General features: G+C 29.4%; 3 protein-coding genes across 6 annotated transcripts; 2 read left to right on the top strand and 1 right to left on the bottom strand.

Annotated features, from left to right (window-relative positions):
* Positions 1-48,340: 48,340 nt before the first annotated feature.
* On the top strand, positions 48,341-161,818 carry kirre (kin of irre). The gene is made up of 7 exons (XM_065508915.1): positions 48,341-49,020; positions 157,758-158,501; positions 159,095-159,575; positions 159,651-160,205; positions 160,277-160,607; positions 160,675-160,970; positions 161,195-161,818. The coding sequence occupies exons 2-7, from the start codon at positions 157,812-157,814 to the stop codon at positions 161,644-161,646; spliced, it is 2,805 nt and encodes a 934-aa protein (XP_065364987.1). The 5' UTR covers positions 48,341-49,020; positions 157,758-157,811; the 3' UTR covers positions 161,647-161,818.
* Positions 161,819-165,549: 3,731 nt separating this feature from the next.
* Cdk7 (Cyclin-dependent kinase 7) lies at positions 165,550-167,238 on the top strand. Its single transcript, XM_065507766.1, has 2 exons — positions 165,550-165,689; positions 165,753-167,238. Exons 1-2 carry the CDS (start codon positions 165,636-165,638, stop codon positions 166,713-166,715), a joined length of 1,017 nt encoding a protein of 338 aa, XP_065363838.1. The 5' UTR covers positions 165,550-165,635; the 3' UTR covers positions 166,716-167,238.
* A 1,669-nt stretch (positions 167,239-168,907) lies between these two features.
* Positions 168,908-262,535, bottom strand: ATP8B (ATPase phospholipid transporting 8B). 4 transcript variants are annotated; one of them, XM_065507180.1, is made up of 22 exons: positions 262,158-262,535; positions 195,240-195,298; positions 191,347-191,559; positions 189,937-190,029; positions 187,403-187,846; positions 187,253-187,336; positions 186,958-187,092; positions 186,628-186,876; positions 181,823-182,380; positions 175,723-176,013; positions 175,479-175,652; positions 174,796-175,072; positions 174,574-174,726; positions 174,338-174,503; positions 172,007-172,165; positions 171,789-171,940; positions 170,785-171,008; positions 170,491-170,716; positions 170,326-170,429; positions 170,012-170,260; positions 169,826-169,945; positions 168,908-169,745 (listed from the first exon to the last, which is right to left on the bottom strand). In XM_065507180.1, the coding sequence occupies exons 1-22, from the start codon at positions 262,189-262,191 to the stop codon at positions 169,470-169,472; spliced, it is 4,440 nt and encodes a 1,479-aa protein (XP_065363252.1). In that variant the 5' UTR covers positions 262,192-262,535; the 3' UTR covers positions 168,908-169,469. The 4 variants fall into 4 exon arrangements, with proteins under 4 accessions (XP_065363252.1, XP_065363248.1, XP_065363249.1 ...); XM_065507176.1 differs by lacking the exon at positions 262,158-262,535 and adding an exon at positions 197,951-199,118; XM_065507177.1 differs by lacking the exon at positions 262,158-262,535 and adding an exon at positions 197,951-199,118 and having other exon boundaries at positions 174,386-174,503.
* Between the last annotated feature and the right edge of the window lie 25,823 nt (positions 262,536-288,358).

Raw genomic sequence — 288,358 nt, 5'->3', positions numbered from 1 at the left:
ATTTTGAGATATTAATCGCAACCACTAGAATAACATCCTTGCAACTATAACCCCTACAAAAATCATAAAATTTACACATCTCAAATCCCAAATTCTACATTTTCAAAATTTGTTAAAATAATTTTCAAAAAATTAAAAAAATTGTATACGAATCAGAATAATAAATACATATAAATTTTAACTGTTGTAGCTATTTAGGGTTAGCTTATGATCGACTAGCGGTTTCCAACGAAAGTGCAAAAAAAGAAAACGAATGTATCGTCTAACAAATGTGAGATACAGGATGTCAAAGTTGACCACCTTTACTTTGCAAAGCTTTGTAGAGCTCTTAACTTGTACAAATAGTAGTCTAATTAAACCGAAACGCACAAAAGTTGGTAAAAAGATTTAGGTTTCATCGCGATATTAATTACACTGTCCCACAAATTGAGACGTTTTGATTGGAAAAGAATAGCCATCCTGAAAGGGCGTGTTGAGTAGATAATTTTTGTAGAATAAATTTATAATCAGCTTGTTTGAATATTGTTTTTACAGTGGTTCAAAGTTTTATATGTCCTTTTTGAAAGTATGTTTTTTTTTCTCGAAACAAGGGTCAAATTCACCCCTAAAGATAGGAACTAGAGGGTTAAGATCTTCCACAAAAATTTTCCCCATAATATTCCACAATCTAACTCTGACAATAGAATTCTCTCAGACATTAACTTACATCATTTTTTCAGTTGATTAAAAAATTACAACTTCGACCCACTGTAAAAAAATTATTCAGATCAGTTGGACTATAAGTTCATTCTACAAAAATGATCTACTCACCATGCCCTTTCAGAATTATAGGGTCTCTATTCTGTTCCAGAATTGCTGCTGGACAGTGTTATTTATAAGACAATTATGAATATTTAAGTCATTTTCTGAGGAGTACCAATAAAGCGTTATATGCTGCCAGTTTTGCTTTACTTCTTTAATTTGAATAAAGTGCTGCTGAAGCACACCGAGTGCTCACCAAAGCATACAGTGAATGTGTTTCATCGGTTTCAACGTGCGATAGATGTTTTCGCCCAGGACAGCCAAAACACGTTGAAGACCCAGAATTGGAGGCATTACTACATGAAGATTGTTGTCAAACTTAATAGAGCTTACAAAATCATTGGGAGCAACTCATGCAGTAATTTCAAAACACTTCCAAAAGCAGGGAAAATATATTTTTGTTTAAATTGTGACGTGTATTAGGGAAACAAAAATGCTTAATAAACTACCATCTAGCCTGCCTCAAAAATATATGTTTCATGCAACGAACACAAAAAGATATATTCTTTGTAAATTTGTATAATTTTTGATTTTCGGCCAAAAGTTATGTTGGTTTAAAGTTAAAGTTAATTAAAATAACATCTGAATTCTTCAATTTCAAGACTTCGATTCAACTTTTTGAAATCCGTTTTAGAATAATTGTTTTGTATTACATTGAATTAGTTTTGTTTACTAAATCCTATTTAATAACCTATAACCAAATCCCTGTGACAACTAATTATATTTCGACGGTGTTTAAAGTTAAATAGCATTTAAAGGAAGTCTTCTTTCTAATCTTCAAGTAGATTACGTTAAAGAATCAAAATTATTTCAAATCCTAAAATCTCGTTTTCTAGATTTAGGCCAGCAATTTTTTAATTCATTTTAGGAACTTAAGCAATGCCTACTTAAAGATTCTTTGCATGTATACATTTTTAAATTTTGAATAATTTCTACTTCCTTACATGACATACAAATACACAGACACCAACCTTGCTACATTACAAAACTGTGGGATAGCAAAAAAAAAAGAAGACAAATGAAAGAAAACTTTTAAAATACAAACACAATTACACATTTTGTTAAATGTCCTTTATGTGTTGGTAAGGATATCTTTTGTCAATGAATGGCAATGTGTATTGTGTTATTAGAAGGGACCTAGAAAAAAGTCTTCATTAATCCCAACTTTAGTAAATGTGTAGATTTTTGCAAAAACAAAATATGAGCAAATATTACTTTTGTAACATTAGCTATCAGTGATCTTGATCTATGCTGATCTTTCTCATATTTGTTCCAAAGGGAAGATTTTTAATATTATATCAGAATATCAAAAACAAATTACACTATTCTTCTGAATACTAGGAAACTTTGTCCATTGTTTAAGGTTCTTTAGAAAATAGTTGGTGCCATCCTAATGACCATATTTATGTGAACGTGTGCATGCATGAATTTTTTTGTATATGTATGTATAATTGTATGCTTATGTGTATGATGTCATCTTTATGGCACAATTATGATAGACAAAGCTTATAACCATTTCGAAAGAATTTTCACAAAAAGCCAAATGTCCGCCTTTATATGCCACATAAATGTGCAAAATTATATATGTATGTAGAACATATATAGAGTTACTTTAGTATACTTTGTATACAAATATACATATATGAATGCTGTCGTATCCCTACAGCCCTTTAGAACTATAGTTCCGTATAGTTGAAGGTGTAAATTTCTAAAAAATAAAACATTACTGGTTACACACCAACCTACTTGCAAAGCTATTACTGGCTCAATTGAAATCTTCTTAACTAGTGAAACTAATAGAGCATAGTGAATGTACAAATATTATTGTATTATTAATTTCTAAAGTTGATGAATTATTCCATTTTGGATCAGATCAAAAAATAGTTAAGGTTTCGATCTAAATTTTAGTACATTAAATTAATTCAGTATATATTAAGGATTAGATATCAGCATTTCCACAGTCATGAAAGCGACATTTGTACGTCTTTGGAGAGAAAAAATAAAAAATCTTAACAATTTTGTTTTAATAACATTTTCTTACCACTATGTTTAATGCAAAAGGTAGGTTCTTTACGAACAAGAACGCGACAAACAATAGATAAAACCTCGAATTGGAACGTATTTTTAAAGTAATTTTGTTAAACTAAAGTAGAATAATTTGATTTGATAGTTGACCTGTTGAAATATTTACATTTATAATGCGAATTATTCTACCGTAGCGTTTGTAATGAAGACTAGTTCAAGTAAATTCAACAAAAGCTTCGTACTTATTAGTTTGCCTACTTTGTCCCATCTGAATATGCATATTAAACTATTGAGTGTATGACTTAAAAATGCGGGATTTTTTTTTAAAAATTTTTAGGTATTATTTTGAAACATTTGTACAATAAAACTTATTCAAAGTATTTGTCATTGTTAGCTATAACCTTTTCCTAGCGTTCAGGTAAAATATGGATTCCGAGCCAAAAAAACTGCCCATCTTTTGAGGTCAAGAATGAATCAAGCCAATATTGGATACTCTGTTCTGAAGTGAAGCGTATCCCAGAGAGAGCGTCCTGCATCAATCGAAACAAATAATAATCGGATGGATCACGGTCTGGACTTTAAAGACGATGAGACAAAACTTTCCAACCACTTCTTTCTAAATAGTTTTTAACAGGTATTGCAACATGTGGCCGAGCATTGTCATGATAGAATATTACATATTCATGTCATGTTCAATGCTGCTTCAAACGAATCATTTGTGTTCAGTATAGGTTCCTTGTGATGATCTGGTCAGATTTCAGCAGCTCACAATAGATAGGACCCTTTTGGTACCACCAAATACAGAGCATTACTTTAGCGCCATAGATATTTGGCTTTGGTGTAGATTTAGCAGGTTGGCGGGGCTTCATATACAATCTCTTACGCTTCGGGTTATCGTAATGGGTCTATTTTTCATCACAATTAATAATTCGGGGCAAGCAGCATTTCAGACTTTCAAGGTCACTGAGCTTCAATTCGCATAGTACCCAATTTCCCTGCTTTTGGATGGATCCTCCTACTTGCAAAAGTTTTTAAATTGCTGTTATAGTAGCACCCAATGATTTTGCGAGCTCTTGTTGAAATTGAAAACAATCTTCATGGAGTAATGCTTCCTTCGGTGAGCAATCGATGTGCTTCAGCGTCACTTTTCTTCAAATTAAAGAAGTAAAACAAAACTTCCAGCATATGACGCTTTGTTGGCACAAAATACGACATATTCGAAGCTAAAATAACTTTGTTGTTTACACTTATATGTTCAATAACTAAGTGAGAATAAATGACAGATATGTAACCATTAAAATGACATATAAGTAATTAAAAACAAAAACTGCGTTCAAAAGATATGCCATCTATTGTAAATCTCTCATTTTTAAGTCATACACCCAATAATAAAAACACGAACTGGACACTTTTTGAAAATCAAAATAAAATTGCCAGTGTGATTATTATATGCTGTAGCCTTTCTAGTGAAAGCCACTAAATTCGGATTTGAATTAAAATTGTCAATCACTTGTTAGGTAGAAGAACGCGACATGAAAATTAAAGAAAGAATTAATGAATTTTTAGTAACTGAAATTTTTCTGAGCATGATTTACTGAAGCTTTTAACTTAATATTATCAAACTCAGAACTTGACAAAATTTGCTAGAACATTTGAAAGAACTAAGGTCAGCTAAAAGGTAACTGTAACGCTATTTTGAGTTATTTCGGTAACGATACAAACGTTTTTAAAAATAATATCCCATCAAGGGAGGGTATTCTGTTTAGCCATCATTGCCCCTTCTAATTATAATAAAAACACACTTAGCACTTTAGCACGAGCATATACATACATATGCAAGTATGTATGTATGTATTTACATCTCTTCCTGTCCTTGCTTATTTATATTTGCCCAGTAATAACCAAGTACATTTATGAAGCACCAGAAAAACCAGGAAACACTTTCTATCCGACATCAACAACAGCAGCAACAATAAAGATAGTTTAATTTTTTTTTATTTAGCTTTCTAATGGATTTTTTTGTTTTAATGTTTAAATTATATCAAGCACTCTCTTATTCATTCTCTATCTCTCTCTAACGTTCCTTCCCCTTTTGCCATTTTGCTACTACTTAATGTAAAATTCGTACTTAAAATAAAAATAGTAGCTGTAATAGTAATATTTAGCAGGCATCATTAAAATGAAAATCAAAATCTTCATAAAAGTTTTAATAAAAATTTGTGAATTTATTTCTGGCATCGTATCATCTAAATGTTGCTGTTAGTTTAGTCGTAATAATTTCGTAAATAAAATGCTGCCTGGTTTTAATCGCATTTTAGAGTTTTAATGGATGTTTAAAAAAAACCAATTTTAATCAAATTACTTATGGTTTTTTTAATATTACATTTTTATTTTTTTGTTAGTGATTTTAAAAATGCGAAAATTATGTGTAGAAAGTATTGAAGGAGTTGAACTGTTTAAATTGCATAGAAAACCTGCAGTTTTTTTTTTGGTTGTAATTGGCTTCATTGGGAAATTTTGCTTAAAATATGTTTTAAATATTATAAATTTTAATATCTATTAGCCAGGGTAATTTATGTTATTAAAATACATACGTTTGTAGTAGATAGTTTATCAAATTTAAATTAATTAATTAAATAATAAAATATTTATTAGTCGTAATGTGTTGTTCAGTATAAGGAGTGAGATCGAAAAATTCTTAACACACGTTTTTCATTACATTTTTTAACCCAAGTATTATTTGAATTTTTTTTTGATCAAGTTACCTTTGAAAAACATGTCAGTTATTATGTGTAATGTCAATTATATTAATTTTTTTGTTAATCTGATTAAAATGAGTGACCAGAAAAAAGTGCGTACTGAAATTATTAAATATTTTCAACAAAACCCAACTTGGTCTTACAAAAAGTTGGCCAAGCATACAAAGGTCTGCCGTCAAACTGTTTCCAATGTTATTAAACAGTACCGGGAGAACTTGTCAGTTGATAGAAAACCTGGTTCAGGTAGAAGGAATGGTCCACATGATGTTTCTAAAGCCAAAAAAATAGAACGCATTTTCAAAAGAGCTCCCAACACATCCGGTAGGAAAGCAGCCCGGTTAGCTCAGTGCTCGGACTATTTGGTACGAAAAGTTAAAGCTAATGCAGGTTTAAAAACATACAAGGCTCAAAAAGTTCCTGACAGGAACGCTACTAAAAATTTAGAGGCCAAAAACAGAGCACGGAAATTGAAGTCAAGTTTTATAAAAAAATATTCTTGCTGCATAATGGATGACGAAACGTATGTTCTGGCAGATTTTTCGCAACTTCCAGGTCAAAAATTTTATGTTGCTGATGCTCGAGGGAATGTTGAAGAAAAGTTTAGAACCTAAAAGCAGACAAAATTTCCCAGAAAGTTCTTGGTATGGCAAGCAATATGCAGTTGCGGCAAAAGAAGCCACTCATTTGTTACAACGGGCTCTATAAATACCGAAATTTACATCAAGGAATGTTTACAAAAAAGGCTGCTTCCATTCATAAGACTTCATAATGTGTCCACTTATTTTTGGCCTGACTTGGCATCCTGTCACTATGGCAAACAAGCCCTTGAGTGGTACAAGAACAATAATGTGGTATTTGTACCAAGAGAGGCAAATCCTCCAAACTGCCCGGAGCTAAGGCCAGTGGAGAGATATTGGGCTCTTGTTAAAAGAGAATTGAAGAGTACAAAAAAGGTGTCCAAAAGTGTGGTAGATTTTAAACGGAGATGGACTACATGTTCGAGCAAAGTGACAGAAAGCACTATAAAAACGTTAATGGAAGGGTTTCCGAAAAAGGTTCAAAATTTCATCACTAGTGATTAAAACTATAAAAATATTTTTTTTTGTAAATTGTAATAATAATTTCAATCAAATAAAAAAAAAATTAAAGCTGTAAGTTTAGTGGTTTCTTTTTTATAAACATATATGTATGTTAAGAATTTTTCGATCTCACTCCTTAGTTTTAGCTTATTTTGAAATAAATATTTTATTACTACAATTATAAAATAAAAGTTTAATATTTATAAAAAATGTTGAATCTGTCTATGTCTAGTTTCATAGCGATATTAATTATTATAGGACAATTACGACTAGGGACAAATGTTGCTCGATTTCATACTTTACAGTATAATTTCAGAGTAGTTACAACCAATTTGAGCAAAATTTTTTCAACATATTATTATCAAACAATATTTCGGGGGATATTTGTATGAGGGCTAGGTGAAATAAACAAAGAGTATTTGTGAAAATTTTCAGCCAACTAACTCCTTTAGCTTGGGCCCTACATATTTTCAACAAACGGACGGACATAACTAGATCGTCTTAAAATCTTACGAGGACCATAATATATATACTTTTTGGTTCTACGACCAATATTTCTATACGATACAAACGGAATGCAAAATCAATTTACCCTTGTTTGATGGTGGGTATACAAATTTCAGATTCCAATTTTTTCGAGAATAGTGCAAGAATTCTTTTTGTGTTGTTTATTCAATTTCCGGTAAATTTTTAATTATGATGTTGTGCATAAGCACAAATCGTTGCATATTTTAAGGCAGTTTTAGAAATATTAATTGCTACTAGACTAGTAAAAATATTTCGTTAAAGGAATATCTTATAGTTTTTATTTGTTATATATCTTTTGAAGCATTTAACCCTTTAATGCATATTGTTGCCAATTGTCTACATTCCAGTTCCACTTAAAATCAAAAGGACTACGAAAAGTTTCAGCTAAAGAAATTCTAAATCAAACTAAAGCTAAAGGAAATATAATAAATAAAAATCAACCAAATATTTGATACTTAATAGAAAAATAAAAGTAAAAATCATGCATTTAAGGGTTAATTATACCCTTCACCTTGGTGAGAAGCGTCCACAATATAATTGTCCGACCCTATAAAGTATATATATTCTGGATCCTTCGAGTCGATTAAGCCATGTCCGTCTGTCTGTTGAAATCAACTTTCCGAAACCCCAAATAACTTACATACATTAACATTCTTCCGACTCGGTTGCTATTATTTTTTAACCCAAATTTTTTTTCGCTAAATATTAAAAAGACAAAAAAAAATCGAAAAATTTTTTTTTCAAAAAAATTAAAAAAAGAATTTTGTAAAAAAATTTTTGTTTACCTAAAAATATTTTTTTTTTAAGTATAATTTGGTGAAGGTTATATAAGATTTGGCACAGCCGAATATAGATAGCTCTCTTACTTGTTTTTTTTGTAAAATTGCCGAAAGTTTTCTAAAAAGTAGTTAATTTGTCATAATAGATTTTAGTTTTGCAAATGGTTACCAAAACGTTAGTTCATTAACCCTCCGTTAGACGCAATCATTTTCAATCAAGACTAGTCACAATCTATCAAATTGATGTCAATAAAAGAAATGCGATTTGAAAATAATCTCTTCACTTTTTATTTCGAAACAATATTAAATTCTATAAAATTTTAATAAATGTAAAATTTTAACTGTTTAAGATATCATAACATAATTTGTAGCCCAAATGTCCTTAAATCAATAAATTTGCCATTTTTTTATTTCCAAATACCGCAATTCCCAAAACGGGGAAAATGTATTTCAAGAAAAAAGTTTTTTTAAAGTGCGCACTGTGACGTTATATACCGTGCGATAGTAAAAAAACTTGGCATGGATTTTAGTCATAAGATCTTTTTCGAGGATCGGTGCTTTATGTTTTTAGAATTTTTATTCAAACATACATTTTTTTTTTTAAATTTTCCATGTTTGAATAGGGCTGATAGGATCTATGTCCGCTTAAATGAGTCAAACTTTATTTTAGACGCTTATGCATTAAGTTCTCCTTCCGTTCCATATTAAAATTATGTATAGTCCCGAAGAAAATTTCTTTCTATTACTTTTTATACGGACGAGATAACTGTTAGCAAGATTTTTTATTCAGAATTTTGTCGCAAATTTAACAGATATAAAAAAACAACCTAAAGAAGGAAAACTCTGACAACTATTTAATTCGAATCTTGCATAAATTACAATACACCATTTATCTACCCTTAACACAGGTGAAGTGTATTAAAATGCAAACTTTTCAGATTCAAATTCAGATTTTTCGAGAATAGTGCAAGAATTTCATTCTTATTATATTACATGTCCGTTACATTTTAAAGTATATTGATCATATAAGTACAAAAACGTTGCATATTTTAGGGCGCTTATGAAAATGGTGATTGTATATATAATGATTTTGTATGATTAAATAGTACATGTTTACTTATAAATTAATAGATACAAATCAGGAGATCTTCATTTCATAGGACTTATTTATGGCCTACTTAGAACTGCTTATAGTCCCAATACCAAAAGCTTATGAGAACCCCTGGCTATACAAAGCATTTTTATTGGAATCAGTTGATAAACGAGTCACATTTAAATAAATCGGGTGAGTACTTAGATTATTCAAAATATAGCACAACTGCAGATGTGAATTTTTCCTACATTGTACATCCCTGCAGTCACCACTCAAACTAGATTACTGGTTTTCTTTAAAATAAATGTTTAGAAATATGTATATCTCTCAATATTTATTGCAAAACTTTCAGTAATTTTAATTGCATTATTTTGGCCAAAAAAAAAAAAAACTTTTATTACAGAAGTATAACTTAAATATAGTATACATTATCTTTGATTTAAAGCAACTTTTAAAAATTCTAAACACATACAATATTGTACCATAAGATTTATTTGATTCCCTTTTATTTTACTGCAATTACATACATATTTACATATGTATATGATGAGTAAATCTAAACCTCAAATCCAGAAGTTATATCACAATTTTTTACATTTTATTATTCAATTTATATAAATATATTTAATCACCTAATGGATGGCTTTAGGAAATAAATAAAAGAAATGTTACCAAAAAAAATAAAAAAAGAAACACAAACTAGCATACATATGGTTTATAATGAAAATAATATAATTTGACTAAAATGTTGTCAGTTTCGTATGACAATTGTAGTCACATTTCTATGTTTATAGATGGGATACGATAGATGCTTTCTCAAAAATGATTTTTATAAATTATACATATTCATACAATTACTATTATTACACTTATGCACACATTCATAGCACATCATACAGGCAGTCACACACTCACGTACTTACTTCCATACATACCTACAATTACAGCCAGTCAGTCATTCATTCATTTATTTTCCCATAATGTACATACTTCTATTCTATTTTACCCTAAATTTTATACATTCTTAAATTAGGAGGGCCCTTATTTTGCAATTTTTAAACTTTATATGCTGAAAATTTTAGATAGATCGGTACCGATCCTCACAGGTAGAATGATTTATGTTCATACTAGCTAAAACCCGGTGTGCTTCGCTACCCGTACCGTAAAGATTTACAATGTATTTAGTCTATCTAAAATTAGTTTCTGTTCATGTGAAAAACATGGATTTTCTAGATTTAGTCCGCAAATTTGTTGTTCATTAATTGCCTTACTGTAAGTCGAGTGCCATTACAAATACGCAAACAATCATTTCTGTACTAAATATTAATATTGATAGCTGCTATAGCTGTCCCTATATATAATTTTTCATCACATCTATGGGAGGTGCCACGCCCACTATTGCTAATTTGCCCATTTTTGGCCTAAATATGTAGTTCATACAAAATTTGAACGCTTTACATACTACAATTATACAGATAGATATGAATTTTAGTATTTATATTGTTTGGGAAGTGCCACGCCCACTATTTCAGTCCGCCCATTCTTGTCCTAAATATTAAAATTGATGGTAGAATATCCGTACAAAATGTATGGATTCTATCTCTTATTGTATCCCATATATAAGATTTTTTAAATAATCATCATATGGGAGGTGCCACGCCCTCTGTGGCTACTACTCCCATTTTGCCGCAAATATTTAAACAAACAGTGGAATTGCTCATGCAAAATTTGAGGACTATAGCTATTATAGTTTCCTAAATATTTGATTTTAAAAATTAACTTTGTATGGGAGGTACCACGCCCACTTAAAATTTCAAAACAAAAAGTAGCCTATAGCTCCTTCCAGACATACATAAATATACTGTAAAAATTTCAAGCAAATCGGTTCAGCCGTTTAGCCGTCTATAGATCCCAAACTAATAATAATAAACATACATACATACAGACACACATTCACTTTTATATATATAGATAAAACTTGTTTATGTCAATTTTCATCACGATATTGGAACAAATATTCCCCGATTTTCGCCATACTTTAAAGTATAATTTCAGAGTACTTAGAACTAATTTGTACAAAATATCATCAAGAATGCCGGATAATCAGTATATTTGCAACTGCTAAAACAGTATTTGTATATCAGCCGTGCAAATTCAGGACCACCCTAATGTACATACATACCCAGCTCGTAGTGTGAGTTTCAGGTATAAATTTGAAAACAATTACAAATATCAAACGATAAAGTTTATGTCGAATGTTACGTACATTTGTATATGCATGTCTACAGGTGTGAGTATTTATTTGTTAGTGTATGAGTGTGTGTACGTTCTGAGGTGAAGTGTTGTGGGTTGTATATATGTGTTGGTAGTTTACACACGTGTATGTAATTTTTGAAGGCCAGGGTAGTGCATGAATCTATTGTTTTATTAAAAAGTTTATTTTTTATGTCGCCAAAAATAGATTTTTTGAGAAACTACACTTGCAATTTCTGCTGATAGTGGGTTTGGAGCTTTATTAAAAACAATTGTAATAAATATTGTACATTTTAAAGTATTCTTCTCTGTATTATAACAGCTGCAATAATACAGTAGAAGACTAAAGGTTATAGGGTAAACAAGTTTACTATATATAAGTTAAACTAAAGGGAGTTGTCCAAATATACGCAAGATTTTGAAAACACTTTTATCTCTTGATTGTAATTTGTTTTGAAATTTGTGGAAATTTTCCATGTCCATTTTGCATAAATGTAGCTGCCATATTCCTGTAATTGGTGTGGAAGAAACATCACTGTTCGACCATCCTTATATGGTGTAATGATGCCTTCAGCCCAAAATCCGTTACAGTGACTTGTTGAGGATGCATGATATCTGAACACCAAGTGCTGCAATTTTGACGATTACCAAGCCATTAAGATGAAAATATGCTTTATCACTTAAAATGATTTTACTCGAAAATTAAGAACTGTGGCCGACAAATTTTAAAATACTGTTCTCTTATGTAATAATCTATTTTTACTATTCCAAAACAAAAAATGTATCACTAAAAAATGTTTGGTGTATGACTTAAAAATGCGGGATTTACAATAGATGGATTATCTTTTGAACTCGGTTTTTATGAAATTTTGAATCTGTAATTTATTCTCACTTAGCTATTGCATATTATAGGGAAAACAGAAAATTTTTGCATTGAAAATGTGGAATTTTGTACCAACGAATCTTGCGGGAAGTTTTGCTTTACTTATTTAATTTTCAAACAAGGTCCGCTAAAGTACACCGATTGCTTACAGAAGCTCATGGTGAATGTGTGCCATAGGTTTCAACGGTTCAGACGTGGTGATTTTGACACTGAAGACAAAGATCGCCCAGGTCTGCCAAAAAAGTATGAAGACCAAGAATTGGAAGCATGAAGATTGTTGTAAAACTCAACAAAAGCTTTAAATTTTTAAACGTTTGCGAGCAGCAGGATTCATCCAAAAGCAGGGAAATTTGGTACCATACGAATTGAAGCTGGGGTCATTAGTTGCGATGAAAAATGGATCCATTACGATAACCCGAAACGTAAAAATGGAATCTGAAGCCCGGCCAACCAGCCTAATTGACATCAAAGCCAAATATCCATGGCGCTAAGGTAATTCTCTATATTATCAACTGCTGAAATCTGGGAACCTTTACCGATCGCAACTGATTCATTTGAAGAGAACATTGGTTGAAAAACGGCCAGAATATCTGGCAAATCTGAAACCGTAATATTTCATCATGACAACACTCTGCCACATTTTGCAATACCTGTTGAAAAGTATTCTGCCATTTGAGTTTTTTCGTTGCAAAAATCATAACTTTTGAACAAAATGCGATAATCACAAAATTTAAAAGGCATATGATAGTTAATTGATGAACTTATGAAATGAGTTGTTGAAAAGGGTTCTCCGCCTTTTAAATGCCTACTTATGGGTTAGAAAATTTTAAATTTGTGGAAAAATCAATTTTATGAGATGTAAAATAAAACATATATTTTTAATATTTCTTTGTAAAGGTTTTTATGATTTAAAATTATTCCAGAAAAGATTTAATTTTTTTTTTATTTACAGTTAAAATTTTTTGTAAAATATTCCAGAAATGATTTAAAAAAATTGTTTTTTTTTAAATTAGTTTTTCAATTTGTTTGTAAAATATTGCTCATAATCTGTAACCCCCTGTCTATACCTGATAAATTTTTATCATCATAAACGTCAAAATCGTTGTCATGATAAAAAATTATCCAGTATAGTCTCCATTTATTAGTATTATTGCTTCGTTATGACAAAATTGTTAGTGCTTTTGCACAGACAACTTTGTCTTGACAACAAACGTCATTAATTGTTTTAATACGTTTTGCAACCTCACTTTTCCTACAGGCGTCACTGTACGACGCAGAGCGCTCTCTCTGGGATACGCATCACTTTGAATTAGGGTAACTTGTATTGGCTTGATTCGTTCTTGGCCTCAAAAGATGAACAGTTCTTTTGGCTCGGAATGGTGGTAAAAGGTCATAACTAAGAATGGCCGATACTTTCAATAAATTTATATTCTACAAATGTTAAAAATATTATAAAATCCCGCAATTCAAAGTCAATATGTTAATAAAGTTTATTTTTTTAAGTTTATTTTATTTCTTTTAATATATTAATAATGTTTACATTTGTCTTATATATGTATGTATATTAAAGAGTTTAGAAACTTTGTTTCTTTTTTAAATTTGAATTTTGTGAACTTTTAGTAATTATTTAATATACAAAAGAAAGGAAAAAATTAAAAAAACCTTTATGAAATATGTTAATAAAAAATCAGTTGATAATTTGTTGAGTTATTAACAAGTAAGAGTGTTATATGCGGCTATGCCGAATCTTTTTTACCCACCACCAATATAATACGGCAAATTTGTATGTAGGATACTGAGCATTACACAGTACAACACATCAAAATCGCAAAAAACTTTAAAAAAAAAGAGATTTCTTTTACCTTTTGTACCCTGATCAGGTCCATAGGTAGCAAACCGATCAAAATTTAAGGAAACAATCAACTACAAAAATGTACCTAAGATCTCAATAAACAACTTTCTAGAGCATATGAACTTCCTAGGAATGATTCTTAACACCGTTTAGGTGGGTCAATATAAGTTAGTAAGAAAAAACTCACAAACAGGAAAACAATTTTAAAATTTTTTTACACTCAAAAATTATTTAAAAACAGTGATTTTCATACAGAAATTTTGAAATTGTTTTCCTTTCGTGTTTCTGAATCAGGCCCTAATTGTTTTGGGTCATAAACCATTAAATTATTATAAACTAAAGCATACTTTTAGGCAGCTTTAAACAAATTTATTTAGATTTTTTTAAAGTTGTTTGCGATTTTGATCTTGAAGATACAGTTTTTTGATTTTATATGTTCACAATTTTTGTTCTTAATGACAAGGGCTACAACTTTGTCTCAGAGAGTAAATCAAAATTACGAACTTTTTGCAAAATATGAGCCTGAGAATATTATCACATTTTTGAAAAAATTACACCGAGGCCCCAAATCTTTGGGGGCCCATAAAAAAGTGCATGACTTTGGCCAAGACTGGGGGAGACGTGTCTTATTTTTGTTCTTTTATCACGTAGTGGTGTCCGTATATGGTTATATTTCCATGACTCAAATAAATTACACTTAGTGTTATTAACACAGTCTCCCGGCTTCAATTTGTTACTTATTATCTGCAATATATTTAAAGAAAATAGCAAATAATTTTTGAAAAAGGCAGAGGTTATCTCACATTATTGTCTATAACTCTGCATATAACAGCATTATGAAGCTGCCAAATAACTAACGGATACATTCATATATTTTGGGCTATTTTACTTTATTCACTAAACTAGAACTTGTTACTTTTGTATTGCCATAAACCAAAAAATCATTTAACTCCTTAAAGTTCTGATTCTAAGCTTGTGTAAAACTAAACATAAACATCAGGCATCATGTGTGTCTCAGATGTTACTTAATGTTACATTAATGTAATTGTCACACATTCAAAATCACAAGGTAAGTAGTATCTACTCGTACTCGTCTTTGTCTATCTAACAGCTACAAAAACAAAAAGAAAATACACAAAATATTTATGACACACATATCCATACATTCAATTATATAATATAGTACATATCTTCTTGTTGCGTGTTTTTCTTTAAATTTTTCATTAAGACAACGAACGAAATAAAACGCTTCGTTAGAATTAACAAAAGTATCATCAGTGAAACCGAAACAAATTTTCAAAACTAATATTTACTCTATTGATGATTTTTCACATCTACCAATCTCGATCTTCATCACCCATCCGTCCGTCTACCATGAAAGGTGTCATTTGTGTAAAAAATGTCATTGATATTCACTCATACTCATATCCACACACATACGCACACATACATACTTGTGTGCCAGCCAGCCAGCACTAAAACAAAAACACTGCAGAGTTTTTTGTTCTGATTTTTATGTATATATTTCACTTCCGCTTTTAAGGCTTGATTTTTTTGTGTGTTTATTTTAAAAAGTTTTTTTTTTATGGATTTTTTTAACTAGAAAAAATTTTACAAACAATTTAAATTTAAAGCGTTAATATGATGGAGTATTTATTGTGAGTATGTGTGTGTATGAAAACAAATTGTAAATGTGTAGGTGAAACAGAGAGAGTGCATGTATGAATGTATTGGTTTAAACGGTGGCTGGCTGGCTGGTTGGATGTATGGCGCTTTTGTTTTTGTTAAATTTATTTATTTATTTTAAGGCTGTAGTGTGTGAGTGTGAATTTTAGTTTTTGTATGTAACGCGACGAGTACTTTATTTTAATACTCATTTTGTGGCATGATGAGTACTTCCGGAAAAATGTATATGAAAGCGTAAAAAAAACACATAAATTCTTGTGGTGATAGTTCCGTTCAACAATATTTGTATGTTTATAAGAATGTAAAAATATAAAAAAATAAAAATTCAGCAGTGAAATCTCTAATAATTTAAATTTTCATTAAATGGAAAGTATTGCAACATATGTATGTAGTGTATTTGTAAGCAAAAGTAACAGTAAATAATAGAATGCAGGCAAAAAAACTTGAGAGCTACGTAAATAATTTTATACAAAAAAAATCATTAATCATATATAAAAATAAAATTTTCGAAACCAAGCAAATTTACTTGGGTTTTAACTTTAAATAATTGTATTTTATGAAGCTGATGTCGGATTTGTTGGATTTAAGATGCATTTGAAAGGCAATTATGGGCTCTAAGATGATTTAATTAAAAAATAGTCTGATTTCATGATACAAAATCAATTTTTACATGTGCTATATATAAGTAACATTGCGAATAATCTTAAAAAATTTTAATTTGATAAAATATAATTAAATATGTAGTATAAAGAAAACACGTAAACAACAAAAGATATGTTATACATATATCAGTGGATAGGGGTTTTTGTCCATTTTTAAAAAATATATATAACTTTTGACAATTAAAAAATTCATAGAATTCTTTTTTTTTAATGTTACAAAAAATACTTTTTATTGCGTTTTTGCAAAGATACACATTTTTCAAATTGAAATTAAATTTTTATTTATGAATATTTATACCCTACACCAGATGTGCAGATGTTTGTAACGCCCAAAAATATTAGTCTAACACCCACCTTAAAGTATACGGATCGACTTATAATCACTTTCTGAGTCGATTAAACGATGTCCGTCCGTCCGTCTGGCTGGCTGGTTGTCTGTCCATGTGGCAATTTTGAAGATACATATTTCGATAAAATTTGGTACGTATAGTTTTTTCGGCCCAATGACCAAGCCTATTGAAACTGGCTGAAATCGGTCCATTATTTCACCTAGCCCCCGTACAAATGTCCTCCCGAAATTGGACTTTATCGGTCATAAATGTTTAATTTATATAAGTATCTACACAAATTCCGCTCCAAATATGTTTTATATATACGAAATTCATGTCAGTAAATTTTGCTATGATCGGTCCATAATTAGTCATAGCTCCCCTATAGATCCGTTTACGAAAATCACTTTAACGTGCATAAATCTCTTAGAAATGTTGGTATACACACAAAATTCAACATAAACTTCCATATAGACATAAATCATACGACCTAATTTCATGGTGATTGGTCCAGAATTGGTCATAGCTCCCATATAAGGCCCACTTCCGAAAATCACTCACGAATATAAATTATTGAAATTTTAAAAGAAAAATGTTTTTTCTCTTTTACTTAGTGTAGGGTATTATATGGCCGGTCTTGACCGACCATACTTTCTTACTTTTTTTAATAAAATTTTACTGTTAAATAGATTTTTCTATTGAAAATGCAAAAATAAAAACAAATTTTGAAATTTTTAATCAGGAATCCCGCATGGTCAGGGTTATTGCAACCCTTTACAGAATAATTAAGAACGTATTTGGCCATCTAAAATGGTTCACTGTATTTTGATACCAACTATGCGATTTGAGAATTTTTTTCAAATTTGTTTTTATTTAAAATATTTAATGTAAAGTTAGCTTTTCAAAAAGTATAAATTCCCAATACATCTTCTTGGAAATTGCTTAGATATCTTAAAAAGAAAACAAGTACTTTTTTTCAAAAACTAGCGAAAAATCGCCATTTTTGAATTCATTGAAAACATCGGGAAATATTTATTAAAAAAAACCGGAGTAGGGTAGGTAAACATTTTGAAAATATGATATTCAAATTTGAATATCTTTAAAGTTATAATCGATAGCTACGACGAGGTTTTTTGTATTTTTTTTTTAAATCGGCTCACAGACAAAGAAATATAATCGTTTTAAAAATTTAACATACCCGAAGTGTCCTACTTTGGGGTCTCTTGGCTGAACCCCTGGTGGGTCCATGCGATCCAAATTCAAAACTTAAACTCGAAGACACTTCCAGGTTATATATTTATTTCCCCCTTCTGTTTTATATACCACAGTGCGTCAGCTTCATAATAAACGAATATTTAAAAATACACAATACCTCAGCATTTATAATTTTTCCAATAATTTCAATTGAGTATAAAATCGAAATTAAAAAAAATAAAAATGGAAACGTGCAAATAACTCTAAAGAGTATGTGTATAGCTAATATGATTAGAGTCGGAAGACCAAATGTCAATTTGTTTGTGATGTCTTATAAAATTCATGATATACATATGTATGTGATCATTGATATTTCTAACCATAAATAGATCTTTTGTACAAAAACCAAAACCAAACATAATTTATTTAACCAAACTCCATAAAGATTTTAATTTTTTAATAACATTAAATGCGTTTAGTTAAGAAACAAATCACAATCTGTGATCACCCATAGTTATTTGGCTCATGTAAAAAAAGAATTAAAGGTATCCCTGGACATGTCCAATTTTAAGCGTAAGTGGACCACCTCGTCCAAAAAGGTAACGGATGAAACTATAAACTTTTAATGGGAGGATTTCCGGAAAAGTGGATAAATTTATAAATGCCTTGTATTATGCTAATATGTATTTTAATGTTTAATGAATTTTATGTGAATTCTATATTGAACGGAATAAGTTTTATTAAACTTAATACAAGTATACGTTTTTTTGGATCACTTTTTGAAAAATAAAAATTTTGGCATCGACAGCCTATATAATTTGATTCCAAATTGTCGGATTTCGAAGAATTTCAGTTTTTGATCAGAAATTTTTTCTTAAAAATACATTGCGTAGCCCATATTACTTGAAAATATTTAATTTCAGATATAGGTTGGGAACATCGAATATTCAAACCCACGCACAGTGGGTTCGATGGTACCCAAAGTGGCGATTAATTCATAGAAACCGTAGTTTTAAAATATTATATTTTTTTTATTGATGAGTTATTATAAGCACATAAAAACACAGCATTTTAGAAAAAATAGATAAAAAATTTTTTTTTTAACCCTTTAAGCGCTTTATTGTTTTTTTGAAAAAAAAGACCTTAGTTCACAATATATGCTGTAACTTGTGAATCGAAAGCGATAAATTAATGAATAAAATTGGAAATTAAAGCATACTTAATTTGCTATTAAAAAATTCAAATAATAAATTCAAAAAATAAATATATATTAGTATAAATTTAATTTAAAATCCAATTTTTGTTTTCACAAAATTTTATAAAAATACAATTTTTTTCAAAAAAGTCACAAAAGAGAATTTTATAATTTTTTAGTAATGAATAATCATAAATCCATAAAAATACAGCACTTTAGAAAAAAAAAGTTAAAAAAATAAATTGTTTTAACCCGTTAAGTGCATTATTGTTTTTTGGAAAAAAAGACCTTAGCTCACAATTTATGATATAACTTTGGAATGGAAAGCGATAAATTAATGAAAAAAATTGGAAATTAAAGCATACTTAATGAGCTATTAAAAAATTCAAATAATAAATTTATTAGAGGTATTTATATTAGTATAAAATTAATTTAAATTTTAATTTTTGTTTTTCACAAAATTTTATAAATGTAAAATTTTTTTTACTGAAAATATTATAAATTTTTGTAATGAATAATCATAAATACATAAAAACACAACTTTAAAAAAAAATCGAAAACAAATGTTTAACCTTTTAGGCGTTTCTTTGGTTTCGTTTTACTTTCTTAATAAAAAATATATTAAAATATTTGTATTATTCTGCATTCTCAAATTCACCACAAATATCCCAATTATCATAAGCTTCATTATAATCATTATCTTCATCATCATTATTATAATATTCTTCATCATTACTATCTTCATCGTTGTTATCATTTACTGGTCTTGTTATATAAATGACAACCAGTGTTTTTACACAAAAATGAAAATAAAAAAAAATGGCCGGGCATTGTCTGGATTTTTTTTTCTTAAATATAAAATCTATAAAACTAATTTCAGCTAGTACTAACTTATTACTTGTGGCCCATTAAATGTGGAAATTATCCCAATTTTGAACCTTTTTTAAAAAAAATATTAAAAATATATAAAAATAATTTAAAAAAAAAAATTTACTACATACTTTAATAGCTGATGTTGAAGGTTCCATTACAAAGGATTTACTTTTAATAGATTTAATACTAACAATAATCGCTTGAATTGTAAAAATTTCCAATTTTTTCACTTTTTTTAAAAACAGCAATAATTTGCTAAGTTTGACCGCTCACTGAAAAGAAAGTAAACAACTTAGTTGATTTATTTTTACAGCAAATGATCTAAAATTTTATCTACTTTTACCCTATACCAAAATTTATTATAAAAACTTTATTTCTAAATTTCAATTAATCGCCACTTTTATACCATTTGAACTCAACGTGCATCGACCAGCCTAGTGTTCATATTTGTTAAACATTATATAATTTAGATTAGCAAACTGCTAAAATCACAGTCTCCAGATAAATAATTTTGTTAACATGTTTTGGTCACTTAAACCTTTAATAACTAAATTTAATTACAGACATTTAACTGCAACTTTATAGACTCAAACCTGCTTAAAAGCCTCCTATAAACACTTTCGCAAGATATGCCAATGCAAACAACAACAACAGCAGCAGCAACATCAAATAAAAACATTTTACTTAAAAAATATTGTTTCTTTTTTTCTTGTTGTTTTTATTTTGGTTTTAACAACCATTCATCATTCATTTAACCACTTGAAGCTGTAGGTCATACATGTGTATGTGATTCAGTGGGTGTATTCGTTTGTGTTTATGTTGCCACTCGAATGTCGAATTCTTTATTTAAAAATAACATTAATATTCCTGAATAACCAAAAATACAACATGAAAGTAGCAGCAGTAGTCCACAACAACCGCTTGAGTAGTAGTAGCAACAACAGGAGCAGCCGTAGTTACAACAATATCATCAATATCATTAGCAAAAGTTGCAACAAAATACGCGACACAAATACAAGGCACACGCATGAATAAACCAATCACATTTACTCACACATGTCCTCACATGCAACGAGGTTAGGACGAAAAGGTTTTTATTAAAGAAACAATCTCATCAACAATATATTACACGTACCAAATAAAAATACTTATTTGCTTTAAATCGTTCAAAATTCTCGAAATACCCAGCAATCCTTCCAGACAGATCAATTTTTTTTCCACAGAGTCATTTCTTCTGGTATGGTAAGGTGAAACTGTTAGATAAATACGTTTAGAGATTGAAAGTATTTCTTAGCTTGTTCTCATTAGCAAAAGTTGCAACAAAATACGCGACACAAATACAAGGCACACGCATGAATAAACCAATCACATTTACTCACACATGTCCTCACATGCAACGAGGTTAGGACGAAAAGGTTTTTATTAAAGAAACAATCTCATCAACAATATATTACACGTACCAAATAAAAATACTTATTTGCTTTAAATCGTTCAAAATTCTCGAAATACCCAGCAATCCTTCCAGACAGATCAATTTTTTTTCCACAGAGTCATTTCTTCTGGTATGGTAAGGTGAAACTGTTAGATAAATACGTTTAGAGATTGAAAGTATTTCTTAGCTCATTCGTACCGACAAAATAACACCCACTCAAACACAAATATCCTCAAAGTTTTTTATGTTGTTTTTGTCTTTAAATTCACGTGCATATTTTTGTATTACAACAACGAAAACGACAACAACAACATCCTCATCAGGGCTGAGATTCTCATGCACATAAAACATTTACCCAACTAATTGAAAAATATGCACTAAAAACAGAAATAAATGCATTATAAGATGTAAAATATTTACAAAAACAGGCATTATTTTCTTAACCCTCCGTTAGTCACAATCATTTTCAATCGAGACTAGTATGAAATTGATATCAATAAAAGAAAGGCGCGATTGAAAATAATCTCTTCACTTTTTATTTCGAAAACATAAAAACAATATTAAATTTAAAGTATTTAAAAGAATAATACAAATAAAATTGCAGTATAAATATATTTTTATCAAAAAGTAGCTTCAAACTTAGGGTGTTTAAAAAAATTTACATTTAAAAAAAATTTTGCCTGTATCAACTAGATCAGCTGCGAGTAACGGAGGGTTAATTACCCAAAAAGATGGTGGTATATTGAATTTGTCATTCCGTTTGTAACATATCAAAACATGCTACATAAAATCGATGTCATTGTGTTGCAAATCATCAGATTCAGAAAAGTAATTGGTCAAAATTGATTTTGGATCATGCTTTTGCATCAAAATCTCAGACCTGATAATCATATACCAACTTGGATGAATGAATGGCTGAGAATATATTTTCAAACAAACGAATGCACAAACGAAAACAAACAAGAAAAAAATTGCGAAAACAAACGAAGTAAACAATAATAAAACAGCAGCAGCAGCAACAACAACAACAAAATGGAAATAATATTTATACACATGGCTTTATTTCCACAGATCGTAGAAACGTGTTCGTGATTATGTATGTGTTTATTAACATTTCAGAATACTTCGGATTTAATGCAACACAATAGACTGAATATAACCACTATTTTAATAAATGTACAGTGAATTGATGCTTTCAAATTTCCCCAAACTTTTTCTAGGGAATTACTACAAGATAACAATAAAATTTTTAAACTTTTCGTTGTGACATAATTTTTCGTTTGTAAAATTTTAGTTGGGATAACGAAAAATAGTTTGTTCAAATGATGGAGGATTTCATGCCAAGTGAACCAACCAACTTTTGAAATCAATGTCTTCCGATCGGTATGAAATTTGCACCAAAATCCTATTGATAGTAATTTATGCACAATTTTTAACAAGATCGGTCGAGAACCCTTGTAGTTAGAGGGGGGGTCAAAATTTGACATTTTGGCCAAACAGGCGTTTTTTCTCATCCATGTAACTTATTACCTATTGTTCTTAGCAAAATGTTAAGATAGTTACTTCAATCTTTCTAAAAAAAAAAAATTAAAAAATTTTGAATTTTTTTTTTCAAAATCAAAAACTGTTTTTACTTTTTTTCAAAATGGTTCCTTTTTTCTCAAAAGAAAGCTTAGATGTTTTCCTTGGAGATCTTTTTGGTCGCTTAGTGGGATGCGAGTTGGATATCTATCTATTAATGTTTTGTAAATCAAAATAATTTTTTTACTTTTTTTTTTCCAAAATTAACCCTTTTTTATTTTTTTCCTCAAAAGAAAACTTAGGTATTTTTCTTTAATAGATTTTTTTGTCACTGAGTGGGATGCGAGTTTTTATTGGTTTTTTGCGATATCAACAACTTTTTTGGCTTTTTTTCGCTCAATAATTATATTCCTTAGGTCTATTCCCTTAAGAACTTTTTGGTCGCTAAGTGGAATGCGATTGGGATATATATCGATATATATAGGTGTTTTATAACTCAAAATATAAAAGTTTAGTTTTTTTTTTTTTTTGAAAAATCAATACATTTTTTGAAAATTTTTTTCAAATGGGCCGGTTTTTTAAAATTTTTTTTTCCTTTAAGAGCTTTTTGGTCGTTTTGTAAATCGAGACATAAAATTTTTGAGTTAAAACATTTATTTTGATATATGTATTTTGAAATTGGTGTCACGTTAATTGAAATCGTTGATGTTGCGAAAGAAATATTTAGGTGTTTTGGTTTCTAGAGATAGTTGATCATACTTTCACCCCTTCCACATTCCTACATTCGACCAAAAATAAAATACAAATCCCATATATGGATCGGAGCTTTATTACTATGAGCCAGGAACGACGGTGGATCTTACAGGTGTTTCTAATCTGGTCTATTTGTACTCAGAAACATAGCCGGAAAGTGTTCTGTTTATCTTTATTTTACATAAGATATGATCATTCGATTTATTCCAGTCGTGACGTTTATTAGTGGATCGCGTCCATTTTCCATCGATTTCCTTACCAATTCAAGTCAAATATCCCTCTTTCATTCCATATCACACTTTAATATCAATACAAATGCTCAATCTATGACATGTCGCAGAATGTAAAAAGGTGTCAGTTATCCCCTCATTGACTAAAGACTTGTTAAAGTGATTGATCTCTTTCGTATAAAATGTTTGAACTAGAACTCGCTGAACCAATCACATGCCTTTACAAAATACATGAATCTTGTACATGGAGTTCTAACTAAGAAGCAGGATTATCTATCGTTTAAAAATGCGGAAAAGTTTTTAAATTTTTAGCTTCTAAGTATTTTGAAACATTTGTATAATATAAATTTATTCAATGACCTTTTCCCATCTTTCTGGCAACATATGGATTCCGAGCCAAAAGTACTGTTCATCTTTTGAGGCCAATAACGAATCAAGCCAATTTCGAATACTCTGTCTATTCGGCAGGTTGCCAGGCTTCATATACGACCTCTTATGCTTCGGGTTATTGCAATGGATCCATTTTTCATAGCAAGTAATGATTCGTTTCAAAATGATTTTCTTTTATAGCGTTCAAACATCGTATTTCGTATTTCATTCGTATTTCTTGGCATCAATTCCTATGATACCGAATTTTCCTGCTCTTGGATGAATTCTGCAGCTCCCAATGATTTCGCAAGCTCTTGTTGAGTTTTACAACAATCTTCTATTCTTGGACTTCAAACTTGTTTGGCTGGCCTCAAAATCAACCGATGGAATCAAAGCTTCGGTGAGCAATCGGTGGGTTTTAGCGGCACTTTTTTTCAAATTAAAAATTTCCCGCAGATGCCGCTTTGTACAAAAAAAAGTTAAATGAATGACTATGTACCCTTCAAAATGACATATACATAAGTTATTAAAAACAAAAATCGTGTTCAAAACATACGCCATCTATATCTATATATATATATATAAATGAAATGGTCCATGTATGTAATGGCATCACGTGAGAACGGCTGGAGCGATTTGGCTGATTTTTTTTATTCGATTTGAAATTTTCAGGAGATGGTTTGTAAAGAAACAAGTAAGAGTGCTATATTCGGCTGTGCCGAATCTTATATACCCTTCACCAAATTATACTTGAAAATTTTAAATATTTTTAGGTAAACAAAATTAAATTTTTTTTCCAGTTGTTTTTTGAATTTTTTGGAAAAAAAATTTTTTCGATTGTTATTTTAAATTTTTTTTTTTTAAATTTAAAAATTTTTTTTTTTTAAATTTTAAAAATTTTTTTTTTTAAATTTTAAAAAAAATTTTTTTTTAAATTTTAAAATTTTTTTTTTTAAAAATTTTAAAATTTTTTTTTTTAAAAATTTTTAAATTTTTTTTTTGTTTTTAAAATTTTTTTTTTTTTAAAAAAAATTCGGGTTCAAAATTTTTTTCCCGATTTTGACCCATTGTAGGTCCAACTTACTATGGTCTTATATACGTCGTTGCAAATGTCTTTGAAATATCTATCATTAGATATCCATATTGTCTATTAATGTCTTAGTAATCCAGATATAGGTAAAAAATAGGTCAAAAATAGAGGTTGTCTTGGTTTTTTCCTCATATCTGAGCCATTTGTGGACCGATTTTGCTGATTTTAAATAGCAAAATTCTCGAAAGCATGTCTGACAGAATTATTGAAGATTTGGATCCCGAAGATATCTGGGGTCTTCAGAAAACTGATTTCAACAGACAGACAGACAGACAGACGGACAGACAGACAGACAGACAGACAGACAGACAGACAGACAGACAGACAGACAGACAGACAGACAGACAGACAGACAGACAGACAGACAGACAGACAGACAGACAGACAGACAGACAGACAGACAGACAGACGGACATGGCTTAATCGACTCCGCTATCTATAAGGATCCAGAATATATATACTTTATAGGGTCGGAAATGAAAAATGTAGAAATTACAAACGGAATGACAAACTTATATATACCCTTCTCACGAAGGTGAAGGGTATAAAAAATTAAAAAAATACGGCTAAAACCGACTTTTTTGAGTCCAGTCAACTGTAATAAAAAAGCCCCTAAAGTATGCTGTACAAATTTAAATATTTTATTTGCAAATAAATAAGAACAGGCAGGGTTGGAGAAACTTGACGAACTAACATTAGTAAATGCTACAGGGCGAAGCCGGGCGGTCAACTAGTACTTAAATAAAAACGAAATAAATAATTATCAATTCCTCAAAATGTTGTCTTTCACCCCACTGTAATTCCTTTGTTTTTGCAGCATTTTATTTGTTCAGCTCTCTTTTTGTAGTTTTTGAATTGTTCTTTATTCACCGGTACAAGAGTCCTTGATGAATTCCGAGAAAGTGTGAATATATATGGCGGTAGTATTCATGAGTGCGTTTGTTTGTTTATTTGTTTTGTTTACAAAAGTTAAGTAGTATAATGGACATTTGTTTAATCAGAATCAGAACGAAAAGTTCGCAGAAAGTGGTGGGCGCCTAAGAAACCAAAAAAAACTCACTAAAATATATGTTGTATATAAAAAAAATAGAAATATTGCAGATGTCAAAGTAACCCACAGCACAAAGGCAAAAAAAAAACGAAATCAAAATTTACCATAAAAAAAGAAACAAATATTTCCAACAATACACTCTCATATATTCAGGGAAAAAAGAAACTGGACCATGTGTTGTCATGTTAACTATTACAACAAGTACTACTACTGCTGCTGCTACTACCAGCACTACTACAACTCTTACAACTACTGTTACAATACATTTTAAATATTGTTAACATTTTATTCATACAATACGAGTACTAGTAGAGTACATGGCAAAACAAATTGTGGAGAAGGGGCAACTTTTTTTTGTAGTAATTTTATTTCTGTTGCATACATTTTAACATACAAACTCATTGTTCACTACCGCAAGTTGTAAAACATCAACAGCAACAAATTTTTATTCATACAAAAAAAAACATACATACAGTATATGTATGAAAAGCAAAGGAAAAAAAAATATTGTACTACAACAAAATTTCCAAACAAAATCCACAAAAATACAATGATTGTTGTCGTCGTCGTCATCATCATCATCACCAGCAACAGCAGCAGTAGCAAGCAACACACAATCAGTAACACGAGTCAACAGAGGAAAATGTTAAATCCGGCAAAAAGCCGACTAGGAAATGTTTAATGTTAAACGGCATTGGTGGGTGCGTAAATCCTTCCTTCATCATGTTTATACTTCTATATAGTTTGCATTACAATTCTCTTTTCCCTGCTCTTCATATGACAGAGTCACCAAGTTTTTTTGTGTGTGTAATTTTTTCCTAGTATTTTTTTTTTTTAGAAAATTTTGAAATTTTTTTACCCAATACGCATTTAGGGGTTTTAATTAGGTTTGGCTGTTAAGCTGATCAACAAGTGTACAGTGTTAGGGTATAATTTTATAATACACAGTGAGACTCTTAAGCAAAAAAATGGTTATACATTTAAAGATGATAAATAACTGGTGCCCATGATCGTTACCTAATATTAAAAGATACAGATTTTAATAACTTTAACAAGTAAGAGAGCTATATTCGGCTGTGCCGAATCTTATATACCCTTCACCAAATTATACTTCGAAATACAAATATCAAATATTTTTAGGTAAACAAATTGTTTTTTTCATTTTTTGGGAAAAAATTTTTCGAATTATTAATATAAATTTTTTAAATTAAAATTTTTTTTTTTAAATTTTAAAAAAAAAATTTTTGTTTTTTAAATTTTTTTTTGTAAAAAAAAATTCGGGTTAAAAAATATTTTTTTCCGATTTTGACCCATTGTAGGTCCAACTTACTATGGTGTTATAACCGTCGTTGCAAAGGTCTTCGAAATATCTATCATTAGATATCCATTGTCTATATAATTGACTTAGTGATCCAGATATAGGTCAAAAATAGGTAAAAAATCGAGGTTGGTCTGGTTTTTTCCTCATATCTCAGCCATTTGTTTACCGATTTTGCTTATTTTCAATAGGAAACTTCTTTGATTTGGATCCCGAAGATATTTGGGGTCTTCAGAAAATTGATTTCAACAGACAGACATTCGGACATGGCTTAATCGACTACGTTATCTATAAGGATCCAGAATATATATACTTTATAGGGTCGGAAAATTATATTGTGGAAATTACAAACGGAATGACAAACTTATATATACGCTTCTCACGAAGGTGAAAGGTATAAAAGCGCTGCATAAAACCCGTAGCCTAGTTAGGTTAGTGTGTTTCATCACAACATCACATTTCTCCTCCGATCAGTACTCACTCAGTCTGCTTGTTCTGAGCAGTAACGGTTTGATTAGTGAGGCAATTAGGGTAATACTATAACATCGAACATTTAAAATTAGATGTTAGCCTAAGCACAGGCCAATGGTGACGCAAATTTGACTTTGATCAATTGTGACGCCGGTCTCGCGCACTAATAGTTCACTTTTTTTTAATTTATCTCTTTGACAATAAAAAAAGATATATAATCAATTTAAACTCTTTTACTAAACTATATTAAAATTCAAATTATTCGATAAATTTATCGGGTTAATCGACTCTGATGTTTCAAACCAAAGTATACCAAGTAGTCCGACTCATTTTTTTACAATTCCTCTCTCACATATACGGGTACCGTGTGAATTCAACACCATTGTGAGAGATGTAAACACGTCAAAAGTCTCGAAATTTTAACTGAAATTTGTTGATTAAATATAGCTTAATTCACGTTAATTCATTAACACACATAATTTTATAATTTTTTTCAACACATTTTCAATTTCAAAACATTTGTTATTAAATATAAATTTTCACCGTTAATCATAATCGTAATTTATAAAGACATTACAGGTCACATATATATATTGTTTTGGAAAATTTTATAATGAGAATCTACTTTCACCCTCTTTATATCGATAAAAGCTCTTTTATGATCACAAAACATAAATTTCAAACTTTTCAAAATGTTGATAAACAAATTCTAAAAATGTAGGATTTATTTTGCCTCAATATCTGGAACTATTCGAATTTTTGGAAAAAAGCTATTATTGGGAATACTTTCTTTAAGACACAATATTATTACAAAACCTAAGAGAAATTTATACTGAAGTTTTTACTGAAATATCTTTATATTAACCCTTTCTTTTATTAGGGTCAAAGTTAAACAAATATATATTTTCACAAATATTAAGAGAATTTGTTTGTATTTATTTGCAAATTTTTAAGAAACTTCAGTAATATGACAATAAATTTTAATCAAAATTAACCCTTTGATAACATTGGAGTGAAAATAAGTCCAATTGTTAAAACCACTTTTTAGAATTGTTTTCTTTTTTAGCTTGGGAGCCATTAGAGATATCGTAATAAAATTGAATTTTTAACAGAATTGAAAAAAAAAAATCAAAAAATTATTTATCATATATTATGATGATAACGCAGTATTTTTCCAATTTTACCATCTTTCCTACAACATATGGATTCCGAGCCAAAAGAACTTTTGAGGCCAAGATGGAATCAAACCAATTTCGGATACTCTGTTTCAAAGCGAAGAGAGAGCGTTCTGCATCCATCAGAACAAATAGTATTCAGACGAAGCAAGGTCTGGACTATAAGGAACAACTTCCCAACCTCTTCTTTCTAAATATGTATGTAGTTTTAAAAAGGTATTGCAACATGAAGCCCAGCGTTGTCATGATGGAATATTACTGTTTCATGTCTGGTCGCATATTCTGGGCGTTTTTCGGCAAATGCCCGATTTAAACGTTGCATTCGATACAGGTTCCCTGTTTTGGTCTGACCAGATTTAAGCATCTGATAATAGATTGGACTCTTTTGCTCTCACCAAATACAGAGTATTACCTTAGCGCCATGGATATTTTGTGTTGGTGTCGATTTGGCTTTTTGGGTGGGCTTCACTTATTCTTCGGATTACCGTGATGGATCCGGTACCGTGAAATAACTCCCAAGTGAAATAACTCCCCACGAAAAAATTAAATAACACCCAACAAATTTTTCATACAACTTTGGACTTATTTCATTATGAAACAACAACTCCTACCGCATAGGGAATTATTTCATAATTTGTTGTTGGGAATTATTTCATAATGCAATAACTCCCAATGAAATTTTTGTTGGGTTTTATTTCATTTTATTTTGGGAATTAGGAGTTATTTCACTATATTGGGAGTTATTTCATTTTTGTTGGGTTCTAGTTTGCAAAAGCAGAAGCCATAAATATCAAAAACTAGCTTCGCTCAGAAAATTTGTTTTGCATTGCCGACCTTCGGCAATAAATTGCTTCGGATTGGGAATTATTTAATTTCTTTTGGGAGTTATTTCGCTTTTTTTCGGACTAATATTTTTAAAATTATGAAACCGCCGATTATTGGTAGTAATTTAATTTTACCCTTTGGTAATTATTTCAATTTTCAAGTTTGGGAATTATTTCATTTTTGATGGGAGTTATTTCATTGGGATTTATTTCATGTGGGAGTTATTTTACGGTACCGATGGATCCATTTTTCATCGCAAGTAATGATTCTTTTATAGCGTTCAAGCAACATTTCAGACATGAAAAATCTTCTTTCAAGATCTCTGAGCTCCAATTTGTATGGTACACAATTTCGCTGCATTTGGATTAAATTGCTGTTTGAGTAGCTCCCATTGCTTTTGCAAGCTCTTGTTGAATTTGACAACAATCTTCTTGGACTAATGCCTCCAATTCTTGGTCTTCAAACTTTTTTGGCTGCCTGGACGATTTTTGTCTTCCGTGTCAAATTCTCCAATTCATTCACCATGAGCAATCGGTGTGCTTCAGCGGCACTTTATACAAATTAAAGAAGTAAAGCAAAACTTCCTGCATATGACGCTTTGTTGACAAAAAATTCGACATTTTCGAAGCGAAAAAGACATTGTTGTTGTTGTTTACACAAAAGTAACTAAGAGAGAATGAGTGACAGATATGTACCCTTCATAATGACATATAAGTTGTTAAAAACCAAAAACCACGTTCAAAAGATAGATACACAATCTATTGTAAATCCAACATTTTTAAATAAATCAGTTACTGGAATATATTTCCCCTGTTTTTGGAATTTCGGAATCTAAATAAAAAAATTTCTAAAGTTATTAACCCATTGTCTTCAGGAGAAATCAATACATCATACAATTTGAAGTTTTTTTTCATTCAGAAAATTGATCGGAAGCATTATCTCTTTAAAATGTAAATCTTCGTGTGAAAATATTTTCAATAATACCAAATACTTGTACAAAATGCTTTATCTACCATACGGAAGACTCAAAAGCCTTGTAAATTTGTCGTTCATATATGTATCTAGGTAATTCTATATGGATTACGATTTCATTATAAATATAACATTTTCTATATAGTAATATCAAATTTTTAGTCAGAGTATTTTCAATCTTCAGAGCCGATGCTGCACTGGTTAACATTACCAGAAGTGAATTAAATTTTCAGACGTGGAATATTCTATCAAGTCCTACAATAATAAGATTTTTACAAAGTTCTCGTTGTCTTTGATCTACGAAGGCCACAAGTTTCATCCTGCTTTGTTGTAAACGTAATTTCATACATTGAAATGTTATAATTTAGAAATTTTGCCTCAGACAACATTTACTGGGTAAAATCTCAATAAAAGGGAATACATTCTGACATATTCACATAGATACATATATTTGCATATGTTTAGAATCTCTGTAATATCTGTAATCAGGGGTGTTTAGCTATATTTGTATCTAGATGTATGCAGCTCTGCCCCAATGTTAGTACGTACAAGTATGAATAAATAAATGTTGATTGCTTTTTCTGCCTGTTTATTTTATAATTTTTTTTCTTTATTTCGTTAGTTCGTTCATTCGTTCAGTCTATTTTATTTTTTGTTTTGCCGTAATAATGAAAGCTAATTAGTGTAGGAGGATGGCCGATACTAAAAATTCTATTGTTAAAGAGTTGAAGTTGATGTTATTTACCATGTCTACAAGGGAACAACAACAACAACATCAGCGACAAAAACAACATTAGCAGCAGCAACAACTAGCAGACGACCAAATCCATTGAAGGCTACAAATACCAGAAATGTCGTTGTTCGTCTGTTTGTATTTTAGATATAAAATTTGTTAAAAACCATGTAAAATTTTATATTCATGTAGTGTTTTGTGTCATTTCTTTTTTTCCTCCCTTTTTTCTTCATTTGTTTATTTTGTAAATATGAAAGTTGTCAACACCGTTTTTTTTTTACATTTATTTTTGGAATGGATGGATGGACAGTAGAAAAATATTGTTATTTGCAATATTTTTTGCAAATGAACTTTGTTTTAGTTATAAAATTAGCTTATTTACATTAAACTGTTTAAAGCTGAATTTGGGGAAACGAAATGTGTTGTTACTATCGGGGAAAATTAGCAATTTACTATAAACAAGTAAGAGTGCTATATTCGGCTGTGCCGAATCTTATATACCCTTCACCAAATTATACTTCAAAATTTTAAATATTTTTATGTAAACAAAATTTAATTTTTTTTCAGTTGTTTTTTTAATTTTTTGGAAAAAAAAATTTTTCGATTGTTATTTTAATTTTTTTTTTTTAAAATTTAAAATTTTTTTTTTAAATTTTAAAATTTTTTTTTTTTAAATTTAAAAATTTTTTTTTTTTAAATTTAAAAATTTTTTTTTTTGTTTTTTCAATTTTTTTTTTTTGAAAAAAAAATTCGGGTTAAAATTTTTTTTCCCGATTTTGACCCATTGTAGGTCCAACTTACTATGGTCTTATATACGTCGTTGCAAATATCTTTGAAATATCTATCATTAGATATCCATATTGTCTATATTAATGTCTTAGTAATCCAGATATAGGTAAAAAATAGGTCAAAAATCGAGGTTGTCTTGGTTTTTTCCTCATATCTCAGCCATTTGTGGACCGATTTTGCTGATTTTAAATAGCAAAATTCTCGAAAGCATGTCTGACAGAATTATTGAAGATTTGGATCCCGAAGATATCTGGGGTCTTCAGAAAACTGATTTCAACAGACAGACAGACAGACAGACAGACGGACAGACAGACAGACAGACAGACAGACAGACAGACAGACAGACAGACAGACAGACAGACAGACAGACAGACAGACAGACAGACAGACAGACAGACAGACAGACAGACAGACAGACAGACAGACAGACAGACAGACAGACAGACAGACAGACAGACAGACAGACAGACAGACAGACAGACAGACAGACAGACAGACAGACGGACATGGCTTAATCGACTCCGCTATCTATAAGGATCCAGAATATATATACTTTATAGGGTCGGAAATGAAAAATGTAGAAATTACAAACGGAATGACAAACTTATATATACCCTTCTCACGAAGGTGAAGGGTATAAAAACAAAATACGCAAGGCAATGAAACCAACACACATCCAAACATACGTTTAATTGTATAAAAAACAACAACAACGCCAAAAGAAACAAAATACGCAAAGCATGCACATTCAAACATACGATTTGTTGATTTTTTGTCAAAAAAACCAACACATAACCAAACAAACGTTTAGTTGTATAAAAAACAACAACAACGCCAAAAGAAACAAAACACAAAAAACAAAATACGCAAAGCATGCACATCCAAAAACATACGTTTTGTTGCTTTTTTGTCAAAAAAACCAACACACAACCAAACAAACGGTTAGTTGTATAAAAAACAACAACAACGCCAAAAGAAACAAAACACAAAAAAAAACCAAATACACAAAGCTTGCACACCCAAGCATACGTTTTGTTGTTTTTTTGTCAAAGCATGCAATACATTGTGTTTTTTGATGAAATTTTCAGAGGTTGTCTCGGATTTTTGCTCATATCTCCGTTATTTATGGACGGATTTTGCTGATTTTAAATAGCAAAATTCTCGAAAGTATGTCTGACAGAATTGTTGAAGATTTGGATCCCGGAGATATCTGGGGCCTTCAGAAAATTGATTTCAACAGACAGACAGACAGACAGACAGACGGACAGACAGACAGACAGACAGACAGACAGACAGACAGACAGACAGACGGACATGGCTTAATCGACTCCGCTATCTATAAGGATCCAGAATATATATACTTTATAGGGTCGGAAATGAAAAATGTAGAAATTACAAACGGAATGACAAACTTATATATACCCTTCTCACGAAGCTGAAGGGTATAAAAACCAGTATTTTTAATGAAAATGGGGCCTTGTTATTGAACATTATAATTGGAGTTTTTCACGGGAATTCTCGGAAAGTAAAATGCTGGAAAAAGATTTAACCCAAACAGACCAATAACAAGTTCATTATTCAAATTATTCCAAAAACTCGTGAATGTTCGGGGCTGTCACAGAATTCTATTCCGATCGAAAGAATAAAACGAAAATTTTAGGAATAAAACCACCTTATTTTATTGGGGTTTCTTTAAGTTTTAATCAACATCGTTACTTAATTTTCGACTTAATAAACAAAACATAGCCAATTCAAAATTTAAAAAAAAAATATTTTTTGCGAAATAACAAAATTGATTGGGATATAACGAAGGTAGATTGAAGCCATTTTGATACAAATGAAAACCTAAGTTAGAAATCGAGTCAGTTTATCTCTTTATATTACATTTATGTTGGATTTTTTTATTTGTATCCAATTAAATTTTAAAACCAAAGACATTTTATAGGTTTTTAACGAAGTTTTTTACATTCACAAAATTGAATAATTTGTAATCGGCGGAAATTCACTGTATGGTTTTGCCACTAAAAACAAAGATCGCCCAGGCCAGACAAAAAACTTGTATACCAAGAATTGGAGGCACTACTCCATAAATATTGTTGTAAAACTCAGTAAGAGCTTGTAAATTCATTGGGGAGATACGAATTGAAGCCGAGAGACCTTGAAAGACGATTTTGCATTCCCGAAATGATGATTGAACGCTACAAAAGAAAATCATTTTTTTTGGCGTAGAATCCACACGCAGAGAAAAAATATAGTTGGGCATGGTTACTGTAACCATTTCAACATTGTTACAAGTTTTTTAACTATATTATAGTCACAGTAACCATTTACATGATTGTGGTAACCATAATATGGTTAACTTACGATTCACATGATTGTATCAACCATATATATGGTTACAGAAAACAAATATATGTTTGTGACAACCATTCATATGATGAAATAATTATCATATTATGTTGCTCTCGGCTTAAGGCTTATCATAATCTGAGAACAACAGTTAACCATATTATGGTTACCACAATCATGTGAATAGTTACTGTGACTATAATATAGTTAAAAATCTTGTAACACTATTCAAATGGTTACAGTAACCATGCCCAATTATATTTTTTCTCTGCGTGCATATGTTGCCAGAAAGATGGGAAAAGGTCTTAGCTAACAATAGCCAATACTTAAAATAAATTTATATTGTACAAATGTTTCAAAATAAAAGCTAAAAATTTAAAAATAAAATACACATTTTTAAGTCATTCACCCAATATGTTAATTTTTTGCTTACATTTCTTATTCAATTGGCCTGAGACATGTTAATGGTCTGGGAAGTAATAATAAAAGTAATAATTTACTGGTAAAATTTTTACAAAAACTAAAAAAACTAATTTCCTAACTGCAGATCCTAATATTTTACAGAACGCGTTTCTACAATCCAGTGAACAATTCTAGTAGGGGGAATACAATCTGGGGGCGGATTGTATTCCCCCTACTTTCGGTGGACTTTTCCACCGAAAAGTCCACTGAGACCAACAAATTAAAATTTCTTGAAAACACATTGTTTTATCATATTATTGGGCGAAAATCGGGCAGCAAGTGCCCCCTCAAATTACTTACATTCATAATTGTCTTATAATAATTAATATCATGATGCAAATGGACATTAGCAAAGTTTTATATGAACCTAAATCTTTTTACCAACTTTTGTGAGGATCGGTTCATAATTTACCCTACCCCTATATAACCCCTATATTAGATGAATTTTTGGTTTTCCCTCGAGTATTCGCATAATTTTTATTCAAATGACTTATCTAATAGATACCTTTTATTATAAAAATCCAATTTTCTCTCATCGCTATTAATTAATTAATATTCTTTTATTTAATTATTACATTCGCCTAATTAAGATGTATAAGCCAGAACAGAAAATGTAAAGAAACCAAAATTTATTTATTATCACTTTAATAAATCCTAATAACTTAATAAATATTCGAGAAAAAAAAGCTTCTTAACGAAAAGCTTTATTGCCACACAAAACTCTTCTAATATTCGCTAAAAATCCCCAAAAAAAAGAAAAAATAATGTATAGAAACCGTAACAAAAATAAAAAAAAATAAAGAAATGTCTGTAATTTATAATCTAAAAGAGAAATCTTAATTTATTAACACATCCATTACAGTGTGTTTAAGAACATTCATACGTTTCTTTTTTCTTTTTTTGTTTTCCATAAGAGTATTAATAGTTTAGTCATTTTTCTTTTCATTTCATATTTATGTTTTTGTACGACTTTGTTGTATATTTTGGGAAGTTTTTCCGTTTTTCTTTTTATGTGAAATAAATATTTTACGCTCTCACTCAAAATTCATAATTCACATTAATCACAGCAATAATAGCAGCAGTAGCAGCAACAGCAGCAGTGATATTGATCTGTTAAGTAAAACATGTATCTTACGTGCAACAAAAACACACATCTCACATGTTTCCTATTCATTTGCTACGAATATCTGTTTCTACTTAAAAAAAAAGCTATTGCAACAAATAAATGTTGAAAAAAAAAGAAAACTGTATTGAAACACGGAGACACACTCTCTAAACAACACGGCAACATAAGGCGACATTTATCCATCCATCCACCCATTCAGCCATAAAAGCAATTACTCGTGCCCCCCTCAACACTATGTAGTGTAGCATAGAAAATTTTAAACAACAACTTGAAATAGTTAGAATATACAAACAACAACATACTTGGAAAGTAATCCAATTTATTCATCTTGTATTTCTTTAACTACGTGCAGCAGACAGTCATCCAAACATGCAGTTAGTCAGCTGGTGGAATAGTCAGAACATCTTCTTCTGCTAGGTAGATACATATAAAGGTTGCAAGCAGAGTGTATTTATTAAAGTACAACAACGAATACCAAGTACTTCTGCATGTCACTTAAACTTAAAATGTTGGAAAATTATTATATTTCTGTTCTAAACACACACTCTCACACCTTCTATCAGGGCACACACTTAATTCTTTCTTCAAATGTTACATCCATCCACAACAGACAAAGAAGCAAACATCTATTCAAAACATACGTGCAACGGACGATGGATTTATCAACAACATACAATCAATATGCATCAACTTAATAATACACCATTTCTGTGGAGATTTTAAATTTGGATAGAGATATTCATTTTGGATTTACACTAAATATTAGTTGCATCCAACACAATTTGATATAAGAATATCTTCGAAAATAAAAACAAATGCACGAGGGTTACTACTTATGTTAAGAGATCGCCCCGGCTTCGCCCGGTAGCTATTTACTAATGTTAGTTCTTCAAGTTTCTCCAACCCACATACACCTGCAAGTTCTAATTTATTCGCAAATAAAATATCTAAATTTGTACTACATACTTTAGAGGGCTTTTTTAATTACAGTTGGCTGGACTAAAAAGAGGTTGTATTCTAATGGTAGAGAATGATTCATGCCTTTGATTTTTCCTTTTATTCGATTGAGTTTAATGTTTAATACAATTACATTTAATCAGTATCAAATTCGATTATCATAAATATATTTTTATCAAAATTGGCCTACCTCTCGCAATAACTACATTTACCGTTGCCAAAATAAGATAAAATGCCAAATTGGCGTTACTATTCAACTTATCTTATTAGATTTATTTCAAATGTATATAATTAAATTTCCGATTAAGATTATTCAATATACATAATCGAATATCGAATACAGTTTTGTATAACCGATTATTCTATTAAATAATTATTCGATTAAGTTTGCTTGATTATTCGAATAACTTTGATAACAATTATTCGATTATTTAATTACATTTATAACATCTTTTAAGTTTTATTCAAAATTCGAAAAAAATTAATCGATTATTCAATTTAGTAAAACAGAATATTCTATTAAGGATTATACGAATAATTAACTCGATTATTCGATTAAATTTGATTATTCAATTACGTTTATAGCCTGGCGCACGATGTCAAAAGATAAATGAGTCGAACAAATTTGTATGAAAAACACTTAGTTCTTAAAATTCTTTCAAGCATTTTTCGAATCATTTTTCTTTTGACATCGTGGGCCAGGCTGTTAAATTATTATTCTTTTAAATATTATTCATATAAGTTAACTCGATTATGCTGATTAATTAATGATGATTAATTAATTTTTAAATTACGTTTAAAACATCTTTTATGTTTTATTCAGAATTTGAAAAAATTAATCGATTATTCAATTTAGTATAACCGATTATTCTATTAAATATTATTGATAACGATTAATTGATTATTCAATTACGTTTAGAACATCTTTTTTCATAATTTTTAATAGAATCGATTTTTATTCATAATTTAAAAAATCGATTCTATTAAATATTATTCGTATTAGTTTACTCGATTAACTTTAATAACGATTAATTGATTATTCAATAACGTTTAATACATTTTTATTCATAATTCGAACAAAATTAATCGATTATTCAATTTAGTATAACCGATTATTTCATGAAATATTATTCGAATAAGTTTACTCGTCTAACTATGATAACAATTAATTGATTCAATTACGTTTAAAATATATTTTACGTATTATTCATGATTCAGAAAAAAAATCGATTATTCAATTTAGTATAACTGATTTATCTATTAAATGTTATTCGTTATATTAAATATGATAATGATTAATCGATTACTCAATTACCTTTAAAATATCTTTTACGTTTTATTCATAATTCGAAAAAATTTATCGATTTGTTAACCGATTATTCTATTAAATATTATTCGAATAAATTTACTTGATTATTCGAATAAATTGGTAACATTTAATGGATTATTCAATTACAATCGATTATTCTATTTAATAATATTCAAATAAGTTTACTCGATTATTTTTGATAACGATTAATCGATTATCCAACTGTGTTTAAACATCTTTTACGTTTTATCTAGAATTCGAATAAAATTAATCGATTATTCAATCAATTAAGTTTACAGCATACATTTTTATTTACATATATAAATTTAATCGATATATCTTTGTAAATTTAATCGACGATTTAATAAATGATAATTCGAATATTGAATTACATATTTAATCAATTCGATCAATTAAATTTCATCGAGTATTTGTATATATTTAATCGGTTATTCGAATAGATTTAATCAATCATTCGAATAATTCTAATTAATTATTTAATTACAATTAAATCGATTTTATCTTTAATTTATTATTTGTTCGAATAAGTCTAATCGACTAGTATCGACTAACGATAAATCGTTTATTGAAATATAGTAAAGAAGCTATATTCGGCTATGCCGAATCTTATATACCCTTCACCAAATTATACTTAAAATAAAAATTATAAATATTTCAGGTAATTCAAATTTAAAAAAAAAAAAATATTTATTGAAATTTTTTTTAATTTATTAGTGAAAAGAATAATATGAAAAAAAAATATTTTGGTGAAAAAAAATCGGGTTAAATTTTTTTTTTATTGATTTTGACCCATTGTATCCAACTTACTATAGTCGCGATGTAGCAAAGGTCTCATTTGAAATATATATCATTATATATCCATATTGTCCATATTAATGGCTTAGAAATCCAGATATGCATCAAAAATAGGTAAAAAACCAAGACTTTCCTTATATCTCAGCCATTTGTGTTCCAATTTTCTCGAATAAAACCCGAACGGGTCTATAGCGGATATATTGTTATTAAATAAGTTTAATATTTGTTTACATTTAATTGAATTATTTGGTAACTAAGTCATGACGCATCGTTTAGTCAGTTATTCAATAAAGTTTGGTTGATTATGGTTATCTGATTATTCAATAATATTTAACCGATTATTCCATATTGTTTAATCAATTATTCAATAATGTACATTTCTGATTTCTCAATTATGTATTTATTAATGTTGAATCGAATATTCTATCAATTTTATATATGATTATTGGATGAAAATGAATCGATTATTGGATTAATTTTTATCGACTATTTATATTGATTACGTTTAGTCAATTAATCGATTATGTTTTGTTCACTGGATTTGTTTAATTGAATTTGAATTCAGATTTTTCGATAAATGAATTAATATTAATCGATTTAGTTTAGTCGATTTAAATTAATCGAGTACTTATTCGATTCAAATTAATCGGTTTTTTCGACTAAATTTAAATGGCTATTCGGCTCAATTTGGTTTGGATAACACTTAATCGATTAATTATTGGGTTCAATAATTTTATTATTCACGTTTAATATACAAATCATTTAGGCTTTTTCAATTATTAAGAACATTTAAATAATTATTTTATGATTAGCTCAACTAATTTTAACCGGTTAACTACTTTTAATTCGAAACTATACAGTTTTGTAATCGGTAAAGCATTTTTTTTATTTAGATAAAAACATTCTTCAATAGTTAATAATAAAATATAAATATTTAAGGTCATATTCAAAAAATATTTTTAAATTTATCAAATGTTTATTAAACAAATTTAGTATGAGAATTTTCTTTTATAAACCTTAGATAAGTTTAATATGAAAAAGTCCTCTAAAATATATTTTATTTAGTGGTTACGTTTTAGTCAAATATTTGCAACCTAAACAAACATGACCTAAATATTTAGGAAACACATAAATTAATACCTTCCTTGGCCTACTTTTAAACTGTATGGCTGTTTTTACTACGAAATTCCTTTTGAAAATGGTGTAATCAACAGTGTTTGAAGTTCAGATGATGCCACAAATAAGAATTGAGATGAAATGTGAATGTTGTTGATTTGTGTTTTTTGTTTTTGTTCATTCTCCACATCTTTTTCTAATTTTATTTACCTTTATGGTTGTTGTTTTTGTTGTTGCTGGCTGTGATATGTTGTTGTTTTATCCGTAAAATATGTTGATGCATCTGCTGCCACCAATCACACTTACTAATGGTTCCCTTAAGTCTAATGAGTAACGAGTGTCGTCTTCGTGTTATGAAGCGATAGATAGATAGCTAGATAGTTTGGCAGTGTGTGATGTGATGGATAAATATGATGGGGGGTGGCTGTGAAAGGAAACTTTTAATTTATGTTACACGTATGTAGGGGAATATCGAGAGGGATCTTGAAATTGAAAACACACAAAATCTTACAACATAATGTCACAGCAAAAGAAACATTATTTTTGTTCCATTTCTGGGTATATATTTAAACATTCAGAGAGAGGGTGGTGGTTATATTTAAAGAAAATAGTTTGCATCAATTGACTTTAAAAACAATGACTAAAGAAATTCAATTAAAATCCATGGTTACTTTAAGGTAGACTTAATATTATTTTTTAGGAATTACACACGAATTATAATGGTTTCCTTCTGGTTTATAGGGATTTGAAGACATAAAAGTGTCACACTTAAGTTAATCATTCACACAGATGTCTACGCATATGTCTTGTATTACCTATGCTCTCATCAATTAAATTTTAAAATCTAGTTTTATAATTAATTCTGTCTTATGGACCAAAAAAAAAAAAACGTCAAAAACTTTACATTAAAAATAGATTTTCCAAGTGTCACTTAAATTAGGTTTATCTTTGCTAATGTTATTTAAGAAAATGTAGTGTGAAATGAAATTGAAGTGATCGTTAAAGTAATCTTAAGAGACACTTTAATATTTTCCTGTAGCTTTATTAGACTGGTTTGCTTAGCATGCTTTTAGCAGATTAAAATATATATTTCCAAATGGCTGAGATTTAAAAATTTAATTGCTTTAGTTGTGTTTTATTACCAAGATTGTTGTGATTGCTTGAGATGGCAAACAGAAGTTGATGTTTGAGGAAAATTTTCAAACAACTTCCGTTATGGCCACCGAATTGATATGTGATCTAGCTTGATATAATATGCTGTTAGAGTTATTTATATTTATGTAGTTGAATAAATAATTAATGCAAAGATATGCATTTAAAGTGTTTATTTAAAAAAAAAATTGACTACTTATGTTTTTAGATATGTTAATAAAATGACATTCGTATAACAAAGTTTTACATGTTTAATGACGTAGAAGCTCGAAACGTTTTTGTCATACCGCTAGTTTTACAAAGAAAATGTAAAAAATATCTTGATTAAATATAGGAAACGAATTGTGAATATTTGTATGCTACAGTACCATTCCAGACATCGTGATCGTACTGCATCATAAAATCATATCAGTAGACTGTATAGATCTTTCGACAAAAGTTTGCTTTTAATTCTAAGAAAAGGGATAAGATTATCATCATTCACATTTAAACGATTATTCCATAATATTTAATCGATTAATTTTAACACGTTGTTCGATCACGTTTAATCAATTATTCGACTACGTTTAATCTATTATTTAACCCTTAAATGCATGATTTTTATTTTTATTTTTCTGTAAAGTATCAAGTATTTAGTTGATTTTTATTTATTATATTTCCATTAGCTTTTGTTTGATTTAGAATTTCGTTTGCTGAAACTTTTTCTGAATTAGTATCAAGCTTATATTCGTCTAAAATTAAGTGGAACTGGAATGTAGACAATTGGTAACAATATGCATTAAAGGGTTAATAACGATTTATTGATTTTGGTTTAACCCTAGATTAGCTTATATTTAGTTAAATTATACATGAACAAGTTAAATCGTCTACAAAAATGTTTAATAAAATGACTTGGTGTAACAAAAGTTTGGTTACTTCAACCGAAATTCTTCCATAATCAATAATTTTCTGTTGCCAGAACCAAAAAATGTGTGCAACCGAATTAATGTATTGGCAACAAATTCAGTTGCTACTACGAATCTGTTTTCTCTATGTAGAATTTGTTGTAAAGATTCTTTTCTCTCTTCATCCAAACTTGTGCAGTAATTATTATGGGTAACACATAAGTTGCGTTCATTTTAGATTCGTCACCATTTGCATTGCCACGGATTCCTTTATGTTCCCGGCATAGTAATATCCAAGCAGGTTAATTTGGAAATAATTCGGTAACTCGTGAATGATTGGAGATATCTTAATGAAATTTAACGTAGTCAGTGCTGATATCCTTAGGAGTTGAAGAAAATGATTGTTAAATTATAGAGATCTTAGAGAAAATTTCCGAACCAGTGATTGTTTGGAACCATCAGTGAAGATTGAGATCGCATAATACCAAAGGACAGACTTAATGGCCCAGTCTTATTTGGTCGTTGTTCTCGCCTTAAAAGTTTCGTCAAAGTTCGTTTTGGGAATCACATAATCCAATTTCCACCACTGCCTGTCTTGCTCATGCTAGATAGCTGTTATCGTCTGCAGTTTTTTTTTTAACTTTCACCGCTATCCATGAATTAATTTCTTCCTAATTAAGTAGCACTCCATCTCGTGCTTTATTTGTTATGTTGCAATTTATTTGTTATGATTAGCTACCGGCTAATCTCATGGCCAAACAATTGGCCCTAAATTCGGCGGTTATGGAAAAACTTGTTGTACCGGAAATGCGTCTATTCAATGATGTATGCCTAATATCCCTGCAAACATTGACTTAACGAGATGGCGAGATGTTCTAACCTGGAGTTATTCTGGGTGCCATGTCACTCTGGTGTACTCGGCAATATATAAGTCAATGTCTCCACAGGCACTGCTGCTTAATTGGTGCGCATGCTAGGAGACAGAATACCCCTTACAATGATTTCTGTAGAAGTTGTCATGATGAAGAAGGAGAAGAAAAAACGGTTGAACATCTCCTCTGTTTTTATCCTGCTCTATCGGTGTCACGGAGTACGACAATGGGCAGTCCTTTCATGCACTGCCTAACGGATCTATCGAGAGTGGATGTTATGAAGATGATTTGTTTATTCGTGTGTCTGGTTGGTTCGGCATCGAACCCCTTTCCGACATGTGAAGGACCTCTTGAGGACCAGAAAATTATCCTTTAGGATGTCACAAAGGGACCAATACCTGGACCCAAGTGAGCCGGTAATACTGGCTGCCTTTATAACCTAACCTAAGTAAGTTTAAATCGTTATACAATATAACATCTAAGAAAGGCACATAAGGCTCCAATCAAGTAGAACTGAAAATTAAAGTTTAGAATTTCCTTCGCTTTAATAAAATAGTCGCCTCTGTTTAGTCGAATATTCGATAATATTCAATCGATTAAATATTAACATTTATTGGATTAGATTTGGTACCTTTAATCCTTTAATTCATTATTTGTTTACATTTAAACGATTATTTTTTCAAATGTATCCAATGGTATTTATTCAAATACATTTAATTGATTATATATTCAAGTGTAAACGAATACTGGATTTGGCTGCTGCCAAAAATAAATATCCCAGCAAAAACTATGATTACCAAGTTAAATTCTTGTACTTTACTGCAAACACAATAGCATTTTAACTCATTATTTTAAAATGATGATGCCATTGGAGTTAAGTAATTCCCACAAACGCTTATAAATATGCCATCACTAAAACTAGTTATGGCTTAAATAACTCATTGATAGTTAGGTCTCACAGAAACCGTTATCTCTAAAAACAAAAAAATAAACAGTTATATAAAAGATAATATATGAGTTATTATAAAACTACTTCTAGGTATGTAGTAATCACACGCATAGAAAAAATATAGTTGTGAATGTTTACTGTAACCATTTCTATATTGTTAAAAGTTTTTTAACAATACTATAGTCACAGTATCAATTTACATGATTGTGGCAACCATAATATGGTTAATTTACGATTCACATGATTGTATCAACCATATATATGGTTACAGTAAGGAAGTATATGTTTGTGACAACCATATTTATGATGAATAATTTTATCATAATATGGTAAGTCCTTCATCATATAAATGGTTGTCACAAACATATACTTGTTTTCTGTAACCATATATATGGTTGATACAATCATGTGAATCGTAAATTAACCATATTATTGTTATCACAATCATGTAAATAGTTACTGTGACTATAATATTGTTAAACAACTTGTAACAATAAAGAAATGGTTACAGTAAACATGCACAACTATATTTTTTATCTGCGTGCAGTGAGAAGTAAGTTATTGTATCATTAAAGTAAGTTATTGAGGATACATACTTCCGAATGTTATAAAATTAAAATCCGTCTTACTTTTTAAAACTATTTGGAAATATTACTATAAATATTACTATATTAGATATACTATGTAGTTCATTAAAGTATGTTGAAATCAAAGTGACACCAGCTTTTTGTTATAATTTTAGTCATCAAAGGGCTAAGTCGGTTTAAGTCGTTAAAATAGATTTGTTTTATTAATAATAAATTTAATATACTACATATTAATTAACTTAAAATAAATACAAAACAAAAACAATAACCAGATACTCATCAAGAAACCCAACCAGTTAGTGGCTAAAAGTTTTATTTAAATGTTTCGAGTAAATTTTTCAAAAAACTTTACCTTTATCCCCTTACCTTTTTATTTACTTGTGAATGAATTCCAAGTACTACATCACATATTTTTGGTATAATTTTAAGCCCACTCAAAAACAAAGTTTATTATACATTGAAAAATATTTTTCCTAATTATAAAATCAAAAAAGTAAAACAAAACAAGAAGTAAAGCAAAGCAAAACGTCCAACAGCTGGTGGCATAAATTAAAAATAATGCTGCCGAGCAGATAAATAATAAAAAAAAAACTTTCGTATAATTTGCTAAAATAAACTTAAATTTTTGACATTTACTTTAGACATTTGTAGCTACTTACAGAAATATGTACAAATGTACGTGCACACAAATATAAACTCATTTCGTTTGAAGCAAATGTACAATACGTAAAAATAAGGTCAAATTGCCATTGTTTCATATGATCTAATATTTAATTTAGGAGCGCATACAAAAAGGAAACCTTTACAACACAAACATACCTATTCCATGCAGCAGATACTTTGTTTATATAAATTCTGAAAAAGAGCCACAGCAAAATACATACCTTTAAAACAGACTAATAAGAGGTGAATAAAAAAACATAGCTATAGAAAGGTGAAATAGGTTTTAAACAGAAAAAACATCCTGTTGAAAGAGTGTTTTGAGATAACATCAGACTCAGCTAAGAACACAAATTCATTCATGCTCAGGCACGCGCCTTTAGGGTAAACAAAGTTAGCAAACAGGATACTCTCTTCCAAGAGGTGAGTACGAATGATGAATTATGTTTTGGGGAGAATTTCTTAGAGAGTTGGAGAAGAGCAGTGTGAAATCTTGGTTTTTTTTTTGTTGTTTTTCAGGTTTTTGTTGTTATTGTTGTGGTTGGTAGTTTGTACTAAAGATAATTTAGCTTGTTGACAAAATGCAGATGTGATGTGTTTGGAGCCCAAAACAAATGTAGGAAGAGCATTAATACAAGGTCTTTTTTTGTTGTGTGTGGAGAGTTGAATATAGGAAATAATAATAACAAAAACAACAACCACATATAGAATAAATGTTGTAAACACAAAAGATAACAGAGAGTGTGTTGTGCGGTGCCTGGTACAGGGAGATATAGATACATAGATATAAAATTTTTATAGGTGGTGTATTTGTTTGGAGTCGTCGTCGTTGTAGTCGTAGTCGTTTTGTTGTGATTATTTGTTTATATTGCAGCATTTGGTTGGTTTTGTCATTTGTGGAGCTGCTGAGCACAGAACAAACTAATGATGCAGACTTTTCTGTTTGTGTTGTTTACAATAATTTTTTGTTTTTGTGTGAGCGCAACGACCGAAATTCCGACGTCGTCGCCGTGACTAGTCAGCCACATTTACACACATACGTTTAACAACCTAGCAGCCATAGCAGTGGCAGCAAAAAAGCAAAGTACAACACTAGCAGCGCCATCCAGCCACTCTAGACAAAGCAAGTTTTAGTACGTGTTCCTCCGTGTCTGAAAACAGTTCGAATTCCTTAACAAAGCGCGTGAATTTCCGTTTTTTCTGTTTTCAATTTGTATCTTCAAAACATATCACAAACGTCAGACAGACAGACCGAACGACACAAATACACATACACAAAAATTAAAAAAGAAAAATAAAGAAAAACACACACTCTCACACTCAATGCAACAACAACATACCAATACATTTACCTTTGTTCACAAACACACATACACAAATACCTACACATACACATAAATAAATAACTACAACAACTACATATCCAATCCAATATAAATATAATAAATGTAATAAAAATATAAACACGCACATCTATCTAATAAGAATTTAAATAAAATAATAAAGTTTTACTGGAAAATTTAAAAAAAAAAAATAAAATAAAAGTGGCAAATTTATAAATTTTTTTAATTTAATTAAAGTGAATTTATCTTTAGTGTACTTTAAAAAAAATACATATCAACAGTCTCAACCTTAATGTTGTGAAAATCCGAATATCCCCCAACAAATAAAAGGAAAATCTTTTTAAAAAGGGCAACAATTTTTTAAAAATTTCACCCTTCAAAATCTTAAGTTAGTCAATTATAACACAAAATAGAAAAACTAAAGTTTAAAAAAATATTTGCATTTAACACGTTTTTGCCAGTTGAATACTTTGCATTAAACAACAAAAACCTCTATATTAGTGTTTAGTCTCTAGACTTTAAATAAAAATAAATAAAAAAATAAATATTTGTTAAGCAAATATTAGACCTAAAAGAAAAACACCACAACACAAGCTGAATCTGTTAAAAATCAACCAACAAAAAAAGAGTGGTGAATAAAATTGTGCCCCGTTATAAGGTGGAATTCTTAACAAAAACAAAACACAACAAAGAGCAAATGTCAAGTGAAATTATAATAAGTATAAATGTGAAGAAAATAATAAGTTTAAAGAAAATTTCCAGAAAATCTCATTAAAAATACATGAAACAAAACAAAACCAATTAAAAAATCCATGTAGAAAAGTCAATTAAAAAAACCAACTAAATAATTAATTAACAAACAACAAACACAAATAATCTATCATACTAAAAAAAGCCCCTCACAACAACACAACGAAATCTTGATTAAAAAAACAAACACAACAACAAAAAATATTCCCACAAATAATTCTCCCCATCAATAAAATATCAAGAAAAAAAAGTACCAACCAATTAAAATAAAAAAAACAACAAACAACCTTAAGAAATTCTAACAAAACAAGTTACAATAACAAAAAAATAAACAAGTGTATATTTGATAATTCTTTCAACAAAAAAACAAAAAAACGTTTGTTGCATGCAACAATACTTAAAAACACACTCATTCATTCATACACTCACTCTCACACACACACACATTCAAATCTGCAGCTTCCTCTGGAACCGGTTACCCACCATATTTAAACTAAATAAATCAGTGAAGAAATCAAGTTTTATACAATTGCACCTGTTTGTGGCAGCTTAAATTGCACATGATTGCTTTGCCACGCTAATATACACAACCCAGCCTCATATGCAAAGTTTAATGGCCTAAAGGAAACGCAACCATCTACCAACATAATAACATGTTTGCAACATAAATGCAAAAAAATATAATAAAAACTTTTTGCTAAAAAATAAAGCAAAAAGACCAGGATTAAATAAACAAAAAAAATAATAACCTGAACATCAACTACCAACTATAGTTAAACGTTAATGGCTAGTAGTGGTTTTTATGCAGCATCTTTAATACTTTGTTAAATTCAAACTCGATTTATTTTTGTAAGTGTACGTACGTACATACTACTGTGCTGGCATTATTTATTTGCTGTAGCTGTGGAACACAGAAATACTTTGTTGTTTTTGTCGTTAATCAGGAAATTTTTTTCTACAATTTTATGGTAAGTTTTTGACCAAATAGAATACGTTAGTATTTATTTAACAACCACCATTAATAGAGTATTGTTTCTATAAATAAATATATAAAAATGTACAGTTGTTGACCACAATTTGTAATAAAATTGAAACAATGTTTTAATTTAGATAATTAAATTGCTAAATTGAATTATTATACTATAAATAACCGCTTTTGTAGTATTGTTTTAAGGTATTTTTAATAACTAAGTATGTATTTGATTAGTGTACTTTTTTGTGCAATCCCAGCAGTTCTGGGTGACTGTCCCGAACTAGTGATTATGCTTATCATTTATAGCTACGTGACTAGTTGTTTTAACATGTGCGTGTCCTAAGCAGGCGGCAATTGTCCCTACATATATTACAAATAGACTGTTTAATAACTGGTCCGAAGTAGTCAACGTATTGCATTCGCATACCGTATACATAGAGTCAGTTACCTTATTAGCTACACAACTAGTTATTTTAAAATGTACGGGTGCTAAGCGGAAGCTAATTGATCTCAAATAGTCAGTTAAAAAGACATCTCCTACACAGTCCAATAACCGATTGCTTGTAAACAAACCTTCCTCCGACTACTCACTAATAGATTACGCCTGGTGGATAAAGTAACTACCATAGAGTAAAATATGTAAGCATAGTAGCATTACTGAGAGACAAAAACTTAAGTCTGTTGTCAAAAACCTAAGTTCTTGCATCAACAAAATACATGAAAATCAATGTATGTATTTTGAATATAGTAATTATTTTTACACTCAGTTGCGCCTCAAGTTCTACACTTTGGTAACTACATTCGACTACTCTCTAGTTTACTTAGAGACACTATAGTGACAATTGACTTCTGGCTTGATTACTTGGGATGTAAGTTAACTTAAGCTAAGAAAAATAAACTGTATGAGAATTATACCAATACAATTTGTAAAAAATCAATTTGTTGGTATAACTCACAAATAAAGTGCAGTACTAAATAAATGTTTAAAGTGATTACACTCTAGCAAAGCTGTAAATGAATGATTCATATTTGATTTTTAATTCAACATGAATTAAAAAATTTCAAATGCATTCTATTCCAAACCAAAGAGTTGAATTTAAATATGCAGAAGTTCATTATAAATAAAATTTGCCTTCATCAGTATGTTCAAAATATGAATGAATTTAGAATTGTATAAAAATTTCAATGAATTCATCCATTCACTATTAAAAGGGCATGGAATTTGAATTAATTTTTCATTGATTTTTTTAGATGACAAAAAACACTTTATCTTTTTTATCGAAAGACCTTTGGAAGATTTAAGAAATTGTCAAATCAGTTGAATAGATTGATTACGATTACGAATCACTTAAGGACCATTTTATTAAAGAATTTGAGCTTATTTTTTATCATTTTTATCTCTACTGTAAATTGAATTAGAATGAAAATCAATAAGAAAATGAATTCATTAAAATTTTAATTCAATTCTTTTTTTAGATGAAACAAATGCATTCAATAATTTGAATTCAAGATGAATTCATTCATATTTTAATTCAACTCATTGTTACGGGCAAAATTAATGCATTCAAAAAATTACAATTCATTGCATGAATAATTCAAAGATTCATTCCAAAAATTAATCATTCTTCTACAGCTCTGCACTGTAGATTACTTAGATACAGTTAAGTGGCAATTAATTTCACGTTAGATTACCTGGGACGTATAAAGTAACTAATTGACTTATCTTTACACTACAAAGAGCACATACACGTCAAGTGACCCAACATATACATTGAAGTCATCCAGTGATCAGACATAAGTAAAATTGACTACTTGTAAAACTGCTGGGTTATGTTTTGCCAATTGAAAAAATATTATTATATCCAATACAGCAAAAATAGATTTTCTAAGGGCCATTATTACAACTTGCATTTATAGTTAAAGGTAACTTTAAGCAATAGAAAAAGTAACCCTTAAAGTTAACTTTAACTATAAAGGCAAGTTGTAATAATGGCCCTAACTGGAATAGTTATTTGTTTGAAATTATTTGTTTATCATAACTGTTTAGTAAATTTCTTTACAAGAATGCTAAGAAACTTGATGTTTGTTTTAATATACGACTTATACTAAAGACTATGTCTTATACTACGTCTTATACTAAAGACTACGTCTTATACTAAAGACTACGTCTTATACTAAAGACTACGTCTTATACTAAAGACTACGTCTTATACTAAAGACTACGTCTTATACTAAAGACTACGTCTTATACTAAAGACTACGTCTTATACTAAAGACTACGTCTTATACTAAAGACTACGTCTTATACTAAAGACTACGTCTTATACTAAAGACTACGTCTTATACAAAAGACTACGTCTTATACTAAAGACTACGTCTTATACTAAAGACTACGTCTTATACTAAAGACTACGTCTTATACTAAAGACTACGTCTTATACTAAAGACTACGTCTTATACTAAAGACTACGTCTTATACTAAAGACTACGTCTTATACTAAAGACTACGTCTTATACTAAAGACTACGTCTTATACCAACTAATAAATTCTTCGTTTATACCAAAACGAAGAAGATATACGGTTATATTAAAAACTTATTTTATACTAAATACTAATTTTATAATAAAAACTACTTTTACACTAAAGACTATTTTTATACTAAAACAACGTCTTATACAACATTTCGATGAAGTAAAAAGTGGATACTTTTGATTTTTACTGATCTTTTGTCAATTTCATTGCTTACATTGTTGTAACAAGGACATGTTTCACCCTTTATAAAATATCTATATAAATATTTATCTAAAATTTTATTATTATAGAATTATTATAGAATTTCTCTTCTTTGTTAGTTTCATTGTCATTTACCTAATGAAAAGTTCATTTAAATCCCATATCTCCAAAACTGTGATGACATTCACTCAAATCACCTTCAGTTTTTTTTTTAAACGAAAAACTTGTTTTCAAACTTTTCCTCTTTAACTTACAATAATACAAATATTCATTATTTGAGTTTATAACATTAATGAAAGCCATTATATAAGTTTACAATTCAAAATGAACATCCTTCATGTCTCTCCTTTAATTGTGTCTGCCTTCTGTTTGTATTTAATTGTCTAGAATCACTTTAAACTTTAAAACACAAGTACAATTCACAACTTTGTTTTTTGGTTTTAAATAGAACATTTTAAGTGCAAATGTTCTCTCTAAGTATGTACTTGGATTTTATTTTTGTTATTTCAAATATTAGTTTTATCACAAAATGCTTTAAATAAATAAAACATCTAACAAAACTTAAACACTTCATAAATTTCTCTCATACTGGTTAACTGGGCAATTTTTATTTGCTTAAATACATAAATCTGTATTTATTTTAAATAAGAGTTATTTTTTTTCTTGGAAACAGATTTTTACCAATATTTGGTTAACATTTTTGGCAAAAGTGTTGAGATTTTAGTTTATAATATTTAAAATACAGTTGGCTCCATCTAAACTTAAATATTTTTGCTATGAATTGTAAAACCAAAAAAAAACTAAATCAAAAATCAATTATTTTTGAAAGCAGACCAACATTATCTACTTATAGTTATGAAATAGTTTAATTTAAAATGTAACGAATATTAAAAATATTTAATCCACTACAATAATGTAAATACAAAATAACGACTCTCCCATATATTATTTAATAATAAAACACTAAAAGCACCAACGCATACAATACTTGTGCTTCAACTGCAACTGACAGCTACATGCATTCAGAGTAGTCGTGTTGTTAACGCACTGATTGGGTTAATTTTGTTTCGCCATTGCGTAGATGTCAGTTGCAGTTGCACCACAGCACGCGAAAAACAATATACGTCATATTTTTGTTGTAACGATATTGAAACTATGTTGCTATACTTTGGCTAACATCTGAATGACGTCGTACTGAAAGTCTTTTTCTGCCTGGGTAGTTTGATGAAACGTTTAAATTATTTTAAAATTCCTTCAGAATTTTATGACTTAAAATATGCATTATAACTGCGTCTTATACTAAAGACTACGTCTTATACTAAAGACTACGTCTTATACTAAAGACTACGTCTTATACTAAAGACTACGTCTTATACTAAAGACTACGTCTTATACTAAAGACTACGTCTTATACTAAAGACTACGTCTTATACTAAAGACTACGTCTTATGCTACAGACTACGTCTTATACTACAGACTACGTCTTATACAACAGACTACGTCTTATACTACAGACTACGTCTTATACTACAGACTACGTCTTATACTAAAGACTACATCTTATCCTAAAGACTACGTCTTATACTAAAGACTACGTCTTATACTAAAGACTACGTCTTATACTAAAGACTACATCTTATCCTAAAGACTACGTCTTATACTAAAGTCTACGTCTTACACTAAAGACTAAGTCTTATACTAAAGACTACGTCTTATAATAAACACGTATTCTGAAGACTTCGTCTTATACTGAAGACGTATTCTACAGACTACATTTTATACCAAAGACTTATATTAAGTATTATAATAAACACTGGGTCTTATTCTAAAGACTAGCACTGGAATATATCCTTGAGGAGCCAATCACTGGACCAATTCTGCGTCGTTTCCCCTCTCCTCATGTTTTGAAGTTTTGCTTTTACAAAGATAATTTGAGATTCAAATAAACTTTTGTTAAGAATATTTAATACATATATTTCTTCAAAAATTAGAAAATATATATAAATGAACCTTATAGGCAAATCGGTTAACATTTGAATTCTCAGTTTGACATCTAAACCTTGAACTTTCTGTCCAACTATGTAGCAGTTTGTGTAATTCAGATTTCGGCACAAATAGAAGATTGGAAACTAGTATTTTAATTCCCCCTTAAAGTCTTAATCAATTTGCATTCCAAATTCTCTTAGTGTATACACATTTGAACATGTACATTTAACATATTTTAAGAATTACTTCACATTCGACAAACAGAACCAAACATTTCTTACAATTAATTTCATTTTGCTTAATTTTTTCAATTTTTCTTTAACAATTTACGATAATTTCCAGTTTATTTTTATTTTTTTCTCTATTTTCAATTATTTCAATTTCTCTTTTTGCAAGTTTTGTAATAGTTTTTGCTAGTTTTTTACTTTGTTTGCTTGTAATATTTATCATACTTGCACAAAATACATACATACTTTTACTATTAGTAAGTACTTAGTAACAAGTAAAGAGTTTAATATAGAAAAAAAGTAAACCCGGTCAAATTGTGTGAATTCGTATTTGGAAATAAATAGACTGGAGTTAGAAAATTTAGTTTGTGCAAATAATAAAAAAGAATTTATACAAATGCCAGTAAATATAAATTTGTATGTTTGAATGTAGAGAACAATACTATTCAAGTAATTGACTTTGATATAATTTGCACTCATTGTTGCCAAATACTTGGTACTCGAACTTAGTTGTTGTGCAAACAGCAGCAGTGGCAGTAGTAGTGGAAACTACAACAAGTAGCACCAAGAAATCTATGCACACAGTTCTTTTTTTGCAGGTTATTTTTTTCTACAACAAACTCTTAAGTATTCAACAAAAATAAAAAATAAAAACCAGCTACTTCTACTACTAACTAAATACTAATGCTGCTGCTGCTGCAAGAACTACTGCTATTGCTACTTCTTCTTCAGACTGCTGCCGTTTCTCTGTACTGCCTCTTCTAGTTTTGGGTATTTTACCACAAAAGTAGTACTTGGCAAGTGGTATGTATGTTGTAAGTACGGTACTCGATTGCCTTTGGGATATTGCGCTCGTACATAAACGTAAAGTACATAGAGAGGAAGAGTTTACTGAGAATTGTACGTGGATTTGCTGTTAATTTGATTAGAAAACTTTTTTACTATTGTACAGCTAAAATATTGTATATACTTAAGCACATACAAATCTATATACATATATACATACAACTATGTATGTATGTATGTATTGCTAGGTACGTTTGTGTATGTAAGGAATCGTAGTAAGAGTTTGTGGTATTGCTAATATTGAGATGCCTTAAGCTTGTGGCAAGCAAATGTTTGTGGTGGGTGAGTTTGTTGGATTGTAATAGCACTAATATTGGCCCAAGTTGGCTGCATTATAGAGGTGGTAATGCGTTTAGTAGTTGTGTATTTTTTTTTCCTTCACATACAGATTCATACTTACAATGGAAATAGCAGCTGTGATGGTGTGAGTTTGTTTATTTTATATCTGTGTGTGAGTGTGTGTGGCAAATTGGGAATTAACGTTGACAACATGAACATGAACAACAATAATGCCTCAACACTTGAAATGTAATTGAGATTAAGTGAGTAGAACATATTTTCATTAAAACTTTTTCTTTCGCATGTGAACAAAAAAGTGACAAAAAACTGCATAAAACAATTTATTTAAATATAAAATGTTATAGTTATATTGTAGTATAATAGAAGGAAACAAATATTTTTACAGTACATTTTCTCGGTAACATTAATTAGTAAAAATTATAAGACTATTGTCTGTTTTATGTCGCATAAGAAGATCGTTGAGTGTCTTTAATACAAATTTTCAAAGCTTGCATTTCGTATGCACTTTTTGCAACAACAACAACAACTACACAAGTTGCATATAACAGGGAGGAAAACAAATTGTATCGTAATTTACCACTTCCAAATTTGTTGAGATTTGGAACTGTGGTATTACGAAATTTGAAGTTCCCTAAGATTTATTATGGTTTGGATTCTATCGAGGTTCAAAGTTAACATTTTATATAAGAATGGTATCAAATCGCTCAATTTGAATTGTTCATAACTAATTAACCGATAAATATATTGAAACAAGGCCATTATATTTATATTATATTCGTAAAAATTATTTTCTTATGAAAACAAGAATTATCCCTGAACACAGGATATTTCAAAAAATATATCTTTCATTTTTAAAATATGTACATACTTTCCTTAATTATAAGCTATTGTGTAGTTAACAACACACAAAACAGTCAGAGTCAGACCATGAGGGGTTCTCGAGGTAAGAAACATTTCGAAGAATAAATAATACATTTGATTTCAAATGTATATATATTCTATTTTAAAACATTTGTACAATATGAATTTATTCAAAGTATTGGCCATTGTTAGCTACAAACTTTTCTAATATTTCTGGCAACATATGAATTCCGAACCAAAAGAACTGCTCATCTTTTGAGGCCAAGAACGAATCAAGCCAATTTCGAATACTTCGTTCTGAAGTGAAAAGTATCCCAAATAAAGTGTTCTGCATCGACCGAAACAAATAATATTCGGACGGGGAACGATCTGGACTATAAAGAGGGTGAGACAAAACCTCCCAATCACTTCCCATTAAATATCTTCTTTTATTATACCCTTCACCATGAGTGGCAAGGGTAAATATAAGTTTGTCATTCGGTTTGTAATGTCTATATTTTTCATTTGCGACCCCACAAAGTACATATACATATTCTGAATCGTTATAGATAGCGAAGTCGATATAGCCATGTCCGTCTGTATGTTGAAATCAACTTTCCGTAGCCCCCAAATAACATACATGTTTCAATTCAGGAATTCTTTCGACTCGGTTGCAAAAACGGCCCATAAATGGCTGAGATATAAGGGAAAAACCGGGACAACCTCGATTTTTTACCTATATATGGATTACTAAGTCATTAATATAGACAATATGGATATCTAATGATAGATATTTGAAAGTCCATTGCAACGATGTATATAAGACTATAGAAAGTTGGACCTACAATGGGTCAAAATCGGGAAAAATAATTTTTAACCCGAATTTTTTTTTTCATCAAACAAATTTTTTTGTCATAAATTCTTTTCGGCATATAAGATTGTTTTCCGGTTTTTACATAAGGACGGTTTTCGAGTTAATCGACAAACCCGTTTTATTGTCTGGAATTATTCGACAAAATCGAATATTTTTTTAAAAATTTAATCCCTTCACCAAATTATACTTCAAAATATTTTTATTTAAACAAAATTAATTTTTTTTAAATTTTTTTAACAAAAAATTGTTAAAAAAGTTTTTTTCCAAATTTTTTTTTAATTTTTATTTTTAAAAAATCTTTTTTGGGGAAAAATAATTTATGAAAAAAAAACTTTTTTTGATGAAAAAAAAATCAAAAAAATATTTTGCCCTATTTTAACCCAATGTAGCTTCATCTGACTATAGCCTTATATACATCGTTGCAATGGAATTTGAAATATCTATCATTAGATATCCATATTGTCTATATTAATGACTTAGTAATCCAGATATATATATCTAAAATAGGACAAAAGTCGAGGTTGTCCCGTTTTATTCCTTATATCTCAGCCATTTGTGGGCCGATTTTGCAACCGAGCCGGAAGAATTCCCGATATATATATGTATGAATCATATATGTAAGTTATTTGGGGGCTACGGAATGTTGATTTCAACATACAGAAGGACATGGCTATATCGACTTCGCTATCTATAACAATCCAGAATATATATACTTTACCACTATTCTTAAATTGACAAAAAATGCTAAAAACCGGTTAGTCAAACCGGATTTTGATAGAAAAAACCAAAAACCGGTTTTTAAAAATTATGCTTTTTCGAATTATTCGAAAACCGGTTTTTAGAATATAATTTTAGGATTTTCATTATCTTAAAAAAAAAATGAAATAATTTGTGGTGTTTACTCACTTTTGAGGCTATCTGTAGGTATTTTAACATGTACGGGTGCTAAGCGGAAGCTAGTTAACCTCAAATGGTCAGTTAAAAATACAGTCCAATAACCGATTGCTTGTAAACAAACCTTCTTCCGGTAATTTCTGATGAATAAAATAACTACTTACTTTCTAAAGTGCATTACAAAATAAACGTTTAAAGTGACTACACTCTAGATTACTTAGAGACACTTAAATGACAATTGTCTTCACGCTAGTTTACATAAGATGCCAGTATACGTAAACAAAAATAAAATAAACTGTATGAGAATTATATTAACACAAATTGTTTAAAACCAGTTTGTACAAATACTTAGAGACACTTAGGTGTATAAAATAACCAATTGAATTCTCTCAGCACTACAAAGAGCACATACGTAAGTACTGTTAGGGTAATGTTTGTGTACTGCTACAATATAGTATAGTTACTCATTTTTGAAAAGTATCGAAAACTCAGTACATATTTGTATTCTTAACAAATTTCAAACATTTCACTACTTTCAATCTCTGCCCCAAATGCGTTTTAATTTGTAAAAGTAAGATGTACATAAATACATACTTACGTACTTTGCTGGTACGAATGACTCCTTTGTAAAAATGTAGCTGACACAAGTTTATTACGTTTTCTTGTAAATAATAAACCAAACTAAATAAAGTTTGTTAAGTTTGTTTCTCGCTCTCTTTGTCTGTCTGTCAGTTGTTGGATGTTATTGTTTTGAAAAAAATAAAAAAAAACACAAGAATATGTAACGAGTAACAAATACTTAAGAACAATGTTTTTGTAGTGTCTACTTAAAATTTACAAAATAAACAAACTCCATTCTTAAATTCATTTTTAGTGAAGTTAGTACACTATAATTTCGTACAATTTTATGTTTATGCCAGTAAACAACACAACAAATTTAGCAGGTCACTTTTCTTTTAATAAGAATCCAGATCCATTCTTAAAACTTTGTGCTATTTTTAGCACCATTGTAGTTTTTAGTAGCCAAAATATGCTAGATTTTTAAGGATTTTTTTTTTATATTTTAATGCAACTTTAGTTGTACATACTCGTACATATATATACTTTTTCTATTTCCTTTATTTTAATTTTTTTTATGATTTTTTTCAGCCAACAAAACTTTTGTCTGTTGGTTTGTTTGGATGTATGTGTTTGAGTTCATTTTTTCGCGGCTTGTAATTGGCATGAATATTTTATGATTTTCTGGATATAAAATTTTTACCACCCTTGTTCTTTATCATCATCATCTTTTTTTAACCTTTTTACGGGTACTTTATATATGGCTTTGTTATTTTAGCAAAATTTCGCTCCACCAAAAAAGAACGAAAACTAAAATAACAATGCTGGTTGAAAACTAGAGAGTTTATAGAGTAAATGCATCAGGTTTGGTTAGCTAGCTGCCATTGTTTGAACTTTCGTTTGCGCGTTGCAGGCAACATTTTATAGATGTGTTATTAAATGGTGAAAAGAACTGGCAAGAAAATTGGAACAGCTCTATGCGAAAAATACTATCAAATAAACTTTTACGAGTGTGTGCCTTTTTTGTTTTTATTTTTTCATTCTGTTTTACTTTAGTTCAGAGCACGTTAGTTAAAATCTTTTATTTTAAAAGTCATCTTATATATTTTATATTTAGTTTGTGATAATTTTATTTCTACTTACTTTCTAGTTTATTTATATCTAGATTTCATTTTATTTTATTATAATATAATTTTAGTTTTTGTCAGGAACTTAAAAAAACGCGTTTTTTGTCAAAGCAAAAGTTTGCAAAAAAAAAATAAAGACTAAAACTTTCTTCTAGTTACATTTATGTGCTAAGGACATTAAATATAAGAGATAGCTTAAATAAATTTTCAATTTCTAATATTAAAATTGTTTGTGTCTCTGTAAAACATAATTTAGTTAAGAGATAGATAGTGAGATTATAGTTTTTCTGGGGATTTTTTTGGTTTGTTTTGCAGGTAAAAAGCTTTTGATAAAAGTTGTAAGCTTAACTAAAGATTAAAGTTTTAATTTTAATCAGCATATAAATATACATATTTTTCTTGTGTTATTTATGAACTGAATTCATAATTAACATTTTCTTAAATGTGATAAAGTAGTAAATGTTTAATAGTTAAATGAGCAATGTTCTAATTGACTAAAAATTGTTTAAAACATTTGGTCATAAAAAGGAAAACAGTTACTTGTTTTCCTTTTTATGACCAAATGGATTGGAGAATGTTGATTGAGTTTAAAATTAGCATTAAAATCGCAAAAAACTTAAAAAAATTCGAAATAAATTTTGTATAGCTGCCTAAAAGTATGCTTTAGTTTATAAAAATTTAGTAGTTTATGGCCCAAAATACTTAATTCCTTTAGTTTTGTTTTATTACTAACTTATATTGGCCTACCTAAACGGTATTAAGAATCATTTCTAGAAAGTTCATATGTTCCAGAAAGTGGTTTACTGAGATCTTAGGTACATTTTTGTAGTTGATTGTTTCCTTGAATTTTGAACGGTTTGCTACCTATGGACTTGAACAGAGGATAAAAGGTAAAAAAAATCGAATTTTTTAAATTTTTTTTGCGATTTTGATCTTGAAGATTTTATATGTTCACAATTTTTGTTCTTTATGACAAGGACTAAAACTTTGCCTCAGAGAGTAAATCAAAATTCCCAACTGTTTGCTAGATATGAGCCTGAGAACATGATCACTTTTTTGCAAAAATGACACCGAGGCCCCAAATCTTTGGGGGCCCATAAACAAATTACATGACTTTGGGCAAAACTGGGAGACACGGGTCTTTTTTTGGTCTTTAATTACGTTGTGGTGTCCGTATATGGTTACTTTTTTCGTGTTGTACTGTGTTATTGAATAATTGCATACACAGACAATTCAGAAAGTATTTTTGACAGTTTTAAACATTATGTAAGTTCTGCTCTTGCAGATGGTCCTTTCTATTCCTGGTTACTATGCTCACTTTTAGAAAAACATCTCTGTTTTTCTCTGTCTTGAGTCAAGAATCCTTTAATTTTAAATAAATTTCAAGAACTGATTGTTATAAAATTTGTTATTTCTCTTTCTCACAATTTCTAATGTTTTATACAATAACATTTCACTAGTGTAACATGAAATCCATATAAGTTTTTAACTGAGTGTCAAAATTTTGCCATCCAATCCAAAAAAGCTCCTTTAAATCTCTGCAAACTGTGTTTGGCTTACAACTTTTGACATTTAATATGGCTTGGACATACTTAAAGTTTTTTTGTTTGTTTACTTTTTTGTTGTTGTTGTGTTTGTGTGTGGTTTCCAACTCCTCTAAGAGCACAGGACTAAGTAATCCCAAAGCCATAAGGCGGCTCTCATACAACACCCGAGCCTTAATAACAAACTAAAAACGCTAAAAGTATGTACTTGTAGTTACTTAAGATTTCCTTTTTCACTTTTTTTTATTTTTTTATTATAGTGTTGTTGCTGTTGCTCTGTAAATTCTCTAGAGACTATTTTTTCTTTATATTTTTTTCGGTTTTTTTTTCGGCTGACTTTTGTGTGACTGATGAGAAAGTTTTTTGCTTCGTTTTTTTTTTTGTTATTTTTTTGCAAAACAAAAGGAAAATTGTTGTTAATGTACACATACATTTGTATTTGTTTTGTAAGTATAAGTGAGGACGCCTAAAAGCAGCATTACAAAAAACAAACAGTTTTACAAAGTTTTTGTTTTCTGTTTTAACTAGACTGGCTCTACACATGCATTATTCAATATTAGAATGAGGAAAGCAAAAAAAAAACAAAATATATGAATGAAACACAAAATTCACATGCTACATAAGATGGTATTTCGTGTTACTTTAAAAGGGATAATACTTTTTTTGCACTTCTACTACTTTAAAATAAACTCTCTTACTAGACTTGCTGGTAGTAGTGGTAGTATCTTGTAGTAAGAAGAAATAGTAGTAGTAGAAGTATATAAAAACTAAGTAATAGCTGATGTTATTGTTGTAGTTGTAGCAGTTACAAGATACTAAAGTTTTGTTAAGCAAAGATAGAAACAAACAAGCAAGAAAACAAAAAAAAACATTAAATAAAAAGGGAACAATTTTGTTTTGTTTGATGGTTTGTCACTAAAACTATAAAATTTAGTTATAATAAAAATACCTACAAAAACTAAACAAAATACTGAAATAACATCAACTACAGAAAAACATCATTTACATAATATTAACATACATGCAATAATACAAACATTAAACCTCTATATATCCTTGCATAAGGACTATTCGGTTGTTGTTTCTGTCGATGATGATGATGACTATGATGATAATATGCTAAAATTTAAATATATATTTTAGGCTTGTTTGTATGAGTTGTGCTCTTTTTTCCCCCATTACAAATATATGTATGTGTGATTATTATTGTTTTTATTTATGAATGTGTCTGTGTGTTGTTGTTTTTTTCAGCCATCCAATGATTTTTATTGTTTTCCGTTTTGTATCATCATCAAAATTGAATTATTTCCTCTTGATTTTTATGGCAAACGTCCCTAAAGTTGATTGCTGATACACATACAAAACCATACATACATAAACTTACATTCACATATACACATATGTAAGTGGAGGGGACTAACGACTGTTGAACTAATGGGTCACCAAATCAGAAATAAAATAGTATTTGAACAATTACTGCTCTATGTAGATTCATATGATTGCGGTAACCATAAAATTTTGAAATTACCATTCAAATGATAGTAGAAATCATATATATGATTGTAGTAAATAAATATAAGTTTATGGCAATCATGTTTATGGTGAATTATTATATCATAATATGATGTTTGCAGATTATGTTAACCATAAGCCGAGAAAAACAAAATGTGTTTGTCACAAACATATACTTATTTACTACAATCATATATATATTTTCTACAATCATGTGAATCGTAATTTTAACATATTATGGTTATCGCAATTTATATAAATAATTACAGTGACCATAATATTGTAAAAATACTTGTAAACATTTTGAAATGGTTACAGTAAACATGTACGACCATATTTCTGCTTTACATAGACAATTTCTGTTGGATGCAGATAGAAAATCCTAATCTTACCAATTTAAAATTTATTTCCATTTTTAAAATTTTTGTTCCAAATAAAAGTACAAAAAGTAATTTTCAGTATGTTATAGTTTTTCTCTAATTTGCTCTAAAGAAATTGAAAGGGTATCCCAAAATATAGGTAAGCTTTATATTAAATAAAACCCACAGCCTTTTTCTTTAGATTGTTATTTATTATTTCCGGCAAATGGCCTCCAAGGATTTGCTGGTACAACCATTTTATTTTGTCGACATTTGTCGACATGAGCATTTTGCATAAATCTGGAAAAATTTAGGTGATGCAACACTGAATCTCCTTTTTTAATGCATGGGTGGTTAGGTTTTGTTGGCATAGAACTTTGGCTTCGAATAACCCCATAAAAATAAATTCAATGATGTTAAATCACACGATCTAGGGGGCCACACGAACAGAAAATATCTCATACAGTAATTGAAAGCACATATCATACAATTTAGTTAGATAGTAATTTGATGTTCAATAATCCGTTCAACGAACTTCACCTTACAGTGATGGGATATTAGACTTCTGTTTTTGTGGCAATTTAAAATTGTAAGATCTTCAGAGGGAAGCTTTTTGATATTTACAATTGTTTCACTAACACTATCTCTTCAATATAGCCATTACAGTCCAATTTAAGCTTGAATCATAGGTCTTTATACAGTCCAATTTAAACTTCAATCGTAGGTCTTTATACAGTCCAATTTAAGCTCCAATCGTAGGACTTTCTACAGTCCAATTTAAGCTTCAGTCGTAGGTCTTTATACAGCCCAATTCAAACTTCAATCGTAGGTCTTTACACAGTCCAATTTAAGCTTCAATCGTAGGACTTTATACAGTCCAATTTAAGCTTCAATCGTAGGTCCTTTATAGCTTCAATCATAGGTATTTATATAGTCCAATTTAAGATTCAAACGTAGGTCTTTATGCAGTCAAATCTAAACTACAATCATAGGTATTTATACAGTCCAATTTAAGCTTCAATCATTGGTCTTCAATCGGTCTTTATACAGATTTTTCTATTTTTATTCGCTTAAAAGATATATGCCCGTCCTTCCGTTCCAGGATTGGTTTTGAGATCCATTTGGCTCACGTTTCTAAATTTTCATCGTTTGGGTAGATTAGTATTCAGCTAAATATTCCTATCAATTTGAATACTTTGTTTAGCTTGAAGGTCGGTTGTGCTAACTTTTGTTAGTGTCCCCGTATTTACACATAAATGTATTCGGCTGTGTAATATTTATTTATACATATTTATGTGTATATAGAGTTATAAATGTGTTTGTGTTAAACACACTTACATCCATATAAAAGTACAAAATATATACACAAACGTATTTACGAGTGTATAAGTAGATAACGTTGATTTTAATCAGTTTTCCATTTTTGCCCATTTACCTATCAATGCGGAAAGAATTCCAGGTTCACACAAAAATACAGCAAAAACCAATGAACAGGGTTAACAAAACATTGTGAAAAGTTGTGTAACTGAACATATATGTAAATATACTCTATATACAGAGATCTGTATATAGAATATGTAAAAATTTGAGTGTATCTCTTGTTGAGTGGGTAACCCATCATATACTTGAATGTATTTATTTATTTAAGAGTGATGTTGTTGTTATTTCTTTGTTATTGTATGGGTAATAACTGTTAAATAAGCTTGAGTGTATGTATACGTTTTTTTGCTACTTTAGCTGCTGTTGTTTTTGCTTTTTTTAACCAAATATATACTTACATACATATAAGCATTTTAACATACATACATATATGGATATGTATGTGTGTGCGTATGGATTTTTGTGAGTAAAATTTTGTTTATTTCCTCTATCAATTTAAGCTTAAATTTAATTTTGTTCCTTTTGGCTATGAGCAAAAAAGGATTTATCTGATATCTAGCTTAACAACAACTACTACTACAGCAGCAGCCACAATAACAGTAAATTTTTTTATAATATGTGTGTGTGTCGTAAACTTTACTACACCAAATATCCAAAAAAACACACAAACATTTTATAATTTATACTTATTATCGCTTCATGGATTTTAAGCTGTTAAAAACTTTTATTTATTTTTTCCTTTTTTGAAATTTAATTTAAATTTTCAAACACGTACTAAGGTATATTAAAAAATAAATAACAACATTTAAATATTTCATAAAATTTTATGATAAAAAATATAGAGTCTAGACTGTAGTATAAATCATTAATTGCTTAACATTTCCAGTTATAGAATTGAATCCGAACAAACATTTTCAAAATCTAAAACATTACACAAATTCGGATACATTTGAAAAATGTCTTTCATGGCATTAAATACGCATTTTAAAAACATTTAACTTGATATGAATATTGTTATTTCCTTTAAATGAGCGGTATTCTTTTAGTTGCAGTTTAGTTGTTTGCAAATTGTAACATCCCTTTACTCAAATTTAAACAACAACAGTTTAAATATTCGGTCTGTGATTTTCTACAGATAGACGTTTATAATTCATAGGAATACACTCACTTAAATTACACACTTTATAATGTACAAGAATGCAGTTGGTGTTAATTCTAACAGCCACATCGCCATCTTCCAGTAGTTTCATAATTATGTTAACGGACAAAGCTAGAATGTTATATTTCTAGAGCTTTAAGCAGCTTCAATGTTAATGTTAGCTGCTTTAACATTTAATGTTGCCATGCTTACAAACAATGTTAATAACTGCGTTTTATTAACAAATAACTTAAATAAAATATATTGCACTAGATAATCGGCCTAGCTAGATTTTTTCACCAAATTTTTTTATAAAAATTTTTATTCACCTACTTTATTTCACTAATTTTTTTTGAACAAATTTTATTTTATTCACCACAGATATTTCTTTGAACAAAAATTTTTTTCGCAAAAATTATTTTCAAAGTATAACAAAGTCAAAGGCACCGAATATGGTACAAATACAACACGAAAAAAAATAACCATATACGGACACCACTACACGATAAAAGACCCGTGTCTCTCAGTTGTGCAAAAAGTCATATACTTTTTTTTTATGGGCCCTCAAATATTTGGGGCCTCGGTACAATATTTTGCAAAAGAGTAATAATTTTCTCAGGCTCATATCTTGCGAACGGTTCGGAATTTTGATTTACTCTCTGAGGCAAAGTTGTAGGTAGCCCTTGTCATAAAGAACAAAAATAAAGTTTTTTGCGATTTTGATCTTGATGATGAAAATCAAAATTCCGAACCGTTTGCAAGATATGAGACTGAGAAAATGATCACTTTTTTGCAAAAATTACACCGAGGCCCCAAATACTTGGGGCCCAATAAAAAAAACTGCATGACTTTGGGCAAAACTGTTTTTTTGTTGGTCTTTCATCTCGTACTGTTGTCCGTATATGGTTATATTTCCATGACTTAAAAAATTACACACAGTGTCATATGTACGTTTTTAAAGATTTGATTGCTTATATCTCGAAAGAATGGATTGAACTGCATAAACTTTTCAAGTTCTTAGTCAAATTTGAAATTTGTCTGCATGTGTTGTTGATGTTATAAAATTATAACAAATTTTGTTGGTATCTATAATTATTTCTTTAAAACTTTTTTGAAACCTAAACTTTTTTTTACAAAAAAATATCTATAATTTGTAAAAAGTTTTAATTTTGTAACAACTGCACAACTGTATACACATGTGTTAATTGCCACTAAATGTAAAATACACTCCCCACGCCCTAACCAATATTTTAATTACTTTATCCTTGTAGTTGTTGGTGTGTTTATTTCTAACGAAAAAGGTATTAATAACAGATTATAAAAGAACCCTTTCAGTTGGCAACTTTTTCGGCAAACAAAAACAAATTCATACAAGAAAAACAATAATAATATTAAAAAAAAGAAGAGAAAAAATAGAAAACTTTATCATAAGTTTAACATTTATTTTAATGCATTCCACAAATGAAAATTTCATTTCAACTCTGCTTAATGCTGCTACCAGTATCTTTGGCAAACACAACTTTGAAAAGTGAAAAATTTAAAAAAAAATCCCTTTTTTGCTGTTCTCTTGAATTCTTTTGTTTGTAGCCTCGTTTAAGTTTAGTTTTTTGTGAAAATAAGGGTCATTTATCCTTCAAGATTATTGCTTAAGTAATTATTAATGATAAAATTTACCCTGTAAAAAGCATACTCTACAAAAAATTCCAAAAATCCAATAGAGATAAGACCAACAACCAAAAAAAAAGTGGCAAATGAAAAGAACATACGCTAAAATTATCTTTCAAGTTGTACAAATGTTTAGAAAACTTAAGCTAAATACATTTTAATTGACCTCCCATAATATTTTTACACACTAACACAAATAAATTCAGCCAAATTACTCACACAAATGCTCACTAACACATATTTAGATAGATTGTTACTTGTATTTATAAATTTATAACTTTGTTTTCAACTACTACTTTCTACTTTCATTTAATAATAATTAGCTTAATTATAAAATTGTGTTAATTTTCAACATAAATAAAACAAGTGCAAACAGAACAACACAGAAAAAACAGCTGAAAATTATAAATTTATCACTGCGAATTAAATTTGAAACAACAGCACACCAATACAATTGTAAAATTTATCTTTATTTCGAGTGTTGCCAACACAAACAACGCCCCCTTTATTTCCAAAATTTAATATTCAAACAAGGTTTTACACAATTATTTGACAAGATTAATTTTATTTTTTTTGCAATATTTATTTGTTTTATTGTTTAAGGGGAAGAAATTTGGAATCTAGCTAAATTAAAACAATTATTTTAAGCAAAATTATTGCTTAAAGTCGAAGGTAGAATATAAATAAGTAACATAACTGAATTTATTACTTACTTACTGTAGGATTAATTTTTAATGAGTTTAATTTATGTTATTAGGTGGGTGTTAGCAAACTGCATTTGTGTATACAATAAAATAATAACAGCAAAATCAATATAGTACTTTTAGATAAGTTTTTAATCAGCCCAATCTTGAATAAAAAATCCGCGGGAGTTTTTTCCATTTTCCCATTTTTAACACTGAATTTGAATACGAAAAATGATAAATGGGAAAAAACTCCAGCTGATTTTTTCTTCATGATTGGGCTGAATAATTTTTCAAACACTTTCTTATTCCGAACTTCTTCTTCTTAAGGATATACATCAAAATTTATTTTTAATTGTGTATGAATAAGGGTCATTATTACAACTTGCCATTATAGTTAAAGGTAACTTTAAGTAATAAAAAAGGTACCCTTAAAGGTAACATTAATTATAACGGCAAGTTGTAATAATGGCTCTAAATGTAATGTATGTTTATCGCTAACATTTGCATATTTTTCCAAAGTTTTCAACTATCCCGATATACCCATATATGTTAATCAGTGGCGACATTTGCGGCTTTTGCAAAGTGGCTAATCCAGAAAACTAGTTAAATATTGAGGTGGTGGTTTTTTAACACTAAATCTTTTTTTGTAATTTTGGTACTTTTTGGAGTACAAGTTTCTTAAAAGTACCACAAAAAAATCATCAAATTAGCTTGATTTTATATATTTTACTACCTCAAAAATGTACTTTTAGATAAAACATTAAATTTTTATTACAAAAAAGTTTGATTAAATATTATAAAACTTTTATATAAACTTTTTATATAAATTTCTATAAATAATGTTTAAAATTGTGTATAACAATATTAAGGGTACTCATTTAAACGCTTAAGTTTCCCATTTGTGCAAATGGGCAAATTTGCGCGACATGTTTCATGAACCCACCTTTTCAATTTTGAGCAAGTTTATACAGAAAATTTATATTTGTCAAATAAAAATACATAAATTCAACAAAAGCTTTAATAATTTTTTTTCAAATTGTATAAATTTTAATTTTAAAATGTTGAATGAAAGTTAAATCTTTGGAACAAACGGTGGTATACATAGTTTGGAGGATTTTGTTTATGTTCTAGGTGTTGGTTAATGTTTTCATACACAATGTCATTTAATACAATCATTCTGTTCCAAAGTTACACAATTTTAACATGCACAAAATTTTTATATTTTATTTGATTTTTATTTCTTATAAATAAAAGTAAACAAAAGCAGCTGATTCATCAAATGCACAATAAATTCAAGTTTGCGAGTCTAAATTGTCGCGCAAACTTATCGGAGTTGTGCAAACGAATTTCCATACATTTTTTGACATTTCATTTGCGAGAGTGTAAAAATGCACAGATTGCACAGTTTGCGAGGCTTTTAAGCGTTTACATGAGTACATACTTATAAGAAATAGTTTTTAAAAAAAAATCTTTAAAAAGTAGATGCTTTTTACAAAATAAAAAAAAAATATTGCTAAAAGTACTTTTCTGCAATAAAAAATGCATAAAGAAAAAGTACTTTATATGAAAAAATAGTTGTTTGCAAAAAAGTACTTTAAACAAAGGATTTTTTCAAAGTACTTTATAAAAAAAATACATAAAAGTGCTTTTTATATGATTATTTAATTTCACAAATTAAATATTTTTTTTATATAAAAGTAAAAGTAAATTTACTAAAAAAAACAAAATTTTATATAAAAGTGGTACTTTTCACCAAAAAGTTACTTTGTAATAAAAATACTCTTGAAATAAAAACTTTCTACAAAAAAGTACTTTTTATGATTTTTTTAGTTTGCAAAAAGTACTTACAAACATGTTTAATTTAAAAAGTATTTTATGTATTTTAAAATTTTAAAAAGTTACTTTTCAAAACTTTTTACCAAAAAGTATTTCGTAAGAAGACCACATTTGAGGAGCCGCAGAACAAAAGGTACTTTTTCGCACATTTCAAATTTTTGGGAAAATGAGTTTTATTTATTTCGCACCCTTAAAAAACTGCATGAACCTGGAAATGGCAACAATTTTCTGTTAAGGATGTTGGATATAAAACCATTTTAATATCGGAAAAAGAACCTTTTGTTAAAAAATAAAGAAAAAAAGTACGTTTTGTTAAATCAAAATTAAAAAGTATGTTTTATGAGTTTTTTTTAAAGATAATATTTTAGATGAATGTTTTTAATCCTGATATAATATATAAACAAATTACAAGTTGAGATTAAATAATTTTTTTTTTCGTTTTTTACTAGTGTTGTACGTTGTATTAAGTACAAATTTTTTAGAACCCATTTACTTAGTAAAAACATTAAAAAAATGTTGCTGACTTGATTGTTTCTAGAAGATTTCAACCCAAATATTATAAAAATACCAAAAAAAAGCCGCAAAGAAAAAGTACCTTTTGTTTTGCGGCTCCTCATTTCTACTTGTGTTTTGTTTATAGTTCTGCTGAAGGTCTGTTAAATAAAAAAAAAATATATGTTGTACTTTTGACAGAAAAATACATTTTGAAATAAGTACTCTTCGGTTAAATGAAAAATCGTTAAAAAGTACTTTTGTAAAAATTACGTTTTTACAATGTATTTAAGCAAAATACATGATAGTACTTTTTATATAACCCCTTTTTAAATTTTATATAATAGAACTTTTAACAAAAGATGGTTTTAACTAAAAAGTACATATTAAATAAAAGCACTTTTTATAGAAAAAATATATTTCTACAAAAAAGTACTTTTCCCAAAAAAAGTACTTTTCGCTAAAAGTATTTTTTATAGAAAAAAATAATCTTGCAAAAAGTACTTTATACAAAAAAGGTACATATGAGAAAAACGTAATTCTATAAAAAGTGCGATTATAAGCAAAATAGATGAAAGTTCTTTTTATATAAAATCTTTTTAAGAAAAACTACTGACAAAAAATTGCTTTTACTAAAAAGTACATAGAAGGACTTTTTATAGAAAACATACTCTTGCAATAAAAACTTTTCACAAAAAAGTACTTTTTCCAAAAAAAAAAAATTTAAATTCTTATATTGTTTGAAGATTAGAAGTTATGTACATTATTTCCACTTCGAACAACATTGTTGCAAATAAATTTTGGCAAATTTGACATATCTGCAACGATATAACATAAAAGTAATTTTAGAGAAAAATACAATATATTTATTTATTCCTTAAAAAGTAATGCAAGCTAAGGAAATATAAATTCAACCAAAAAAAATCAACAACCATTACTGAAAACGTCTAATAAATTTAAATTTTTCTGTAAAACTGTACGCTTAAGATTGATGGCCACAACAAAATGGGTTAATGAATAACATTTTTTTTCCAGCGTTTTTCTGCTTTTTCATACTATACACTTGTTTAGCACTAAATTCCAAACAACAATTGTAATGGACTAATGCCACTAGTTTTTGTAGTAAAAAACTTTAGAAAAAATAACTGAGTTTTTGTAGTTTTCAAAGGCTCTTAACACAATTGTGTTTAATCAGTAATACTCATATAACAACAATAAGAAGAGAGAAAAAGGGTTTAAACAAACAATAAGGTTGTATTTGGCAACTACTAGCAGTAGTAATATGTACAATATATAGTGGATATATAAATAAATATTTGTTATGTTCATTTGTATAAAAGTACATAGTTCTTATTTTTATTTGAATTCACAAGCCAATAACTTTTAACAGCAACTACAATACAAAACTGGGAGAAAAAAAAAACACAACAAACTTTCAACTTAATTTATTTCAAATACAACTTTTATTAATTACTTACCGCACTGCGAAAAAGGCAGAGTTGTTGACATACATCCATACATGCATACATCTATACAAAACTTGTGCACTCTCACACATTTATATTTATAAATTTATAAAAAAATATCTATATGTATATGTATGCATGGTTAATGTTAATGCTGTCGTTGGATTTTGGTCGTTGGTGTTTTGTTGTACCTTTCATTACAATCACCACATATATTTCATACACACATTATGTATGTGGTGCCTGAATATTGAAAAATGCTTATGGAAAATCGAACACAAAATGGCAACTGCCACAACTACACACATACATATGTAGTATGTATTACTGCTGCAACAACAAACTATAACATTTAAGGCAACAACAATAATGACGTTGCAACAATTTTAAAATTAAACAATAGCAACACATTATGGTCAACATGGTAAAGGCAACCAATTCAACCATAAATATGTTCGACTATAATATATAATTTAGCAAAACTGAATGAACATTATTATTAACAAAAAAAAAAAAAGTGCAAAAACTCAAATTCACATTCAGTGCTACGAGGTATGTTAGAAGAATTGGTTTGCTGGAACTTATTTTTGAAAAACCTATTCCACTCGATAGGCGTACAAATATCACGTACGATGACATGAAATTGTCCATATATGGACCCAATTAAACAGAATTGCTATAGCAGAACTGCTGCATACTTTTAGGGTAGCACAGTGTTATCAAAAAAAAGAACGATGATCATAATCAGTAGCTGATCATATTATAACAAGCAAAGAAAGTAAATAACATGTTATTTTAATTCATATTCATCATGTTCTCTTTATGACAACCACTGATTTAGATTGAAAAACAAACAACAACCAAATATAGAATATAATTTAGCATTTAAAGTATTTTATTAATTAATTCAGGTAGATAGGCCTCGTATATAGAAAATAAACCAGAGCAACAACAAAAAAATGCTTAGAAAACTGAGTGAAAAGAACTAAATTGAGTAAACGGGGAAATATAAAAAAAATCACATACTCGCGCAAAAAGCAGTGCACATTTGAGTTTGTCGATTTGGAAAAATTTAAATATAAAATAAAAATATACGATTTTAGTTTAGAATTTAAAAAATACACACACACTTTTATATACTACATATACACAGAAACATTAGTATGGTCCCAAAAAGAGTGAAAGTATATTTCTAAGATAAAGTAACATTTTGGTTAATATGAAAGAGAAGAAAGAGAACATGGACAGACAATTTAACAACCTACTTGAGGCTTTCACTAATCGCTCGTCTACTGTGTAATATTTTTAAGTTTTCATATGATGCTAGTATAGTTTCTTATTGTTAATCTCTCCAACCCACATAACTACCATTCAATAGCCATCTCAATAGCATGCTCTTGCAAGTAAAGTATGAGGAAGAAAATATTAAGTCACTGTTTATTATTGGTGTTTTATTTAAGCTTTTATTTTTACAAATAAAACTTCATTATATAGTTTAATTTGTAGTTATAATATCTTTAGTTTTTCTAAGTCTTGTGGGAAAAGGTTTCCTGAAGATATGGCCTAAGCAACAATGCGCAATGTGAAATGCGCATAGAAACCAGCTTACACCCCAAACAATTAATTTTAGTGAACTTATCAATAACTAAATTGGGAATTTAGCACAAAAACTATATGTTACTATAAAACGATAGTATACAGTGATAATACTTACTTAGTCGTTTGGAAGCAACATGTTTTCTCTTACTTTCAAAGAAACTACAGGATTTAACCATTGCCTGAGTACTTCTGATGTCAAACACTTGAAATTGGACGACAAATATAATTTAAAAACTTTCCCATTTCCATTTTTTTCTATTCAAATTCAGTGTTAAAAAATGGGGAAAAGGGAAAAAACTCCCGCGGATTTATTATTCATGATTGGGCTGATTGTATTTTTTTTTTGGATCCTACTAATAAACATATAACAACCATTTAAAAATCTATGAATATAAGTATGTACTTGATTGTTCATATTTGCATTTAAAACCCTGTAAGTGCGGTGTGAGTTTGAGTGTGTGTGTATGTACGTATACGTTTAATTTACATGCGCAATAATTGTTATACAACATGCCTAAAAGTATGCTACTTCGTTCATAAATTGAAATAAATTATTTTTGCTGCAATAGATCATTAATTATTGACCACAAAACATACGGGATACCACAAATATGCAATGCACACACATTCACACACACTCACTCACATACATACATATATGTATACGCATACACACACACACTAGACATACGCACACACACACATTCTGACAGCCAACGAACCACTACGTACGCATACACAGTCACATTTACACTTCACATACACAAATTCAACTGCATAAACGTATGTATTGTAAGGATTCATTTGTATGATGACAGGACGACACAGTGGTCAAAGAAATTATAATTTTTTTTTCAATTTGTTTTATTTAATAAATTTGGAAAAACTTATTGGAATATTGTGTTTCCCAATTATTCTTGATATTGAAAAATTTTATTCTCTTGAAAAATTTAATTAAAACTAATGCTATAAAAAAATATTACTCATACCACCCGTAGTTCTTTCAATAATTTGTATACCCTTCATCAGCACTCGTTGTAAATGAAGAAAATTAACAATTTTGGATAATCATTGAAACGGAATTCAGATGGCTAGTATTTCTTTTCGGTTTTGTAAATCAGTGACACATATCTGTAGACCATAGAACAAAACCTGTGAATCCGAAATCCTAATATTTCACCTCTTAAAATTATGGTAATTTAAATGTTGAAAAATTAAAAATATGCTTTGAAACTACTACAAGAGTTATTTCATAAATTTGATAGTATACCTAAGTGTCTGTTTCTGCATGCAACTTCAATACCTCACTATATCAACCCATTTTAGCCCACTGCTTGGTAGATGGATTTGAAAATGTAACTGTAAAATTCCACAGTGGTGTTGAGAGTCCAGCATAAAAGAAACCTCTTTAAGCCACAAATTTTAAATGACAACCAATTATTTTCAGCAATGATAGGGAATATTCATAGACGCACATACACATGCACTTACAAATGCTATGTAAACATACTTACACACAGACACACACACCGACACACGCACACATACTTATACCATAGAGAATTTTCGAAATGATTGCAATTTTGTGGCTATTAGCTGGTTGTCATTAATGGATGTTGATAGAGAAAAAGAAACACAACAACAACAACAACAAAAAAAGAAAAACTCTATCCAGCATATTTGAATGACTATATGTATATGAAATGCTTAAAATATAAGCAATGATCAAGACCAAAACATTTTAGCAGATCACAAACAAAAACTATCTAAACTCTAAAAGGCTGGCATGCAGTTTTAAACCATAAATATATTCATAAAGATTTTACACAAAAATTAAGGCTAAAATAGCAGCAGCATGGTGAGAGCAAAATATTTAGAAATTCATAATAATAAATCGTAACATCAATAAAAACAAAAATAAATTGAAACAGGAGGGGGAATAGTTAGAAATATGTGTATGTATTTATATAGGTAGGTAGTAGATGTGTTTATTTGGATGGCTAAGGAAATACATAAATAAAAATATAAACGCCAAAATTGCCTCATAGCAAACAATTTCAAATCCATATCAATAAATATTTCTAATAAAAATGTACATTGAAATTGATGTTGTTGTTTTTTATTTTTTATTTTTTTTTTGTTGATGGTTGGCAATAGAGGAGACCAAATAACACAAAACCATCAACATCTAAACCAGCAAGCATCACATTCTTCTAAACACACACACACACAGACAAACATACACATACAACATGCATCATTTATATACACATAACATTAATGCCACAATTTCAAATGCTGCCACAACAGCTAAAGTAGAAAATAAAAAATATATACGCCCATCGGCATTTTATATTTTTATGTTTCTTATAATTTTTTATTTTTTTTTATTTTTCAAAATATATTTCACACGTACCCCTTGTGATCCATAAATGCGACATAAAAATCATCACGGAGTAAAAAAACAGCAAAAAAACCAACATCATCCCAAAAAAAAAATACTCATGCATGGATGTATTTTACATGTATGCATGATTATACACCCACATTTTATAAAACTTACACAGAAACAAACATTAATACGAGGTATAGTTGATAAGAACTTTCAAATATTTCTCAAATGTAATCGCTTTTTGCGAAATTTCAAATCTTTGCTTAGTTTTACGCCTACTGCATGATAAAAATGCGTTTAATCAAATTTTAGTAGTACAAACTTTAAAGATTCTCAGCAGATCTAAGATGTCTTTTTTTAAAAAATTTTAGCTTTTATTTTGAAAAATTTGTACAATAGAACTGTTCATCTTTTGAGGCCAAGAACGAATCAAGCCTATTTCGAATACTCTGTTCCAAAGTAAAGCGTATCACAAAGAGAGCGTTCTTCATCGATCGATACAAATGGCAGTCGTACTGGACAAGGTCTGGATTAAAAGGCGGATGAGGCAAAACTTCTCATTCTAAATAGTTTTTAACAGTTATTGCAGCATGTGGCCGAGCGTTTTCATGATGGAATACCACGATTTATTGTCTGGCCGCATATTTCTGAATCAGTAGCGTTCGGCACAGGTAACCTGTAATGGTCTGGCCAAACTACAACAGCTATAATAGAGAGGACCCTTTTGCTCCCACCAAATACAGAGCATTATCTTAGCGCCATGAATATTTGGCTTTGGTGTCGATTCGGCTGGTTAACCGGGCTTAACATTTGGTATTATCGTTATAATGGATCCATCGCAAGTAATGATTTGGTGCAAAAATTATGTTCAAGCAGCATTTCAGAGAAGCAAAATCGTTTTTCAAGGTCTCTCGGTTTCATTCGTATGGTACCTAATTTACCTGCTTTGGGATGAATCCTACTGCTCGCAAACGTTTATAAGTAATTGTCCAGTTTTTAGAAAATGTTGTCTCCTCATATTTCAGCAGCTCATAATAGATAGGACCTTTTGGTCCACCAAATACAAACCATTTCCTTAGCGTCATAGATATTTGCCTTTGGTGTCTATTTTTCTGGTTTGCCGAGTTTCACATACGATCTCAAATAATGATTTTCTTTTATAGCGTTCAAGCAGTATTTCTGACATACAAAATCATTTTTCACGGTCTCTCAACTTCAATTCGTATGGTACCAATTTTCCCTGCATTTGGACGAATCCTGCTGTTCGCAAACGTTTTGAATTCGCTGCTTAATTAGCTCCCAATAATTTTGCAAGCTGTTGTTGAGTTTGACGACAATCTGCACTAAGTAATGCCTCTTCAAACTATTTTTTCTGGCCTGTGCGATCTTTGTCTTCCATGTCAAAATCACCACTTCTGAACATCACAAACCATCTCTTGTATATATACCTAAAAGTATGCTTTAGTTTATAATAATTTAATAGTTTATGGAACAAAACAATTAATTCCTTTAGTTTTTTCTTACTAACTTATGTTGAACTGCCTAGACTGTGTTAAGAAGCATTTCTAGAAAGTTCATATGTTATAGAAAGTTGGTTATTGAGATCTTAGGTAGATTTTTGTAGTTGATTGTTTCCTTGAATTTGGAACGGTTTGCTACCTATGGACATAAACAGGGCAAAAGGCAAACAAATCAATATTTTTAAAATTTTGGGGATTTTGATCTTGAAGATGAAGTTTATTTGATTTTATATGTTGACAATTTTTGTTCTTTACATCTTTGCCTCAGAGAGCAACTCAAAATTCCGAACTGTTTGCAATATATGAGCCTGAGAAAATTATCACTTTTTTGCAAAAATGACACCCAAATATTTGGGGGCCCTTAAAAAAAATTGCATGATTTGGGCAAAACTGGGAGACACGGGTGTCTTTTGTTTTGGTCTTTTATCAAGTAGTGGTGTCCGTATATGGTTATTTTTCCATGACTCAAAAAAAATAATAAAAGCACATATTTGATGAGTACAACCATATACATAATTGATTGTAAGAGTCGTATTAATGGAAATAGTAACATAACATGGTTGTGATAGTCATATGATGAATAAGTTGAAATTATGTTAAAAAATGCATAAGATCATATTATAATCATGCTTTTTCTCTCTTCTAACAAGAGTAACACTTATCAGCCTGCTCTCATTTTCCAAATATTTATATATTGTGGCTTAAAGATTATTTAAATTTCTTTTTTTTTTCCTTAACTCTTTCTTTTACTTACGTCATTATTCACCAACATTTTGTTTAATATTTACCCTCCTATAAATTTCTTTCCCTGTCTTTTCTTTTTTGCGAAAATTTTCTTGCTAACGCAATAGACAAACAAAAACCCATGTTCAATAATTTATATTCCTAACGCGATTCTATGCAGTTTTTTTGCCATGCCATTCTTTTATTCTTTTTATCCTTATAAAACGACAAGCATTTGTCAAAACCAACAACGAGCATTTTACACAATCATGCCTCTTATATCCTGTGAGTTCCAAGGATGTTTCATGTCTTGCAATTTCTGTTTTTTTTTTCTTTTTTTTATACAGCATCATGGGTTTTAGCTAGCTGTAGTAACATGAATTAAAGTGAATTAAAGGGAAAGTAAAGAAAAATTGCTGAATATTAAAATTTACAATACTTGCGTTTAATAAAATTGCTTAAGGTCATTGCAGTTTCAGAAGTGTTTGGTTAAGTGCTTTTTTTTTATTAACAAATTTTAATTTAAATGTGTTTTTGTATTTCTATTTCATTTTATGTTTTTATGTTTAAGCTAATTTATCAATTTTATTGCCATTTTATTATCAATTTATTAATGCTATTATTGTGGTGTTATTGCTCTTTATCGCCTTTGGTCTTGAAGAAATGGTCACAAGTCAACAATTCATAATAATGCCTTTAGGCATACTAACAATGCAATAAAACTTAGCCACTTAAGCTGTTAGAAATTATATTTTTTTCATACTGCCGAGGAAATATTAAAATCTTGCTGTTTTTCATTTCTTTAATTTTCAAAATTCTGTCAAACTGTTACAGGTTTCTAACTATATATCGCACTGGTTCTTGTAAAGAGAGTCAACTCAAAATTTTTCAATTTTCACTTTTTGTGAGAAATCGATGTACAGTGGTCATATCTAACCAGTGTAAAAATCTTGCATTATTTTCTCTACTTTCATTGTAATGTATTAACAAAAAAAACTGTTTTTTCCCTCTACTGAAAATTTTTAAATTTTGAGTTGGCTCTCTTTAGAGGAACCAGTGCGATATCTATATTAATTTTTAAAATAAAAAACAGAAAACATTAGCGGTATTCACAATCTTGTGAAAATGGTCTTGCATCATTGCAAATGCAAAATTTTATATGTTTTTGTATGTATTGGATTACTTTAAAATGCCATTTCCACAAGATTGTTAATACCGCTATTATCTTTTCATTAATGAACATTTGTAATTATGTTTACACTGGCTTCATTAATGTTTCTATTTAATTATAATGCTGTTTAACTAAGCTGGATTTTATGTCACAGAAAAGTTAAGCCCTAAAAGTATGTTAATTTTAAACAACAAACAACAACAATAATAAGCCCCTATAGTTATGCTAATAATTATTAAAATATTGTGGCTAAATATTAAGCCATTTAATTTAAAATCAATATGTGAAATTGCTAAATCATATTATTATTAAATAAATAAAAAAAAGGAAAAAATATACAATAAATAAAATGGAAAAACTAAAAAGTTCATATTAATTTTAAACCTTATGACAGCTATTTAAATCTCACAATGAAAATATGTCAAAGGATTAGTTTTGTGACTTAATCAGCAAAAAAAGATTTAGGTTTGTTTTTAGTTTTGTTGTCTTTTTGAGAGATATGACTTTTGTGCGAGCTTTTCTTAGGGTATTTATGCTTGTCGTCAAGGCATGTCTTGATTTTGTTTTGCCAACAACACATCAACGTTAGTCAATTGCTGGTTTTACCTACTTTTTGACAAAAGATTTGAAGGCAGCGCACTAACAAGGAAAAAATGATGGGAAAACAGCAAAAAACTAAGGCAAAGACAAATTTTCTAAACTTCACTTGTCGTGAATATTGCTGGCTTATCTCTTGATTATTTTTTATTTTTTGTATTTTTTCTTTCTGCAGTTGATTTTCGACATATTTTGTGTAGTTTTACACTTTTTTTCTTGCCTCTCAAAATGAAAATTGTCCTTTTTGGTTTAAGAAACTCAAACAAACAAAAAAAAAAGAAAGAAAATTCTCGTGGATATCAGCTTAAAGGATAGATTTGCTCAATGTTGTTGGTGGTACATTGTATGTTATACATTTATTCATATAACAATGCCATGGCAATTGTACAATATTAATAATTTGTTGTACATATTTAGAAGGGAACCCAAGTACAACTGTATGAATTGAAAAGCAGGGAACAAACACGTTTAATGCGAACGTGTACTTGTGTAAGCGTGCCTTGCGTGCGCAATAAAATACTCCTAAAACATTCAAAAGCGACAGTAAATTTACGTTATTTGTTATTCTCGTTTTGTATTCCTACATAGTATATTTAAATGTATGTATGTACGTTTGATTGTGTAGAATATACAAGGTTGTATATTTTGAAAAATTGTAAAGTTAGACCACCATTTGTAGTAGTAGTGAGTTGTAGGTAGTAATACCCCTGGTATCCTACTCCCTAAATTCAGTTAGCCAGTAACCCAACCATCTATTGTAGTACTAGTATTTTACTCATATAAAAATGACATTAACTGTGCCGACCAACCAACCTTATCCGTCGATTTCTGTCTGTTTTTTTTTTAAATATTTTTTTTGTCGTGTTGGTTCGTGCTGTACTCCCTGGGGAGCTAATAAAACTCGTATCTGGGCCACCAAGGACTGAAAAAAAAGTTTCATACAATTTATATTTTTATTTTGTTGTTATATACATACATACATATATCATTGATGTTTACGGTAGATGTATTCATACATATACACATACATACATACATTTGAAATTATATGTGTATGTGTGTGTGAATTTACTGCATATGTGAATTAATAAAGACTTTACTTGCTCCTCTCTCTCCATCTCTCTGTTAAACTTTCCTTGCACATTCATACACTTATGCTTTTACTCTTATATACATACACACATATACTCCGTATAAATTGTTAAACAACAATAAACAACAAAAAAATAAAACATTTACTTTTTTTCTGTATTTAAATACAGGGGGTGTTGAAATCATTCATTCAAATAAAATAAAATGAATAAAGAAATAAAATGCTTTTTAAACCCAATGACCTGTAACTTATTTCTGTTTTTTCTTTCTCCAAATTATGCAAATTTTGCCCCCCCCCCAACTTTATTTATATATTTATATACCACAATAAGGGTTTAAGTTTTTAACAAGAAAATTATTATTAAATATAGAAATTTAGGTGGAAACTATGATTTTATTGCATTTTAACATTTAAAACAACTGACTGACACTTTGACCAACTTTAAGTCTCTTTAGTTTTTAATTCTCATCTGAGTTGAATGGTTAACGCAGAGAAAAAATGTAACTGGGCATGGTACTGTAACCATTTAAATGGTGTTACAAGATTTTTAACAATATTATAGTCACAGTAACTATTTACATGATTGTGGTAACCATAATATGGTTAATTTATGATTCACATGATTGTATCAACCATATATCATATATATTACAGTAAACAAAAATATGATTGTGGCAACCATATTTATGATGAATAATTTTATCATAATATGTTGTTCTCAGATTATGATAAGCTTTATGCCGAGAGCAACATAATATGATAAGTCCTTCATCATATGAATGGCTGTCACAAACATATATTTGTTTACTGTAACCATATATATGGTTGCTACAATCATGTGAATCGTAAATTAACCATATTATGGTTACCACAATCATGTAAATGGTTACTGTTACTATAATATAGTTAAAAAACTTGTAACAATATTGAAATGGTTACAGTAACCATGCACAACTATATTTTTTTTCTGCGTGTATAAACATCTTAAAGTCATTGTTTACTAAGGCTCGCTTTTTCTTTACAACTTAGAATTATCTCTGAATCTGCTAATGAACAGATGCATATATTGCCCGAACTCATTAAAATGATTTGGATCGTCGCGACGCGTCGGTGTCATTTTTGCAAATAAAGTGATAATTTTCTCAGGCTCATATCTTGCAAACAGTTCGGTATTTTGATTTACTTTCTGAGGCAAAATTGTAGCCCTTGTCGTAAAGAACAAAAATTGTGAACAATCAAATCAAAAAACTTCATCTTCAAGATCAAAAGCGCAAAAAACTTTAAAAAATTTGAAATAAATTTTTTTAAAGCTGCCTAAAAGTATGCTTTAGTGTATAATAATTTAATAGTTTATGACCCAGCTTTTTTGTTCTTTATGACAAGGGCTACCACTTTGCCTCAGATCTTTGGGGACCCATAAAAAGTGCATGACTTTGGACAAAACTGGGAGACACGGGTCTTTTTTTGGTCTTTTATCACGTACTGATAACTGTATATGGTTATTTTTTTTCGTGTTGCATTTAAACAAAAATTAAAAATATAAAAAAAAGCTTTTTTCCTAATTATACTCATTTACAGTCACAATTCCTATTAAAGAAATTCAAAATGAAATATTATTATAATTATTTTGTGGAAATTTACCAAAGCTTTCTGACTTTTGCATTTGAAGTTTTTTTAATCCTTGAATCTGTAAAACTATTGTTTTTCCCAAAAATTAACAATTTTAATTGTTCTGTTATTAATTTTAATTTATAACCCCATGTTTGCTTACATGCCTGCATTTTTCCTAAATGAAATCTCTAATTTTTTTCTTCTCTATTAATTGAATTATAGTTCAATGCATAACTTTAGGCTTAATTTTGTACAAAATACTTAATAAACTGCTTCTTTGCTGTGAATATTTATTTTATTACTGTTATTATTGCACTAAATTAGTTTAAATCTTTTATTAGACAAATCAATTTTGGGCCAATGGCAGGCTTGAGATTTTCTCTGGCCAAGAAGTTTCTTTTTAAAGTATGCATATTTTCAATATGATTGTTGCTGATTTTCTAGGGCATTGTATATACGTATTATGTAGGTCGTTAGGTGGGCTAATACTTTAAGAGCATACTTATGGGGGGATTATTATTGAATAGCCTACCTTGAGGCTTAACTTGAAAGTTTTATTATGCGGCCGGCATAATAATTTCATAGCAATTTTCTAGTAAGGCATATACTCTAAGTATATTTAGGCTTAACTGGTAAGTAATTTGTAATATTTTCAGGCGTATTCTTTGATGAAAATATAAATATTTTGTGGTGATTTGTTTTGTATAAGAGAGTCAAGATGTATGGAAATAGTTTAAAGAATACATTTAAGGATTACAATTAGGCATATGTTTTAGCTTGAATTGATATTTTTTTTTAATTTTTGAAGTATGTTCAATATGTTCTTTTTTCGTGATGACAATAATGTTAAATGATTTTATGTAAACTAGAGTGTATATCAAGATATTTATTTCAAGTATTAGGCGTCATTAAAAGTGTAGCATATATTTTGGCATTAGAATTTTTTTTTTTTATTATAAGCTCTAATTTATTAAATTAAATAATTTATTTATTATATATTTTTTTCTCTTTCTTTACAGGTGAGTTTTATGAGAAAAATACCACATATTTGCAGTGATTTGTAAGTAGTTCATTTAATATTGATATAATAATATTTAATTACTGTGATTTTAGAATTTAATAGAAATTTCGATCTTTATATTCAAAGCGTCAATGTGAAGTATTGAAATCAAATTTCGTCCTTTAATTGTTCATTATTATTATAGTAACAGGCATGCTGTTGTCGGTAATTCTTACTTGGAAGAAAAACTTCCGGTTAATTCTGCTAAGTTACTGGGATATGAAAATGTCTTTAAAATAATTATTTTTCTAAGAAATTTTAAACCTTTCATCTCAACTTTCTTTACTCCTACTTTTATTTGCTTAGTCACCCTGTAATTTTTATTTATTACATTTTTTTTAAAAAAGAAAAACAAATGTTTCAGGGAACACCTGAAAGCCTCCATGGTAAACTTGTGCTGTGTGTTTTGCTTTTATTTTTCTTCTTCAACATTTTATGTTCATTTGTTTCTTGTTTTCTTTATTTTTATTCGACCAAAAAAAACCCTTAATGTCCTCTGCACTTTAAACTCAAATTGCCAACATTTCAAGGCACCTAGACACAACAACGACTACAACAGCAATACACAAATTAAAGTTTCATTTTGTACATACTTACATATATACACACATACTCTTATAATTTTTTCTTGTTGCGTGCTTTACGGCGATTTTAAAGTTGGTTTTTAATGTCGCCTTAAATTACCAACAAAAATAAAACTTAAAAACTCCGCACAACAAGAAAACAGATCTACTTTATTTTCATAAACAAAACCAACAAAAACCATTTGTGTATTATAAACTAAAACTCTATAGCAACTCTAAATAAAAGAAAACATCCACACATAAACCTAAAATCCCCAAAGTCTGTTTTAAAAATGAACAAATTTTGAAGATGAAAAAAATGTTGCAAGAAAAACAAACGCATTTACTTTTTACAAGATACATTTAACTAAACATGCATACAAACTTACATACATATGGATGTAAGAGAAGATTGCTGAAAAATGAAAACAGCCTAAAGTCAATGACTGTTTATTGGTTATGTACTCTACTCGTATCTGTGTATTTACATATGTATATGTAGAAATTTTGAGTTAGTCAGGTCACGATGTAGACATTCTTATGGCTGTGAATTACTTTAGAAATGAAAATTATACTTAAATACATGTATGTGTACATTAAGTGTATTAAAATAATCTGCATTTATACAAACACATATTTTCCAACACATATTAACACTTACACACACACTCATAATAGTACTGGATTAAGGCCAGGGATTCTAAAGAATTTCTTCATTAAAATTATGAAATGAATTTCTTCATTAAAATATGTATAAATTCAAAGAAAAAACTTTATTAAAAATCAACAGCAAAAATACTTGAATAACCACTATATAGATTTGATGTATCTGGCTACCTAAGTACAAAAATTGTCTAATTTTTCAATTCTATGGAGAGATTTTTTGGAAATTTTTAAGTAAAATTATAAATTTTGTTAGACGTTTCTCCACATACATAATAAATGATAACTTAAAAAGGGTTAGTCCCATATTATTAAAATAAACTTAGAAAAATTAAAATGTATATAATATTTAATCCGTTTATATATTGCATTTCAATCGGCTCAGTAGTTTCGGAGTTATAATAACAAATTGAATCTAAAAATTATTTTTTTACGTAAAAATAGGAAAAAATTTTTGTTTTAAAAAAATCATGAAAAATCGAAAACGGCAAAACATGTTCAGATTTATTATTTTTTCGCAAAGCCACATGTAATAAGAACAAAATGACATATCGTTCATAAAAATCTATTGATTATTTTTTAATTTATTCACAATTAACTGAATTTGCTCATTTTCGCAAAATTTTAGTTTTTTTGTTTGATATATATAAAATTGAATTGTTAATGTTCTTATTTCGATTGATTGAGTTTTGAAAACATTTTCCCATGCTATGTACAAATTTTCACATAAATATTGTGTTTCAATCGTCTCAGTAGTTTCGGAGTTATAATAACAAATTGAAGCAAAAAATCTATTTTTAACGTGAAAATATAATTTTTTTTTGTTTTAAAAAAATCATGAAAAATCGAAAATGGCAAAAATTGTTTAGATTTATTAGTTTATCGTAAAGCCATGTGTAATAAGAACAAAACGACATATCGATCATAAAAATCTATTGATCATTTTCGAATTTATTCACAATTAAGTAAATTTGCTCATTTTCACAAAATTTTAGTTTTTTTGTTTGATATATATAAAATTGAGTAGTTAATGTTCTTCTTTCGATTGATTGAATTTTAAAACCATTTTTCCCATCCTATGTATAAATTTTCACATAAATATTGCGTTTCAATCGGCTCAGTAGTTTCGGAGTTATAATAACAAATTTAAGCAAACAATATATTTTTACGTAAAAATATCAAATTTTTGTGTTTTGAAAAAATCATGAAAAATCGAAAACAGCATAAATTGTTCAGATTTATTGCTCATAGCAAAGCCTCATGTAATAAGAACAAAATGACATATCGATCATAAAAATCTCATAATTCTTGTCGAATTTATTCAGAGCTAAGTCAATTCGCTCAAGTTTACAAAATTTTAGTTTTATGTTTGATAACATAAAAATAAGTAGTTAATGTTCCTATTTCGATTGATTGAATTTTAAAAATATTTTTCCCATCCTATGTACAAATTTTCATGTATATATTGCGTTTAAATCGGCTCAGTAGTTTCGGAGTTATAATAACAAATTTAAGCAAACAATATATTTTTTACATAAAAATAGCAAATTTTTTTGTTTTAAAAAAATCATGAAAAATCGAAAACAGCATAAATTGTTCAGATTTATTGCTTATAGCAAAGCCTCGTGTAATAGGAAAAAAGGAGGTTTCGAATAAAAATCTATTGCTTATTTTCGAATTTATTCACAATTAAATGAATTCGCTCATTTTAAAAAATGTTAGTTTTTTTGTTTAATATACATACCATTGAGTAGCTAACGTTTTTCTTTCGATTGAATTTTGAAAACATTTTCTCCATGCTATGTACAAATTTTCACATCGAAATTCTTTTAATTTTTACGACTACGGTAGGAACAAATAAATGTGCAAGCTCGCTGAATTGGTCTTCTTTTCCGTTGGCTACCTGTAAAGGATGATGTTTTGTTGATACAAAATTCGACATTTGCGAAGCAAAAAAAACTTTGGGAATAAATAGTAGATATGTACCCTTTATATAAGTTATTGAAAACAATAACCGCGTTCAAAAGATACGCCATCAATTGTAAATCCCGCATTAAGTCATATATCCTATATGTTTCTTAAAAAACATACCTTTAAGAGGGCCACTTCTAACAAAAAGTAATAATTAATTTGTTTCGATGTCAAATTAAAAAATATTAACTTTTTATTAAGATTAAAGTACTTTCTAAATTTGTATACGTTTTTTGTCAAAAAGTACATGTTTGCATTAAAGTACTTTATAGTGCACAGTTTTGACGGAAAGTACTAGAACTTCCATATCTGAAGCTAAAATTTTAAAGAAAATAAATTGAATTTTATGCATAACTTTTTTGAACAAAGTAAATTCCCTTTTAACATTCTGGCAAGAACAATTTTTAATTATTTTTGGTTTTGAAATTATAATTTTGAGAAACAAATAATTGAGTTAGTATTAGGAAAATGTACTTTTTTACGTTCTGGAGCAATTTTTTTAAAAAACAAATTTTTAAATCTTGTTAAAAGCTAAAATATAAGGACAAAATATCATTTTTTTTTTTAGATAAAATAAATTTTTCTTAATTTTTGCGAAAAGTACTTTTTTTACTAAAAAGTACCAAATTGACGAATATTTCCGAAAAAATATATTATTTTTCCAAATTTCTAAGAATTTGTTCACAATAAGTTTAAATGAATGAAAAATTAACAGCAGAAATATATTTTCTTACTTTTTTGGTGTACTTTTTGTAGACAGTACTATTCTTGAAAAGTACTTTTGGTATATTTTTAATAAAAAACTATACCATTATCTTAAGAAAAAAATAGTTAAATTTTTGTTAAAAGTACTTTTTACTGTTTAATGTAATATTTTTAATATTTACATTTACAAAAAGTACTATTTTTCTACACATATTTCTTTAAATATAGAACTATAAGATATCTCAAGTTATTGTGAAAAGTAGTTATTTTATTATGGAAGTAAATGGAAATTGAGGCAATTTGATGCATTTCTTCATAAGAATTCTATTTTTGAAGAAGTATTTTTCTATATTTTCAATTACATGATAAACATAAATATTCTTCTTTATTGAAAAAGTCCGTAGATTGTAAAAAACAATTGATGAAGGGCTTGCTGCACTAACGCAACAAGATTCCCAAGTTTTCAATATTTTGTGGCTTATTGGTTTAAATAAAAAAAACATTCATGAAAAATAATACATTACTTTATTTTCTGACTCACTCTGAAAAGTTTCTTTGCATGGTATTATAATATATTTTACTACATACTCTGTTTTGAATGCTCTTCCGAGTAAATTAAAAAAAGTTACTAGTCACTATATTTTCTCACTTTTTTCAACATTTGTCGAAATGTAAAAAAACTTAATGTAAAACATAAAGTACTTTTTATAGTCCAATTTTTTTTCCATAGAATTTCCAATAATTAAAAAAAACATTTCAATTCCTTTAGCAACCTGTCTAAGCTATACACTTAATGTATTAACATGCTTCAATGTATGCATGTTACTAATGTGTTTCACAAAAAAAAGTACCTACACAAAAACAAAAAGAACTTAAAAAAAACTCTCTACTCTCACCCCTCTTTTCACTAATTTCTATAAATTTTTCTGACACACTGTTGCTTGATTTTAGAAATTTGTTTTTTTTTTGTATGGCCCAATTTTCTAAAGGGAAACAACATTTCTTTAGCATACTTTGAACAAATGTTCACCCCCTTTATCCACCCACTCACTCGACCAAAACAAATACAAATTTTGTTATAAATTTTCCCTAAAAAAAAAAAAAATCAACGAAAAGAAAAACAGAAAAAGGGAATATAAATAAATGAAAAAGCGAGAAGCAGGATGTAACAGATGACGTTACCTCACGCAGCCTTTTAAAAATAAAAAATTCATTGACTTTGGCATGACAGATCGACACACTTCATACATTTTTGAGTAGAGTCAATTCTGCTCCATTCTTTGTACTGAGTTACTGTCGATGTGAGCAGCTGATGTCTGCATATTTCTTATGGGATGAGCATGTAGTTGTTGCTGATACTGCTCCTTATAGTTAATGCTTTTTGCAAATTATTTAAGAACATTTTTGTGGACTAAATTTATTTCATTTGGCTTTTTTAGGTTGCGTGCTCAGCATCGATTTTGAAAGATTTTCTTTACATTGTTATTGTTATATTTTCTTTAGGGAATTTTTTTTCGTTAAAGTACAGTGGGTTGTTGGCTGTTTGTTTGAGGTATTTTAGTCTAGTACTTTTTTATACTTTAACTTAACATGTATTGTAATAATGTTAAAAGATGCCCGCACGTACACTTTATGTGTATTTATTATTAATGAACATTTACCTCAACATACACATTCACTTATTTTATATTTTATTGTATTTTATTTTGCTGTCATTTTACAAATTTCTAAACTCATCTGCTTTAATGTCATAGAATTTTCAATTCACTTAATTTAAGTTTTTTTTTTTTTGGATCATTATATTATTAATAATTTGTTATGGCGTAGATTTTCTTTATAAACACACCTAAACACTTAATTTTCACTTGCTAGATGAAACAATATAAATCAAATTTTACTAAAAAAAATTCTATAAAATATATTTTTTTTATTAAAACTATTAAAAAAAAACAATTTATTTTTAATTCTATTAAACACTAGGATTATGTTTTATTTATATTTAGTCTTTGCTAAATTATTTACAAATCCAGAATTTGCTTAAGCTTTATTAAGTTTTTTTTTTTAAAAAATAGCAACTATTTTAATTATTTTAGCTGTTTTTCAGAGTTTTAAAGCTTATTTCGCATTTAAAAATTTAATTTCATAGCATACTTTTAGGCATTTAAACACATACAACCGCACTCTTTAATTTTTCTGCTGCATTCAGGAGCAAAATTTACAAAATACAGACATACTGTGAAAAAGATTTTATTATTAATAGCAAAAATATACAAAAAAAGTTGCTGATGATACAGGTGTTTGGCTAATGGCTGTATTTTGTACACAATTCTGTTAATTTTTTGTTTCACCCTACATTATTATAATGGGTGATACATGATTTTGGTAAGCATATGATTTTTCAAAGTTTCAGTTAACAAAACTTAATAAAAATTGCGACTTTTTGAAATGAAAATAAAAATTTAGATAGCGTGAAGGAAATTGAGATGAAGATTAAGTACTTTTTACAAATGAAAAGAAAAATGTCCTGAAGATGCTACACAATGAAATACATAGTGATATATTGAAATAAAAATATAATCATGTGTATAAATAACTATCATTTAAAATTTTGTTTAAAAAGTACTTTTTTGCTACTAAAAACAATCCCCTTCTGTTCCAAAATTAAATATTTTACAAAAAGTATAAAAAAACATTTAATTGATTTTTTACATGTCCATTATTTAGAAAAATGGCAAACGAAATATACTTTTTTCAAAAGGTAAAGTTTTTCAAAAAGTACTATTTTCAAAATATACTTTTTTGAAAAGAACATCTTTCAAAAGGTACTTTTTTCAAAATATACTCTATTCGAAATGCACTTTTTTCAAAAGGTACTATTTTCAAAATATACTCTATTCAAAAGGTACTTTTTTCATAAGGTACTTTTTTCAAAACGTACTTTTTTCAAAGGGTACTTTTTTCAAAGGGTACTTTTTTCAAAGGGTACTTTTTTCAAAAGGTACTTTTTCAAAAGTAATTTCTATCAAAATGTTATATATTAAGACATTTTAAGTTTTCTTTCCTCCTTGCGATGGAAAATTTATTAGTAGGTACTAATTTTCGTAAATTTTTCAAAAAGTATTTTTTTAAAAAACATAAAAAAAATGTCACTTTTCATTCATGAGTGACAATCTATCTTTTTACTATTTAATAATGAATGCATTTCCTCCTTCTCCCAATTCTATGAAGAAAAAATGCTTTGAAAAAGTTTAAAAAAAATAAATTTTGTTTCCTCTCTCAGATGAAAAAGGTACTTTTGTTTGTACATTTTTAAAAAAAGAGTGTTTTATGAAAAATGTATTATTTTAATTAAAAAGTACTATTTTGGGTACATTTACTAAAAAGTACATTAAGAAGTTAAAAAATACAGTAATAAATTAAAAGGAAATAACGTTAAAAAGTACTGTTATTCCACAAGTGTTTTTTAAATAAGATTAAAGATGTGTTATTCTTCCTTCCATAGAATCGCTGCTTAATTTTTACTACTTCAAAATGAATATATTTCCCATAGTGTTCCCTCCTCGTAATTTCTGGTACTTTATGAAAAAGGTACTTTTTTATCCATTTTTATCTTCCTGAATACAAACAATACATTACTAAATTAAATAGTACTTTTTTGGTACTTTCTTAAAAAAACACAAAAATTGAAATATGTAAGGAGTACTAAAGAGTACTGAAAATATACATAGGGACTTGGGAACTGATACAAAATTAGCCATGAAAGGGACCAGTGAGATTAACATCGAGGGGGAAATTGAGATTTATTACGTTATTAAACTTAACTAAGAGAACTAGTTCAGTTTTGGGTAAAATGGTCTCTCAAATTTGTTAACTAATAACTAATTTAAAATTCAGTAATATGACAAAGGACTTGTGTTTTTAAGACAACACTATGGGGAAGGAAACCGACAGGAAACTAGTGTCTATATTGATTTCTCAGAAATATTGCCAGTTTCAGCACATTATATGAAAGAGATACGTTACATGGTGTTGTCATAGGTAATAAAATTAGCATCTTTTAGAACCTCTGCGACGGGTGCCTTTTGAATAAAAAGAATATTTAAATTTAATGAAATTTTTGTAACTAAATAAATAAAATTTATAGAAAATGTTTCATTATCTTAACACATTTGGACGATTTCCTTTTAAAATAATTAACAAAAACTTCTTGTGGAGATAGTTTTTCAAAATCTTTTAGTGCAATGTACTATATTAAAGTTGCGTATACTTGATTTTTTTTAGAAAAATATTGCTTATACGCTCAAGTGGACAGACACAAGCTTAAAGCCACTGTACTTGATATTAATATATTAAACAAATATTGCTCATACGCTCCCAATTAATACATTTCCTGGAAAACTATCGTTTAACAAACAAATCTCAGTTAACAGAACAAAATACAATAAAATAATTCTTTTAAATCAATTAATATTTTGCAACCACAACAGGGAAAGAAAAAAATTCTCATATTTTTAACACTCAATCGTAGAGTATAAATATTTTGTTTAAATCATTTTCATGGACATTTTATCTCTTTTATTTACGAAACTTGTAACAGTTGGCATTTTCTAAAAACCCAAACAGTAGAAAACTTAAAAAAGAAAATTTTTGTATATTTTTTCTTTAACATTCAAACAAAATAGCTATACAAAAATGTTCGTTTGTTGGTTTTTTATTAAAATGTGGCAGGCAATATGCTGGTGGTCATATTCCTGTTTAAATTAACAACAATATTCGAGAGCTACATGCTATATTTTAGCTGGTCTTTCTCTCTCTCCCCATTTCAGTTACAAAATAACCTCAAGCATTTTGTCTTTAATAGCAAACAAAGGAAAATAAAACGCTACATATACTACACTGGGAAAAATAAAACTTATTTCATTTGAACATGTTTGAATATTAATTTGTATTCCTATATAAGTACTTTGTTTATAATGTTGTTGTTGTTGCTATTAATGGTTTTATTGGCCAATTAAAGGTACTTTAATATAAATTTTAGCATTTCTGCTGTTGTTGGAACTTTAATAAGTTCTACTCTTGTAGATGCAATCTGGGTGGTAAAATTGTATAACTGTGTTTTTTTTATATTTTACAAGCGTCTCTTACGTTTTCCGGCAATTTTATATGTCATTTATTTTTTTGGTTATAAAACAATAATTTTTTTTATTTTTTAATTTGATTTTTTTTCCACAGAATTCATAACAATTAAGCTTTAAAATTGTTGTTGTTAAGGGGACTTGGTTGGTTTATCACTTGGTTTGTCAATTATTCGAGTTTTATTTTAATCGAATAAAAGTTTATAATTTTTTTATTATTTTTTAACATTTCCGCTATTATTCGAAGAAAAAATATTAATCGAATAAAAAATATTATTCGAATAATTTAATAAAATATATTTAAAACCAGACAATTTTTAATAATTTGTTTATTACACTACAAAATTAATAATATATAGATATAAATGGGTTACCGCTAGGTTTGTCAATTAATCGAGTTTTATTTTAATCGAATAAAAGTTCATAATTTATGTATTATTCGAGTTACGAATAAATTTTTAAAATTTCCGCGATTATTAGTATAAAAAATATTAATCGAATAAAAAGTATTATTCGAATAATTTAATAAAATATATTCAAAACCAGACAATTTTTAATAATTTGCTAGAGATATAAATTATTATAAATTAGAGCATTTTAAATATCAATATAAAATCTTGTTATATATTTTATGAAATAATTGTTGATTGAAAGTATTTCAGTAAAAGGTTAAGGCTTTTGACTAAAATAGATTTTAGACTATTCGTAATGTTCATTTTAAATTAGATAATTATTCTTGGTTTTCCTAGTTCTTTAGTAGTAACTAGATTTTCGTTTTTAAGTTTCATTATGTACGGATATTGTTGTGTTACTCGAAAGTCGAAAATGAATGTAGAAAGTCGTTTCTAATCAAATTTGTAAACGAATGTAACGATTAAAATTATAAACTATTGGTCTGGTTTCATTGAGATAGTTTGTCCAAATTTTACTTTACATAAACTATTTTTTTTTTTAATTTTATTTTGAAAATAAATTTTTTCGATAATCGACAATTATTGATCGAATAGTTTTTTATTCTATATTGAAAAATTCTATAGATTCGAAAAAAAATATATATTTTGTACTCGATTAATCGAATAGTTTTTATTTTTTTAAATTTTATCTTGAAAATAAATTTAAAATTTATTCGATTATTTGAGAATTATTAATCGAATAATTTTTTATTCGAAATTGAAAAATTTTATTCATTAAAAAAACATTTAATATTTTTTACTCGATTAATCGAATAACACTTTACCACTGAGCAGGTGTTTTTTTTTTTTTTTTGTTTGTTGATTTTTTTATTTATTGGGCTGCTAGGTTGTTAGGTGGTTGTTTATTTTAAGAATATTTAATATGTTTTTTTTATTTTTGTATGGTAAATATTCTACATTGGACATTTCAAAGCCATTTTATAGCCTCAAAGTCATAATATTCCAAAAGAACAAAAAAAAACTTAAAAAGTAATATTGAAAAATATGTACTCAAACAGAATGTTTGTATGGGATGTGTTTAAAGCAATACCTCTCAAAATACGTAGGTTGAGAGAAAAAGTGCTTACGTAAATTTTAAATGAATTCCATGAAATATTTAATACGTCAATTACAAATTCTGGAAGCTAACTTTTCTTGTTAAAAGCCGGTTGTTTCACCCAAACATTTCCTGCTATGGTTAGACTAATAGTTTGGGGAAAATAAGTAAAAGCAAATAACACAGCTATATTTTTCAATAATTAAAACACGACTTTGAATGAATTGATTTATTTTTCCAAAGAAATTTCAATTGTTCATCAGCTTAAAGCCACTGTACGTTTTATTTATGTATTGAACAAATATTGCTCATACGCCCTTTTTGAAAATCCCTTTACTTTATGGAAATATCGTCAACATTCTTATGGAAACATCCTCAAAAGTGAATAAACACAAGTGAATAAAAGAGTGTAACAGAAAAAACGTGTACAGACTATACCAGCCAAAACCTATGCTTGGTCCAACAAATTATTATTATACCCTTCATCATGAGGGGTAAGGGTATATATAAGTTTGTCATTCTACATTTTTCACAAAGTATATATATTTTGGATCGCTATAAATAGTGAAGTCGATATAGCCATGTCCGTCTATCCGTCTGTCTCAAATAACTTACAAACATGATTGATACATCAATGTATCGGGAATAAAATCGAAAAAATCGGCCCACAAATGGCTGAGTTATAAGTAAAAAACCGGGACAATCTCGATTTTTGGCCTTTTTTTGATCTATATCTGGATTGCAACGATGTTTGTAAGGTTCATAAGTAATTTGGACCTACAATGGGTCAAAATCGGGAAAAATATTTTTAATCCGACATTTTTTCACTAATAAATTAAAATTTTTTTTTTAAATTTAAAAAAAAAATGGAAAAAAATAAAAAAAAAATTGGAAAAAAATTAAAAAAAATTATTTTGAAAAAAAAAAATATTGTTTACAGAAAAATATTTAAAATTTGTATTTTAAAGAATAATTTGGTGAAGTGTATAGAAGATTCGGCACAGCCGAATATAGCTCTCTTACTTGTTTTTTAATCACGTTAGCTATTAAAAATTTGTTAGATATAATATTTTCTAAATATTATATTATTAACAATTCAGTGAAAATTGTCATAAAAAAAAATACGTGAAAAAATATTTAAAACTTTTCAAAAAAAATCCAATATGGACTTTCAAAAAAAAAATAGCAAAATATCCGAAGGTTCATCTTCACATTGTTTCAAAACAGTATAAGACTTGAACATTAAAAGAAACCCTGGACCAGGAAAAAACAATGTCTAACAGATGTACAGAATAACTCTTTCGAAGAGCACCGAACACTTCTATCAAAGAAGCAGCTCGTAAAATTAAATGCTCTAATTCTTTTGTGCGCAGAGCCAAAGCTAATGCTGGGTTGAAGTCGTGTAAAGTTCAGAAAGTTCCAGATCGCAATGTGTTAAAAAACTTAGAAACAAAAGTATGAGCGAAAAAATTTAGGTCAAAATCTGCTAGTATATAAGTACTGATGGACTTTTGATAACTTCCGATTCAAGATTTTTATGTGGCTGATGAATAAAATTCTACAAATTCTTGTGTGGCCAAGCCATTTGTAGTTGCGGCAAAAGAAGCCAATCATTTTTGACATCAGGCACGATAAACACATAGATAAGTATTACGGAGTATCTACAAAAAGGTTTTTTTCCTTTCTTAAAACAGTATTGAGTGCCTTCATATGTCTGGCCCGATTTGTCATCATGACACTATGCAAAAGAAGCCCTTGAGTGGTATTCAAACAATAATGTAAATTTTGTACCACTAAAGGCAACCCAAGAACTTTTGTAAAAAATAGAATTAAAGAACACAGGAAAGGTTTCCAGAATATGTTCGATTTTAAGCATAAATGGGCCACCTCGTCCTAGAAGGTAACGAAAGCAGCTTAAAATCTTTAAAGGGAGGCTTTCCAGAAAAAGTGGATAAATAAATGTATAAATACCGAGTAATATGCCAATATTTCAAAGTTTAGTGAATTTGTATAATATTTTAATAAATTTACGTATTTTTGGAAATTTTTATATTGAACGTTTTAAGTTTTATTTAACTTAATACAAATTTAAGTTTTGTCGGGCTCACTCTTTATATTATTTTTATTAAATAATGAAAAACATTAGAGTCCAACCAAAACTTTTTTCAGAATTGAGCTTTTGAGGCTGTGTGTATGAATATTTCTAAGTAATTACAAACGGAATGTCAAACAAATTCAATGAAAGTTCATTGTATGTATATCCTTCTTTCACTGCTTCCCGTAAATCTTAGATTCTGGTTACTTATTACCAGGGAAACCGGAAATATGCTCTAAAAAAAACGTTTTAGGCGCTTTAAATATGCAGTAAAAACTTTAAAATATGCTCTTACAATTTAAAAAATATGCTCTTAAAAAAATAAAATTTACATAATTTTTAACAAAAAAAAATTTACTTAAATTTTAAAATAAAAATCGTTGTCTATTGGATCTGAAAACATTTTTAAATATAGAAAATGTTCTTTCGACATCAACTGATGTTACAAGAGCAAATTTAAAAGACAATATTTCTTTAACACTTAGAACGGTTAAGTTTGAATTAGAACTAAAATTTTATATTTAGATGGAGCTATTATTAAAATAGTGCTTATTTTATATTAAAACAAGTAAGAGAGCTATATTCGGCTGTGCCGAATCTTATATACCCTTCACCTAATTATACTTCAAAATAAAAAAATTTAAATATTTTTAGGTGAACAAAAATTTTTTTCAGTTTTCTGTTTTTAAAATTTTTTTTTTTGGTAAAAAGCCATCTATTTTTCAATTTTGAATTTTAAACAAAGGAAGTAAAAACCTGTAACACAACAGCGAAAAATAAGTATGACAAAATTTGTTTTTGATAAACTCAAAATATGCTATTAAACTGTAAAATATGCTCTAAAAACGCAAAATATGACATAAATATGCTCTTAAAACAAATATATGCAAAAATATGTATTTAAGGGTAAAATATGCAAAAATATGCACTAACAAATCGATGCCAAAATTCTTAAATATTCTGAAACGTGTAAATATCTTATCCATGTGCTCATTAGACTCACCAGAAAAAACATGCATTTGCATATTTTGGTTTCCCTGCTTATTACAAATGTAAAAGTACAGTTTTTTTGAATTATTTAGTTTTTAAAATAGTTTTATGTATTTTTAAGCATTTTTTTCCTTTGAAACACCTAAACAAAATATTAAGAAACAATTACTTATGCCTTATAAATTCAATGTTGCTAATCACTCAAAATCTATGTATTCACTACAAGTTATTAGTTTTTCTCTTTTTACCTGAAAAAAAAATAAATGATATTGAAATTCCTCAGAATTTCTCCCCCACATTCATTGAAAGTCAAACCCTTTTATTTATAGTAGTTTTAAATGGTTGGCAATTAAAGGAAAATATTTAAAATATAAATTTGTTGTTTGGCTTTCATCACAGTTAATTAGCAGCAACAAGAGAAGCAAATGAATATAATTCTAAAGAAACATTTAAAACATTTTTTAATATGCATTACAATTTGCAGCCTTGAATGTGGGTTTTAAATCAAGGTTGACCTTTTCAAACGAACCTCGTAGAATGTACTTTTTTTTCTTTGTTTAAATGTGAAAGTGTGTGTGCAATTTAATTTCTTGCTATATAGTTATTTTTATTTAGAGTGCTGTTGCTTTAAAACCCCCTATTCTCAGCATTCTCTTCATGCAAGTCCTTTTCTGCAACCCACTCTGGTTTATGTTTTCCTCTTCCTCTGACAACTTTGGCCGCTGCCCCTAATGGCTAAGAAAAATATATAATTTTTCATTTGTTTTTTTTTCATTAGACAGTTATGCTGGTCTGGCTGGTTTACTAACTATAGTTTCGTTTGGTCTGGTCTGGTCTGGCTTGCACACGCCTGCCTTTTGGTGGGTTGATTGACTTTATTTATTCTTCCCCCCTTTCCTAGTCATGATTATTTCTAAAACGAATTGTGTTGGCATGAATGTTGGTTGTTGGTTTTGTTTTTATTTTATTTTTGTTTGCTATGGTTTGTGTATTAGATGGTTGTTGGTTCCTTTAACGTTGCCATGATTTTCATCAGAGACAAAATGAATTGATATGACGTGCCTAAGTAGAAAATACTGCCAAGCATAGAAAGCAAATGAAAATAAAGCAAAAAAAAAAAAAATTAAGAAAAATATTACAAGTACAAAAATACGGGCATTGAATAGAAATTGATTATTACTTAAGTATTTATCAGGGTTTCGAAGAACTACTAAAAGCAGTCGCATTTTACTGAATATTTAACTTTTTACAGTCTCATGCTTAAAAAAAAGTAACTAGTTTCAGTTTTTGATCACATGGTTACTGAAAACAGTTAACTATGCACACATATTACAACAGCAAGCAGCAATCGATTTTGTTTTTTTCCAGCAGCCAAACGAATCAGCAGCCGCCATGTTTCAGTTTTCAACTCTACCGAACTGATTACACGACTTCAGCAGCAAAAACATTTCTGTGTGTGCTGCTTACGCATTGTCAGTTTCGAGTTTTGTTTTTCGTACTACGCAGCGTAACAAAAACTGCTAGCTCGACTGAATAGTACGACTGGCTAGTTTGGCTGGTTGGTTAGAATTTGTTGTTGTATACACTTTGTGAAGATAGGTAGAATCGTAAGATTTTTTTGGTTTTTTGTGTTTACATATCACAGAGGAAATTTAAATGTTATTATTTTCAATAGAAATAAATGGGAAATACTTATATTTTCTCTTAATTAAAAATACTGCTTATTAAAAAATAATTTAATAAAATTATTAATTCACAAATTGTAATAAAAAAATATTGATATTTTTTTATTATATTTTATATTGAGCAATAACTTTATGTGATCTGAGGAAAACATACGTTTTAAAGGAATGGAAAATCGAAAAATAGCTCTTCATTATTGTTTCACTTACTTTGTGATTTTTGGAATATATTTCCTAAATGATACATGATAAATATGCTAACATCTTCCATTTGTAAAAGTAAGCCGACATATTTAATAAAATGTAATGCTTTATTTTCATTAAAAACTGAAATATCATTTACATATTTAGTACATAGATACCAGATATGGTGGATAAAAAATCACTTAAATTTACATTAAAATGTGCCAAAATTGTTTTAATAACTCGACAGACCAAAAAATAAAAAAATTTTCTGAATTTTTTTTTACTTTTTTAACAATATTTCCTTATTTTCGTATCTAAAATTTTTAGCGATGTTTAAAATATTTTTGTGAAATAAAATGTAAAGGTAGGGTCACACACGGCAAATATTTGCTCAAAAAAGCGTAACCACTTTTTTTAGCACAAATTTGTTTGACGTGTTTACTCTTACAAATGTTTTGTAAGATCAAACAGCATCATGAGATGTATCAAAAACTAGCTTCGCTTTCAAACGATTTTTTGCATTGCAGATAGGTTTTAAAATATTTCAAAAAGCCGATTTTCATTTCAAACCATAGTAGAAAATCGTTGCGACCTGGCAAAGGCCGACAATTCAAAAATAATCTTTTCTGAGCGAAACCGTTTTTTGATACAGCCATTGCCATAGGCCGGCAATGCAAAAAAATAGTTTGGCAAGCGAAGCCGGTTTTTGATACACCTCAAAGAGACAATGAGCCAAAGACCGACAATGGTACATATATTTTCTGAGCTACTTTAAATTTATGGGAGTTTTTAGTATGCGAAGCCGGTTTTTAATACACTTCAAAGGAGAACACCATTGCAAACAAATTTTAGTAAAGCCGGTCTTCGAAGAAATAACCCAAAGTAGAACCCAACAAAAATTAAATAACTCCTAATATGTAGATATTTTCTCTTTGATGAAATAACTCCCAATGCAGTGAAATAAATCCTAATTGCCAAAATAAAATAAAAACCAACAAAAATTTCATTGGAAGTTATTTCATTATGAAATAATATTAAAACTTTCAAAAATACCAAATACGTCTTTGTAATTTGTTAAATTAAAATGTGCCTCTTTTATGACTTATTTCTTAATGGTTTTATAACATAATTGCTTCTCTATTAAAGTTATTTGTCAATACTGAATATAACCAAATTTCAATAATTGAATATTTCAATTATTTTTTAAAAGAATTTTTAATAAACGTTATTAATCTAATATGATTTTCAATGTATTAGGGTTATTTTACATTAAAGTCAAATTAATTGTTCAAGGAAACTTTAAGAAATTTATTAACAATATAAAAATATACATATGTATGTAATTTTAATAATTTATTTTATTTTAATAAAGAAAAAATATGAAATTTATAAATTCAATGAAAGCTAATTTGTTAATACTATGTACATATACTTTAATTTTTTCTGAAAATATAAGAATTTCCCATTTATTTATATTAACAATAATAACATTTAAATTTCCTCTGTGATATGTAAACACAAAAACCAAAAAATTATACGATTCAACCTAGCTTCATAAAGTGTATACAATAACACATTCTAACCAACCAGTCAAACTATCCAGTCGGACTATCCAGTCGTACTATTCAGTCGAGCTAGCAGTTTTTGTTACGCTGCGTAGTACGAAAAACAAAACTCGAAACTGACAATGCGTAAGCAGCACACACAGAAATGTTTTTGCTGCTGAAGTCGTGTAATCAGTTCGGTAGAGTTGAAAACTGAAACATGGCGGCTGCTGATTCGTTTGGCTGCTGGAAAAAAACAAAATCGATTGCTGCTTGCTGTTGTAATGTGTGTGCACAGTCAACTGTTTTCAGTTAGAAAATTGTTGAAATTGAAGACTTAAACTTTTTTCAGTTCAGTCGTTACATGTGACTATTTATTTTGGTGCTGAATATTAAACCCTGGTATTTATATCAAAAATAGTAGCAAAAACAAAAACAACAACAAATATAGAACATTATAATCAGGGCAAGTTTTTGAAGACAAAAGCTTGAAAATTTAGCTTTTGCATATATTTTACAAGTTTTTAGAAAAAAAATTTTTTTTTTGCTGAACATAAATATGCATAAAGTATTTTTCTATAATTTCTTTAAAGAAAATTTAAATAAATACATCGAATATTGGCTGTAGATCGCTCGACATACATACATATATGTATAAATTTTGGGTCTTTACGAAACTTAAAGACGATTTAACTATGTCCTTCGGTTTGTCTTTCTTAAAAGTAAAAAAATAAATGTTTGTCTATAAATTTTTTTTAACAAAATTAAATTTTTTGTTGTTTTATGTAAAAAATACAAATTTTAGCACATCAAATTAATTCCAACTTTTTTTTAGATTTTTCCTATACATATCCAAGCTGTTTTCTGCATATTTGTGTGCATATTTTCCTGTTTTTTTGAGCAGTTTTGTTTGCTTATTTTAAATTTTCTGCTGCATATTTAAACTTACCCTGATTATAGCCATTCAATATTTTATATTCTACATTAGAATTATGGCCAATTATAATAAGCAATGTAATTTGCCAATCAAAAACTATATATACTGATGGTCATATTAGTTAAACAATATTTTATTAAACGCAACAGACAAGAATATTTAAAATAATTTAAAATGGCTTTAAATTGAAATTTGAAGACAAATATCGCCCAGGCCAGCCAAAAAAGTTTGAAGACCAAGAATTGGAGGCACTACTCCATGTATATTTTTGTAAAACTCAACAAGAACATTGGGAGCTACTCAATCAGCAATTTCAAAACAGGCTTCATCCAAAAGCAGGAAAATTGGGTATCATACGAATTGAAGCCCAGAGACCTTGAATGATTTCCGAACAAAATACGCTATAACAAAAAATCATTTTTAAACCGAATCATTACTGACGATGGAAATGAATTCATTATAATAACCAGACCATGCCCCGTCCGACTGCTGTTTGTTTCGGTAGATTCAGAAACGCTTCACTTCAGAACAGAGTATCCGATATTGGCTGGATTCGTTCTTGATCTCAAAAGATGAGACATTTTTTTTTTGGCTCGGATTTCATATGTTGCCAGAAAGATGGAAAGCGATAAACATTTTTTTGAACATAGATGAACTTTCGTCTCCCTATCCTAAGATCTTTAATTCAGAATGATTTACCAGCATTTGTTTGCTATAAATAAGCTTGAGATTCCTTATTTTTCCAAATATTTCAAGCGTATATTTCCCCGAATTCAACATTCCACGATGCTCTAACTGTGAGATTTCCATTTTTATACCCTTCACCTTCGTGAGAAGGGTATATATGTATAAGTTTGTCATTCCGTTTGTAATTTCTACATTTTCCATTTCCGACCCTATAAAGTATATATATTCTGGATCCTTATAGATAGCGGAGTCGATTAAGCCATGTCCGTCTGTCTGACTGTCCGCCTGTCTGTTGAAATCAATTTTCTGAAGACCCCAGAAATCTTCGGGATCCAAATCTTCAATAATTCTGTCAGACATGCTTTCGAGAATTTTGCTATTTAAAATCAGCAAAATCAGTCCACATATGGCTGAGATATGAGGAAAAAACCAAGACAACCTCGATTTTTGACCTATTTTTGACCTATATCTGGATTACTAAGACATTAATATAGACAATATGGATATCTAATGATAGGTATTTCAAAGACATTTGCAACGACGTATATAAGACCATGGACCTAAGATGGACTACAATGGGTCAAAATCGGAAAAAAATTTAAAATTTAAAAAAAAAAAATTTTAATTTAAAAAAAAAAATTTAAATTTAAAAAAAAAAATTTAAATTTAAAAAATAAAATTTAAAATAATCGAAAAAAAAATTTTTTCCAAAAAATGAAAAAAACAACTGGAAAAAAATTTTTATTTTGTTTACCTAAACATATATTCTTCCAAAATTATTTCCTGTCATTATCAATCTGGGATAGTTCAAATCGATTGTCCACAAACACTACTTCATCTTTCCTCCCTCATATAACCTATTTTCCCGGACTCGTTATCATTCACCCGCTGTGCGAGACAGCAGAAATCAACTCGTCAGCATATTAAACTGTTAATTCTCCTGTACCCTGCATGCTAGAGCTGTTGACTTTATCTGTACTCCCAGTACGTTTCTATTCCAGTTAGAAAAACTTCCTTGTACTTTCTACAGTAATAATATTTAAATGTTGAATAGGTAACTTAAAGTCTAGAAAACCAAAAACGATCAATTGAAATAGTAATTATTTTTAAAACCACTATTTGTTTATTAATTTGTTTGGCGTTGTTTACTCTAACAAATGTTTGTAAAAGTAAACAAATATCTACACCCAGAGAAAATATTGTTGTTTACTGTAACTATTTCAACATTTTTACAAGTTTTTGAACAATATTATAGTCAAAGTAATTATTTGTATGATTGCTGTAACAATAATATGGTAAAATTGCGATTCACGTGATTGACGCGATCATGAGTGTAGTATATAATATATGTTTATAGCAATCATGTTCATGATGAATCATTATATCATATGAGGAGCCGCAGAACAAAAGATACTTTTTTGAAAATTTAAATGTTTTGGGAAATTAATTTTTTCTACAAGATTTCAACCCAAATATTATAAAAATACGAAAAAAGCAATTTGTAAAAAATTCGAAAAAGGAGCTTTTATTCGGCTCCTCATATTATGTTGTTCTTAGATTACGAGAACTAATGTTGTTGTATGGTAAATAATTAATGGTTGTCACAAACATATACATATTTACTGCAATTATATATATGATTGCTACAATCATGTAAATCCAAACTTTACCATATTATGGTTACCTCAATCAATCAAATAATTACTGTGACTATAATACTGTTACAAAACTTGTAAAAATTTTTAAATGGTTACAGTAAACCTGTACAAATATATTTTTTCTCTGCATGTACTAAAATATATTTTATCTAATGGTTACATCTTTTTCTTCAGATATTTGATATGTCTATCTGTCAGTAACTTAAGGTATAATAAAATAACTCAAACATGAACACTAAATAAATTTAAAAAGTAAAACATATTATTTTTAATTTAAACATATTTCAAATAAAAAACAAATATTATTTAATGACACTTTGACCAAAAAAAAAAACTAATTGTCAGTTTTCCTTCAAGATAAATCTATCTTTTTGAATAATCTTTAAAAGTAAGAAAATATTTTATTTAATATTTTAAAATCATTAAAATTAAGAGAGAGAAAAATACACACATATAAAATAATAAATCATGTATAGGTAAATTTATGTCCTTTCTTAGACATTATCTAAGTAAGACATTAATATCCGATTGTGTTTATGGATATTGTATGTAAATACCCTGCAGACCTGGGAACAAGTGGCGAATTCGAGAATGTGTAAGCTGGTTACCCATCAAGCTACTTGCATAGGGTTTTAGTCTGCAAATTGATAGCTAGGAAAAGCGATCGAAGTAAGTTACCATATAGCCAGGTCCATACAGAAATACCCATAGAGCAGAAACCAGAAAAAACTCTAACAAAAAAAATTATCCATAATAATTACATATACGAGTATTGTTTTTGCATTCACATAGTGTTTTTTGGTTTTTGACAACTGAGTTAGGTCTTTGACAGGAGAGTTTTTAATCTATGGCTAGGGCAATATAACTAAAACTGCAGGGTATAATTTCATAACTTTGTATGTATGTAAATGTTTATTATATAAGCCTCTTATGTTTTTAATTTGAACTTCTTCTACTTTTTTAATAAATAAAAGTTTACTTTTTTCTCATTCTTCTTTACTCTTCGTATTTTATATATTGTATAAATATACTAAGTATGTAAAAAACAGCTTTTATTTGTTTAATTTAAAATATTAAAAAAGAAAAAGAAGAAAAATATTACCTCATATTCATTCATTTCAAACATTTTTATTTTTTCTTCTACACTTTGCTTTTCATGTCAGCAGCTACATTTTATGGTTTTCATTTTCATATACAAAAAGAAATATGTAGTAGAGGCAGAAATACAAGAAGGGAAAAACACAAGGTTTCATCTTTTTTAAACAGTTCAGAAGGTTTTTCTTATTTTCATAATGTTGACCTGCATTTTGGCCTTCAAGTTTTTGCTGCTCAAGAAGACATACTACATACACTTTATCTGGGCAAAGATATGATGAGAAGACTTTGTTTAATTTATATTGATTTTTCTTTGGTTCATCATCATCAGTCTTACTGATGTTTGTTTTTTTTTAAATAATTTTACCAAGTATGTATCAAGTTTTAGATTTTGAATAAACGTTTTTTTTGTTTGTTTACTTTTTTAATATTTTTGCTAAACTCGAGTAAAGAATAAATTCAATTTAATATTTTTGTTTGTTTTTTATACATATCCATTTATATATTTGCTTTCAAATTGAAATGTATTGAAAAATTGAAAACTTTTTGTCAATTTATTTGGTCCTATTCATTGAAGTAGTTTATTTTGCGAATATAAGTATTATACATATATAGTATATTTTATTTGTATATAGTTATAGTTATTTGTTGTTGGTCGTTTGCATTCTTAAGTAATGAAAATATTGACACATACACTACAAGAAAAAACATACAATATGAAATTTTATAAAACTTACCATACATAAATTCACATAGATCGGAAACTATCCTATCAAAGACCTAACTCAGTTGTCAAAAACCTAAGTGGTGAGAATATATTAGTAAAAAAATCTGATTTTGAGCAATTTTTTGTTTGATTTTTTTCTAGTTTCTGCTCTGTTTGTATTTCTCTGTGAATCTTACGTTAACCCTTCATTTAATATGCCTAATATATGATAGATGTGATTATTGCACAAGTTCAGTTTTATACTTAAGTAAAAATTTAACTTGTGCAAGTTACTTGCAACGTACCAGGCTCTCGAACGACTTAAACAAACTAAAATTTCTGCAAGTAAGAAGTGAGATTTAAAATAAACCACTAAACCTAAAGTTTTGTTTTTTTATTTGATTGAAACATTATTTTTATATTTCTAATCAATAGTGAGGAATTTATGAGCTTTTTCCGGAAACCCTTCCAGTAAGGCTTTTTATAGCGCTTTTGTTCGATCAGGTAGAACACCTCCATTTAAAATCTACACATTTTTGGATAACCTTTTAACAAGAGCTCAATATCTCTCCACTGGCCTTAGCACCAGGCAGTTTGGTGGATTTATCTCTCTTGATACAAATACCACATTATTGTTCTTGTACAACTCAAGACCTTGCTTACCATAATGACAGAATACCAAATCAGGCCAAAAATAAGTGGATACATTAAGAAGTCTTATGAACGGAAGCATCCTCTTTTGTAAACCTTCCTTGATGTAAATTTTGGAATTTATAGAGCCCTTTGTAACAAATGTTTGGCTTATTTTGCCGCAACTGCATATTGATTGCCATACCAAGAACATTTTGGGAAAATTTTCTGCTTTTGGATCCTAAACTTTTCTACAACATTCCCTCGGGCATCAGCAGCATAAAAATCAGAACATACGTTTCCAATTATACTTTTTTTTATAAAATTTGACTTCAATTTCCTTGCTCTGTCTTTGGCCTTTAAAATTTTATCAGAGTTCCTGTCAGGAACTTTTTGAGCCTTTTACCAAATAGTCCGAGTACTGAGCTAACCGGATTGCTTTCCTACCCGATGTGTCTTTTGAAAATGCTTTCTATTTATTGGCTTTAGAAACATCATGTAGACCATTCCTTCTACCTGAACCAGGTTACCACAATCATATAAATAATTACTGTGACTATAATATGGTTAAAAAGCTTGTTGAAATGGTTACAGTAAACATGCATAACAATATTTTTTCTCTGGGCATAGAGAGTAGTTTAGAAAAACAAGGAAAAAGTAGGCTAAAAATGTATCCCACTGTGGAAGATTCTGATACAAAGGTTCTGGTGATTTTGAGCGTTGGCCTCAAATCGGGTAACTGGCCAGAGTTATTTGGCATCAGTGACAAAATAATAAACAACAGATTTTGTAGACATTATTGTAAAACCATTTAGAAATACCAAATATGGTATTTGTCGAACTGGAACAGTTTATATAAACCGATAGATAACAATTTTGAGTCAAATTAACTTTGTCAAATAGATTTCTTTTCTGTAAATGAATTTGGAATAACATTTGGACGTTAAGCTATATTGTAGACTTGATATTGCATCTTTATACAATAATATATTTTCTCTCACTGTATTAATGCATAATTTTGTAAAACTGTATTACATTTATCTGTCCGTCCTTCAGTCTGCCACTCGGTCTCTGCTCTAGCAAACCTACTCTCTTACACACAAATATAAATACATTTAAACCATTTTGACTTTATTTCGATTGCGGATAAATGCACCATTTCTCAAATACTTAAAATTTTTTTGCGTCGCATACCATTTGCCATTGATTAATGGCTTTTTCAAGTTTTTTGCTCTTTTTTTAATTTTTTTTCATGTAATTTCTTCTTTTTTTTGTTGTTTGGTGTAGCAGTATTTGTGTGTCATCGTCGTCCAACAACTCCGACAAACAAACACTCGTTCACATCCCTTTTGGCTGTGAACAACAAAAATCTGACTTTAAGCACCCGAAAATAAAAATAAATAAAAAAATCACACAAGAAAAAATTGTTTCCGAAAATACTCTCACTTTGGCTAGATTTTTATATATATATTTTTATACCCTACACCACCATAGTGGGGAGGGTATTATGCGTTTGTGCAGATGTTTGTAACGCCCAAAAATATTAGTCTAACACCCACCTTAAAGTATACCGATCGACTTAGAATCACTTTCTGAGTCGATTAAACGATGTCCGTCCGTCCGTCCGTCCGTCCGTCCGTCTGGTTGGCTGGCTGGCTGTCCATGTAAACCTTGTGCGCAGAGTACAGGTCGCAATTTTGAAGATATTTCGATCAAATTTGGTACATATAACTTTTTCGGCCCAAGGACCAAGCCTATTGAAATAGGCTGAAATCGGTCCATTATTTCACCTAGCCCCCATACAAAGTCCCCTCGAAATTGGACTTTATCGGTCATAAATGTTTAATTTATCTATGTATCTACACAAATTTCGCTCCAAATAAGTTTTATATATACAAAATTCATGTCACCAAATTGTGTTACGATTGGTCCATAATTAGTCATAGCTCCCATATAGACCCGCTTCCGAAAATCACTTTAACGTGCATAAATCGCTTAAAAATGTTGGTATACACACAAAATTCAACATAGTTAAATTTAATATAGACATAAATCACACGACCTAATTTCAAGGTGATCGGTCCATAATTGGTCATAGCTCCCATATAAGGTCCACTTCCGAAAATCACTCATGAATAAAAAATATTTTTACTCATTTACTTGGTGTAGGGTATTATATGGTCGGACTTGACCGACCATACTTTCTGACTTGTTTTATTATAATTTTTTTCATTTGTATGTTTGTTGGAGTATTTTTTTTCCCTGTTGTAGACTTTTGTGTCGTGTATGCGACACATTATTCCAGACATTTCGTGACAGGAACCTCTGAAAATTGCATTCACTGCATTTACAAATTATATGTTTGCAGTTGTATGTATGTTTGTATGTATGTATGTATGTGTATTAACTGTAAGTGAGTTGAATTTGTGTGCTTCAAGTGTGTGTGTAAATAAGTAAGTAAGTACTTTAAGTATTGGTTTGAGATGCCAAAAAATGTTTAATAGTGTGACACTCGCGTTAAAAATTTGTTATTTTTAAATATAAATACTTTTGCCAAGTTTATTTTACATTTTTTACATAAATGTATTTTATTTGTGGATTTTATATTTATAAGTATGTATTCGTTGTTAAAATTTTGTTAACGTTTGTGTTGTATGTGTAAATTTACTTCATGTATGTACCAGCACTCATAGCTCTTGTACAATTATTTTTCTATATATATGATGCACAAGGTTGGCAGTCCCTTTTGTACTTTATGTATTTTTTTTTTCAGTTTTGTGTTCCATTCAAAAGATTTCCTAAGTGGCTTTGTGGAGTAGCTAAATTTAACATTTCACATTCAATATCCTCATCTACTTACTTATTTTGCATTTATAATAACAATATTATGGTCGCTCAGCGTTGTGAAAGATTGAATTCATTCATAAAGTGTTACTGATAAATTGCAAATGGAATTAAGTCTTCCTCATCTTTGGTGGTCATAGAATTTCATATAACGATGCCTTAGAATCGCTCTTTTTCAATGAATTTAATATTCAAAGATCGCCATGCGGCTTTTTATTAAATTATGATATATTTGAGCATTAATTCTTCTCGCATACTTTTAATATTGCATGATCATTTGACAAATAAAAGTATCTATTCGCTATACTGAATTTGTTGTATCATTGACAATATGCCAAAAAATGCTATAGTAAATATCTACAAAATGCAATCATAGTTATTGAAATGCAGGAGCATGAATCAGAAAATATTATTCATGCACGAAGTACTTCGAAACAAATGGTCGGCTATTTCTTTTAGTCTAATGAAATCACCGTTTAATTCTTAAATAAAATATATGTTCTAAATAAGGCTATAAACCCGATATATTGGGAGTCTATGATTACAAAAAATCTGTTTTTACCTTTTAAAAATGGTGGTTTATTTCTTTTAAATAAACCGTATTATTTTGATTGCAAATAAAAACAGTTTAGTAGTTTAAAATTTGTAACAACTCTTTATTTATTTAAATTTAAAGAGCAATTTAAATAGTCACTCTCTTTTAATACACATACTTATATTGATGTTAATTTAACAGATCCTACAATACACTGACTAACTGCAACTTCCTATTACTATTCAGATACACAATGCCATCTTCTACACGCAGTAGTTTCATGAATTGTCTAACGTACAAGACTAGAATGTACTATTTCTAGAACGTTTAGCAGCTTTAATGTTAATGTTAGCAGCTTTAACAGTTAATGTTGTTTAACTTAGAGTCGGTGTTAATAACCCCGTACTATCATCATTGTTGATCAATAGAAGTTTCGAGCACTGGGAATGTTTATAAACGTTATTAAATTCAAATTGATAGTGCAATTTCGTAACAATATGAAAAAAAAAAAATTAAACAAAAATATAAAAATTTGAGAAATGCAGATGAAAATGTAAAGAAATTAACGAAAATTTTAAAAAAATCACAAAAATTTATAAAAAAATAATTTTATAAAAACTTTTGAAAAAAAAAATTAAAAGTTTAATTTTGTAAAAATTTAAAATTATTTTACTAAATAAATTTCTGTAAAAATTTGAAAATTTAAAAAAAATTCGAAAATATAATTAAAATCTAAACAAAAATAAAAAAATTTGAGAAATGCAGATGAAAATGTAAAAAATATTAACGAAAATTGGAAAAACAAATCACAAAAATTTATAAAAAAAAATTTAAAAATTAATTTTGTAAAAAATTTTGAAAAAAAATTAAAAATTTAATTTTGTAAAAATTTATAAAAAAAAACTAAATAAATTTCTGTAAAAATTTTAAAATTTATAAAAAATTTCGAAAATGTACGAAAAATATTTTGAAATTTTTGGCAAAAAAAAAACATTTTGTAATTCAGCGGTATCTTAGGACAATAAAATAGTACAATGATCTACTTAAGTTTTATATTAAGATATGGTTCCAGAAACCTTTTCATTATCCTTTATACATACAATCATCGATTAAGTCTTTTTCAGAAAGCTTTTTTCTAAGCTCTGCTGCATGCATTATTAAAGCATTCCAGAAAGCTGCGCTGCTAACAACATACTCGTAACAATTTAAATTTTGTCGTACTTTCAACTAAACGGCTGTCAACAAATTTCAGTCTTATATGATTAAATTCCTTTACAATCTAATGAATAAAGTATGAATAATTTGTTTGTTACATTACATTACATATGGATGTATACATACATACAAAATTACATAATATGTATGCAAACGTGCGTATCCATGAGTATACATATATGGGCAATTCCATGTCATCGTACGTGACATTTGTACGCCTATGGAGTGGAATAGATTTTGCAAAAATAAGAGTATCTGAAAAATAATTTGGTCTTTATGTTCCATTCAGAGGTTACTATAGTTAAAAAAAAATAATAAGTACTTTCAAAATATTGTTGTTCAAAATATCGAGTGAAATAAGTGTATATCGCACGTGACATGAAAGGTAATAATTTTGAGGTACATGTAGAAATATGCGAATATTTGCGAATCGTGACAGGCGTTATGTTTTCTTTTAATTTCTTACACTAAAGCAAATATTTTTCAATAAAAACAATCTTTCGTACGTGACAGATTTTTCTCTAATATTAAAACAATATATATTCTGTAAGTATATGTACACAAAAACTAAAAAAATAAATAGAAAATATATAATTGGTTTCAACAAACAATTTGATAATAGCAAAAAAACAATCAAAGTCAAATTCATTTCATACTACATGCTAATTGGGAGCTTAAATTTCACCACAATCTTAGCCTAAAAAATACCAATTATATTTTAAAATTAAATATAGTCAGTTTAAACTATTATTTTTGCGCTTAAAATATTGTAATAAGTTCTAAATACTTTGACATAGTAACACTTTAGTGTTTTCTCCTATTCAAATCATCTTGACAAAAAGATTCAATGGTTTTTGGTTTTCCAGTCGTGGTTGTCATTCTCGTGGAATTGCCCATATGTATAAATAACTAGATGTTACATGTGTATTTGTTGCCTTCTGTATGAACGTATAATCTTTTATGTACATAAATTTATTTTTAAGAGTTTTGCAAAGGATTTATTTTTTTAATAACAGCAGCAGCAACAATAACTCTTTTACAATAAAACTGTATTTAAGTAGTTTATGTTACAAGTATTCATATTCGAAATTGAAATACATATTTATTTTCTTGTCAGTTTAAATATTTTTCAAATTAAAATGAATTATGTATGTACATATCGCACTTGATCAACAAGAGGGTATTAACTCAAAATTTTAAAATTTTCAGTAGAGGATAAAAACTGTTTGTGGTTACATTTTAAGAGAATTTGAAAATCTGAATACATCATAGTATGTAAATTCCATTTAAAAATATAATTACATTGTTTTTCTTTTAAATTTTTCCAATTATTGCAAAAAAAAATCTATTTTCTGAGTTAATACCATTTTTCTGAAAAAATGTGAACAATTTTATTATAAAAAGAGTCACATTTCGAATTAAAATCATAAAGTAAAACCAATTTTATCAACAAAACAGTATCAACTCAAAATACAACCAAATATAAATGAAACAATTTGATTATTATTAACTCGAATAAAGGCTCAACTCAAAATAATACCTTTTTTATGAAAATATACGATGCATTTCTATTTCTACTTTTGTATTAACTCAAAATAATACCTTTTTGTTGATACAAAGGTAGTCACTAATTATCACGAAAATGGTATCAAATGTTGTTTTCGAGATGAAAGAGTAATCGGAATACGTTGAAATTTTTACAGTAGATAGATATTGATGTTGTTAGTTGATTTCTTGAAAAACGAGAAATTTTCAAAATTTTGAGTTAATACCCTCTTGTTGATCAAGTGCGATATGTATGTATTTCTAACAGTTTTAAACATAAAATTATGAGAAAAAACATATCAACAAGCATTAATTAATATTATTTAACTACAGGTTGCTAAATTGATTTAAAAAATATGTTTTATACAAATTATTCATTTATAAATAATATTTGAACATTCAATTATCTAGAGTAATGAAAAAAGTTAGTCAGTGTGGCAGGAAGTGTGAGAGAGTATTGATAAAAATAAATAAAATGTCTGTCTTTATATATTTTGCTAAATCCCAATTGCATGATGATTTAATATTTTTTTGGTATTTAATCCACCACAAAGATCAATACTTGGACACAATTTGTGTAAAATTACAGGTAGCTTATTTTATGTATGAAAAAAAATTAAATAAAAAAAATATATTTACTAAAAATCGTAAAGGGATTTTCATTAATAATGTAGTAGATAAAAACAACGTATAATATATTTACTGCTTGTTGTATTTATTTAATTTTTTTTATTTTTCAATTGCATCTACCAGTTTTATAACAACTTTTTCACTCCCTTTTTCGCTATAAAAACGTAAACCAGACATAGAGTAAATATAGGATATGTATGTTTGTATACCAGTGGTCGGCACTTATAGCCATTAGGGGCCGACTTGATCGGTTATTTACAAATGTTAACGGAGTTCATAAAAATTATTAAAAAAAGTTACAAAAATCTCTATCAATAGCTGAGTAATATTACAACAGAGGAAAAATATGCATTTTATATTATCATAATACTGGTTCTCTTTATGCCGACCACTGTTTATGTTTATTTGCCCATACATACATATGTATTTATGTATTGTAGTTATGTAATAACAATATGTTTTAATGAATGCTTCAGATATTCTTTAAAAAAAAATACCCGCAGTTTTTATTTCTGCATTTTCTACTCTATACTTTTATTTTGGCAAATTGTATCAAAAAAAAAAGCTTTCGTTTACTTTAACCAACTTTGCCGTTATGGATTTAAATGGTTGTTAACTCAACTGTGAATATTGTTATTTGAAATTTTTATTTGTTAGAGAAATTGTTTTAATTGATAAATTTAATATTTATATTGTTGATTTTTTGTTAATATTCTAAATATGTATTCTATTTGTTTTTCTTTATAGGTGAGTGATTTTCTTTCAATTATCTTGGACAAATAATGTTTATTATGTAAGTTTTTTTTCACTTATTTAAGTATTATTTATCGTACAATTTAATTCAAGTTCAATTTGTTGCAATAATGTTAATGGATATATTGATGATAAAGTTATATTTAGATATCCAACAGAATGAAAGACATTTTAAATTTTCTTCAGCAGTCTTTGTTACTTTTAAATACAGTTCATAAACATTGTGTATTGAATTCAGATTTTGTTACAGTTACAATCCACATGATTGCAGCAATCATATAAGTGATTACAATGTGTGTAATTTTTTAAGTCATGGAAATATAACCATATACGGACAGCAGTATGTGATAAAAGTCCAAAAAAAGACCCGTGTCTTGCCAGTTTTGCCAAAAGTCATGCACAAAGTTGTAGCCCTTGTAATAAAAAATAAAAATTGTGAACATATAAAATCAAAAAAACTTCATCTTTAAGATCAAAATCGCAAAAAACTTTAAAAAATACGAAATAAATTTTTAAGCTGTCTAAAAGTATGCTTTAGTTTATAAGAATTTAATAGTTTGTGGTCCAAAACACTTAATTCTTTTAGTTTTTTCTTACTAACTTATATTGACTTACCTAAACGGTATTAAGAATCATTCCTAGGAAGTTCATATGTTCAAGAATGTTGTTTACTAAGATCATAGGTATATTTTTGTAGTTGATTATTTCCTTGAATTTTGAACGCTTTGCTAGCTATGGACCAGAGGAGAAAAAAATCTATTATTTTGAAGTTTTTTGTGATTTTGATTTTGGTTTTTTCGTCCGTGATGTACTGTGTAATCTTAAAATATCATTTGCTGCACAGTATTCATATTTTTCGACCAATACGCGATTTCAAATGAACCTCAGAAAATACTTGCTGCAGCAAAATTTATGCAATTCAATATATAAACTCGAGATTCAAAAAAATCATTTCATGGGTATTTTGAAAATTTTAATCCTTTGTTGTTAAGATGAATATTTCAATAAAAAATTTATTTTTATAAATATTTAAATTTCCAAATAATTTTCTCAACAACCACCAAATTCATTCATTTTTAAAATTTCTGCTCCATAAAACCCAACAATTATTTAATTTGATCCATAAAAATCAATTAGTTATTCTAATTCAAACATATTTAAATTAATTTCATTTCTTCACTAACCCACAAACAACAATATAGTTAACAACAAGAAAAGAAAAATTGAAAAATTAATTACACGTTTAATTACAGCTCGTTAGCACAACATCAAACGCATTAATAAATGAATGAATAAAAATTCATCTTCTATTTGAACTAGCGAACACAAAAAAGAAATACGCAAAAAAAGTACCAAGAAAGAACAAAAAAAAAATAAACAATATTTAACAAAGAAAAGTTTTATGTAGTTCGTTTTTTTTTTTGTTCCAAACCCTATTCTTTCTACAAGCACAGAGACACAATACACACTTGTATAAAATACGATGATTTTTTTTTGTAAATCCTTATGGATCAAAAAGTGAAAACGTTTTGCTATAAAAATTTACATATTACAGCCATAAAATACGAACAAAACAAATAAATACAACAATTGCCACTGCACAGGCAGCAACAATAATACGTAACAAAAAAAAAAATAAAGGTGAAACTTCAATAACAAGCTATTTTTTCTTCTATGGTAAATATTTAAAAGGAGGAAAAAAAGGGTCAGCAGACATACGAATTACAATTATGGCGATTAAACTCATTAAGCACCAACAATGTTCTTCAAACGTACATACAGCTTACATAAGTTCGTTTGTTCATAAACAAAGAAATGCTAAGAAAAGAATTAAATAAAAAAAAAATATTCAAGAATTATGAAAGTGAATTTTTTTCAAAATATAAATGATTAGACTAATTTGAAAAGCTAAGAAAATTAAATAAATAATAAAATAAGATTTTTTTTCCAAAATTAAAACGATTTAGTTTAATTTGAAATTCGTAGTTTTTAATATTGAATGATATGAATATGATATAACGATTAAGCTGTATGTATGTGTAAAACACCCTGACGTGCAAAATATAAACTCAAAATAAATGAAAATCATCTGGAATGCTATTCATTACGGTAAGAAGTTTGGTATTGAAAATCTTCCAAATCAGTTCATTACAAGAAAAGTTATGAACTTTACAAATTTCAAAAGAAAAACAAGGTTTGTGAGTCTCCTTGTACAAGAATTTGGTATTATTGAAAACTTGAGAACTTGAAGACTAACATTTTAAGAAAAAAAATATTTCTCATACAATTTCAGAATATTTTTAAAATTAAAGCTTGAAATTTCAGGATGTATTGAAAAATTTTAAATTCAATTTAGTGTAAAATTTGAACGTAATAAAATTTGGATTTTATATAAATCAAAAGATGATTTAGTCAATGGTTTCATAAGATTTTTCAATATTTTTATTTAAATTTAAATATTTTCAAAAATGGGGAAAATAACGCGCTGCTGTTATTTACCCTGTGATATCTTATTAAATGTTTTGTGTATTTAAATTGCATAAAGGGACATCCAAAATAAAACATATGTGCTTCCATTTGACACATATGTGCTATTTGTAGTGCAGTAAGAAGTTAATTAGTTACATTATACAATCCATGTAACCTAGCGTAAAGACAATTGACGCTTACATGTCTCTAAGTAATCTACAGTGTAGTCACTTTAAACGTTAATTGTGTACTGCATTTTAGAAAGTAATTACTAAACCCACCAGAAGTAATCTATTGGAGATTTGTCTGTCTAGTTGCGGTTATATAAATTGTATTGATATAAGTCTCATGTTGTTTATTTTCTTTTTGCTTAAGTACTTATACTGACATCCTGTGTAGCTAGCGTAAAGTGAATTGTCACTTCAGTGTCTCCAAGTAAAGTAGAATGTTTATTTTGTACTGCACTTTAGAAAGCAATTATTGAGGAATGTTGGAGAGTTGATGAAGAAAGGTTTGTTTACAAGCAATCGCTTATTGGACTGTCTGTAAGATGTCTTTTCAATTGACATTTGAGGTTAATTAGCACCCGTACATATTCAAACTAACCGGTATTTAAATCCAATGCGTTGACAACTTTTAACTAGCTATCAGACAGTCGCATGTAACTAGTTATCACCCCAAATTTTAGTTTAAATCCAGGTACCGTAACGGTTATAAGTAATATCAAAAAAGTAATTTTATACCAGTTATTTAGTGACTTTAAAAATAAAAATCCCTCCAAAACAGTTACTATTCAACGTAAAAATAAAAGTTCGCATGAAACTCTTAAAAAAAGAATTTAAATAGCCGTCAGAAAAAAACTTTTCCCGTCATAAAAAACAATTATTTTTTCCCGTCATTAGCCGTCATAAAAAAACTCATTTGAGGAGTTATTTTCAAAAAAAAAAAAATTAGTTGAGGAGTTTTATTTTTCCAGTCAGAAAATAAAACTCATTTCATGTAAATTGACAACTAATGCTTGCCGCTGTTCAGATCATTACAATTTGTAAAGAACCTTGCATTGCTTTTGAATAAATTGTCATTAAAATAAAATCAAGTGGGATTTTAATTTGTTATTATTTGATTCCTATTATCAAATTGGTTTTTTTTCCTAAACAAACAAATTAATACAAACATTATATCAGATAGACTAAATAAAGAAAGATGTTGAAAAAAAGTAGAAAATAAACGAAAAGAGTTTTATTTTCCGACGGATAAAATGAAACTCCTCAAATTAATTTTTTTATGAGGGCTATTTAAATCTCTTTTTTTAAGAGTTTCATGCTAACTTTTGTTTTTACGTTGAAAAATAACTGCTGGAGTTGAGTTTCCGAAAGAGCTCATCAATACGAATCTATTGGTATATAACAGTATAGGTCTCCATTGACTCTAACATAAAGAGTTTTTGATTTAAAATTTTCTGGATAACCGCTATTTACGGTCCCTGGTAAAATCATTAGTTCGGGACAGTCTTCTAGAACTGCTGGGTGCTTAAATGATCGATTATAATAATTTATTAACTTTATTTCTGTGGTAGCTGTTATGCTTCCTACAACCCTACAATTAAAATTGTTACAATAATCCTTTGGCCGATTTTTATTTAATATTAAATATAAAAAAAATGTCTTTGATCTTTTATATACTGATCTTCAAATATCCCTATTTTGAGAATATTATTCTTTTGTCTTCTTTCATCAAGTTTCTTTATAAATAAATTAGTCATAATACAAACGATTTTCTTTTAACAATCGAGAGCAAGAAACAAAACAAACGTCAAAAGTACCAGAAATACAAATGTATGTATTTTTATATGTAGTATATGGCAAAAATAACAGAACCATTGGAAAAAAGGACTCGCTAATGGTATCCTTTCACAAAACCCCCCCAGGCATTCAAGTATAAAAAAAAGGAAAAACTTAAAAAATTCTAAAAAAAACTTGAATAAAGGTAATAGCTATTGAACTCTCAATGTATTCCTCCAACACCCCTTACCCCTATATTCAGCTTTAACTATTTTTAGTGTTATTTTAACATTTTTTATTTTACATTTTTTTTCTGTTGTTTTTGGAATACGGTGCTGCCTCAAAAGAGTGGTGGTGGCATAACCAAAACTACAGGTTGAAAACAAAAATCAACTAAACGCAAAAAAAAATACATCAAAAGGTACGAAAAACAGTAGTGTAGCAGTATTAGTAGTAGAAATATAAACTTAGTAGCCAAAGGGGTATTTAAGGGGTTTGATGCAGGAGCAGATACAAATGTAGCGGAGGTGGTTGAGTATGATGGTTGCATTGTTGGTGGTGGTGATGTAGTGGCGATAGTGGTAGAAGACTCCCCATACAATAAACTACCAAACTAAACCAGAAACAACAATAACACACCAAAAAAAAAAAATAGAGAAATGTAGTCAAGCCAAACCAAAAACTACATGAAAAATTCAACACTTTTCATTGCTTATCGATCGCTTGGACTTGGTCTATACTAAACTGACTGTATGTATGTATGTATGTCTGTGCAGTTAAGAGAGGAGGTGCATGCAGCGGTTACAGTTTATACTCTTTTGTATATTTTTGAAAGGTACATGAGTGTGTGAGAAAGTATGTTGCATTCATTATTATACAAACCCATCTCTATAAAGTTGTTGCTGGCTTTGCTTTCTCTACGTTGTTGTTGGTGTAGATATTTTCTTGTTTTTTATTGTTGTAATATGTTAAAAGGATAAAGGAAAAATCATTTATGTATGCACTCAAATACTCACACTCACATTCACACGTGACTTATGGCCAAAAGATGAACATAGAAAAAGAAAAAAATTGTTGAAAAAAAAAACAAATTTTGTTGCATTTTAATACATATTTGAGTGCTTCTGCTGTTGCTGCTGGTACAACATACAGCAATACTAATGCTACCATAAACTTCTTTAAGATTTGATATATTAAAAATCATATTTTTGAAAATAAAATTCTAACAAGAAATAATAAAAAGAATATTAATGGCATTCACAATTTATGTGTGTTAATATTTAATTGGTGTAAAATATTTCTATGTTTATTTATCACAAATACATAATTTAAATTAAATTTTTAGATTTCTTTACTTAAGCAAGAGGTGGAGTAACAGAATCGGTACTGTATTCAGGAAATACCAATTCAAAAAAGCTTAAATCACAATGTATCAAACATAGTAATACAAAAGTGAACTTAAAATTTTTAATTTAATTTTTTTGTAATCCATAGATTACGGAAATACTTATAGTAACTTGATGATAATCAGACATTAGTGAAAATTACTATCTAAAGTGATACATTCATTGACTATTTTCTAAACTGCTGCAATTAGTATGAATATTAAGCCCTCCTAAAAGTATGCTAAATACATTTACCGTTATACTAGTTACCTTCATAATGACATATACAATTACAATTCACAAGTCCTTAACAAAATACATATTTCTATCACAACATTTCCTTCAAAAAAACCATTGACATTTAAATGTGAACTCCTTAAATGTAACATTTTCCTTGCAAATGCATAAATAAGTATTATTCGTCTTCATCTGCGTTCTTACATCAAAATGTTTTCAAATTTATAAGCAAAACTCACACACAAATGCATCTGCATGTATTATATTTACACAAGTTTTTATGTCATACCTTTATACATACATTTTTTATTTTTTTTTTTTTAATATTTTGTTGTTTTCTTTTCATTGAATATTTTGTGTATTTTCATATTTGCTTGTTTATTTTTCCAAATATGCATGTAATTGCATAATATTTATGCATCAACTATTTATGCAACACACAAAAAAACAGAATGAAAAAAGAAAAACTGAAATCATTTAAACGAAATCTACAATATTGATGTACAATATATTACTTTAGAAAACAAAAAGAAACCAAAAATTGTAGCAAAATAATATAAAACGAGAAAAAAAATTCAAGCATTTAAATCCTATATGAGGAAAATCGAAATTGTTGGAGAAATTGACTTAAAATATTTAAAATTTTTTTTTTTCTATTTTGTAGTTTTATACGCTAAAACTATGTTTGCGTTAATAATTATTCTTTTGAAAATTTAAAAAAAAATCTTTAAAACAAAACTTTTGCTTAAATTAAATTAAAACGATACCAATTGAAAGAACTTATTCGCAACTATCATATTCAATAATTATTGAAACTCATTTGAGGTGTTTTATTTTTTCCTTCATAAAATAAAACTCACTTGAGGAGTTTTATTTTTACCGTCAGAAAATAAAACTCATTTTATGTAATTTGAGACCTTAAGCTTGCCTCTGGTCAGATCATTATAATTTGTAAAGCCTCTTGCACTACAATTGAATAAATTGTCATTAGTATAAAAATAATATGGATTTTAATTTGTTATTGTTTGATTCCTATTATCAAATTGCTGTTGTTTTTTTTTTTCTTAGACAGATAAATTAATAGAAATTTTATAACAGATAGACTCAATAAAGAAAATACTGAAAAAAGTAGAAAATAAACGAAAAGAATTTTATTTTTCAAATGACTTTTTTTTTCTGACGGGAAAAATAAAACTCCTCAAATGTGTTTTTTTATGACAGCTGTTTAAAATTTTTTTTTTTAAGAGTTTCATACGAACTCTTATTTTTACGTTGAATAATAACTGTTAACGCCCCCAGGACTTTTTTATGGATGGGTCAATAAGTCCGTGACTTTTTGAATTTCCCGCCCCTTAACTTAAGAGAATTGAAAGTGCGAGAGATTGTGGAAACCATAGGCAATGGTTTAAATTTTGAATGATCACTTGGCTCACAATCAGAATCACAAGTTTATTTTCTAGGTACCCGATATGTTTCACTGATCCAAAATTTTTGATTTCCCACATATATGTACATCTATATATGTACACATTTTCCAATTTGTATTTCTCTTTAGTAGGTAAACAAGTATAACTGTGTATGTCTGTGATTTAGTTTAGTTTACTTATAAATCAATTACATTTAAAACATTTGTTACAACTGCTAACAAAACTAAAAATAACAAATCTAAAATATATACAATAAAAAAAAAAACTAAATAAAAAATAAAATATGTAATAACAAAAAGGTTGCATGCATGCAACAATACCAAAGACAAGAGAGAACAAAAAAATTGAAATAAAAGCGAAACAAAGGCAAGAGTTAAAGTAAACATAATACAATTTACACACACACACATATCCTTACATGCACATATGTATGTATGTTGAGGTACTAAACATGAAAAGCTTCTATCTATCTATAAGAGTTACGTCAATAAACAACAAAACGGGGTAAATATAACTAACGACCATTTTGTTTGAATCGCACTTTACTAAACGTAGTCAACACATACATATGTACATATACACACACACACTTACTCTATTGCTCTTACACTTATACATACACAGAATAGATACACATGAGTACAATCAACACAAACACTTTTCCACAAAAGCTTATGTGTACTTTAAGCCAGAGCTTTAAAGATGTTTATTGAATTTTTGCCTGTAAATGAATTATGTTTGTTGGTATTGAAAGGTGATGAAAGGAGTTTTGTTGTAAAACAAAAGGATTAAAGAATTCTTAGCCACAGCTGTAGTTTTAAAGAAGCAACAAATATTAGATTAAAAATAGCAAAATTTTAAGAATTTTCACAGATTATATTACAAAACGTAACAGCCAATTGCTGCACACAGTGGGGATTATTACAAAATTAGGAAATAATGTTTAATAAGGCGTTATTAAAATGTATCACACGTTTTTCTTAATTATTATTGATGAAGTCAATAAAATATCATGAACAATTTCTTGATAAAATACATTTTGAAAATGTTGCAGGATAAAACAAAATAGCGAAGAAATAAACTAAACACTTATCTCACTTTTATGTAGGAAACCACTTTTTTATACATTTTTAAATAAATAGATTTAGCTTGACACATCAATTTAACACAAAATATTTAACAAATTACGTCTTGTGTGGTTTTCCACACATATGGAATTTCAAGGTATTTTGCACTAAGAACAGAATTTTTTGTCGGTAAATGTGCATTTTCTTCCAATACCATATGTGTGAAAAACAACACGAGGGTAAATAAAGTAAGTTTTTTAAGATGACATCAGGATTAAAGCCAAAATTTTGAACATGTTTTTTTGGACTCTACTAAACGATTCATTAGAAAATTAAAAGAACTTTATTTGACTGTGCCGAATTTTATACATGCATCACTTAGTAAAAAAAAACGGTGTTTATAGAAAAAAAATTATTTTAGGGAACCGGTTTAACGAATAGTTTTTAGGTGAATAACAGGTAGTCCGGTTTTGTGTGAAAAATCTGCTATTACTTGAGAAGAAGAATTATACATGAAATTAAAGCTTAGTGTCTTGGCTATCTGTTTTTGATTTTCTTTAAAAAGTTTGAATATAAATATTTTTCTCAAAATTACGATCTTTCATGTCATATACTTATATTCTAGTTACAGACCTTAATATTCCAGATTTATTCAGAATTATTGTCAAATTGAAAGCATCGCCCACTCAAAATTAAGCATCGCTGGCTTTCTTAGAGTTGAAATTTTGTTTCCGATCTAACAAATTTAACTAGAAGCAAAAAACCTGGTTTTAATCGGTTTCGCTTATATTACTGTGTGTAAATTTTTAAGTCATGGAAATATAACCATATACGATAAAAGACCAAAAAAAAAGACCTGAGTCTTCCAGTTTTGCCCAGTTTTTTTTATGGGCCCCCAAATATTTGGGGCCTCGGTGTCATTTTTGTAAAAAAAAACCGTATTTTTTGTTCACTTTTGTATCACTGACTGAAATTACTGTTATCATTAAAATACTACGTTAATCACAAAGAATATAAGATTATCTTCTGAGAGTGATATATTTGGCTGTGGCACCAATATATGGGCTCCGATTTTTGTGCAGTTTGTTTAAAAACTTTTATCTGATTCAAACGATTTTGTATTTTCTATTACTAGAAAATGTTAGCGGTAAATTTCATGCATTTAAATATTATTAGTTGTTTTTCATATACAAATTTGTCATCTCCCTCTTGGATCCTTCTCTCTAGGCCTTACCGCATCTTCAATAGACAGATAGACGGACGGACAAATCAAGATCGTCTTAGAGAATATACATGTATTTGCATTGAGTATATGATAGGGTATTCAATTAATCGGGTTTCTAATTTAACCGATTAACGGTTAATCGATTGAATACCCTAAGTATATGAACAATATTTCCATTTGTTATAAATGTTATAACAATACCTTTTTGTGGTGGGTATAAAAAAGTATAACAAAAGCTTTCTAAGAACATATCAAAAATTATGAAATATTTGGGAGATCTGTCCATAATTCGATATACCCGAAGTATTTAAATCACAACACATCTTAAAGGGTTAAATGTGTATTATTTGACACCTACGCAATATTTACATCATAGAATATGATATTTACATCATAGATAATAGACATAGAGCAGAGACTCTCCTGTCACAGACCTAGCTCAGTTGTCAGAAACCTAAGTGGTGAGAATGTATTAGTAGAAAAAACTATGTGAAAACAAAAACAACACTCGTATGTGTGATTATTTTGAGTAATTTTTTTGTTTGAGTTTTTTTCTAGTTTCCGCTCTATGTTCTCTATGATTTACATATTTAACCAAACAAATTAAATACATAAAATTATTTAATAAATAAATTTACTCAATTTCCAAATGCTGAAATACTCATGCAGTTAAATTAATTTAGTTAAAATTTAACAAAATTTAATTCTAATTTCGAACAAAAAAGATAAATCCTCTTAGAACTATGTATTTGTGTTTTTAATGCTCTGGTGTATAAACAGGATGTCAGTCAGTGCAGGCATTTCAATGTATTTTGTCTACTTCTATATACATATGCATTTAAATATCGTTTCAATTCTAGCAAATGCATATACATATCTACACATATGTTGTTAATATACAAATGTATGTGTCTGTATCTGTGTGTGTGTGATTGAGTTTGGATTTTGAAAATCGTATTTCAATATTGTCTATCCATTTTATTGCCAGAGAGAGCATTCATTCTTCTTGTTTTGCTATTGTTGTAGATTATTCGATTTTGTTAATGCATGTGTTGTGTTGTGTTGATGTTGCCTGTTGTTATGTTGTATTGTTGGGTTTGTTGTTGTTGCTATTTTGAGCTCTCATCCTATTGTTGCTGTGTATTGTGTATGACCCTGCCATGTTGTTGTGGTGTTGTAAACAATTTCGTGTCATCCGCAATTAGGCAGGTTCTCGCGTAATATCGATTTAATTGCACGAAAAATAGACGCAGCACTTTGTACCCTTTTTCAATGGAGTTTTAAACTAAAACAACAAATAAACAAAAAAAAAAACAACTACATACATATACCCAATTTACGGCAACAACAGCTTACGTGTAGAAAATATTCATTCACAAATACGTTTGTATGTTTGTATACATCCTGGCATATGTGGTGTTTATGTGTTGGTTTATTGTTTCAGATCCATTGTATCGCATGCAACTTTTATAAAGCTTTAATAAAACAATAACAACTAACACACACTATGTATTTATTACACACGCACACATATGTACATATTAGGGTGGCCCTTACTTTTGCACTTTTTCTATTTTCAATGCTCCCAAGGTTTAAATTGTTTTCCGTCATCTAAATCTCAAATGCTGAAAATTTAAGAAAAATCGGATAACTTTTGGAGGTTGCTTATTTTGTTTGATGTTTTGAGTTTTAGATCAAAGTAGCAATATTTTCAAATACATACATACAATAAAAAAAAATTCCAAATAAAAATATTTTTTTTTATTTACCAATATAAAATATGTATAAACATTTTCGGACATCGATTGCCCATTAAAATTTGAAATCAAAATCAAAAAAATTTTTTTAAACTAAATTTAGTTTTAAATTCAGTTTGTTTCTATGATCGTTGTAAACCCTTTTATGGCTGGGGTCAAAACTGTAAAGAATTTTTAAGATAGAATCAATCTGATATTTATATGGCGTATCTTTTGAACGCAGTTGTTATCATTTTGAATGGTACATATCTTTCATTTATTCTCACTTAGTTGAACATTATAGTGCAACCAACAAACCTTTTTTTGCTACGAAAATGTAGAATTTTTACCAACAAATCGTCATATGCAGGAAGTTTTGCTTTACTTCTTTAATTTGAAAAAAAAGCATTGCTGAAGAACCGCGATTCTTATGGTGAGTGTGCGAGAGATGGTTTGTTTGGTTCAGGCCAGCCAAAAAAGTTTGAAGACCAAGAATTGGAGGCATTACTCCATGAAGAATCTTGTAAAATCATTGGGAGCTACTCAAGCAGCAATTTCAAAACCTTTTCAAGAATCGAATTTATAAGAATCGAAGACAATTTTTTAAAGTTTTTGAAATGTTGGCAAACAAATTTAGAATTTGAGATATTCAATTTTATTTCTAATTGAAATTTTTGGAAAATATTACTACTTTGATCCAAAACCTCTAAACCATACACGCAGAGAAAAAATATAATTGGGCATGGTTACTGTAACCATTTATATAGTGTTACAAGTTTTTTAACTATATTATAGTCACAGTAACCATTTACATGATTGTGGTAACCATAATATGGTTAACTTACGATTCACATGATTGTCTCAACCATATATATGGTTACAGTAAACATATATATGTTTGTGGCATATATTTTTTCTCTGCGTGTAGGGTTACATAGAGACGAGATGTAATTGTCAAAAACTTAAGTCTGTTGTTAAAAACCTAACTCTTGCAACAACAAAATAAATGCTATTCAATGTATTTTGTTGTTGTATCAGACATATAATTTGTTGTATTTTTGTTTGACAAATCGGAATATCTCGTCTTTATGTATATTTCTCTATGCCTCTAAAAGTTATCCGATTTTGCTCAAATTTTCTGGATTTGGTTTTTAGATGTTGGAGAATAATTTTAGATCTGGGAAGCATCGAAAATCCAAAAATGGTTTAAAATAAGGGCCACCCTAAAACATATGAGTATGTATGAGAATCAAAATCACCGTAAAGTTTTACTATTTTAGTTTAATAGTTCAGTTGCTTTTTAATGCACCAAATTTATTACATTTGTTTGTCTTTTGACGATATGTGTGTACGAAGGCAGACGGAAAAAAGCAACTTTCTAAAGATTTTAGTGGCATAACACTACAATGAATGCCAGTTATTTGATTCAACAAAAAATTCTTAAAAATATAGTGAAACCACAACAAAATCGCAAACATGTATAGCTATATATTCAGTGTTTTAAATACTTAATTCTAGAGTTATTTCCAAGTAAGCCATTCATATAAAGATTATTTTACCCAAACTGATCAATATTTATAAAATTTGCAAGCTTTAAAAGCTTTATTACTCTCCATGTGGATACATTTGCCAAGCAGAGTGTTTAAAAATTTAATTTCCTTTAAGGTTCCATCCTCCTCTATAGCTGTCATGCCCTTTTCTTGTTTTCTATAAAACCACAGTTTTAAAATACGCAAGCGAGCTGACATTTACCAAAATCCTGAATTATGTTTTTGATGTTTAATTTCGTTAATGATAGAAATTGTTTTGGCTTCAATCTATTATAGAAATCAATTCACTCCATCTATATGGCTGAAAATTTTACAGCAGTCAATTAACAGTTGTTAGTTGTCAGACAAGACTTTTCCGTTTGCCCGCTCTTGCATGTTATTTACATATTTATATTAACAACAACAGACTGAATGTTTATTCCATGTACATATGTATGTATGTATGTATATTTTACACAAATGCTTACACCTGTATGTATTAGGAGACATACAATGGTAAATTACATATGTATAAGTACATAGGTACTTTTAAATTATCTGTAGTTATAATAAATAATCGATTATATACAAACACATGTTTGTAAATTTGTAGAATTGTATATCTTATAACTAATAAGGTTTAATTGTTCTGGGTCATAGAGAAATTTGAAATAGTTTATTGTAAAATTATGTTTAATGTATTTATTTAGTAAAGACAGCATATAGTTAGAGACGAGTGTTGTGATGTCATCATTAACAAGAGCTTTTAAATCTGGATTTTCTGTTTATAAATTTTGTTAGTTGGGCTCAAGGAAGTAAATACATCTATCGATTATTACTTGCTAGATAATTAAATAAATACTCTTCTTTGGATTTTATACATTTGGTACTCTATTAATTAATTAAGAAATTTGAAATTATGTTTAATGTTTTTATTAAATAGAGAAGCAGATAGCAATGAGTCTGTCTAATGTCATCATTATAAATACTCAAGATTTTCGATCATTACCTGCAATACACAAAATATTGCGGTGTGATTTATTTGTGGAAAAATTTGGTTGCATATCTGTATAAATAAAGAATTTTTCACCAATAAATTCATATTTCGGGAGGAAATTTGTATGGGGGCTAGGTGAAATAATGGACCGATTTTTACCAGTTTCAGTAAGCTTTGTCCTTTGGGCCGACAGTAATACGTATGCCAAATTTCATCGAAATAGCTTCAAAATTGCCTGAACTTTGCCCTCAAGTTTACACGGACAGCTAGACGGATGGACGGACATTGTTAAAGTGAATCAGAGTTGATCGGTATACTTTAAGTTGACTGTTAAAAAAATATTTTTGGGCGTTATAAACATCAGCTTACCAACAAAAAAAATACTCTTAAATGGATTTCATAAAAAAATCGTGACTTTGGGTTTATAGAAAATCCCTAAATGACATTTTAACTCATTATTTTAATTATTAAGACAAATATTAGGGTGCTTCGATAGACTAGGCGATAGTGGGCTTGACTATCAATCTGAGAGTTGCTGGTTCGACTACCACCAAAAACTCTGGTTGTATCTGAAAACAAGCCAAAAGGCTTCACAGTTACACGTAATAACCATAATAACTGATTAATGGTATGGACGTCATCAGGCAAAACTTAAACTGCTTCCCGCCTTTGATATCTGCTTTTGTGTAAATGAGAATTACATTATTTTTTTCATGATGAAGTTTTTGCTGGGTTCTTATACATTGAAAAATTCCTTTGAAAAAATCCTTTGAGCTCTATGCAATATGTCCAACGTTTCTCCAATTTTGTTATCCCTTCCAAAAAATAAGAATCGTCGAGGTCATAAAAATATGTGTTTTTTGTGAGATGATTTCATTGTTTGACTCAAATCTCTTTCCGCCGAGACATTTCTAATTGATCGATTTTTGCCATGAAAACTGCACATCGATCGATATGATTTTGTTTCAATTGTTTCGGGTGTAGAGGCATCGGTATCTTCCGTGCTTGTACGGCCACAAGGAACTTCATTATACCACTTTTTTACCATTGAAATTGATGGTGCAGAGTTCCCATAGTATTTATCAAGCTTAGTCTATTTCAGTGATGGTTTTTTTTCGCAAAAAAATAATGATAATGATTTCAATTTTTCCAATTTCTCCGCAAGTCACGAGGTAGTCGGATATCAATTACAAACTAAATAACGCAGCTTGTTTGAATTTTGACGGAAGTCAACTGACAGATGCCTGTTGACAAGTGAAGAATAGCCGGAAAATTTAAAAAATTACACTTTGTGACCTCGTAATTTCAACTTATAATAAACACTAAAGCCCCAAAAATTCAAGCACATGAATATTTTGTTGGAATTTGACTTGAATGCAAATGTAATTATGTTTTAAACTTGAAAAATATTTGAAAAACTTAAATTATTTATAACAAAAAACATATGGTTTGAATTTAGGTTTCCTTTTTACTGGAGAATGCTATTGAAATAATGTTTAATACAACTGTAATTCAATGACTTGGCTATAATTCAATTCTTGAATTACACTTGCTTTCAACTTGAATTCCAATAATGAGAGAGCATATTCAGCTTATTTTTTAAGAGTCTTTCGCGAGAATTGAACCTGCAAACAGATAGTCCAACACACTATCATCATACAGCCAAAATAGTATGATTTGGCTTTTTCTAACTAAAGCATGTATATCTGATAAACTTCCATTATCACAATGTATATTTATGTTTTTACCTAAAGTCATACAACATTTTTTACAGTCATTTTAACCGACAATATAACTATAAGTTAACATATAACCAGACATCGTAATAATAGGGCTAAATTGTAACTGAATAGATAAAATAAATAGATTTAAGGATTTTAGAATAAAATTACAATTTTTGTATGAAAATTAATATTTATAAAAAATTGATTGATAAGTTAGAAATTAATTGTTTCTACTTTATAAATATATTAATGTATATTATTTTTTCTATTTCAGGTACGTTGCTTGTCATATTAATTTTTATATTCTATGTAAGTACGTATTACAGTATTTTATAATGATATTTTCGCATAGTTAATATTTATATATTTAGAAAAATCAATAAAATGCTTTAAATTCAAATTATTACTATATTATTAATAGAACACTTTGTCCTACTAAGAAACCAAACACAAAACTGAATAAATAAACCAATTACTAGAAAGACCTTACTTCATCGCTCAAAGGTCAATTATTTAGTATTTATTAAATCATTCAATTGAAACGATCAATTTAAATTTAAATGAAAAACAAATAAATTTAATTCTTATAAAAACATTGAACCTGATTTACATTACATAATTACACAATCAAACTACACAGAAGCTTTCTACAATTTCCTTTAATAATAAAATTTCGCGCTTCTTGTTTATTTTGTTTCCAAAACAATTTCATATTACGTTTGAAATCCTTTCATATGAAAATTTCTTTAACACCTTCAATTAAATTTTGTTGTATTGTAGTTTATTTTATATTATATTTTCTCTCTCTCTCTCCTTCGCTGTCTTCTCTCCTTCCTAATGTTTTAAAATGAAATTATATTATTTTTTTTTATGTAAGACGAAGAAAAACAACAACTACAATAACATGTTGACAGTTAGTACATTTGTGGTTTTTTGAAGAGGGAGGTAAGAGGTGGGGGTTAAGGAAATACAAATTTTATTTGTTTATTTCCTGTATTTGTTGTAAATATTCACAGACACAATTTACACACATTTGTACATACATATATACATTTGAATTGTATCAAGGAGTTGTTCAAATGAACACTCAGACACACTGACACTCGAATATATATGAATGTATGTACATTAGTCGTGTCCTTATAAAATGGATTTGCTGTGGATAGCGCCAAATTAGAGTTTAATCGGATAAGTATAACACTTGCCGAAAATCGATTGAAAGTTGTAACATTGTAAAATTGGTTAAACAATGGTACTTTTTTGATTTCTTACAAATTTTTCTATTTAAATAAAATTTTTTAAACTTTTGAAATTAATGTTATCATCTGGAGGAAAATATCTTTCCAGAAAGGTATAAAATATAAATATTGAGTGAAAAATAACCAAGTTATTATAATTTTTACATTGTTCACCGTCTTCGCAATCGGAAAAAACTTTAAAAAATTCAATTTTTTTACCTTTTTTCCCTGTTCAGGTCCATGGGTAGCAAACCGTTCAAAATTCAAGGAAAAAAATGTAGCTAAGATTTCAATAAACAACTTTCTAGAACATTTGAACTTCCTAGGAATGATTCTTAATACCGTTTAGGGAGGTCAATATAAGTTAGTAAGTAAAAACTAAAGGAATTAAGTGTTTTGGGCCATAAACTATTAAGCATACTTTCAGGCAGCTTTCGAATGTTTTTTGCGATTTTGATTTTGATCTTGAAGATGAAGTTTTTTTGATTTTATATGTTCACAATTTTTGGTCTTTATGATGAAGTCAACAACTTTGCCTCAGAGGGTTAATCAAAATTCCAAACTGTTTGCAAAATATGAGCCTGAGAAAATTATCACTTTTTTTGCAAAAAATGACACCGAGGCCCCAAATCTTTGGGGACCCATAAAAAAACTGGGAGACACGGGTAATTTTTTTACTTTTATCACTTAGTGGTATCCGTATATGGTTATTTTTTTCGTGTTGCACTGTGTTATTTTATACAAAGAAATGCATAAATTACTTAATATGGGTCAGATAAAACCCATATAACTTTGCTATTTTTCATATAAAATTATTGTTTTATACCTTGTAGACAGATAATTTTCTCTAGAGGATAAGGTTTATTTCAAATGTATTTCAAATATACAATTATTACACATTTACACTACTTTCAATTGATTTCCAACACGGGTTCGCATCCCCGATTTGTTATCAAATTTAGCAGCAGTAAGTTTTAGCTACTAAAGAGCAAAATAAGACCATCCAAATCTATTTTTTAAGGGCATGTCTAATATAAAACATACAAGAGTATTGACACATTTGTGGTAACATATGTATGTAGGTATATGCAAACATACGAGACATATGTGAGTATTTCTTTTGTATACGAATTTTTGTTAACATTTTGGAAATCAACTTAGAAATTGCAGAATATTTATAGAATTGATTCGCTTTAGACTTAGGGATTAGAAAAATCCATTTACATCAAAAGTAATATATACATTTTCTCTGGCCTGATTTTATATCTTACTGCACGAAAATCCCGATTAGAAAATTCACTTTTCGTCGCTTTTTTGGTTAATTCGGTTCGATCGGATCGTTTTAATATCGGTTTGAGTCGTTAGGCTTTCATTTTCGTAGCTGTTGATAAAACTAAAATATAAAAAAATTTGTTGCTTGTTTAACTTTACATGTAAATAAAGGATATCCAAATTAATTCAATTTTCAGTTATTTTTAGCTGCATATAGAAATAATTAAAAGTTTTTTTTTACGATGCAGATTGGTGTCAATAAGCTGGTGGATAAGAGGGAAAATGTAATCAAAATATTTCCCTGATTTGTATATCCTACACAACCATAATGGGAAGGGTATAAAGGGTAAAGTATTCCGATCGACTCACAAGGAATCACTTTCTGAGTCGTTTAAACCATGTCCGTCCATCCGTCTAGCTGTCCATGCAAACCTTGTGCAATTTTTAAGATATTTCGCATAGATTTGTTAGATACATTTGTTTTAGCCTATTGAAACTGGCTGAAATCGGTCCATTATTTTACCTAGTGATATTACATTTTACTAAACATACATATATTGCCCTACAAATTTAATAAAATAAAGTTTGTACCAAAAAGAAAAAACTGTTCATTCTTTAAAATAAATATGCCATACTGCACAATGTACTCGTTTGCTTGAAATGGTTTGCACATGAACACTGAATTGTTGATTTCTAAGTCTGTCTTTTTTTATATATGAGTGAGTGTCGTTTTTGCTTCCATGGTTGGTTTGTTAGTTGGTTAGATGGTTGGCTGGCTCTCTGGCTGACTGAATGTTAGCAACAATATATGAAAGGATGTGTGTTTTTATTTCGTAAATGTTTAGTGTATTAAATATTGTTTTATTTTAGTATTTCTTTTTTACTTTTATTTTTATTTATTATTGTTGTATTTGTTTATTTTAAGCTCCCCAGTTATATGATTTCATTTCTGGATAAAAATAAGATATTTATGGAGAAAACTATTGTACATACATATGTAATTCCCAGCAGTTCTGGGTGACTGTCCTGAACTAGTGATTTTAGCTATTATTTGATTTCAAAATTATCAACATAATTTCCAAAAAAAATCATTTTCTAAAAACCTTATGCGCATGGACCGCATGGGCCCACTAGGAGGTATTTTACTTTTTTAAAACGATCATATTTCATCGGAACACTGGATTTAAAAAAAAATACATTTATAGAATCACCTCGTCGAGCACTACAAAAAAAAAACATATACATATGTATAGAATTAACTTTTTCTTTTCTCTCTTACCTCGCATTTGAAAATTAAATTAAACTTTTTCCCACCCTACTTTATTGGACCATAACAAATGTATATGACAAACAAAAAAAGAATTTTTTAAAAATCGTTACTGACTCCAAAGTTATTGCATTTCAATTTAAAAAATTAAAAAAAAAATGTTTCACTAGATTTTGGAAAAAAAAGTCCAATACAAAAATTTTCATATTAACGCTGCAAATCGAAGTTCAAACGACGCAACTTCGAAGATATGCGGACAAACTGAAACTAAAACAACGCAAATCGAAGGACGGAAACTGGAATAAAATCGAAGCAACTTCGAAATTCACAGAAATTTTAAAAAGACACAACTTCGAAACGACGCAGAATGAAGCGACGCAAACCGATGTATTAGTTCTCAAACCATTGTGAAATATTACAACATTATGACAATATGATAGGATACCTTGTGAATAGACCATTTGTACACTTGTAATACTGCTAGAATGCTACTACGGGACATGGACAAACAGCAACAACTACTCACTCATATAACGAGTAGTTAATGCTGTTGCTGCTGATGTTGATTGTATATTTTAAAATTAAATTGTTGTATAAAACTCCTACTCACTGTCATGCTGTTTTATTTTTTATTTTAGAAATATTGTAAAAGAAAACAAAGAAATGAAAATAAAATAAAATATTGTTATGCCACATGTGTAAGTTTTCCTGTACGGTGTGTACTCGTATGTGTAACTCCAACTGCCACGCGCTCAATTTGTTTTGTATCTTAGTTTTATTTGCATTTTGTTCTTTGATGCTTATTTCCCTTTCTTTACGATTTGTTCCTTGTTTTTTGTGTTGTTGTGGGGGGATTTAATAGCAATAAACTTCTAGTAGCACTACTCAAACAAGCCAACTGCTAGAAATAGCAACACCTACATACTATGTATCTATGTAACTAAAACGGCTGTTTTTCTTTGTTGTCTTGGTTATGTACTATTTAGTTCGTTTATTTTTATTCCCGTTACATTACACATGTTAGTTTGTTGAGGTTTTGTTGTTGATGTTATTTGTTTCGATGTTTGTTTGTTTGTTTTTTTTTTGTTACCCGTTCGCTTTCTCGCGTTTATGTCGGTCGCTCTATCTGTATGTCTGTCTGTTTGTCGACACATTTAACATCAACAAATAAGTAATTGCTCTCGTTGCTGGGGGTGTCATATTTTTCTATGTCTGTTTATTTGTTGTTTATTATCCTTCTACACCGGAAGTTTATAGCAATAATAACAGCGTCAGCAGCAGCAGCAACAATAACAAAAGAAGCATTTTGCTCCATTCATCGACAATTTGAACAACATAAATTTTGTGCTAACAACAAAAATGAGCTGAGCAAAACTACAATAAAACTAGCTATTGCAACCATCAAACAACCATTTAAAATGGCAGCAGCAATAATATTTTTAATTGGTTAAGGGAATTAGTAATTTCATGTAGAAGAAAGCAAGTGTAATTGCAATTCACCAGAGTCTGGTTTTCTATATCCTTAACCAAGAAAATCATTACTTTACTTTTATTTGTTTCTCTTTCTTAAGCTTAACAATAAAACAAACTTTAATTCAGCAAAGATTTATTAAAAAAAAACAAGTAAGAGAGCTATGTATATTCGGCTGTGCCGAATCTTATATACCCTTCACCAAATTATACTTCAAAATAAACATTTTAAATATTTTTAGGTAAATTAAATTTTTTTTCCAAAGTTGTTTTTTTAATTTTTTGTTTTTTAAATTTTTTTTTAATATTTAGCGAAAAAAACTTTTGGTGAAAAAAAGAATTTGTGTTAACAATTTTTTCCGATTTTGACCCATTGTAGGGCCAAGTTATATACGTCGTTGCAAAGGTCTTTGAAATATCTATCATTAGATATCCATATTGTCCATATTAATGACTTAGTAATCCAGATATCGGTTAAAAATAAGTCAAATAGAAGTTGTCCTGTTTTTTTCTTATATCTCAGCCATTTGTGGACCGATTTTATCGATTTTAAATAGCAACCGAGCGGGAAGAATTCCGGAGATATTGATGTACGAATCGTGTATGTAAGTTATTTGGGGTCTTCGGAAAGTTGATTTCAACAGACAGAAGGACAGACTGACAGACGGACATGGCTTAATCGACTCCGCCTTCATATTTATTTTTTACCCTTCACCTTATCACCTGAATTAACCTGGTATCTTGTTTTATGATTTTGCGTTCATACTTATAAAAATCTAGCTATTTTTTCATGATTTAAATTTGTTCTTCCATTATTATGCATTTCTGCAGCTGACCAAAACAATAGCCTAAATCAATCCTTTAACTATATTAATCGACTAATAATCACTTCCGATTCCGGATTTTCAATGCTCCCAAGGACTAAAATTGTTCTCAAATGCTGAGTTAGGTTTTTGACAACAGACTTAGGTTTTTGGCTATTTAGCGAATTATACATAGAGACGAGAAATTCGTTTCGTCAACAAAATTACACAAATCATATGTCTGATACAACAACAAAATATATTACTTATGTTTTTATAAGGACTAGGAGTTAGGTTTTTGATAATTACGTCTCGTATCAATGTTACCCAAAGTTTTTGGTTTTGGCAATATTTTCAAAAATATTAAAAAAATATATAAAATTCTAGCGATTTTCAAGGACTAAAAGAATACCCTATGTAGAGCCCAGTTCATAAACCCAGTCTGTGGCTCATTATTATTAGGAGGCGTATTTTCATGCATTTATTATTGAAAAATATCCGTTAAATACACATCAAATTTTATTTTCACTATCAAACAAACTTAGTTGATGGGTGGAGGAGTAATTTGAGGTTTCAGCTTAAGAATCATTTAAAACTTAAATTTCAGAAAAGAAGATTTTTAAAAAAAAAATGCATTTAATTTACAAAATTATTTTGAACTCGACACTGTGTTCAATATAAACAAAAATTGTTAACGATTTAAATTTCACCTCAATACATAGTCTTACAGCTAAACAATATGGCCAGAAAAATCTCCCAAGTTTTACCCCCATCTAACACTCAAGTCAATTTGAAATACATACCAGGATGGTGCTTCCTTCCAACAGATCCATACTAACAAAAAACAAGTAAGAGTGCTATATTCGGCTATGCCGAATCTTATATACCCTTCACCTTTGTTGTGGATGCATTATTATTTTTTATAATTAGTATATAGGTATGTATGTACATTGCCCACTTTCAGCGTACAGCATCCTAAATTTATCAAGAACACAAAAAACAACAACAACGCCAAACGAAACAAAACACCAAAAGAAAAAACAAAATACGCAAGGCAATGAAACCAACACACATCCAAACATACGTTTAATTGTATAAAAAACAACAACACACAACCAAACAAAAGTTTAGTTGTATAAAAAACAACAACAACGCCAAAAGAAACAAAACACGCAAAGCATGCACATTCAAACATACGATTTGTTGATTTTTTGTAAAAAAAAACCAACACACAACCAAACAAAAGTTTAGTTGTATAAAAAACAACAACAACGCCAAAAGAAACAAAACACAAAAAAAAACAAAATACGCAAAGCATGCTCATTCAAACAGACGATTTGTTGATTTTTTGTCAAAAAAACCAACACACAACCAAACAAAAGTTTAGTTGTATAAAAAACAACAACAACGCCAAAAGAAACAAAACACAAAAAAACAAAATACGCAAAGCTTGCCCATCCAACCATACGTTTTGTTGTTTTTTTGTCAAAGCATGCAATACATTGTGTTTTTTGATGAAATTTTCAGAGGTTGTCTCGGATTTTTGCTCATATCTCCGTTATTTATGGACGGATTTTGCTGATTTTAAATAGCAAAATTCTCGAAAGTATGTCTGACAGAATTGTTGAAGATTTGGATCCCGGAGATATCTGGGGCCTTCAGAAAATTGATTTCAACAGACAGACAGACAGACAGACAGACAGACGGACAGACAGACAGACAGACAGACAGACAGACAGACGGACATGGCTTAATCGACTCCGCTATCTATAAGGATCCAGAATATATATACTTTATAGGGTCGGAAATGAAAAATGTAGAAATTACAAACGGAATGACAAACTTATATATACCCTTCTCACGAAGCTGAAGGGTATAAAAACAAGTAGCGAAACCAAACACCCAACCAAAACAAAACATTTTATCAAACATAAACAATGTTTCGCGACAGCAATAACAACAACATGTTTATTAGTTTTCAAGGTTTTAAATTGAATTTGTTGAAATCGTACTCACACACACACACACCCATCCAGAACCACAGACATTGTCTTCTGGTTTAATGCATCGAAATTGCTTTTATAAGGCCATTAGCTAAGACTCTTCTGACGCTGGATCAGCGGCTGGAACAAAATATAAAAAAAATAAAAAAATACCAAATAGAACAAACAAAAAACCGAATTTGAAATCCCAACATAAAAACAAACAACACAAATGGTGTGTGTAAATCCGCGATCGGCAGACATATACTACTACATTTTGCACTTGTATAAGTGTAAGAGCGAAAAAACAAGAAATGAGAAATAGTTTTACTCTCATCTTTACTACAAAACAGGCATGGAAAACTGAACATGTTAACTAACCTATTTGTCTAGCAATTATTGTATATTAAAAAATAATAATTTACAAGAAACTTCTAAAAACCCAATTAAGCGTCTAAAGGTGAGAGAAAAAACATTTAAAATTGTTTATAATTCTAAAAACTACTTAATATGTAGTGTAGATGCTAAAAAAAGTACAACAATAATATGAATTATCCACCTCTGCATTAACATTTATTCATAAACAAAAGCAAGAAACGAGCGACAACACAACCTTCTTCTGTGACAACTCATATGAGACTGAATTGTGTTTTCTATGCGTGTGAGTAGTCTGTGTAAATTTAGTAACGCCCACAATGCACAGTGCATAGGAGTTGCCGATCCCGGGTGTAAATGTAGGAAGGAGCAGTCTTTGGATGTGTGTTATTTAGCTAGTAGAATTATTGGAGGATTTGATTTTGTTGGTTTGTTAGACTTGTAGCTCTGTAGCGATACACCTCTCATACATTGTAGGAACATAACATAAAATACATAAAGAACAAGTTGTATTGTATTTCAATATACATATAAGTACAACCAACACCCATGTATTGTATAAAACAATGTTCATACAGCTGTTTGTATATAGTTTTTATTATCTGTCAGTAGTTGACGTTAGAAAACCCATAAATTAAAACATATGTTCTCGAAATTGACAATAGGAAGCTTCTTTATATCCTCTATATATCCTACTTTTCACTCACTTGCTTACACAAAAATTGTTTACAACGTTACAGATGTATGTACATATGTAGGTAGATACGTATATGGGCATTTCCACGAAACCGAACGCGACAAATAAAAAAAATCTGAAAATTTGTTTCCTATTTACATTTTTTGATAGCATTTGTGGCACTATGTTTAGTGCAAAAGATAGGTTTTGTATATGGAATCCCGAACGCGACAAAAAATATAACCCGTTTTTGGCTGACTCTAGAAAAATGCAAAAAAATTGTTTAATTGTTAGTTGTCCTGCTAGAATGCTTGCATTGGTTTTTGTTTTACAACCCTTAGTATGATTTGTCATGCGACATGATTTTCCGTCATGTTTGTTATAGCGATTATTCAAGTAAATTCAACTAAAACCAGTATACCCTTCACCAAATTATATTTGAAAATTAAAATTTTTAATATTTTTAAGTAAACTAAATTATTTTTTTTTCAAAATTGTTTTAAATTTAAAAAAAAATTCAAAATGGTTTTTTTAATTTTATTTTATTAGTGAAGAAAGATTTATGAAAGAAAAAAAATGTTTGGGTGAAAAAAAAATCGGGTTCAAAATTATTTTTCCCGATTTGACCCATTGTAGGTCCAACTTACTATGGCCTTATACAAGTAGTTGCAAAGGACTTTGAAATATCTGTCCTTAGATATCCATATTGTCTTAGTAATCCAGATATATGGTAAAGTCCTATAACTCCTAACCTAAAAGAGAAAAAACTGACATTTTTCGTTTTTATGCTTATAATTAAATAAGCTATGAACACACACAAAATTATTGAAATACGAGCTGTTTTCATGATCTTGATTTATGGCAGATCGCGAACGGGACAACTTTGAATATCAACATAAAATATTTAGAGTTTTTATTAGAAGCTGTAGCTTGTTTTTTAGTTAAAGCCACTAAATTTTTATTTGACTTTATTAGAACGATCGCGGAATACTGATAACAAACGAAGATTTAGCTACAGGAACGCGACATTGGAACATGAAAAAATAAAATGAACTATTTACCATTAAACGAGCTTTGTTCGGCGTCTTTTCATATTTATGTAATAATTTGTTGTTGATAGAAATATTTTATAAGATATGAAACGTTTTACATGATATGTCATTAAATGTAGCTAAGAGCAAAAAAAAATACAATATATTTTCAGTTTTCAGTCAAATTTTCTCATGATAACCATGGTACAATCAGTTACCAGGTACAATTATTAGAGAGAGTTTCCAATGTTCACCCTTAAACGTCAAACTATGTATTTAATCACTTAACTTTTTTTAATTTGTTACCGCGATATTTTTTAAATTTGTTACGTTTTAAATGAAATTATACACACTTATTAAAAAAATATAGTTTTTCTTCAATTGTTAGTAAATTTTTGTAATAAAAATTTAAATTCAATTATTTTTTTTGGCATTTCCTTTTTATATTTTTTAATTTTCTTTTGTTTGACGTTATAGGGAATGTATAATTGAGAACATACTTTCTAATAATTGTACCTTGCTAATTCTACAATGATGATAACAAGAAAGATGATAATATTATTATCAAAATTTAAAATTTTTTTTAATATAATGTTAGAAAAAAAATCAGTTGTTTATAAAAAATTTTATTTCCGGTAACTGTGGATCTTTCTGTGGAAATGCCCATATGTATATTGAGGTACATTTAAACAAATGTTTGTATATGTATGTTACATATTCCTTAGAATCCACTACTGTATTGCAAATAAATACAAAAATAACATAGAAAAATTGTTAAACCTTTTTGGTTTATTTTTTTTGTCTTATATTTAGGTTCTCTTTACCTCACAAGCATACGAGTAGGAGTTTAAAACAAAAAAACACAAAATTTCCATTGAAAAGGACTGCCACAATGTTGACGTCAGCGTTGGTGGCGTTGACGTTGTCGGCATCATGTGTATGAAAACAATACATATACGACTTTTTGAAGAAGATTTAGCGCGGCAAGTGTGGATTTTCACAAAATTCTATTTAAGCTGTGCAAACAAAGTGTAAACAATTGTAAATGTAACAAATAACATTCACCAAACAGACACAAGACTATAAAGACTTAAATTGTACAACCAAACTCAAAGTACAAATTTACACACAAACACATCTACTGACTTTTTACATATATATGCACATACGTTGTTAGATATTACACCATATTACATGGTAGAAAATGTATAGAAATCGTAGTTGTTACATTTAGTAAGTATGTACGTATTTATACAATATGTATGTATGTTTGCATAGCGTAATAAATTATGGTCTTCGTGGAAAAACAAACATAAGGAAAAAATGTAGCGAAAAAAAACACTCATTCTAACATACTTACACACACACATACGCTTTTACTTATACTTACATACTTAGCCCAATATCCTTATAAAACATATTTGTTTAGTTGAAACTTATTTCATTTTTATATCCATTTTATAAAGTTTATTTAGCGAATTGTTGCTTTAAATTTAACTTAGTTAAACACTAGACACATCAGTTATTTAAAGGAATCAGTTCAATATTTCGTATTCAAAAGAAAAAAGTCTGGCAACGCCGGTGTGAAAAGAAGTCAAAATTTGCTGTGTGTATTATCAAAAGTTTTAAAATTAAAGTTTTATTATTTAAACCCTGTTTTATTTAAATAAAGCTTTTTAATCATATTTATAAAAAGCTCAGTTTTCGCTACAAATTAAAGAATGCCTCCAAAATCTCGTCAAAGTTTGAATAAAAAGAAAATTATTTGTCGCCAATGTCAATTGCAAGTATTAGAAGAAGAGGACGCAATTCAATGTGATGTTTGTGAAAAAACACTCCACTCAGTTTGTACGAAACTTGATAAAAGAGAATATGAAAAGCTCATGAATAATACATCTTTAAACTATGAATGTCAGTTTTGTGATGGTAGTAGTGAGAATTCATCAGTGTCAAATGATTTGTTGGAGATAAAAACAAAACTACAACAATTGGATCAGCTGGATGAAATAACAAAAACAATTCAGTTTATGTCATCGCAATATGACACAATATTAAAAGGAGTTGCAGTAAACAAAAGAAAGATCGATTGTTTACAAAGAGAAAATTGTTTATTAAGGGAAGAAGTTAGTTCTTTAAAATCTTCAATAAAATTTTTAAATGATGGTCGAGTTAAAAACGACTGTATAATAAATGGAGTGGCAGTTAGTGATGATACAAAGAAAGCTATTGATGTTGTTGTTGAGATTGCTGAAAAAATTGGTGCGGAGGTTGTTGCTGATCAGATCGATGATGCTTATTTTTTACCTAATAAAAGGAACAATAAAAATAAAGCAAGTAATAACAATGAATCAAAAAACAAAAAATCAATCGTTGTAAAGTTTGCTAGGAAAATTTACAAAGAGAAGTTTATGGCTGGAAAATCGAATCTTAAAACCGATGAGTCGTTACAAAATGTTTTTATAAACGATTTTTTAAGCAGAGATACGATGGAACTTTTTAATCATGCAAAATCTGTAAAAGCCGTTGGCTATAAATTTGTTTTTGTAAGAGGCAGTAATGTTTTTATAAGAAAGGATGAAAATTCCAGAGTTGTTCGTATAACATCAATGGATGAAGTCGATAAGGTTCTCTTGAAGTCATCCCAAGGAGGTGTATCAACAGTAAGGAGGACTCGTACTGCTGTAATTGATCCTGACGTATCAGATGCGGAAGATGACAATACATTCATGTCACCAGTTTGAGTATTTAGTTGAGTATTATAAAATGTAAATATTTTTCTATTTTTTAATGAATAATTCAAATTACTTTTTTAATTTAAACTCATATAATAATAGTATTTCAAGAATAAATTTTAATATGTTCAATTTAATTTCTGTAAACGTAAGAAGTGTTTCTTCGATAACAAAATTTAACAAATTTAAATTGCTTTTGAGCCAATTTCATAAACTTCCGGATGTGATTGCAGTCCAGGAATCTTGGTTTAGCAGTGACTGTATTGATTTGTATTCGATTCCCGGGTATAGTGCTGTTCATTGTTGTCGTGCTGATGGGTATGGTGGAGTTTCCATGTATATATCTTCGAATTTAAGTCATAAAGTGGTCTTGTGTCGTAGTGAACAATTTTTAGAGTTGGTTGTAATTGAGCTGCCTGGGTTAGTTTTTGACAATAAACCTTTACGAGTAATTTCACTGTACAGATCCCAAAAATGTTCTTTTGAACATTTTTGCAGCCAGTTGGAAAATATTCTTCAGGAAGTAGAAAATAAACCGTGTGTTGTCATTGGTGATTTTAATGCAGATTTACTGGTCAATAACACTTTCAGTAGAGATTTAAAAAATATTTTCCGGGAATATGATTTAGACCAATCGCATAACCTAGTTACTAGGCCGTTAAGTCAAACGTCTATAGATTGCGTATTTGGAAATTTGTCTGAACACATGTCTGTTTATGCAATAGAGAATAAACTTACAGATCACAATATAATAAGTTGCAATTTTAAAATAAATATAAACCGTAATGAAAGCTTTACAAAAACCTGGTACAAGTTTGATTATGAAAAGTTCGGAACATTACTCGATAGAAATTTGTCTTCAAACAGTAATTTTGAAAATCCTTCTCAACAATGCAAAAACTTAATGGATGAAATTTCCTTAGCTGCTTCACAGTGTACTTCAACAACTACAACTACAGTAAATATACGATCAAAAATAACACCTTGGATAAATATGAATCTGTTTTCGCTATTGGAGCTCAAAGAAAGGTTGTTAAAAGCTCGAAGAAAAAATAAGGACGACAGATTTATATCAGAGCGGCTAAAGAGAATTAGTAAAATTATTAAAACTAGTAACAGAAAACTGATGAATGAATACTATAAGAATAATTTGGAAAAGTGTGCTGGGGATGTTAAAAAATCGTGGCGGTTTCTTAATAATGAACTTGGTAGGTGCCCCCAGGATACACGGGACATAATTTCTCAGGATGGTAATCTTTTAACAACTGATATTGACAAGGCTATGGGTTTTAATCAGTATTTTTTTGATTCAATTGAAAATCTGAGAAGCAATATTCCGTGTTATTTAAATGATGACATAAACAATTTAAGAACATTGAGACCGTTAATGACAACTTTTAATCTAAAAAAAGTTGATAAAAAATGCGTTGAAGATATATTGGATAGGTTACCAAAAAATAAAAGTGCCGGTTATGATAAAATTTCTCCAAAAATGATTTTATGCAGAAAAACGGAAATTGCAGAAATTATATTTAAAATATTTGGCAGCATGATAGATTACAAAGAATATCCCAATGAACTAAAAATCCACAAGATTGTCCCCATACCTAAATGTAAGGGATCTAACAAGGTTGATTTGTATCGTCCAGTATCTGTTTTATCAGTAATAGATAAAGTAATTGAAACAATTGTGTTTGATCAATTGTCTGACTATTTACTCAAAAACAAAATATTATGTGAAAGACAGTTTGGTTTTTGTAAAGGTTCTGGAACGGAGGAGGCTATTGTTAATGTCGTTGAATATATTTGTGGCGGTCTAGATGTTGGTTTTAATGGTGTTGCTGCGGTATTTTTTGATCTATCTAAGGCTTTTGATTTAGTGGATCATGATATTTTAATTAAAAAACTGGAAATAATTGGAGTTTCAAACAGTTCTAATGCCTTATTTAAAGACTTCTTGTCCGGTCGTTCAAAATTTGTACAGATTGGTGACGCTAAAAGCACATTGTTACCTGTTACATGTGGAGTACCGCAGGGCAGTGTACTCGCACCCCTTTTGTTCAAGATTTTTATTAATGACCTGAAGAACATAACATTTAATGGTCAACTTTTCATGTTTGCTGATGATATTTGCCTACTTTACCGTTACAAACATCAACGTGTGTTGCAAACTCAAGTGGAGTACGATTCATCAATGTTAGCTGAATATTTAAGATTAAATAAGCTTATTTTGAATACTGATAAAACTAAATTCATCAGATTTAGACCGTATATTTTAGAACGAGATCAATCTATGACTGTACATATTGATGGTGTTCCAATAGAAGAGTCGGAGTCGGTAACATATCTAGGAATACATTTTTGCAGAAACTTACACTGGGATAATCACATCGAAGCTATTAAAAGTAAAATATCTTCTGCTGTTGGCATTCTATACAAATTCAAGCAGAAATTTAATACTAAAATAAAAATGCTAATTTATGAAAGTTTGATACACAGTCATTTATCTTACCTTCCAATAATATATGGAAGCAGAAAAAGTTCCTCATTAAGGTGTATTCAATCCGCACAAAACAAAGCTTTAAAACTTGTTTATAACCTACCCATAAGATTTCATACACTGGATCTGTTTAGACGATATGCAAACAATATTCTACCCATAAACGGCTTGTACAAAATGCAGCTATTAAAATTCGTATTTAAATCAATAAAAGGTCTCGGAAATTCTTCCATTCAGTTTTTTCAAAATGCCCAGGTCACAAATCGAAATACAAGACAAGGACAAAATCTGTCTGTAACAAGATGTCGTCTTGAGCTGACAAAACAACGGATACGTTTTGCTGGTTCTAATGAATTTAATAATTTGCCTGTTTCTTTAAAAAATATTTTACTTTTTTCAACGTTTAAAAAAGAGCTTAAGTTGTTTTTATTAAACAATCTAGAAACACTTCTTACGCAAACTTAAAAGATTTTTATAAATATAAATTCCATTTTTTTCATATGTAAATAATTTTCAATATGTTAATATGTAGTGTAAACACAATGTAAATAAACTAGTTGCCTACTAGCCTCTTTAATGCCAATTTTGGTGCTGAGGCGCGTACTTAACATGTATTAATACTATTTTTAAATAAAAATTATTATTAAAAAAAAAAAAAAAAAAAAAAAAAGATCAAAAACGATCTAGCAGCTATGTCCGTCTCTCGAAAACACGATAGGGGAATGACATTTTCCTCAAATATTTTTTGTTGATCAGAAATGTTTGGTATTGAAAATGTCAAAATCGGTGTAAACACAGAGTTATGTTAATATTTTACGATAAGGCCTACAGAGAAGGACTTAGGAAGATGCAATTTTCATCAAATATTTTTTGTTTATCCGAAATTTTTGGTATTGAAAATGGGCAAAATCGGTCAATTGTAAACAAATGTGAGACAAATATGGATTTCGAGCCAAAAGAACTGCTTATCTTTTGAGGCCAACAACGAATCAAACCATAATCGGATATTCTGTTTCAAAGTGAAGCCATGATCCCAGAGAGAGCGTTTTGCAGCGATCGAAACAAACAGTAGTCGGTTGGGGTACGGTCTAGACTCTAAACTATAAAGTGGGTGAGGGAATGTTGGAATATTACGGTTTCATGTCTGGCCGTATATTCTGAATGTTTTTCAGCCAATGCTCGCTTCAAACGAATCAGTTGCATTCGGTACAGGTTCCTTGTGATGGTCTGGTCAGATTTCAGCAATTCATAATCGATAGAACCCTTATGCTCCCAACAAAAACAGAGAATTAATTACAGAGCCATGGATATTTGGCTTTGGGGTCAAAGCGACTGGTCCGCATATTCTGGGAGTTACTCTGTTTCAAAGTGAAGTGTATCCCTGAGAGAGCGTTCTGCATCGATCGACACAAATAGTACCCGTCCGAGTACTATTTGTGTCCAGACAGTGCCCCGTCCGAGGCACTGTCTGGACTATAAAACGGGTGAGGCAAAACTTCTAAATACAGGTACGTCATGATGGAATATTATGGTTTCATGTCTGGCCGCATATTCTGGTTATTTGCGTTCGATACAGATTCCCTGTGATGGCATGGTTATTCTTACCTCTGTTATAGTTAAAAAATCTAGTATCTTAACAAATTTCATTACATAAATATCTCATTAATAATGCAACATTTGGTTTAAAAAATCTAAAATTATTTTCCACAAATTATAGCCTCCTTTTTAAGGAACAATTAAAAATTTAATGATTTAACTTTAACGTGCGACTGTAATAAAATAAAAGCATTTGTTTGTATCGCAAGCTAGTAAATGTCCTTTTTAATCACCCAAATAATATGAATTCATACAATGTAAAACATCAGTGTAGGTATATGAGTGCATGTCTGTGTGTTAGTACGAAAACAAAGTAAAAGCTAAATATTTTATATGAAGTATTTAAATAAATGTTATATTCCCTTAGTTTATGGAGCAAGGATACTAGGGCGTGTATGTTTTTGTATGAAAAACGTACATACATACATACATATGTGTGTGTATGCAGTTTTGTAAGTAGGTATGTGTTTATGTGTATGTATGTATTTATATGTTTATAAGTATGTTTGTAGTATGCGTTTGGGGTCAACCACTAACTAGTCTTGTTACACTTGACTCTGTTTACTATCAAGGAGTGTGTATCCCTGCCTAAGAGTGTGTGTGCAGTAATTGTGTACTGTTTCTAGAAAAAAATTTAAAACGCAAAAAAAAAATACATCCGCAACAAACATAAGTCCGCTAGCAGTTACACTTAACTTGTTTTGCTTTGCTGTGCTTGCACCAAAGTTGGCTTGTCGTTTGCTGTCTGACCGAAAAACAACATACTAACCAACAAGCAAACAAACAGAAGGACGCTCCGCCGGACAGCTAGTCAGACGAACAGTTAAGGACAGTCAAGCTGCCAATACTTTGTATGTATCAGAGCTGTAAATGAATCATTCTTTTTTTATTTTAATTCATTACGAATTAGCGAAATTGTGAATTAATTCTTTTCACAACCAAAAGGAATTGTATGAAATTTGAACCAATTCAAACGAATTAGGCAGAAATGAATTTCAATTCAAATGAATTTGTAAAAAGAAGTTGCAATTCAAATAAATCAAATGAACTTGTTAAAGTGAATTGCAATTCATTTCCAATTCTTTTGAATAGAATTGGGTTTGAATTCATTAAAATTAATTAGAACAATGAATTGCAATTCAAATGAATGAAATCAAAAATGAGTTGCAATCAATCAAATTCAAGAGGGGAAATGAAAAATAAAAATTTAAGTTTTTTTAAACAAAATAAGAATTTTTTGTCTTTGGTCTATACTAGGTGATATACAAAACGAGAAGAATACTGTCTTTTACATAAAAAATTAGTTGAATAACAAAATGACAGTGATTGCTGTAGAATTACTTAAAAATTCAATTCAAATGTGTTGGAAATGAATTGCTAATTCTTTTCTCTAATTCATTTGAAATAATTCAAAATCAATTTATTTGAATTGGAAACGAATTGCAATTCACTTTGACAAATTCATTTGAATTGAAACAATTTGCAATTCGAATGACCAAATTCATTTGAATTGACTCAAATTTCATTCAATTAATTTTTTTTTTTTGTGAAAAGAATTAATTCGAAATTTGCTAATTCAGTGCATGAATAATTCGCGAATTAATTCAAAAATTAATGATTAATTTACAGCTCTGGTATGTATGAATGTTGTTTTTATACTTTTGTCCATGGTTTAAACAAAATATAGAAAAAATGCGCGCAAAATATTGTATAAAAATCGTTAAAAAAATATAAAAACAGGGATTGCCATCATTTCAGCACACTTATACTAGTACATATGAATTTATGTATGTATGTATATGTACTGTACATAAAGTTAGACTATGTATTGGTATGTAAGAGAGAGAAAGTACACGTACATAATAGTGACCACATACATGTACATTTATTGGTTTCCTCTTATTTTAACATTTTATAACGCGGTGTGGCATTCTGCCAAACAAAAAAAATAACAAAAACTAGTAAAACTTCTATATTCGGCTGTGTCGAATCTTATATACACTGTACCAAAGTTTAATTTTAGATAAATATTTAAATTTTTTGGGGTAAACAAAACAGTTGATAAAAACAATTGGGCACAAAAAATTTTTCCGAAAAATGGGTAAATAAAATCAAAGTAATAGCGTTTATTTTTTGCTTATATCACAACCATTTGTGGACCGATTTTCTTGATTTTATATAGCAACCTAAGTTAGACTATAATGGATACACTTAGGTATCAATCATGTAATTTAGTTATTTGGGGGCCAAGTAAAGTTGATTTAAACATACAGACTCTGCTATCTATTACGATCCAAATTACAAACCGAACAACAAATCTATATATACCCTTACAACTCCTGGTGAAGGCTATAAAAACCATGAAACAGTGTAATGAATTCAAAGAAAATTGCATGAAATATTTAATATTTACAATATAATCTTTTGAAAGTAGATTAATACATATTAGTCACACGGTGCTACACTACAACTTTCGTTACCTTTTATAAAACGTTTCCACTTAATAGGAGGTAAAGCTGAAAAGTTCCTCTACATTAATACAAAATATTATTAAGTTTTTACCATTTAAAAACGGTGGTTTATTTCCATTAGATAAGACGTAGCTATAGTAGTTTAAATTTATACAACAATTTGAATACACTGGTAATACAGTTGATATTAACAGCGCCTGTGATAAACTAAATTGACACAACCGCTACCACTATTTAAATACAGTGCCATCTTCCTGCAGTTTCAGGAATTATCTTAAATGAAAAAACTAGAATGTTCTATTTCTAGAGCTTTTAGCAGTTTCAATGTTAACATACTCATAAACAATGAAAATAACTGCGTGTTTCTACTGATGGAAATGTTTATAAACATGATGAATGTTGCAAGCAGATAAATTCAAATTGAAATAACTTTTCATATTAGCCTCGTTTCAACTAAGAGATATTTTTGTAGTTGTGCTTTTTTTCCGCACAATGTCAAGTAATTTAAATCATAAAGTAAAGTAGTTGAAAATCCTTTATATCTGAAATGGTACAATGATTATAAATAAATTTATGTAGGTATTTCAATTTTTGTGTTTCTCTTTTAACTACCAACGAAAAAGTTTTAAATTCAGGTGTTTGTAAAACAAGTGAAAATAATTTCATATACAAAACAATTTTATAAACATTTCAACTAATCCTTTCGCCAACACAAAAACACTTTTACACACATACATATAGGTGCCCTAGGGTGGCCCATGTAAACGATGACTTTAAAAAAAATAATTGTTTAGCAAAATGCCAATAGATGCCAAAAAACAATGTTTTAAAGACTATAGAAAATGTGGTTAGAAAAGTTACCACTCAACCGCAAAGATTTAAATGTCTTTCCACTCAAACGAATTATTAACTTAAAATTAAAAGCATTTTTCTATGTTTTTCTGTATATGGAGACAATATTTTTCATCTTTAATTTTTGAATGAAACACAGGTTTTTGTACAAAAATTATTTTGTTTTCCTTTAAAATTGATACCACTGAGCGATGTGAGATTCCTATAGCTTTCACAATATCTCACACTTTTAATCTCCGATTGGCCATATCGTGAGTTGTTTCAATTGTTTCGGGTGTAGAGATATCAACTATGCATCCAGTTCGGCATCTTCCGTGCTTGAATGGCCACAACGAAATTCAGTAAACCACTTTTTTACCATTGAAATTGATAGTGCAGAGTTCCCATGGTATTTATCAAGTTTAGCCTTTATTTGAGTGATGGTTTTTTCGCAAAAAATAATGCTTAATGAGCACACAAAATTTACTTTTTTCCAATTTCTCCTCAAGTGACGAGGTAGTCTTCTATCAATGACTGCCAAACACGAACTAAATGACGCAGCTTGTTCAAATTTTGACAGGATTCAACAGACAGATGTCTGTTGACAGGAAAAGTTTTGCCTTTCAGTTAAGAGCCGGGAAATTCAGTTAAAATTTACATATTTTAGAATGTTTGAATTTTGAAAATGTAAAATTTGAGAATTTATATGTATATGCCTTCAATTTTATGATGGTTTTGGATGAATGAGTCGAACAACTTTAATATTTTATGTTTAAAGATCTATGTATGTTTGAATTAAAATTTAAAATTTGTTTGAGCATAATGCTACTTTGAAACATAAGTCGAAATTTCAAATAAAATATGGAACCTCTAATTTTCAAATATCAAAAATTCAAAAAGTGCAAAATAAAGGCCATCCTAATGTGCAATTATACAAACAAACTGGAGTAAAATTTGTAAATGAAATATAAAGTCCTTGTACACATACTTACTTAAATACTTTTAAAGGCTGGAAATTTATATTTTGATAAATATGTATGTATATATTTTTTTAAAGGAATATTTTCTGGAAGTTTTTCAATTAATGGATTAAACATTTTAATTTTTAAGCAATTGCGTCTTTAGAAAGTTTATTTTTAAATTTATATTTAGAGCAGGATCATTTCAATATTATGAGAATATTGCAAAATTTTATAAACTAAATGTTGTGGGTTTTTTAATAAAGCGACACACAGTGCTGACACATAAAATCATTAAAATACAAAAACGAAAAAATATCTACAATTTAGTTTTTAACAACATTTTTAATGGTTATGTTGTTAAAGTGGTGAAGGTGCTGATTCTTGAAACGTCAGTCAGCCAGTCATATTAGACAGTAGTTTTCAACAGGAACAAATTGTGAAATTTTCTATAAATGAAAAGGTGTGTAAACAAAACTACACCTATTACTAGAGTGAATATTTTAGGTTGGGGGTGGGGGTGGATTTCAGCGCTATTTCAAGGTCATACAACATGCCAACATTCTTTAGTTTGTTGATATAATGTAAAAATAATTCCTTTCACACACAGATACATACCTATGTTCAAATGTGTGTGGGCCCGTATGTATTAATATATTAAATAAAAATACACAGTTTTATTGTAGTACTGGTATAAATGTAAACTGAGGTCAAGTTTGTTTAAATAAACTTAAACATACACATGTCGTATGTCCCCCATAAAATTATAAATTGAAATCATATTTTTATATGATTTAAACGAATATCACACATCCAGTCGCAATTTTATATAGATACCCAGCAAACACTTTTAAGGTTTGAACTTAAATTAAAAATGATTTAAAATCAAAGCCTTGCTCTCATACGTTTGGCAATAAATTTCCCAGAAAATTTGCTGTTTCTTCTAGATTTTATGTTTGCTGGGTTACTTGTACCTCTGAATGTGAGTATCCTGTGTGCATACCTTTAAAATCATGAATTTTATTCTATGAATTCCTTGGTGGGAAAACAAATTTCAAAAGCCAGTCAACATTTCTATTTTTTTATTATTTTCATTTATGTGAGTGCACAAGAATTTTTCAAAAATTCCATTTATTATTTGATTTAGACAAACAAAAACGAACCGAAAACATAATAAATGAATCAAATTTGCTGTAACTTGAATATTTTGTTTGGTTTATCGATGATGACAAGGGGTTTGTTAAATTATAATTAAAACTACATGTTAGATTATTTCTTTTAGCTAGCTGTGTTATTTAAAATTCTTTCCCTTTCTCCTTTTTTTAAAGACACGAAACCGTTAATTGTGTATAATTATCTGTAAAATATAATTATTCTTGGCTTTCATTATAATTTTCTACTTTGACATTTAGAAAAAGAAAATAATATTTACATATTAAAAATAAAAATATAATAACATACATATTTACCCACCTCTAGATTCAAACTTAAAGGTTAGAGTTGAATTTTTTTTAGCGGGAAATTATTTGTTAATTAATAAGGGGGAAACAAAATTTCAATGATTTTTATTAAAAGAAAATCAAAGTAAATTTTAATTGGAGAGTAAATTGAAATATCCTAGATCAGTTAAGGAGCCAGGGGGTAAAATAAGGAAATTTACCCCCAAAAACCGAATAGTATTAATATAAAGAAGTAAGAGAGCTATATTCGGCTGTGCCGAATCTTATATACCCTTCACCAAATTATACTTTAAAATAAATTTTTTAAAATATTTTTAGGTAAACAAAATTAAATTTTTTTTTTTAATTGTTTTTAAATTTTTTTTTTTTAAATTTTTTTTAAAAAAAGTTTTTTCCTAATTTTTTTAAAAATGTTTTTTTTAATTTTTTTTTTTTTTGGAAAAAAATGTATGACAAAAAAAATTTTTTGATGAAAAAAAATTCGGGTTAAAAAAATATTTTTCCCGATTTTGACCCATTGTAGGTCCAACTTACTATAGCCTTATCTACATCGTTGCAATGGACTTTGAAATATCTATCATTAGATATCCATATTGTCTATATTAATGACTTAGTAATCCAGATATAGATCAAAAATCGAGGTTATCCCGGTTTTTTGCTCATATCTCCGTTATTTATGGACCGATTTTGCTGATTTTAAATAGCAAACTTCTCCAAAGCATGTCTGACAGAATTATTGAAGATTTGGATCCCGAAGATATCTGGGGTCTTCAGAAAATTGATTTCAACAGACAGACAGACGGACATGGCTTAATCGACTCCGCTATCTATAAGGATCCAGAATATATATACTTTATAGGGTCAGAAATGAAAAGTGTAGAAATTACAAACGGAATGACAAACTTATATATACCCTTCTCACGAAGGTGAAGGGTATAAAAAGGAAAATAAGAAAAATGTATAATAAATATTCAGCCCAATTATGAAAAAAAATTCACCGGGAGTTTTTTCCCTTTTCGTTTTTTTTAACATAGAATTTGAATAGGAATAAGATAAGAAAAGAAAAGGGAAAAAATTCCCGGGGAATTTTTTTCATAATTGGGCTGTTTAATTTATTTCTCCTTCACCAAATGGTTGACCTGAATCCGCACCTTTAATGTCACGTATACGTATTTAACTAAGCTGATGTAAGATGAAATTTTACAAAAAATAATTTTCAATAAATTAAAGAGTAGAACTTAATTACTCCATTGCAATTATTTTGATGAAAAATTTAATTTTAAAAAACCAGGAACGTGAAACATTACATTCTTTTAATCAATTATTATAAGGTATTATTTAGGTAACGGTAATCGCATCCAGAATTAAAAATATGCTGACAAATGTGGTAACTATTTTATTACGGTTTCATGACTGACCCGCATATTCCGGGTCAGCCAAACACATTAAAATAAAGCAAAACTTCCCGCATATGCAGCATTCTTGGTACAACATTCGAAATTTTTGAAGCAAAAATAAAACTTTACAAATCCAGCATTTTTAAGTCATATTATTACGAATATTTATATTTTATTAATTTCCCCTTCTTTCTATTACAATTTCTAAAATTAAACAACAAATTATTTTGATATTCTGCTTTTTTTCGTGCACCACATATGAGTTTGTAGGTAAATGAAAAGAATAAATTATAAATATATGAATACACAGATATGTATTTTATGAATTTGTTTATTTTTAAAAGCCCTTGCTGAATTTTGCGTTTTATTTAAAAGGTCGTCGAATTTTTTTATGTGCACTCTTTTCAAAGAGTACAAACACACATTAGGATGGCCCCAAATGACAGTTTTTAAATGTTTGTTAAACTAATGAAGAACTAAACCAATTCAAAAATAGTTTCCACGTTATTTAATTCATTCACACGTGGTCAAAAATAGAGAACTGCGGGAAAGTTGTATCAACTGAAATTTTTTTTCCCATGTGCAGAATTTTTCTCAACCGAAAAACTGGTACCGAATTACAGCAAAATTTTTCGTAATTGTCTTATTTGAGTTTATGGCATTCGATATCGAGCAAGATATTTTTTACATTTTATTACAATTTCGATATCGAAAGTATTTTTTGATACACTCCCTATTACAGCAATAGTACCAGTACTATTTTATCCGAAATAACATAACAAGAAAAGAAAATATTCCATTCCGATTTTTTTTCAAATATTTTAGATTTACAGCCTGTTTATAAACAAGATTGAGAAATCTGAACAAAAATTGCACATGTGTTCCTTTTTTGGCTCCAAACAAATAGGTCCTTCCTAGCGTTCTTAAACATATTTGCACAGATCCTAATTAGTAGAGAGAAATAATATACATAACTTTGCACACACAAACCTATACAAAAAAAAATCATGAAAATCTAAAGTGAATTATATTTACATACATAGATACACACCCATACTCACTTACATACAATCATATTTACATTTCTGCAAAAAAAAAATAGAAAAGTAAAAAACCCCGTTAAAGTCAAAATCACAAAAGAATGTAAAGGTGTGTGTTTTTTTTTATTAAGGATATGTAAATGTTACGAATAAGTACGTATGTACGTACATATCCATATGTACATTTGTATGTAGTACTTTTACGAATTATATAAATGTTTATGATGAGTGACTAAAATGTATGTCATATTGTACGAACGGTTAACTATTTTGTGGTATGGCGCTTTTGTGGCATGTAGTATGGAGTGTGTGTGGTCGGTTTTTGGGGGGCAACAGTTGGGTAAGAATTGGCATCATTCATTTTAGGGGTTATAACTTATATTCTACTGTCTCGCTAATGTGTTAATGGCCTTTATATAAACTTTACATTATTTACATTAATACTGTAAAAACTTAGCCAACACGCACACAGACAATTACTTAACATGCTTAAAACACGCGTAATACACATTCATATTCAAATATATATATATTCCCGCGCACTCATTCTAACATACATTCTTTTGCACTCACTCACTCATGAATTGTAGATTCTGTTTGTATGTATTTCTAATTGTATAAATAAACACATTCAAATACAAATTCATATCAAAACGTACAAAGGTAAAATGTGAGCGCTACCCAGCAGTTCCGAACTAGTAATTTTACCCATCATTTAGGGTGAGAACTAGCTACATGAGTAGTTATTTTAACATGTGCAGGTCCTAAGCAAGGGGTCCTTTTGGATTACAATGATACTGTCCGATAGCTGGTTCAAAGTAGTCAACGCTTTGGATTCACATAACAATTACATAGAGTCAGTTACCTTACTAGCTACCTAACTGGTTACTTGATCATTTACTGGTACTAATTGACCTCAATTAGTCAGCTAAAAAGACATATCATGGACTCTCCAATAACCAATTGCTTGTAAACAAAACTTCCTCCAACAACTCTCCAATAGATTAATTCTGGTGGGTAATACAAAATAAACGTTTAAAGTGACAACACTCTAGATTACTTAGAGACACTAAAGTGACAATTGTATCCACGCAGTTACATGGGGTGTCAGTATACTTAAGCAAAAAATAAAATAAACTGTATGAGAATTATGTATGTATATCAACACAATTAAAACAAAACCAGTTTGTAAATTTAAAGTGGCTGACAGTCCCAAACTAGAGTCACTATTGATTACATAATTAGCAACGTTACTATTATTTTAACATGTGCGTGTCCTAAGGTGGATGCCAATTACAAAGAGACTGTCTGTTAGCTGATAGTCAATGCATTCTATTTACATACCGGTTACACATAATCAGTTACTTTACATGGGCGCTAGGTTATGAACTATTTTAACCATATTTAACTGTATGAGATATTGACAACATAATTGTGGCAAATTTGATCATGATTCTAGTGTTTATTAACGTATTCATTAGCATTCTAGCTCAATTCACAGAGAACTCATGATAAGCATGAACAGATTTCAATAGGCTCCGACCTATGCCCAAAACTGAAATTGCATAAAATTGCGACACGGGTTTCGTGGCTTAGTTAAGTTTGATGCTGTTGTGATCTGGAGATCTTAATCCGAAATCTATGAAAACTAAATATAGATTCTGGTTTCCAATCAAATTTCCAATGATGAACATTTTTCTTTAACATTATAAATAATTTTTAAACTGAAAAATTTTCTTTATTCAAATACAAAATATTCGATTGACAACACAACCAGATACTAGTTACAATGTAATATTCTGTACTTAGTAGTTGACTCATGTTTAGGGAACTCACGTAAGAGACAATCCAATCACTGTTCTTGTAAACAAACCATCCTCCGACTACTACGCAGAGAAAACAGATTCGTAGTCATAAGGGAAACATTATTAAAAAGTCGTATTTTCCTTTAAATATTTGACTCACGATGAAAACATATAAGTTTTTTAGACTGCTGGACTTTGAACTTTTATACATTGACTACTTATAAAACTGCAGGGTAGTGATTATTCTAAAGATATGTATGTGATTTTGTGGAATTTTCTTTAGAATTAGAATATTAGTATAATTTTTTTCTTTGTAAAATCAGAGGAAATCTTTGCTACAATAGCATTTTAAAATCTCACATAATCAAATATTCAGAGAATTCAACCAATTAAGTAAAAAAATAGGAATTACACAAATATGCTGTAGACTTTTTTAGCTATTTTTTAAATCCTTTATATCCTTTTAACAATTAGAAAATCATTTAATTTATATATAATACGTTTTTGTTTCATTACCGTTTAAATTTAAAAATTAAATATGTTATGGAATGGGATGGAAATTAATTTCGAAACGATTTGAAAACGAAAAAGGAAGTGAAGTATTAATTAATATCCTTTTGTATATTGTTTGAAATTTTATTTTGATATTATTGAATTAATTTGTATCACATGTCTTGCCATAATTCTGTTTAATTATTTACTACATAGAGAAACATAGAGCGGAAACTAGAAAAAAACTCAAACAAAAAAATTACTCAAAATAATCACACATACGAGTGTGGTTTAAAAATAATTCTGTGAACTTTTGACAAAACAACATAAGTGGAATTTTCAATGTTTTCAGGAGAGCGTTAAAATTGTTGAATTGATCGATAATTATTTTATAATTTGTCCTTAAAGTATTTTGAAAACTCTCAAAGGAGTATACGCTCTCCTAAAAAGATTGAAAATTCCACTTAAGTTGTTTTGTCAAAAATCCACAGAATTATTAAAATCGTTCGAAATTTGTGATATCTTTTTATTGATAAATCCACTGACATTTATTTTTGGGGATAATTTGTTATAAAATGGCCACGTTTTTTAATTATTTGTTTTTGAAACGATTGACCTCAAAAACATCTCATATCCCTCTTCTTGTATACATTTTTAAGAAATCATTTTTTAGGCTACATTCTTAAATTCATAATCAATAAAAACTTCATTTAATAAAAAAAAATAAACAGTTTTTTCCTCATCTTTAACAAGAATATCTACTTGATTGGTGGTCTGACACTTTATTATTTAAGTGTGAAGTTAAAGCCTGATGTGTCATGTTACTGCAACATAATCCACTCAAGAAAACACAACATTACATTCGTTTTTTTAAAATAATTTATGTGCCTCATAAAATCTAAAAGCTTAAAGATCGCACAAACAAGTTGCCAGACAGCAGTTAACATTGTTTTAGTAATTGGATACAAAACAATGCGCACGCGCATTAATACGACTATCACTGGATTGCTTGCTGGTAAATTGAGAGCACCTCATGCCAAAAAAGAACCCATAATAATTTTCTTCCACAGACTTGGCAATAAACTTGATCATAACGTGAGTAGATTGAGTGTAGGCGTTGTAGGTTTTTAAACATAAATTTTATAATTTCATGAGTTTTGTTGTGGCATGTCTATAAACTTTTTAACATTTTGTAATTTGTAAGTGGAGCATAACTAATCTTTATTTTTTCATTTTTTATATCTTTTTAGGCGTTTGCATCCTGACAGTAAGTTGAGACTATAAAAAAACCAAACACACATAATATGCCCTCGAAAAATACGCTCCTGTTAAGGCCCAGCCCACAACGCCAACGCTACCACCACAAGTTGCGATCTTCAACATCACCATCACCGTCTTCATTATCGCCCTCACCAGATGCTAGTTTAAATAAAAACATTCCTTTAACTAATGTTCTTGTAATATGTTTCCTTTTGGTCAGTCTGCAGGCAGTTGAGGTGATGGCAAAGGTTAAAACGAAAAAGAATTCGAATATACATTTTAACAATAATGAAGATAATCTGAAATCCACCTCCGACGGTCAGCACTTTGCCATGGAACCACAAGATCAAACGGCGGTAGTGGGTTCGCGTGTAACTCTTCCCTGTCGGGTTATGGAAAAGATCGGTGCTTTGCAGTGGACTAAGGATGATTTTGGCTTGGGTCAACATCGTAATTTAAGTGGTTTTGAGCGTTACTCTATGGTGGGCAGCGATGAAGAAGGTGATTTTTCTTTAGACGTATTTCCAGTCATGTTGGACGATGATGCTCGGTATCAGTGCCAAGTGGGACCTGGTCCTAATGGTGAAGCTGGCATAAGATCACGATTTGCCAAGCTAACAGTGTTGGTGCCACCTGAGGCTCCCAAAATTCTGCAGGGAGATCATTTGGTAACAACTGAAGATCGTGAAATTGAACTGGAATGCGATTCGGTGGGAGGAAAGCCAGCGGCAGAGGTGAGTTTTGAAAAGAAAAATATATAAAATTTTTTTCGCGTATCCCGAATTTAAATAAGAAAATATTTAACTGGAATTCAGTGAAATCTTTAGGAAAATAAATATGTTTCCTTCTTCTTAGCAAGTATTTATTTCATCATAAAAAACTTTTGTGAAATAAACAACAGAAGATTCTGAATAATATTCATATCAGAGCTTCGAAATGATTAATTCATTTAATTTGAGCTTAATTCACTAAAATCTTACTTCGGAATTAAAAAATTTCAATTCATAGCAGAATTCATTCAACCTCAAATCCAATTTTCAAAATCAAATTAATTATTAATTCCTTAGTACACCTAACGTAATGAATTCATCCCTTTAAGAATTCATTCCTTATTAATCATTTACAAAATGAATAGAGTTGGATGGAAGAAAATTTTAATCACAAGGGAATGAATTCATTACTTTTGGAGTACTAAATAATTAAGAGAGAATTATGTTGTTTGTTTTTTCCAAATGTTTTTAATGGACCTTTTAACGTGTTCCTGAAATAATTAATACCATACATAACTTAATACTAAATAACTAATATATTCGTCTTCCTATTGCAGATCACCTGGATCGATGGCTTAGGCAATGTTCTAACAAAAGGCATTGAATATGTCAAAGAACCCTTATCCGACAGTCGTCGCATAACGGCCAAGTCCATATTGAAATTGACCCCCAAGAAAGAACATCACAATACCACCTTTACATGTCAGGCACAAAATACAGCCGATCGTACCTATAGATCGGCTAAAATTCTCTTGGAAGTGAAATATGCTCCTAAGGTTACAGTGTCTGTGGTAGGAGGAGCTTTGGCTGGCGGTCGCATACCAGAAAGTGCAGAGGTTATACTATCATGTCAAGCTGATGCTAATCCTCCTGTACAAACTTATCGCTGGTTTATCAATGATGAACTGGTGACCGGAGATTATACCACCAAAATGGTGATACATAATGTTTCCCGGCAATATCATGATGCCATAGTTAAATGTGAAGTGGTAAATGCTGTGGGTAAAAGTGAAGAAAGTGAAACTTTGGACATAAGTTGTAAGTTTATACATATTTAAAAATTCTACTTAATATAAAATTTAATGCTTTACATTTGTTTAATTCTTTTTGAAGATGGTCCAGTTTTTCGCCAACGACCTGTTTCCGTAGAGGCTGATTTAGGCACTAGTGTCACAATGCGCTGTGATGTTGATGGCAATCCCACACCTGATATAGAATGGATTAATGAAAATTCCGATCGCGTAGTGGCCACCACAGCCAATATAACTTTAAAAGTTACTGCAGATACGGCTGGACGTTATTATTGCAAGGCTGTTGTAGATGGCTTTCCTGAAATAGGTGCTGAAGCCACGATTTATGTCAAGCGGGCTCCCATAATCACTTCGCACAAGGTGCAATTTGGTGCCGTGGGTAATCGTGCCAAAATCGATTGTTTAGCCTTTAGCATACCAAAAGCTGAAAGGATTTTGTGGTCTTATGAAGGAAAAATTATAAATATGTCTACGGCCGATCCAGATTTGTATATATTCGAAGAACATCATTTGCCCGAGGGCGTCAGAGCGGCACTGATAATCAAAGAAAGTCGTTCGAATCATTTTGGCAAATATAATTGTACAGTTGTAAATTCATATGGAAGTGATTCGTTGTTAATTACTTTAATACCAGAACGTAAGTTTAAATTATATACATAGATATTTTCTTATATAGAAAATTGTATTAATATTTAATAAATTTTACAGCTGGTTCGGTACCCGTCCTTTTGGTGGTCATGGGCTCTATGTCCTCGGTGGCCATTATCCTTATGGTTGTGATGCTCGTGATTGTGTATATGAAACGTAGCAAGAAAAAGCCCATGCCTGCAGATGTTATACCCGAAGCATCTCGTGGCGGTGATAAGTTAAGCGATCTCAAACATGAAATGCGTGCCAAAGCCTACGAGGCGGCTGAATATTCTGAATCCACCTCAGATGGTTTAGCCATCAATCTAACGCATTCTCCCATGCCAGATGTACAAATGAAGGGTGCCACCCTGGGTGTACCCCTGGCCGGTCCCGTCAAATTGGATGAAAGGTATGTTGAAATATTTTTAAGCTCTTTTCATTAATATTTATTTTTAATAAATTTTTTTTATTATCAGATTTTCAGGTGACTTTGGTGATCGCTATAATAGATCGTGTAATATAAAAAATATTAAAAATCAAGACTACAAGGAGTCCGTTAATGGTTATGCTCCTTATTTCGAATATGCTTTAGATTACAGTCCTCCCAATGATAATAAAAATTCGATGGGTTCTGTGTCGAAAAGTAATTCAACTACGATAAGTTCGGCTACTTTGCCTCACTATTCGAATCCTGCTAGCACAACGGGTAATATGAGTTTACCCAGGAATCGTGGTGATATGCAACAGCAGTCTATGAATAATGGATTTTTAGGTAAGTTATTAAATTGGATCTATTTATATTCACAAATATAAAAATAAACTTTTTAAAACTTTTATATGATTTGTTCTCATAATAGTCAGGAGGCTAATTCTCGAATTCGTGTACGAATGCGAGAATTATCCCCCAGATTTCGAGTATTCTTGTTAATTCTTAGCAAAACCTTTAAATATTCTACAAAAATGATTATTAATTATTTTCTATATTTTTTTCTTTAGGACAACCACTATTACAAAATGGCATTGACAGTCGTTTTAGTGCCATTTATGGCAATCCTTATCTGCGCACCAATTCCTCCATACTCCCACCTCTGCCGCCTCCAAGTACTGCCAATCCAGCGGCAACACCAGCACCACCGCCTTATCATGCACCCCGTAATCATGGCAATCTCATGGGCAACGGAGTAATGGGAAGTCTAAAAAATTTCGGCACCGCCAACAGTATAATCAGTGGCTCCAATGGTCCGGCTAGTGTAAGTGGCAGCAGTTCAAATCTCACCGCCAGCAGTAATACTTTGGCGGCTACACCGCTACAACAGCCCACAGTGGGTACACCCTCCGGTCACGTGTCATCCTCAAGCGCAACAACAGCACAAAGTCCATCGGGTCAATTCATACTACCGTCAAATGGCAATGCGGCGAAAAAAGGCGCATTGGCAACGCATGTCTAAAGCGGGTAAAATGAAATTAAAAGTTAAAAAAAAATAAACGAAACAAACGAACGAATGATATAAACGAATTAACCCGGTAACGGAAGTTTTATTCAAATTTTTATAGAAAAAAACATATTGTGATTTTTAGCGTTAATTATTTACCTATGGCAAACTATGTACATTTTTAACCAAGTTGCTAAATTTACTTAAATTAGTTAAAGTAACAAAATTCTTAAAAAAAAAAATTAAAAAAATAAAATATATAACTTTAGCAACTATGGTTATGATTTGCATTTTTATTAGTAACATTATTGTTAGTAAAATTAAGAACCTAATATACATAATTCTAGTACTACATACATATAAAGACATTAAAATTATATGTATTCCATAAGATGTACATAAATTTACCCAATCCTCCTTTCCTGGTCTGAAATATTTATACACCTACCTAAATAATGACTTAAATCCTTCAAATCCACAGTGAGTGACTGAATAAAGACGATTTTTAAACTTCATATTTTAAACTACAAATTCTTTATAGTTCTCATACAATAAATAATTTGTTTAGTTTTTTATTTATTTTTGATGAATAATAATGAATAAATAAAATTTTGTAAAAAAAAAAAATATTTTTAAAATTCCTAATACAATCGTCTTTTACCGTTTTTATATTTTGTCACTCACTGTAATTAGTCCAAAAAAGACTTTTTTTCTTTATAATTTTTAACTTTGTTTCATTTTTAATGTTATTCTTTAAAAACAATTTCGTATGCATGTTTGAGCATGCATTCATTATAAATGTCGAGTATGCATAACATTATTATTATGATAATTATATTATACTTAAGCCTAAGTCGCCTGTAGTTAGATTTCTCATGTAAATTATATACATACAACATACTTACATACATAAACATTTATATATACTTAAAAATATATATATATAAAAGTCGTAACTTGAAAAAAGAACTTTGTAAGCCAAAATTTCCAATTGGATTTAAAAAAAAAACTCTTATTTATTAGTATTTGTAAGATTAAAAAAAACAGCAAAACAAACAAACCTTTAAGATAAAATTATAAAAAAAATACTAAAAAAAACTTTTACTTATTTATAAACGCTTAAAATGAAAAACAGAAATACTTTGTAAAAAGAATTAGACTTTAATATACGCTTTTAAAACCAACCATATTAGTAAATAATTATAAACAAATTAAAAAAATATATATAAAATAAAAACAACACTGACAAAAAAAAACTACTTAAAAATTAAAGCTAATTTTAAACGAACAAAGAGAAAAAACAAGTCGACAATGTGCAAATAATTATAATCAAATTCTACTTTAATTAGCTGAAAGTTTTAGTATAAAATGAAATAAACAAATTGATTATGTATTGAATGTATTGAAATGAAACATCAACAACCACATTTAAAACAAAAAAAACATGATAGTAATACATTAAATAAGTATATTGCTGCCTTATTCCTTGTAAAAAACATTTAAAACCCACAAAAAAACACAAATATTTTTAATGTATCTTTTTAAATAATTTGTTTTAATTGATGACTATTTATTATATTTATCGAAAGAAAATCGTGAATTTTGTTTCGAAATCTATAAATTGTTTTTATTATTATGTTTCTAACAAAAAAAACGAAATGCTAATTACACAAAATTTTCTTTAGATAATGTTTATTATTTTTCCTTTTATGTCTGAATTAAAAGTGTTAAAAACTGAAGAAAACAAACAAAAAAAAGAATATTAAATAAAAACCATACTTAAAAATAAACTGAAAAATATAAAAAAAATAGACTTGTTTTATTTTTATAATATATCGGTCTATCAATGAAATGTCAATGGAATTGAAAGTCCTTTCCTTCATTTTTTTTTTATTTCACCTTTTGATTTTTGCTTATTTGTAAATCGGCACTACAAACCCTTCTATTTGCTTGTCTTCGTTTGAGTATTCATACCAGCACGTTTAGAAGGCGTTTTTGTTCGAGTTTGAAATTATATTTGGGGGATTCAAACGGTCTCCTATTAGGTCGTATTGTCAAATATAATAACATTTTTTTTTAGTTTAAATAAATTTTTGTTGGGTTTCAAACAAAAAAGTTATAAACTAATAAGACTTTTAGAACTATGTTTATTGGTTTGTCATAAAATAACATATACTGTGAGAGGCCATACAATGGAAATTTTTTTGAAAACTAATTTCCGTAATTTCAGTTTTTAAAAACATGACCTCTTACTAAATATATATACATATATTTCTAAGATAAACTCAAACTTACTAGGTTTTCTTATAAAAAAAATATGGTTATGCCTCTTAGCAGTGAAAAAACAATGGAAAATTTTAAATTTCTGCAAGAAAAAAGACTATAACAAAACGATTTTAGTGCTGGATTGAATCAAAAACTAGCAGTGATAAATATTCAATTAATAAAGAGCAAGCAGTTTCAAAGATTTACTCAATACCCACCTAAAAATATAACAATCGACTCAGTATCACTTTCAAAGAAAATTAGAAAAATTATTGCACTAAGGACGAAAACCTACTAATTTACATTTGGTTTATTTTAACAAGCAGTTGCAATATTCTCATGATTTATTAAAAATGTCTCCACAGTTAATTTTATAAATCAACAAGTAAAATAGCTATATTAGGCTGTTCCGAATCTTATATACCCTTCACCAAATTATGCTTTAAAATATTTTTTTTTTTTAAATATTTTTGGATAAAAAATATATTTTCTCAATTGTTCTTCTTTTTAAAATTTTATGGCAAAAATTTTTTTTCATAAATTTTGTTTCGTTATTTTTTTCTTTAATTTATTTGTGAAAAAAAAAATGTTATAAAAAAAATTAGGGTAAAAATATATTTTCCCGATTTTGACCATCTTAGGTCCGACATACTAAGGCGTTATATACTTCGTTTACAATATCTATCATTAGATATCCATATTGTGTATATTAATGATATAGAAATCCTGATATATAGATATAAAAATACGTCAACATTTGACGTTGTCCTGGTTTTTTCGATATATCTCAGTATTTGTGGGCCGATTTTCTTGATTTTAAATAGTTGCCGAACCGGATATATCAAGTATATAAATGATTGAAGGACTACTGTAAGTTGATTTCAACATACAAATGGTCAGACGGGTATGGCTATATCGACTCCGCTATCTATAACGATCCAGAATATATATACTTCGTGGAGTCGCAAATGAAAAATGTAGAAATTACAAAAGGAATGACAAACTTATATAATTAAAATTATTATTTTATTGGAAGATTTACCCCCGTATTCATAAAAAAATTAATAAATAAATTTAAACATACAAAATTTTATTTTAAAACATTGGCTCTAATTTTGTAAATCACGTCACCAAAGTGATATTTATATGGAAAGCAAAAACAAAATTTCAAAAATTTTAAAAATTTGTTTTTATTTTATATACAAAATTTTCAAATTATGAAAGGCAAATCAACGCTTGAATTTTGGTGATTTTTCGAACGCTAAACTTTTAATTTGCTGCAGTGATGCAATCATACATTTACGAACACACCCCTAGTTCCTATCTATGCGTATTTCATTAGGCCAGATCATCATGAAACCTATCATTATTATAATTCTTCAAAAAAAATTGAAATACTAATCAAATTACTTCGAAACAACATTTTTCTTTTTTAAGTTACTGCTAAAAAACACTGAAGAGGATTATTTGCCCTCGAACTAATTCATAACGCCATCAGTAAATTTTAAAATAACGGGTTTTTACAATTTTCTTTCTGTTTAGCGTTTATTAGATATGGTAACACCGAATTTGTCATACTGATTTCAAAATTATAAGTACGGCATCTCTTAATGTAAACAATGCTAGAAAACATCTGTTCGTTCACATTTTGCAAAAACACACGCAGAAAAGCCGCAAAATTTTTTATTTTTGTTTATAATTTTGTGATAAACGTGATTTAGATAATAAAATATTGGAAAATGGATAGTAAATTGACACGTTATGAGAAAATTGCGTTTTTGGGAGAAGGTCAGGTAAATAACTCCATCAAAATAGTCAGTATCCCACAGATTAACAAAATATTTGTATAAATTTAGTTCGCCACGGTCTACAAGGCTCGAGATGTTTTAACTGAACAAATAGTAGCTGTGAAAAAAATCAAAATTGGCAGCCGTGAAGAGGCCCAAGATGGTATAAATCGCACAGCTTTGAGAGAAATCAAACTCTTGCATGAATTGCAGCATGAAAACATAATCGGTCTAGTTGATGTATTTGGCCACAAATCGAATGTGTCATTGGTGTTTGATTTCATGGATACCGACTTGGAAATTATCATTAAAGATCCTAAAATCATCTTAACACAGGCCGATATTAAGGCATACATGATAATGACCTTAAGAGGTCTGGAATATTTGCACTTGCATTGGATTTTACATCGAGATTTAAAGCCCAACAATTTACTAGTAAATGGTGATGGCATATTGAAAATTGGTGATTTTGGTTTAGCGAAATTCTTTGGTTCTCCCTCACGTATTTACACACATCAGGTGGTTACACGCTGGTATCGAGCTCCGGAGTTGTTATTTGGTGCCCGTCAGTATGGCACTGGCATAGATATATGGGCTGTTGGTTGCATTTTAGCTGAGCTATTGCTGCGCGTTCCATTTCTAGCCGGCGATTCTGATTTAAATCAGCTTACGAAAATTTTCCAAGCTTTGGGCACTCCCTCCGATGATAACTGGCCAAATTTAAGTAAACTTCCTGATTATATGCAGTTTGTTCAGTTTCCCGGTGCACCACTTGCCAGCTATTTCACTGCTGCTCCTGATGATTTGATAGCATTGGCAGAGAGATTATTGGCCTTAAATCCATCTAAGCGTTGTACATGTACCGAGGCTTTAGATATGAAGTATTTCTCAAATAAACCAGCACCTTCATTGGGTCACAAATTGCCGTTGCCTTCATCGAAACAACAAAATGTAGACGAGAAACCGAATTTAAAGCGTAAAATTTTAGAAGCTATGGAGGGTGTTGGTAATCCTAAGAAACTGATATTTTAATGTAAGTAATTGTTTTTATACAAGTAGTTGTAATTTTTTCAAATGTTTACTTTTTGCACAGTAGTCTGGTTAAATATAAGTTAAAGAACTTTAAATAGTCTGCAGTAATAGAGAATTAGAAAACAATAAACTGTATATTTTATAACGAAAGAAATAACTAAATAGTACATTGCCTACGATGAAAATTTTGCAAAACCTTAGTTCGCATTGATATAAAATAAAAACTGTAGGCATAAATAGGTATTTCACTATTTATTTCCTATTATTTTTATTATATTTGTAATTGTTTAATTGTAATTTGTATTATTTGTAATTTTTTTACAAACATTTTCCAAAATGTTATATTTAATTTAAAATTTTACTTAAATAAGCAACTATAATTAATACTTTTATTTCCCAAAAATGTTGAACCAGGCTAATGTACACTACATATACACTTTTATTAAAATTTATTAAACGAAAAAATACCTAAAGTATAGAATACTTAATATAACTCAAAAATAACATCAAATCGGTTTAAATAATCCTATAACTTAAGATGTATCGAAATACTAGTTACTTACTTTACAATATTTTTCAGTTGGACTGATTTAATTATATTTTTTTCTATTGGACTGATGTAATCTTATTAATTCCCGTTTAATAAAAGTTCAAATCCCGACTACTTTTGTTTTGAAATATATTAATATTAAATATGAATTACCTTTTCGCTAGCAAACGTTATAATTTTCTCTTCACAAATTTTACAGAGGACATATAAAATAATTTGTTTTTAATATTTTTGAAATTTATTAATTCAGTTTTACTACTTATTTGGTATTTTTATTATGACTTATAAGTCCCTATTGCCAATATTAATAGGCAATGAATCAACGTATTTGATACCAGTAGTCGATATGATAGTAAATTTTAAAATTATCCAATATGGACTTAGCATGTTTGCACACTAATCTAACAGTTTGTTTCCAATTTATATTAATATCATTTAATTTTATGAAAAAAATATTAAATTTTATTAATCACTTTTTCCATACAAAATTTCTCTTGTAAACCTTTGATAATTTTAATAATAATCAGCCTATTTTTAACACTGAATTTGAATAAGAAAAATGGGAATAGCGAAAAAACTTCCGCGGATTGTTTATTCATGATTTGGCTGAATAAAAAATAAATTAATAATTTGTACAAATGCCAATGATTCGGAATAAAATGTTTCCCATTTTTAATAAACTGTTTTGTTTTATATTCTTTAATTTTTATTGTAGTTATAATAAACATTGTTAAAAAAAAATCATTCATTAATAAAAAATAAATTTGTACTTTAAATAAAAAATATTCGTTTCAATTCAATGTGCTGCGCTGTACTCTACGCCATATATTTCGTATATTTTTAAAAAGTCTGGCAACTCCATGAACAACATGAAAATAGCGCCATCTATTGTTGCAGGTAACCATTTTATATTTTTCAAAAAATTGTAATTCTCAGTCTGGCAACATTCGTAAGAAAAATGGATGCCACTAAAGAAAACCCATCTGGTAGCATTATATTTCCAGAGTTGCCATATTTTTTGTTAGCAGTGTACGATTTTTGCTCAAAAGGTGCCAGACTGAGAAAACCAATTTTTCGGAAAACATAAAATCGCTAACTGAAACAATAGATGGCGCTATTTTAACATTGTTGCCAGACCTGAACAAATACGCAAACAGGAAATAGCGAAGACACATTTAATGAGGCATTTTGAAACAGTTTTATAACAAAAATAAGCTTTTTTTGTTTTAAATTTGTATATACAATTATTTTTTTTATTAGATTTTATTCATTTCGGTTTGTTTAATTCAACTTAAAACTTAAATCACATATTTTCACGTATAATAATAAATAAACACCAAAATATATGTAAAACTACCTTAAACAATATTTGAGAAATTTAATTCTACATGAAAAAAAAACTAAACACAACTAATAAACAATACAAAAAGAAATTAATAATAATTAAAATATTACAATTAACCTGCAGTTAGTGCGTTAAAACTACTACACATTAATAAAAAAAAATATGAGCCATTTTATTTTATATAAAAAAAACAATAAAGTACTAAAATAAATATTGACTTAGATGAGATAATTTAAAAAAAAATTATAGTATATATGTATATACTGGTTTACTTTTGAATTACCCAAGAGTTTTTTATGAATTTCTGTTTAATTATTTTCTTAAAAATTCTAACAATAATAATAATTACTACTATAATAAATATTTGGTAATGTTTGTTGTAACAATACGCATATGTTTACCATATGCATATTTCTAAATATAAATAAATAATTTACTTTTGTTTCTTTCACATTTTTCTCTTGGTTTTTGAATATTCTAGAAAAAAATTATTAAATTAACATTATTTTGTTTGTTTTAAAGCTAATTTGTTTTTGATTTTCCGATCATTTTGTTTTGTAGTTAGTTTCCTTAATACAATAATTCATATATTAAATTTCTCAATTTTATATCAAAAAAGTTGATATTTTACATGTTTTTTGTTTGTTTTTTTTAGGTCTCATTTAATTGAAATATGAAATGAATATACTACATGCCTAAGTTAATGTTACTTTAAAACTATGTACTATGTATGTAATTAGCTTCTTTGTATTCAAATTTTGTTTTTTTAATTTTCACTTAAAAAAATTGGTTTCATATTGTTTTAGTTTGTAGTAGTAGCATTTTAGTTTAATATTTTACTATATATGTATGTATTGTTTTAGAGATTTATCGTATCTAAATCTTGGCAAGGAGCACGCGGACTTAGTCCCTCAATATTTGTTTCAGTATTATTAGTTAAGGCATCATTATTTAGAGAGTTATCATCCATGGAGGAATTTTTATTATCACGCGTGCTATTGTTGTTATTGGTCTTGGCATCTTGTGTAGCGCCGGAACTTTGTACCTTTTTACTACCCAAACCCAAAGGAAAAGCAAATTCTTGCGGCAATTTACGCATAATTTTACCCGAAGTGATAAGACGACCAAAGCCTTCCTGAAAATAGCGAATTTGAAAGGAAAACACAATTAATTGAAGAGTAATTAAAAACAATAGAAAGTAATTTTAACACTTACTTGATGGGCAAACGCATAGCCAGATCTTAAAGATCTTCTTGATCTTCTGGATGATGGTGCCCTCATAACACTGCTAGTCTGTCTAAGTTTCAAACTAGCTTGGCGTCTCTTCATGCGTATCTGTATAAAATAAAATAGAATAGTTATATGATTTCTTGTTCTGAAAGAAAGTTGCTTTATCTTTACCTTATCTGCCAGACTTGGTTGACAATCTATCAAATAGAATTTATAGGCTAATACTGGTATCATTATTAGCACCACGGTTATGAACATTGTTGTCCAAAATGTGAGATCTTTCATGGCCATTGTTAAGGAGCCCACATAGGGTCCGCCAATAACATAATTGTAAAAGTAGTCTAAAACAAAATACCATACCAGACTACCCCAAATTGTTATGTGATTAACAATTGTCCAATACGATGTATATAAGGCAATCTGAAAAGGAAATTTTAAATATAAACCCATAGAACTCCATATTAAGGTTTATTAAAACTCAGTACCTGTGCAGTATTATCAATAATTAAAATAGTTGCAACAACAGCTCCCAGAGTCATGTGATCACTTAAAATTAAACCATTTGGCGAGACGCCTTTGTGATAAGTACCTAAATACAAAAATACATTATGAAAATGAGGAGAACTTAAAAGTTTTCTCCTTTAACTTACCATAAGGAATTAAAAATAATATTAACGAACTAAAGGCACCATGTAATACACTATACACAAATTCTTTGGTATTAAACAATTGACTTTTCAAGCCTGGCGTATATAGTTTGGGAAAATCTACACTATGTCGATCCGAAACATCTTGCTCGAATACGCCCAGCGCCAAGACAGGCAATGATGTATAGAAAAGATTATAAACCGATATAAACATGGGATCAAAAACAGTCTGTAAAATGCAAAATTCATATACATATGTTAAATGTATTCAATTTAATTGATTGTAATTATACTAACCTGTGCGCTAAAACCACAAAAAAATGAATACCAACAATGACACAGGGTAAATGCAAAATTTTTATAGAAAAAATAACGCAGGAATTTGCACATGCGATAGTAGGACCAACGACCGTGCACCAATAAAAGTCTTTCTAAATAGCGAAATTGTGCAATCGAATAATCGCTCGCCAACACAGCTTGCAAGCCCTCTTGACCAGATATACCAACACCAATATGGGCGGCTGTAAAGAAAACGAAAAGTTATTGTAATACAAACAATTGATCTAATAGATTATAACCAAAGTATACCAAGTAGTCCGACTCTCAATTTTTTAAAATTACTCTCTCACATATATGGGTACCGTGTGAGTTCAGAGAAATATTAACCAATGAAATGTCTTGAAATTTTAACTTTTAAATTTTGATAAAAATAACGTTTTTTACACATTATTACACTAACACATATTATTCTTTATTTTTTTAAAACACTTTTTGCACACTTTCATTGTTAAAACGTTTCTATTTTGCACAAATCAAGAAAAAATATTTTTGGAATTTCTGACATGTAATTTTTTGTTATTGTACAATTTAAATTATAGGACAGAGTTCCAATTTTTGGTATTGAAAATTCATACAAATTAAAATATAAACCTTTTTATAGAACTCTGTTGCCTGGAGAAAATTTAAATTTAATTGATTATTACAGATACGCAACAAATGAAAGCTGTCAAAAAGTTTTCAATGGTCGTGGTTAGCAGAGCGAGAGAAAAAATAAAATTTTCAATAGGCAACGAGTGTGAAACAATGAATCTTTTTTCAAACCACAACCATTTTGACATTTTCTTAGTTTTCTATTGCCATATTTCTGAAATCAGCTAATTCATATCTGTATAATTTGTGTTGATCTATTTCTGTTCTATTGACAACTATACTCATTCCCATTCAATTTTGTATACTTTGTTAGAGAATTTTCAAAATTAATTTAAATTTTCGTGATTTATGATATCTTAATTAACATTTACCTTTGATCATAGATACATCGTTGGCACCATCTCCTATCGCTAAAGTAACTGCATTCTTGGCACGTTTGATTAATTCCACAACTAAGGCTTTTTGTAAAGGTGTAACCCGACAGCAAATCACGGCCTTACATTGTGAAGCAATATCAAGGAATCTAAAAATTATCAAAAAATAAGTCAATACAAATTTTAAAAACTTGTTAACACCAAAAATAATTTACTTTGTTTCCAGTTCTGGTGATAAACAATGGACCAGTGAATGACCATTAATAACTATAGCAAAACCGGTATTTTCTTCAACTATTTCATCATCTCTCAAAACATTACGAGCCGCACTGCCGCCCTTTTCCAATGTATCATACAATTCATTTGTTTCAGCACTTTAAAAAGGAATTAAATATTGAAATTAAAATTAAAACAATTTTAAAAAATAAAAAATTTTATAACAAAAACACAAAAACACACATTAACATATTTCGTGAAAGCTATTGAAATTTTACAAAAAACGTTAGTAAAATGTGTTACAAAAGCATTAATTTTTGTTTTTTTGAAAAAGTGTTAGCATTACAGCGATCCAAAGAAATTAAGAATTGTTTTTTTTTTGTAATTAATTACTAAATAAATATTATTTACTATTTATATACAATATAACACATTAAAATCAAAATAAATATTAAAATTTATTTAAATTATAACAAGCGCTCACAATGAATTTATGTTGGTATTAATCAATGAATTGAAACTAATTATTTACATATTTTTTTTATTAAAAAAAACAATAACAACAAATAATTTAATATAACACGAACTTATATTTAATTTATTTATATAAATTTACATTACGGGCGAAACAAGGTACCAATAGAGGGGGAAAATCATCCATTGTATCAACTGAATAGAAAATTATAGCTAAAAAAATGTTTGGAGAGTTTTTTCTTGGTAAAATGTTGTTGGTAAATGGTTTTCAAAATCAAATATTGAAATTAAACAAATAATAAATAAACTAAACTCTTAGAGGAAAGATAATAACAAATATAAAGTAAAGTATTATAAATTGTATAAACTATATATGGCTATAGTATAAATAATAATAAAACAAATTTAAATTAGCTGATTATTTAAAAACAAATCTTACATTTTGGATTTAAATTTAATATTGCTCTAACTGAACAAAACATACGCATCTGTAAATATTTAGCTTAGTGTGCAAATGAGCTAAGTCCTTTGTATCGATTTTACAGGATAGTTAAACAATCGAACTTATGTTCGAAAGTTATTTAAAGCTGTTAAAATAATCTTTAAATCATAAAACAATAATCTCAGTTTTATTGGAGTCAAATTTCTTATAATTTTGAATTTCGACTTAAAAATTTTGGAAAAAAATGTTCAAGAATTTTTAAGTATTTTCATTGTAGTTTTAGAATATAAGCTTTTTAAGATATGTTCGAAAAACTGTACACTAAATGATGCGGCGGTTGCATAAATTTGCGGGATCACTGCCAACAATTTGCATTAAATCACGACGCAAATATTTTTTTTCGAACGCTAAACTATTATTATGCTGCAGTGATTCAATGTTAATGTATTTACGAATGCATCCAAATTGTGCATTTTTATTTATTTTATAGTTTTGCATAAAAATCACAATTTTCATAAAATAAGAATTTAGCAGATTTGCACACTAAGGAAACGATAAGCAACAAACTAGAAGATAGAACTCTTCTCTGTCTAAACATTATTCCTGATTATACAAAAGTGTTTTAGTAAGTACAAAATCAATACAAATTTCTCAAATAGTTAAATACGGTTCGTGTGTGAGTGGAATCGTTTTAGATGCTTTAGTAATTAGTTAAGCCTTCAATTCTTAAGAAAATCCTTTAACTAAAGCGCTAATAAGAATCTGAAATCGAATTTTAGTTCTAGCGGTATAAAAAAATATTTCAAATAGTTTTTTATATAAAAACTAAACAGCTAATAAGATTAAATTATTCGAAACCTACAAATAATTTAGATAACAAACATGTAAATTATAGTTATTACATAAAGTCTGTTTAACTGTTAGTTTTACTATTTTCCAATATTTTGATTTTTTTTTTAAATATCCAAAATAGTTAAAACTAGCTAGTAAACGAACAAAGCTATAATTTCAAATATGTATGTATATCTCCAAAACAAACAAAAAAAGACAAAAATATAAAACAAATTTTCCAACATAAAATTTTGGTTAGATACCGAAACATAAAACTTGTAGTAGAAAAAAGTACTAGCTAGTAAAGTGATAAATTATTATGTAAACCAAATTGAACTGTGTTTCTGTATTAATTACCCTTAACTACATCAAAAAATATAAAAATACCAATAGAACAAACAAAATTAAAAAATATTAAAACGTAACAAAAATCAGAATAAATTTAAAAAAAAAACTTTAAGAAAAACTTTCGTATAAAAGAAAGATTTTTCTTTGAAAAAAAAGTGTAAAACTGTTTTGTTTTTTGTATATTTTGGAAGGGTAAGAAGAGATAAACAAGATGATGATATGATATTCCCTCTACCTGTCCGGTTCGCCCTTTTTACGCATATTATTGACATCATCATCCCACCTAAAGGTAACAACTGATATAGCAGGCGGTGGTGGTGGTGACACCTGTGTAATTTTCAACGATGATGCACTACGATCATTCAAATGCGAGCCATTTAAATTCACTGATGGTTCAAGGGCTAAACAAAAGAAGACAAACTCTTTAGAATAATTCTAGTTTTCATATAAACTATATTGAACAAAACTTACGTGTTGGCCTAAATCTATTAACTATTCTAATTGATTCTTTAAATTGCCTTAGCTGTTTATCAACCTCTTCGATTGTACTGCCATCTACAATAAAAACATCGGCCAGGTCATCGGTTAATAATTGACATGAATATCCTATATTTATAGCAGTTTCTAAAATATTTTTTAAAAATAAAATTAATTGAAAAGCATTATTTTTAAACATTGGAATTAGTTATATACCTTGTTTATCTCCTGTTAATACCCATACTTTTATGCCAGCCATTTGTAAATTGGCTATTGTTTGCGGTACACCATCTTGCAATTTATCTTCTATGGCCGTTACTCCCACTAGCACCAACTCACTTTCAACTTCTTCCATAATTGAATTCATTTTATCTTCACGATGATCTAGCGATACTGAAGCTTCATAGTGACGTTTACTCCAATCTTCATAAAACTCTGCTGTTAAATGTCGTTCAGCTAAGACAAGCGTACGCAGACCTTCGCCAGCGAATTTCTATAATAAAAAAAGTATAAATCTTTGTTTTTAAATGTTTCTCAAATCTTAAAATATCTACACCATTTACAATTGTATTACAGAAGTTTCTAAGCATAACGAAATTATACATAGAGCGGAAACTAGAAAAAACTCACTTAGTTTTTTTTACCAATTAGGTTTTTGACAACTGAGTTAGGTTTTTGACAGAGTTTCCGATCTATGTGTATTTATCTAAGTGTATTTAGAAATGTCTAATTATATTTCAGAAATTGAATTTCAGAAATTTATATCAGATTTGATTAAGTTATTGAAACATATAAAACTCAGTTTAAAATTTTCAATAATTTTAATGTCTGGTTGAAAAACTTTTATTTTGGTTTGAACTAATATGTACAAATATTATGATAAATATCAATATACTTACATTCAAATGATCTTGTGTACGCGCTTTAATATCATGTTGACTAGAACTTAACCTATCATAAATAACATTATCAGCTCCCTTACAATATAGGAATATTTTATCACCACGTCTTAATACAACCGACATACGTTTTCGTACATTATTGAAATCCAAAATATGCAACAGTTCATATTCCTTTAAATAAAACAAACAAACAAAATTATATTAATTTTAATTAAATATGATTAAAATTTGTTGAACTTACCTCTGTTCTACCCATAACTTCTATGGTAATACTGTTTGGCGTCCGAGAACGAAATACAAAACCAAAATTTCTAGCTGCCGACACTAAAGCCGATTCATCCGGACTCTGAGCCTGATACTCTAAACGACCCTCCACATACTCGGGCATAACGGTATGACACAAGGCCAGCAAACGAAAGAAGTTATGGGCATGTTCTTCATCGGAACGCACAGCATCCAACAGAGTTTTATCGTACCATCGAAATTCTGGTTCATATTCCGGATTTGCAGAGAAATCCACTGGTTCTACAGTCTTTAGAAAAGGGTTGGAAAAAATTACAAAAAAAATAATGAAAATTATAACTTTAAAAGTAATTTAGCTGATGAATTTTGAAATTATATGTATTTAGCGGTTTTATGTATTGGAGAAAATTATGTCTAATAGGTATAAATAGTATGCAAAAGTATGATATTTAGGCGGCAAATATAGCTGGTATATAGTATAAAATGGATATTTAGTAATAATATTTAATTATAGGTAAAATGTACATGCACTAGATAGTATTAATTATAAAATTTCTCTAATATTTTGAAATAAATAGAAAGCCAAATTAAATTTTATAAGCAGCACACACTATAGATAGAGTTTTACGTAGTTAAATTTTGAATTAATGTATATAATATGTAGTTTTCATTAATTTATTTTTTAGTATTTAGACGTCATTTAATTATATACTTACCGCCCTATTCAAGAACGATTATTAAAGTTAATAATGGTTTATTAATCAACTTTTTCACACAAAATTCCAGTTCGTAATAATCGTTGTTGAATATGGGGGTTAAATATGATTATATTTATATAGAATGGCATTTTATTAAATCTTTTGTGAATTAACAAAATCAAACGGAATCTAAAGAATCTAAAACAAAATCAATCGTAATAAAAACTACGGAATTTTAATCATTCCAAACGAAATGTGCGACAGGACTGTAATTTTAATTTTAATTTTAACTGGATATGGCTATAGATCGGCATAAACAGAATATTCCACATTAGCAAATGTATTTTAATGTTACGTAAACCTAATTTTCAGATTGTGTTTTTGATGTAAAATCTAGAAATTATTTTCCTTTGGCTAATTTTAACCAAATTTGCACACAATACATCTCGCGTTGGGCTTTAAGTGCTGACCACTGACTGTAACACAATTTAAATTTCACTTGTTTTTAATATAAATTCCAACAAAAATGCTCAATGGAAAGGATTCCAGAATATGTACGCACTCCTTAATTAACAATATTTCTGTAGGAATTAAAAAAAGTGAAATTTGAATTGTAATTTCTAAACGGAGAAGCTATAGTAGAGTTTAAGTTTTGAATTTGGACCTTATAAAAAATCAAGACCCAGAGTAAAAAGGCCTCAATGTGCCCCATTATGCAAAATTTAAAACGATAACATTTTTCTAAATTTAAATTTAATTTTCTTGTCCTAACCTAGTCTTTTTTTAATAATAGAGGATATAAATCTTTACAGATTTTGTTCGTGAATTAACAAAATTTATAAGTTTTATAGAAAAATAATTGTTTAAAAATCAGGGGCCAAACTACCGCATTCGATATCGAGTAAAACTGAGCCTAATTTATTTAACCTAAGGTCAGATGGTCAGATTTAAAAAAAATAAGTTGTTTTTATTTCCAAATTTCGCTCAATAAAGCCAATAAATAATAATTATTAATTTATAGAAAATATTAAAATTAAAAATAATTTGAAAAATTTTTGTTATTGTGAGGACCAGAGCCCTCTATATTACACCTATTTTTGAAATAAATTTAAAATTTCTGACGCCGAATTACCGCACTATCGAGTAAAACTGATTGTAATTTTCTTATTCGAGATTATGGCATACGATATCAAGCAATACGATAGGATGCGGTAATTCGGCCCCTGAATTATTTTGCAAAGGAAATTTTTCACCACTCGTTTTTGGTTATTTTTTTCCAGGAAATACTTTTTGCAATAGCAACATTTTTTAATAATTTTTAAAAATCAGATAAAATTTCCTACACTTTGATATTTAATATGTCTATCTTTTCTGTGCCATTAGTTAAATTGATGGATACAAAGTCAACAAGATACAGAAAATTATTTCAAAAATTCACCCACTTTGATCACTTGGCAAAATCATGTCTAATACGAGAAAGTTAAGCAGCAGAAATCCAATCTATGATATAATGAAAACTTAATTAAGTTCTCAACCTACGAGGTTGAATTTCCCGGCTCTTAACATCACTGTTCCTGTTGACTCCTGCCAAAGTGCGTCATTAAGTTTGTGTTTGACAGCCATTGATAGCAGACTACCAGACTTGAGTCGAAATTAGAAAAAAGTGAATTTCGTGTGCTCATAAGCATTATTTTTTGCATAAAAAACCCTGACTCAAATAAAGGCTAAGCTTTATAAATACTATGGGTGCTATGCACCATCAATTTCAATTGGTAAAAAAGTGGTTTAATGCATTTCGTTGAGGCCGTACTAGCACGGAAGATGCCAAACGTTCTGGACGCCCAGTTGAGGTCTCTACACGCAAGATAATTAAAAACCATCACGTGTTGACTGGTAGGAGATTGAAAGTGCGAGAGATTGTGGAAGCCATAGCCATATGACTTGGGTATGAGATAGCTTTTCGCGAAATGGCTGCCTTGTTTGCAGATACTAAAGGGTACAAACATGTTCAAAAATCCATAAATTAGGCTACGAAATGCCCCCTCTTCTGCCCTATTTTCTAGATTTAGCCCCGAGTGACGATTTCTTGTTTCCAAACCTCAAGAAATGTCTCGGCGATTTGACTCCAACGAAAAATACTTATTTTATGACCTTGATAAATCTTATTTTTTGGAAGGGATACAACAATTGGAAAAACACGTTGGACAAAATACATAGAGCTCAAACGAGACTATGCTGAAAAATTAAATAATTTTTTATCTCATTCATATTTATAATTTTAAATAAACTTAAAATCGCCCCCTCAATAAAACAATATTGTATAAACATATACATCATTATTTTTTCTACATATCAGATTTTATATGCGGTAAAAATTTGGTGAAATTCTACTTCCACAAAGTGGGTCAAAAGATCAATTGAAATATTACTTTTGTTCTAGATGTCTACTAACACAAAAATTTTAAAATCAATTATTTCGAAATGGCAAAAAAATTATACACTATTATTTTATTAAGGGGACGAAATGTTATGAAATATTTAAATCTACATTTTTAGAAAAATTCTAAATCATACTACATTAGTAAACTACCAAAAGTTTAGATAAATAATTAGTTAGAAATAAAACTACACAATTTTTCATTGAAATTGAGATTTTAAAATGAAATTGAGAGAATTATTAATGAAATTATGACCACAGAGAATAGACATAGAGCAGAAACTCTCCTGCTGTCAAAAACCTAATTGGTGAAATGTATTAGCAAAACAAACTATGTGAAAACAAAAACAACACATTCTAGTTTCCGCTCTATTTCAATGTTGCTAATTTAGCCATTTCCGGCTAGATCTAGCGATTTTATTTTCATTTAGCCAAAAAAAATGGCTAGATTTAATCTAGCCGGAAGATTTAGCCAATTTATTTTGTCCTAGCCTTTTTTATTTTAAACTTTTCTTGACATTTTTTAAAAAAAATATACCAATATTTTTAATCAAATGATTTTTTAAAAAAAAATCTTAAGTAGTGGATTTGATGAGAAGAGGCTGCGTAATTATTTCCAAAGCAAACACATCAGCATATTCAAAAATCAATTTTGCATTTATTTAATGGATCCGATTTTGTTTATAAATGCCCAGAAATTTGTTTAATTTATCAAAAAGGAACCAATTTATATTGATATTACAATTTTTTAATCTGCTAAGAAATGTAATATTTTATATACTAGTAAAGTCGATCTCACTAAATAAAATTCAATATTTATGAATTTGTATTCAGTCATTTTGGGTTTTAGCCATTTCTAGCTATTTTTAATTCTAAAACTAGCCATTTTCTGAGCTGAAGAGTTGGCTATCTTGCTCTATTTCTCTATGTTGAGAACATTTTTATATGAATGTGAGAATTTAAAATTCAAATTGAGAGATTTGTTGATGAAATTATGAATTAAATTTTAAATCTAGAAACTTCTAAATGAAATTGAGAATTAGAAATTGGGAAGATTCCGAATGAAACTGGGAGGATTCCAATTGAAAATTTCAAATTAAAATTGGGAAAATTTAAAAAAAAAAAAAAAATTTTGTAATTGAAAAATAGATGGGAGGACAATGTCTCATGCCACTGTCATCTTATATATAAATAGGCCACACGTTTGTGGTACACTTTTAAGTATGTTATTGTCCACCAATATTGATGAAACTTATATGGTTTAAAAGGTTATTTTCTCTAGATGTGTACAATATAAATTTTTTTAAAAAATTCTTTCCATAAAAGAAAAACAACAACATGTTTATGCACATCTAAATACATACACGTGCATTTGTACACACACGTGAAAAATATTTTTACATATGTATATGTACTCAAAAGAAACTGTATAACATCGTTATTAGTGGTCGAATTTTGACCACCAGGCGGTCCTAGTCTACATAAATATTCACCAATGCTTAAACATATTGAAATAATTTGGTCCAAAAAAAGTTCTCAATTTCATTTGGATTTTTTTCAATTTTACATTGAAACTCAATATCATATATAATTTTCTCAATTTCAATTAAAAATGGTGTAGAACATAGAGAGACATAGAGCGGAAACTAAAAAAAAACTCAAATAAAAAATTACTCAAAATAATTACATACACATGTGAGTGTTGTTTTTGTTTTAACATAGTTTTTTACTAATACATTCTCACCACATAGGTTTTTGACAACTGAGTTAGGTCACTGACAGGAGAGCTTCCGATCTATGTGTATTTATCTATGGTGTTCAATGTTATTTTTAAGAAACAACAAATTTAAAATAAATTATTTACAACTTTCAAATTAGGTGATTTTTAACTAAATGGAAACTGATAAAATGTATTCGATAACTAAAAACACAAATAAAAGGAATTTATTATGAAAGCAGAATTGGTTGCCAATCAAAGAGCCGTGAAAAAGCAGACAATCAATAAAATTAAATAAAACTGAAATCATAATCTCGAGTTCATCAATTGGTGAGAAATCGAATTAAATGAAATATGCAAATTAAAAATCAATAAAGTTGCAAACAGAAAATCAATTGAAATTAAAACAAAATAGCACATACACACACTTAGAGAGACAGAGAGAGAGAGAGAAAGAGAGTGTGATATTTAGAATAAAAAAAAAACAAAATCACATGCATACGTGCACTTGTTGTTGATGGTGAATATTGTTCCAAATGTGAGCTGTGCTTGTTGTTGTTGCGGTTTTATTGAAATTGTATTGATCGTGATAGTGGTGTAAATCAGGTGGTGGTGGCCTTAAGAAATTATTATCACAAGTGTTGGATTTATTAGAAGAATTTGTGTGGATCGTGCTAGTAGTGTTGTTGGTGGTATTATAGGTGCTATTTTTATATAAATATGGTGCAGAAGATTCTGTACAATCATCATACATTGTTACAAAATCTTGTCTATAGAGTTGATCTTCATAAGAAGAACAACTGCAAAAAGGTGTACAAAACTGTGGACGACAACGAGGTGGTGGTGTGGGTGGTGATGGTGAAGTAGTTGTTGTCATTGGCACTGTTTCAATTAAAGGCGGTGAAAGTGTTTTCTTGCAAAATGGTGAGAAACGAAATTTTTTATTTTGATTTTTCATATTCGGATTAGGAGTTTGCAAATGAGTGACAACTGTGCTTGAATTGGTGGGTGAAAGCGTGGTTATGGCTGTTGCTGTATTATTAGGTGTTGAGCCATTCATTTTTCGTTTAAGTGAAACAGATGCTGTGGTGGTGGTGGTGAATGTAGCTAAATCACTGTTGTTTTCAGTTTGATTTTGGCTTTTGTTACTGTGGTGCGGTTTGTTGTTATTTGTTTGGTGGGTAGTGGTGGTGGTAGTGGCTATAATCTTTGGTTCTTTTATGGCTACATCACCCAGTATTATTACTTTGTCACTGCATGTCGATAAAGTGGAAGCTTGCCTTCGAACTCTCGCCTTTTCCGACGATGGCTCTAGTTTAGCGGCACGCCCATGAGCTTTATTAGTTTCTTTGGCATACTTGACACGTTTACCTTTGGGACTAGGTGTACTACACGGACTAGACGGTGGGCTATTTACATTAGCAGCATCATGGTGAAATATGGGATTTTCTATTTCTACTTTAGCTGTTGTGATTAGTGTATGAGGTGCTATTGGCACACCTCCAACTCCCGTTTCAACGGGAGGTTTTAGATAAAAATTATCCAGTGATGGTGACGTTATGGGTGTGGTTGTAGTGCTTCCACTATTCAGTTGTTTACTGATGGTGTTCGTTGTAGTGGGTTGCTGTTGTTGTTGTTGGTGTAGTTGTTTTATTTTGGAAGACACGTTATTTGTGGGCGTTGTCGGGGTTTTACCACTACTACTATGTACATCGACTTTGTGTAGTCGCAACGTGGCCGTCGTTCCAATATCTAATTTATTTTTCATTATTGTGCTGTTGCTATTTTGAGTTTGTAATTCATTCTATAATGATCATAAACGAGTATTTTGTTTTTGAAAAATTGAAAAATCAAAAAAGTAAACTTAAATTAAAAGGACATTTTTGCTGTGGTTTTGTTTCAACAAAACTCTCAAATAAAAGTCAATAGTTAGATTCGATCAAATTTTACAAAAAATAATTAAAATTGTTTTTCTAAAATGAAGGCGTTAAAAAAAATTTAAATCAATTATTACTCTCTTTCTCTCCGAGCTTTTGATTTAACAGTAACAGTAAAATAAAGTTATTTAAATGAAATTAATTTTTAAAATTAAATAAACTAAATTATCATGTAGTTTTTTTGAAGAAAAATTTTAAGTTTCTTTACTAAATAAGGAATTATTTAAATAAACACTTCTTTAAGTTGTCTCTAGAGTTTTCTTCGACAAATTTAAATTTGTATTTAAAATGAAAAGAGTGACTTAATAGATGTTTTAATATTTAAATAAAATTAATATAATTTTTGACCACAATTTGTCAAACTGAGTTAAAGCTTAATCAAACCTAAAATATATATTTTTAATTATTGCCTGTTTCACTAAAGAAAATAAAGAAAAAACATTTTCTTTCTTATTTTATATTGAAAACAACAAATAATAAGAAATAAACTGTTCGTTGGCATTAACTGAATTAGGCAATTAAACTTTGATTTTAAACGGCCTTAAGAAATTAAAAAAAAATCTTTAAAAATTTAATATTTATTAAGCAAATTGATTAATTTCTATAAAATTTAAGGAAACTAACTTTTGACTTTATTTTAAAAATAAACTTAAATAATCAAAATTAAAATATTTTTAGAAAAATTTAGTGCATCAATGTTTGGAAAGGTGCAACTATTTTGTGTTAAACTTGTTCATTATTTATACACAAGATGCTAAACGAAAATTAGTTTTTTTGTAAAACAAAACAATTTTACATAATTTGTAGACAAAACTACATATTTTTGAAACGAAAAAATTAATTGTGAATACGAAACAATTTGTTGAACAAAAAAAATAGTTTAGATTAAACGAAATAAAGAGTAGTTTAGGGTAAAGTAAAAAAGGTTTAAAATTTTATAGATTTTGAATGATAAATTTGTTTGTTGCTTTCACTTAAAAACAATTAAGAAAATATAGTCGGTCAAAGTATAGCCCGAACATATAATTTTCCTTTTAAAATTTTAATAATCTTTTCGTGAATGATTTTCGGAAGTGTGTTTTATATGGGAGCTGTAGACCCAATTATGGACCGATGAAATAATGTAGCGTGACTACCTTCTACATTAAATTTATTTGTGTTGAATTTTTTGTGAATAGTAAAATTTTTAAGAGTTTTACGCTCGTTAAAGTGATTTTTGGAAGAGGGCCCTGTATGGGAGCTATGACTAATTATGGATCGATCAGCACAATATTTATAGATAATAAGGGAGGGAATTTGTATGGGGTCTAGGTTAAATAATGAACCGATTATTAACAGTTTCAGTAAGCTTTGTCATTGGGCCGAAAGTAATATACATATGTGTCGAATTTGTACTGCGTCCTCTCCCAACAATGGTGGTGTAGACTATAATTATTTTGTTTTAATATATTTAATGGGCCGGATTTTAATTTAAAATCTAGTTTTTGAGTAATTAATTAACATATTATTAACAATATAAAAATTTAATTTTAAAATATTGGGTGTGTGACTTAAAAATCCGGGATTTATAATAGATGGCGTATATTTTGAATGCGGGTTTTTAACATATTGTATATGTCATTTATTGTCACTTAGTTATTGAACATTATAGTGTAAACACCAAAGTTTTTTTGCTTCGAGAATGTCGAATTTTGTGCCAACAAAGCGTTATATGCAGAAAGTTTTGCTTTACTTCTTTAATTTGAAAAAAAAGTGCCGCTAAAGCACACCGAAGCTCAACAAAGATTATGGTGAATGTATTCCGTCGTTTTCAACGTGCGAGAGATAGTTTGTTCTATTTTCACACAGAAGACAAATATCGCCAATGAAGATTGTTGTCAAACTCAACAGGAGCTTGCAAAATCATTGGGAGCTATTCAAGCAGCAATTTCAAAACGTTTGCGTGCATCAGTATTCATCCAAAAGCAAGGAATGAAGCCGAGAGACCTTGAAAGACGATTTAGCATGTCCTAAATGATGCTTGAACGCTATAAAAGAAAATTATGTTGGCACTAAATCATTACTTGCGATGAAAAATGGATCGATTACGATAACCCGAAACGTAAGAAACCAAAACCAAATATCCATGGCGCTAAGGTAATTATCTGTATTGGCAAAGCAAAGTGGTCCTATTATGAACTGCTGATATCTTACTAGACCATCACAGAGAAGCTGTACCGAACGCAACTGATTCGTTTGAAGCGGGCATTGGTCAGACATTAATCTGTAATATTTCATCATGACAACGGTCGGACTCATATTGCAATACCTGTATTTAGAATGAAGTGGTTGGGAAGTGGTTTTAAAAAAATCCTGCATTTGTAAGTCACCATGAGTGACATAGGTCTGTCATTCCGATTGTTATTTCTACATTTTTCATTTCCGACCTCACAAAGTATATATGTATGTATGTTGAAATCAACTTTCCGTATCCTCCGAATAACCTACATACATGATTCATACATCAATATATCCGCTACAGACCCGGTTCGGTTGCTATATAAAATGCAGAATAATCCAGAATAACCTCGATTTTTGGTCTATATCTGGATCACTAGGTCATTAATATAGACAATATGGATATAAAGTCATTTGCATCGACATATATAATGTCAATAGTAAGTTGGACATACAATGGGCCAAAATAGGGAAAAACATCTTTGAACCCGATTTTTTTCACCAAAAAATTTTTTTGTCATAATTTTTTTTTAAAAATATAAAAAAATTTGAAAAAAAAAATTAACATTTTTTTTAAATTTTGTTTGCCTAAAATTATTTAAAATTTTTTTTTTAAAGTATAATTTGGTAAAGGGAATATACGATTCGTCACAGCCGAATATAGCTCTCTTACTTGTTTAAATCTAGATTTGTTTGCAGTTTTGTTATTCCTATGTTATTCAACCCTAAACATTAGAGATTACACTTTTTATTTGGATTTTCGTGTTTCAAAACAATTCTAAAGATATTTCTAAAGGTATTTATAGACGGCAATACTGAGTATTAACACTTTTCGAATTTAAAATATTATTAAAATCAGTTGGTATTTCAAAAAATCGTTTCGAAAAAACATTTATTGTTTACATGATAGTATTACAAATATTTTATTTCACTGTTGATTGATATTTTTCTGAAAATTTTATTATTATTTTATATTTTCTTGACATTTTTATTTGCCTTATTTGTTTTTATAAATACATACCCGATACATATTAAAATAAAAAGTTTTTGAATTGTTTTAAACAAATTTTCAATACCGACCGTAAATCAAACAAATCATTTGTATTTTTTGAAAATCTAATACAAATTTTGTTTAGACGATGAAATTGTATTATGATACTTGAGTTTTTGACAAATATTAATACTCAGTATTACAACAGAATATCACAAAATTTTCAGTCTAGCCTGTTATATCCCTAAGAAATCGATTCAGTTAGCGGATACGCTGTTTCTATCCAAATAGATAATACCTACTGCTTGTAATGAAGATCTAAAATTAAGTGATATAATTACAAACATAGAGAGGAAATATGAATAAGATAAATTTAAAACAAAAGAAATATGTATTTCCTAATTGTAACATGTGTAACTTAAAATATTAAGGACCTCAAACCTTTCATAATGATTAAAATTAAACCAATTTCCGGAGATCAGTATCCAATTTCTTAAATTAAAAATAACCCAAACAAACAAATCGTATAATATATATGAATGTAGGTATTTACATTATAGAAGAAATTTAACAAAATGAATAAAGGGCAAAATGCTTTAAATATTAGGTAATGTAATGTAATAAATTTAAGTTATGTTACGTTATGTTGTTTAATTAATCAATAAATTTATGTTTAATTTGTATTTTGGTATATTTAGTGCAATAATCATTCAAGGGCTTGGTTAAAATGTATTTAAAAGAGAAAAAAGGAAGGAAAATTTTGTGTTTCAGTTGCTAAAACTTTTAGTAAACAAAAATGTTTTAATAAGTTCTATTTAAACAGTATTATTTAACAAGGAATTTTTAGTTTGTTTCATTTTTGGTGTGTTAATGTTTGTCTTTCTATATATAAAACTAAAAACTTACATCGTTTATTTCCACAACTTCGCCGGTACGTAAATCGAAAACATCACCATAGGTTCGGCCATTAATACTGCATTTATTAAAGGTCATAATATTCTGTGTTAGGGTTCCAGTTTTATCCGAAAATATATATTGAATTTGACCCAGCTCTTCATTTAGGGTGGTGGTACGGGCTTTGGCATGTGTTTTATTTGGTTCATAATACATTTCTTCATCCCAATTAATTAAAAATGATTGAACAAAACGTATAACCTAAAAGAAAAAATAATAAATTAATAAAATAAATAACAATAACAAAGAAAACAAATAAATATTTGGGTGTTGAGTTACTACCTCTACTGAAACGTAGAGTGATATTGGCACTACGGTATTTAATACAATGGCATAAGAGAAGAATACTAATAATCCTATAACAGTTGATCCTTGTAGTACATTTTTGGGTATTATATTTTCCCAGGGTAAATAAGACTGAAAATATAAAGAAATTTAATTAAAAATAATGAAATTAAATTAAATGGGCTCATTTTATAAATCGAAACGTTTTGAAACGTATGAAATTTGTAAGAAAAACTTAGATTTTCGCTTCGTTTCATAAAATGAGGCGAATAAAATTAAAAAGTAAGAATACCTGAAAATGTTGACCAATAAAACCCTCCCATAAAGCACAAGCCACTGTGAAGAATGCACAAATGGATAACAGAAATAGAACAATCTGTAAAGAAACACACATTACAAATAAGTAGTTTTTTTTAATAACTAATTACCATTACTAACTTACCCCAATTATTATAAAATTTAACAAACGATCCACACCCGTACTCTTAAACTGTGTCTTGCCAGAATTTTGCATTAGTTTTGTATCTTTGCCGGCAAAGATAACAACACCATAACACCACTGCGTATTACGCAGGACACATCCTCTCAACAGCACCTTCTCATTGTCCAAGGCAAAACGTTGATTGCGCCACATTAAAGTGCCCTCAAATTTATTCAATAGATTATTGGGTTTTTCGCAAATGATTTCGCCATTGAAATTCCACAGCAATTCGTCCTGTTGCCCCAATTCAATTGTTTCTGTTAGACATTGTTTACATTTGAGATTCGTTTCACCATCCAGTTCGGCTGTTTCAATGAAACACAAACCATTTGGCTCTGAAGTACTTAACAATAGAATATCGGCAGCAACAAATTGATTGTTTTCCATGCGTATCACATCACCCACCTTGAAAGGTAAACAACAGAATAAGAAAAAAATTTAAATTATACAGTTGTTGCAAATTGTTGTTTGTTTGTTAATTTGATAAAATCGATTAGGAGTGTTCAATGTTTTCATCACATCAAAAGTTAAAACAAAAAAATATTTTCTTCCTGTTTTCTATATGGAATTCGAGTAACGAATTTACATATTTTGGTGTTCTGTATGTAAATCGAATCCACATGGTTCACTCGCTTTACTTTCGCGTAAAAAAGACTCATTTCAATGTACAAAATCTCATTAATGTAAAATAGAGAATAAATTTGTATGGATATTGGGAGAAATCATGGACCGATTCTTGTCATTTTCTACAGAGCTTTTCCTTCTATCATAGGAATAACTTGTGCAAAATTTCAATCTAGTATCTGCATGTCATAATATATTTAAAGAAAATTGCGAAAAAATGTTGAAAAATATAAAATTTTTTGGAGTTGTCTCACATTTTGTTCAAGAACTCTTTTTCCACTTGACCGAATTTGCTCATTTTGAACAAAATATATTTGAGGAAAATTTCACGAGATCTTCGCAATTTTCTTGCGTTTTTGCTAATAGCGGATCCAAATCTTCCCGAAAAACTAATTTTAGCTGATATTTTGGATAATTCCATAAAATTTTTGAATCTTTTCTTAACGAAATTGTATAAAAAACAATTCGAAAATCCCAAAAATGGAATGTTTTGATGTTTGGCTCGGTACCAAGGTAGGGACTATAAATTTTCTTTGCATAATATTTAAGAACATATTGAGACTAAACATTTTTCGAAAGCAGCTATGCAATTAGGACAAATTTGTCCTATATTTGAATTTGAAATAACAAATAGGTCTACTTCAGAAGGCTCTGAATCTCGCATTTATTGCTAGGTATCAAATATCAGATACATTTTCAGTTAGAATAATGACAGATATTAAAGGTCTGACATATGTAAGACTGATATTCATGCCAAAGGCAAAGCAGCTATCATAAGTTCGGTGATGATGAACTATGTTTTATCACCGATAACCAGGAGTCTCTTTAATAGCAGATTATATCAGTTACGAGGTAGTCAGTCGCTGCCAAAATGTTCTAATTACTGGGAAGCAAAGTTATTAAGGGAAACGAGAATGATAATAAATTCGGCAAAGAAGGCACCAGACTACAATTTGAATATGTTTCCACCTTTTTTAATATTTGGTAAAATAGAAATCATCACGATGAATTCGCCGTTAAACCGATAGACCACCTCAGTTGCCTTTTTAGCGTACTAAATTATTATGAAATCAATAAACAAAATCTAACAGATCTAAAACAATATTTGATATTAGTTATATTGCGAAAGATTGAAATTACAGATATTTGCTGTTTAGATAAAGGCATATTTCGGTCTGAAATTCGTTAATAAAAGCTAAAAGATATTAATAAATTCAATGACAAAATTAAGGCGTCAAACATCCTAAGATTTAAGAGTTTCCATATTTTTATGTTTTGGTAGAATAAAAATCATTAGTTGAATTTGTTACCACAACAATTGGATCTTCGCACCGAAACTAGCCGAGTCTCACTGGGCGATAGCTTTATTAACGGGAAGTTGTTTGCCTTGGTAAGAACAGATCTGTTACAACAACATTATGGATTGATAAATTAATCAAACGTAGGAAATTCTTATGCCACACTCATATATATGATTACTACAATCATGTGAATGGTAACTTAAACATATTATTGTTACTGCAATCATGTGTATAATTACAGTAACCATAATATTGTTACAAAATTTTAAATGGTTATGGTAAACATGTACAGCTATATTTTTTCTCTGCGTTTATATATTCAAAAACATTGCCAAGGAAAAGGTATGATCAATTAGTTTTCACAGCAAGTTATATGTGGAAAGCATGGGAATGGTATCATAATGCGTCATTTTAACTTTGACAACTAAAAAAACTGTCTTAAATTTGGGTCAGCTATTAAAACACATTATGAATTTACTTTTCTGTATCAACGAGAGTTTTGTTTAAGTTTTAATCAATATGTATTTGAATTTTAAAAATAACTTTTATCAACACATTTCTGTTACATACCTGCACTCCGGACCACCGTTCATCAACCAATTTACCACTTCTTAGAGTTTTGGATTTACGATTATTCACCTGAGAATCGGACAAATGCCGTTGCTATAAAAATAAATAAATTATTAATTAATAAATTAACGACTTTGAACTTTAAAATTAAATTTTAATACATTGTTTATTTTAGAATGAAATTTACACTCGCATAAAATAAATAGTAAAACATGTAAGAGAATTATAAAAACATAATTTCAAATAAAATCACAAAATATTCCATCAACTATTTGTAACTATTCTGATCAAATTAAAAAACATGTTTTTAATCAACTCCTTTTGAATGAATTTTGTGAGGTTATTTTGTAACTCGTTTCGAAAAGAAAATCGTTGGAATTTGTATGCTCTTTCGAATGGAATTTCACAATAGCCCCATTAGTTAATTAGTAAAAGGACTTATTAATTTTTTTACTGGGTGTATGACTTAAAAATATGAGATTTACAATAAAAAATTTTTTATGAATTGTGTTCATTTCAAACACAAAATATTCTCATTATATCAAAATATTGGAAAATATTTAAAAATTTTGAAAATCTATTTATTATTTCGTCCCCTTAATAAAACAATAGTGTATAATTTTTTGCCATTTCGAAATAATTGAGTTTAAAATTTTTGTGCTAGTAGGCATCTAGAACAAAAGTAATATTCCAATTTGTGGAAGTCGAATTTCACCAAATTTTGACCACATATAGAATCAGTTATGTAGATTCTTATTATGCAATAAAAAAATAATGGTATATGTATATTGTTTTATTGAGAGGACGATTTACAATTATTCTTAGTTATGGAAAATTTATAAAGTTGTGTTTCATAAATTTTATTTTTATTATTTTTTCGAAGAAATTGTTTATTTTGTGTTTGTTTCTAAAACAAATTCAACATTTTACGAGTGTAAATTCTACACATTCATACAAAAAAGAGCACACACATCATAAACTTGACAGCCAGTAGTCATTGGTTAAGTGGCATAAAATTTACCACAAATGTCAATGTCAACAACCCATGAAAATGAAATAAAAAAAAGAAAACAAAACAAAAACTTTTTCCCAATGATCTACCCCACCGCCAACAACACAACCCACAACCATCTTCTTGTGTTTATAAAAAAAAAATTAAAAAAAAACATGAAAAATTACACATGGTTGTAAAAAACCAAAAAAAAGCACATGTAAGTATACATGCAGGTGTTATATATTAGAAAACATGCATAGATAAATAGTTATAAAAAGTTTATATTTTATTTCATTTCATTTTCATTTCATGTCGATTTTTTATGCCGTTTTCATTCAAGCTACGAGTATATTGCTGTTGTATCTACTTGTTTTGTTGTCAAGTCATTCCTTACTATATATGTATTTAGTACTTACAATGTCATCGTAGGCATCTTTAACGGCGGTTAAAGTCAGCACACCGATTAATGGAATGGCTGTGGTAACTGGCGTTAGCGATGATATGGCCGGTATGAGTTGTAATACCAACAAACATAGGAAATAAAAGTTGGCAAGACGTTGAAATTGTTCTAGAAGATTAAATGGCAAAAATGTCATCATCGAATATTTGGACGTTTTAATATAGTTATCCTGAAAGAAGAATAAAAAACAAAAACATAAAGTTAATATTAAAATAGTTTATAAAATAAAATAAAAATAAATTTCTGATGATATTCATTAAATATTTAAATATATAAGAAATTTAGTGTGTAACGTGTATAAAGTATATTTCGTTACATTAATTCATAACTTCTGCTTTTAAAATAAATTCAAAAATAAAAAATATTTTGTCTTGTAACAACTACATATGAGACCATCAGCGAAAAAGTGGTGTAACACACAATTTTTTTGGTTGCTGTTCTGGTGCCACATAGTACGGTCCACGTTCAATTTATATTGACCGCGATCCAGTATCGCGATATTTATTGAACGTGTAGCATGCAGTATTGATGTATAGCTAAATAGCCTAATATTGTGAAATCGAGATCGCGATCCAAATATCACAATATATATTGAACATGTAGCAGTGCCCTTACATTCAAAATCAGATGGAGTTGAACAAATCGTTTTTACAAAGATCTAATATAACAAAGTAATGTAGCAAAAGTGGTGTAAGTTGAATATACCACTAAGTAAATAGTTTGGGGTTACACTACTTTTGCACTGATAGCCTCATATATACGAGGTCGTATCAATAACTGAAAGGGAAACACTGCTCCTGTCAACAGGCATCTGTCAGTTGACTCCTGTCAAAAATTGAACAAACTGCCACATTTAGTTTGAGTTTGACTGCAATTGATAGCAGACTTGAGAAGAAAATGGAAAAAGGTGAATTTCGTGTGGTCATTAATTTTTGAAAAAAAAAATCATCACTCAAACCAAGCACAAGCTTGATAAATACTATGAGAACTCTGCACTAAAAATTTCAATGGAAAAACGAGGTTTACTGAATTTCGTTGTGGACGTACAAGCACGAAGATGCCAAACGTTCTGGATGCCCAGTTGAGGTCTCTACACCCGAAACAATTGAAAAAATTTAAAGTGCGAGCGATGCTGGAAGCCATATGCATCTCACATGGATCAGTGGTTTCAATTTGGTACGAGAAAGCTTTCCGCAATATAGATTCCGCGTTTGCTAACAATCGTAAGGGTGCACACATGTGCAGTTGCCATGGCAAAACTCCATGAAATAGGCTACGAAATGCTCCCTCATCCTTCCTATTCCCCGGATTTAGACCCGAGTGACTATTTCTTGTTTCCAAACCTGAAGAAATGTCTCGGCGGAAAGAGATTTGACTCCAACGATGAAATCATCTCACAAAAAATACCAGATAAAAAAATTGGAGGAACGTTGGACATAATGATTAGAGTTAAATGTCAAATTATACTTAAAAATATTTTTTTTTGAAATATTTTTATTTAAACAAAATTATTTTTTTTTCCAAATTGTTTTTTTTTTTAATTTTTTTCCAATTTTTTATTTAATAAATTTTTTTTTGGAAAAAGAAGGTTCATCGTTATACTGTTTTCAAAGCCATTAAATAGTATAAGAAATACTTGCACATTGAAAGGAAACCTATATCAGGTAAGGCAAAAGAAGTCGAACAACTCTTTCAAAGAGCATTGAACACTTCTATCAGAAAAGCAGCTCGTAAAGTTAATGTTGGGTTGAAGTCTTATAAAGTCCAGAAAGATCGCAATGCGGTAAAGAACTTAGAAGCAAAAGAACGAACGAAAATATTGAGGTAAAATTTTATAATAAAATATACCTGTTGTGTGATGGAAAATGAAACTTATGTACTGGCAGACTTTTCGCCACTTTCTGGTCATTAGATTATGTCTACCATAACCCTGTTTTTTCTCTGCGTGTACTTTCTACGTGTAGAAAAAAAATCCCTTGCAACACATTTAGCTTTTATTCCAAATGGATTTAAATCGTTTTCAAAATCCCCCTTTTTACTATGCACTTTGCTAATTTTCCTCAATAGATTGAAACAAAATCATGATAAGAAAATATAATTCATAAAAAAAATAGGAACAACTAAAATCCTTTTGCTTTTAAGTTATATTTAATGGCACTCTATTGAAATCTCATTTTGTTTTATTGTTATTGCCGGATAGAAATTTATACGATTTAATTTGTGTGTTTCGCCCTGTTTTCTTTTTATTATTCGTATTCGTAGTCATTGCTTAAATATAGCAACGCCAATCAACTTCCCTACTACATGCAGTCAGACATTCAGCCAGCCAAACTAACCTGGCTGCCTGCCTGGCCCTCTTTCCTTCCAACGTTTCAAACTTTCTGTAACCTATTGACCTAATTATAGTATGTTTTTGATATAGTGCCGGCAATGCTTACGATTATATGTTTTATATAAACGCAAATAAAGCATTCGTTCAGGCACACCATCCATCCATCCATCCATCCGTTCGTTCATTCACTCACTCATTCAGTCAACCATTCAATTGTGTAAAATTCGTGTAGGGAATTTAGGCGAATACACACAATTTAATGATGTAATAATGTAATATTACATACATACATCCATACATCACAAATATTGTACTTATGTATGAATGCAAAGGAGGAAAAAGTGTAATAAAGTAGCTTTTTAGAAGTGATATCAACTTTTTTTTATTGAGCATAAAACGCAAAAATATATGTATGTATGTTTTTTTAGGTATAATAATAACCTTAAAGCCTTTCTATAAATATACTTTTAGTACTTGCTTAGTACTTTTCAAATATTTATATAAGTATTTTCCTACTTTTTATTATATTTTATACGTCCTCCATTATAACAATTGGTATATGCATACTCTTGTAGTCATTGTATTTGACAAATTTCAACAGTAATGTGTTTTTGAAAAGCTCAGGGTTAAAGGTTTAAACTGTAAGCTATAGCTCTAACTGCTTAAGTAAGTCTAATTGGAAGATATCAAACTTTTTAAAGACCAAATTCCAAATTCTTTATGCCGCCCGATACCAACGCAAAATATCAACTCATTAATTAACTCACATGTGTGACAAATAACAATCCTTTAAATTTAGTTTCTAATCCATTCGCATTAAAAACAACTTGATTTGATTCAATCATAAATGTCGTCAGTAGTTTAATATTGTTCCATTTTCAGTTACGTTTATGTTGTCTTAAAACGAAATTTTCTTACTAATTTGAAATGCATACACGCAGAGAAAAAATATAGTTGGTCATGGTTACTGTAACCATTTCAATATTGTTACAAGTTTTTTAACTATATTATAGTCACAGTAACCATTTACATGATTGTGGTAACCATAATATTATTAACTTACGATTCACGTGTTTGTCTCAACCATATATATGGTTACAGTAAACAAGTATATGTTTGTGACAACCATTTATATGATGAAGGACTTATCATATTATGGTGCTCTCGGCTTAAGGCTTATCATAATCTGAGAACAACATATTATGATAAAATTATTCATCATAAATATGGTTGCCACAAACATATATGTATGTATATGTTTACTGTAACCATATATATGGTTGAGATAATCATGTGAATCGTAAGTTAACCATATTATGGTTACCACAATCATGTAAATGGTTACTGTGACTATAATATAGTTAAAAAACTTGTAACACTATATAAATGGTTACAGTAACCATGCCCAATTATATTTTTTCTCTGCGTGTAGGGTATATAAAATTCACATCATGTCAAATAAATATTTTCCTGTTAGTTTCGTACAAATATTTGTTATAGTTCTTATTGATACTTACAGCGTATTTGAACTGGGCATTGAACTCTCTATCATTAGCACGTATTCTGCGTTCATTTTCTGGAAAAATACAAACATAAATATAAACTTTAAAATATATAATTTTCATACATTTAAGGATGTAAGCATATTCAAATATACATAGATGAAATTAACTATAAATTTAACAATAAAATTAAATTAACTTTTTAATGAAAACATGTATTGTGAAAGTTTTTAATATTTAATCACTCAAATTCCTACTTTTTAAATATAAATGCAATCGTAATGAATACAATAAACAAGGGTGATTAACTCTGTTTTTGAATTTGTTAAAAACTCGGGTTTTCGCTTTAATCAAACATCGTCATACCATCATATAATATGAAGATGTTTGCTTCCGTAATTACTAAAATATCATAACGTGATCCTACTTAACAATAACACTGTGTGTTATTGTTACTTCAAAAATTAAGTCATGGATATATAACCCAAATCGTAAAAAAACTTTAAAAATTCGAAATAATTTTTTTTAATCTGCCTAAAAGTATGCTTTAGTTTATAATAACAAGCAATACATGCCGTCTGACCACCCTTTAATAGGGGGTTACAGCAGTACAAATATGGTCCAAATTTTTAAAAATATATTTCTTATGTGAAAATAGAAATTTTGTTTATTTTAAAAAACTCATGAAAGATTGAAAACTTAAGAAATTGTTCGATGGACTTTTTTATTTTAGTTTTTTGTTTGATATACATAAAATTGTGTAGTTAATGTTCTTCTTTCGATTGATTGAATTTTGAAAACATTTGCTTTTAAATTGGCTCAGTAGTTTCGGAGTTATAATAACAAATTTAAGCAAAAAATTTATTTTTTACGTGAATTCGAAAATCGATGGATTCTTTTCGAATTTATTCACAATTATGCATTAAACACATTCAAGACAGCAGGCTACCAACTTCAATCTGTCAAAAATAAAATGCACACGTTTATATGGAGACGATTATTTTAACGACTTCACAGCTACACGGCCACACGACTACTCATGCCGATGTAGCCGAATTAGGCTAATTTCTATTTTTGTCAACTACAAAACAGAAATAGTGTTGCTAATATAATAAAAAAAATGTAAATCAAATTAGTGCTTAAAAAAATATATTTTTTTTTACTTAATTAAGAGAAGTTTCTGATAACCATATTGAAATAAATTAATAACAGGTACATAATTAATTATAACCATATATATATTTTTACTCAAAATAATTGTTTCAGTCTTAATTACTTTGGAATTTTGTACGGTTATTTTTTATTAAAGTGGCACCACTGAATTATTAATCAGCTGTTTACTTTGTAGCTGTCGTCTTTAAAATAATTCAGTAGCTACCACACGACTACAACTGTAACCAGCAGAATTTGTGTTCGTGTAGTCGTGTAGCCTGTTGTCTTGAATGTGTTTAATGCATTAAGTGAATTCGCTCATTTTCACAAAATTATGTTTGCTTACAAGCGTGTACTTTGAGTGAAAATTTTACATGTGTTTTGTTATTGTAACAAAAACAAAACACATGTCAAATTTAAACTCAAAGCACATACAATTTTCTGAACATGATCGAATTCACTTATGTGCTGTTTTTCTATAGCGAACGATTACTTTGAGTGGAAATTTAACATGTGTTTTGTTATTGTAACAAAAACAAAATACATGTAAAACGTCCACTCAAAACGCTCATTCGCTATAGAAAAACAGCACATTAAAAATACGTAAAAAATATATTTTTTGCTTAAATTTGTTATTATAACTCCGAAATTTGTTTACTTTAATAATATCGGACTAACCGTTTTTGAGTAATCATTAATAATGTGGAGAAAAGTAAAAAAAAATAACAATTTTACTAAAAAAATTTTTATTAAAAACACCTGTCCATAGAATTTAAAATTTGGACCATATTTGTACTACTGGAACCACGACGATACATCAAAATGTGTAGTGGTTTAAAAAGCCTCTAAAATTTGTTCGATTTTGTGTAATCAATTAAGTTTTTATTTTTTAAACTAAATATTGTAACCATTTTAGAATTTTTATGATGTTATTACATATTTTTGTTGCTTTAAATTTGCCTGTAATGTTGATGATTAAAATAAATTTAAAGGAAATTATATTAAAACTATTATTTTTGAAATAAAAATCAGCAAAAAATTGTTTATGATTCATAATAAGAAAATCCACTGAAATGCAATAAAATATTTTTCTAACAAATAATTTAAAAAATATAGGTAAATTGCTGTGGAAATACACAATTTTACAATATTTAGTTGGGTTTAAAATTCCACATACTAAATAACTACGCTCTAAGATAAAGATAAATATATATTTTTGTATATTTAAACTTTATAAGGCTTGTAAATTTTATCTAAAAGTAAGTATAGACATGGCAAATAATTACTTAAAATTACAAATGTTTTAAGATACACACAATTCTCCAATTCACAATCGGTGTCGTAGAGTTGTATAGTTGTATGTCGTAATTTTTTTTTCGAAAAATTTGTTTGAAAAATATTTATAACATACAACGAACGCTACGACACCCATTGTGAATTGTATAAATGTATAAATGTAATTATTTATATAAACAAATAAATTAAAATACATTTATTGGCTACTTGCTTTTCCTCAAATATATGCCATGTCCTAAACATGGTATAACAATCACAATATGATACAAAAATTATACCTGAAAAATAATAGGAACTTCTTCGCCGTCGTATTTGTGATAACCGTCGTAAGCCCATTTCTTTGGCATTGGCAAGTCGATCACTCAGTTTGTCGTCGGTGTTTTCAGCGGCAGGAAATTGTTCAAAGTCGGTACTTATATTAACGGATTTGCGGGGACCCAAACTACTGCTGGGACCTGTGCTATAGCCACCACTAGGTGTTGGAAATTGTTTGGAACGTGTCGATCTCTTACTCTGACGCCTACAGTTACTATTCTTCCATACAGCTAATTTACTTAAATACGACATGAGACTGGCCCGTAGGCCAGATTTAGCAGAGCTATTAAGACCATCTGCCGTCACTTCATCGAGTTCGATTTGAGTTTGGGCTGCTTCTTCTGCGGCAACCGATGTCAGCAGTATTTTCTCTTTGGATTCTACTTTTCGTTTAATTAATGACGAGGCCAAAGCATCCGATTCTGGGTCTATTTCTTTAAATTTTTTCACTGAATTGTTACGAGAATGTAGTTGTATTTCGCCCGTTTGAGCTAGAGTTGCTAGACTATAAAGACTACCGGATTGTGATTTGTTGCGTGATCGTCTTTTGGAATTTTTACGCGGCAATACAGCAGCCACATCAGGCAGATTTTCCTGGTTTTCCTGATTTTCATTGTTTTGTGGTGATAAAGTAAGAATTGTGGTTGTTGAATTGTCTATGGTCGAGGGTTCGGGACGAGCTAAAGTAGCCGTCGTACCCACATCGGCAGTGGTAGTAGCAAATGTTGTAGTATTAACGTCTCTAGACCTTCTGGGAAATAGGCTGCTAAAATGATACCAACGTTCTCGGGGTGTGGTTGGTCTGCGTTCGATTCGTATGCTTAGGGATCTCTCGGCATGAGAGTGGGTTTGCAGAGGTGTTAGGGAGGTTTCTGGACATCGGGTACGTAAACGATCACTGTCAGTGGTCTCATAACGTCGTTCTGCAGGTGTTGGTGCACGAAGTACTTCTAGTTCCAAAGTATCCGGTCGCCTTTTATTTCCGTTGGGCATTTCATCAATACTTCCATGTAAGTTGTAAATATTTTATCACACCATTTAAAACGAAAATATTTTTCTATTTGGTTTTTCTGTTTTTTTTTATTATTATTAGTTTAAAATTTCAATTATTTTCTTAGCTATTTATGTAAAGTAAAGGAAATCGTTTATTGTTTACAAAAGAAAAGAAAAACGTTTTATTTTATAAAATTTATTGATTGCATTTTTGTTTTATTAATGTGCTAATAATGTTCTTTGTTAATTCATTTCTATTTTAAACACTTTTCGTTTAGTATTCCTATGTAGGCACGCTGTTGAATATAATCTTATTTAAGTACATATTTTCTTTATTACACTAGGAATTTATTTATAATTTTTACAAATATTTTTCTTTATTTTTGTAAATTTTTTCACTCTCTGTGCGTTCGAGAAACAATCAAGCGTTTCCACCAATACGCGTTTGTATTTAATTATTTAATGATAAACATTTGATATTTAATAAAAATTGGAAATTTGAAATTATTTTTTTTTTTTTTGTAAATATATGTATTTGTAGTTGTTGTTTCTATTGCTATAATGAGTTGATTGATGAGTGGCATACCCTCTGCATTTTAATCATTTGTTAGCAAAAACACCAAAATGTTTGTGTGAAATATTTGTTAATATTTCTTTTTTAGAACAAATTGCACTTGTTGTTTTAATTGTTTAGATATTTTTTTTTACTTTTTATTAATTTTTTTATAACAATTTGTATACGTTTTGTTGGACTGGTGAATTAAAGATGTTCTATTGAAATAATATTTGCCTTTAATTATCATAAATGTGTATCTATTTTGTGTTGAGTATTCAAAATTTCGTTGAAAAACTATTAGTCATTTTGAAGATGAATAAGGCCTATTTGTGTGATTAACAGTGTATATTTAAATTATGAAATATAGGTGAGTACATATGTAGTTTTACATAGTTTTGTAATTACACAGGGCAGCACATTTTTAATTGCTTGCAAAAACATCTAACACCACCACTGTATTTTCGATAATAACGGTGAATGAAACGTAAACTTCCATTTATGCACGCAGAGAAAAAATATAATTGGGCATGGTTACTGTAACCATTTCAATATTGTTACAAGTTTTTTAACTATATTATAGTCACAGTAACCATTTACATGATTGTGGTAACCATAATATGGTTAACTTACGATTCACATGATTGTCTCAACCATATACATATATGGTTACAGTAAACATATATATGTTTGTGGCAACCATATTTATGATGAATAATTTTATCATAATATGTTGTTCTCAGATTATGATAACCCTTAAGCCGAGAGCACCATAATATGATAAGTCCTTCATCATATAAATGGTTGTCACAAACATATATATGTTTACTCTAACCATATATATGGTTGAGACAATCATGTGAATCGTAAGTTAACCATATTATGGTTACCACAATCATGTAAATGGTTACTGTGACTATAATATAGTTAAAAAACTTGTAACAATATTGAAATGGTTACAGTAACCATGCCCAACTATATTTTTTCTCTGCGTGTGAGTACCCCACTCTCCAAATCATTAAATAGTAGCAAAGAGAGAGAGAGAGTTTTCTTTGGTGAATTATGGAAAATATGCAATCATTATCCTCTACGACAATGCAAGCTATCAAAGCACGGATGGAGATAGAGAAATTCCCAAAGTGTAAAATGGATTGTCTTGGGAATATTTTGGGAGTTTTAATGAGATTGAAAGTAGGACAAAGAACACATATCATTCGTTTGAAGTGAGCATTGACCGAAAACGGCCGAATATGCGGCCATGCATGAAACTGGCCACATTTTGTAATACCTGTTAAAAAACTATTTAGTAAGAAGTGGTTGAGAAGTTTTGCCTCGTCCGCATTATAGTCCAGACCATGCCCCGTCCTACTAATATTTGTTTCGATCGATGCAAAACACTCTTCCTGGGATACGCTTCACTTCAGAACAGAGTATCCGAAATTGGCTTGATTCATTGAGCAGATCTTTTGGCGCGGAATCCATCTATTGCCAAAAATATGGGAAAATGTCATAGCTAACAATAAATTTATATTGCAAAAATGTTTCAAAATAAAACCTAAAAATGTTATTAAATCCCGGATTCTTAAATATTCCTAATAGATGAAAATAATAATAATAAATAAGTGCATTTTAAGCCATGTCTGTCTGTCTGTTGAAATCAACTTTCCGAAGCCCCAAATAACTTACATATACGATTCATACATCAGTCTCTCCGGAATTCTTCCGGCTCGGTTGCTATTTATAATCGAGAAAATCGGTCCACAAGTGGCTGAGATATAAGGAAAAAACCAGGACAACCTCGATTTTTGACCTATATCTGGATTAATAAGTCATTAATATAGACAATATGAATATCTAATGATAGATATTTCAAAGACCTTTGCAACGACGTTTATAAGACCATAGTAAGTTGGACCTACAATGGGTCAAAATCGGAAAAGATATTTTTTAACCCGAATTTATTTTTTCACCAAAAAAAAATTGAAAAAACCAAAAAAATTTAAATTTAAAAAAAAAATTCTAAAAAAACAATTCAAAATTTTAAAAAAAATTGAAAAAACCACTTTGGAAAAAAAATAAATTTTGTTTACCTAAAAATATTTAAAATTTTTACTTTGAAGTATAATTTGGTGAAGGGTATATATGATTCGGCACAGCTCTCTTACTTGTTTTTTTATAGCTTATGGGAGAATGTTTGTGGACATTTGATTAGAATTTTTCTACATTAAAAGGAACACGAAATACTTTGACAGAAATCTTATTTCACATACGGACGGTACGGCTAAAGAACGAATTTTCTCTGTAGTGTGTTGTGCGATCCACTGACCAATCGACTACGAATGGATGAGCCCCGCTGATGAACGCGTATTTCGTAAGAAACTATGGGTATCGGAAACAAGTTTCCTAATTTCATCAGAACACATTCCATTGTAGTATCGATAGAATAGTGAAACACAACCCACATTGCGATGATGCTCCTTTCCTGTACGCGGTCGAGTAACTCCAAAAAAGACTTTGAAGCTCCGGCCCATACATGAGAGTTGTATTCCATTTTGGATCGGATATAAGTGGTGTGAATAGTAAGGAGATCAGATGAAGTGATCTCAGATGAAGTGATCGCCGTCTTAGAAATCCAAGGCACTTGAATGCTTCTTTCGACACTTGAAAAATATGTTCACAAGATGGTGGTTAACCGTACTCTCCATAACTTTGGAAAGTGCAGAACAAATAGCTTTGCCTCTCCCTTACATTAGCATTCTTCCAACATATAGGAAATTCTCCGGCTGAAAAGGTTTGCTAAAGGACGGGCTAGCGTCGAAGAACACTACTTCAAGTACAGTGCTTTTATACCATCCGGTCTAGGAGACTTGTTAACTTTAAAATCCGCTGAAACTTTTTTAATTTCGTAAGCGCAAAATAATATATTCGGTATAGTTACTAATACACTTTCAAGCTCAGGTAGTGGTTGATTGCTTTCCTGTAAATTCGAATTTTTGCAAATAATTCAGCCAAAAGGTTAGCTTTATCAACCAGTGAATTTGGATTGGTCATCCTTTTAAAAAGTAGGAATTGAGGAACTAGCATTATCCTTTCTTTTAACGAATGACCAAAAGCTTTAGCTGCCCCGGGAAGCAGCAAGAACTTTGGCACGGCGTTGCTAGTGTAGATATTTTTCAGCACTTTGACACAATGGTCTAACCGCGAAATAAAAACGAAATTCCTTCAAACAGTATTATTGTCTTCAGTTAATCAAGGGTTAATAAAATCCAACCTAAACAAGTAAGAAAGTATAGTCCGGCCATATAATACCCTACACTTAGTAATTTTTTTTTATAAATTTCAATAATTTATTTTCTTGAGTGATTTTCGGCAGTTGCCCTTATATGGGAGCTATGACTAATTATGCACTAAAGTACTTGTCCGTATTAAAAATATTATTAACATGTCTTTGTTTTATTATGCGAAAAAAATGTAAACCTTCTAAATACATAAATCGATATTTTCTATTTGTGTTAACAGTTTATGCTACTATACACTCTTTAATAACTACATATATTGATTATTTTTCAAAGTAAATCACTTTAATATTAAAACAAGCTGTAATAAACTCACCTACCTCACCCTTTCACCTAAGCAAAACATTGTGACTAACTGGGCGTATAATTTTTAAAAGAAAATAATTAAATATTACTCATACGTCAAAGAGAACAATGAAAAACAAGGGTTTTTCTATTCTCATATGTTGCATTATTATTTTTTTTTCTTATTTTATTTGCTTCTAACACTTTGTGTTTTATTTCATCAAAGACTCAAACAAAAACTGAACAAACTACCACTGCATTACCTTTGGCTTTAAGCCAAAATATCAATTTTCATTAACAATAAAACAAACATGCCAACTAAAACAGCAAAGAACAAAAAAAATAAAAAATGTCAAAGTTTGAAATCCAACAAAAAAAGGTTATTACCCTTTTTTCAAATAGTTACGACTATTTTTCAACTGCTAACAAAACTTTATTAGATAAAACCCAAAACTAAATGGCCAAATAATTTTACTTTGTATAATTGAGGCGATTTAAAATGTAATTAACACAAAATACTATAAAAGAAGTCTACAAATTACAGTCGATATCTTATCAATTGCCGGTCATTAATTTGAAATTAAATAAAAACAGAAATAAATAAACATATTTAGAGGTTATGCAAAAAAAGGGTGTGTGTCTATTGGTTTTTAGTTGATTTTCTATTTTTCTTTACGGTAAGTTAGCAATTTGCGATAACATGTTTGTGATTTATTATTACTAATTAATGTAGCACAGTGAGGTCAAACGCAAAAAAAAAAAATTTTAAATAAATCTGAATCTTGTAAACTACTAGTCCGATTGCAATATTCAGCCCAATTATGAATAAAAATTCTCCGGCAGTGAGGTCAAACGCAAAAAATATTGGAAATAAATCTGAATCTTGTAAACTACTAGTCCGATTGCAATATTCAGCCCAATTATGAATAAAAATTCCCCGGTAGTTTTTTCCCTTTTCTCATTTTTCCTATTCAAATTCAATGGGAAAAAACTCCCGGGGAACAAACTTCCGCGGACTTTTTTATTCATAATTGACTTGTGCAAATATTGACAGATTTCAATAATTGGGACTTTGTAATAAATCAAGTGGTAAGGTAAAGAAATTCCAGTTTATTTCACTAAGTTATAGCTTATAATTTACCACTATTTTTGCGATTGACCCCACTGTATGTCGTTAGAAGAGAAACAAAAAACGAGCCTCTTTTGGTGATTATGGCTGATTTTTTTATTTAGATATCTTCAGTTTTATACAGGTTGTCATGCGAATAAATATGTATGTATATTTATGCTAAAAATGTTGTAAACAAAGTGATTGACATACAAAAGAATTATTAAACATGTTGGTGGTTGTCACATTAGATTACAGTGTGTGAATTATATTGAAATGATTCCATTTATTATGTATAAACAGATTTCAGTCTTATTAAATATTATATATATGAAAGATAACAATCAACATGCTAGGGATGACTTTTGCTTAGACTTTTCTTCTGTATTTAAACACAGAGTAACAATTTATAACTTTAACTTTGTTGAATTCTTTTTTTTTCAAAACAATTTTGAGAGTTAGAGTTTAAAGTAACATTTAAGATTATAATGTAATATCTAAAAAATAATAGTGAATGTGACGATCTCCATTAACAGCAACGCGAGCTGTGGCTTCATTTTTGAAGAAATAAGGAGTGAGATCGAAAAAACCTTAACATACGTTTTTTCCAGAGATCGAAAATAACTCGTCCATATACCAAAAACCCAAATTGTGATTAATATTTTTGTGATAAAAATAAATCACTGAAAATAACAGTTATAAAATGATTTTTATTTAAATGGTTTGGTGTGAGATAAACAATTCATTTGTTCTTGTTCTTAATAACTGTTACTTTCTCTTTTATTTACATACAATAACATATTGTATGTAAATAATCATTTACCATTGAAATGAAAGTGAACACGTTATTTTCGGTCTCTGGTTTTTTCTTAAAACTTTTAACCCAAGTATTATTTGATTTTTTTTATCAAGTTAGCTTTGTAAAGCATGTAAGTTATTATGTTTAATGTAAATTATGTTAATTTGTTGTTAATTTGATTAAAATGAGTGACGAGAAAAAAGTGCGTACTAAAATTATTAAATATTTTCAACATAACTCAACTTGGTCCAACAAAAAGTTGGCCAAACAATCAAAGGTATGCCGTCAAACTGATTCCAATGTTATTAAACAGTAGCGGGAGAACTTGTCTGTTGATAGTAAACCTGTTTCAAGTAGAAGTAATGGTCCACGTCATGATTTTAAAGCCAATAAATAGAAAGCATTTTAAAAAGATCTTCCAACACCTCCGGTAAGAAAGCAGCCCGGCTAGGTCAGTACTCGGACTATTTGGTACGATAAGTTAAAGCCAATGCAGGTTTAAAAACATACAAGGCTCAAAAAGTTCCTGACAGAAACTCTGTTAAAAATTTAGAGGCCAAAGACAGAGCACGGAAATTGAAGTCAAATTTTATACAAAAAATATACCTGCTGCATAATGGATGACAAAAGGTACGTATGAAAAATTTTCGCAGCTTGCGGGTTGCTGATGAACGAGATAATGTTGTAGAAAAGTTTTGGACCCAAAAGCAGAAAATTTCCCCAAAAAGTTCTTGGTATGGCAAGCAATAAGCAGTTGCGGCAAAACAAGGCACAAATTTGTTACAATGGGATCTATAAATGCCGAAATTTTCGTCAATGAATGTTTACAAAAAAATAATGCTTCCATGTCACTATGGTAAGCAAAGTATTGAGTGGTACAATGTACCAAGAGAGGCAAATCCTCCAAACTGCCTGGAGCTAAGGCCAATGGAGAGATATTGGGCTTTTGTTAAAAGAAAATTGAAGAGCACAAAAAGGTGTCCAAAAGTGTGGCAGATTTTAAATGGAGGTGGAATACCTGTTCGATCAATGTGACTGAAAGCACTATAAAAGTGTTCATATATTCATCACAATTCATTAGAAGTATAAAAATAATATTTCTTATGAATTGTAATAATAATTTCAGTTTAATTTTTATGAACATTTAAACATCAAAATATCAAATGATAATAAAACTATTTATAGGACTCAAGTCGTAAATGGTAATCTTTCATAGCTTATTTTAGAGTCTAAAAAGCCACTAGAACAACAAATATAGCAAATGTAAAATGTGAAATAAGAATGCCAATACCTCCTATAGTTTTTCCGTACCTGCAATTTAAATTTTGCTGTTTCCTAGAAACATAAATTTTTAGGCGATATTTTGTCAAATGAGCCGAATTTATTTACTGTTATGAATTTTAAGTAAATCCTGTTCAGTTAAGTCTAGGTAATTTTAAATATAGTCTTGAAAGTTTTACTAAAATCGGAAAACGTTAAAACTAAAATCGTAAAGTCAAAGGTCAAATTTTTTAATATTCAGAATTTCTCATGGAAAGATAGTGCAATGTTATATATTTTTGGGCAGATTTTAATGAAACTTAAGAAAAACATAACACAAAGTCTAGTTTTTTTAATAACAGCACAAAAATAAAAATTAACCCTTAATAGCACCACAAAAAAACTTTAGAGTCGTTGCGCCACCAGTTAACGTTATCCTATCATCCTAATATTTTACACAACGTGTTTCCACAAAACATAGAACAATTCTAGAGGGGGAGGACGGTCAAAATCCGCAATTTTATTTTTTTGGAGCACTATATATACATGTCTTGTTGATTCGTGATTTATTTATTTACATTATTTATTAAGCATTCAATGAACTCAATAAAGTATTTTATTTTATCAAATTTATTTACGATGTTCAAAAACGTCTTAACATGCAATAAATTTAAGCAAATATACATAATATAGTAAACGTTAAGAAGAATATTAATGTTGACATCGTGGTAGACGAATTTAAGACAAGAGCCATAGAGAATTCTACATAAAGACGAGACTCAACGATTTGTCAAACAAAAATACAGCAAATCATATGACTCATACAACAACAAAATACATAGAATAGCATGTATTTTCTTGTTGCAAGAGATAGATAGGGCAGACTTAGGTTTTTGACCTAAGTCTGCCCTATGGCTAGAGCCTTAATAATAAAAACAAAAATATATTTCAAAAGTTTAAGGATTAAATCTCAGTTAAGTTTAATTTAAGCCAAACAAATTTAATATCGAGAATTTTATAAGTGCGTTTATTATTAATGTATGTTTTGAAACAAAATACCTATAGTTGTCTGAATGTTGTATCTATTAATAATACAATAAAGTAGCTGCCAAAAACAAAATCGGTTAGTGTAAACTAGGGATGCCAATCCCGAAATCCCGATCCCGAAAATCCCGGGATTTTTCGGGATCGGGATTTCCCGAATCCCGGGATTTGTGAAAAAAATCCCGGGATTTTTCGGGATTTATAAATCCCGAAACAAAATTATATTTCTTTTTTTTAAAGCAAATAGAAAATTTTTTATTAGCAAAGTTGTTTAAACTAAAAAAAAAATTTTACCAAAGACAAAAATTTGCCTAATTAGAAAAATAACTGATAATAATCAGCAAATAACTAATAATAACAAAAATTATTTATTGTTTGCTTTGTTTTCCTTTAAAAATTGTTATTTTCGTTCCCTGGAAGACAAATATTAAAATTGCAATATATATGTAACACCCTGTTGAAATAATAAACAAATAAGAATCCGAAATAAGAACAACTTTGTTATGTTTGTTTATACCTGTGAGAAATAAACTAAGCGCTATAAAGTATTTGCGAAAAAATAACAAATATGAATTTTGAAAATCACAAAACCAAAAGTGCCCACAAAAGTTCTGTGTGGTACTATTTTTTAAGTGATGCAACAGGTGCGTCAAGGGCTAAATGCAAAGAATGCAATAAAATTTTAAAAACAAATGGAGGTTCAACAAAAGGTCTTCTAACTCATCTTGGTGTAAGTTTCAAAAATAAATTATTTTATATCAATTGTTTCATATGTATATTTTAATTTTCCAGATTCACAACATTAAATTGGAAAAAGGTATCAATGAAGAACCGCAACCGAAAATATAAAAAATTACAGATTTTGCTGTTTTGCAAGAGGATTCACTTGGTGCTTGTATTGCACGTATGACGGCTCTTGATGGCTTACCATTTTCGGTTTTCATAACATCCACAGAACTTCGAAAGTCTTTAATATAATAGCCCGAGGGTTTGAAGTTACAAAATCAAAGGAAACAATTAAAACTAAATTTATGGAGTATTTTTAAAGTGTAAAAACAGAATGAAGGAAGAAATAACCAAAATTAGAGCCAATGATTTAAAATTTAGCTTAACGTTTGACGAATGGACATCATCTGCTAATAAACGTTATATAAATATAATTATGCATTCATCTGACAAATTTTTTAATCTTGGCCTGGTAAGAATACAAAAGTCCGCTACTGCAGTAGTTTGCATTCAGTATTTAGAGGAGCGTTTAAGTGAATTCGGAGTGTCACTATCAAATGATGTAGTAGGTTTCACAACAGACGGGTCTTCTACAATGCAAAAAATTGGCAAACTGATTACACCGAAGCAGCAAATATGCTTAGCCCATGGTATACACCTCGCACTGGTAGATGTATTATACAAATCATTAGACTTAACAAACGAAAATGAATTGTCATCTTCAGATGATGACGAAACACTTGATTCTTTTGCATTTTTTTTAAGAGATACTAAAAATGATCTTACTGATAAATTTCATACAAAAGTACTTATTGAAAAGATCAGAACAATTGCAAAACTATTTAGAAAGTCGCCAACAAAAAATGAAATTTTACAAAAGTATGTGAAAGAAATAAAAGGAAAAGAATTGAAACTCATATTAGATTGCCGAACTCGGTGGAACACATTATTTGATATGTGCCAACGGTTTTCTGAATTGGAAATTCCAATAAAAAAAGCATTAATTGATTTAAAAACCCAACAGGTGACAGATGAAGAATTTGAATTACTTAAACATATAGTAATTATTTTAAATCCTGTAAAAGTAACAGTTGAAGCCCTCTGTCGCCATGATATGAATCTTTGCAAAGCTGATGCTGCACTTTCATTCATGATTAAAGAAATTTCCAAAATTGAATGCAAGTTAAGTGACGAACTCGTGAAATCTCTACTTAAACGAATACGAGAAAGGAGAACTCTCTACTCAAATCTTTTAAATTTTTTAAAAAATCCGAAATTAAAATCTGAATTTGATAACAAAATCGAAATGTTTGTTATTAAAAATGAATTAAAGAAGTTGATAGGACATTTTAAGAAAAAAGAGGGTTTTGGTGGATCTACTAAAGATGATTCCGATTCTGATCTATCAATTTTTGAGGAGCCAAATGAAGATCCCAATATTTCAATTATAATAAAATTGAATAATGCTATTGACATGTGCAAAAGCCCAAACAAAACTGTTAATATTGTCACCAATGATATGGAGACTAATATTGAAAAAGAAATAGACTTGTTTATTTCAGGGGGTGACAGAGGCAAGTATTTGCAATCAGCATACAACAACTTATTAACAATTTTGCCTACAAGCGTTGACTGTGAACGCTGTTTTTCGTCAGCTGCATACATTGGCAACAAAATTCGATCGAGGCTATCTGATGACACTTTAGATGCCTTGATATTTTTAAGAAGTTATTTACGCACCGCATGTTAATATCTTCAATTATACGTTAATGTCTTCAAATTAACGTCAAACACATTATATATAAATTACATATATTTTAGACATGAATTTTATTTTTTCTGTTATAAACTTTTATTTTACTACATATTTATATTAAATATGAATTATATTTTGTTTTAAATCAATGAATTCGTTTTTGTTATATTACTAAAATAAATTTATTAAATAATAAATAATTGTTTTCATTAATAATTTAGTTTTTTTTCTTACGTGAAAAAAATCCCGAAATCCCGAAAAATCCCGAAATCCCGAAAAATCCCGGGATCCCGAAAAAACCCGGGATCCCGAAAAATCCCGGAATCCCGGGATTTACATTTATGAAATCCCGAATCCCGGGATTTGTAAAACCAGTCCCGTTTGGCATCCCTAGTGTAAACCATGACACAAAACCATTGTGTGATAATAGAAAAAAAAGAACAGGAAAAATGACAATCATGTTATTGATTTTCCATTAAAAAAAAAAAAGAATTTCTTTGACGCCAAATGGCTAAAATGAGTTTAGTTTCACCTACGTATTATAAATTAAATGATACATACTGAAACGAATTAAAAAATAATAAAATAAAATTTGATTTCAATTATAAAATATAAATTTAAAGTAGTGGAGAATATAAAAATTAAGATTTTGTAAATAATAGGCAGAAAAGTAGCAACATTGTACTTTTTTCAATGGTAGCTTTTGTATAAATCAATAATTTATTATCAAATTTGGCACACAATTATCTTTTGAAGTTATCAAAATGTCCACCTAAGTTGGTCATAAATATTTCAAAGACACGCATCATGTTTCTTGGTGAAATAAATAAAATGTTGCAATAAAAAGTGTAAATTTTTAACCGATCTCTGTCTTTGTATAGTAAAAAACTATTTTTTTTCGCTCATAACTCAAAATTTACCTACCGATTTAACAATATCAAAACTCAAATGAGTTATTTGAAGGTTGAATTCCACTGACAGATTGCCGGACGAACAGACGGAATCTACATAAAAGGATTCAAAATACTTAATATTTTAACAGTTTAGAACTTCTTTAACAAAACAAAATTGTTAAACCAATTTGTCAATTCACAAGGTCTCCTATCATGTCATATTATCATAATGTCCTAATTTTTCACAATGTTGTTATTGCCTTTCATGCAAAAAATGTCCTAAAATAATACTACTCTGTATGCTACGTTTATTGTGTTATCGTAACCAACAAGCAGAGACCTGCACCGAACGCCTAAAAGTAGGTTGAGCCGTGCCGCCGAGTAGTGAACTATTAGGACATTATTACAATATGACTGTGATAGGAGACCTTGTGAATAGACCAAATGTGTTTAAAAATACAGTGCGTGACAATACAATGGATACTTATTTGAAAACAATATTAAAATTCACTATGTTTTCTATTAAAATATAATCACCCCTATCGGCAAAACATGTGAAATTTATGTTCCCATGAAGTATCCATTTCCCTCGAAGGAAAGTTGCTATCGTGATATTCCCATGAAATTTTCATTCACAATAGTTGATTTTGTACGTAACAGATGTTTATTGTTTACAAAATTCCATGAACATATTTCCCATGTTGGGAACATATTTCATATGAAATATTGATTCGCGATAGGGATGAATATTTCAGAGTTATTAACCATTGTTGATCAGTTGACAATTAAAGACAGGAATGTGGATTTTTATAGAATGTGGAGCATAAAAGGTTTTTTAGACAATTTCTTGTAAGTAAATTTCAAATTTAATTTGATCGTCAATTTACCTACCAGGATGGTTCAATTAAGTTTTTCAACATAGTCTCCTTTGAGGTCTATCACTTTGTCCAAGTTTTGTATCCCTTCCAACAAATAAGATTTGTCGAGGTCATTAAAATGGGTAATGTTTGTAAGATCATTTCATCGTTGAAGTCAAATATCTTTCCTCCGTCGCCATTTCTTTATGTGTATTTGGAAACCAGAAATAGTCATTCGGGTCTGAATCCGGAGAATAAGGCGACTGAGGGAACAATTCGTAGAATTGTTGTTCTGGTGAAAAATCACTTTATTTCTTGGACAAATGAGGTCGTTTTTTTGTTCAAATCCTTATTAAAGAGACCCAATAAGTTGGCATAATATTCGCCACTGATTCATTTGCGGATTGTACCGGGTGCATCCAAAAACATGGTAGCCTTCTTTGGAGCCGATTCACCCCGATAGACCCACTGTTTCGACTGCGGGTGTATTGTGGTGGATCCACGGTTACGAAACGACTCAAAAACTATTCCATCCTGCGATGTTGTCGCACGATTTCGTTTGTGATCGATTGCAAGCAAACGCGGCATACATTTTGAGGAAAGCTATCTCATATGCAAGTGATCATTCAAAATTGAAACTACTGAGCCATGTGAAGTATTCTTCCACAATTTCTCGTACTTTCAATCTCCGATCAGCCATATCGTGCATTTTTTCAATTGTTTCGGGTACAGAGACCTCAATTGAGCATCCAGAACGTTCGGCATCTTCCGTGCTTGTACGGCCACAACGAAATTCAGTAAACCACGCTTTTACCATTGAAATTGATGGTGCAGAGTTCCAATAGTATTCATCAATGGTTTGTGTGATGATTTCAGAGCAGGAAAATTCAAAAAGGGCTTATTGACCCACCTTTTAATAACTAAAACGACGATTTTGGTGTTCTTCAACACTTTTTAAATTCTGAATACGAATTTAAAAAGTTTCTTTCTTAAAAAGTTTGTAGATTACTTTGGATTAAAAACTGTGAAAAGTAAGGCCATGTAACTCAAATAAGATCTCAAAAAAGTACAAACACCTGTAGATAAAATTCATCAAAACTGTCACAAAAATGCAAGGATATGATCCATTAAATTTAAGCAATGCACTATTTGATAAGGTTTTATATAATATTTGGTTTAGCAACGTTAAAAAAAATTAGCGTTTTCTGTTTTTCGCTATATTTTCAGCATGCGTTACATTGTGTCATTGTGACATTTCAACTAACTGACATTTGAAACGGATATGCTTTTCATTAAATCTGAATCATGACAAAGTGTTTACCAATGAAATATTGCAATATTAAAATATTGTTGTGCTATTAAAACAATAAGTTAAACAACAAATAAAACCTATCAAATTAAACAATTAACTGAGTATTTCCATTTGACATTCTCAATAATAAGTAAATATTTACTTATTTACCCGTATGGCATAGATATTATTGCGATAACGTATTGGAATTTCCTAACTGCTTATTTGCTTACAACTCAGTTTCCTAAAGAATGCATCATCATATGTCAACAATATAGAAGTAAGTATAATGTAAATTATAATTATATTAAGAATCCAATTAAAAACAGGGTATGTTAGAAAACTGATTAGCTCATCCTCTCTAGGCAAACTAAAGATGAACAAAAAAAATAAGAAAAATCGCAAAAACTCCTACTATTTCCGACAACTAGTTAAATTTACTCGTATAACATGCAATACAGTGAACGAGTGTTTACATAAATAATTTCTAACTTAAGAATAATATTTACACGTACTATTACGAATCTGACTGTCAGCCAGCTTGCCAACCAGCCAGCCTGCATAGAATGGGTATGGCACCAACATGACACAAAATTACAGAACAAAACAACAAAAAAACAAAGATTAATGTACATAAATTTACACTTGTTGGCGTGCGGATGACATTAAGAGAGCGAGAGTGGTAGATGTAATACATTTTTTTTGCGTATTTATTTACAGTGTGAAAGATAATACAACAAACAGCTGCTATGTAAACTAATATGTTAAAAGGGTTTGATACACTCAGGCAAAAAAAAAACATGGTTGTGGTAAACATAATCTAAGAGTAATATAGTATGATAAGTTGTATGATTGTATACCAAATATATTGTGATCATATCTGCCATTAATTCTCCCTTAGTTATTGAACAAAGCGTCATGTGCGTGAAGTTTTGCTTTACTTCTTTAATTTGAAGCACACCGATTGCTCGCCAAAGCTTAAGGTGAATTTTCCATCGGTTTCAACGTGCGAGAGATGGTTTGTGCGGTTCAGAAGTGGTGATTTTGTCAAGGAAGACAAATATCGCCCAGGCCAGCCAAAAAAATTTGAAGACCAAAAATTGGAGATATGAAGATTGTTGTTAAACTTAACAAGCGCTTGCAAAATCATTGAGAGCTACTCAATCAGCAATTTCAAACCATTTGCAAGCAGTAGGATTCATTCAAAAAACAGGGAAATTGGGTAACATACGAATTGAAGTTGAGAGACCTTGAAAGATTTTGTATTTTTGAAATGCTGCTTGAACGCTATAAAAGAAAAACATTTTGCACCGAATCATTACTTGCGATGAAAAATGGATCCATTACGATAACCCGAAGAGTAAGAGATCACATGTGAAGCCCGACTAACCAGCCGAATTGACACCAAAGCCAAATATCAATGGCGCTAAGGTAATGTTCTGTATTTGGTGGGACCAAAAGATTCCTATCTATAATGAGCTGCTAAAATGTAGACAGACCATCACTTGGAACCTGCACCGAACGCATCTGATTGCTTTGAAGTGAAGATTTGCGAAAAATGTCATTCTGTCGTAATATTCCATCATGGCAGCGTTCGGACACATCTTGCAATACCCACTAAAAACTATTGGAAAGTTTTGCCTCACCCTCCTTATATTTCGGCCACAATTCGTTTCGATCGATGAAGAAAGCTCTGTCTGTGATAAGGATCACTTTCGAACAGAATTTCCGAAATTGCCTTGATTCGTTCTTGACCTCAAAACATGATCAATTCTTTTGGCTCAGAATCCATAAAGATGGGAAGAGGTCTTAGCTAGCAATGTCCAATACTTTGAATGAATTTATATTGTACAAATGTTTCAAAATAAAAGCTAAACATTTGAAAAATCCCACATTTTTAAGTCATACACCCAATATATTAAAATAAGAATTATTTGTGTATCACAAAGGACAACAGTATAGTTGTCGTAATCATGTTTTTTGTCTGCGTGTACCCTAGGGTTGTTTAAAAAATGTTTAACACTGTATAGACTATTTATAGTGTCTGTTTAGAAAATGTTTATGGATTTCAGTTAATTATAAAATACAATAGTTTTATAAAACAATTCAAATTCAATGTCACAAGTTTTTTTTATAAAAAAAAAACCTTAAACATCTCAATATCTTTAAGAAAAAAAATTAAAATCAACTACTTTAGAAATTTTAATATTTTCCACTTAAACAACCACTTAACAAAACATTCCATGTTTTAATAATAAAAAAAAAACATTTGAAATGAAATCACCGTCTAGTCTAAGATCATAAAATAAAAACATTAAAAGCAGCTAGACAATGGAAATGGACAAATGAAAAAATTCATTTCTAACCCCTGGTTCTCAAAAACTATTTACAATTCTATTTTGTCTAGAATACAAGTATCAAGGGTTTGTTAGTATTTCCGTTTTTTGTTTCTCAACTTTTGTTAATTTTTTTCTTTTCCGTTTTTGTTTTTTTTTTTTTTGTAATTCTTGCAGCACATTAGGGTTGCAAGGGCCATTAAAAAATGTGTCTGTATGTGATTTCTGGTAGCTTTATTGAATTCTACATATTTCTGTTTCTAGTTCAAGCTTAACCTTGGGCAGAGCGTGGGGGTTTGGCGGGAATTTTTTAAATGTTTATTGATTTGGTAACTACCAATCATACTATAGTTGACCTTAAGCGTTAAATTGTGCGGGCTATTTTAATGTTTACAGAAATATTCAATATTGTTTATTATTATTATTTCCTTAATATTATTCTATGTGTATAATATATTTGTGATACAACGCCAAAAAATTAACCCTGGATCTCGAGATTATTCCAGTAAAAATAGAGTTTTTTTTTACAGTTACATATATAATAGTATATAATTTTATGGCAATTAAAAAAAATTTAAATTACAATATTAAAATATAATTTTTTTTATTTCAATAATTCAGTATTTAAAATACAGTTAAATATCAACTATGTTGGCTTATTTAAAATTTTTGTCAACCCTGTAAATTATTTAAGTCAGACCGAAATTATTGTTATCGAAACAACTGAAAATAGAGTCTATTATTAGATGCAGGGAGTGAACGATTTATTCAAAGCAATTCTGGCTTACTGTCCGAACTAGTAACAAAAAACTGGAGAGCAAATTTAGCTTTATACGTTAATGTTTTGAAACCAACTTTATAAAGCTGCGACTAACTTACGGACGGACATGAGATTAGGGTTGTCATTCGAATAATCGAGGAACAAATATATTTTGTATTCGAATATACAGCATTTTTCAATTTAGAATAAAAAATCATTCGATCAATAATTGTCGATTAATTAATAAATTAATTACTAAGTTAAAATTAAATATATAAATAACAATTACACAGAGAATATGATTATAACCAATTTTCTCTTAAAATTTATATCAGAGCTATGACATGACATTTGTATAAAAAAAACGTATTTGTATTGAATTTGTTTGCAATACAAACATTTGTGGAAGGGTTATATGGGAGCTATGACTAATTAAGGACCGATTGTCACAAAATTTGGTGGTGCGAGTTCGGCTTATATAAAACATATTTGTGCTGAATTTGGTTTGGATATCTACATATGTAACTAAGATATTTATGAAAGCTTAACTATGTTCAGATAGGTCAATCGTATGCGGGTGGGTGTGGGGACAATATTTTTGCACGTTACAAACATCAGCACTAACCCAATATATCCTGCAGACTATGGGTATAAAAACGTTGACAAAACTAGATCAAAGAAACAATATCAATAATATATAATGTTATTCCAAGTTGGTTATTAACTTAAGTTGGTTAGAAACTATTTTATACATTTAATTTCCAATCGACTTTGCATTACTAAGATCAGAGGATTATGAAACTTAACTTAGAATTAGTATTCCAGAAAAGTCTAATTTTTATACCCACAATCAAGGAAAAATATTGTTGTACAACCTTTTACAAGTTTTTTTAAACAATATTATGATTACTCTAATTATTTATATGATTCCAGCAACCATAATATATTAAAGTTCCGAATCACTTATCGGAATAAAAAAAATGTTCATGCGATCATGTCCAAGTAATATCGTATACATTCGAGTAATGATCGTTCGATTAATCGAACAATTTCTTAGGAATCATTATTCGAAGATTTTAAAAATTACCATTTTCGAATAACGAATAATTCGAACAATTTTATGAAAAATAATCGAATAAAACGACTAAAATTATTTGTTTTCATTTATCATATTTTTTAATTTAACATTTCTGATAGAAATGTTAACTCAGCAGAAAGTAATATTGAAAGTGATGTTTCGACAGAAAGAAGAATATGATTTTAAAATGTATATAAATGATGTTATTAAAGCTGATTTTAGAATAATTCGATTAATTTTAAACATGTAATCGAATTTATCGAAATCTCTTGTTCGAATTATTCGTTTTATTCGAACAAAAGAAACATCGAATAATTTGGATACCCCAACAACTATATTCTCTGGGTGCATCATATAGCTTTTGTCATTCAGTTTGCAACACATTGAAATATTGATCTTAGACCCCCCAAAAAATATATATTTTGGGTCCTTATACAATTCTAAAACGTTCTAGCAATGCCATTTGCTTGACGTTTAAAAATAAAAAAAAAAACATTATAGGGCCTAAACGAGGAGAGCTAGAAAACTGAAATTTGGTAAAAAATCTTACTTATGAGTCCAAAAATAAACAAAACGGTCTTTCCACTATACATATTTTTCCCCATAACATCTAAATGCATGAATCTAGCAGGATTAAATTTACCACTGATATTTTCTGGTAATAAAAAATATAAAACTAACCAAATCGGATGAACCAGATAAATTTTTTTATACAATATGCAAACAAATCGGTGCCCGTATTATATTGGTGGTGGGTAAATAAGATTCGACAAAATATAACACTCTTACTTGTTTCTTTATTTCCTCTGGCACTTTTGTACTTTTCAGCTGGTTTATTTGCATTCAAAAAAATTTTCTTCTAGCAGTATATAATAAAGTTGAAAAGTTGTATAGAAATATTAACAGAAAAGAAACATACAAGTTCCAAATCACTTGAAGAGGGTTAATAATAACTGCACCCCTTATAAGTAGTATGTGATATAATAAACAAAGTTTATATTAGCAAATATAAACGTATGTACAATGTACATATATGAGCAAATCTACATATGCATATAATATGTATCTATACGCAAAAAATAAACGAAAAAATAAATAGTTGGCAACAAACCACTAACAACAATTCTATTATAGCAAATAGAAACATTTTCCGTATTCTTCATGCAACACAAAACAACAACAAACTATATATGAATGTAGTCACATATTCAAAACTACTCGGTAGTTCGTATTTAGTCTCTAGAATAGTGCAAACTAGACACCACTAGTAACTATAGAAGTGGCTACTTACTTTAACATGGGACTGCTCTAAAATGTGTCAATTAAGGTATTTACAGACGATAATACTGTGTATTAATACTTTTCAATTTAAAATATTATTAAATGCAACCAGTTTGTCAAGAAATCATTTTGGAAAATACAATTCGTGTTTAAAATATGTTTAAATTATGACAACCGATTGTAAATCAAAAAAATCATTTGTATTGTTTATTTGAAAATCTACACAATTTTTATTAATTGAATTGAATATTAATACTCAGAATTGTCGTCATTTAATCACTAAAATAAGTCAATTTAGTCCATATTGTTTATCTTGGGAAATATTAAGTGACAATTGACTACAATATAAGACTCATGGGCAGTATATTGTAAAATCTTACAAAATGGGATACATGGCCACATCAAAAACTACCGGGTATCTAACAGACAGTCAAACAAACAAACAAAAATAGAAGAAAAAAAACATACAAATGTGCACGACATTATTCTGTTGTTGTATTGTTTGCCATATTTCACATTATTTTTTTTGTATTTGGTTTTGGTTTGTGCCACAATATATTTCTTCTTGTTGTCACTTGTCAATACAGTTTAGTTTAGTTCGCTTCGGTTAAGTTTTTGGCTAAATACACGATGGCTAAAAAGAATTGTACATTTTGTCAGTAGACTTATTTCAAAAGAAATGCCTTTCTGCAGAACAAGCATAAAAACTGCCGACAATGTTAAAGTGAGAGAGATAGAGAGCCAATGAAATAGAAAAACCACACTTAAAATAGGTTTCGTGTAAAATGCAATGAGGGTAAAAACACTATTATTATATACATACATATTTTTAACAAACAAATTGAAGCAAAAACTTTGCGGCTTTTTGTTTAGCCATAGAGCAATTGCTAATTTTTGCATCTGTCAAAATGACAGCTGTCACTTTAAAGAATTGTTAGAAATTTGCACTGTGAACAAATCAAGAGAAATGTATTATGGCTCAATGTCTATAACAAGCCGACACTGGGAGATATTAAATGGATTCAAGTGAATCCAGCGAATTTTAAGCTGTTAACATTTTCTTTAAGCAATCTTCCCGGTATATAGGTACTTATGTTGTGATGAAATAACTTTTTTCTAGTACTAATTGCCTTAAAAAATAATTGTTACCCTCTTTGTTTCTATTGGAAGTATGACTTAAAAATGCGGAATTTTTAAAAATTTTTAGATTTTATTTTGACCATTATTAGCTAACAGCTCTTCCCATCTTTTTGGGAACATATGAATGCCGAGCCAAAAGAACTGCTCATCTTTTGAGGCCATGAACGAATCAAACCAATATCGGATACTCTGTTCCAAAGTGAAACGTATCCCAAAAAGAGCCTTCTGTATTGATCGGTACAAGTAATAGGCAAGGTCCGGGCTATAAAGCGGTGAGGCAAAACTTCCCAACTTTTAACTGGTATTGCAACATGTGGCCGAGCGTTGTCATGATGGAATATTAAGGTTTTATGTCTGGACGCATATTCTGGGAATTTTTCGGCCAATGCTCAATTGAAACTAATCAGTTGCAATCGGTACAGGTTCCCTGATGGTCTGATCAGATTTCAGTAGCCCATAATAGGTAGAACCTTTTTTCTCCCACCCAATACAGAGTATTGCCTTAGCGCCATGGATATTTGGGTTTGGTGTCGAATCGACTGGTTGGCCGGGTTTCACATACGATCTCTTACGCTTAAAGTTATCGTAATGGATCCATTTGTCATTGCCAGTAATGATTCTGTGCAATGGTAACCAATTTCCCTACCTTCGAATGAATCCTGCTGCTCGTGCTGAGTTTTGCAACAATCTTCATGGAATAATGCCTCAAATTTTTGGTCTTCCATGTGAAAATCATCACTTCTGAACCGCACAAACCATCTCTCAAGTCAGATGGAACACATTCACTATAAGCATTGGTGAGCAATTGGTGTACTTCAGCGGCACTTTTTTTCCAATTAAAGAAGTGAAGCAAAACTTGATTGTTTACCCTATAATGTTCAATAACTAAGTGAGAACAAATGATAGTTATGTACCCTTCAAAATGACATATAAGTTATTAAAAACAAAAGCCGCGTTCATAAGATACGTCATCTATTGGAAATCCTGCATTTTTAAGTCATACACCCAATGGCGGCACAAAGCCAGCGTCAGAAATCAAAATTTAAAAAGTGGAATTTTGAAAATTTGATGAAATTACTAAGAAATTTTTATCAAAATCGGCGGCTATTTTCAAGCCGACTTAAGACGGAAAAAAATCGGCGACTTGGAAAATTTATCTGCAGGTCTCTGGTGGAGAGTGGTGACCTAATGTAGACAGCTCTGTCTGACTAAGGTAGAAGACGCTGTATAAGATTTAAGTGACATATGTTCTGTTCGCATAGAAATTATTTTGCCTCCCTGATCGGCATTATATTGAAAACATATCGATAGATTCCGTATTTTCATCAATCATTTTTGTATAAAAAAGTCGATAAAAACTTAAGCTGTCATGTCTTTAATTAGTATTGCAATTTTAATCTAAAATCGAATCGAATATTTTTTTTTAAACAAAGCGAGGCGTTTTGCTTGTCTGCAGTTACACCCAGAGTCTCTGGTGGGAATCGAACCCGCAACCTTCAGATTAATAGTTCACTATCGACTGTTCTATCGGGTGGTTCTATTTCACGAATATGCAAACCATTTTGGATAAGTAGTCTTATTTAGATAAAGAAAACTATCATATGCAAATTTCCTTTGAAAATTACATTTGATACAAATCAAGCTTAAATTGTTTTCAAATTTGAAACTGAAGCCAATGGTTTGAGAATAAAGAAAGAATGGTTGATATCAAAATAACATATGTAGGTACTTCAAAATAACATATTTCAAACGTTAGACTGTGCGTGATTTATTTAGGTTCAGTTTGTGTCAGTTCGCCTATTAAGCAACACATAAATTGCAATCAACGGACAAATCATAATTATATTAAAGTCTCTCTCGTTATCTCAGCTTAAAACATTATATTATTTTTTTGTTGTAAATATTTTAAATTAACAAAAACAATATCCAATAAAGAATTTCAAACAAACCTTGATACATTTATATACATTAAAAATCCTGATGAAAGATCCACCAGACGAGGGGTACAAACCCCCTATTAGGTTTGATAATTCCAAAAAATTATCAATTGTATCAACCGGTCCTAAATACTTAATAATGACTCGAAAAAACAGTGAATACACTTTAGCAAATGTTTCGCCATTCTTAATAAAGAAAGTCGTTGACAGTACATGTGGAGGAGAAGTAGAAATATGTAAAAAATTAAGAAATGGTACGATATTAATAAAAACAAAAACTTACACACAAGCTAGTAAGCTTATTCAATTGTGTTCATTAAATTACGATATTGAAATAGAAATGAAAGAACATAACTCTCTCAACTTTGTACGTGGAGTAATCTACTCAAATGATCTTCGCGATATACCAGAAGAAGAAATACTAAATGAGTTAAAGCGCCAAAATATTTACAAAATAAATAAAATAATGAGAAAAGTGAATGATGAATTAAAAGAAACTGGATTAATTATTCTCACATTCGGCTCAACTAACCTCCCCTCTGAAATATTTATTGGATATGAAAGAGTAAGGGTAAGGCCTTATATTCCTCTCCCATTAAAATGTAAAAACTGTTTACGCTTTGGTCACCACATAAATAATTGTAACAATAAAAAACTCTGTACGGTATGTTCAAATGAATTCCACACTGACATAGAGAATGAACAATGTGATAAACAATCTTCATGCATAAATTGTATTGAAAATAACAACGAAAACACAAATCATTCTCCCAACAACAAAACATGTCCCATATTCATAAAAGAAAAAGAAATACAAGCAATAATAACTTTAGAAAAGGTAAACAAAAAAACAGCTGTTCAGAAATACCATGAGCGAAATATTTCATCTACTTATTCCTACTCTACTGCGACCAAAACAACAACATCAATAACAACATGCGAAAATACGTCAAATCAAACATTAAACATCAACAATAAGCAACAAACTAATATTAAAAAAATTGATCCAAAAACCGAAAACAAAATATCAAACAAACAAAACTCAATGCAACCACCAACACTCTCATCATCTACTCGAAAATTACAAGATTATTCCGAAATTGATACATCCGATGGAGATACCGAAACAGCTAGCAATTCATCCCAGATCACAAAACAAAAGGATACAAAAATTATAGAAATTCTCCCAGCAAATACATCCAAAAGAACACGACAAAAATTAAAGAAGCAAGCAGATGCAGAGGCCGCAGCAAAACGCACAAAAAACAACTAATTTAAGATTTTATATTAGACACTGATAGTTCACTTAGTTCTTTCGGGTGGATTTGACACCGGCCGGATCCGCTCATGGCGGTAATATTCTACTTATTGGATACTCGTTACAGGTAAATTATCTGTACTCTGTGCTTCCAATGGGTGGGATAGTCCCTTATGGCGAGTTCGGTCGTTGTCTTGTTTACCCGATCGGAACTATTTGTACTATCAGTGTATGCAACTCTCAACAATATTATTACTAACAATTTTTATCTAATTATTTCTTATATAGTTCATTAAAGTTAACCCGAATACTTAAGCCTTTCTTATATATTAAATAATTTTCTTACTTAATATGACCATTAATATTATACAGTGGAATATAAATGGATTTAATAATAATTATAATGAACTAACCTTACTTATAAAACGACTTAACCCAAAAATTATCGCACTACAAGAAACCCATATACATAACAAAACGACTCATTCGATTCCTATTAACTTTTCTTTTTATTCAATTAATACTTCTTCAACACGTTACGGCGGTGTCGCATTGTTGGTTCACAACTCATTACAACAAAAACAAATACATTTGTCAAACGACTTCGATGCAATATGCGTTGAAATCCAATCGAAATTAAAATTCAGAATTATATCTGCATACATTCCCCCTTGCCAAAGCTTTACAACAAGAAATCTAGAAAACATCTTAAATTTCACTAATACACCTGTTCTAGTTACTGGTGATTTCAATGGTTGGCACCATCTATGGGGATCATCATCGATTAACACTAGAGGCAGAATTCTAGCTAAATTCATTAACAAATCAAACTATATTTTACTAAATGATAATTCTCCCACTCTTTTTAATTCACATTCAACATTATCTAGTGTTGATTTGAGCTTCTGTTCTCCCTTACTTACACCTCACGCGCAATGGAACATTGAGAAAACTTTGTACGGAAGTGATCACTTCCCCATAATAATTTCATTTTTCTCTGACCCACAGTGCAATATAATTAAACATTTCAAACCTAAATTCAAACTTGATAAAGCAGACTGGAAACAATATAGACATCTTTGTATTGAATCCCATTCAAAAAGACAAATTAGTTCCAACATTAATAAGGAAGCGGCGAATTTTAATAGAATAATCTTGGAATCTGCCAATAAGGCAATTCCTCAAACACACAATTTGAACAAACCAAAAGTTCCCTGGTGGAACTCCGATTTAGAGAACTTAAAGAAAATTAAAAATCAAAATTGGTATAAATTTAGACGTAATATGACCACAGAAAATATGATCAATTACAAAAAGGCTAGCGCCACATTTAGGAGACAAATGAAGATATATAAAAGGGAATCTATTTTCAAATTCACTTCTACTATCAACCCCTCTACTACATCAGAAAAAATATGGTCAAATATTAGAAACTTCACGGGATACAAATCGAAAACTGGAATACATTGCATCCAAACCCATAACGACCCAAACGTTACACTTACCAATGACATCGAAATAGCAAATGAGTTAGGTAATTTTTGGTCAGTCAACTCATTAGATTCAAACTTCTCACCAGAGTTTATGATTTGTAAGAACAATCTGCTTAATAACACACCTCCATTTATCCCAAACCAGAGAGCTACCTTAATTGAAAATGATTTTAACCTCATTGAACTACAGGCAGTTTTAAATAAAGTAAGGGGAAAAACCCCTGGCGCAGACCGAATTTCATATCCAATGCTTAGGCAATTACCAGTTGAAATGAAACACCGTTTGCTAACTCTTTATAATAATATTTTAGACAATTTTATACCCCAACATTTTAAAATTAGTATTGCTATTCCTATTCATAAACCCGGTAAGGATAAATCATCACTAAATGCGTATAGACCAATTTCACTAAATCCTTGTTTAGCTAAAACATTGGACAAAATGGTTGCTAATAGGCTCTGGTGGTTTGTGACGACTCATAAGCTACTAAGTAGTCGACAATTCGGTTTTATTCAGGGAAGATCGACAATAGATAGTCTACTTTATGTAGACTATCATATTGCCAGCAATCTATCCAAGGGTAAACATACAACGATAATATCGTTGGATTTTGAGAAAGCTTTTGACAAAATCGGGATTCATACGATTGTTGACCAATTAACACATTGGGGAATAGGCCCTAGAATTATAAATTACATTATCAACTTCATGAGTAACCGAAAAATTGTAGTTAGAATTCGCAATCAACTATCTTCAACATATCCTTTACAAAACGGTATACCCCAGGGTTCGCCTTTATCGGTCATATTATTTTTAATAGCATACAATAAACTCTGCTCTATCATTGAGATGAATAGAGAAATTGAGTTTACGGCATACGCCGACGACTTTAACTTGATAATCAACTCCGGCAAAACCAAAAACCCAGTAATAGATTTAAATACCTTATTTTTAAATATCAGTCAATGGTGCAATTTTTCGGGGGCAACCCTCTCTACAAACAAATGCAAATTTATCCATATATGTCGTAAAAGACAATGTAAATGCACCATTAACTCCTCAAATTTTCAACTAATAGAAGTTGATAGCCTAAAGATTCTTGGATTACATTTAAACAAAAGATACACTTGGGATACACACATAGACAACCTTGTTAAGGCTCTAAATAGCCCCCTAAACATCATAAAATGCCTATCTAATTACAAATTTAACTGTAATGTACAAATGTTACTTTCAATTACGAATGCTTTAATCATATCTAAAATAAGATATTCTTTACCTTTTTTTGGATTCTCCCCGAAATCCAAATTAAATAAACTAAATACAATATTGAATTCAGCTGTTCGAAGTTCTCTGGGAGCTTTCCGCACAACTCCATGTAAGAATATGTTTCACGAAGCAAACATTCCATCTTTGGAAACACAACTAAATATTAGTATAACTAAACTGGCCTCTTCTTTCTTGACAAATCCAAATATCCTATTAAATGGCATAATGAAAAAAATTAACAATACAAAGAAAATTCCAAAAATCTTGTCCACTATCTGGAAAATAAACGAAAATTTCAAGACTTTCAACATTAACCTAAAACCTTTTAGAGTTAATACAAGAAATTATCCCCCATGGTTTCTTGACCCTAACCGCATAAATACTTCACTCCATAATTTTAACAAAAACCAACATAATCCCTCACAATTTAGAATATTATTTAAGGATATTCAAGAACAATACCACCGACATAAATTTATATATACCGATGGATCGAAATCCGAAGATATAGTAGGATATAGTGTAACAATAAATAATAAAGTCATAAAAACCTCAATATTACCATCGTATAGTTCCATTTTATCTGCTGAATTAATTGCTATATATCAAGCCATTAAATATGTTGAATCAAAGACAGCCAAATACGTGATTTGTTCCGATTCATTATCTTCTTTGAAAATGATAATGAACATTTCAAATAACAACCCCTATGCATCCTACATAAGAAATTGCTTGATTCATAAGGGAAACAATGTATCTTTAATATGGACACCTAGCCATTGTAACATCGAAGGAAATGAATATGCAGATATGGTTGCTAAGGAGACACTAAGAACGCCTTTATTAAGTACTGAAAATTATAACTCTAAGGATCTCCTGAAATATATCAAGCACTTTTATAATGATATGGATAACACTTTCTCCCGAACTTCCCATTGGTATAAAACCATTAACTGTACAAAAATCAATATAAAGAAATATTCCAATAATGATATTAACAATCTTCATAGAAGAGACATGATAAAATTTTTACGAATTCGACTAGGACACTCCAAATATACACATGGCTCTTTAATAAAAATATCCAATATACCCATCTGCAACTGCAATATTATTCGTCCACCATCTCCCGAACATTTCCTTTCCCTCTGCCCAGAATTTCAAAATTTAAGACCACAGATATTTGCTAACAGAAACCCATTATCATTGATTTCTAATCCAACTATAGATAACATTAAAATAATAATTGAATTCCTAAAACAAACTAACATTTATAACTTCATCTAAAATAATTAAATCGAGCTTAAAGCCCAAGTAGCTATAGCTCAGTACTAAACAATTAGCTTATAATTTTTAAATTTAAGTTAATTTTATAAATAAATAAATATTTAGGTTACGTATTTCGAAAGTAAACGCGTTTTCCTCTAGCTGACCTGCCATGTAGTATATGACAGCTATGTAGGATTATCTAAATATCGACAGGATCTAAACAAATCCCAAAGGAATTGAGAAATTCTTTTAAATTGAATGATTTTCGCAAGAAAAACATTTGTTTACAAGCAATTTGATTTGAGTGTAAATTTACATTTTTAGTTTATGTCTTCCATTGCCTTCAACTTTGTTTTTTTTTTTTTTGTTTTGCTTAGCTAGTGGAGGTTTATTGTTGTAGACCATTTTTTGTTGGTGTTTTTTTTCATTTTGTAAACACACTTGTAAGTGTAAGTATGAATGTATGTATCTATGTAAGTAAGTGTGACATGATGACGTTGTTTTTCAACTATAAAATTTATTTTTAATGCGAATTGTTGAGCGAAAGTGTTATTTTTAGTTTGAGTGCAGATGACCGTATGGGTTTTTAATCTGCTGTAATTATGCATAATTGTCAGGTACTTAGGTGTGTGTATGATCGTACAAAAGGACGTGAGTGTGTAAAATGTAAAATTACATAAATTTGTTTATTAATTAGCGTAAACATACTAGCGTATGTACGTAGCTACATACAGTCATAACTAAAAGTATAGCATCAAGCTTACATTTTCCTTTTTCCCTATTTCTAACAACTGATATTGTGTCAACATTAAAAATAATTTATTTCTAATTATTTAATATTGTTAATTTTGTTGCCTTTTTAATTTTACATTAACCTAAAGTTAATTAAAAGAGAGAAGAGAATATTTTCTATTGTTTTATTTTATTTCTCTTTAAAATTTCCTCTACGCTCCTCTTTCAGTGTAAACATGGTGTGATTTTAAACAGATGTGTTGTTATTGGTCATTATTTTAATTCATTTTTTAAAAATAGTTCAAAGGGATGAATTGTGTTTTGTCGTGGGTTGCTGCCACACTGTCGCTAGCCAGTTGTCCGAGTAATTTGAATTGAGTGAAATTGGGTCATGCGATACTCTTTTTTATATAAAATTTATGCAAGTCTTCTTCAACAGTTTTGTTAATAAAATTACTTTTTTTTATTTTGTTCTTGGTGCAAAGGAAAGCCGAGTGAGTAACAGACATAAGCAATTGTATTAACTGGATAATGGTTGATGGGAAGGAAGTTAACCCTGTAACAAATAAATGGTTTACAACAACAAGAAACTGATGTCAGATTTTAAGTATCAAATTTGCTGATGTCATATCATAAAATTGGGTTTAAAATTTTATAATAATTTAATAAACATAAAATAGGAGAGTCTTAATTTGTAAAGGGTCTTCCAATAGGGACTTCCGAACTTTAGCAATTGATGGCGGCCATATTGGTGAGGCTACATCTGTCAAATTGGCTGTCATTTATTCAGTTTGTTTTTGCAAATCACCATGGAAGGATATAGCGTTCAACAATATGTGAAAATTATAAAATTATTTTATTGAAATCGATGTTCTGTTCGGGCAACATTCTGCGAGCTTTGCCCATTATACGGTGAGGTTCAATTATGTATGAATGGGTACGTCAACAAACAATGTGGATTTTTGGCTGGCGGCGTCATCAGTCCATATTTCTTTCAGAACGACGTTGGCCAGGCCATCACCGTCAACGGCAAGCGCTATACATCGATAAATAATAACTTCGTTTGGCCTGAATTGGATGATATGGACACCAACCACATGTGGTTTCAACAGGACGGCGCTACGTGCAACACAGTTCATGCTACATTGGAAATTCTACACAAACGATTTGAGGAAATGGTCTCTAATGTGAACTAGCCACCCATGTCGTGCGATTTGACCCCGGCATACTTTTTCGTGTGGGGCTTTCTTAAGTCACAGGTCCATGCGAATGAGCCACAAACCACAGCAACACTCAAAGCCAACATAACCCATGCCATCGATCAAAATCAGCCTGATTTATGTTCCAGAATCTTGGAAAATTAAACATTTCGGATGCGCGACACCGAGCGAAGCTACGCCGAATATTTGCACGATGTTATATTCCATTTATAAAGGCATCGAGGGGCCATATAAAGGAACAAAAAAAATGTCGATGATATCTCAATCACACTTTGGTTTATTTAAATTTAAATATAGGAAGCGCTTAACGAAAGACCCTTTAATTTCGTCTTGAAGAATATGGCCATGATATTAAATAATTAATATTGGGTGTATGACTTAAAAATGGTTTGTGTGGTTTAGTAGTGGTGCCATACGAATGATGACAAATGGATCCATTGCAATAACCCGAAGCGTAAGAAATCGTACGTGTAGTCCGTCCAACCATCCGAATCGACACGAAAGCTAAATATCCATGGCGCTAAGGAAATGCTCTGTATTTTATGGCAGCAAATGGGTCCTGTCTATTATGAACTGCTGAAATCTGGGCAGACTTAACCACTTTGAGTGAAAAAAAACGGATATTTCACCCGCAATGCTTCTTTAACGACTGACTTTTTGTTTATAGAACCGACAAAATCTATCAATATAATTTAATTAGCAACAAATATGGTTATCACAACGAATTTGAATATTGTAACTTTAAGAAGAAATCTTATAAAGAAATTCCCGACATGAATTTCCCGAAAATTTCCAATATTTTTCTGTGTTGTATTGTACTTCATTCTGGATCGTTATAGATAACGCAGTCGATATAGCCATGTCCGTCTATATGTTGAAATCAACTTTCCGTAGCCCCCAAATAACTTACAAACATGATTGATACATCAATATATCAGCTCGGTTACTACTTAAAATCGAGAAAATCGGCCCAGAACTGGCTGAGATACAAGGAAAAAACCCGTACAACCCCGATTTTTAGCTTATCGTGTATATTTTTCCCGCTGGGTGTATATATGGGCTATACTCAGTTGGACCTACAATGGGTCAAAATCAAGAAAAATATTTTTTAACCCGATTTTTTTTCACATAAAAGAATTTTATGTCATAATTTTTTTTTAATAAATTAAAAAAAAAAATTTTCCTAAAATTCAAAAAAATAAAAAATTTAAAAAAAAAATTTATTTAGTTTACCTTAAAATATTTAAAATTTTTGTATTTGAAAGTATAATTTGGTGAAAGATATATAAGATTCGCCACAGCCGAATATAGCTTTCTCACTTCTTTAAAGAAATATTTAAAGCAATTTCTTTAAATATTTCTTCTTTTTTTTGTATTGTTTTTGTTTAGTGACTCATATTTTTGAGTGTTGATTTTTTTTCTGTACAACTTTATTTTATGTTTATAAGAAAGTTTTTTCTCTCTATTTTGTTTTATTTAGAACAGAAAGTTTTATTGGTTTTATGCCTTGGGAAAATATTATTGCATTTAACCTAAATAAATGCGTGGAGCCTAGGAAACCTAGTTGCGTTTGAACATAATTTACATATAAAGTCTATGAAAGTGTGTGGCGGCAACATACATATGTATGATGGGGCAGAATATTATAATACGCTATTGCGCTATTCTGTCATAAGGAGTAGGAATAAATAAGAGAGTTAGCTTGTAAATTTATAAAAGCAGATAATAATAACCTACATAGTATGTTATAAAAAATTTAAACAAAGTTTTAAGGCAAAATTTCAATAGAAAATTTGATTTTAAAACGTTGTTTAAATTTAAAAATTGTTTATGAATAAGACCTTAAAAATCGAGTTGTAAATTATAGAAAAATCGTCTTCAATCTAAAACTTATGAGCAACTTTCACTCTTGTCTTTGGGAAATACATATGTATGTATAAATCCAATATTAAACACCAAATAAGAATTTTTTTTAAATATTCTTTCATTTAAAAACATCTTGCCCTTGCTCAAAAAAATTTCAAGTAATGTGATGTCAAGTTGACAGCTAATTTACAATATATTTAAAAAAAATTTATGTTTTATAGTATAATTTTCTTTTCTTAAGTCACTGCTGCCTTAAATCTGATTTAAACTCAACATACTTATATGTTTAATAACCAAGAGCATTACAGCTAGCGTTCTTTATTGTTTTATTACTCATTTAAGTTAAATAAAAAATGAAACCACTCCAGTTACTGTCCGACTTTGTAATATTTTTAATTCATATCAGTCACGTTTTATCTTTTTATCGTAATATCTATCTACTCACGCTATAACTACATACTCTTGTGTGCCTGTGTGAGTACGAGTATTCTTGGCTATAATTTAAAACTTTCGTTTAAAAATTATCGATAATTTGTTTGTGTTGTATTTTTTTTTTTTGCTCTCTATTGTTTTATGTTCCAAAACATAAATGAAAGTGTAACATCACATGATTACGTGACATTTCAAATAAAACGTTTATGTTGATTTGAAAAAAAGGAATTTTGAAGAACAATATTGTTTCACATATGTCAGACGTAGTCCCGGTCCACACTGTGAAACATTTGCTGCAAAACATTTGAGTTTGTTGATGAAAGGGGAAAGAGGAACATGAAGTTTTTGTTGAGTATGTCATCCACATTTATGCGTTCGTATTCGTACTGTACAGAAATGTCAAAAACTGAAAAGCAAAAACTTCACTGTGTGGACACGAATGCAGTTTCAAAAGAGAATTTAAAAATGTTTTGCAGCAAATGTATCACAGTGTGGACCGGGACGTACATACATACTTTATGGAACATGCTGTTTTATGTATTAGGGTTCTAAAGTTTTTTAAATTTTTGAATAGTCGACTTTTTATCCTGAAAAAATCAAAATTTTAGTACATAACTCTGGTTCTGCTTGACCGATTTTGATCATTTTCAAATATCGTGCCTTCAACAGACATACGGACGCACATAGCTTTTTTATACCCCCTTTTTTGTTTATATCTTGGACTTTTTCCAGTCAGTCAACATTGCGACTTTATTGTTATAATCGATTGTTCGACTCTTTTCCGACTAAAAAGTAATTTCGAGTTTTAGCAGCGTTCTTTTGTATTAGGGTTCCATATTTTCCATAGGTAGCCTGTCGCCAAGCAGCTCACTAGGGTCCATTCAAAAACTGATTCCATTGTCATGATTAGGGTTTCATAGTTGAAACAAAAAGTTTTTTCAACTTTTTGAATGTGTAGTCGACTTTTGTGACTTAAAAAAAAATGTTTCTTAATTTTTGCAATGAAAATTTGACTTTCGACTTTTTCTAATTTATGAATACTTGACATTTTATCCATTTTTAATGAAAAATATATAAATGTTTGCATTATTTATTAGATTTTTTTAATTTTTACTATAAAAATAAAAGAATTACTTTTTAGACTTTCTTCAGTTAGTCGATATTTCGACTTTTTCAAATAAAAAAATGTGGCTACTTGCCACACTACACATGCAACATTCTACATAAGCGATTTAAGGGCATGGTCATCTAACGTGGAGGCAATATTTTCTTTGAGTTGTTCGTTTTTTTGTTCATATAAAAAGTTCGTATTGAAGATGTTGGACTTATTTTATCAAAAAGTCGATTGTTTGAATTCCATTTTTCATCGCATGATTCGGTGCAAAAATGATTTTCTTTTATTGCGTTCAAGCATTATTTTGGATATGAAAAATCGTCTTCCAATGGTACCCAATTCGTATGGATAATCCTGGATAATCCTGCTGCTCGCAAACGTTTTAAAATTACTGATTGAGTAGATCCCAATGATTTTACAAGCGAGTAATGCCTCCAATTCAAACTTTTTTGGCTGGACTGGGCGATCTTTGTCTTCCTTGTGAAAATCTCCACTTCTGAATCGAACAAACCATCTCTCGCACGTTGAAACTGTTGGAACACATTCACCATAAGCTTTGGTGAACAATCGGTGTGCTTCAGTGTCACATTTTTTTTTAAATTAAAGAAATAAAGAAAAACTTCCCGCATACGACGCTTTGTTGGCACAAAATTCAACATTTTCGAAGCAAAAAAAAGCGTTGTTGTTTACACTGTAATGTTCAATATCTTAGTGAGAAAAAATGACAGATGTGTAGCCTTCAAAATTATATATAAGTTATTAGAAAGCAAAAAGCGCGTTCAAAAGATATGCCAGTAGTTAAATCTATAAGCGTAACGATGTTTTTATAGATCGTATCAATATGAAAGCTTATCACTGATTTAAAACATCTACATTTAGGCATTCCCCCTTTCGGAGTGGTAAAAGGGCTTCAGTAGGGATCTCCAGTTATAACAAGAAAGGCGACATTTACATGTTCATTTAAAGTCATGGCTTTTTTTGTTTCACTTTTAAAATCCCTACGAAAATCCCCTTGCTCAAAGCTGAATATCAAAAAAAGTCATGAAAAACAGAAATACTTCCTTTTTGTTTGCCGTCACAATTGCCAGAACAAAAAACCCATGGCTTTAAGTCATAATGGTAATGCCCCCAAACAGTGCTATATTGGGCTGTGCCCAATCATAAATACCCTTCACCAAAATATATATTAAGATAAATATTGAAAACAATTTTTGGTAAAAAGAAAAAAATTGAAAAAAAACTTTGAATTTTTGATGAAAGAAATTTTGCAGGAAAACAAATTTTGTTAAAAAGAAATTTTAGTGAACAAAAAATTTGGTAAAAAAAAATTAAGCTATTTGCTTATTCAAGCTTATATTTGTATAACGATTTTCTCGATTTTAAATAGCAACGTATGTTGGTCTATAGCGGATATATTGCAATGTGTGTAATTTTTGGAGTCATGGAAATATAACCATATACGGACAACATTACGTGAAAAAAGACCCGTGTCTCCCAGTTTTGCCCAAAGTCATGCACTTTTTTTATGGGCCCCCAAATATTTGCGGCCTCGGTGTAATTTTTGCAAAAAAGTGATAATTTTCTCAGGCTCATAACTTACAAACAGTTCGGAATTTTGATTTATTTTCTGAGGCAAAGTTGTAGCCCTTGTCATAAAGAATAAAAATTATGAACATATAAAATCAAAAAAACTTCATATTCAAGTTATCTATCAATCATGTATGTTATTTGGGGGCTTCGGGAAGTTGATTTCAACATACAAGCGGACAGAGGGACATGGTTATATGGACTGCGCTATCTATAACGATCCAACTACTACAGTTTTACCAGGGTATGTTCTCAAATGTTTTATTTATTTTCAACTTCAATTATTATTAAAATAGTAAACATTTTCGGTAACGGTTTTAAGCAGTGATAATACCGTTTTTAATTAAATTGTTTTCAATATTTTATACAAAAAAATTTAAATTTTAACTATTAAATCAATTAGCTATATAAGTGTATTGAATTTTATACATTATTCATTTAATTTCCTTTTATATTCACACACACACAAAAAGAATTTCTTATTGTAACACATTTCGAACCTAAAAATCGATAAAAATTTACAAAATGCTATTTTTATGCAATTTGTGTATAAAAGAAAAACCAAACGAAATTAAAATCTTAATTATTTGGTTGTTATTGTTAAATAATGCGGAATATTTCTTGACACTTTCGAAAAGGAAAACAAAAAAAAAACCGAATACATGGTTGGTTGTTTTGTTTGGCTTTACGTAGATTTTTACAAAAGTAGTTTTTTTTTTCTTTGGTGTGTTTTATTCGTTTGTAGTATAAAAGTTGAATGCATTTAAATAGTTTTGTATATGAATGGACTAAGATCAAGAACAGCTACAAAAAAAAAACTATGGTAAAACTACGTCGACCAACAAAACGATGATGACAACGACAGCAAATGGCCAACAACCGCTCGCTGTACCCCGCAGACAAATTGACCATCATTTTTAGTTTTTACCAACAAAAAAAAAAACACAAAAAAACAACAAAACGATGATACACAAATACGTCGATTTTAGGGTAAACTCATTTTGCTATAATAAGGATGAATGATTGGATAAATGGACGAATGTTTGGTTAATTTTTAATTAAATTCACTTTTTGTTGGTTTTTTTGCTTGCTTCATTTCATTTGCAAATATTTGTAGCATTTTTACGTTGTAAAAACACATTTCACTCATATATTTTATACAATAACAACAACTACATAAAATAATTATTTCAAATTTCCATTATTTAAGCTGTTTTAAAAAAAAAATTATTGATTTAACGATTGACTATTAACAACAACAAAAATATTCACTTTTTTCCATATACTCTTACACTTTTAAAAAATCTATTTTATTTATTTTTTAAAATTTCTTTCTTTTTATCTAATTAAAATTATGTAGGTATTTTTTGCTTTATTTTCGATAAAGTATTATTTATTGTTTTAAGTATTTTGTCTTGTGTTTTTTTTTTTGTATTTCTTTTATTTATTTTAACAAAAATGTTTTTATTAGAAAATTCCTCGCGTCCATAAAAACGTTTTAACCCACTAACGACGTATGCTCAACTGAATTCGTTAAATCGTAAGACTCATACAACAATCCTCAATGTTGGCTACTATTGGCAACGAATAACAAGACCAAATACAATAACAAATACTTATGTTACCCACCGAAAGCATGATACTACACAGGCAATAGTCGACTTATATAATGAACTACTAAAACAAAATAGGAACATTTTAACTATTAAACGATCATTGATATTAATCAAGGTAGCTAACGTTACCGATAATCTAATAAACCGTTACCGTCAAACTATATAAAATTATAAAATTTCATATAAATATTCAAGTTTTATGCAGAGACCCTAACGTTTATAAGTGATATCAAGAAAGTTATTTTATAACAATTATTTTGTGACTCTTAAACAAAGAGTTTTAAATAGCTGTCAAAAAATGAAATTCATTTTTTTTATTTTCCCGTTAGAAAATAAAACCAAGTGGGATTTTCATTTGTTATTGTTTGATTCCTATTATCTAATTGTTGTTTTTTTTTCTTACACAAGTAAATTACTACAAGCGTTATATCAGATAGACTCAATAAAGAAAGATACTGAGAAGTAGAAAATAAAAGAAGAGTTTTATTTTTTGACGCAAAAAATAAAAGTCCTCAAATGAGTTTTTTTATGACGGCTATTTAAAACTCCTTTTTTAAGTGTTTCATGCGAAATTTTATTTCTCCGTTGACTCTAACATAGAAATTTTTTGATTTTAAATTTTCTGGACAACCGTTATTTACGTTCGGAAAAAATTTAAATTAACGTTTTTAATTTAAAAAACCAATTTTGCTATAAAAAGTAGCAAAGTCAAATCAGATACATATGTAAATACTTAACTTGGAACTTCTAAAATCAGGTCTGTGATAAGGAGTGAGATCGAAAAAAAAACTAAAACCACTAAACATACAGTTTTTATTTATATTTTTATTGTAATTATTATTACAACAAGAAATATCATTTTAATAGTTCTAATCAATACTGATGAATTTATGAACCTTTTCCGTAAACCCTTCCATTAAGATTTTTATAGAGCTTTCTGTCACTTTATTCGAACAGGTAGTCCGTTTAAGATCTACCATACTTTTGGACACCTTTTTTGTGTTCTTCAATTCTCTTTTAACAAGTGCCCAATATCTCTCTACTAGCCTTAGCTCCAGGCAGTTTGGAGGATTTGCCTCTATTGGTACAAATTCCACATTATTCTTCTTGCACCACTCAAGACCTTGCTTACCATAGTGCCAGGATGTCAAATCAGGCATCCTCTTTTGTAAAAATTCCTTGATGTAAATTTCGGTATTTATAGATCCATTTCGAGGGTTTATATTCAAATAGAGCTATACGACATTTTCTCGAAAATGAGTTTTTTATAGCAACGTATTCCCTGACTAATTTGTCATCTGAAGACCCACGTAGCACAGCTTCCTACAAAAAGAATTATGTATAAACTTTCTTACAACTACGAAGTTCTTCACGTATGTAAAACTATGTCCTATTCAACTAAGTAAATAGCAAATAGCCCATATACAACACCATCATGAATGTGCAATCAAGTGATTGTGCCAGCTGATTGGCCGTGTATGAGATTGCGGTGTGATTGTACCAGCTGCTGGTGCTTTATCAAAAATAGTTTGATATTTTTTTGATAGTACCAGTATGATTGAATCGGGTGTTGTAAAATTAGCGCATAAAAGTTAAATAAAGCCTAACAATTTCATCGTTATTCATTACAACCTTTTCCACACAATTTTTGGTAAATAATTTATTTTGTTCCAGCATGCTGGTGTAGTGCGTGTGTTCTGCTTAATTGCACAATTACTTGATGGCACATGTTGTTGCTGTAGCAACAGTGATTGCTGAGTTGACAGTCCTTGGCCGAGTGAACTCGGGTCATTCCGGTGCGTAGAACCGGCTGTCGTGGGAATTACAATTTTTGGTAAATAATTTATTTTGTACCAGCATGCTGGTGTAGTGTGTGTGTTCTGGTTAATTGCACAATCACTTGATGGCACATCATTGATGGTGTTGTGTTTGAGCCCTATTACTTACATAAAAGCTTCAAAGTTTTAAAGCTCATTTTTATTTTTGAACAAATAGTGCTATCTGCATATTTCACTGTTAGAATCGGAAAAACTTCTTGTAAAAAGTGCTATCTAACAATAATAAGCACGAATATTAGGAATTAATAAAACCTTAACATACATATGTAGATTAAGACTTCGTTTTTAAAAAACATTGTAAAATAAACTTTAGTTATTACTCTTAGATTTAACGAAAAACCAGTTTTTTCGCTCTCCTGTAAAATTTTGATTTTGCTTATAGCACTATTTGAATATAAACCCTCAAAATGTTTGGCTTCTTTTGCGTCACTGCACATTGCTTGCCATACAAATAACTTTTTCAGAAAATTTTCAGCGTTTGGGTCCTAAACTTTTCGGAAGCTACGAAAAAAAATTCAATTTCCTTGCTCTGTTTTTGGCCTCTAAATTTTAGTAGAGTTCCTGTTAGGAAATTTTTGAACCTTGTATGTTTTTAAACCTGCATTGGCTTTAACTTTTCGTACCAAATTGTCCCAGTATTGAGCTAACCGAACTGCTTATATACATCCGGCTAAACGGCTGGTCTGATCGGGATAAAATTTGACGGGGGTAGACAAGGAGTATTCGAGTTTAAGTTATTAAAATGGACCCTACAAATGCTCCAGGGTAGGCGCCATGTGGGCTCAAGGTAGGGTACCTTCGACATGTAAAATATTTAAACCCGTGCCATTTTTTTTTTTGTTTCCATCAGATTTTTATACTTTTGGAAAACGTGTTCTATTTATCTCTTATAATTTTCGAGTTATAGGCATTTCATTTCCGATTTCTTAAAAATGTAGGTCGTATTTTTGGACCGTATGAACTTGAATTTTTTTTTGTTAGTTAGATAACTAAATTACCAATAATATACAAAAGATTTCAGGGCAATATCAATTACGGATCCAAAAATAAACGATTTTCAATTTGCGAAAAGGATTTTTTATTAAAAAATCTTTAAGAACATATAACAATTTAAAGTTTTTCTGTAAGGTATCTTTACGGAGATAATTTTGTTATAAAAGACATGTCCCTACACCCTGCGGAATTAGACCTATTTCTCTAAAATCTCAAAGCTTGGATCAGAAAACAGAAAGCAGCTTTGGAAACTTTGTATTTTCCCAGCCCCTAGGGAAATGTGGACCCTATGGACAAAATTGTAAAAAAAATGGGATTTTTGCTCCAATTTTTAAGAATTGCGTGATTCACTTTGACCTTTTGACAAGTTTTTTTACATTTTTTTATTTCGAATTCAAAAAAGTAAATGTTCAAAAATTTTTTTAATTTTTTTAACGAAATTTCTCATTTGGTCTCTAGAACAGTAGATAACCTCTATAGACAATTTTGTGTATAACAGTTTCAACAGAAATATTTCTGTTTAACAGTTTTCCTTGCAGACATTTTTGGTATAATAGTTTGTTTTATTGAAATTGTTTATTCCTCTTCTATAGGAATAATTGTTATAAAAACAATTTTCTATAGAAAAGAATAAACTAAATATTATAAAACAAACTATTATACCAAAAATGTCTGCAAGAAAAACTGTTATACAGAAATATTTCTATAGATTTTTCTGTAATAAGTTTTCTGTTTAATAGATTTTTCAGTATAACAGTTTTTCCATAAACAAATTATAAAAAAAAAAATTGTGAAAATAATAAATAATTTCAGGGGTTGAAAAAAGTAGTGGTTTCGGCTCATCGAATTTCATCAAAAAATTTAATGCTTTAAAGAGAATTGTTGAAATTTATAAGAAACTCTGATTTTTAATTGAACATTTTGGCATTTAAATAAATTTAATTAAATACATGTAATAATCGATTCATTTAATTCCCACAAAATCAATGATATCTTTAAAAAAATCCTCCATCAAAGTAGGGTACCTTAAGAAATTTGAGAGAATAATACGAATAAGAGTTTTAGCGCATGAGTATATTTTCTTTACGAACAACAACACAAAAATAATCACTTCAATTCAATAACTAACGCTCATAATACAAAATTTGTATGTAAATTTAACAATAAAAGAAAATGTATAAGAAAAATTAGTAATTGCTTAAAAACCAAAAACAAGTAAATATGTATTAATTGAATTTCATACAGCCAACAAAGAACAAATTTGTATTTGAGAAAAGTTTTAGCAAAACCTTTAACCGGAAATCAAACAAACAATAGCAATAATAATAAATTTCTGATTTATTGTTTAACAATTGAAGCAATCAAGATTCAATTAAAAATAAATATAAATCATTTAATAAAAAGCAAATTGTGAATGAGAAAAAAAAAATATAAGTAAAATAAACGAATAAATGAAAATAAAATAGAAATAAAAATAAAATCGGTGACACTGAACAAGGCCATTTTGAAGCGACACACACACATGAACTTGCCACAATAAACCCTTTGAATTCTCTTTAGAATGTGAGAGCATGCATGAATGTTTGTATTTATGCCACACCACTCATGCAATGAGTTTGTTAATTCTTAATTTCTATGTTCATATGTTTGTTTGCTTATTCCTTCCCTATAGAAATGCTTGATGACACACACAACAAAAACAACTGTCAAATAGTTTAATGAAAGGTACACACAAACACATACTTACATACATAAATAAATACAAATGCATAACCACAAAATTAATTTAATCATATGCATGTATGCATTCATTTGACATGTGCATTAATGCATCACTTTTACCGTTGCAAACAACAAATGAATAGAAAACAACAACCATGACAATCACACAAAAGCACACGAGTGCAACACTCATACGTACTCGTGTACGAAGTTTAATACAAGCACTCACTCCAGTGTTGCCACCAAGAAAATTATAAACTACACATGCCTCATGCCTAAATTACACATACGAGATAAAATTACACACAAATTGTCATGAATATAAAAGGTTTGTCACAGTGGACTCTGGGATGTTTGGACCAAATACGATAACTTTATTGTCAATGGACAATTTTCACCTGCGGTGATTTTAATTTATCCAGGAATTGGATATATGAGGGATATTAAAGCAAGGTTAGCAATCTCTTTTTTTTAGTGAACTTTTCTAATTTAATGAATTCTTGAGATCAGCCAAATGTGTCAATCCCAAATACGCTTTTAACAAATATTAATCAATGTCCATTCGGAGATTGTTCCATTGGAAATTGTTACATTTCTATTAAAAAATTAACAATACATATTTAAAAAAATATGTAAAAATAAAGTAAATACTTTACCAGTAAAATCTTATTTTTTTTATTTTATTATTTATTTATTATAAAGTAAATTTACAAGAAATACATTTTTTTTAAAAATTAAGACTGGATGCTAGGCCATCATCTTTTAATTATTCAAAAAGTTTATATTTTTTTAATAAAATCTAAAGGTAAATGTTTTTTTTAGTACATTGTAGTTAAAGTTTTGTATAGCTTCTTTTAGAGTTATTGATACATTATTGTTATTAAAATGTGATAGTATGTGTGGCATGGTTAAATTGTTAGTGCATTGTGGACATCTTGGTCGGGTTGTGTTTCTTCCGATGAGATATTCATGTGTAAGTTTTGAGTGGCCTAGTCCCATCCTATATTACCTTTTCTTGATAATAAAATCTTGTAACGTTTATATTTTTAAAATTTGTAGATAGAAATTTGAAATAAAGCTTCCAAAATAGTAAGTCAATTTTATTGTTTATTATTTAAAACACAAACCTGAAACCAGACAGACAATAGCATAAATACAAAACAGTTTTTACGGGTATAAAAAATAACTAGTAACAATTTGTAAATAAATTTTTCTCACACAAATTCCTACGTTCTTGTTTTTTTCTCTTAAGATTGGATAACGTTACCCCGAAATAACTGCAATTACCGTTACCGATATAATCGTTTATACCGTTATCTGTAAATACCGTTAGTTACCCTTATTCTATAAACAATTTAAAATTATAAAAATACAAATTTTTGATTTTGGGTTATCTTGAAAATTAACGTTTCCAATAACAATTTGTAATAACTTGTAATAATGTATAGTTATTGAATAGTATTTGTTGTTTTATATTTTTTTCATGTTGAAATTAAAAGTCTTGTATGTATATAAACTTAAATTTAGTTTCTATTACCAATATTACGCAAACAAACAAAAAAACTATCACAAACGGCGAAATGTCCACTTGGAAAACCAAACATAGCAATCTCCAAATTTCTTATCGTATTTTTCTGCAAACCTTAATGTTAATTTAGTTCAAACTTGATTCATATCTTCATCTTATATGTATATAAATAGGCCACACGTTTTTTTGTGGTACACTTTTAAGTATGTTATTGTTCACCAAATCGTATACGGGTGTGTTAAATTTTTCGCTGGGTGTAGCTTTACTGTATTAGACAGATTTGACCCCATATTTAATTACCAATTTCCTTGAAATCTAAAATTACTAGTACATATAATTCCATTATACTGAGTAACAAACGAGTACAATATAATAAATATGAATACATTTAGAGATACTAAAATAGAGGATATAGCTACTTTCCATCATATAAATGTACATATTTATTTCAGTCGGTTTTGAAATCTGAACAATCCATAATTCATTCATTCAATTAAAATTCTAAATATAGATAAAAGACACATTGACAATATATTTTGGATATAATTGGAATTTAAAATTACACATGAATTACACATTCACTCAATTACACATGGGCTACACATCCAAGTTAAAATTACACACAATATGTGTAATTACACATAAAGTGGCAACACTGACTCACTCACTCTTACACACTTTCAAAGCACACCAACGCAAACAGCATGAAAAGTTTATTTTTCATATTTTCTTTTCATTGTATTTTTATTGTTTATTTTGCTTTAATGTCCTATTGACATAATGCCATGATTTTGCGCATGTAAATGCCAAAAACAACAACAAAACTTTCAGGGTTTAACAGCTGTTTTCTTACTTTTGAAAAATCAAAACAAACCAGCATAACAAACAAAAAGAGTGTAACAAATGTGGATGAACATATGAAGAGATAGGAGAGAGAGAGCTTAAAATGAAGATGCCAGATCAGCTGGATGTTATGATAAAGGGCTTAACCTTCGCTTTACCAATACCCACCCGGGTGACCACATCGATTTTATTGGTTTAATATTTTTTTTAATTTTGTTTCGATTTAAATGAAATTTGTACTCATTGAACAAATTCTAGAGTTCTATAGAATTTAATAGAACCATTTTAAACTTTTTATAAGGTTTTTTACATTTTTTAAAATTTCGTTCGTCGCACATATCTATAGAAGTGTAGTGTCAACCGGGTGGGTATTGGTAAACCATGTACATAAAAAACCTTAATTAAAGCGAAGGTTAAAGACAGAGAGCTTAAAAAGTGTGTAAACACCACAAATTATTTGATTTTTTTAAGATAATGAAAATCCTACCATCTATACATCGATTATAATTTAAAAGTTTCGGTTTGTTGTTTCAGTCGAACTATATTGATTTTTATGATCTTAAAAAAATCTCTGTATATTCATGTTGATTAGTCCAATGAAATATTTCAATTTTCCAAATAAAGAAATCATGTTTTCATTTTTCGTTGGTGCGAAAGGCAAGTTTTGTAGATTTATTGCACAGAAAATACTACTCGTTTTCAACTGAATCTAACAAAATGTACAAATTTAAATAGAATTTTTTTAAAGTAATGTTTTTATCGAAAGCCGCATTATGAGGCAATCTGTTGACATGTTGAAATATTTGCATTCGGGTTTATACAACATTTATTATGATTTAGCATGCGACATTTTCAATAAGCTTTAGTTCAAGTAATTTTAACAGAAGCATTTTATTTATTGGTTTGACACACTTCCAGTCTAAAAATTGTCTACATAATAAATGTATTCATAGCAATTATTAAATAAATATTATTTTTAAGAAATTTATATTAATTTAATTGTGAAGTGAGATCGAAAAAATCTTAACATATATAAATGTTAATAAAAAAAGAAACCACTAAATCTACAGTTTTGTTTTTTTATTTGATTGAAATTATTATTACAACTTACAAAAAGTATTATTTTTATAGTTCTAATAAGAGCCCCGATATCTCTCCACAGGCCTTAGCTCCGCAGTTTGGAGGATATGCCTCTCTTGGTACAAATACCACATTATTGTTCTTGTACCACTCAAGACCTTGCATACCATAGTGATAGGATGCCAAATCAGGTCAAAAATAGAATGAATGGAAGCATCCTCTTTTGTAAACATGCCTTGAAGTAAATATCGGTATTTATAGAGCACTTTGAAAAAATGTTTGGCTTCTTTTGCCGCAACTGCATATTGCTTGCCACACCAAGAACTTTTTGGGAAAATGTTCTGCTTTTGGGTTCTAAACTTTTCTACAACATTCCCTCAGCATCAGCAACATAAACAAACCGAAAGCAGAACATACGTTTTTTATAAAATTTGACTTCAATTTCCGTGCTCCGTCTTTGGCCTCGAAATTTTTAAACCTGCATTGGCTTTAACTTTTCGTACCAAATAGTCCGAGTACTGAGCTATCCGGATGTGTTTGGAGCACTTTTGAAAATGCTTTCTATTTGTTGGCTTTAGAAACATAAAGAACTTTGGATAGCGTATTCAAAAGAGTGAGTTCTACATCGATCGAAACAAATAGTAGTCGAACAGTGTAGGGTCTGGACTACAAGGCGGATAAGGCAAAACAACATGTGGCCGAGCGTTGTCATGATGGAATGAATATTACAGTTTCATGTCTGGGCGCTTTTCGCTCAATGCTCGCTTCAAACGAATCAGTTGTGTTCGGTATAGGTTCCCTGTGATGGTATGGCCAGATATCAGGAGCTCATAACTGATAGGACTCTCGTGCTCCCACCAAATACAGAGTATTTCCTTAGCGCTATGTACAATCTCTTACGCTTCGGGTTATCGTAATGGATCCATTTTTCATCACAAGTAATGATTCGGTGCAAAAATGATTTTCTTTTATAGGCTTCAAACATAATTTCGGACATGCAAAATCGTTTTTAAATTTCTCTGCTTTCTTGTTGAGTTTTACAACAATCATCATGGAGTAAATGCCTACTAGGTCTTCAAACTTGTTTGGCAGGCCTGGGCGATCACTGTCTTCCGTGTCAAAATCACCACTTCTGAACCGAACAAACCATGTCTCGAACGTTGAAACACATCCAGCAATCGATGTGCTTCATCTGCACCTTTTTACAAATTAAAGAAGTAAATCAAAACTTCCCGCACATGACGCTTTGATGTCACAAAATTCGAGAATAAATGAGAGATATGTACCCTTCAAAATTACATATAAGTTATCAGAAACTTTCAGAAGATACATCATCTATTGTAAACCCCTAATTTTTAAGTCATACACCCAATAGTTTTATTTGAGGCTAATTTCTTACATTTTGCAATTTTGAACAGTGAAAAAAAGAATTAAAAATGTTCATGATTATCAAAGTATCATCGATGTAGTTTTATTACATTATATAATTTATCTATATATATAAAAATGAAATGGTCCATGTATGTAATGTTATCACGTGAGAACGGCTGGAGCGATTTGGCTGATTTTTTTTTATTTGATTCGAAATTTTCAGGAGATGGTTTGTAAAGAAAAAAAATTACGGCTAAAACCTGTTTTTTTGAGTCCAGTCAACTCTAATAAAAAAGCCCCTAAAGTATGCAGTACAAATTTAGATATTTTATTTGCAAATAAATAAGAACAGGCAGGGTTGAAGAACTAACATTAGTAAATGCTACCGAGCGAACTAGTATTATATAAAAGATACTATATTTTATTTATGGCCTCAAATTCATGTAAAATTCCAAGAAAATTCATTGTTTCCCCAGAAATTGTTCGTTGAGTCTACAAATTCTGCAGTCTGGTAACTTTGTCTGTAGCCGAGAGAGAAAATATGTTTTTATAACTGTATAAAAAAGAGCATACAATTTTCTAAGAGTTGCTAAATAAGCTTTTGCTTTAGACAAGAGCTTTTAATACCAAAAGTATAATAGTTTTTAATTTCTTAAACGTTTTGGCAATTTGTTAATGCAATTTCTCAACGCCGGCAATTATTTACTTGATTTTGATATACATACATTCATATAGTTTATATTTATATTTATGTTTATATGTGTGTAGCGATATATATTCATTAATGGTTATTATTTAGGGAATGAGCAGCCCTATTCAACACGTGTTACTAACATTTGTCATTTTAATACATATCGCTCATTGAACAGCATTAAAGTAGCAATTAAAAAAAGACATACCATTAAAATAATTTATGGACGGATTAAACATTATATTCAAAGTCATATTATTATTATTTAAATACATACAATGTATGAAAACAGTTAGTAGATAATTAAAAAAAATCAGTCAAAATAATTGTGATTCAAAATTATGAAAAATATTGTAGCGGAATAATATGATGCCTTATAAATGTCGCGTGCTAAATCATACGACTGGACTGTATTTAAAAAAAAGTTGCTCTAAAAAATTATCTAAAAATTCTTTTATTTATGCGGTTTTATACCCTTCACCTTCGTGAGAAGGGTATATATAAGTTTGTCATTCCGTTTGTAATTTCTACATTTTTCATTTCCGACCCTATAAAGTATATATATTCTGGATCCTTATAGATAGCGGAGTCGATTAAGCCATGTCCGTCTGTCTGTTGAAATCAATTTTCTGAAGACCCCATATATCTTTGGTATCCAAATCTGTCAGACATGCTTGCTATTTAAAATCAACAAAATCGGTCCATAAATAACGGAGATATGAGCAAAAAACCGGAACAACCTCGATTTTTTACCTATTTTTGATCTATATCTGGATTACTAAGTCATTAATATAGACAATATAGATATCTAATGATAGATATTTCAAAGTCCATTGCAACGATGTAGATAAGGCTATAGTAAGTTGGACCTACAATGGGTCAAAATCGGGAAAAATATTTTTTAACCCGAATTTTTTTTTCATCAAAAATTTTTTTTGTCATAAATTTTTTTTCCAAACGGTATGAACTTGTTTAAAAAAAAAATTTTTTTTTGAAAAACAATTAAAAAAAAATAAATTTTGTTTACCTAAAAATATTTAAACAAATTTATTTTAAATTATAATTTGGTGAAGGGTATATAAGATTCGGCACAGCCGAATATAGCTCTCTTACTTGCTCTAAATACAATCGAAAACCACCCAACACAAATTTGGTAATGACTCGCAATTACTGGAACAACTTACTTTTAAATGTCAAGTTCATACCGTTTGCATTACTTAGAAGTAGTTTGGTAATGGCTGACATATAATCTGATATATAGTACTTTTTATCGTGGAAATGCCCATATATGACAAAAGCGTAATTTCAATCAAGGCTACTAACTAACATTAATTTCAGTGTGTGGATTTTTGACAACATTAAAAACATACTTTATTATTTAATTAAGTACTTCTTGGTTTTATTTAACTTCATACTTTTTTATATTTAGAAATCCCAAGTTTCGAATTTATGTCCGTGTTTCCATGTCAAATGTCAATGTGTAGTGCGAGCGAGTACTCGTTATTCATTAATAATTATTATACCCCTGAGAGGACGAAGCTATTTATAGATAACTAAAACGAATACAAATTTAATATTTCAAGTTTTGATTTATTGGATATTATTGCTTTTGTATATACGAGGGTTATAAACGAAAGTATTGTGTTACTTAAATAAGTTATTTTTATTAGACTTTAAAAAAAAAATTTCTAAGAAAACTTTTTATTAATACAATAAATCAAATAAATATGTATCATTCTAATTTTCTCGCTAAAGCATCATTAATTTCGTAGAATTAATTTGTAACACAAATATTAATGTAAGAAACAAAATCTTTCTTGTTTGTACAATAGTTTGGCAAAAAAGTTATGTTATAAACCTCGTATTATCCGTATAAAATCATGCATTTTTTCTGTTCAAAAAATTAAAATTTAAGTACATGTGTACTTACATATACGAGCTATGAATATATTGAAAAATATTTATAGGTATGTACAAAAGCTAAACAGTAAAAATAAAACTGAAATAAATGTTTTATTAAATACGCATATCAATTTCTTAACAGAACGTGTTCCAGACCTCATAAATGTTAAACATACGGTGCACAGTGGGTCCAATTTTCGAAAACCAATGATAATAATAGACGGCAGAGAAGTGATATAAAACTAGTTTTGTATTTCATAATTACATGATTGTAACGTTTGCTTTATTCTAACTGCAACTAAATTATGATTAATATGAACAAATATTTTTATAATTATGATCACAAATTCTTCATAATCTAGTTATTTTACACTTTTTTCGATCCTCTCAAGGACCAACATTTTTCTCCTCCACCTAAAACCAAATACTGAAAATTTCACCTAAATCGGATTGCACATTTTATTGGGTCAGAAATATTTTGAAAAAAATTAAATATTGAAATAAAATGCCCAATAAAAGTAATGTTTGCATATTATTTACTCATAGATGATTAAAGGCCTGTTTTACGATGTCGAAAGAAAACTGATTGAAACAAAGTTGTAGGAAAACTATTCGAAAGTATTTATAAAACTGAGTGTTTTTCATATTAATATTTTCGACTCATTTTTCTTTCGACATCGGAACATTTTATGATAAAATTTCATGCATTTTACAAATTTTACATTAAATCAAAAGTTCCTAATTCATTTCAATTAATTGGGCATCTTTTGAACTCAGTTTTTGTTTTTAATGACTTATAAGTCATTTTGAAGGGAACTTATCTGTCATTTATTCTCACTTAGTTATTGAACATTATAGTGTAAACAAGTTTTTTTTTTTGCTTCGAAAATGATGAATATTGTGCCAACAAATTTGAAAAAAAACTGACGCTGAAACGACACCGATTGCTCAACAAAGCTTATGGTGAATGTGTTCCATGGGTATAGATAAAGATCGCCCAGGCCAGCCTAAAAAGTTTGAAGGCCAGAATAAGAGACATTATTCCATTAAGATTTTTTTAAAACTCAACAAGTGCTTCCAAAATCATTGGCAGCAATTTCAGCAATTTCAAAACGTTTGCAAACAGCAAGATTCATCCAAAAGCAGGGAAATTGGGTACCATACGAATTGAAGCCGAGAGACCACGAAAGACGATTTTGCACGTCTGAAATGCTGCTTCAACGCTATAAAAACAAAAAATTATTTTTGCACCGAATCATTACTTGACATCAAAAGTTAAGATAACCCGAAGTGGAAGAGATCGTATGTAAAGCCCGGCCAACCACCCGAATCAGCACCAAAGCCAAATTTCCATTTTGATAAAGTAATGCTCTGTATTTGGTGGGAGCAAAATGGTCCTATCTAATGTGAGCTGCTGAAATCTGGCCAGTCCATCACATGTAACCTTTACCGAACGCAACTGATTAGTTTGAAGCGATCATTTGCCGAAAAACGCCCAGATTATCCGGCCAGACATGAAACAGTAATATTACATCATGACAACGCTAGGCCTCATGTTGCAATATCTGTAACCTATTTAGAATGAAGTGGTTGGTAAGTTTTGTCTCAACCGGGTCCTATATAATATGAGCTGCTGAAATCTGGCCAGACCATCACAGGGAACCTGTACCGAACGCAACTGATTCGTTTGAAGCGGGGGGCATTTGCCGAAAAACGACCAGAATATGCGGCCAGACATGAAACCGTAATATTCCATCTTGACAACGCTCGGCCACATTATGCAATATCTATTAAAACCTATTTAGAATGAAGTGGTTGGGAAGTTTTGTCCCAACCGCCTTATAATCCAGACCATGCCCCGTCCCACTACTATTTGTTTCGATCGCTGCAGAACGCTCTCTCTGGGCTACGCTTTACCTTAGAACAGAGTATCAGAAATTGTCTTGATTCGTCCTTGGCCTCAAAAGATGGTTCTTTTGGCTTGGAATTAGAGTATCCAAAACCGAAAACCGGTCAACCGGTTTTTTCATCTTTGTAAACTCTACCGGTTTCGGTTTTTTAACTTTTCGGGTTTTTGACAAACCGGTTTTTGTGAGACGGTTAACCGGTTTTAATGAAATATATTTTCTAAAGCTCATTCAAACATATTACATACATATTAAATACAAATTTAATTTAAACCGGTTAACCGGCTTTTTTTGAAGACAAAATACGAAGCCGTTTAACAGGTTTTTTTAAAAGACAATAATCAAAACCGGTTTTTTCAAAAACACACTTTTTCGGTTAAACCGGAAGCCTGTTTAAAAAACTGACAAAAAACCGGCAATTTTAAAAATGCCGGTTTTTTGGACACTCTACTTGGAATCCATATGTTGTCGGAAAGATGGGAAAAGGTCATAGCTAACAATGGCAAATACATTGAATAAATTTATATTGTACATATGTTTCAAAATAAAAGCTAAACATTTTAAAAATCATGCATTTTTAAGTCATATACCTATTAAAAAAACTGAATCACTCCAATAGTTTAGTAAGCACACATTTCTCTGCGATCACCCCCACTGTGCATCGTTCATATTCATAGATTTAAACTTTAAGCGAGTTCATTGTTTACGCTGAAGTCGAATCGGTCATGTACTATAGTGTGGAATAGAGTGAGTCATCATTCATTCATTCGCTCACTTTGAATTGTACAATAAAAAAAAAACACAACAACAGAAATACTATTAACAATAACTAATATACATACATATATGCAAAATATGGTCAACAAGACTTTTTTTGTTTCTGTACTTTTATACACACTCAATATTTAAATAATATTTGTAAGTAAATTTGTAATTTAAACAAAATATCACAGAAAAAACAGAAATTTCTGCAAAAATGATTAGATACAATATGTAAACAAGACGTTGAGCAAAAAAAATTGTTATTTCCTGTTACATATAACGACATTTTGAAATAATTAATAATGATGTTTTTTTAGTCATTACTTTGCTGGTTTTTTTTTTCTAGATTCGCACAATTATTGGGATTATATTTCATTTGGTTTCAATTTTCTCAAATCATTACATTGTTTAATTATTTCAAATGACAGATTTTTCGCTCTATTTGTTTTGGGTTTCATTGTGTATAATCTACATACATACCTAACTTGTCATTTGTGGACTTATGTGTGTGTTTTTGAGCAACTATGAGCAATCAAATTGTGATCAATGATGATTGAATGAATGATTGCTTAAATTATTGTTGAAATCATGTTAATGGTCATATATAATTAAAAAAAATTAAGTTTGAAAAGAGTATACAGTTGGTGACAATCAAATGGAAACTTTTCCATATATTCAATTAATATTGGGTGTATGACTTAAAAATGCAGGACTTTTTCAAATGTTTAGCTTTTATTTTGAAACATTTGTACAATATAAATTTATTCAAAGTATTGGCCATTGTTAGCTATGACTTTTTAACGTCTTTCTGGCAACATATGGTTTCCGAGCTAAAAGAACTGCTCACGTTTTAAGGTCAAGAACGAATCAAGACAACTTCAGATACTCTGTTCCAAAGTGAAGCGTATACCAGTGAGAGCGATCTGCATCGATCGAAATAAATAGTAGTCGGACGGAGCATGGTCTGGACTATAACACGGGTTAGGCAAAACTTCCCAACCACTTCTTTCTAAATATTTTTTAACATTTATTGCAACATGTGGCCGAGCGTTGTCATGATGGAATATTACAGTTTCATGTCTGGTTGAATATACTGGGCATTTTTTTTGGCAAATGCTCGCTTCAAACGAATCAGTTGCGGTCGTTACAGGTTCCATTTGATGGTCTGACCAGATTTCATTAGCTCATAATAGATAGGACTCTTTTGATCCCACCAAATACAGAGAGAATTACCTTTGCGCCATGGATATTTGACTTTGATATCGAATCGGCTTGTAGGGTTCGGGTGTAGGGCTCCTAATTTCCCGGGAGGAAACTAAAAAATCGTTTGAACACTGAAAAAGTTAAATCTGGAAAACCAAAGTTCGTTGCGAAAGAGAAATTTTTCAAATCAGATTGTATATAAAAAAAATTTAAACCACGATTATTGTTATTATTCTCTCTAGCGCAATGCTTCTTTACAATCTGTTGCTGGCAAAAATGTATGGATATAATAGAATCATTCTATTAGCAACAAATTTAGCAACCATAACAATTCTTAATATTGTAACTTTAAGAAGAAATCGTTTAAAGAAATTCCCGAAAAATCCGGAATAAAATTTCTAAAAAAAATACCGGGAAATTTTTCCGAGGCTAAATAACTGCTCATCTTTTGAGGCCAAGAACGAATCAAACCAATATCGGTGTAAAGCGTATCCCAGAGAGAGGATTCTACAATGAAACAAATAGTTTTTCTTGAACGGGGCACGATCTAGACTATAAAGCGGGTGAGGCAAAACTTTCCAACCACTTCATTCTATATACTTTTTAACAGGTATTGAAACATGTAGCCGAGTGTTGTCATGATGGAGTATTGCGAATTCATGACTGGCGTTGCGTTCGGTACAAGTTCCCAGTGATGGTCTGGTGAGAGTTCAGCAGCTCATAATAGATAGAGAGAATTACCTTGGCACCATGGATATTTGGATTTGGTGTAGAATCGGCTGGTTGGCCGGGCATCACATACGATCTCTTACGCTTCGGATTATAGTAGTGGATCCATTTTTCATCGCTAGTAATGATTTAAAAATAATTTTCTTTTATAGCGTTTAAACTTAATTTCGGACATACAAAATCGTTTTTCAAGGACTCTCAGCTTCAATTCGTATGGTACCCAATTCCCCTGCTTTCGGATGAATCCAGCTGCTCGCAAACGTTTTGAAATTGCTGCTTGAGTAGCTCCCAATGCTTATGGAAGCTCTGGTTGTGTTTGGCTATTATCTTCATGGATTAATGCCTCCAATTCTTGGTCTTCAAACTTTTTTGGCTGGCCTGGGCTATCTCTCGCATGTTGATACCGATGAAACACTTTCACCATAAGCAATCGATGTGCTTCACAGCCCTGGTTTTCAAATTAAAGAAGTAAAGCAAAACTTCCCGCATATGACCCTTTGTTTACACTGTCATGTTCAATAACTAAGTTAGAATAAATAACAGATATGTACCCATCAAAAGGACATATAAGTTATTAAAAAAAAACGCGTTCAAAGATACGCCATCATAACCCAATAATACCGAAAAACTTTGAAATTTATAGAGTGACAGGATGTCAAATCAGGCCATTAATAAGTGGAGACATTAAGAAGTCTTATGAATGGAAGCATCCTATTTTTTAAACATTTCTTGATATAAATTTCGGTATTTATTGAGCCCTTTGTAGCGAATGTTTGGCTTCTTTTGCCGCAACTGCATATTGATTACTATACCAAGAACTTTTTGCCAAAAATGTTTTTGTGTTCTAAACTTTTCTCTAAAATACCCTCGAACATCAGTAACATAAAACAAGTAAGGAAGTATGGTCGGTCAAGCCCGACCATATAATACCCTATACTAATTAAAAGAGCAAAAACATTTTTCTTTTAAAATTTCAATAATTTATATTTTTGAGTGATTTTCGGAAGTGGGCCTTATATGGGACTATGACCAATTATGGACCGATCACCATGAAATTAGGTAGTGTGATTTATGTCTATATGAAAGTTTACTATGTTGAATTTTGTGAGTATACCAACATTTTTAAGCTATTTATGCACGTTAAAGTGATTTTCGGAAGCGGGTCTATATGGGAGCTATGACTAATTATGGACCGATCATAACAAAATTTGGTGACATGAATTTTGTGTATATAAAACTTATTTGGAGCGGAATTTGTGGAGATACATATATAAATTAAACATTTATGACCGATAAAGTCCAATTTCGGGAGAACATTTGTATGGAGGCTAGGTGAAATAATGGACCGATTTCAGCCAGTTTCAATAGGCTTGGTCCTTGAGACGAAAAAATAATATGTACCAAATTTCATCGAAATATCTTCAAAGTTGCGATCTGTACTCTGCGCACAAGGTTTACATGGACAGCCAGCCAGCCAGCCGACCAGACGGACGGACGGACATCGTTTAATCGACTCAGAAAGTGATTCTAAGTCGATCGGTATACTTTAAGGTGGGTGTTAGACTAATATTTTTGGGCGTTACAAACATCTGTACAAACGCATTATACCCTCCCCACTATGGTGGTGTAGGGTATAAATATTGACCCGGAAACTGCGAAAAATTTTCCATACGCCCGAAACATCCATTATGCAGCAGGTATATTTTTTGTATAAAATTTGACTTCAATTTCCGTGCTCTGTCTTTGTGCTCTAAATTTTTAGAAGAGTTCCTGTCAGCAACTTTTTGAGCCTTGTATGTTTTTAAACCGGCATTGGAGTATGTGTTGGGAGCTCTTTTGAAAACGCTTTCTATTTCCATTCCTTCTACTTGAACCAGGTTTTCTATCAACGGACAAGTTCTCTCGATACTGTTTAATAACATTTGACGGCAGACCTTTGATTGTTTGGCCAACTTTTTGTAGGACCATGTTGGGTTTTGTTGAAAATATTTAATAATTTTAATACGCACTTTTCTCTCGTCACTCATTTTAATCAGATTAACCCTTCGTTACTCGCAACAGATGTGGTTGATACAGGCAAACATTTTTTTATTGTAAATTTTTTTAATCACCCTAAATTTTAAGCAATTTTTTGATAAAATAATATTTTTACTGCAATTTTTTTATATTACTCTTTTAAAATACATTGCATTTAAGATTGTTTTTATGTTTTTGAAATAAAAAGTTAAGAGTAAACGAGCCTTTCTTTTATTGATAGCAATTTGATACATTGCGACTAGTCTCGATTGAAAATGATTGCGACTAACGGAGGGTTAAGAACAAATGAACATAGTTGATATTAAACATAATAACTGACATGCTTTACAGAGGTAACTTGATCAAAAAAATCAAATAATAGTTGGGTTAAAAGTTTTAATGAAAAACTTGTGTTAAGAATTTTTCGATCTCAGTCCTTACATATTTTGTTTTTGAAAACTAAAATTACGGAATATTGTTTTTCAAAAAAGTTTCCATTAAATTGACACTCAGTGTATAATTAATAATAATAATAAAGCTTGAGAAAAGAGTTTGTGATAAAACTAAATTTCATGTGCTTACAACATGACAAACAAGTCTGCCTAACTCCTGTAACTAAAAAATTAAATTTAAAGTAAATTTCATTAAACTAATTTCAATTGGTAAAATGCCTACAATTTCAAGCAAACCCTTGATCATAGAGAAATAGACATAGATCGGAAACTGTTCAGTCAAAGACCTAACTCGGATGTCAAAAACCTAAGGGTAAAAATTAATTATTAAAAAATATGTGAATGATTTTGAGTAATTTTTTTGTTTCAGTTTTTTCCTAGATTCCGCTCTATATGTAATTTCTCTATGATTACATCTACAACAAAACGATTTCCTTTAAAAACCTTTTGTTAACAAATCTTTGATTAAGATTTCTTTAAGAAAAACTTATTTAAATTTATAATTAATTTAAGAAACTTAACACTTCTGGTTTTACACACTCCTTTTAGCCAATAAAACTTATTAAAAAAGAAGGTAATAAATGTGTCAGTAAGTACTACTTAGTGGCCAGTATTCATATTCCATTCAAGTAACCTTGACCCAAATTGTGTATTCATTTGTTTTTATTATTATTTGTTCAATTGGGAATGGACATTTGGTTGATTTGTAGGGTCAGCGTCAGGTACAGTTTGTTTGTGGCCACATTAATGTTTAATTTGCGCGGTCTTAATTTAAAATAGGTACTTACTTACAAAACAATTATGTAATTTGGTTTTCATTATGTTAAGGTTTAATTTTTAAGTTTTATGTCCAACTAGTATTATGACTTAACACTCTTAACACTCATCTAATTTATTCTATTTATTTTGTTATATTCGCCATTAACTTTGAACTCATTAGTTTAATGTTTATTTTATTTTTTGTATTTGGACTATACATAGTTTCATGTTTATTAGGTCATGATTTTTTTCCTTATTGTGTTCCCTGAGTGTTGGTTACTTTACACTCTGGGCCAACACAATGGCAACAGCAACATTAATATAGCAACAAAATAAGGCACATTTGCCTCATACTTCCAGGTATGTATGAATGAGAGTTATTAAATTACGCTCGAAAATGTCAGTAATGTATATAAGTTAAAGTCTAGAAATGTTGCTCCGTAAAACGTAAATAAATAATATAATGAAATTGCTTGCAGACAAAATATGTCGCGTGCTAAATTATACTAAAGGTTTAAATAATACAGAAAGCCACATTATTCTACTTTAGCTTTAAATAAAACTGCTTTAAAAAATTAAATTACAATTCGCAGAATTCTCAAGAAGCAGTCGAAAACGTGTGAAATTTTTTGTAGCATTCTGGAACACCAAAAAATTTACCCACATATTTATGGTGGTTATACAAAATTCAAGATTTGGCACTGTCGAATATAACTTATTAATAATTGAAAACTGCAAAGCAAAATATAATTTAGACCAAGTAAACTTATTCATGTTTAATTTTTCGAGTGTAAAATTACGGAAAAAATATAAATAAATCACATTGAAGTGTACATAAACATTAAAATAAATATTAAATTTACTTTTAATGGGTTCCAGACCAAAAAACAAACGACAAATAATCGGAAAAAAAACTACTTATTCATGCGACAAAGAGAGAGGGAAAATAAGAAAAATAAAACTCTTTTCTGTTCAAAATAATAACATTGTTATTATTTTCGATTACTTACACACAACAATCTTGTGGCGTCTATAAGAAGTTGACAGCAGTGTAACAAAAATGTTAGAAGACAAGCTAATAAACATAAGATTGGTCACAAAAGCCCCTAGAGGGAAGGAAACTGACTCAGAACTAATTCCATGATTCAATTCTTGGGAAAAGGGACCAGTTTTAGTTTTAAAATATCTGGGTCAAGGTACAACAAGGGGCTTGTTCATAAGATATGAAAGAATATGGAAATTTCTACTAAAATGACCACCTGGAATGATAATTAATTTAATTTCATTAATGTTCTTATGTCACGTTCTTGTTGCTTAATCATAGTTTGTTGTCAGTACTCGGTCATTGTTGTAATCAAGTTGCTGACAACATTAGTTCAAAGCAAAATTGTGTGTCACGTTCTTGTAGCTTAAACATAATTTGTTATCAGTACTCCATCATCGCTGTAATCAAGTTGCTAACAATTTTAGTTCAAATCACAATTGTGTGGCTTTGACTAAACAAAGTCACACAAAATATGTATATTATTTAAATTTTTCAAAGTGTGTCTAGTTCACTATCATAAGTGTTTCATTGTACAAAAAAAACAATGCGGAAAAAAATAAAGGAAATCCACTAAATTATAAAGAATATTTCTATAAAACAGCTAAGAATTCAAGGCGTCTTCTCAATCGAAATAGGAAAAAATTGCTGTGTTTTTGCTTCGAATATTTCGAATTTCAGGAAGTTCTGGATTACTTCTTTAATTTAAAACAAAAGTGCAGCTGAAGCTCATCGATTGCTCACCAAAGCTTATGGTGAATGTGTTCCATTGCTTTCGACGTGCGTGAGATGGTTTGTACGGTTCAGAAGCGGTGATTTTGACATGGAAGACAAAGATCGCCCAGGCCTGCCCAAATAGTTTGAAGACCAAGAATTGAAGGCATTACTCCATGTAGATTGTTATCAAACTCAACAAGAACTCGGAAGATCATTTGGAGCTATTTAAGCAGCAATTTCATTCATCCAAAGCAGGGAAATAGGGTATCATGCGAATTGAAGCCGAGAGATCTTGAAAGACGATTTTGCATGTCCGAAATAATGCTTGAACGCTATAAAAGAAAATCATTTTTGCACTGATTAATAACTTGTGATGAAAAATAGATCCATTGCGATAACCCGAAGCATAAGAGAAGTCGGGAAAACCAGCCGAATCGATACCAAAGCAAAATATCCAAGAAGCAAAAGGATCCTATCTATTATGAGCTGCTGAAATCTAACCAGACCATCACAGGGAACCTGTACTTTGAAGCGAGTATTGGACGAAAAATGCCCTGAATATGCGGCCAGGCATGAAACCGTAATATTCCATCATGACAAGCCAATACCTGTTAAAAAGTATTTAGAATGATGTGGTTGGGAAGTTTTTTTTTACCCGCCCTATAGTCCAGACCTGGCCCCGTCCCACTACTACATATTTGTTTCGCTCAATGCCGAACGCTCTTTCTGGGATACGTTTCACTTTAGAACAGAATATCCGAAATTGCGAGTGGGCTTAGCTAAAGAGTTAATGAAGCACTACATAAATAGTATGTCCATAAACCAATAGATAATAAACACGAACATTGAAATTAATTATTAGAAACCTTGCGGAAAAATATGTCGCGTGCTAAATTATATTAAAGGTTGTAAAAAAAAAAACAAAAATAAATATTTTCCCAAAACAACAACAAAAAGCCACATCGCTTTCAAAAATTATACTTCAATTCGATGATTTTTGCATTTTTCTATTTTTTGTAGCGTTCGAGATCACATAACATAATGCTAACGGAAAATGGAAACCAGAACAAATTTTTCCTAAGATTTCTTTATTTTTACACTTCAAAGGCGTAAGAATGTCGCGTTCTGGACAGTAGAAATTCCCATATGAAGTTGCTATACCTGTACGTCATAATGTTGTAGATATTGTTAATAAGAGGTTGCAATTCACATAGTGTATCATTTAATACTAGTCACACTATTACCTATTCCATAGATTTATATGAATATAGGGCAATATGAATGGCACAGTGTGAGTATTTTATTTTTTCTAAATCAACAATCTAGTTTAGCACAAACACATTATAGTACGAGTATACTAACTATTTATACTGTATTCTAAATACAAACATACATAAAAAAACAAGGAAAAAAACAAAAAATTAACTACGCTACGATAAACCACCTGGGACTTTTGGTTCAATACTTACATTAGTTAACTGGTGATTTAGTGAATTTGACATTTTCATTCATTCAAACGTTCAGTTATACTTTCTTCAGTTGAATATTTACATGCCAATACAACATGTCTATTTATTGTATAGAGACTTATTTACATAAATAAATTAATTAATGTTTATAATCGTATAGAATAAAGCAAATAACAAGTATATAAGTACAAACGAACTATGAACGTTTATACGCAGATTCGTGCTTTATCTAATTGAATAGTCGTCATTGCTTTAGTCGTATTAAATATTCCATTTCATATATTTAATCATATTAATTACACTTAACCAGATTTGCATTTAAATAAATTATTAAAGCCGTTTTTTTTTGTTCTCTATTCAATACAAGCAATTATATTCATGTTTTGTTTTTATTAAAAATGAATATTGTATTGAAATACTTTCGAAATGTAAGTAATTATGTAAAAAAGTTGAGTTAAATGAAAAAAGTTGTAAGCAATGAAGTTTTATCTTAAAACAAATTAGAGTGCTGTTATATTGTTTCAAGATCTTTTATATGATATAAACTAATATTTATGCATATTTATAGCAATATTTCAATGTGCGTATTAATCCCAACCTTGTTTAAAGGTAGAGTATTTATTAATCAATGCCAAGTAAAGCCTATTATATTTTCCGACTTTGAAGGCAACAATGAATGTTAAACTTATATCTTTTCATTCAAAACTAGTATTATACATCTTCCGGCATTAAGAATTTACTCACTCACTCTCTCGGCTTTGTCCTCATAAACCTATGACTTCAAACAACTCAATGAGAGAAGTCTAGGGCGATCATGTCGCGTTCTTATACCTACAAACAATACTCCACGATCGTTCTAATCAAGTGGCTGAACATTTAAATTCAACACAAAATTGTGTGGTTTTAACTAAAAAAAAGTTTAGTTACACTAAACATTTTAAAATTGTGTCACGTTCGCTGTAGTAATGGTATATTATAGATGGCTAAATGTGAGTGAAGCAACAATGCGGAAATAGAGAATAAGTAAAAGAGATGTACTAAATTTTAAAAACATATTTCAATAAAGCAACTGAGAGAACTATCGAAATTAGTAAAAACATATAGCTAGTTGCTAAAAGAAAAAATGGACAATTATTCTTTAAGGCATACCAAGTTGAGAGATAGGTAGATAAATTATGCTAAAGAAAAATTCAATATTAAGACTTGTACCTGCAAGAAAACATTGGTAAAAACAGTAAAGATGTCAGAAACTTGAAATTAAGCAGTTAAATTTATTGTAAAACACTATATCAAATGTATGTAAAACAAATAAATGAATAATAAATATAAAGTTTTTTTTGAAATCACTAAACCCTATTACAAACGTGACAGGAAAATATGTCGCGTTATAAATGTTGCCTGCTAAATCAAACTAAACTTTGTAAATAAAACGAATGCAAATATTTCAACATGTCAACTATCACTTTAAAAAATCTAATTTCAATTCCTTGATTCTTGCCTTTTTCTAGATGCAGTCGTAGCGTTCTGGATCCCATGTTGAATGCTTTAAATTATGTTGGAATCAAATATCGACAAAACCTATGTTTTACTGTGACTATAATATCGTTAAAAAACTTGTAACAATATTGAAATGGTTACAGTAACCAAGCCCAACTATATTTTTTCTCTGCGTGTATATAAAGCTCTAAAAAAGATCCGAAAGATGGAAACAAGAATCCAAGGATGGACACAAGAAACGATTTTATTAAAATTTCTTTATCTTTTTCACTCCAAAGGCGAAAGAATGTCGCGTTCTGGACCGTGGAAATCCACATATGCGAATTTACCTTATACATAACTTCCAAACAAATAAACAGAGAACAAATTTAAAGTGTTTTCATAAAATATTAGGCGAAAGACAAAGATCACCCAAGCCAGCCAAAAAAGTTTGAATACCAAGAATTGGAAGCTTTCTCCATTAACATTATAATTTTAATCTCATTGGGAACTACTCAAACAATTTCAACACGCTTGCGAGCAGAATTCATCCAAATGCAGGGCAATTAGTTACCATACGAATTGAAGCCGAGAAACCATGATTTAACAGGTCCGAAATGATGCTTCACCGCTATTTTTGTACATGAAAAATGGATCCATTACGATAACCTGAAGCGTAAAAAATCGTAGGTGAAGCCCGGACAACAAGCCGAATTGACACCAAAACCAAATATCAATGGCGCTAAGGTAATACTCTATATTTGGTGGGAGCAAACGCGTCTTATCTATTATAAGCTGCTGAAATCTGGCCAGACCAGGGAATGCAACTGATTCATTTTGGGCCGAAAAATGCCCAGAATATGCGACCAGACATGAAACATGCAATACCTGGTAAAAAGTATTTAGAATGAAGTGGTTGGCAAGTTTTGCTTCACCCGCTTAGTCTAGACCTTGTCCCGTCCAAATAATATTTGTTTGGAACGATGCAGAACGCTCTCTCTGCGATACGCTTCACTTTAGAAAGAGTATCCGAAATAGGCTTGATTCGTTATAATAAATTTATATTGCACAAATATTTCTAAATAAAAGCTTAAAATTTGAAAAAATTCCGCTTTTTTAAAAAAAGTACCTTTTAAAAAAGTACCCTTTTAAAAAGTACCCTTTTAAAAAAGTATATTTTAAAAAAATACTCTTTCAAAAAAGTACCCCTTTAAAAAAGCACCCTTTTAAAAAGTATCCTTTAAAAAAAGTACCCTTTTAAAAAAGTATCCTTTGAAATAGCACCCTTTTAAAAAGTATCTTTTTAATAAAATATGTATACTTTTAAAAAAGTACCTTTTTAAAAAAGCACCCTTTCAAAAAGTATCCTTTAAAAAAAATACCCTTTTAAAAAAAAGTACTCTTTTAAAAAAAGTACTCCTTTAAAAAAAGTGCCCTTTTAAAAAAGTATCCTTTAAAATAGCACCCTTTTAAAAAGTATCTTTTTAATAAAATATGTATACTTTTAAAAAAGTACCTTTTTAAAAAAGTGTCTTTTTAAAAAAGCACCCTTTTAAAAAGTATCCTTTAAAAAAAATACCCTTTTAAAAAAAGTACTCTTTTAAAAAAAGTACTCTTTTAAAAAAAGTACCCCTTTAATAAAGAACCTTTTAAAAAAAGTACCATTTTAAAAAGTACTCTTTTAAAAAAAACCTTTTTAAAAAAGTAACCTTCTAAAAAATATTCTTTTAAAAAAGTGACCTTTCAAAAAAGTGACCTTTCAAAAAAGTATCCTTTTAAAAAAGTACCCTTTTATAAAAATACCCTTTTAAAAAAGTACCCTTTTAAAAAAGTACCCTTTTAAAAAAGTACCCTTTTAAAAAGTAGCCTTTAAAAAGTAACCTTTCAAAAAAGTACCTTTTTAAAAAAGTATAATTTTAAAAAAGTACTCTTTTAAAAACTACTCTTTTAAAAAAGAACCTTTTTAAAAAAGTAACATTCTAAAAAAATATCATTTTAAAAAAGTACCCTTTAAAAGAGTAGTATTTTAAAAAAGTACGATTTTAAAAAAGTGACCTTTCAAAAAAGTACACTTTAAAAAAAAAAAAACCTTTGAAAAGTACAATTTTAAAAAAGTACCCTTTTAGAAAAGTACCCTTTAAAAAAGTAACTTTTTAAAAAAGTATAATTTTAAAAAAGTATAATTTTAAAAAAGTACTCTTATCAAACAGTTAGAAAATATCCTTATAAAAAGTATTATCTTTAAAATAGTATCCTTTTAGAAAAGTACCGTTTTAAAATAGTACCCTTATAAAAAAGTCGTTTTTATTTTAAAAAAGTACCTATTTTGGCTGCTTTTTTGTTAGTTATACTACGGAATCAGAAATAAATTTTAAATATTTTTTTAAAATAAAACTTAAAAGTTATAAAAGTTTACTCACCTTTATGCATTTGCGGCTGAGTTTTTGCTCCCATTATGGATGGTATTTAGTTGTGTATATGCGAGTGTAAATTACGTATGCTTTCAGCTAAATTCGAAGAAAAACACACTTCCAACTGGCTCAAGAAGTGTATAAAGTTGTAAATATTCCAAAATAAACAGAACTTGTAGCAATAGGAAATTTTTTTGCAATAACAATAACGATAAAAAAAATATATATAAAGTAGTATAACTAACAGCCAAGTTTTTCTTTAATATAAAACGAATATGCAAATTTCTTTATATGTATAAATATATAAAATATAATTTTCTTTAAGTGCACTTGTTTCACATTTAAATACGAGAGTTTAAAACACGATTTATAAAATAAATTATTATTATTTTCACAAACAACTTATTATTTAATAATATTTCTTTATAATAAAGATTATTTTCACTTAATTATTTAATTTGTTGACTTATTTTCTTATTTTTTATTTTTAAATTTAGCACTTGTTTGTATTTCATTAATTTTTTAACTTATTTACTTCAAAATATGAATTTTAATTGAAATTATTGGAATGTCTTTTTGTTTTTATCTTTTTTTATTTGTGAGATTTTTGTAATTTCCGAGTTTTATTTTTTTAGTGTATGTAAAGTAAGTTGCTCTGTTTTACTACAAATTGTAGTTATTATTATTATAATTAATATTATGTAGTAGTCCAGGTGGTCTCGGTTTAAGTGGTGGCGCTCTTCTGCGTTTCAGACTAATCGTAATCGTAGCCCAGTATTGACTCAATTCAACATAATACTCCATGTGGCAGGTGTTTCTTGGACAAATGTTGTCTACTGAAAGCAAATCAAAGAAAACCCAGAACATTTTATTAATAAAGTGGTAATAAATATTTAATTAAAGTTAAAAGTGGGTGTTTAATTTAAACTTAAAGGCTTAAATAATTAATTCATGTAAGATGAAAAACCCCCAAAAAACTGATATTCTTTTACTTATTGTGATTTATTCAACTATTACTACATACATACATAAATAATTTATAAAATTCACATAATTTAAGTAGGTTTTTCTCATGTTTTGTAGGTGGTACTTGAAGAAACAAATAAATAATATTATGTTTTAGTTCATGGTTATAGTTTTATATAACTATATACTCATTACAATATATAATTGCTTTTATATAAATATATAAATTTATATAAATATAAATTTATATAAATATAAATTTATATAACTCAGGGATAATTGTGTGTAAAATTATAGAACATTCAAAATTAATTTATAAACTGATAAAAGCAGTTCACCCAATGTTACAATTACACTACTGAAAACATATGGTTGTGGTGATCATAATTAAACAACTCCATAATATGATTGGATTTTGGTGTTGCTGTCAAATTATATTATGATTCGTATATGACCATATTATTACTAATGAGTTGCATTCTAAAATATCATAATTCTACTTACTCGTTCTTTAATCTTAGAAAACAGTCCGGTTAGCGCAGTACTCGGACTATTTGGTACGAAAAGTTAAAGCCAATAAAGGTTGAAAAACATATATGACTCAAAAAGTTCCTAACAGGAAATCTGCTAAAAAATTAGAGGCCAAAGACAAAGCATGGAAATTGAAGTCAAATTTTATTAAAAAATATACCTGCTGCATAAAATGGATGACGAAACCTATGTTCCGGAAAATGTTTCGCAGCTTCTCGGTCAATATTTTCATGTTGCTGATGTTCGAGGGAATATTGTAGAAAAGCTTGAGACCCAAAAGCAGACAATTTTCCCATAAAGTTCTTGGCATGGCAAGCAATAGGCATGTGCGGCAAAAGAAGCCAAACATTTTTTCAAAGGGCTCTATAAATACCGACATTTACCTCAAGGCATGTTTACAAAAGAGGATGTTTCCATTCATAATACTTCTTAATGTGTCCACTTATATTTGGCCTAATTTGGCATCCTGTCACTATGGTAAGTAAAGTCTTGAAGAGAGGCAAATTCTCCAAACTGGCTGAAGCTAAGACCAGTGGAGAGATTGAAGAGCACAAAAAAGGTGTCCACAAGTGTGATTAATTTTAAATGGAGATGGACTCAATAAAAACCTTAAATGAAGGGTTTCCGCAAAAGGTTCATAAATTCATCAGTATTAATTAGAACTATAAAAATATTTTTTTATAAATTGTGATAATAATTTTAATCAAATAAAAAAAATCATAATTGGAAGTTTAGTGGTTTAATTTTTATTAACATACCAGTTGACCGCCCGGCTTCGCCCGGTATCTATTTACTAATGTTAGTTCTTCAAGTTTCTCCAAGCCACATACAACCTGCCTGTTCTTATTTATTTGCAAATAAAATATCTAAATTTGTACTGCATACTTTAGGGGGCTTTTTTATTACAGTTGACTGGACTCAAAAAAAAACCGAGTTTTACCCGGAGTTTTTGATTTTTTTCTGTACAAATCATCTCCTGAAAATTTCTAATCGAATAAAAAAAAATCAGCCAAATTGTTGCAGCCGTTCTAACGTGATTAGTGTTTATAAAAAAACGACTTTTTAAAAAACCGGTTTGTCGGTTAACCGACATATATGTGCAAAAATCATAAAATGTCCAATAAAGTATATACAGCTTTAAAATTTGTAGTTTTTAGTAGTCAGGAATAGTTAATATTATAAAACTATAAATACACAAAATTGCCAAGTCCATTTTATTTTGTAAAAATTTCAAAATTATTATCTCAGTCAAATGGAATTGAGTACAATTATGTTACTAAATATATAATGCAAATATAAATTAAAAAATTTAAATGTAAATAAATTTTTTAATTAAATATTTGATAATTTTGAAATTTATTATGACTTCGACTTTCTGATATGAAACAGAAAATGTTACAAGTCCCAAAAAAGGACCTATAAGATGCAAACGCACTTCTTCTTAGCTGTAATTATTTGTCATTATAAATCATACCAAATAATTAATAAAAATCCATTATCAGATTTCAGAAATATTTAAAATCATGGATTTTAGAACGTTTTTTGTCTTTCCTGTAATATTACTGAAAAGCTAACGAAATGATTAATAAATTTAAATTTTAAGAACAAAACACACTAATGAAGTCAAAATTATTGAAAGAATTTATGTACATCGAATTCAATTTAAAATTTGGTAAAATCATCACTAAGTTTTTAATGAATCATTATTAAACTTATAGAATTATGCGAAATTTAATTTAAATTTTTAATAGTTCCACTATGTGCAATTTATTCTGAAATAGTTTTTAAGTAAACTCATCGTGTTCTCTTATTTAGAATCATTGTACTTCTTAAAAATATTAATCTAAAGATTAATCAGCAGTTTAGGTTTCAAATCAGACCAATAATGTGTATACAATGAATATTAAAAATGCACAAAAACATGAGATTTATTAATTTTAGTCCCAAATTTTAAAAACCAGTTAACCGAGTGATGAAAACCGAATAAACCGGTTAACCGAAAATCAACATTTTAAATTACCGGTTCGCAAAAAACCGAGATTTCAAAGAAAAACCGGTTTTTCGGTTAACCGGTTTATAAACAATACAAGTGATGCCATTACATACATGGACCATTTAATTTTTATATATGTTGTATATACAGTGAGTATACACCAGAAAATATTTGATTTTATCGATTAAAATTTTAATGTTTCAGTTTGTTGGAGATCGAGTTGAATAATAGATTCGGTTGTGAAAAAAAAGATTTAAGTTGGACTATAATGATTTTCATGATCCTAAAAAACTAAAAAAATTCGGGGTATTTACTCACTTTTGAGGCTGTGTGTAGATAGATATGTAGTTAAGATTTGTTCGATCTCAGTCCTTATTATAAGACAATTATGAATGTTCAAATCATTTTCTGAGGTGACATTTTTATGATGTCTAGTTGAAATCATGGATCGATATTGTCCATTTTCAGCCAGCTAGCTCTTTTCTTTTGGCCCCTATCGTATCTTCAACAGACAGACAAACGAACGAACATACATAGGTAAATCTTATGAGGACCCAGAGTATATATACTAATGTGGGTCTGCGACAAATATTTTGCTGTTGTGGTAAATACTTTGCTCCAATAACATAACCATGTTAAATGAATTAATCATTTTAATACATCACTTGGAAATTAAAGATTTTGCTAGTTCTTTAAGCAATGACTTTATTACAATTTTCATTTCAGCTATAACTTACGAGTTCATTACAAAAGTACATAGTATGTACGTACGTAGTTTCTGCCCTTTTTCATTCATTGTTTTAACTAATAATTGCAAAAGAATGCTAATTATATTGCTGCTTGTTTTTCTATATAGAAATGTCAACATGTTGTTAAGTTATGTGAATTAAGTTTTTATTTGACATTCATTGGAAATTATTCAGGTTCATGTTCAATGTTTTGTTTTGCACAATTTACTTATTCCAAAAAAGAAACATACAAAAAAAAAAACGCCTACAAATCATATTCGTGAACTACGACAACAACTGAAATATAATGAAAAAAATGAGAAACGGTCAAATGCGAATGAGTATTAGAAGTGCTTTTTATTAAAAACATTTCTTTTAGTTTCTCATTCAACTCAACGGAAAGTAAAAGCGATTTCCTGCACGCTAACTAGTCTCCAACATATCGTGTTTAGTATTATTTTTCTAGTTTTTCTAATAGCGCCATCAAGACAGTTGTTTGAAAGAGTCATGGGAAAACTAAAGTTTGAAATAAATTTGAATATTGACAAAGTTATTAATGAAAATTTAAGCTACATTTTAATACAAAAAAAATCGTTTCTTTACCAGTATTTTTTCTTCTACTCTAGAATTTCTCTTTAAATTTCTCAAAACATTAAATTCTTTTAGATCCTTTTAACATTCACTAACATTACTACGTGCCGATATGCACCTATAAATCAGCATTAAGTTATGCGAATGTAAAGGGCAGGTGGAGATGTGGAATGGTCTAATTTAATGATATTTGCCCTGCAAAACTATTGTTAACTTATTACATGACTGTGTGCATTTTTTGTATCTATGTGTGTTGAGTGTATCTGTGTAATAAGTAGGCCTGTATAGCTAATAAGGTGACACTTATTTTGCACTATTTGGATTGTTCTGTTCTCCGTCCTCTAAAAGCCAAATGCTGAAAATTTTAGCAAAATCGGATAACGTTTAGAGGTTCAATATTTTATTTGAAATTTCGAGTTTTGAATATTTTCAAAAAAAAAAAAACAAAGAAAAATTATTGAGTATTAACAAGTAAGAGCGTTATATTCGGCTATGCCGAATCTTGTATACCAACCATCAATATATGACAATAGAATATCTGTCTGATATAGGAGTGATATGGGGGATTATTTGGGCATGTGGTCAATTATGTTTCATATTGGGTGTATGACATAAAAATGCTTTTATTATGAAACATTTGTTCAATATATTCGAAGTATTGGACATTGTTAGCTATGACCTTTACCTATTTTTCTGGAAACATATGGATTCCGAGAAAAAAGAACTGCTCATCTTTTGAGGCCTAGAACGAACCAAGCCAATATCGGATACTCTGTTCCAAAGTTAGCCGGGCTTCACATACGATCTCTTACGCTTCGGGTTATCGTAATGGAACCATTTTTCATCGCAAGTAATGATTTGGTGCAAAAATTATTTGCTTATTTCGGACATACAAAATCGTCTTTCATTTTCATACCGCATTTTTAAGTCATACACCCAATATAAAACATGTTTATGTGCAATTTCATCACGATATTGATTATTATGAGACAATTATATTATTTTCTGAGAGGGACATTGTATGAAGACTAAGGACAAATGTTACTCGACTTTTGCCATAATTTACAGTATAATTTCAGAGTTTTTAGAACTAATTTGTGCAAAATTTTATCAGGATTGCCGAATAATCAACAGTTTGTTTAGCGGTTGCGGGTTCATTTCCCAGAGGAGGATTAAATTCTGAAAAAAATAATGTAAAATGACGGAGAACAATTTTAGACCTTGGTCGCATTGACAATCAAAATAAGGACCATCCTAGTATGTCTGTTCAGGTATCTATTAGTGTTAACAACAATACGAATAATGATTGACCAACAATTTGTTTATAGTTTCTTTTTTCTTTTCTGCTTTTGTTTTAATTTCTCTCTTTTTATTAATTTTTATTATTTTTTACTTTTGCTTCTGTCATCCACATGACCGCGAACTTCAAACATGTTCAAAAGCCATGATTGACATTTACGAGGTTTTATTTCGAAGAAATTGAAGAAGAATACTATAAAAAAAAACTAAAGTGTAGAATAAAAATACTTTTAGCTAGACGGACAGACAGACAAATAGGCGGACAAGCAGAGAGATATACACATTCAGATAATGGAAATGAATGAATTGAAAGAATTGAATGAATGTTTTATTGGTAGTAGAGTAGTTTGTGGTTGGCTTGGTTTGGTATTAAAAGCAATAGTTCTTGTAACTAATTGATGGTCATGTAAACTTTGGATAGATATTTCAATGCGATTAGTTTTTGCTTTTATTTGTTTTCTTTTTGTTTTTTGGACATTAATATTTTGTGTAATAGAAATTGGAATTTATTGATCATTTGTTGAAATGCAACAATTAAAAGGTCAAATAAAGATGAATTAAATTTATGTTTTAATATAGATTGTAGACCAACATCCAGAGAAAAAATATAGTTGAACATTTCACAATTTTTACAAGTTTTTTTAACAATATTATAGGTATAGTATGTATTTATATGATAGTGGTAACCATAATATGGTAAAGTTAAGATTCACATGGTGATTGTCATCAATTTCACCAAATTTTTTTTTTTTAAAAATTTGTTCAAACATCGATTTCGACATCGAAATAAAAAATTAGCTTCGGTCGAACACTATTAATTTACAATATTAGATTAATAAAAACTTTATCATAAAATTTTGGCCAAATTAGTTCTAAGTACTCTGAAATTATACTGTAAAGTATGGCGAAAATCGGGCAACATTTGTCCCTAGTACAAAATCCACCTCAGAAAATGACACGAACATTAATAATTGTCTTATAATAATTATAATTATTCCAGCAAAGTAAACAAAAAAGTTTTAATACAAAAAAGGAAAAATGTAAAATAAATTTTACATTACACTACACAGTGGGGCAGAATCGAAATTTTTGGAAATAAATCTGGCATTTCTATACGGCTGGTCCGAGCGGGATAAAATTTGAATTGGCCGTAGCCAAGGAGTATTCGAGTTTAAGTTATTGAAATGGGCCCTACAAATGCTCCAGGGGCGGCGTTATGGGGGCTCAAAGTAGGGTACCTTCGACATGTAAAATTTTTAAACACGTGCCATTTTTTTGTTTCCCATTTGATTTCAAAGAATTTTATATTTTTGGAAAGCGCTCGGCTAAGTCTAAAAACTGAATCAAAATTGAATCAATTACGAATCCAAAAATAACCGATTTTCAATTTAAAAATTAAAAAAATAGTATATTTGTTATTAGTTTTTTGGACAAAAAGGTGACTTAACTCTTTTTTTATTAAAAAACAACTTTCTTTAAGAACGTATAACAATTTTATGTTTTTCTATAAAGTTTCTTTACGGAGGACATTTGGGTATAAAAAACATGTCCTATTTTTCGAACATGTCAGCCGTACGCCCTTTAGAAATTCACCTATTTTTTATCAAAATTTCAACTTTGGGCCACAGAAAGTATTATCAAAAATTTGGGCCACAGGTTCTAAAATCCCAAAGCAGGGATCAGAAAAAAGAAAGCAGCTTTGGAAACCCTTATGTGTTCCCTATTTATCCTTAAAGTATTTTCCCAGCCCCGAAGGAAATATGGACCCTATAGGCAATATTATAAAAAATACCATTTTTGGGATTTTCGCTCCAATTTTTAGGAATTGCGGGATTCCCTTTGACAAGTTTTTTTACACCTTGCTATTTAGAATGACAAACTTAAAAAACGCTGAAAATTTCATTGAGTTTCGTTAATAAATAAAGATTTTATTATATATTACATATTCATTGAGTTTCTAAAACTAAAATTTATATCAAAATTTTAATAGGATTGCAAATATTAGGAACAATTTGATCCACATTCATTCCGAGCTATATTTTTTTTGTTTAGATTAGTTAATTTTTGGTCTTACAAAAGAAATTTCAAGTCAATATCTCAATTAGATTAAAAAATATGCCACTTTAAAACTCCGTCCTTCAAAAAAATTGCACTTTTTCATACTAACAAATGTGTATAAATTTTCTTAATGTGACTGAGTCAGAACCAGCGACTTGTGTTGAATAAAATATTAAGAAAATTTATAAAAAAATATTTAGTATGAAAAAGTGCAATATTTTTGAAGGACGGAAGAGTTTTGTGTCGCTTTGTAAAAATGTCGCTGTAGTTAATGAATTTTTGAGTGCCTATGGTGAACATAGGCTTTTTCATCCGTAACTCAAGATTTTGGAGGTGTTTTGTTAATTTCAAAGGCATTCTGCCTTGTTATGCTCAACAGCATCTTCCAGAAAAATTTTATCACTTTCCAGGTATTATTTTTTGTCGCATAGTGTTATTATACACTCCCCAAGTGGTAGACCAGTATCCGTTATGTGGGTCTACGATTAATATTTTGATGTATTGCAAAACGGAATGACGAAATCAATATACTCGCCATCTTTTTGGTGATCGGTATATGAAGAAGCTAAATTTCACCTATTAAATATGAGATAATTATTTCCAATATCATTAAAACAAATCTCCACTAATTTCTTTGTAACTTATTAGAAATAAATAATATGGTCAATTATTTTTAATTTTTAATTCAATATTTAAGAATTACATAAGAGTTTTTAAATGACTTTAATTTTAATTTATATTTAATTCATTAGGAATTTCCTTGAAAATTACTGAACTAACTATTCCTAGTTATAATGACTAATAAAATCGAATTAAACACTGAATTTACAAAACAAAAAAACATTAATTTCAAAACTACTCGGATATAAAAAAAGCCCAATATTATATTTACATCCATTATATATCAAAATAGTTCATATATTGCATTATTATACTTTCAACGGAGTTCCGTTGTTGTACTCTTCACGCAATTAATAGTTTGTTTGATATGATTGATAAACGTGGGTGAATTGTTAAGTAACGAATTTAAATAAATATGTAGCAAAAGCTTTTTAGAATGTGAAAGGAATCATAAAAAGGACAAATGGATTTCTAATTTGTAAAAAAAAAAAAAAATTTTGAATGGTACTTATAACATTTATAACTAAAAATAAGTAAGAAAGTGTGGTCGGTCAAGCCCGACCATATAATACCCTACACTAAGTAAATGTGCAAAAACATTTTTCTTTTAAAATTTCAATAATTTATATTCGCGACTGATTTTCGGAAGTGGGCCTTATATGGGAGCTATGATCAATTATGGACCGATCACCATGAAATTAGGTCGTGTAATTTATGTCTATATGGAAGATATTTATGTTGAATTTTGTGTGTATACCAACATTTTTAAGAGTCTATATTGGAGCTATGACTAATTATGAACCGATCATAGCAAAATTTGGTGACATGAATTTCGTATATATAAAACATATTTGGAGCGAAATTTATGTAGATACTTGTATAAATTAAACATTTATGACCGATAAAGTCCAATTTCGGGAGGACATTTGTATGGGGGCTAGGTGAAATAATGGACCGATTTCAGCCAGTATCAATAGGCTTGGTCCTTGGGCCGAAAAAACTATATGTACCAAATTTTATCAAAATGTCTTCAAAATTGCGACCTGTACTTTGCGCACAAGGTTTACATGGACAGACAACCAGACATCGTTTAATCGACTCAGAAAGTGTTTATAAGTCGATTTTGGGCGTTTCAAACATCTACACAAACGCATTATACCCTCCCCACTATGGTGGTGTAGGGTATAACTAGATCCTTGTTTACTGAACTAATAAATTTCAGAAGTTACAATGAATCGAATATCTATTATTTTCTGTTTCTTTTTTTATAACTTATAACTTCATTATAAATCGTCACACGTTTTTAAATGTCCAGTAATGGATTTGTAATTACTTGCTGTTGTATGTTTTTTTTTTTTTTAATAAAAAACTACAATCAAAATATTATTTATTGTAGGTTTTTGTTCCGAATGTATTAAATCTCAATTTTCACAGTCAAATGAAATAAAACTCTCATACATATTTACGTATAAACGCTTTCTAGTATTAAATATTTGTTTTGTTTTGAATTTCTTTGGCCTACAATTACAACTGGGAAAATAATAAATAGATTAATCTTAAGCAAAAAGTGTGAGTAATATTTGGTTTGCAATAATTATGACTAAATGTTCAAAACAGTATGTAGTACTAGATTAAGTGAAACTTTTCGCGTCATATCTTTGAATTTATATTTTTTTACATCAGGGTATTTTCCAGAATATCTTTAAGTCAATTCCCTTATAGTTTAATAAATTAATAATAATTTATTTAGTTTTTGTAGTTTATGGCAAACCAGTTTTGTGGCATGAGTAATACTTTCAAAGTTGTTTGTATTTCAAATCATAGTTGAATAAAGTTTTGATTGTAGGACACAATTTATTATTTATTTACTTTAGATTAATGGAGATTTTTAAACTACTTTAATTTTTTTTTTAAATGTAACCTCGGAAAAGTAGAAAATGCATTTTTTTTAATAAATTTTTAGCGTAATAGTTTAATGTGTACAAAACTTAAAAAAAATATCAATTGTCAATATAAAAGGTGTTAATTAACCATTTAAAATAATATTTTATAGGGGATAGGGTCAATTACGGTTGGTCCTCGATGCTCACACAAGTTGGTAAAATATTTAGGTTCATACATAACGTATTTATGTCCAATTTCATAAGACAATTATTAATGTATATGCCATTTTCTGAGGGAGACCTTGTATGGGGACTTGGGACAAATGTTGCCCGATTTTTGCCATACTTTACAGCATAATCCCCATATTTATGACTGCTCAAACAATATTCCGGGAGCACACTATTATGGGGGCTAGGTGAAATCATGGAACGATATTGCCCATTTTCCATACCAAACAAACCTTGTCAACAGAGGTTATTTGTGGAAAATTTATACCAGCTAACTCCTCTCGATTGGGTCCTATCGTGTTTTCAACAGACGGACAAACGGACGGACATATGTAGCTAGATCGTTATAGAATCTTATGAGTTTGGGTTCTCATTAGATTCTAAGACGATCTATATTACACCAATTTGATTGGAGTATAGTGACTATCGATCCATAATTATTCTTATAAGACCCACATGAGAAAAATACACTATCCTCTAGTGAAATTTACCACTGATATTTTCTAGTAATAGAAAAAATAAAACTACCCAAATCGGGTGAACCAGACAAAAATTTTCATATTGGCTGTATGACTTAAAAATGTGTCATTTCTTTGGTACGCGTTATTTGTTTTTAATAACTTATATGTCATTTTGAAGAGTACATATCTGTCATTTATTCTCATTTAATTGAACATTATTGAACATTATAGTGAAAACAGCAACGTTTTTTTTGCTTCGAAAATGTCGAATTTTGTACCAACAAAGCGTCATATGCGGGAAGTTTTGCTTAACTTCTTTAATTTAAAAAAAGTGCTGTTGAAGCTCTCGGCCTCAAAAGATGAGCAGTTCTTTTGGCTCATAGTCCATTACCACCAATAACATGTAATATTTACGTTCCCATGAAATATCCATTTCCTTTTGTCTCGAAGGGAAAAGTGCTATCGTAATATTCCCATGAACTTTTCATTCACAATAGTTGGTTTTGTTCGTAACAGCTGTTTATTATTTACAAAATTCCATCTAAAATTTTCACAACATAGGGATTTTTTCACGTGAACAAAGTTGATGAATGTGAAAGGGGAACACTTTTCATATGATATTGATTCGCGATAGGGGTGCATATGTTGCCAGAAAGATGAGAAATTGTTATTGCTAACAATGGCCAATACTTTGAATATTATATTTTACAAATATTTCAAAATAAAAGCTGAACATTTTAAAAAAATTTTAATTCATACACTCAATACAAAACAAGTAAGAAAGTATGGTCAAGCCCGACCATATAATACTCTACACTAAATAATTGAGCAAAAATATTTTTCTTTTAAAATTTCAATAATTTATATTTGTGAGTGATTTTCGAAAGTGGGTTATATGTAGGGTACCTACATAGGGTACCCGTTACAATATTCAGATACGTTTAGATGGCCATATTTGTTGCTAATTGAATTATTCTATTATAGCCATAGATTTTTTCGGTTCTAGCAACAGATAGTCAGTTAGCAAAGAAGTATTACTGTTGAAATAACCGAATTTTTTCACTCAACTAGAGCCACAGCAGAAAAATTTGGTTATTAAGAATGAATCAAATTTAAAGTTTATACTTGTAAACGAATTATTGAGATAAGTAACATTACAACTTTCAATGATTATTATTCATATTTACACAGAGAAAACAGATTCGTTATAGCAACCGAATTTGTTGCCAATCGAATGATTCGGTTGCACACACCGAGTTTTTCAGTTCTATCAACAGAAAGTCAGTTGACAAAGAAGAATTTCGGTTAAAGCAACCAGACTTTTGTTACCCCTTTTAAAATTTTGTAGCCACAACTGTAAAATTCGGTCACTAAGGTAGAATCATTCGATTGGCTACAAATTCGGTTGCTATCACGAATCTGTTTTCTCTGTGTAGAGAAAATAACAATAATAGTTGGTCAAATTTATTTATTTACAATCAGATTTGAAAAATTCTTTTAAAACCGCATGTTTTATAGATTTAACATGATCGAAATTCAGTTTTTTAATTAAATAAAGAATTTATTGATTTTATACTGACTAAAACTATGACTGTGACAATACCGATCAATTGCCACTATTAAATTAGAAACCGTTATTAAGGCTGGACCAACAACCAAATAAAGTTATTATATACTTCTTTTTAAACCCTGGTAAAATTATAAGTAAATTGTCTGGTTTTTGGTTTAATTTAGTGTTAAAAAATTCCCAGGAATGAAACGATTTTTGAATTTCCTCCCAGGAAAGAAAAAAGTCCGGAAAATTAGGAACCCTAGTTATATGGGAGCTATGGCCAATTATGGACCGATCACCATGAAATTAGGTCATGTGATTTACATATGTCTATATGAACGTTATCTATGTGATCAGAAAGTAATTCTGAGTCGATCTGTATACTTTAAGATTTGTTAGACTAATATTCTGCACAAATCCAATATACCGGCTCCACTATGGTGGTATAGGGTATAATGATTCGTCAGACCCGAATATAACAATCTTACTTGTTTTAGCTGTAAACGTATTTATAGGTCACTCTGTAAATATTTCACAAGTAATATTTACATTTGAATATATTTATTTAACTGATATGAATATTACTATTTGCTCATATGTCTGAAGATTTTTCAAATAAAACGAAAAATTATAATGTAAGAAAAACATAAAAATTAGTTTTGCAAATATTTATTACCTCCAAATTGCAATTTACAAATAAATCATAAAATACTTTACTAATTATAAAATAGTAACATAAAATGTATATTTAATGAATAATAACAACATTATTCTGTGTGACATTGTAATTGAATTTTTATTGTATTAAGAGCTTTTTAAATATTTAAAACACGTTTTGTTAAATATTCTATTATAAAAGAAATGAAAAAAAACGTATTATTTATTTACATTCATATTACGGGTGACCCTCTTTTAACGTTTTATGTACATACATACAAAAATTATATTTTTTTAAACAGTTTATTACAGCTGTTTTTATTATTAAATACTACATATTTATTATTTTTTTTTCTATTGTTTTGGTTTGCAAAATTATGCTTTGCAATATCAAGGTTAAGGTTTCGATTTTAGTATATTTCGCCGGCCATGTGCATGTTTGTGGAAAATTTAAGTAATGAGGTGAAAAAGTATACACAATTTTTATTTTTCAAATAATTTTAAACATATTATTAAAATTAATATGTAAATTAAAATGCTTTACCATGCAATGCACAAAGTACTTATTCATAGAAGCTAGGCATGCGAATTTAAATTGCATACCTTGTAAGTGCTATATCGGTTTATCTTCCTGGTTAAAAAATACTTCTACTTAGTAGAAAATATGAATAAGTAGTGGGACTTTTGTCTAGAATTTTACTATACTAAAAATTAATTAGGTGAATTAATAAATGCATTAGATACAGGTTAAATAGAAAATTTACAGCTTTAATTCAAAATCCTAGAAAGAATATATTTCCAGTCAACCTTGACTGTACTCAAAATGACTAAGTTAATCTCTCTTAAAGCAACATAAAGCATAGTCTCTATTAGAATGCATAAATATTGGGTGAATTAAATAGATGGCATATCTTTTGAACGCGGTTTTTGTTTTTAATAACTTAAATGTAATTTTCAAGGCTTATCTGTCATTTATTCTCACTTAGTTATTTAACATTATAGTTTAAACCATAGAGAACATAGAGCGGAAACTAGAAAAAAACTCAAGCAAAAAAATTACTCAAAATAATCACACATACGACTTTTTTTTTTGTTTTCACAGTTTTTTATAGAATACATTCTCACCACTTAGGTTTCTGACAACTGAGTTAGGTCTTTGACAGGAGAGTTTCCGCTCTATGTCTATTCTATATGGTTTAAACAACGTCTTTTTTTGCTTCGAAAATGTTGAATTTTTTACCAACAAAGCGTCATATGCGTCATATGCGTCATTCACTTCTTTAATTTGAAAACAAACAAAGAGATGGACTGTTTGGTTCAAAAGTGCTTATTTTGACACGGAAGACAAAGATCGCCCAGGCCAGCCAAAAAAGTTTTGAAGACTAAGAATTGGAGACATGAAGATTGTTGCCAAACCCAACAAGAGCTTTCAAAATGATTGGGAGCTACTCAATCAGCAATTTCAAAACGATTGCGAACCGCAGAACTCAGCAGGGAAATTGGGTACCGAGAAACCGCGAAAGACTTTGCGTGTCCGAAATGATGTTTTAACGCAATAAAAAAATAATTTCTGCACCGAATCATTGCATGCGATGAAAAATTGTTCCATTGCGATAACCCGAAGCAATAACATGTGACATTTTGTTCCCATAAAATGTCCATTTCCCTCGAAGGGAAAATTGCTGATCGTGATATTCCCATGAACTTGTCATTCACAACATATTTCATGTGAAATATTCAAACCTACCCTGAAAGACCTGTGAAATTTATTTTCGCATGAAATATCCATTTCCCTCGAAGGGAAAATTGCTATTGTTATATTCCCATGAACTTGTCATTCACAATAGTTGATTTTGTTCGTAACAGGTGTTTAATGTTTACAAAATTCCATCTAAAAATATCACAACACTGGGAATTTTTTCACGTGAACAAAGTTCATGAACGAAAAATGGGAAAAGAGAACATATTTCATGTGAAATATTGATTCGCGATAGAGGTGATTGTATGTGAAGCTCGGCCAACCAGCCGTATCGACAACAAAGCCAAATATCCATGGTATTTGGTAGGACCAAAAAGGTCCTATCTATTATGAGCTGCTGAAATCTGGCCAGATGAGCATAGGGGACCTGTACCGACGCAACTAATTCGTTTGAAACGAGCATTGGCCGAAAATGATCATGATACCTGTTATACCTGTTAAAAACTATTTAGAAAGAAGTGTTTAGGAAGTTTTGCCTCATCCGCTTTATAGTTCAGACCTTAACCCGTCCGACCGTTTCGATCGATGCAGTACGCTCTCTCTGGGATACGCTTCACTTTGGAACAGAGTAAACGACATCGGTTTGATTCCTTCTTGGCCTAAAAAAATAAGCAGTTCTTTCGGCTAGGAATTCATATTTTGCCAGAAAGATGGTAAATACTTTGAATAAATTTATATTGTACAAATGTTGCAAAATAATAGCTAACATTTGATAGTCATACACCCAATATAAGGACTGAGATCGAAAAAAACTTAACACACGTTTTTTTATTAAAACTTTTAACCCAAGTATTATTTAATTTTTTTTTTTTTTTGATCCAGTTACCTTTGAAAAGTATGTCAGTTGTTATGTTCATTTGTTTTTAATCTGATTAAAATGATTGGGCGGAAAAAAGTGCGTATTAAATTTATTAAATATTTTCAACAAAATCCAACTTGGTCCTACAAAAAGTTGGCCAAACAATCAAAGTCTGCCGTCAAACTGATTCCAATGTTATTAAACATTATCGGGAGAACTTGTCCGTTGATAGAAAAACTGGTTCATGTAGAAGGAATGGTCCACATGATGTTTCTAAGGCCCATAAATGGAAAGCATTTTCTAAAGAGCTCCCAACACATCCGGTAGGAAATCTGTCTGGTTAGCTTAGTACTCGGACTATTTGGTACGAAAAATTAAAGCCGATGCAGGTTTAATAACATACAAGGCTCAAAAAATTCCTGACCGGAACTCTGCTAAAAATTTTGAGGTCAAAGACAGAGCACGGAAATTTAAGTTAAATTTTATACAAAAAACAAGTAAGAAAGTCAAGCCCGACCATATAATACCCTACACCAAGTAAATGAGTAAAAATATTTTTCTTTTAAAATATCAATAATTTATATTTTTGAGTGATTTTCGGAAGTGGGCCTTATATGGGAGCTATGACCAATTATGGACCGATCACCATAAAATTAGGTCGTGTGATTTATATCTGGTGGGTGTTAGACTAATATTTTTGGGCGTTACAAACATCTGCACAAATGCATAATACCCTCCCCACTATGGTGGTAGGGTATAAATATACCTGCTGCATAATGGATGACAAAACGTACGTATGAAAAATTGTTTGCAACTTCCGGGTCAATATTTGTATGTTGCTGATTCTCGAGGTCCTTTTAGACAAGTTTAGCACCCAATAGCAAACAATTTACCCAAAAATTTCTTAGCATGACAAGCAATATGCAGTTACGGCAAAAGAAGCCAAACCTTTTTTACAAAGGGCTCTACAAATACCGAAATTTACATCATGGAATGTTTAAAAAAGAGGATGCATTCATTCATAAGATTTTTTAATGTGTCCACTTATTTTTGGCCTGATTTGGCATCATGTCACTATAGTAAGCAAGGTCTAAAGTGGTACAAGAACAATAATGTGGTATTTCTACCATGAGAGGCAAATCCTCCAAACTGCCTGGAGTTAAGGCCAGTGGAGAGATATTGGTGTCTTGTTAAAAGAGAATTGAAGAGCACAAAAAAGGTGTCCAAAAGTGTGGTAGATTTTAAACGGATATGGACTACCTGTTCGGACAAAGTGATTGATCAGTATTGATTAGAACTATAAAAATAATATTTTTTATAAATTGTTTCGATATCAGTCCTACTATTACAGTATTATTGTGAAATCCTCAGCAACCTTTGACCTTAATTTTTGTACAAATCTATATAACTATATAATAATTTTAAATAAATGATAAAAAGCTTGCTCTTGTAAGTATTAAATTAAACAAAATAAATCTATAAAATAATTCCCATATAAATGTTTTATTACTCATACAAACTAATTAGACATATTGCTCTGATTCCCAGGTGTTCATTACACTTAGGCTTAACAGCCTTTAAAAGGACGTTAAAGTTTCATTTCGTAAACGGACACACACGTTTTAAAATATTCTATACGAATAGAAAAAAACAAAACTACTTATACTTATAATATAATATAAAACAAATATACTTATATGTGTCGAATGGTTAGATGGATGGGAATTGTCCTTGAAAAAGCAGTTGTTGGTAAGTAAAAAAATTAATATTTCCTTAAAGATATTGTATATATGATTGCTCGTAGTTTCTAAGAAAGTATACTTTTATATGTAAAATGAGTGTAAGATTTTCTAGCCACGTTTGTTTGACAAAGAAAATACTAACCAAAAAAAAGTATGGAAGTGCGTAATTATGTCAGGGAGTGTGTTGGGGGTTATAAAATTCTTGGAATTGAAATATGTAGTTAATAAGGGGAAAGAACGTATGAGAATATTTAAAAATGGCCCTGAAAAATATAGACATTGGCATTAGCACTCAGGGTTGTGTATATTTTTGTTTAAAAAATCGATGTATGTATAATCCTTAACCATTTTCAACAAAGTTCATATTTTTTAAGAATTTCTTTTTAGAACCTCATACACAGATCGGTGGTCTGGTTAAAATTTCGCTTTAATTTTTAACATTTATGAACCTATTCGAATAAATGACGCTGGAAATGGAATAACTTTGGTGTTATATCTTAAACATTGTTATATGTATCAAACAAGTCCATAAATTATCTTGAAGTTGACAAATTTTTTTTTCAAATTGTTTAGGTTGAAAACAGGTCAAATGTTAACTCGTCATACAAAATAATTAGCCCAACTACAAAAACCGAAAGGTCAATTTTAAAGCCATAAATTCGACTATTATTTTAAATAAATTCAATGGAAATGAAAACAGAAACAACTATTTCAAACAGGCTTTAAATTGGTCAATAAGCATTATTATTGGAATTCAAGTTGTTAGCAAGTGTAATTCAAGCCAAATGCTGTTGGTTTGAAAAGTATCAAATATTTTCAAGTTTAAAACATATTCACATTTGCATTTAAGTAAAATTCCAACATAATCACCCCTATCGGCAATAACATGTGAAATTTTGTTCCCATGAAATATCCATTTCCCTCGAAGGGAAAATTGCTATCGGGAATATCACGATGAAGTTTACATTCACAATAGTTGATTTTGTTCGTAGCAGCTGTTTATTGTTTACAAAATTCCATCTAAAAATTTCACAACAAGGGGAATTTTTTTCACGCGAAAAAGTTGATGAACGAAAAAAGGAAAAGGGAAAATATTTCATGTGAAATATTGATTCGCGATAGGGGTGAATGTTCAATGTTCATAATTTATTATTTTAAAATATTATTTTAAAATAACCTAACGACCACTATTTAAATTGGCTATAATCGGTACATGATTTCATGTAGCCCCAATTGAAATATCCATTCGGAACAAGGACAATAAATCTCTTATAAATACTGATATCGATTTTAAGCACAAATTACTGGACTTTCACCAACACTCTGATGCACAGCTTCGATATTGATATTTAGCATCATCAATTGAAACAATATCCCTGCATTTTTCAATTAATCTTTCTGACAAAGTTATTTCATACGAAATTTTTAAAATGTGGCCGCAAAAGTTTCGTTATATTTGAAATATCACCCAACAATGAAAACGCTTTGTTCTCTCCACTTTCATGAACCCTAAACTGTCAGCTGTCACACTATTTTTTAAGTTTGCAACACTCCACAATTAGAGGAGAATGCAAATCTTGCATGAAATAAAATTTTTTTGAAAATAAATCTTGATAAAACGTGGGCGTAGCCAAAGAGCATTCGAGTTTAAGTAATAAAAAATAGGCCCTACAAATGTTCCAAGGGTGGCGCTATTAGGGCTCAAAGTAGGTTCAACATGTAAAATGTTTAAACATGTGCCATTTTTTTTGTTTCCCATCACATTTAAAAGATTTTTATAATTTTGGAAAGCGATCGGCTAGTTCTTGAAAAAACATGCGTGTGCTATTTATCTCTTATAATTTCCGAGTTATAGGTATTTGCTTTTTTAAAAATATAGGACGTACTTTTTGACCAAATGGACTAGAATTTAGACAATTAAATTACCATTAATATACAAAAGATTTCAGAGCAATATAAATTACGGATCCAAAAAAAAACGATTTTCAATATAAAAATTAAAAACTCTTAACTCTTTTTTATTATTTAAAAAAAACATAAGAACATATAAAATTGATTAATTTTTTCTGTAAGTTAGCTTTACGGAGAAGATTTTGATATAAAACACATGTCCTATTTTTCAAATATGTCTCCACTACGCCCTTCAGAATTTGTTCTATTTTTTATCAAAATTTCAACATTGGGCCACATGTTCTAAAATCCCAAAGCTGGGATCAGAAAACCTTGATGTGTTCCCTATTTATCCCCAAAGTATTTTCCCAGCCCTGCAAGAAACGTGGACCTTATGGTCAATATTGTAAAATATAATATTTTTGGGATTTTCGTTCCATTTTTTTTTGTGGGATTCCCTTTGACCAAGTTTTTTTTACACTTTATTATTTAGAATGACAAATTTAAAAAATTTCAAAAATATTGCACTTTTTGTAAATTGCCGAAAATCTTCGTCACTGGTCAAAATCACTGGTTTAGACTATCTCATTCGTACTATTTTCACAAATTTTTGACAGGTACTTATTCGAATACATTTCTATATTTGTTATACCCTTCACCATCGTGAGAAGGTTATATATAAGTTTGTAATTTCCAAAATATAATTTTGCGACCCTATTTTGGATCCTTATAGATATTGGAGTCGATTAAGCCATGTCCGTATGTCTGTCTGTTGAAATACATTTTCTGAAGACCCCAGATATCATGCTTTCGATAAAATCTAACATTATTGCCTGAGTTAAGCGTCACTTTGGATGCGATTCAAGCCACTGTGCGACGTATATAAGACCATAGTAAGTTGGACCTACAATGGGTCAAAATCGGAAAATATTTTTTAACCGGAAAAAAAAATTAAAAAAAGAAAAATTTTAAAAACAATTCGAAAATTTTTTTTTTCCAAATTAAAAAACTACTTTGGAAAAAAAAATTTCTTTACCTAAAAATATTTAAAATTTGTATTTTGAAGTATAATTTGGTGAAGGGTATATAAGATTATCTTACTTGTTTTAAAATAATATAGCTGGTCCAATCTAACCAAATTCGAATTCTAATATTTTGAAAGACATAATCTCACCATTGTATTGATACGTTAACAGACTAAGGTTTGGAATGTAATGAATACAAATTGTAGCATTGAATAATTCCGCAGCATCTTGTGGAATGTCTAATTTTGAATGTTAAAATATAAAATAAAGATAAAAAAGAAAATGTACACCTCTTGCTCAAAGTCTCTGCAACTGCATCTTGGCCTCGTTTTGAAAACCAAATTGTTACTAACAATATCCTTTCACTAGCATTGACAAATCACATATGATCATACAAATTTTGGAATATTTGGGATTTTTCATAAAAAGTTTCTGAACAATAAGAATACAGCTCAAGTTTATTGGTAACAGGTTAGGTTAAAAAGGCCACTTTTTTACCTTCAAGTTAGAATTCATGACAAATACGTTTTAATTAAGTAAGTAGTTGTCATTTTCACTAACTTTATTATTCCTTGCTCTGTTTATGACAAAAAAAAACATCTTTAAATATAATCAAATTAAAATGATTGGAAATCACAATAAAGTGTTGCAAACAACTACTATTTCTGACATGTGAAATTTAATTTCAAGGTCTCAGATTTATTTAATGTAATTTTGATTAAATATTACAAACGTTTTGCAATAACAGCAAATATATACATATACTATTGTAATTAAACAAACCTGATTCATTAGAAATAAAACCCAATTCTTGTATCAATTGATCTTTGTAAGTAGACTAAGAGCTACGTATACACTGTTGTCAGATTGTCAGAAAAATGCTCTGAAAATGGTTAACATAACCATGAGAACTTATGTTGAAACATTTGGGTGTTAACCATCTATTGAACATTTTCTGACAACTTTGTAAGAATATGACAATCGTGTATTAGAGGCCTAAAGCTATGTGTACACGGTTGTCAGATTGTCAAAAAAATGATCAGAAAATTGTTAACACAACCATGATAACTTATGTTTAAACATATGGTTGTCAACCATTTATTAAACATTTTACTGACAACTTTGTAAGATAAGACAACCGTGTATCTGAGGCCTAAGATCTACAGTGGGTATAAGCTGAAAATTTTAGCCCCCCTGTTAATTTACCTACTCCAAAAGAACTTCCCTATTTTCGCAAATATTTGTTTATATATCTTTTTATGAATTGAAGTATTTATCACCAGTTTCTCTATTTTAAACAATTAACATCAAAAATTTCTATAGTAACAATAAAACTGTTTGTAAGAACTATATTGTAGTTTTTTTTATTTATTTTTTTTTAGATGTTTAAATGTTTACTTTTTCTAAATACACTTAAGAAAAAAACAATAACGCTCACTCAAAAGACAAAATGTAAATATCACATTTAGCAATATCAGCGTACTTTGTTAAGTTTTTCATTATCTTAAAACGATAAAAAAAACAACAACGACTGCAACTTAAAATAATATTTATAAAATAAATGTGAGAGTTGAATTAAACAAGAAAATTGAGACAAAAAAAAACAAGTAAAAGTGCCATGATTTGGCAGTGCCGAAATTTATATACGCTTCAGCTTTAAGAAAAATATTGAAAACAATTTTTGGTGAAAAAAAAATTGCGGTGAAATAATGGAGGTAATCACTAGTTTTTGCTTATATCTCAGTCATTTGTGGATCGATTTTCCTGATTTTAAAAAGTAACCTAAGTTAGACTATAGCGGATAAAATGATGTATCAATGATGTATGTAAGTTATTTTATGGATTCGAAAAGTTGATTTCAACGTACAGACGATAGTCAAGGCTATATCGACACCGTTATCAATCACTTCATGGGGTCGCATATGAAAAGTATGGAAATTACAAACGGAATGTTAAACTTATATATACCCCTTGTCACTTATGGTAAAACATTACAGTGTATTTTGCAAGATGTTAAAAATCAAGATAAGATTGTGCTCGTGTGTGTTTTTGTATGAATTGAAAGTAATTAGATCGTTTGGTGACATTCTGTAAAAAATGTATGACAAATCGTATGACAAATAATTAAGAAAAACAATAAAAAAAAGAACAAAACTATGCTAACATTTAACTAATGAATAACTGCAATTGTTTGTTTGTCTTTTTTTTAATTTTTTATTTTCCTATTAATGTTCGAATTTTGACACCTTTTTTTCTAATGAATCAGGGTTGTTCAATTCCAATAGCTGTATATGTATGTATTTGCTTTGTGAATGTGCTGTTTTTGCAAAACATTTGTAATATTTAATCAAAATGACATTAAATATGTCCGAGACCTTGAAATTAAGTTTCACATGTTACAAATAGTTGTTTGTAACACTTTACTGTGATTTCCATTCATTTTAATTTTATTATAGTTTAAGTTTTTTTTTTTGTCATAAATAGAAGAGGGAAAAATAAGGTAGTGGAAATGACAGCAACTTAATTAAGGGGTATTTGTCATGAATTTAAACTTGAACGTAAATGAAGTGGCCTTTTTAATCTAACTTGTAGTTACCAATGGAGTTGAGCTCCTTATATTTGGAATCACTATTCTGTTTACTTATTCCCCAGAACCTTTTTATGAATAATCCAAAATATTCAAAAATTTTACAATATTGAAGATCATATCGCTGGCTTAACATGCAAAGGCTAAAAGTCCACTTTTTTTTAGAAATTGAGATTTTAATGCACAATAAGTAAAAATACATCGATTACAAAGAAAAAAAATTGCATTTATCTCGCTTTTTGTTGCGGTTTTGTAGTGATGAGCAAAAGCGCTTAGTCCAATTTATCACAAGATTTAATTAAGTCCCTATAAAAAGTACAGTTTAACCAATTCTTTAAAATTAAATCAATGACATGTATTAAAACAAGTAAATGAGCAAAATCATTTTTCTTTTAAAATTTCAATAATTTATTTTCGGAAGAGGGTCTTATATGGGAGCTATGACTAATTATAGACCGATCGGCATGAATTTAGGTGACATGTTTTCCGTATATATAAAACTTATTTAGAGCTAAATTTGTGTAGATACCTATATGAATTAAACATTTATGACGGATAAGGTATTTCGAGAGGACATTTGTATGGGAGGTAGGGGAAATAATGGACCGATTAGAGCCAGTTTCAGTAGACTTAAAGAAGTGTATGTAGTACCACATTTTATCGAAATATCTTCAAAATTAATCGACTCATAAAGTGATTCTGAGTCTATCGGTATAAGTTAAGGTGGGTTTACACTAATATTTTTGGGCGTTATAAACATCTACACAAACGCATTATAGCTATATTCGGCGGTGCCGAATGTTATATACCCTTCACCAAACTGTACTTTAAAATACAAATTTTAAATATTTTTAGGTATATAAAATTTAAATTATCTTATATACCCTTTTTAAAAAAGTTTTTTCCAAATTTTTTTAATTTTTTTTTTTTTGGAAAAAGAAGTCAAGAACATTTTTTTGACGAAAAAAAAATTCGGGTTAAAAAATATTTTTCCCGATTTTTACCCATTGTAGGTCCAACTTACTATGGTCTTATACACGTCGTTGCAAAGGTCATTGAAATATCTATCATTAGATATCCATATTGTCTATATTAATGACTTAGTAATCCAGATATATGTAAATCTAAAATAGGCCAAAAATCGAGGTTGTCCCAGTTTTTTACTTATATCTCAGCCATTTGTGGGCCGATGTTGTCGATTTTAATAGCAACCAGCCGGAAGAATTCCCGATATATTGATGTATGAACCATATATGTAAGTTATTTGGGTGCAACGGAAAGTTGATTTTAACATACAGGCGGACATGGCTATATCGAATTCGTTATCTATAACGAGCCCCCAAATAACTTTCATAACCGATTCATAGATTAATATCTCCGGAATTCGTCCGGATCGGTTGCTATTTAAAATCGAGAAAATTGGTCCACAAATGGCAGAGATATAAGGAAAAAACCAGGACAACCTCGATTTTTTACCTATATCTGGATTAATAAGTCATTAATATAGATAATATGGATATATAATGATAGATATTTCAAAGACTTTTGAAACGACGTATATAAGAAAATAGTTAGTTGGATCTACAATGGGTAAAAAAAAAATTGTTTTACCCGAATTTTTCTTTCACCAAAAGTTTTTTTTCGATAAATATTAAAAAAAAATTAAAAAACAAACAAAAAAAATTTAAAAAAAAACAATTCGAATTTTTTTTTTTTTTTTGCTTACCTAAAAATATTTAAAATTTTTATTTTGAAGTATAATTTGGTGAAGGGTATATAAGATTCGGCACAGCCGAATATAGCTTTCTTACTTGTCTTTATTTTATATGTGAATATTCAAAATTAGGCAGGCACGAGATGCTGTGGAATTTCTCAATGCTACAATTACGATACATTATTCTCCTAACCTTATTCTTTAAAAATGAAATGTTGAGGTTGTGTCTTTCAAAATACATAATAGAATTCGAAAACAAAATCGTATTTCTCGGCAAACCGTAAATTTGCCACGTCTCTGTTTGATATTATTTTAAAAATCAATTCATTATCAACTTTCTGAGATGTTTTCATGTAAGAAATACCTTTTATTAAAAGGTAAGTTTACATTGTTATGCAAGTAATAATGATCTGTCAACATTTTTTGTAGAATAGTACAAATAGGATACCTAATTTGTTGTGAATCCATTTAACATTAAGAGAAAATTCGGATACAAGTTTTACTGTCAGTCTTTATTTCTTTAAATTTTCCAAATAAAAACAAACTAATCTTATTGGATCAGGGATGACAAACAAAACGCACTAACATCTATCAAAGTCAAACCACTTCTCATCAATATTTGTAGGCAAACAGATGATATTTCATTTTATTTCCTCTTCCTAAAATCATATCATCTAAAGCCAGGTTAAAATATTTTGATCAAATATCTGTATTTCTATTATGAACTTTTTAATAATTTGGGGGAGGTGTAACGAACAAGTATTTCAATTTCTGTGCTCTGTATTTGGCCACTAAATTTTTAGCAGAATTCCTGACAGGATCTTTTTGAGCCTTGCATGTTTTTAAACTAGCATTGACTTTAACTGCTTTTCTACCGGAAGTGATAGGAGCCCTACTGTTTAATATCATTGGAATCTGTTTGACGGCAGACCTTTGATTGTTTGACCAAGTTGGGATTTGTTGTAAATATTCAATAATTTAAATACGCACTTTTTTCTGGTCACTCATTTTAAGCAGATTAACAACAAATGAATATAATTGGCATTAAACATAATGGCCCATAATCATAAACCATAATCTTTTTAAAAACAACTTTAAAATAAAAACCTGCTTTTTATTAATTTGC

Source organism: Calliphora vicina, chromosome 4, assembly GCF_958450345.1.
Source record: "Calliphora vicina chromosome 4, idCalVici1.1, whole genome shotgun sequence".
NCBI lineage: Eukaryota > Metazoa > Arthropoda > Insecta > Diptera > Calliphoridae > Calliphora > Calliphora vicina.
The sequence above is the reverse complement of the archived record's forward strand: the minus strand, read 5'-3'. Positions and strand labels throughout refer to the sequence as shown.

Excerpts from the sequence above, each read along its gene's own strand:
- Cdk7 (XM_065507766.1), top strand. The coding sequence starts at position 165,636 with ATGGATAGTAAATTGACACGTTATGAGAAAATTGCGTTTTTGGGAGAA. Across the intron at positions 165,690-165,752 it reads CGTTTTTGGGAGAAGGTCAG|TTCGCCACGGTCTACAAGGC; the intron begins GTAAATAACTCC and ends GTATAAATTTAG.
- kirre (XM_065508915.1), top strand. The coding sequence starts at position 157,812 with ATGCCCTCGAAAAATACGCTCCTGTTAAGGCCCAGCCCACAACGCCAA. Across the intron at positions 160,608-160,674 it reads CCCGTCAAATTGGATGAAAG|ATTTTCAGGTGACTTTGGTG; the intron begins GTATGTTGAAAT and ends TTTTATTATCAG. Across the intron at positions 160,971-161,194 it reads TATGAATAATGGATTTTTAG|GACAACCACTATTACAAAAT; the intron begins GTAAGTTATTAA and ends TTTTTTCTTTAG.
- ATP8B (XM_065507176.1), bottom strand. The coding sequence starts at position 198,980 with ATGCCCAACGGAAATAAAAGGCGACCGGATACTTTGGAACTAGAAGTA. Across the intron at positions 170,430-170,490 it reads ATTATTTTTAATTCCTTATG|GTACTTATCACAAAGGCGTC; the intron begins GTAAGTTAAAGG and ends TTTTGTATTTAG. Across the intron at positions 170,261-170,325 it reads TTATTGATAATACTGCACAG|ATTGCCTTATATACATCGTA; the intron begins GTACTGAGTTTT and ends TTTCCTTTTCAG.